Source organism: Phyllopteryx taeniolatus, chromosome 10 (genome assembly GCF_024500385.1).
Source record: "Phyllopteryx taeniolatus isolate TA_2022b chromosome 10, UOR_Ptae_1.2, whole genome shotgun sequence".
Taxonomy (NCBI): domain Eukaryota; kingdom Metazoa; phylum Chordata; class Actinopteri; order Syngnathiformes; family Syngnathidae; genus Phyllopteryx; species Phyllopteryx taeniolatus.
In genome coordinates, this window is record NC_084511.1 from 7706278 (window position 1) to 7994635 (window position 288358).

Below are 288358 nucleotides of genomic sequence, written 5' to 3' on the forward strand. Positions count from 1 at the left end.
GCAGCGTGGGTTCAGTTCCCACTCAGTGACAGTGTGAATGTGAGTGCGAATGGTTGTTCGTGTCTATATGTGCCCTGTGACTGACTGGCGACCAGTTCAGGGTGTAGTCCGCCTTTCGCCCGAAGTCAGCTAGGATAGGCTCCAGCACCCCGCGACACTAACCTGGATAAGCGGTGTTGAAAATGGATGGATGGATGGATTGTAAGTCTTTCAGTGAGTCAGTGCTTACCCTCCGTGACCGATTTATGACAGCGCACTTCGTTATGAATAATTAACCCACAATGCATTGCACACTTAACACGCCAGTACAACTCTATTCTTGTGTAAATAAAAAAGTAACAACAATAAAATACACTTTTTACGAAGGAAAATAACAAAAATAGTGTGGCGATAGTGAAATCGTGCATTTCTTTGCACTTTTATGGTACTGTACAGTCACTGTGCATTGTAGAATCAACAATCACCTCCCAATCGCTTTCTTCTGTTTTTTTTTTTTTTTTTTTTAATTTGTGATCTGCGTAAAGGGTTAAATGCTGATGAATAGCTGGACTGTGTTTTGTTCAAATCACCAACCACAAATTGGTACTTGGTAAGAGACATTGATGACTCAAAAGTAACTATTGCTGGTATGAACCAGTGACTGTAGTCTGATTATTTTGCCAGGAAAGTAACGCGTTACTATGTTCGTTACTCCAAATGGCAGCATTTTGGTTTAACACGTTACTTTGTACTTTGGCATCTCTGACCGTACCTGAAAAATCTACTTCAAGACAGTAACAAAAGTACAGTATGAATACGTTGCTATTCCCCACCACTGGGAAACACTGCAATAGAAAACAGAGATGGCGTCATTTGATGTGCAAGTGTACCTAGCAAAGTGTCGGACAAGAGTAATGAGGTAAAATGATGTGGTCCGCGAGTACGGAAGCCAATAGTATTGCATTCACTTGGATGAAAAAATGACTCAGAAAAACAGGGGGAGAAATTGTCATAAAACGTCGGGTGGGGGGAAAATTAGACAGAAAAATTTAGAAAAATAATTATTCAGAAAAACAGAAAAAAATACTCAGAAAAACAGAAAAAAATATTCAAAAAAACAAAGCCCTCAAAAAAATTACTCAGAAAAACAGGAGTTATTATTATTATTTTTAATCCAAGTGAATGTAATACAATACGGTTCCGTACTTGCGGACCACAAGAACACATGAAATTCACCAATGTGGTTGGTATCTGCCGCTTTATGCGCGTGCGTGTAGATTGATGGACTGGTGGGTGGGAGGAGCTACTCTGCAAACGACTCTCTCTCTGTCTCACTCACTCTCTCTCTCTCTAAAGAAGTTGAGGCGTCGACTTCTCGAGTTGGAATCTTTAGCCACGAGAGCAGTCACGTCAGTGGAGGCTTCGTTGTTCATGTTTGAGCTTCGCACGGCGCTCGTTGAGAGGAAGCCTGTCGAACGGTGTCCGGAGTGGCTTCCTGTCTTCGTATTTTGTTGAAGTCGCGACGTGTTTCTTCTAACTCGGCACCCCCCGCTCCAGCTTCACGATGACAGGCGACCAGCGCGCTCCACATGTTGGGCTGGTAAGTTGTTTCCGCGCAGACCCAGACACTCGTCTTGTGTCACGGATCCCTTGGGCTTCTGGCGAGTGCCTGGGAAAAAGCCGGCGCGTAGCATGCTGTCGTTTTATGTCCACGGGCGATATATTGTGATTTATTTGAATGCACGTGTCAGATGTTCTAATTCAGATTGATCAAACGTGCGAATTAGGTTGCTGATTTGAAAGCTTAAACTTGACCACGTTGGTGCGTTCTGCTTTTGTTTGTGATGGGCAGGATGTTGTGCCACGTATGAGTGGCCCAGGTAGAGATGGTATAAGGCACATGAGAGGATTCTATAGCATTCACCATTATTACAATGTAATTGGAATATTGGGGCCACAGTCTATGATTACCCATGCAGAAAAATGCAGGCTCCTTGAATCAGTATATAAAAAAAACTAGTGTTAATCAATAGTTGCCTGTTGTTGATGTTTTTTCCACCCCCTTCCCTAGTTTTTTCAGGCTTTGTTTGGGAGCTGTGATTATCTTTGCCACAAAACGAAATCTCATTTGCGTTCCACATTTTGATGTCTGTTTCCTTATTTACTTCTTGGAGGGATCATATTGGCGTGGCATATACTGTAGCTGAGTGGATGAGCGCCTGTTTGACACCCAGTTTGCCTTCAAGATGTTTAACTGTCCAGTTGCTCCTCGTGCTGTGATGAGTTTTTAAGACACATCTGACATGCAACTTGAACTAATATTATGTAGTTGAACCTGAACATTGAAAACCTATCACCACCATTTGCTGGTGCAAGAGCATTACTACCTTCCCGTATGGTGATAAAATGTAGAATATCTCGAGGGAGGGTGAAAAATGTGACAATTGTATTTCAGTTCCTGCAGCCCTGAATGTGTGAACATTGATTTCAGTCGTGCTCTATGGTCTTCCTGTGCTCAGCAGACTTTTTGAGGGATTATACACAGTAAGATCATGTTGAATATGTGCTGGGACTCATGGACATTAAGGTTAGCGACATTAGATTTACATGACTGCGTTTTTTTTTAAAGCGGAAACTTGATCCTGTGTGTCTTTCCTGAATCTTAAATCTGTTTAGCATGCCAGCTGTCTTATTCCCTCTCTTTCCATGTGCCATTGGAATAAAATCATGATGAAATGTACTATTCAGTTATAGACACCATGATGATTCTGCATTATGTGGAAATGTACCAGAGCGAGCAGATTTCAATATTAAATTGATATTTAACAATATTGCAGAAAAATGATACAGGGTAGTGAATTGATTCTGAAACTTAAAGCGTGTGTCATAGTCCTTATATTGCTTTTTGTGGAGGACAGTGGTGCCTTGAGATACAAATTAAATTTGCTCCGTGACAAAAAACACATCCTTTCCCCTTGAAATCAATCGAAATACCTTTAATCCATTCCATCCTCCCCCAATAATAAAAAACAGAAAAATAGCATTGTATAATATTGTACTAAACACAATAATGACATAATTACATTTAATGTAAAAAAAAAAAAAAAAATCTACATTTTTGCTTCAATTCAATGGACATTTTGCTGCTCCTTCTGGTGTAGGCACCTTGGCCACTTGGGGGCAGTATAATAGAGACAGAGACACAGATGAAGAGTTTTACAACTGACTCAGTAAGCTACAGTGGTATTAGGCATTTTTAGCAAAGGCTCAAGACAATACTGAATGCCTGTGATTATTGTTTTATTGTCTGTCTTCATCTTTTGTTTGTATTCAAATATCCTTAAAGTTTTATAACACCACAACACGTTGCTGTTTTTATGTTTTGCATTGTTTGTTAGCATTAAGGTAAACAGCGTTTATTAAGGCAAAGCTACAGTATGTTGTTCTTGTTCTTTTACATACACAACATATAATGTTCTTTGTATTGTTTAATTTGACTGTAAACTTCAATTGGTAGTTGCAATAAATGGGTTCAAGGCTCTCTTTTGAAGAAATGTTAAAACTGCTGCTTGTGAAGTTTAGTTGAGTTCACTGGCAGGCACCATGAGTGCTCGTATCTCAAAATTTTGCTTTCAAGACAAATTAAAAAATCAGTTGAACAACAGCTCGTATCTCGAAAAATCTGTAAATCGGGTCACAGGTATCTCAAAGTACCACTGCAGTTCCTTTACAGTGTGTTTCTGTGACTTTGTGTTCCTGTCTGCTCTCTGCCCAGGAGCACATCAGCCCCGAGTTTGTAATTCAAACAGCCTAGTGGGTGTGGCTGCGATATGTGCATTTTTTTTCATTGGCCTATTGGGCATTGACCCTAAGAACTCTGCTTGGAATAAGTGGTCATACAACTAGTGAAGTGACCAGGAATATGAAACCGATAAAAGAATCAGTAATTTACCGGTATGTCGCTGTGTCTGCTTGTTACGATGTGACAGTGAAGTTCGATTATGAATCATGACGAATTTTATTCTTGTTTCTTTCTTTTCTTTTCTTATATAAATACTCCCCTCAAACCTGTCAGCCCCATTCATGTCCCCGTAGTGCACGTTACTACTTAAATGGCCTCCTTGTTTTATTTTTCATTTATTTTTACACAGATTTTATTTCCCATACTGTGACACAGTTAGGCTCATCTGCACACTTACTGTATGGATATGTATTTACATATATACTCCCAACACCAGCCAGTCAGTCTTATATGGCGTGATTTACAGTAAATCTCCAAGCTCCATATGACCTCTTTCCTGCCTGTCTTTTATCTTTAGGCTTGTAACTTTTCCTCTTGCATTTCTTGCTCGCCTTTCTGTCTCCATCTAAGTTTCCCTCCAAAGACTGGCGGATGTTCAGCCCAGTCAGTGCACAGATGAGGTGAACTGCAAAGTGCATGGTTTGACCCTGCTTTGTCTGCTGCTAATGCCTAGATCAGATTACAGGATTTTAACCCCGATATTGGCCCGATTAGCTATCGCAGCCGATTTCCCAGATCTGGTCCGACAAATTTTGTCGGGAACGACAAAACTTAATCCATGACCAACAATTTGGCCCTACGATAGTCCTAGGACGCCAAAAGGAAAAGTCTCCCATCTTTGATTTTTTATTTTTTTATTTTTTATTTTTTATGTTTTATGTTTTATTTATCCATCCATCCAATTTCAACACCGCTTATCCTGGTCAGGGTCGCGGGGCGCTGGAGCCTATCCCAGCTGACTTCGGGCGAAAGGCGGACTACACCCTGAACTGGTCGCCAGTCAGTCGCAGGGCACATATAGACACGGACAACCATTCGCACTCACATTCACACAGTCACTGAGTGGGAACTGAATCCACGCTGCCTGCACCAAAGTCAGGCGAGTGCACCACTACACCATCGGTGACCTTGTTTTATTTATTTATTTATTTTTTCATTTTGGGATATCTTCTGTGTAGTGTGACATATCAACGACATCTCTCTGACAGCGCACCTTGACGTCGACCAATAGGATTGTGTATTGTGACCGGCACATCATCTCCCATGCTTGCCGTTGTCAAGATACTTGCACGACGTTATGAACATTTATTTACGCGTACAAAAAAATGTTTACTGAAGCTTTAGAGAATGATTCCACAGAACGCTGGCATATTTACGTACAACCGTTTGTGCTAGCACTGGCTTGCTAGGCTACATAACGTTTTGTTGCCTGCTTATGTGCCGTATCGTATTTAAAAGTACGTGAACATGCCACAAGGAATCCTTGAATGATCGTCCTCTCCTGAGCACCAGTGACAACCACCACACGTTTTTCCTCATTTTGTCCACACACACACACACACACACACACACACACGCACACACACACAAACAATACATTGCGGCGCATTGTTGTTGTCGTCCGGTGTATCCGCTCGCGTTGACCGGTGACACATTTTCTGGTTCCACGTCTCCGACAGTGTCTGATTTGACAAGATAAAGCCCAGTGATCATAGATGACGGGATGCGGCAAGATTTCATGGCAGTAGTCTGACATAGTGCAATCGTGAAAGACCAAATTTGTCTTGTAGTCTGATCCAGGCATAACATGTCTGCGATTAAGGGGTAATGTGTCACACTACATTTCAAAGTGACAGACTGTTTATTTACTGTTGATGATGCTTCCCATTTGGGCTGCACAATATTGGAAAAAAAACTTTTTTTAAAATCCCGTGATATATATTGTGATGTGAAAAAATAAATATTCAAGATGTCAAAACCAGCACACAATTCTCGTTTTCCCTATCTGTATTGTTTGGGCAGGTTCTAGTAGTTTCAGTAGAAAAGAAACTATGCACATAAGTATAGTGAATCATTTATGTGAAGTCTATCAGTATTTAAATGTACTGTCGTGTTGAGTTGGTAACAGCCAAGACATGGTCAATTTCTTTTCATGCCCAGTTATACTGTAATGTCATTGCCACATTCCTAACACGAGGTTATACATTTGTTTTTATCCATCCATCCCTTTTCCATATTACTTACGTTTTCATCAACCATGCATGTTTTTGGGATGTGCGAAAACTGGAGTACCCGGAGAAAACAAACGCATGCACGGGGAGAACATGCAAACCCCACACAAGGCGAGGCCAGATTTGAACCCGGTCCTCATAACAGTGAGGCAGATGTGCTAACCAGTCATCCACCGGGCTGCCCATTTGTTTTTAATCAATCTGTTCTTTTAAACATCTTTTAACATACCATAATTTCTCGTGTATAATGCACATTCCCCCCACCCTCCTCAGAACTGTGAGGCAGACGCGCTAACCAGTCGTCCGTCGTGCCGCTCCATCCCTCCATCCCTCTCTTTCCCCCCAAATAGAATCTGTTGTGACGCGCATTCATTTAATTTTGAAGAGCGATACTGTAAACGCAGCCGGTGTACATTGTTTCTCATGTCCTCATTCGTAGTTATCATACAAGGAGGTAAATTTATAACACTCTGGGCTACTCTGTGTGTTGTTTGAAGGTTTATAGTCTACCGTAACATCGGTGCTAATCTTATTAGCATGTCCAACCATGTCCCTATGTTGGTCACTTGTTAATATTACAGTTGATGCATATACAGTACCCAACATGGCAGGACTCCGCGATTAGTGCGATATGACTATTGCACACAAGTACATCGCAATGATGATGCTCAAACAATGTATCGTGCAGCCCTACTTCACATGTAAGTGTTTGTGCTGAGAAATATATTGCTGACTATTAACTGCCTGTGCTATTGAGGCAGTGACTTAGAACCCAATGTTTAAAAATATAAAAGCAGTGAGCTGCAGGCAGTGTGCGACCTTCAAACTGAATTTGCCAAACTGAAATGCATGAAATCCAGTGACACTGTGTCAAGAGGGCAGATAGCCGTTCTTTTATCTTTGTATCTTCTGGGCTTCTCTTGCTTTATTTACTTTGCTTCTCTTGTCAGTCTTGTCATACTATCATGGCCATCATCTTTAATCACCTATTCTGCTGTGTAGTTTCGATTGACATTTTCAGAAGTTTTTTACACCTTTGAGTACTGCAAGTACCATAATAAAAACAACATTGTTAAATTATCTGTATCAGTCAAATAACTATCAATGTTTACATCAGTCTTATGTCACAGTAGCTAATGAAGTGGCCAGTAAGAGTTGCTAGTAAAGGCTTTGTGGTTTATGAGATGGTTTTTACTTGACTAATCATTGTTGCGCGGCACGGTGGCCGACTGGTTAGAGCGTCAGCCTCACAGTTCTGAGGACCCGGGTTCAATCCCCGGCCCCGCCTGTGTGGAGTTTGCATGTTCTCCCCGTGCCTGCGTGGGTTTTCTCCGGGTACTCCGGTTTCCTCCCACATCCCAAAAACATGCATGAATTGGAGACTCTAAATTGCCCGTAGCCATGACTGTGAGTGCGAATGGTTGTTTGTTCCTATGTGCCCTGTGATTGGCTGGCAACCAGTTCAGGGTGTACCCTGCCTCCTGCCCGATGATGGCTGGGATAGGCTCCAGCACGCCCGCGACCCTAGTGAGGAGAAGCGGCTCAGAAAATGGATGGATGGATGGATAATCATTGTTGCGTTTTTAGCCTTTGTTTGAAAGTAGAAGCTTACCCATAGGAACTAGGCTTTACACGAACAGGATTTTTGGGGCCGATCAGCAAGTTTAGATAAACGGTAATTCATCACCGATCCCATCACAAGATGGAGCAATGTGTCTATTGACATGACTTGTTCAGTTATTGTATATACTTGTGTACTGTACACTAAGTACCGTATGTTCAAAATTATTCTCTAGCATTTTAGACAAAAGTTAAAACGTCAATGACCTCTAGGGAGCATTCAAGGATTGGCCACTGACATAAGTTTCGGTCAAATCAACCTTACAACATGACAGAAATAATGGGTGCTAACTTACTGTAATTAAATTACTTTATTAGAGTTAAATTACTTTAACAAAAATACTGTTAATGACATACTTACTTTAATTTTCTCACTTTCCCGTATATATGAACGGGTGTTGTTCAGAGTTTGCGTCCGTTTGACTTTTCCTTTATTATTATTATTTTTTTCCACGCTGCGTTGCTTGAACACGGCATGCTCCTCCTTGTGTCCATTCTTCAGGTGCCCGATTAAATTTGTTGTCTTGAAGCATTTAGATGACGTTCCCCACGACGTACTTCAGTTGTGCACAAACTGCAAATAGCTTTCGTGTTGTTTGTCTGAGACACCGCAAAATAGTTCCACACTTTTCCACAACTTTATTAGCCGTCAGACAGTGACAGTACTACGCCACAAGACGTGACAAGGCTAAAGATAAACTAGCTTTTGAATTCATCCGCAACGGCGACGCGGAGTAAATGTCTTTTGCGGAGCATTGATCGGATCGGTAAATTATGACATGAAAGCCGATCGGCCGATACCGATCAAACCGATCAGACCGGTGTGAAGTCTAATAGGAACACTTTGAAGGGGTAGTTTTATTCAAATTCCACAGCATCTAATCATATAATGCAGTAATGAATCAGCAGGTATGGTAATTGAGCTTGCACGTCATTAAAAATGTGTGATGTGTTTGTGTGCTATGTTTATTTCTGAGGTGATGATTTTTGCCAAATAAAACTTGAGGCGATTCAACTTTTTTGTGTCTAATACATGCACAACTCAGTCACCCTCCAAACACTGCGGACTAGGGTTGGTCTTGCACAAGTAAAAATATAGTTTTCATTTTCATCATGTACCGGCTAAATCTTCATTCAAACAGTCCACCAAACCCTGGTGTTGAGTAAAAAAAAACGGCCAAAAGAATATTTTTTTCTGTTTTCAGTGGAAAAGAGCCCAGTGTAAACGCACACTTATTCCTATGAATCCACCCAGACAGGAAAGAGTGAGTGAGAGTGTTTTTTTCTCCACCCTAGTCTAACAGCAGCTGAGGATGAAGAGGCAGCTGACCTCCACCACTCAGCTAGTTAGCTGCCAGCTGCTTTTGTGTGCTCCTGCGGGGCTGCATATGTTTCCCATGATCCAACCTGCTGGCACCAGCAGTGTAGGATCAGGCCCAACTTCTGCTTCATGTCAACAACCCCCATCCAGACACGCACGCACACACACACACCCACACATACACACACACATGAACGCCTATCACCACCATAAAGCTCTGTGAGGATACCAGACCTACCATCTCCTGGACAGACAGATGTTCAGAAGCTTGACTCGGGGAGGACTTTGGTCCAGGGGTGACTATGACACCTCACCTAAAGGAATAAAAAAACACTTATTTTCAGACATGCATCATTTTAAAACACAAAACCAGTTGAGGTTATGTTTCCTAGAAGATTTCATGGAGGTAAATCTTTTGTGGCTCTGCAATTCATTGGTGACAATTGTGAATGCTATTCATCAAAAATATTGCTTAATGTATGAAAGGTTTTTACTTGATTAAATGTAATTTATTAATAACACCTAATTAATTTGATTCATGTTTTAATAGCGTCCCACCGCTATTAAATATATCAGTCGTGTTGAATGCTTGATTATTTTGGCCATGATAACTGTTAAGTGTTGTCACGATACGAAAATTCTGACTGATACTGTACCTGCATAAAGTTCGATACGGATGCTGAAACTGTACCATAGCAAAAACATTAGAAGTGGAATCATAGTTAGGAAAACATGGGACTTGAAATTCTTGGGTAATGGCGAATATAACAATTATTACATTTGATAAAATAAATTACACAGTACTTCAGCTTTAAAACAATAATACAATTATTCTCCCAGCTTCTGAAATTTGTAGCCTTGGCCATCCATCCATTTTCTGTACCGCTTATCCTCTGTAGGGTCGTGGGCGTGCTGGAGCCTCTGCCAGCTATTTTCAGGTGAGAGGCGGGGTACACCATGAACTTGTCGCCAGCCAACCGCAGATTTGTTTAAAACATTTTTTTTTTTGGTAAAAAAACACAGACATGTACAGTAGACAAGAACCCAAACACATTGGACAGTTCATAAGAGCTTCAGTAGAAACGAAACTACGGTATGCTCAGAAGAGCACATAGGTGTATTGAGTGATTTGTGTGAAGTCTACCTGATGTACAGTCGTAGCGAGCAGGTTTATGACTGTAAGATCTATGCTAATTTCCGTAGGCCTTTCTATAGCATTTTGCCCTACTGTATGTTGTCATTAAGGTAACAGGCATTAATTACAAAAATAAAGATATAAGATGTATAAAGATAAACTGACAGGGTGGGTGAAAACAAGAGGAGGCAGTTTCAATGTATACATAAACTACAAGTATTAGGAGTGTTGTATCAGGTACAAAACAAAGCATGTTTGCACTACTAATTATTAGACTTTACGCCGATCTGATCGGTGTGATTGGTATCGCCCGATAATTAGCATTTTATGCTGATCGGCTGAATTTGCCGATCCGATCAATGATGTCATCGATCGGCTCTGCACAAGACATTTAACTCTGCGTCGCCGTTGCGTAGGAATACAAAAGCTAGTTTATTTTTAGCATTGTCACATGTCTTGTGGCGCAGTACTATAACTATCTGACGGCCAATAAAATTTGTTTTAATCATATCTGTTAAAAAATAGATAATCCGTGTGGGACTATTTTGCGGTGTCTCAGACAAACAACACGTAAGTTATTTGCAGTCTGTGCACAACTGAAGTATGTTGTGGAGAATGCTTCAACACAAATTTGATGAGGCACCTGAAGAATGTACACAAGGAGGAGCATGCCAAGTTCAAGCAACGCAGCGTGGGGGGGAGGAAAAGCCAAACGGACACAAACGCTAGACGACACCCGTCCATATAGCTGGGACATTGAGAAAGTTAGAGTAAGCATGTCATTAACAGTATTTATTAAAGTAATTTAATTGCAATAAAGTAATTTCATTACAGTAAGTTAGCACCCATTATTTCTGTCATGTTGTAGTGTTGATCTGACCTAAACTTATGTCAGTGGCCAATCCTTGAATGCCCCCTAGAGGTCATTGATGTTTTAACTTTTGTCTAAAACGCTCGAGAATAATTTTGAGCTGGGATGGGCTCCAGCACGCCCACGACCCTATGAGGATAAGCAGTACAGAAAATGGATGGATAGATTGATACAGTACTCAGTATACAGTACACAAGTATGTACAATAAATGAACCATTCATAAAAGTGCACAAGTATATACAATAAATGAATAAGTCATGTACTTGTAAATGGACACATTGCTCCATCTTGTGATCGGGTCGGTGATCGGTTATCGTTTTTTAAAACTTGGTGATCGGCCCCAAAAATCCTGATCGTGTAAAGCCTACTAATTATAAGGATGCTGCCCTGGCGCTTTGTTTCGCTATGAGAGTGTGACATGTAACAAAACAGTGTGGGTGCAGTATGATGTAGAACATTCACTGTCCCTGTAGCAACACAAAGGTTTGGCGTTATGCCTGACCCTACTACTGGATTAACAGCCAAACAACAGACCTGTCCCCCTTTCTGTCTTTGTGCTGATACAGTTTGGTGAAGTGTGACAATGGTGTAAAACATTTAGCCTGGAATAGACCGTAGAAAAGAGGCTATTGAGAATAGAGGAGGGGGAAACATGATTGTAGTCCTAGCAATGCAATATGTGTGAGGGATTTGGAGACGAGCTGCTGATTCCTCAGAGGTTCTTATCAGCAATATTCCGTTAAATCTTCAACCAACGTTCTTCATGCTTTCAATGAGCACTTCCTGACTTAAAACCCAGAAATGACGTGTTGCGTGAGTGGGTACCAACCACGAAGTGGTCAGGTACTTGAATATTAATTGACAAAACTACGTCACAATGTCAGCGATTTCAAATCCGCTCCATTTGGAAGCCTTATGCCATTTATTCACTTTGCATTAAATTGCCAAACCACGTAGATGTGACAAACTTAAACCATGTCACAGACTGATTCTGACCAATGTTATGCATAAAACCGTAGAAAAAAAAAATATTATGATGGAAAGGGACCTTTAATATACTTCATTCTAGCATTAAAAGTTCTGTTTTCTAACGACCCTTTTCTTATCCTTGATTTATCCATGTTATATCTACAGGGGGTCGAATAGCTCAATAAATGTGGTGCCAGGTGTCGCACATCAATGCTTGTGAAGCATATTTTGAGCGACCAAAGTAAATAAACAAATAAAACTTTAATTTTACAGGAGCACCATAATCTTCAAATTTAGAATTAACTTTGAAAGACAAACAACCTAAAATTAAAACAACTTTAAATGAAATACTCATTCTTTATTTTCCTAAGTCAACAGAGAGCCACAGCAGATGGATGAAAGAGCCACATGCCACAGGTTGTACATCCCTGCTGGAGATCATTGATTGTTTTCAGTGCTCTGCCTCGCACAAGTTACATTGAATATATGTCAGTACCTGCCATTGACTGATGACCAGTCCAGGCTATGAGGGGCCGTTAGGGACATTATTCAGGATTAGCTCTCACACTTACTCTTCAAATACTTTCACACAAACACAAACTACTGAAAGGCTCTCATAAGCTAGCCTTCTGGCTAATTCTGGCTTTTTTAACCATGTGTACTTCATGTGTTTTATGAAATTGCATTGTCCCCTTTCAAAAATAAACTGAAATTAGCACTACTCAAACACTCTTATATACACTACTCAAACCCGTTCATTCACACCAGTCTTGCTCTCAAAAAGACTACTCAAACAGTCTCATAAACACGGCCCCTCATACAAGGCTGTGTCCCGCCTTTCGGCTGAAGTCTGTTGGGTTAGGCCTCTAGTTACCTGTGACACTAATGAGGACAATCAGGACAGAAAAATGAATGGATGGATATACCGTTAGGGTTGGGCATCGTTTGAATTTGAGCAATTCTGATTCCGGTTCCTTATTTCGATTCGGGTTCTAAATGATTCTCAATTCCGATTCTTTTAGGGGGCGGGGTAAAAAAGGTTTGCATGGTTTAAATCAGGGATGTCAAACTCTTTATTGTCTCGGGCCGCATTGTAGTTATGATTTCCTTCAGAGGGCCAGTGAAACAGTGAAACCATATACATGTTTAATCATCACCAAAACATTACCATTACACAACAAATTGAGGGATTACTAGTTTTGAAATCTGCCCTGCGATTGGCTGGCAACCAGTTCACGTCCTACCTCGCCTACTGCCCGATGATAGCTGGGATAGGCTCCAGCACTCCCGCGATCCTTGTGAGCGTAGGTGGCTCAGAAAATGGATGGATGGATAGTTTTGAAATCAAAAGACAAGGATAATAGTTTGTTCAAGTATTGTTTAAGTTACTGTAGAAGAAGGGTTTGGTAACAGAAAAATGCAATATCTCAACATTATTGTTTATTATTATGACAATTTGGAATTTGGGTACAGATATTAGCAAAAATCACAGAAGTTGACGAGCATGATTTGTTTTCGCGGGCCACATAAAATGATGTGGTGGGCCGCATCTGGCCCCCGGGCCTTGAGTTTGATAGCTGTGGTTTAAATAAAGGGTCTCCAAATTATGAACATCACTTTTCTTAGCAGCCCGCAGCATAGACTAAAATGGCCATTTGACGCAGGGATCTTTATAACCAGTATCAATATCCATCCATCCATCCATTGTCAACGCCGCTTATCCTGGTTAGGGTTGTGGGGTGCTGGAACCTATCCCAGCTGACTTCGGGCGAAAGAGGGACTACACCCTGAAGTGGTTGCCAGTCAGTCGCAGAGCACATATAGACAAGGACAACCATTCGCACTCATATTCACACCATCACTGAGTGGGAACTGATCCCACGCTGCCCGCACCAAAGTCAGGCGAGGGTACCACTATACCATGAGTGACTTGTCAATATCAAACCTATGAACTAAAAGGTAATGTGTGTGGAACTAACCCAATTGACTTAACTTTTATCTAAAACATTAATCAGAATCAGAATGATAATCATCTTTATTTGCCAAGTATGTCCAAAACACACAAGGAATTTGTCTCCGGTAGTTGAAGCCGCTCAAGTTCAACAGACAGTCAATTTACAGAACACTTTGGAGACAGAGACATTGACAAAAAACAATTGTGCAAAAAGATGCAGAGTCCTCTAGCACTTAGAGCAGTTCGAATGACTAATATTGCAATAGACCGGTGCAATGACTATTGTGCAAGGGGCGCTGAGACTTCAAGGAGTGTATGCGGTTTAAAGTGACGAGTAGTGCGATAATCTGGGACAATGTTGGTTGTGCAAATGTTACAGATAGTCCTCAAACAGTGTGCAATGGAGCAGATGCTACTCTGGCATGAGTGGCCAGTATATGCAAATACTGCAACATGGCGAGACAACTACAGTGAGTGCACGCGTAATACATAATTGGCCCCACAGAAATGTGACAACGAACTCAAGTCAAAAAAATTGCCAGCTTGTTGTAATGGAATTATTGGTTAGGTGTTTAAGAAGTTGATCGCAAGAGGGAAGAAGCTGTTGGAATGTCTACTAGTTCTAGTTTGCATTGATCGGTAGCGCCTACCTGAGGGAAGGAGCTGGAAGAGCTGGTGACCGGGGTGCGGAGGGTCCGAGAGGATTTTGCACGCCCTTGATGTTGGGTAGGGGGGTACCGACAATCCTTTCAGCAGTTTTAATTGTCCGTTGCAGTCGGACTTTGTCCTTTTTTGTAGCAGCACCAAACCAGACTGTGATGGAAGAACACAGGACTGATTCGACTACCGCTGTGTAGAATTTATCAATATTAACTATCGCATTGTTAAAATCGCTATTTGGTACTGTTTTATCACGTCAAATGGTTTATATGTGCAAGTTTTAACTTCCTACTTTAAGCTTGTAGCCTTTTATTTTGAAGAGTACGTACCGGAACAGAGCTTTTTGGCACGAAAAATAACTTCAGACGGCACAGGTGATGATTTTTTTATTTTTTGTATTTTTTTTAAATGGATGGGACTAAATGCTATAAATCTTTGATGCCTTTCCTTACCCACCAATGAGGCACAAGGTAAGTGTTTGTGATACTGTTTATATATAGACGTTTATGTGAATTTTGTCCCAATTCATTGTGATGTAAAGTTTCTAAGGTGAAATTTTAGCTCAATGTTACGCTTTTTTTTCCTGTCATCGGCTCTTACGTTTGTTTGAAGACCAAAATATAGGCTAAAAACCATTAGCGCAAAAGTGCAACCAACCGTTTGTTAGCTGTCTCAATGTTGGCATAGACCAGTGGTGTCAAACATACGGCCCATGTCCGTCAGGGGGCCCAATCCGGCCCGTGGGGTTGGAGAACACATTCACTGCTCTTTTTAAATAAAAGTAACTTTTGTTGCTAATTTTGTCCACTGGAGGGTCCACTGACTTAAATGACAATAATGCACATGTAAAGGCCAAACAATGCCGAGTTTCAGGAGCACTATAGAATAAAATGGTGTGCCATGTTCACACTCCAATTCTGTGAAAATAAATACCTCCAGTAGAAATGTTTTAAGACATTGACTATTACAAAATTTCAGTCAAAAGCTTCACTTCAAAAGAGGTTGGTTTGTTGGAACCCTTTTGGTTTGGTAAAACAGAAAATATAACAAATAACTTGAATGACAAAGGTGTAATGTGATGAATTGTGTTGTTGACATGCCTCGTGAATCCATTTTTTAAAAAACATTCTTAATTGCTTGATTTTCACACAAGTGGAAAAGGAGTAAAAGGAAGAAAATATTCCCGTGACTTTGATAAGGGACACCACATTTGGGATGCTTAAGTCTAACTTCTGGTGTATATTTATATCCTCCTCCTTTTTTTTCTCCTCCTAGCACCCCCAGTTGAAGCTGCTCCTTTTTGCCACCCAAAAAACACACAACAAGCCAAAGAAAAAGAAAAAACATTTTATCCTTCAATAAAATGTTGAACTACAATGTTGACACAGAGACAGATTTTTCACTAAAGCTTCAGTTGAATTATACATTTTTTGACCCGTAGCACTGTTAGAGTTTAGTGGTTCAGCTCTAACATCATCAAACAAAATCATTGACTTTGTAATAATTTCACCTAATAGTAAAACCCTAACCCAGTTGAAATTTCCCTTCAGTCACCCAAATGAACATTCAGTTGAGATGAAGTTCTTTATGTCCCTATTTATTGCCTACAATGTCAAATTATCCCCCTCGAGTTGGCCCTTGTCTGAAGAGAATGTTAAATGTGGTTACACCAATAGGTTTTGGATGAAGCTTTTGGACTTTTTATTTTTTGTTTTGGTCTTCTAGCCATCATTTGGTTTCAACAAGAACGTAGCAGTGGGCATTGTTACCCTTCATGGTTATTCTCATTGTGTTTGCAAGGCCCTGGGGACTGACTATTTTTAAATGTGTCAGTGTGGGGCATCTGTTGTTTTGTTAACAACCTATTGATTTGTGTTGGCCTTAGAAACATGGCTACTGGGAGGGGATGATAACTGGTTTACTTCTCAAATACACTAATGAAATTGTTTTATAGTCTGTAAAATCACAAAATCCTCATTTATGCTCTTATGTTTTGTATTCTCTTGCTACACCCTTTCACATTTACTCCATAAGTAGTAAAAACTCAATACACCAGACATCAGTTAAGTGCTCGATAGGGGTGAGCGATATATGTATATCGCCTTCGATATATTCGTGAAAGTTGCTTTAACGATGTGCAATTTATCATTATCAAGTATTCATCCTCTCTCTGAAAGAAAACAACCGAAAGGGTGCATGGATGGCATATCAGGAAGAGAAAAAGGAGGAAGTGCATGAAAGTCCTCATTAGCCGAATTAGCGGACATGAGTCAGTCACATGACTGACTCAGTGGCAAGCAAAATAAACTCTCGCTCTCAAAGTAGTGGGCCGAGCAACCTTTTCAGTTGTTTAGCTAAAAGTTTAACAAGTGGGTGAATGGTTGCTATGGACCTCAATGGAACGCATGCATAGTATAGTTTTTTGTTCGCTACCAGGAAAATGACACAGGCCACCGATGTACCTGCTAGCTTCCCAAACACGGCCAGTTTAAAAGTGAAACAAAGAGAATGGACGGCGCTGTTTTGATCGTATAGTCACTGGAGTATTTAGTCATTTTGGATAACATTTACAAAGAAAACTGTGCGCACTCAGTCATCCCGACTACTGGTGAGGCTATTCGAGGTGCTAGCTAGCATAGCCCCTACTCCTGACGCAGCTGTTTGTATGTAAATACTGTATTTCACTATCCAGTCACCGATCACCCACTGCATTACTTATTTCAACCATGTATTACCAATATTAGCTGCTAAACTTGTCAGTGGGAATAAAACAAAGAAAAAAAAACATTCAACATTAAGATAGTATGTCTCATTTCTAATTTTTAATAAAGTATCCACCCAGCCATCCGTCCATGACCTTTGCTAAAGAAAAGATGAGAAAATCTGCACAACACACTCTGAAAACCCTCGCTGAGTCATTTAGCAAACATGTGGCATATGACAAAACAACTAAATGTTGGCAAGACATAAAGAACGGCATCAACTACATTTATTTTTCTGCAGTGTTCTACCCAAATTTGTATACCAGTGTGTGTTATAGTGACAAACTTGTCCAGTTGTTTGAAAATATTTAATTAGGGTTACATTTTGATGTCATTTAAATGTTTTTTATTTTTATTTATTTATTTTTAACAAAAGCTTACCATATTTTCACGACCATGAGGCACGCTTAAAAGTCGTAAATTTCTCCAAAATGGACGGGGGGCGCCTTATAATGCGGCGCGCCTTATGTGTGCACCGAGTTTCAAAATCTAAAAATGTTGTTGTGTGATGAGCGCTCCACTTGCCTGACGGAGCATTTCCTGCCGACACGCTGCTTATACAGAGGAAAAGCGGATGTGGCTGAGGACAGCATGCGGACATAAAGGGGGAAGAGTGCGCCTGAAGGTGAAGTCTAAAGGCACGCCCCCAGTAGGTATATAGCGCCGGTCAAGCCAGCCTCCACTCGTAAAGTAGCAATCAAGCCAGCCGCCCCTAATTTTGTTCATACTTTATACATACATTATACATTACGGTAATCAGTCACCAACTCGCGGCGAAAACCACCTTCAAAATAAAAGCTTCCCAATAATACGGACGTAAATGCTCTTCGGTTAAGGAATGCAACCAGCAAGGTTAATTTAAATCTTGAGATACATTAAAAAATTGTGTTTATTAGTTTTCAGAGACTTTTATTTTGAAATACAATATCAGATCTTCATCAAACCTCTTTTCGTCATCGTTGGTGTTCTGTCACACAGATCTGGACTTGTCTTGCGATGCCAATGGGATTATGTTGGGGTGGCTTTGGCTCAGTAGGTAGAACAGGTTCGAATCCCTCCTACGACTGTCCGCATGTCGAAGTGTCCTTGGGAAATTCATTTTAAACAGGGTGTTCAAAGTAAAGTTGCGAGCGGCGTGGGAGCGATGGATGACAGATGGCGAACACAGCTTTACTAAGACTGGGAGGCAATGCCAGGCGAGTTATGCCACCATATGTGAATGGATTGTGGATGCTTGGGCTAACGTGTCTGCTTTGACTGCTGTCCGAGCTTTCGCGAAAGCCAGCATCATTGCTGAACAGCCCCACGGCAACGATACTAATTCTGACAATGACGAGAGGCACCCTAACCCAGATCATGAGGACTTTGATGGATTTGTGGATGAGGATTGATGAAAAAATAACGTGAGTACGTTGTTAAATACTTCAATAAAATACAACCGAACTCAGTTTTACTCCCGCTGCCTTTTTAAAAACATTGATTTAGCGTGCATGCATGCTACCGTATGTTTTAATATAGCGTATGTTTTAGCATGCCTGCGCCCAATAATACGGTGCGTCTTATGTATGTGTTAAATTCAGAAATAGACCCCGTAACTGAGACTGCGCCTTTTAATACGATGAAAATACGGTAACTAAAATACTAATGTGCAAACCTGATTTATCATATTCTCCTGTATACAGCCTGCACCTAACTTGACATTATTAAATATCAAATATTGCCATGCAATGTTCTTGTGCAATGTTTTGTAGAAGATGTATGACGCACTTTAAAAAATAAACGAGGTGTTGTTCTGAAACACTGCCTGTCAATAAATATCCCGGGAAGAAAGTAGAGATCCGTTTTGTTTTTATAGGATTTCTTCAAATTGTCGTTATCGTAAAATTAAATAAAAATATCTATTTTATTTGCCCATATCACCCACCTCTAGTGCTCGACCAATTTTTGCCAATATGTCATGAGCACCACTGGCTTGGTGCCGCAATCCTTCCCGGCTTCCAACTACACCGAGCAGACTGCGTCATGGAGCTATCAGGGAAAACAAAAGGTGGCGGAATATGCTTGTATATCAATGTAAAATGGTGTACCGACATCACAGAGCTCATCACACACTGCATCCTGGACTTGGAGTCGCTGTTTTTGAAGTGTAGGTAATTCTACTTGCTGCGTGAGTTTGCTTCATTCATCCTCTCTGGTGTTTACATCCCCACCAGGTTAACACGAACGCCGCACTGTTAACGCTCCCTGACCAAGTAAACAAAATTGAAAAAATGCACCAAGATTCACCCCTTATTATTCTTGGGGACTTTAACAAAGGAAAACTCAACCACGAAGTACCTAAATACAAGCAGCACATTGACTGTCCCACCTGGGAAAACAACATTCTAGAGCACTGCCGTGCTATCCCTCGTGCAGCTCTGGGCTCATCTGTGCTCACTGTGTAATTCACTTAATACAAACACATACTGGCACAAACTTATATGTGCGAAGCCTGTGGTAAAAACAGTGAAGAAGTGGACCAATGAATCAAAGATAGAACTTCAAGACTGATTAGACTGCACAAATTGGAGTGTCTTTGGAACTTTAACTGGCAGCCTGGATGAATATACGGACAGTGCTGCATCCTATATCAGTTTCTGTGATATGTGTGTAGCAACAAAGACATTTCGCACGTTCAGTAATAACAAGCCATGGTTTACTGCTAAACTTCAGCAACTTCGCCAGGGTAAAGAGGACGCCTATCCCTAAGTGGGGTCAGAGAACTGTACAATCAGGCTAGAAACCAGGTGATAAAAGATATTAACATCGCAAAGAGAAATTATGCAGAAAAGCTGGGAAAATTGTTTACTGCTAACGACTCTAAGTCAATTGCTAACCAACGACAAGCGACCATCCCCACAAGTGGAGAACAATAAACGACTGGCTGATGACTGGAACACTTACTGCAGAGGACACTTTCACACCCCACACCCATCCAGCCGCACCACCGACCACCATCATCTGACTCCCCCTTCTGCCCCCATCATCTTCAAACAACAAAAGATCAACGAAGCGGCGGGCCCAGACCTTGTGTTCCCATCCTGCCTCAAAATCTGCGTGGACCAGCTCGCTCCAGTCTTCACACAGATCTTCAATAGATCTCTGGAACTGTGTACCATCCTGTTTCAAACGTTCTGCCATCATCCCAGTCCCCAAGAAACCTGCAATCTCAGGTCTGAAAGACTACAGGCCTGTCGCCATGACATCTGTGGTTATGAAGTCCTTTGAACGCCTCGTATGGACCACCTCAAGAGCGTCACATGACATCTGCTGGACCCCCTGCAGTTTGCCTACAGAGCAAACAGGTCTGTGGATGACGCAGTCAACATGGGACTGCACTTCATCCAAGAACACCTCGATGGCACAGGTACCTACGCGAGGCTCCTGTTCGTGGACTTCAGCTCTGCGTTCAACACCATCATCCCTGAACTCCTTTCCTCCAAGCTTCTCCAGCTCAGCGTCTCGCCTGCGGTATACCAGTGGATTTACAGCTTCCTGCCGGGCAGGACACAGCAGGTGAGGCTGGGCGACACCACCTCATCTACACACACCACCAGCTCCGGGGCGCCCCAAGGTTGTGTCCTCTCTTTGCTGCCCTTCTCTTGCTACAGGAACGACTGCACCTCAAAGCACCTGGCTGTCAAACTCCTGAAGTTTGCAGATGACACCACAGTCGTCGGTCTCATCAAAGACAGTGATGAGTCTGCATATAATCAGGAAGTGGAGCGGCTGCAGCTTTGGTGCCGCCAACAAAACCTGGAGCTGTGCACGCTCAAGACTATAAAGATGATCCTGGACTTCAGGAAGCAATTTTCACCACAGCTGCCCCTCACGCTGTCCAACTCCCATGTGTCAACCGTTGAGACCTTTAAGTTCCTGGGAATTACAGTCTCTCAGGACCTGAAGTGGGAGACCGACATCAACTCCATCCTCAAAAAAGCCCAGCAGAGGATGTACTTCCTGCGGCTTCTGATGAAGCATGGCCTGCCACGGGAGCTGTTGAGGCAGTTCTCCACAGCAGTCATCGAATCAGTCCTGTGTTCATCCATCACAGTGTGGTTTGGTGCTGCCACAAAAAAGGACAAACTCTGACTACAGCGGACAATCAGGACTGCCAAAAAACTCGTCGGTACCGCCCAACCCACTCTTGAGGACTTGCACGCTGCCAGAACTAAGACAAGAGCATGCAAAATCCTCTTGGACCTCCACATCCTGGTCCCCACCTCTTCCAGCTCCTTCCGTCATGTCGGCGCTATCATTAAATGCAAACTAAAACCAGCACACTTTCCAACAGCTTCTTCCCTCTTGCCATTAACTTCTTAAACAGTTACTTTACAATTCCTTTGTAACATTCTGCCAATTTTGTCTTGAGATTGTTGTCACATCTCTGTCCGGACACTTCTACATTATTCGTGCACTCCGTGTAGTAGTCTCGTCACTCTGATCTTTTTTTGACCAATACTGGCCACTCGTGCATCAGGAGTATCTGCACCATTTGGACAATTGTCATTGTTCCAGATTATCGCACTACTAGTCACTTTAAACTGCTTACATTTCTTGAAGACTCGGCACCATTTGCACAATTGTCACTGTACCAGATTATTGCTCTATTTGTCATTTCACACTGCTCTAAATTGTTTGAGGACTCTGCATCAGTTGCACAATTGTCATTGTATCAGCATTACCACACTGGTAACCTTTCATTGCTCAGTGACTCTCCATAGTGTGTTTTTGTTTTTTTATATCTTAAATGTATTTTTTGTCAAAATAGCTGTCTGTTGTCGTACTTGAGCGGCTCCAACTACTGGAGACAAATTCCTTGTTTGTTTTTGACATGCTTTGCAAATAAAGATGATTCTGAGTCTGGGTTTGTCGCCAATGTACTGTAACTGGTTCGTGTTGTGTGCCGTGCTTGACGCCTAAACATGCATCCATCCATCCATCCATTTTCTGTACCGCTTCTTCTCACTAGGGTCGCAGGTGTACTATCTCAGTTGATTTAGGGCAAGAGGCCGGGTACACTCTGAACTGGTCGCCAGCCAATCACAGGGCACATATAGGCAAACAACCATTTGCACTCACATTCATACCTACGGACAACTTATCCATCCATCCATCCATTTTCGTGCTTATCCTCACTGGGGTCGCGGGCGTGTTGGAGCCTGTCCCAGCTATCTTCGGCCGAGAGTCGGGGTACACCCTGAACTGATCACCAGCCAATCGCAAGCCACACTCACATTCACACCTACCATGCGTTTTTTTTCTCTTTTTTTTTTTCAGACTGTGAGAGTGTTTTTTGGAACCCACACAGGCACGGGGAGAACATGCAAACTCCATACAGGGGAGGCCAGATTTGTACCCGGGACCTCAGTACTGTGAGGCAGATGTGCTAACCAGTCGGCCATTGTGCTGCGCAATGCTTAAACAATGGGATATATATAAAACATTGTTATGACACTGACAAGTTCTGTCAGTTTTTAACCCATTCTTAGTAGCATCTTAGTCCTTACTAAGGTATCATAAAGAGGGAGAAGATTATTTTTTCTTATTAGAAAAACACTTAACAAATAGATATTGCGACAATTGCCAAAACAAGCAAACTCAGCCAAGAATAGCACTGAACTTCAGCTCATTTTGTTGGGACATATTGAATAGAATCCCTTCATAACGCCACATCTCCCACAAAGTATTGACGTTCCATGTCATCTTAGAAGCAAAGCAAATCTCCAGTGCCACCAATGCCTTCACGTTACACTTCCACAAGGCCCACCGCGTTCAAGTTAGGGCCAGAGTGCAATGTGTCTCTTTGACTGATACAAAAAGCCAACCTGGCTTCCCTAATTAAAAGAAAAAAATTGAGCTTGCACTTAAATAAGTCTACCTTTTTGTATTTGGCCCCTTAAATAAACATAGAGTCAGTGAAAATGGCCCAAAAGAGGTAAAAACATGTAGAAGAAAGGAGGAGGAGAAGACTTGGTCAGACGCATCCTGTTTGTTACAGTCGTACCCAATATACCAGAAGACGATAAGATGAACCTTTGTTAGCTGTAATTATTAAATTGATTGTTGTACATGTCACCCATGTTTATCACAAAATTGATCAATCAAGTTGCCTTTAGACAAGTGATGTCCAAGCGTCATGGCACGCAAGTTGCACACTTGTACAACAAAAATGTACCAGCATTACCAGATAACTAGCAACCCTTTATTGCTCAGTGACTGTTTTTTTTTTTTGTCAATGTCTTTATGTCTCAAAAGGTGTTCTCTGTCAATTGACTGTCTGTTGTCGTACTCGAGCGGTTCTAACTACCGCAGACAAATTCCTTGTGTGTTTTTTGGACATACTTGGCAAATAAAGATGATTCTGATTCTGATTCTGAAGTGTGCCGTCAGAGATCATCTGGGGTGTAGTGGCCTTTTCTCCAATTTAATTTAATTGTGCAGACAATTATAATTTATAAAAAAAACAACATTTTTGTTCATCTATCTGTGCCAAGAAAGTATAGTACCTGGCAAAACAATTAAATGCTTTTCCATTAGATGGCAGAAGATACAATTAACCCGTGTCCACCTGTTGCCAATTATACAACAGAATAAGTCATAGCTTCCTGCAAGTATATCAGCATTGTGTTCAATTAAACAGCCCTAGATTTTACACTCAGTAAATGTGTGAGTAAATTTAGACAAGATCATCAGTATTTCAGGATTCATACATTTTGTGACAATTTTGTCAGGTGGTGTGCTGTGAGATTTTTGTAAAATGATTTCCTTGGCTCAATAAAGTTTGGGAAACACTGCTTTAGACAGTTGTGTTATGACTCGAGTCAGTTGACGCTTCTGGGTCCCACCCAAATTTAGCCAAACTTGTGCCCCACATTTGTCACTCTGAGATTATACATTGTCTCCAAACTCCCATGATTTGTTACCTCTGCTTATTTGAATGGGCGCTAGCATCTGCAGATGAGACAAATGGGTGTTTAATTAGTGACAGATGAATATATAAGACTGTGCAGGCTGAAGTCAATCAAACAGCAGCCAGGGAAAACAATGGCTAATACTCCCCCCAACCCCCAAAAAAGGAAATGCCGAACATTAGTGTGGTATAAATAGCAAAATCTGACTTTGTAGCACCAGACAGAGGACAGGAACCACCCCCACCCCAATACATCCAACCTTTAGGGGTCACTCCGATCACAAGGTCTCAACATTTTCCCGCCACTCCCAACTTTACAACTCAGTTTAGTTTGATCTATTTTTGTGCTTATGTCTCTTGACCTCAATGTTTTTGTGGTCATCTTTCAGTTTACTCTTACATGTATTCTCCATCTGCTCTCTCTCTCTTTCTAGCTGCAATCATGAATAGCTGAAAGACCTAGTTGCGCATCCTGCTTTATTAATGGGTCCGCCCCTAAAGTTGAAGTGGCAACTGGCCCCTGTGGATGTATTACGTTTGGAGGGGAAGAAATGCATGGTTGCACTTTGAGCAAGAAAGCTTTAATAGCCTTTGGTCCAGCAGAACCTTTTATTTGACTCATGTCTCTTTGTATTTTTTTATATTTTTTTTAGTTTTGTTTATTTGGACGGGACAGTGCACCTTATTAATAAAATAAGTTTACCAAAGTGCAGGATTAAACAGTAAAAGTTCCAGTTTTACCACAGGGCTAATTTCCATCCGTAGTCCCCAAAACATAAAAACATGACAAGTTGGCAGTAGCTCATTAAATATAAAAGTAGCTAAAGGAAGTACAATAAACGTAAAGTACAAAAGTAACAAAAAACAAATATACAATTATATAATTAGTATTCATATATTTGATTTGTTAGGAGCCATTCTTGTTTTAGTTTACATTTAAAGGTATTGATAGTGGGGCTTTCCCTTATTGAGACAGGGAGGTTGTTCCATATTGAGCAGCCTTATATACAGTGGGTACGGAAAGTATTCTAAAACCTCTTACATTTTTCACTCTTATATTGCAGCCCTTTGCTAAAATCTTTTTTGCTAAAAAGGTTCATTTCCCCCCCCCCCCCTCATTAATGTACATACAGCACGCCATTTTGACAGAAAAAAACGGAATTTTTGAAATTTTTGCAGATTTATTAAAAAAGGAAAACTGAAATATCACACAGCCATAATTATTCATAATACTGACCCTTTGCTCAGTATTTAGTAGTAGCACCCTTTTGAGCTAAGAAAGCCATGAGTCTTTTTGGGAATGATACAACAAGTTTTTCACACCTTGATTTGGGGATCCTCTGCCATTCCTCCTTGCAGATTCTCTCCAGTTCTGTCAGGTTGGATGGTGAATGTTGTTGGACAGCCATTTTCAGGTCTCTCCAGAGATGCTCAATTGGGTTTAAGTCAGAGCTCTGGTTGGGCCATTCAAGAACAGTCACGGAGTTGTTCTGAAGCCACTCCTTCGTTATTTTAGCTTTGTGCTTCGGGTCATTGTCTTGTTGGAAGGTGAACCTTCGGGCTAGGCTGAGCTCTGGAGAACCAGTCGTCCTGTCCCTGCAGCTGAAAAATCATAATAATCATTTCAATCTGGCCCGCCAAAGATTGGTAGTAGATTAAGTAATATTTGGAGTCGCCCAAATCATATAAAAAATCATGACTACATTCATTTGACCTTGTCCTTTAATGCCGAGTGGTTCCACCAAGTTGTGTTGTAATGCCCAGTGGTTCCACCAGGTAGCGCAGTAGGTACAGTGATACATTGACTTTACTTGACTTTGGCTGTTCTGTTTTTACTCTGCTACTGCTGTGAACCCTTCTTCAACCATGAGTGGGCCAAAGAAAAGAAAGGCGACAGTGAGTGCCGAGTGTTTAATATAGAATGGACTACTAAATACTTTTTTACTCAAGTCCGGGAGAATTGCCACAACAAAACTAACACCAGACTTGGATGTGCTGGCAAAAAAAGGTGATCAACAAAACAACGCTGTTCCCATTAAAAGTAAATCTAATTATTAACACTACAATGTCTTTTTTTCCCTGTTTATTTTTTTATATGTAAGCATCTGGTCCTGGTTTAGCTCACCTGTCAAATTTTAAAAGTCAATGTGTCCCCTGAGACACCCACCCCTGTTCTAGAACTTTCTCCCATCTCCCGACTGCATCTCTGGAGCTCAGCCACAGTGATCTTTGGGTTCTTCTTCACCTCTCTCACCAAGGCTCTTCTCCCCCAGTTGCTCAGTTTGGCCGGACCTCCAGCTCTGAGAAGGGTTCTGTCGTCCCAAATGTCTTCCATTTAAGGATTATGGATTGGCTGGGTTATTCTAGCAGCTTTATTTTTTTTCCTTTGAAACCAATTGGTAGTATGTTTTGGATTATTGTCCTGATGAAATGTTCACCCTCGTTTAATTTTCATCATCCTCGCAAATGGCAGCAGATTTTTGTCAATAATGTCTCGGTAGATTTTCCCATTCATCCGTCCTTCAATAATGTGAAGTTTACCAGTACCATTTGCTGAAAACCAGCTCCACACCATCATCTTCCCACCTCCAAACGTCACTGTTAGCATGGTGTTTTTAGGGTGATGTGCAGTGCCATTTCTCCTCCAAACGTGGTGTGCATTATGGCATCTAAATAGTTAAATTTTGCTCTTATCAGACCAGACTATATTCTCCCAGTATTTAACTGGCTTGTCCAAATGTTATTCAGCAAACTTTAAACGAGCTTTGACATGCTTTCTTTCAGCAATGGGGTCTTGCATGATGAGCGTGCATATAGGCCATGGCGGCAGAGTAAATTAATCACTGTTTTCCTTGTGACAACAGTACCTGCTAATTCCAGGTCTGTTTGAAGCTCTCCACAGGTGGTCCTTGGCTCTTGGACAACTCTGCTGATTATTCTTTACACTCCTCTGTCAGAAGTCTTGCGAGGAGCACCTGATCGCGGCAAATTTATGGTGGTATGATTGGCTTTCCACTTATGTATTATGGCCCAAACCGTGCTTACTGGAACATTCAGAAGCTTAGATATGCGCCTGTAACGAATGCCATTATTAGGTTGTGCAACAATTACTTTGTAATGGACTTTTTTAAATTGATTTATTTATTTTATTTTTTTTTGTTCTGTTCGCCTGTTAGGTCAAGCAGAAAGGAGAATCTGTATCCCTTTTATGCCGGAACAGTTTTACTGTGTCACAGTGCCGTTTTTAAGCTGCCTCTGTGGTTTCTTAGTATTAACATGGATATTTATTTATTTATATTATTTATTTAGTCGATCAGTTGAACAGAACACATTTTCTAGAGGGGAGTGAGAAAAGAAGACAAAAGACAAAGCACAAACTGTAAACAAGATGAGAAAAGTAAATCCTTGTATACCTAGAAGAATGAAACATTTGATATGAGTGTTGTATGGGGCAGTAGTCCTACACCCTGTGAGGGAAGGACAGGACAAGATATGACAGGACAAGGACAGGAGAAGAAGCATGCAGGACAAGGGTCGTGAACCTGGCTGTACAACTGAAGTGTGGTGGGAGTGACTATTTAAATTCTAAGTCTATAGGACAGGAATGTGAGTGAGGGGATACCCAAGCAATTTGCATATTCATGAGTTATTTGTCGCAATAGGTGAGTGGCCCCACACTCAGCAAAAAAGTCCCAGGGGTGTGTGCCTGCGGACAGATGTAAGTGAAGTTACACCGTTTTGCATGCACAACGACTGACAGAAGTGTCCTGTAATTGCTGTGCCTGCCCCGCGGTGGCTGCCCCAGCCAATCAATTGAGAGGCGGGATCGGGCCGAGGAGTCGACCCAAGAGCAGCCCAGCGGACGGGACACGTCCCACACCGAGCGACCCAGGGTGGTCCGCCGGCCCCACCGAGGCGCCACAACCACCGGCCACCCGGAGGAGGCTGCAGGGACATACTCTGTTCATCCTGGCCTCTCCAGCATGTGTGGCCGTAACTAAATATGTAATAAACTGTCATACCATCTTCCAAAGCTGATGTGGACAAAAACAGATTCAAAATGGAATCATCACTAAGCAAAGCAGATGTGTGGTCATGCTATAGTGGTGTTTCCTGTTAAGTCCTTTGCAGCTCAAATTGATGAGATCATTTATGACTGTGTCTATTTATTATGAACAGGCTGGAAAATCTGAAAGGCAGAAGTGGAAAGGCCACTGTCACAACCTTGCTTGATTCTTATTTTTCATGTATAACTGCATTAAACTAATCAGCAGCTGGGCAACGCATTCCTAGCATTTGAAAGCTATAAAGGGTAAGTAAACCCCCAGCTTTTTTGGGGGGCAAGAATACCTTATGTGTTCCACCAAGAACCAGAACACAGTATTCTGGTTAATATTGTGTTTGTGGAACAAGAATTAAACAGAATATTTCATCAATCTCCAAGAAACTCAGGGCGTGGCCATTTTAGGCAATATCACCCTCTGCTGTAGACCAAATTTAACATCACACACGTGAGTGAATATTTGCCAAAAAAAGGAAAGTTTGTCAGAAAATTAAACATTGTCTTTGTAATGTATTCAATTGAATATACGTTGAAAAGTATTTGCAAATCATTGTATTCTGCTTAGCGGCACGGTGGACGACTGGTCAGCACATCTGCCTCACAGCTCTGAGGACTGGGGTTCAAATCCCGGCCTCACCTCTGTGGAGTTTGCATGTTCTCCCCGTGCCTGCGTGGGTTTTCTCCGAGCACTCCGGTTTCCTCCCACATCCCTAAAACATGCGTGCTCAGCTGATTGAAGACTCTAAATTGCCCGTAGGTGCGAATGGTTGTTTGTTTATATGTGCCCTGTGATTGGCTGGCGACCAGTTCAGGGTGTACCCCGCCTCTCGCCCGAAGATGGCTGGGATAGGCTCCAGTACGCACGCGACCCAAGTAAGGATAAGCATTTTACTCACTGTTCCAACTTCATTGGAATTGGTGTTGGTATTTTGTGATGACACATCATGATAGCTTATCCATTAGCATGGCTTCTTCGTCTTTCTCCTCTTAATTACTACTCGTCCTCCCTTCGTGATAATGATACTTGTCAGCAGTGTAGCTTATTCGCTGCTATGGATGCAATAATTAGTGACATGCTGTTTTGACACCGGACACGAAGTGACCGTTTGCCTCCGCGGCTTGGCATCCAATTTAGCCACGTTAGCTGTAGCTCGTAGGTAGCTGGCGTGGCGCAAAATAGCGTGCAACAAGCATTCCCCGATATGAACAGAGGAAAGCAGGAAGGTTGGGCGACTTCACTGTAGATGTGCTGTTTTTTTTTTTAAGTGTATACAACTGTGCACTGGCCACGGTTTTTGCTTGCATCATAACAACATCCTGTTTTGGCTGTCTTATTTTGGTGAAAAAAGTACTCTGGTTTGAAACTGAAAATGCACTATTGGTGCCATTTTCAGCTGACAGTTTTTGGTGGCCGAAAATTTGGTGCATCACTTGCAAGAACCATGGACGCTGCTGTCCTGGCCTGCATTCATGTCTTTAAGTATACCTCTTACATGTCCTTTGGTTTAGCTGAAAGTATGGAACATTTATAAATAGGAGATTTCAAAAGGCAAAAGGTACCATGTTTAACAACTACTAAACAGTAAGTATTTGTATTTACAATACAGAAATCTCCAATTGTTTCATTCATTGCCACTTATCAACCAGTCACAATTATAACCAATTCCCTAGTGAGGATAAGCAGTACGGAAAATGGATGAATGGATGGATAAACTTTGTTATCAGAGCTAGAATGAAGCTAGATTTTGAATAAAATTAAATACAAGATGATTTTTGGGGGTCAAAGTTCTTTCATCAACTCTGGGGACTACAGATTTAGTTTTGCATTTTTGATTGCATTTTCTTACACAAGTACTAGTAATATATGCTATCAAAGCCACTTACAGTAACACAGTGAGTACGACGGTTCGCACCGCTATATTATATTTCAGTTTTTGTTGTTGTTGTTTTTAAACTGTGCATATTGGTAATTGATGTGTCAGAGCTACAGCACAGTCAGTGACGTGTCCCCTAGAGGAGGCCCAGCCAATGTCATTCCATTAAGAGCTACCTATTGGACCACAGAATGGAAACCACATCTCTGCCTGCTGCTGCCTTTTTTAATGTAGGAAAAATTACCTTGTAATGTAAAAAGTTTTGTTTAAAAGGATGTGAACTGTGCCATTGACAAAAGTTCACACTGACCCTTTTTAACTTTTTACGTGACTTGATTGCACTGCCTGGAATACATGGTTACTTTTCAAATGCAGCTGTGTGGGAGCCAATTTTAAACCGTTCTACTCAGCTGCAGTGAATGGGGAATGGAAACACCCGTTTGGCTGTGTGACTGTTTACATTTTCTCAACAGGCATCAAAAGTTAGATGAAACCCACCTTTTTTATGGCTGAGGCAGAGTAAGAACGAAAGCGAGGAAAGTCAAGTGGAGGCTAGGAGAAGAAGGAGACTAAACAGGGAAAATACAGGAAATTATGAAACATTCGGAATGGATTGAGGGGGCAGCTTTTTATTGTGTCAAAGACTGCAAAGGAACACAACATTAGAAACAAAACATAAATGTAATCTTGTGTTTTATGGTCAAAAGATATTTTTGGGCTGTGTTTCATTTCCTCAATAGATTAGAGCAGCGAAGTACAAGTAAAGATGCGCGTCTGCAATGCCTGGGTCTGACACTGAAACTCAATTTCACAGAAGAACTGGAAACACAATGTTTGAAATTCAATCCAATTATATTTCTAAATTTCACTGGATCCACTGAAACAATGCCCTGATTCTTAAAGGTTTAAAAGCTCAGCTGAGCGCATTAGGGGAAACTCCATGTTTCGGGGGTTTAGAGTTATGTTTGCCAACACTGTCAATAATGAAAGTATTCATGCAGCTTGGTCATATAATGTTGACCTGTGTCCTTGGAAGAAATGTGAATGAAATTATGACTGAATTGCACAAACAGGCCAGTTACTCCCTGGAACGTGAAGTACCTACCTCTAGCTTGGTATGTGGTTACCTCATGAACTAATGAATGAAAGCTTCTTGTTTGACTGAGACAGGGCATGATGCAGAAGAAGAAACGTGTGATCTTTTTGTCCCAGACGTACTGCTAATAGAAAAATATGAAACTTTACTTCCTCCCTTTCTTTTTAATTAGCTATATGTAATTATATTTTCTGTTATGTTGGCGTAGAATAGGCCAATAAAATGACTCATTGCATTTCCAACTTTTTATGACCAGTTTTGTAAAATTTTTAATATTCACGGTTTTCAGACAGCCAGTCTTGATTGTCCGAAATACAAGGTGATAATACAAGATAGAGGAAGCATATTATAAAAGAATGAAACCATGTACGACACTTAGATTCAATACATCAGCACAACACTGTCATAGTGATTGCACTGCTAGTAGGTTTAGTGTTTCTTGATTATTCTTATTAAAAAAAAAAAAAAAAAAACACACATCTTGCCCACATATAGTAAACTGTTTGTCCCAATCAACTGTCATAAATCAATATGCAAGAATTTGTAAAATGAGTAACCGCTAAAGGTGTAACTTAACTCTTCAGACTAGATGAGTTTTTCCATGATGGAATTACAAATGTATTCTTCACGCTACTGCAGGGGGAAAACATGGCAGTGCATCAAGAGTTTGTTTTCCAGGGCAACTCCTGCTCCTTTTAACTGTCGTGTCACTCTCGGGGGCTTTAAAACAATGTGATTATCTGCTTCTTTTCCTGTGCCGTTGAAAAGTGGAGATTGACAAGAGGATTAGCCTCAGGATGCTCTTGAGGAAGGGTGGGTACTGCGAATGTGGTTAAAGTCTTTGAGGGGGGATTTGGGACGTCACATAGGATGTAGAAAACTGTGAATATGTCAGACTGAAGTCTATTGATCTCTTTAAATCCTCATTATAGTCACTAACTGATGCTTTGTTACCTCATTGTTTAGTAAAATATCATGGATTACATCTCTCTATTCATCAATCCATCCATTCCTATTCAATGCCGCTTATCCTGGTCAGGGTCACGGGGTGCCCAAGCCTACCCCAGCTAATTTCGGGTGGAAGGAGGACTACACCCTGAAATGGTCGCCGGTCAGTCGCAGGGCACATAGGGAGATGGACAAACATTCGCACTCAGGCTCACATTCTCACTGAGTGGAAACGTAACCCACGCTGGTACATTCTTCGGGAGTACCACTACACCTTGTTGAATGGAATTGGTTATACACAAGAAGATAATATCAACTAACCCAGTGCTGTGGTACAAGTAACATTAGTGGTACAAGGGCTCCCTCTAGTGGTATGCAAAAGACTCACTGAATAAAATGTTCAAACTGGGCATAATGTCCATCCATCCATCCATTTTCTGAGCCGCTTCTCCTCACTAGTGTCGCGGGCGTGCTGGAGCCTATCCCAGCTGTCATCGGGCAGGAGGCGGGGTACACCCTGAACTGGTTGCCAGCCAATCGCAGGGCACATAGGAACAAACAACCATTCGCACTCACAGTCATGCCTACGGGCAATTTAGAGTCTCCAATTCATGCATGTTTTTGGGATGTGGGAGGAAACCGGAGTGCCCGGAGAAAACCCACGCAGGCACGGGGAGAACATGCAAACTCCACACAGGCGGGGCCGGGGATTGAACCCGGGTCCTCAGAACTGTGAGGCTGACGCTCTAACCAGTCGTCCACCGTGCCGCGGGCATAATGTTACAGAGCCAAATATTTTTTGGGTGGTGCTTGGTGTAAAATGTTTGAGAACCATTTAACTAACCAATTTTGGGACTGCTGAGTCACATATCAAGGGGAGTTTTGAAAAAACAATTTTTATTGTATAGGCACAGATGATCATATTTTTTACCATATTCCTGTAGCCTACATTTTAGTGTTCTCCATGGTTATTTCTCATAAATGTCTCGTGAAGTATATTGTTATCTTTTCTCAGAGAGTCCAAAGCCTCACAGTTCTGAGGTCCGGGGTTCAATCCCCGGCCCCGCCTGTGTGGAGTTTGCATGTTCTCCCCGTGCCTGTTTGGGTTTTCTCCGGGCACTCCGGTTTCCTCCCACATCCCCAAAACATGCGTGGTAGGTTAATTGACAACTCTAAATTGCCCGTAGGTGTGAATGTGAGTGCGAATGGTTGTTTGTTTCTATGTGCCCTGTGATTGGCTGGCAACCAGTTCAGGGTGTACCCCTCCTCCTGCCCGATGATAGCAGGGATAGGCTCCAGCATGCCCGCGACCCTAGTGAGGAGAAGCGGCTCAGGAAATGGATGGATGGATGATCACTCATTAATATTTGGAGGTTATTAGTTTTGGATGGGCGGCACGGTGGCTGACTGGTTAGAGCGTCAGCCTCACAGTTCTGAGGTGCGGGGTTCAATCCCTGTCCCCGCCTGTGTGGAGTTTGCATGTTCTCCCCGTGCCTGCGTGGGTTTTCTCCGGGCACTCCGGTTTCCTCCCACATCCCAAAAACATGCATTAATTGGAGACTCTAAATTGCCCCTAGGCATGACTGTGAGTGCGAATGGTTGTTTGTTTCTATGTGCCCTGCGATTGGCTGGCAACCAGTTCAGGGTGTACCCCGCCTCCTGCCCGATGACAGCTGGGATAGGCTCCAGCACGCCCGCGACCCTAGTGAGGAGAAGCGGCTCAGAAAATGGATGGATGGATGGATAGTTTTGGATGATTTATGATCTTTTTCAGCAGCTCAATTTGCGATTACAAACTGCAATATTTTTAATTATTTTTTGGAGGGAGGGTTTGCATTACAAACATTGCATTTTTAGCTGGGAAGCTAAATCATGTTTGCGTTTCCTCCATTTATCATTCTTAAAAGTTTCACAATAATCTGCCCTATAGAGCTTGCCATGCTGGTGCTGTACAGATGTGCATACATGACATGCATGAACAGTAGCTGAGATTGTTCCTTTCCCAGAAGTGACTCTTTAACAAGAATGGCAGATTAGAGGCAACAAGACAACTACTATGCTGATAAATGCCCATGGTTGTGCGTGCGTGTGCACCACTGTGACTGTGCAGCTCTGCCCCTAAGTAGCTCCCATCACTGTCTGCATTGTTTCCCAAGAGTGACATGGCTGAGGCTTAATGGCCCTGCTGATGGTGTGTTAAAGCGGGGTGTTAATTATAACACTATGCTCCGTTAAGCACAGTCACATTAATGTTGCACTGCTGAGCTCGAGCTGGCCAGATTTATTCTCTGGACTAGATGATTAAAAAAAAAAAAACTGCTATCAATTTGATGGTCTTAATCAGTTGATTCTGTCTTGTTTGTGTGTGCTTAATCACCTTTGTTGTCATGGGACATTTTTAATCTGTTCTGCAATTCTGTTATGTTATTTGCTAATCTCTGGTGAAGGAAGCAGTTTACACTATAATAAATATTTGATTTGTTTTCTTTATGATCACATATAATCCTATGTTGTTATTTATGTTTGTGAGTATTTTATTGTTCTACCAGAGTGTATAAAGGTGAGGACACAATCATTCTTGTTGTCATTGGGATTATGATTTTCCCTGCTTTTTTTTCTCTACATCCTGTTTCCCTCGTTTTGTTTTCCATTAATTTTTCCGTAAATATTACTAATCTCTACCCCAGTACTTAAAAGTTACAGCTGTGGTTGCTCCTTACTCGCTCAGTGGCAGCTCGCCACTGAACTCAGTCTGTTTATCCCAACACTGTTGGTTTCTGTGCTAACGACCACATAAAACCTCAGATGCATAACAAGAAAGGAACATAGAGAATGAGGAAAAACAGTGGTAGAAGATGTGCACTTGCCACAGTAGCTGTTTTTCAAAGTACATTTATTTACTTGTTGTCCACCTACGGGCAATAGGATCACTCCCTTTTTTCAGACTAACATCTGCATGAATTTGTATCAAATGTTATTGTTATTCATTTGTCACAGTGCAGAACCATGTTGCTTTTGAATAAGGTCTAATGTTAAATGGGGGGTGTTCATTCAGGTGATGAATTTGCTGGTTTTAAAAATCATGTACCATAATAGATTTCAATGGAGATAGACAGTGCAATCATGGTGCTGGTGACTTCAAATTAGAACTGGAAATGAGAAGGTACTGTGTAGTCCTGATTAAGCCAATGAAGAAAATTTTATTTATTAGATCGTTGCTCGAACATCCTTCAAGTAATCCCTGAAAGTTTGCAAACAATGAAGTGTGGCCAGGAGATAGGTTGAGACATTTGATTTGATTTGTTCTTGCTCTTGCCCCCTGCCAACCTGGCAGTGTTGCAGCGTGGCTGCTCATAGTCAAACTCCATTTGACCACAACAAACAATGTTTACCCAGGTATTATTCAAATATATATATACATATATATATATATATATATATATTTTTTTTTTTTTTTTAACAACTGTATAATGGAAGAAGCTATACTTATAAAGTTATTGTTCTTTTAACCACAGGGTGGCAGGTTTAGGACCTGCTGTGGAGAAGGAAGTACTTTGTTGTTTGATTGTTGAAAATAGCAAACCTGAAGATTCCTGAAAACCTCTCCGGATCAAGTCATATGACACTTTATTGATACTGCAATCAATGAAGTGGAATTTGGACTTCTGTGATCTGAACACATGATTTGAGACTATGGACTATCTATACTTCAACCTGTATTGCATGCTAACGTGTTAAATGCAAACACATTACACACATTTGGCCAGATTGTTGAAAGTTGCTTCTTCATTGTGACTTACGTGTATGTATACAACAATTTCTCCTTGTTAAAAAAGAGGAAAATCACAACTGAGATGTAGAGGGAGTTATGACATCAATTTCCTTATTTAGTTTTTACTGCAACACCTAAAAGTGTCTTTAAAGTTGATCTGTGCTTGGGGTCAGGTGTTTGTCCTTGCTTGAATACATAAAACTGAGTAAATCTGTTGATTTATTTATTTATTTATTTATCTTCCTCCTATGGCAGAAAAAATGGAAACATATATCAAGGAATGTTGGTCTCTAATGCAAGAAAAGAATTGTTTGTTTGAGTGATTCTGCCCCCACTTTTCTCAATGGAATCTATTGTGAATGTTGATAGTTGTGTGCAGCTCATGATTTTGATAAGTAGATGTCAGTTTCTCCAAAATTATTTCATTCAATTTTGCTCCAATATAACTCCCGAGTCCACGTCACCACAAAGGTCAGAATACAGGTTCATCAGTATCTGTTCTAATTTAACATGGAGCAACAATTAAATTTAATCAGAAAAACCACATGGTCAAATGCTTCGGTCACTAAATTTAATCTGACGGAGTTGTAAATTATTGCACTTATGAAGGTTGTTGTATCCAGAACAAATTGTCTTTCCCTCGCAAAATCATGGTTAACATTTTGCGGGTTCAGTGCATCCTGATTTTAAAATGTATTTATATAAATATATATATTTAAATATATATACATATATATATACATATATATATATACAACCCCAATTCCAATAAAGTTGGGCCATTGTGTTAAACATAAATAAAAACAAGAATACAATGATTTGCAAATTATCCATGCATCCATTTTCTGAGCCGCTTATCCTCACAAGGGTCCAAGGGTCGTCGGAGTGGTGGAGCCAATCCCAGCTATCATCGGGCAGGAGGCGGGGTACACCCTGAACTGGTTGGCAGCCAATCGCAGGGCACATAAACAAACAACCATACGCACTCACATTTACACCTACGGGCAGAGTATTCAATTAACCTTCCACGCATGTTTTTGGGATGTGGGAGGAAACCGGAGTGCCCGGAGAAAACCCACGCAGGCACGGGGAGAACATGCAAACTCCACACAGGTGGGGTCGGGGACCGAACCCCGGACCTCAGAACTGTGAGGCAGACGCTCTTACCAGTCGCTCACCGTGTCGCATTTGCAAATCATGTTCCACCTATATTTCATTGAATACAAACAATAAAGTTGCTCAGTTTGAACCTTAAATAACTTGTCTTTGGAGTGTATTCAATTAAATCTAGGTTGAACATGATTTGCAAATCATTGTATTCTGTTTTTATTTATACTTAACACAACATCCCAACTTCATTGGAATTGGGGTTGTGTGAGTGTATATATATATATATATATATATATATATATATATATATATATATAAATATATAAATATATATTGTGTGTGTGTAAAAATATATGTGTGTATATATGTTGGTATTGTATGCATGAAGATTTAAAATATATATAAATAATAAAATAAATATTTGGTTGCTACTTCATAGATTGTGGGTGTGGTCTGGAATGTAACCCCAACATAAATGAAGGATTACTACACAAGGTCCAATTATAGATCCTTGATTTTAATTGGTTCTGCACTGAGTGATGTAGTTTAATCTGGTGTCATAAATGTTTGATCCTATATTTTTCTCTTTTTTAACACAGGTAAAAGACCAGCTTCTGTGGGATTTGATGTGTTCTTTAGATAGGTTCAACTGAAGATGGAAACACTGGAGTCTGAGCTGACCTGCCCAATCTGCCTGGAGTTGTTTGAAGATCCTCTGCTCTTACCGTGCGCCCACAGCTTGTGCTTCAACTGTGCCCACCGCATCCTCGTGTCACACTGCTCATCCAGTAAGCCGCTTGAGTCTGTTTCAGCCTTTCAGTGCCCCACCTGTCGTTACGTCATCACGCTGAATCACCGCGGGCTGGAGAGCCTTAAGCGCAATGTGACGCTGCAGAACATTATAGACCGCTTTCAAAAGGCCTCCCTGAGCGGCCCCAATTCACCTACTGAGAGCCGGCGCCTGCAGCGGCCCTACACCGCCACCATTAGTGGCACAATGGCTGGAACAATTGGCGGCGGTGGTGGTGGTAGCACAAGTGGAAGCAGCGCCCGGAGCAGCCCAGCCACTTCCAGCCACCCACACCCCCACCCGCACGCCAATCACACCAATCACATTAACCACACAAACGCCAACCACAGCCCGGCTTTTGTGGCTAAAATGGATCTGCGCATCTGCTGCCAATTCTGCGAGCAGGATCCGCCTCGCGAGGCCGTCAAGACGTGCATCACATGCGAGGTGTCATACTGTGACCGTTGTCTGCGAGCAACGCACCCTAACAAGAAGCCCTTCACCAGTCACCGCCTGGTGGATCCTGTGCCCGACACGCACCTCCGCGGCCTGACATGCCTTGAGCATGAGAACGAGAAGGTCAACATGTACTGCCTCGTGGATGACCAGCTCATTTGTGCCCTCTGCAAACTGGTAGGGCGGCACCGTGAGCACCAGGTTTCCTCACTCACCGAACGCTTTGACAAGCTCAAAGTAAGTCCTTCATGTTCATTTCAGTTGACATTGTGTGCCATATACTTATTTTAGACATTCATTGTCTTTTCATGATAAGACCTTACTTTGTATAAAATGATTTATCGTTAAAAGCTGCTATTCCCATTCCCATATCGCGCCACTTTGATGTTTAATCTAAAACACATTTGTCACAATATCTTTGGTTGGTATTCCCAACCATTAGGACATTTATGAGAGTTACTACTGCCTCATTCCCATCATGTCCACGCACATAATGAGATTTCATCAGAAAGAAAGACAAATATGTGAAAGAAGCGAGCGGACAGAGTGCCCGTAAGCAGAGAGCAGCAGCGAGCAATAGGGAAGGCCGTCATCATAATAGTCGATGAGCTGGCATTCCATGTGACCGCTGAGCTTTCAGAGTTTCCTTGTAAAGAGTGGGACTGCTGAGTCAGGGTGAATAAACAACAGAGAGGCACGAGCTGTCGCTAATTCTATCACCAAAGTTCTACTGTGTTTCTTCTTCTAACAACTGACGTTGCACAGGTTGGAAAAGGTTGGATAAAAGTGAACATAGAACATCTTAAAATACAGATATGCAATCTTTGCTGTTTCATAAATTCCCATTTTATCAAATAGATATTTTCAAGTTTTGTTTTGAATACAAAAATTATAAAAGTAGAACCCCTATGCCCTTTTTGCACATCATAAATTATAAATAGCAACGACCAAAATGAATAAAGTGTACTTTAAATTACAACTGTGATCACTTTTTGCCCCCCTTGTGGCAATTTTATTGCTGCATTTTCTGCAAACAGGATAGTTACATTTTCCATTGACAGTTTTCCCAAAAATGAAAAACAAAAATATTGTCATTGCATTCCACCATGTTTTGTAGCACTGTAACATGTCTGACATCATCTTCTTTACTGAGTCGCGTCATCATCATCTCCTTCTTCGTCTTCTATTCTGTTGTCTTCATCGTTGTCATTTTCTTCTGTGTTTTGCATGTTGTTATTTCTCAGTTTGTTTGGTATTGCAGCATGCACCAGATGGGTGAAGTCAAAAGCCTACACTACTACTCTGAAGAGAGACTAAACACTGTAGTAACCATCCATCCATTTTCTGTACCGCTTTATCCTCACTAGGGTCGCGGGCGTGCTGTAGCCTATCCCAGCTATCTTCGTGCGAGAGGCGGGGTACATCCTGAACTGGTCGCCAGCCAATCGCACGGCACATATAAACAAAAACCATTCGCACACACATTCACACCTAAGGACAATTTAGAGTCTTCAATCAACCTACCATGCATGTTTTTGGGGATGTGGGAGGAAACCGGAGTGCCCGGAGAAAACTGACGTAGGCACGTGGAGAACATGCAAACTCCACACAGGCGGGGCCAGGATTCGAACCCTGGTCCTCAGAACTGTGAGGCAGATTGCGATTGGCTGGTGACCAGTTCAGGGTGTACCCCACCTACTGGCCGAAGTCAGCTGAGATTGGCGCCAGCACTCCCGTGACCCGAGTGGGTATACCAAAAGCTATGGGTAAAATGTTGGGTTGAGGAAACACAAAGTTAAATATCATTTATTTAATTTACAAAGGATAGTGCAGTACAGATAGGCAATCTCAGTGCTTCCCACAGGACCAGGGGGGATGATGGGGGCTTGCCGTGCCCGGTGCTGCAACAAATAGTCTTTTTGCGGCATAATCCTAAACTCAGAAGATCCTGACGACTGTACGTAGTCTTGGGGTGGTGCCACTTACCAGAAGATTGATTTGCAAAATGAAATGTTGATACTTTTGATACATCAGTCATTTGAGGGGCTGTTTTTTCAGTATTGTATCAGAAAGGAAATCTGTGGTGTCCATCATTAGCAGACATTAGGGCAGCACAATTATGTTATAATATTTACAATTATTTTTATCAATATTGTAATCACTATTAGTCACAATCATTTTTAGTCATGATTATTCTTGATGTTAGGAAAACATTTTTATTGCACTACTTCTCAACAAACAATATGTAAAATTTTCAGTGCAAAATTAATCTTTAAATAATGATAGATAATAAAAAAATAAATGTACCCCAAAAAATTCACTTTACCAAGTGCTAACTGAATAACTATGTTATTACATAGTGCAATCACGAATTGCAACCTAATGGAAGCAAATACAGTTCATGCATAAAAGGCAATAACATTAGGCTGTAAGCACCGACTTTTCATTTGAAAATACCTGTCGTCAATATCGTGAATTGTCAAGAAGGGTACGTTTCCGTTGTTCTGCTTGACCATTGGTCAGTCGTGCACGGGCACAAACTGCAAAGAACTCAACAGTTATGATTTCCCTCTCTATTTATTTTTTTCCTTGTGGTCAGGCCAGCTGAAAAGTTGAAGTTAAGGCAGCCACTATAACAATTGTTAATAATCTTACCGTGACACGCCACCTCTCCCCCTGAGAGGGCCAACTTCAAAATAAAAGCTTGATATCCTATATTACTACATTGGACAACAATGCCATTTTAAGCTTTTATTTTGAAGTTGGCCACCGAGCGCGGTGTCGGCCCTTAACCACAAGTTCTCCCCTTGGTGGCTGGCTGACTAGGTTGCGGGCACTGGTACAAACTAAGGACTTTTTACATGCAGCAGCGGCCGCATTTTAAATGTAAAAAATCGCCGACGATCAGGCATATTTAATCTAGGCTTTGCATGATCAGGATTTTTGGGGCCGATCACCGATCAGCGAGTTTAAAAAAACGGTAACCGATCCGATCACAAGATGGAGCTATGTGTCGATTTAAATGACCTGTTAATTTATTGTATATACTTGTGTACTTAATTGCTCAAAAAATTATATTTTCAATAAATAATGTGTCTTTGTTCATCTATTTATGTCAGTGAGGCATAGTGACAGACAGAACAAATGAATGCTCTTCTATTAGATGGCAGGAAGTACATACAGTAATTAATGTATCCACTTTTTGTGACATTTTAGTTTGTTCGTGTGCCGTGAAATTTTTCAATTGTAAAATATGTGCCTTGGCTCCATAGACGTTGCAAATAACTCCTTGTCAGGTCATGGCTTCTAATTAGTCAGGTCAAACCAACATTACAACATGACAGAAATAATGGGTGCTAACTTACTATAATTAAATTACTTTATTGTATTTAAATTACTTCACCCACGCCGAAACTTTAGAGCATAATTCGACAGAATGCCAGCAAATTAGCAGCACCACGGTAACGAGTGTATCCGGTCACATTTGAGTTGACAAGATAAAACCCAAATGATCGTAAAAAACGAGATGGGGTGGTATCGCAATACAAGATTTTATTGTAGTAGTCTGACATAGAGCAAATTTGTCTTGTAGTCTGATCCGGGCATTACGTGTTGTCCGTCGCAGTTGTCTGTCCCACACCGCTGACATGTTTTTTTATTTATTTATTTTTAAATAACTTTATTGGCCGTCAGATATTTACAGAACTACGTCAAAAGACACGCGACAAGGCTAAAAATAAACTAGCTTTTGGATTCAAATATACTGTGCACGATGGCGATGCGGAGTAAATGTCTTTTGCGGAGCCAATCAATGACGTCTTTGATCAGATCGGCGAATTATGACATTAAAGCCGATCAGCATAAAATGGTAATTATCGGCCAATACCGATCAGGCCGATAAGATTGGTGAAAAGTCTTTAATCGTGGCAGCCAAAATCGCGATCACGATTAAAATTTGATTAATTGTGCAGCCCCAGCAGATGCACAGAAGGAGCACATGGCAGCACAATCTCAGTGCAGCAAAACCCAAAATGTATTTGTAGCAGCCAAAATTTAATTGTGGCGCCCTGCCACACATAAATGTATATGTGGGAAACCCTGTACTGTTTTTGGGGGGTTAAAGTCTTAATTTAAAAGCATAATCACTCACTATTCTATGTATTCTGGTGGACATTGCCATGAGAAATGTGCATTGTGTTGTACACTGACTTGAAGAGAAAACATTGGTTTGTCTAATTTAGTTAAGGGAAAATAGCTATCATACTGTTATAGTTGGCTTGTACAAGAAAAGTTTGGGTATAAGAATCAGTTAGCAGTAGTCATGTGCAAGAGATTTCATCTTTGTGCGACAAACCATCTCAAGGGAAACACCACTGAACGGATGTTCTCAGCTGCAACATAAGTTTGGTTTTAGGGGAAATGAAATCCCCAAATTCTCTATTATTGATGATTTGTAACTGTGTCTGGCTAAGTTTAGCATGAATATGGCTGCAAAATTCAACCTGCTCAGCATTTTTCATCAGTTTAACCTGGAGGAAAACTGTATTTATTTTTGCTAACACTTACTTGCTCCTGCCACCTCATTCTTTTTAACTGGCAGAGTTTATAGTAAAATGTAGCTGGCTCGCCTATTATTTTCTCCTCTACTTCATGGCTCCTTTCTTGTGGTTCTTTGGAAAGCTCCCCGCAGCCAAGGCTTTGAACTGTCTCTACTTAAAAATCCTCCATCGTGTCCACATCTGGGACAGAGGCAGTCCGAGTCCTGGCTCTACTCCAGTTGGCAAGTGGCAGCTAACGTATAATCTGGTTTTCAATCATGGCAAACCGGGGCAGAGGAGGTCTTATTAGGGCATACCTAATCATTGAATATGTAGGTCAAGAGGCGCTTTATATATTTAACTTTATTCTGCTTCATTCTGGGAGGGGATTTTTTTAAATTTGAAGTTAAAGTACTTTTACAGCTACATTGACACTCTCCAAGGAAAACCATGTCCATATTTTTCTTTGATTTCCACCTCAGTGAAAACCTTTTGCATACGAGTGCATATAAACTATTGTGGTTCTTAAAGTTGGGCAATACAACCTTGGGTGAGCAATGACATTTGGCATGACCTTGCTGATGATCAATGAATCACATTTTTGGATTTGCTGGACATTTTTTAGGTTCAATCAAAAATAAGATGTGTTTTATGTAATAAGTATTTTCCACACACTGCTTAGATATTTTGGAATGTATAGATATATAAATAATGTATATGGCTACAAAAACGACTTGATAAAAATCGATACTTAAAAATTTCATTATCGATACATTGTGTCGCACAATTATTACCTCAGTCACACGCTCCTTTGCTGTGTTGCACACAGAGGAGCAGACCCAGATGCTGTTCTCATGGGCATAACATATTTGCATCTCTAAACCAATAAATAGGCTGAGTTTGGATAATGTCAGCACTGCTGGTTAATGATTGCATCCTTTGGAATTTTTTGAGCAATTACGTAAAATTTTATAATTTCCCACAGCACACCCGAAGAGCGCTCAAAGCACACTAATGTGCCCCGGCACACTGGTTGTGAATCACTGCGCTAGAGAATACATCAGTAAATAAAACGGCTGTTCTGTTTGGTCCCAACATTTAATCATGTCTTGTGTAAATGGTGAAACCACAGCTGTGAAATTATAGAAATATTGAATCACCTCCTTATATTATTACATAGACAACAAATTGATAGATGAATAGTTTGGAAATCGAAATTCAAGGGTAATACTTTGTAACTATTGTTTAAGTTACTGTATTGTAAAAATAGGTTTGGTAACAAAAACATGGTTGGAAATATTTACTCCATATGACAATAAAAAATTTTTCTACAGATTTTAGCAAGAATCATGGCAGTTCAAGCACATAATTTCCTTTCGCAGGCCACTTAATATGATGTGGCGGGCCAGATCTGGTCCCGGGCCTTGAGTTTGACACCTGTGGCGTAGAGTAACCTACTTTGAAAAGCAAAATAGCATGCAAGTTAATAAGTGTCTGGAGAGGAAATACTTTAATACACAATAAGGTTACACAGCCACACAAGGACCAGAACCAGAAACCGGAAATTAATTTGTATGTCACCTCGAGTCCGCGACGTCACTTGAAAAAAGGGGCCTATAAATTTTAAAGTACATCAATAGCCATCCATCCATTTTCTACACCGCTTATCCTCACTAGGTTCTCGGGTAAATTGGCGCCTCTCCCAGCTGACTTTGGGCGAGAGGAGGGAGTACACCCTGAACTGGTCGCCAGGCAATCGCAGGGCACGTATAGACAAACAACCATTCACAATCACACCTATGGACAATTTAGAGTCTTCCATTAACCTACCATGCATGTCTTTGGAATGTGGGAGGAAACCAGAGTACTGGGAGAAAACCCACGCAGGCACGGGGAAAACATGCAAACTCCACACAGGAAGGCCAGATTTGAACCCGGGACCTCAGAATTGTGAGGCGGATGTGCTAACCAGTCGTTCAAAAATGCTGATGATATTTATGAAATGTGTGAAGTAGATCACATCAGTTGGAAATATGCCTTTGTTTTCTTTATTTAAACATCACTTCTTTTATTTCCTGGATCTTGGCCACTTGAAGGTTTGAGGGAGAAAGTTTTGCAAGCATAGTTCTTGTGAAAGGTCTTGACAGGTCTCATGTGTTGTACCTGATGATAGCCTGTTATGTACATAAGAGGATTGCAGAAAATACTTCAGACAACATTTCTATTGGATTATTTCCTGTTTTGAAAAAAGATGGTCTTCACACATTGACTCCCTTCTTCACTCTTCATTTGCTTCAGTCCCTCAAGCCCTCCATCTTTCTCTTTATCCCCCTCCACTTGTCAACCCCCATATCCTCTACTTCCACCACCAATCTAACAGTAGGAGTTCTAAGGAGTTCACCGCTCCCACTACAGCTTCACTCCCGCTTTTGCTAAATTGAGCTTGTGCAGCAGTGCACACAGTCACACGAACTGTTTTTGTGTGATCAATGCCTAAACTGAAAATTAACAAAAAATGTTACAATACTGTTAATTACATATAACACGGATTTATAGTAAGTGAATTGAATGAGAATCTTCTGTAATCCCACAATTTCAGAGTGGGTGTTATCTGATGGTTGACTGTTACTGAATAAAAGTGAATCAACATTTGATCATTAATTATTCAAATATATTTTTTAAAGGGCATCCCTTAACTAAAATAAGTTGTTTTTTTCTTCTAATTTGCCACTTCTTACATGTTGGTACATTTCCTTCCCTCACATCAGCTTCCTGTCTTTTCTCTTACTATACTGTATATTCCTTTTTTAGAACTTTGCCAGTGGGTGTTGTTTTCGCATTGCCCACAAACATGCACATACTATGTCTGTTAATATTACAGAATGGGAGCCCTCCAGTGTATGTGTAGGAGGGTAAATAATGGCCTTCCAATAGGTGTATTTATAGGTGTCGGGGGTGTGCATGTATGTGGAAGCAGATGCTCTATAGTCTGATATGTAGGGTGATTGTGGGTGGAGGAGGGGAGGGCGTGCGAGTCTTTTGCCAGGGGGAAGCTACTGTGATCCTTGAGAGCTGCTGGAGAAGGAGATGAAATCAAAACGATGTAAAATCACAAGGATGAATACCGTATTTTCACGAGCATAAGGCGCACCGCATTAAAAGGGGCAGTCTCAGTTACGGGGTCTATTTCTGTATTTAACACATACATAAGGTGCACCCCGTATTATTGGGCGCAGGCATGGTAAAACATACGCTAGCTTAAAACATACGGTAGCATGCAGGCAGGCTAAAACAATGTTTTTAAAAAGGCAGCTGGAGAAAAACTGAGTTCGGTTGAACTTTATTGAAGTATTTAACAATGTACTGACGTTATTTTTTTATCAATCCTCATCCACAAATCCATCAAAGTCCTCATGTTCTGTATCCGTAATGAACAGCTGGGCAAGTTCTCCATCAAACACACCAGGTTCCCTCTCGTCATTGTCAGAGTCAGTCTCGTTGCCGTGCGGCTCGTCAGAAATGATGCCGGCTTTTACGAAAGCTCGAACAACAGTGCAAGCAGACACGTTAGCCCAAGCATCCACAATCCATTCACAAATTGTGGCGTAACTCGCCCGCGCTGCCTCCTAGTCTTAGTAAAGCTGTGTTCGCCATCTGTCATCCATCGCTCTCACGCCGCTCGCAACTTCACTTTGAACACCCTGTTTACACCAATGTCCAGCGGTTGGAGCTGCTTCGTCAAGCCTCCCGGAATGATGGCAAGCTCCAAGTTATTGCAGTCAGTCAAATGGTGACTGTAGAGACGCTTCTCCCGGCTATTCTTTGCTCATTAATCGATTGCTCGAGTTGGTCTTCCAACTCGGGCCACCTCGCCTTGTTTCTGCGGAAACTCAGCTTCGTCTTCTCGTTTTCCTGCTTCCTCCACTTGCGAACCAGAGATTCGTTGATCTTGAATTCTCTTGCGGATGCTCGATTCCCATGTTCCTCCGCGTAACTGATAGCTTGCAATTTAAACTGTGCTTCGTAAGCGTGTCTCTTCGTAGGTGCCGTTTTCGGGGGTCCTTAGCCAAACCGATGTTGTTTTGCACAATGCACACACCGGCGGTATATACCTACTGGGGGCGTGCCTTTAGCGTCCTCTGTCACGCGCACCCTTCCCCCTTTAACGGCCGCATGCTGTCCTCAGCCACGTCCGCTTTTCCTCTATATAAGCAGCGTGTCGGCAGAAAATGCTCCCAGTCAGTCAAGCGGAGCGCTCATCACACATCAACATTTATAGATTCTGGAACTCTGTGCACACATAAGGCGCGTCACTTTATAAGGCGCCCCGTCCATTTTGGACAGAATTTAAGACTTTTAAGTGCGCCTTATGGTCGTGAAAATACGGTACGTAGTAGTACGTTAAAACCTAACGTACCACTTGAAGACGTGCATGAGCAGAATTGTAATTTGTTTCGTCTTTTTGTAAAAGTTTTTCTGTTTTTATTTTGTGTTTTCTGAAATGTTAAAGTGTTTCGTCTTTTGTTTTTGTTTCCTGAAATGTTAGTGTTTCGTGTTTCTTTTTGTGTTTTCTGAAATGTTAGTTTCGTCTTTTGTTTTTGTTTTTTCTGTAATGTTAAAGTGTTTCACAATTTGTTATATTGTTTTACACTTCCAGGCCACCGTACACTATAGAGTGTGGTGGGTCATAGAAGAAACAGATTAACAAATCAATCCTAATCTGTGCATTGTGCACAATTTATGCCGAGCGCACACGGGAAGCTTTTAAGAGTTTTGATGTCAGCAGTGGTATGCAGAAAGAAGAATATGGCTAGAGGCACTCATCGTTATCGCCTGTGTATGTTTCAAACCACTAATCAGATACATCCATTCCAATTCATTCAGTAGCTTCTCATACCCCATTTTTCCAAGTGAGCTACAGAAATAGATCTGCTTAGCTATATTTGCAAAGCAGCAAATGCTATTCCGTTTACATATGCTCCAGAAATCCTCCCGCCCCAACCACAGGCTGCCCTCATTGGTCAGTCTGAACAAGCACAATACCCACACAAACATTTCTCCCTGAAGACTTTCTGTCTGCAGTACTTACTCTGAACATTTCAAATAGAGTCTATGTTTAAACCAGGCTAAATGGCCATCTTGAAAACTTTCTTTAATAAAAAGTGCAAAAAGCCTAAAAAGAGCTGCAAATGCAGACTCATCCAGATCTTATTTTTACTTTGGCTGTATTGCATGTATGTATAAACTGTATTATTATTAATGTATTTCATGGGTGTCTGCAAGATGCAAAATTATAAGAGGATTTATAACTACATCAGAATGATCATTGTGTAGAACTGAAAGAGTTACAGTACTTTCTATTTGGTTCCCATCATTATTACTCCCAACTTTTCATAAGGTTCAGAATTGTTTGTGAAAAATGTGTGAATAAGCACTCATAAGTATTAATCTGTGTTGCAGATCAGATTTATGCAATAGGAAAGGGGGAACTTTTTGAGGAAACCGATGACACACAGAGTCTATCAGCATAGCTTTGAGACTCAATTCAGAATAGCATTTTGTATTTACCGAATTTCATTGAGACTAATTTAAAGCACACAAAAAGCAAGTAGCACAGCAGATTCCTACAATTCCTCCTTGATAGAGTTGATGATTCAGGGCTAATGTAGGGAAATACATAACAGAAACATTTACAGTTAGTATTGAATGTCAGTCAGCATCAACACACACACATAGGGCTACACGATAATGGGCAAAATAATAACCATGATTATTTTGATCAGTATTGTAATCATGATTATTAATAACGATTATTCCTCATGTTAGCGAAAAATCTTTATTTCTATTGCACTAGATTTTAACAAACAATATGTAACAGTTTTATGTTCAAAATTAATCTTTAAATAAGAATAAATGATAGGTAATAATTAAAAAAATTATTCTACTTTTAGCAAGGCCTAGCTGAATAAATTACAAAGTGCGATCACGATTTGCAACTTAATGGAAACAAATACAGTTAATGCGAAGAAGGCCATAACATTAGGCTGCTAGCACCAACTTTTCATTTGAAAATACCCGTCGTCAGTATAATGAATTGTCAAATCTCCGTTGTTCTGCTTGACCATTGTTCAGTCGTGTACAGTCACAAACTGCAAAGAACTCCGGTCAGGTCACCCAAAAACTCAGCCAAATCAAGGCAGCCGCTACAACGATTGTTAATAGTGTCTTACCGTGACACACTGCCTCTCCGCCAACATGCTGAGAGGGCCAACTTCCAAATAAAAGCTTCTGATACTGTATTACTACATTGGACATCAATGCCATTTTAGGTTTTTATTTTGCAGTTGGCCACTGAGCGGTGCAGGCCGTTAACGAAGCCTTAACGATGCCAGAAGGAAGCTGTGGGAACAATGGCGGATGCAGAGGTTTTCTGCAGCTATCCCTTGATTGCAAACAACTGGGTCTTCTAATACAAGGAAACACAAGAAGAGCGACGAGACCAGAAAGGCTCAACAGCGGGAATCTGATAGAGAAAGAAACAAAACTAGGACACACATTGGAATTTCTATTTGAGAGCTAGCTGGCGTCAACTCAGACTCCCTGAGGAACTTGATGGACACAGGAGCAACGTGGCTTCATTTCTGCTCGAAGGATTTCCCTTGCCCGGACGTGGGTCACCGGGCACCTCTGGAGCCACGCCTGGAGGTTGGGCTCGAAGCTGAGCACCTGGTAGCCGGGTCTGCGCCCATGGGGCCTGGCCAGGCACAGCCTAAAGTGGCAATGTGGGTCCCCCTTACCATGGGCTCACCTCCTGTGGGAGGGGCCAGAGGGGTCGGGTGCATCCTGAGCTGGGTGGCGGCCAAAGGCGGGGATCCCTGGCGACAGAAGCTTGCTCAAGGGACGTAGAATGTCACCTCTCAGGTATTAGGGCATCCGTGCCCAATGGTTAAGATCATCGCCTGCCACTGTCGGGGACCTAGGTTCAAGACCCCGACTGGACCATCCGCCAACTTCCCCCGGACTCACGACTGTGGTGTCCTTGAGCAAGACACTGATACCCCGAAATGCTCCCCAGGTGCTTCTGCTGCCCCCTGCTCCAGTGTGTTCCACTAACATGTGTATGTGTTCACTGTGACGGGTTAAATGCAGAGAACAAATTTCGTGTGCATGCATGCATGAAATGTTCATGACAATAGAAGGTGATTCTGATTCTTCTTCTTAACTATACGTTCGCCCCCTGGTGGCTAGTTGACTAGGTTGCGGGCACTGCTGAAAACGAAGCACTTTTCATATGCAGCAGTGCCTGCATTTTAAATGTAAAAAAATAAAAAAATCAGGCTCATTTAATCATGGAAGCCAAAATTGCGATCATGATTAATATTCAATTAATTGTGCTGCCCTAGCACATAGCAGCACAATCGCAGTGCAGCAAAAGCCAAAATGTATTTGTATTTGTGGCGGCCAAAATTTAATTGTGGCAGCCCGCCACACTTTAAGGTACTGTATATGTGGGACACCCTGGACTGTTTTTCGTGGATTGAAATCTTCATTTAAAAACACTATCCTTTGTCGGCATTTTAAATCCACATAATAAGTCATATTGATGTATGCTACCTTAAATGTCAAAAATCGCAGGCGATCAGGCTCATGAAATTGTAACAGCCAAAATTGCAATCACGATTAAAATTCTATGAATTGTGCAGCCCTACACACACACACACACACACACACACACACTCATTCAACCATATTTGAACCTACTGATGGTGCATTAGTTAACTCATTGTTATATATGTTTTGCTTTTCTGTCAGGATTTTATTTTGCTATGTGCACTAACTTTCTAATTATGTGTGCTTTGTACTCCCAAAAATTTCCAAGATACTTAGTTTTGACTAATGACACCAGTGTGCAACGAACAGCATGTCTTCACTTGCCCAAGGACAGCAAGCAGTTCTGATTCATCCCTGCTCCTAAAATAGCCGGTTAGTTGACTTTGGCGCTGCACACAGTGGAAAGTAGTCACTAATGAATAGTTGTTGCCGTGTGATTCACATTTTAAGTTGATATTAAATTTATACCAAAGGTCAACTTCATGAGCTCAAATGCATGAGTTGTAGTGACAGTGTCTGCATCGTATTATTTTAACAATTTGTCAAATCAAAGTATATTTATTTAATATTTGGCTATCTTTGATACATGACTGGGGAACCTATAGAGAAACCTAAACTTGATACAATGGTGCATAGGGAAAAGTACACAGTGCTATATGAAGTTGCAAGGTCAAACAGATAATAAAAATAAAAATAACCGTATGGAGTACAATAACACCATGTAGGCTAAACAATTTACTGAGCGAGTTTCCCTTCGCAATATGAAGCTTTCTTTATGTCAAAGTACTGTGCCTGAGGTGTCACTTGTTAATTTGAGATCATTCTCAAGTCTGTCAGTGAAGAATGATGGTTAAATAGCATGTGAGCAGGGTAATAGAACCAAACAGAAGTGGGAAAGTGGTGGGACAGGGGAGTTGCTTCCAGTTTGAAAAAAAAATAATAATCATTGCTGCCATGAACAGAAATGTCCTTGTTGGCATTGCCATTGGTCTGAAGTGTTTCGACAGCTACACATTCTCTCTCAAAATAGTATTTTTCTCTATGGCAAGAACTCTACAGAGGCTCATTTGTTTAAGGTAAACTATATACTGTAAATTAGTTAGGTTTACATTAAATCGGCAAAAAGAACATTGGTCACTTTGTGCCACAACAAGTTGTGCCATTGGGCCACCCACTCCATATTTTGGCCAAGAAGCAGAGCAAAGCAAATTTATCGATATAGCGCGTTATATACACAAGGTAACTCAATGTGCTTTACATGATTAAAAGCATTTAAAAACGAAGAAAAACAACAGCTTATAAACATTTAAAACAAAGAGAGAAAAAATATATCATTTAAAAGTGTAAATGCTCTCAAAAGCATGAGAAATAATGGCTAAATGCTGCTTCACCATGTTTGCTTTGGACTCTGTGCTCCACTATTTGACCTGAGTCTGTCGATCTCAGAGCCGTACTGGGTTTATATATTCCATTAGCATTTCTTTCATGTATTCAGGACCTGAACCATTTAGTGATTTATAGACCAGTAGCAGAACTTTAAAATCTATTCTAAAGCTGACTGGAAGCCAGTGTAAAACTTTAGAATTGGAGTAATATGCTCTGACCTCTTTGTTCTGGTCAGAACCCGAGCTGCAGCTTTCTGAATGAGCTGGAGCTGTTTAATGCTCTTTTTGGAGAGTCCAGCAGTCAGAAGACCAATACAAGAGTCATGTCTACTTGAGATAAAAGCATGGATGAGCTTCTCCTGGTCTGCTTGTCATATGCAAGCCTTCACTCTGGATATGTTCTTCAGCTGGTTAAAGGCAGTTTTAGTAATTGATTTGATATGACTGTCGGAATCTATCAGAACACCAAGGTTTCGGACTTGGTCTGTGGTTTTTAAAGAGAGTGACTCCAGGTATTTACTAATAGCAGTCCTCTTTTCTTTATTGTCATAAACAATTATCTCAGTTTTGTTGTGGTTTAATTGAAGAAGATTTTGGCTCATCCAATTATTCATCTGTTTTAGACAGTGACACAACACCTCAATTGGACTGTAGTCATCCGGAGACACTGCTAGATATAACTGTGTCATCTGCATAGCTATGGTAGTCAAAATTAAAGTTCTGAAGAATTTATACAGGCTGAACAGGAAGGGTCCAAGAACTGACCCTTGAGGGACCCAATAGATCATTGCCATTCATTGAGATTGAACACTTCCAATGATTACAACAGGCTTAATATATAGCCACTGCCTTCATCATGTGTTACATGACCTCATCTATAAATACATGACAGTAATGTGATTGACTGGCCTGTCCACTAAGTCCAATCAAACAAGGCAAAGTACAGTGAGATACAGTAAATCATGTTGGCCATATTAGAGGGTCCAAAAGCCAGCTGTTTGGGTGAACACACCTGTTTTTATATAACTAAAGAGTCAGATGTACTGCAAGTGCATGGTTGAACAAGACGTTCTTGTCATTCAGTGTGGCATTCATGTTGCAGGCCACTAGTGTACAGTACGTCTCTTAATGGGCTGAAGCACTGAACCCTGGTGGGTAACATGGGTTGCTTCAGGGCTTACATCTCAAATGAAACGTAATGCTACTGAAAGAGTAAAATGTGTGGCCTTTGATCTGAGCTCAGCATAAGGTTTTACAATGTGCCAAGCAAAAAATGTCAATCACACTTGAGTAATGTTCTTGTTAGGAGCTTGAGGGTGTTAAACAAGATGATAGGCTGCTTAGAAATGTGTAAGTCCAAAGGAATTCAATTACTGATGAATACAAAGTATATGCCATAATGTCACTACCATTTTTATTATGCTGTTTTTTGTCAAATACAGTATGTTTGGTCTTATCTGTTTCTTTAAATAGCTGGTTCAACAACTTTTACATTTTAACTGAAAGAAAATGGCATGAAGCCTTTCAAGACAAGTCTCTTGCTGTCAGATTAATTCTGGCATGACCGTAAAAGTATGGACAGAAGAAGAGGAAGACAAGAAGATTCAGGTCAGGGCAATGCAGAAAAAATAGCGAAGGGTGACAGCTGACATTGTGGAAGAGTGATGATGAGGCATCACACGAACAGAGGGTGCGTACAGCTGCCCAGTCATTTGAGGAAGAAAAAAACATTTCCGCAACTTGAAAGCAGACACACGGTGGGCTTCATCGTGGCCTCTAAACCAATCAGAGGTAGTGAAGAGCAGCGACCCTCCGTCTAATTGGCCATGTGGGTGTGCGCGCGTGTGCGTATGAAATGAAGGCATTAGCGTACACAAAGCTAAGTTTTTTGACGGCGAGCCGGTAGCTGCAGTTAATGGAATTAATCAAATTAGTTCCAAAGCCTAATGCCACCGCAACAATATGGGAACATTTTGGATTCAAGCCAGATGAACGTGGCCATCTCGCTAACACCAACGAGCTGGTATGTCAAATTTGTATGAAGTCGCAACAAAGACAACACATCTTAAAACATCAGAGTGGAAAAATACGGTGGGACATCTCCCGTTTCCCGTCCGCTTGCAATTATGGAACCCTTTGCCCAACAATGCAAATACAAACGTGAATATTGCACACGTATGCTCACATTATATACAGTATAGTGTTACTCTTCTAAAGAGATGTAGCTACTGAACATGTTGACAAAGCAACGTTTAAAGAAAGGCTGCAGACTTTTAAAAAGTAGTACAAATCTTGAATAAGAACAGGTTGCTTTGATCTACTTGTGTTGTCATTAATGTTGCTACTTTGCACTTTTTCTCAATCAACTGAAAACTTGATTGGCAGTATATTGTCTGTTAAGGCATTAATGACTGTTCATACTGCTGTGCCAATATTTAATATTTGTAGAAGTGCAATTTTTAGAACAGAGCCGGAGTCTGAGGCTCTGAGCCTGAGAGTTTATTTATATTTTTTATCTAAGATGTTTTATTTTTTGTTCTACATTACAATGTCAATGTTCATTATTCTTAGAATTCGAATTAAAAGTGAATTGTTCTGAAAAAGGATGTACTTGAATTATTATGCTCTAATATTTTTAGATCAGGGGGATAAAAAACATCAACGATACTATGGTTTGTCATGATAGTTTTTGGGAAAATATATTGTCAGATTTGCCATCATGACAGGCCTAAACACACACAATATACTGAGAGAAAACAAGAGCAATGGATAACACAAAAATATTGTACAAAAAATTGAGTAACACCTCTAATAAAAATCTGCAATATAGCGGGACCGCGATGCAAGAACCGTGATATCGCGCAGGATTACTGCATCTGTATTCTGTGATGATAAATTGCAGGGACTCATCTTTCCAGGTTGGGACTTATTGTTTCCATGACATGTACATCCTGGGACTCACATAGTCCATTCTGAGCCGCTGCTCCTCACTAGGGTCGCGGGCGTGCTGGAGCCTATCCCAGCTATCATCGGGCAGGAGGCGGGGTACACCCTGAACTGGTTGCCAGCTAATCGCAGGGCACACATAAACAAACAACCATTCGCACTCACATTCACACCTAGGGGCAATTTAGAGACTTCCATGCTACCTACCATGCATGTTTTTGGGATGTGGGAGGAAACCGGAGTGCCCGGAGAAAACCCACGCAGAACATGCAAACTCCATATAGGCGGAAATGTGAGGCAGACGCTCTAACCAGTCGGTCACGGTGCCGCCGGACTCACAGTCTCAAGTGTAAAATTATCTATGGTCCTTACTCTGTTCCGTTTGTCTTCCTGTGTTCATATATTTAGTTTTAGGTTTTTGAGGTTATTAACTACTCCATGAATTATGCTTGAAAAGCATCAAAATATTGTTATTTATTGTTTAAATTTTTTAAAATTTATTTATTTATTTTTAATCATCAGGTTACATGAAATGTCTGTTCCTGGCTTGCTGGCTCTCCACGGCGCACATGAACTGAGCCAGTCCGTTCATAACTCTCGGCCACTTTTTCCCCCCAGTCCGCCCCTGCCCTGGTCCAAGAATGTAGTTTGGAGAGAGAGTGAGAGTGGCACTGTTTTACTGTGATGCCTGCAGATAAGAAAAGCTATGAGTTGACCGCACAGCTCAACCAGCAAGCTTTGGATTTCTACTATTTGGTGAAGCGAATATGATTTCTCCTCCGACTCCCACACAGAGCGTTATGGTCCATGTGTTGGAGGTATGATTATCTGTAGTGTCACTTTGCCACACATGATATGGTGAAAGAGAGCAAAGGACCGCTGCGGGGGAAGCTGTGTGACTGTGACGAAAACTCTTGTAGTCGGTCATTGCAGCTTGATAGTGACAGCGTGTATGTGGCTCCTAATGTGTCTTCAGGGAACGAGAAGGAAATATAACAATACACGGTGTTCTTAATAATTTGCAAATACGTTTTAAGTGAAATACATAATTACTTTAGTCTTTCTGGGGATGTTTTTGCATTTGTTTTTTTCTGTCTATTTAGATGACTGATATACTGAAAATCTGTAACAGGTTTGATCATTAGATTCCCAATTCAGGCTTATCAAAGGAAAATTACTTTTGTTCCACATTATTTCCTTTCACTTTTACCCTAACATCTTGTCATGGGGGTGTGTTATGGTTGTTGTCTTCCCCCTGTCTCATACACACCTGCTCCTGAGAGCATCTTCCCCACCTGTGCCTCGTTTACCCTAATTACCCCATACATTTAACCTCGTGTCTCCTTTCTGGTCGCCTGTTCGTTATACCTCGTTGTCACGTTCCAGCATTCCTTGTTTCCACGTCACCAACTCATAGTAAGCCTAGACCCTGTTCTGATAATTGACCTTGCCTTTTTGCCTCACGTTTTTTGGGATACTGTTGCCTTTTCGGATTGCCTGCCTGTGTACCGACCTCTGCCAGTTTATTAAACATCTCTTTTTGAAACTCCATCCATCCATCCATTTTCTACCGCTTATCCGAGGTCGGGTCGCAGGGGCAGTAGCTTTAGCAGGGACGCCCAGACTTCTCTCTCCTCAGCCACTTCATCTACCTTTTCCGGGGGGATCCCGAGGCGTTCCCAGGCCAGCCGAAGGACGTAGCCAGCGTGTCCTGGGTTGTCCCCGGGATCTCCTCCCGGTGGGACATGCCTGGAACACCTCACCAGGGAGGCGTCCGGGAGGCATCCGAATCAGATCCCCCAGCCACCTCATCTGGCTCTTTTTGAAACTGTCTATTTGAATTGGAGTCGTGTATTTTGGGTCCTGTCCTTTGTTCCGTTCATGACACATCTCTCCTTGCATGCCTGCTATATGTGTGTTTTGGTTCCATGTGTGTTGTGTGCAACAAAAAATATATACAGCAGAGTATATGTTGAATTTCCCCTTGAAGGTTTATAACTCTTTTACATTTACTCAAGTAACATTTTGGATAAATTGTACCTGTCAGAGTAGTTTTAAGGAAGCATACTTTTTACTTTTACTCATTTATTTTACATCCTGCTCGCTACTTTCATTTGTCAATAATTGCGAGCGCAATCTATTTTTAGACTTAGGTTCTAGTCTTCCGCGTTGGGCACCATTGCTCCAATCCACCGTGATTACCACAGTGATGTTTGACTCAAGTTCACCAATCAAACGACACAAGAAAGTCACATCCACACGCAGTCTTCTATTGGGCTTCGTGGGCCAATCAAAGTGCTGTGTAATGCATTAAAATCCTGGGGGGAAGGCAGGGTGGAGGGGCAGGGCGCCTGGACTGGGAAACAGCACTGACGTACTGAAACCCGGTCCGACACCCGCAACCTTGACCCTACACTAACCACAAAGAAACCCTGAATATATATGTACCCCGGTGTGATTAGTGGGGGGAAAAAAGAAACTGAGCGGTGTAAGAGTGTGCAGAGTGAGTGATTAAGAGGCATAGCTCCTGCAGGTCGGGCCCATCAGGCAGGACAGCCACAGACAGAGAAGGACCCCCAACCCAGCCCCGCAGCACCGACCCCGGCAATCCCCCCATATTCCTGCCAGCACCGATTATCCGCCCCCGAGTGTGGGTTTTTATGCATAGTGTAACGAATAAAGTGGGTTCTATGGAGCACTTTATATTGTATAAGATGTAAATTTGTGTTTTTTGTCATTCTAAACCTATTGTTACTTATCTGTATGCGGTAATTACAGTCAGCGGACATAGAAAGGTCTTCTACCCATTTAGTGATTGTTAAGTGCATTGATTTAGTGCATAATATTAATTTATAAACTTGAGAGATTTTTTTTCCTTTGCGGGAGAAGCTTCACTATTTGCTTAACAAGCTCCGGCCCTTCGAGGATGCTCTGGAGTGTTGGTATTCTTTTTTTTTATTGCTGCTTTTAATTTATTATATTGAAGAAAGTGAAGAGTGGCTAAAGTAATTCTGTTTTTCTTATTTTTTTGATAAACATTTATTACGGCAGAATGTAATGTTTGGAACCATTTAAATGTGGGTTTAAATGGAATCATTAAAAATAAATAGTTTATTTGAGGTAGGGTTTTCATTTTTATTTTTTGCTATTCTTCCCAACAACGATACACAAGTTATTCCAGCGTATTCAGTCAACTGAGATTTTTTCCAGAAGTGGTGAGTAATTAAGGTTGGCTAGTTCTGTGAGTTTTGGCAAAATATTAATACCTAAATACTTAATGTTTCCTATAGGAGTGGGGTAATCTGGGATTTGATCTGCAGGATTCCATGAGTTTGCTGTTATTGGGAGTATTGTTGACTTTATCCAGTTAATAGAGTAATCTGATATTTGTGAAAATGTTTTAATAAGATTGAAGACTTCCTGAAGAGATGATTTGGGCTCCTGTAGATAAGAATATCATCAGCATATAGATTGATTTTGTGTTCCGTCACTGGCGACCAGAAAGTTAATATTAGCATTCTGACGTATAGCGGTAGCAAGAGGTTTGATTTATATTGCAAATAGCATTGGTGTAAGTGGACATCCTTGTCTGGTTTCTCTTTGTAGAGTAAAACTTTGTGATGTCATCCTATTGGTGGTGACTGTCGCTTTCGACAAGTTGTATAAAGTTGCTATCCACTGTATAAATGAGTCTCCAAAAGCAAATTTGAGAAGTACTGCAAACAGGAAAGCCCAAATAACTTTATCGAAAGCTTTCTCTGCGTCTGACATGATGATTGGTTTTAGATTTGTATCCTATGACATGCTTATTAAATTTAATAGACGTCTGACATTATTTGTGTAACTTCTACCTTTAATTAAACCTGTCTGGTCAAAGTGGATTATCGACGGGAGTACCTCGCTGGAAGGGCGTTCGAGATAATCTTGATATCTACATTAATCAGTGATAAGTGCCGATAATTAGCCAGGAGAGTGGGGTATTTGCGTGATTTTAGTAATCATTTACTTGAAGCATTCATATGGCTACTTATTTGACCTTTATTGTTTATCTCCTTGACTGTTCTGAAAAATAGAGGCGCAAATATTGGCTAGAAATTTTTAATGAATTCGACAGAGATTCCGTCCGGGCCAGGCGCTCATCCCGATTGCATGTTTTTTCATGCATTATGTAATTCTGTGATGGTTAAAGGAGCATCAAGACTGTCTTTAATTTCTGTATTTAATTGAGGAATGTTTAGATCTTTAGTAAAATTCAATTTCTTTTTGATCTGGGTTGTTCGAAGATGCGTATAAGCTGGGATAATAATTGTAAAATATTTCATTTATTTCTAGCGGTGACTGTGTACAGCTGCCGTTTGAATCTTGAATGGCTGTAATTTATTATTTTTCTTTATTGCGCTGAAGTTGGTTCGCTACAAATTTGCCCGATTTATTGTTGTTATTACTCAAAGTTAGTTAACTGTTGTAGAAAATCTGTTCTTTTTGATAAGATGATGTCTAATTGATGTTTTGCCTTTTGAAGTTGGTTTCTCTGCGATTGGCTGGCAACCAGTTCAGGGTGTACCCCGCCTCCTGCCCGATGATAGCTGGGATAGGCTCCAGCACGCCTGCGACCCTAGTGAGGAGAAGCGGCTCAGAAGATGGATGGATGGATGGATGGATGGAAGTTGGTTTCTAAGCGTATCTGTCGGATTAGTTGCATATTCTTCTACTCCAGAGCAAGCCGACAGATGCATGTCATTTGCGGATACAGACTTGCGCTGGCCCCTTCAAATGCAGGGGAGCCGTTGTGTGTTTTGCTGTTAATACCATTTGTACATGATCTACAGGTAATTTATTATCCAGTAAGCGAACATTGCAAAGGAAGATGTGTAGGAGCGGTGTTCTGCAGGGGTTAGCGTTTATATTAGCTGTTAGCCCACTGCGACAACCGTGCTTCTGCATGTGGCCAAACCGCCCCGTTCGCTCCTGTGTCGGCTTGAGCTGCTATGCAAGTCTGCTGCTTGGTAGGCTGCTGGGCCTTGCCGAGAGCTGCTCTCAGAAGGACGTGAGTGCGGTAGTTACGAGCTCAAAGTCACTGGATACAATCTAATGCGAATTTTCTGTGGATATTGATTATTTTTGGGGTTGAAGGTGAAGAATTTTGGTGAAAATTTCCATGACTGTCTCAAGCCAATGCAAACAGCAGCCGCCAGCGACCAGAGATAAGTGTGACGTTATTTTTTCCCAATATCAGGCCGATAGTTATCAGACCGATAATTATCGTGCATCCCTACTGTCTACTGTTTATACCGTGCACCGCTACCTCTGGAAAAAATAAATAATGCCATCATACTGTACCTTGGGCTGTTATTGACTTAAATTAGTGTTAGCGTCCTACAGTTGTTCAATTCAAGGATACAACTACAATTTGGCTGTGCTAGCATAACAATGTAACAATGAAAGCAAATAGATCCATGTACGTGCATACTAAATATGCTGTCTCTCATATTTTCATCGTCTTCTTTTTTCCCATTAATCAGTCATGTCATTATCAATGCTTTAGTGTTGCCATGTGAGTGTTATGTACATTACCTGCCTCAGTGTTGTTATTATGCACCTGCACAGCAAATACCCACATTTGATTCAGCACAGCCATTGTTAAAACACTTCTGGTTAGGCAGCAGCAAATGAGACTCTCATTCTGAATCATGCTTGTGTCTGGAGCATATTTACTCTAACCTAAGCTGTGTGCACAAGATGGGAGTCTCAGCTTTATAGAAACATTCTGTATTACAATGAAGCTTATCATACTTTGTTTGGTTGTTGTCATTGTGCCTTTTTAATGATCTGTCATCTGTTTTTGCAGACAAATATGACTTAAGAAGCACAATGAGTCATTATGGAAACATTGATAACAAACCCAATATTTTCGGTAGTTTATGGAAGCAGTGTTGGAATATCTGCAAAAGCCTCCCATCATGATGATAACGCCTTGAGTCAGGAGTCACAGGGGTTTGACTCTTTAAGACAGAAATGTTTCATATCACAGCTCACAGTTAACAGCAGCAACCTGATGATATCATCTGCTGAGGATAAGAATGGACTAAGTCACACAGCACACCACTCAGATGATGAAACTATTTCAAAAATCCACGTGTGCCCTATTCATATATATTCTATTGGCTGTGGGGTGGCGGTAGTTCACAAATCAATGGGCAGATGAAGTTTTCGCACAGATGCGACAAAATATATTGAAACTGATAGCAATGAGTGGTCGTAGGATGAAAAATATGATGAAATCGTGATAGCGTTTCAGTCTCATTTTGTTTTAAACATCTCCCTAAATCCTATTTCAGACTAGGTCGTGTGTGACATACACTCACCAGCCACAACATTAGGTACACCTGCAGAGTCAAATGAAATTCAGTAAGAGAAATGTTTCATGTATCGGTGTGTAATACTTTAACCAAAGTCCACAGTGTACCACTGAAATCTACAACAATGATAATAAACATGACTGACAGGTAACTGACAGTGTCACTGACAGAGATTGGCATTTGTAGCTCTGTTTCTTGAAGTTCTTTGCATTCACTTTCCTTACTTCACAATAACAGTTATACTGTAGTTTCCACATATCACCCAGATTATATTTTCCACCACTGATTTAGTAACAGCATTCTCCTCTGTATTCCAATATTGAACACTGAAGAAGCTAATTTACGCTTTCCACTTCCATCAAGATCTTGTGTGAAATGAAACAAAATGCTCACCATGTTAGAAAATCAAGTCAAATGTATCCACAATAAATAATAATAATCCACAATAAGTAATAATAAAAGCAATAGATTGTTTCTTTTAATTTAAATGTCTCAGAAGGCATATGATGATTATTTTTCAAGATAGGCATCATTATGAATGGGAAAGGTTACCATGTTGGCTTTTCTCATTCCTCCCTCATTCTTGCCTTTATTTATTCGTTTGAGGGGTCATCACTGTATCTTTCTGTATCTCTATCTTTTCAGATAATTCAGTAAACTGGAAAGCACCGACTGCAAGTGTCGGTCATGTTGCTCAACTCGGGATGAGAAAAATTGTTGTTTTGGAACTGATCTGACACAACAATGCTGTTGTGGTGCCTGAAAATGCATACTGTATATTAAAAAAGTAGACATTTTTAAAGATAACCATGTGCTTTTTGAATGCGTAAAACATTTATCTGTGGGTACAAAGGTCATACGTCATAATTAAATTGTCAGATTTTATTACCACAGCAATTATGTTGCTCCATATAATGAATCGTACCCTTCTCCAGCTACTGCTGTGACCAGTGGAGTCACATCACTCGTAACTACAATTTTAAACTCGCATGCAGGATACATCTACAAAGGGGAGTGTGTATATATATAGGGTGCGTCTGATATAGCTGATTGTCCGTTACATTGAAGCACTTTTTTTTAAGCCATATGCACAGATATTACTGGTCTGGTCTGAAGGTATTCAGGTTTGGGTTTGATCAGTGAAAATGGTAGTGGATTTCTTTCCCCAAAGAAATTTGATTAGCCACAGTTAATTCATGATTAAACAAGTGGGGGATTACTTTTTCACAGAGTGCCAGGTAGGGTTTTCCTTAATAAAATCACTAATTAAAGGTTCATTGAATTTTTACTTGAGTGATTTTTGTCTGCTATTTACATTTGTTTGATGATCTGAAACAAAGTGGGGAAACTATTTAAAAAAAAAAAAAAAAAAAAAGCATTTGAGAAGGGGGCAAATAATTTTTCTTGGCACTTTATATATTGCATTTATCTCTGTTACGACTGGCTTTTACCCATCATGAGCCTCTTTGGAAGCCAACTGGTTTTACATTTGTACTTTTCATGTTCCTCTGTGCTTCTTGTTTCTTTCTGAGCAATTCAATTCGAATTTCTCCACTCGGACGTGAACACAAATGTTATTATATTGTAGTTTTTGCTTTCATTAATTGTTTACATAACCACTTCAAGCTAAAAAGTCACAGAAGTTCAACACCAGGTCAAGAAATAAAAATTTACTTTTTTTTTTAAATAGTGATCTGCAGTAGTGTTACATTCCAGCTCTTTCACACATGACAATTAAGGCCCTTGGACTGGGTGCAGAGACAAGCACTACTACTCGCACTGTTGGCCCCCCGTCTATTCTCTTGGTTTCAGGAGTTGTGTCCTACCAAATATTATCCTGAGACAAAAAAAAAAAGTTTCCCAGAAGGCTCATATTCCTGACATGACTTCTAAATCCTCGTTGCCAACAGCTTTCTGTAAAGCCAAGCCCGCTTCTATTCTCCTTCTCTTTTATGAGTTTTCATTTGTGACTTCCCTTTATTTCTGTCTGAATGCCTTGTGCAAAGGGGAGGATCCTGAATTAATTAAAAGGAAAAAAGACTTCGAAGTTCGATACTTCGCCTCAGGGCATTCTCACACATTTTTGTTGTTGTGGTGCCATAATTGTCACGGGTGTGTGTTCCGGTTGTTGTTTTCCCCCTGTCTCGTACACACCTGCTCCTGAGAGCATCTTCACCACCTGTGCCTCGTTCACCCTAATTACCCCTTGCATTTAACCTTCTTGTCGCCTTCCAGCATTACTTGTTTCCACGTCACAGACTCACAGTAAGACTAGACTCTGTTCCGATTATCGACCTCGCCTTTTTGCCTCACGTTTTTGGATACTGTTGCCTTTTTTTGGATTGCCTGCCTGTGTACCGACCTCTGCCCGTATATTAAACCTCTCTTTTTGAAACTGTCCATTTGTTTTGGAGTCGTGCATTTTGGGTCCTATCCTCTGTTCCGTTCATGACAGAACGAACTGGCCATAACATTGACCCAGCAGACTCAGACCCGGTGCGTAAAGCCCTTCAAGCGCAGGGTCAATGCCTCTCGAAGCAGGATGAGCAGCTTGTTGCCCTCCACCTTCATCTAGAGTGACTGTCAGAGCATCAGGACAATATGATGACGCCATGAATCATGACCTTATTTTAGGGAACCCATGGTTGAAATTACATAACCCCCACATTGACTGGTCCTCTGGGCAGGTTATGTCATGGGGCAGCAATTGCGCCCAGAACTGTTTCAAGCCTCCATCTGATGTTCAGGGCTATGTTTCAAATTACAATCCACAGACCCCATCTGGGGATCCTGATTTATCTCAAGTGCCCACCTGTTACCAGGACATTAAAGACGTTTTTTCCAAGTCCAAGGCCAAATCCCTTCCGCCCCACAGACATGACTGTGCAGTTGACTTCCTGCCTGGAACCACACCCCCACGCAGGAAGTTATTCTCTCTTTCAGGGCCGGAACACAAGGCTATGAAGGAGTATGTGGATGAATCACTGGCAGCCGGGATTATTCGCCCATCTTCATTCCCTGCGGGAGCCGGATTTTTCTCTGTGGACAAGAAGGACAAGACTCTGCGACACTGTATCAATTACCGGCGTCTCAACGACATAACTGTGAAAAACAGGTACCCTCTTCCTCTCATCTCCACCGCTGTTGAGTTCCTGGAGGCAGCCAAGGTTTTCACTAAACTAGATTTAAGAAATGCATATCATCTAGTCAGGATAAGAGAAGGGGATGAATGGAAAAACACCATTCAACACACCAACGAGACAATACGAGTATTTGATCCAGGTGAAACCAAATGGACCCTTGCAAAGTTGATGCTGTGACTAATTGGCCCGCTCCCACGTCACGGAAAGACGTACAAAGGTTCTTAGGGTTCGCTAATTTCTACAGAAAGTTCATTAGAAATTTGAGTTCTATAGCCTCGCCTTTGCATGATCTTACCTCGCCACACAGACCTTTCATATGGAACCCGCTTTGTCAGGCAGCTTTTCAGAAACTTAAATTGAGCTTTACCTCCGCTCCCATCCTCACTTTGCCAGATCTCAAACAGCAGTTTGTGGTAGAAGTTGATGCGTCTGATGCCAGTATAGGAGCAGTGCTCTCCCAGAAATGTCTCAAGGATGGTAAATTACATCCTTGTGCTTATCTCTCCAAAAAACTGACCCCAGCCGAGAGAAATTATGACATTGGTGACCGTGAACTGCTGGCAGTCAAGGTGGCTTTGGTGGAGTGTAGGTACTGGCTAGAGGGGGCACATACTCCGTTTTTAGTATGGACAGATCACAAGAACCTGGAATATGTTAAGTCTGCTAAGAGATTAAATGCGAGGAAGGCTAGATGGGCTTTGTTTTTCACTAGATTCAATTTCATGTTATCCTACCGAGCTGGTTCTAAAAATGGTAAGCCAGATGCTTTATCGGGCATTTTCTGCGCAGAGAATTCTTTGTCCGACCCTAAAACCATTTTGCCCAAGTCGTGTTTCGTTTCTGCTTTTATTTGGGACATTGAGACTGCGGTAAAGGAGGCTCTGAAGAACACTCTTAGCCCTGAAAACAGGCTTTATGTGGTTCTGACCTTAAGGGGAAGAGTCATCCACTGGGCTCACACTAACCGGTCTGTATGTCACCCAGGCATTGCCAAGATTCAATCTGTGGTCGAACAGCGCTTTTGGTGGCCCAATGTTAGAAGGGATGTTACCAATTATGTCAATGCTTGCCAGGTATGTGCTGCTAACAAGTCCTCTCGTAAACGTCCTTCTGGGGAGTTGCGACCCCTGCCAATACCACAACGTCCTTGGTCAGACATCTCCGTAGACTTTGTGACGGGATTACCGGCCTCGAAAGGAAATACCACCATTCTCACAGTCGTGGACAGGTTCTCTAAAATGGCACACTTCGTTGCACTCCCAAAACTCCCCTCAGCTAAAGACACTGCCGAGTTAATGATACACCAGGTATTTAAGTTCAATGGTTTCCCCAAGAATGTGGTATCCGTTAGGGGTCCCCAATTCATTTCGCAATTTTGAAAGGAGTTTTGCAATCTCATAGGTGCTACCGTCAGTCTGTCATCTGGGTTTCACCCAGAAACCAACGGACAAACCGAGAGGCTGAACAAGGACCTGGAGACTAGGCTCCAATGTCTCGCTTCACGGGAGCCATGATCCTGGTCTCAGAAACTGGTTTGGGTCGAATTCTCTCTCAATTCCCTCCCCTCTGCATCCACTGGTCGATCGCCTTTTCACGTTGTGGATGGTTACCAACCATCTCTATTTCCTGCCATAGCCCCAGAGTCCACAGTTCCAGCGGCACTGACCTTGGTGAGATGTTGCAGGAGGACCTGGGAGCAAGCCCGCCAGATGCTGCTGCGCCAGCGACGGTCCTACAAAACCACTGCTGACCATCAGAGAACACCAGCCCCGAACTACAAAGTGGGTCAGCGAGTTTGGCTCGCTACCAAACATATTCCACTCCGGGTGGAGTCCAGGAAGCTCGCTCCCAGGTTCGTTGGGCCCTTCCCCATCACAAAGATCATCAACCCTATCACCGTGACGATTAGGCTCCCAAGGTCGATGCGGGTCCACCCTGCTTTTCACGTCACCCTGCTCAAGCCCGCCCGGGAATCCCCTCTGGCCCCGCCTTCCAGGCTCCCTCCTCCCCCCCAGTTCGTGGATGGGGGCCCTGTCTTCACTGTGAGGCGGCTGTTGTCGTCTCGTCGGAGGGGGAGAGGATTTCAATATCTGGTGGACTGGGAGGGCTACGGGCCTGAGGAACGTTCATGGGTTTATCGTGGATGACTCGCTCATTCGGGACTTCCACGTTGCACATCCAGGAGCTCCGGGGCCGTCTGGGGCCGGCCGTTAAGGGGGGGTACTGTCATGAGTGTGTGTTCCGGTTGTTGTTTTCCCCCTGTCTCGTACACACCTGCTCCTTAGAGCATCTTCACCTCCTGTGCCTCGTTCACCCTAATTACCCCTTGCATTTAACCTCGTGTCTCATTGTTTCTAGTTGCCAGTTCATTGTACCTTGTCGTCGCGTTCCAGCATTCCTTGTTTCCACGTCACAGACTCACAGTAAGACTAGACCCTGTTCCGATTATCGACCACGCCTTTTTGCCTCACGTTTTTTGATACTGTTGCCTTTTTTTGGATTGCCTGCCTGTGTACCGACCTCTGCCCGTATATTAAACCTCTAGTTGCTAGTTATCTGGTAATGCCGGAGCAAGTAAATCTTAATTGATTAGAAATACAAATTAAAAGTGGTTCAGCACTAACTTTTATAGCATATAAACATATGACTGGATAGAAAGTCATGTGCATTGTATATGGGAAGAAGACTTTTCTTCATTTTTTGAATTATATCGTCAGCGTATTATACATGAGAAATTACGGTATTCATTCAACAACATGTTTATTATCATGGTTGTAGTTGGTTAACTTCTTAGACTTGTAGACAGTTAAGAATATTCAACTCAAGGTTGCCTGTACAGTTAATAAAGATTTTACAATTGCTAAATGAATTCATTTGGAACAGATTGTTTCTATTTCCATTATTTCTTATTGGAAAAATGGATTCTAAATGTGAACTAATTGGAGGTCAACCACCTTCCTGGAATACATCAATTATTATATTTCATGCTAGGTGGCTGTTGAGTGTTTAAATATATATGACAGGGCTGTATCCTTCTTTATTTCTAAGAGATGTGGGCAGCATGAAACCAAGGAGCCCTTCAAAATCATTATGTCATGTAGGAGGGTTTGGCGAGGTGGTGAGCTAACCTGTGATGATGTGCTGTCAGCTGCTGCAGTTGTAAATGAAGCAAGAGGGACAGAATAAGAACTGAAACACCACAAAACAGAGGGAGTGAGGAAATAGACTATCAGATTAAAACAAGAGGTGGTGTTGCAAAGAAAGATAGACAACAGCAAAGAGGCAGATAACAATGAGGGTGGGGATGAGAGGTGTTGGGGGATGAGGGGTGTTGGGGAGTGAGCCATAGAAACTTTGAATAAAGCTCCAGTCAGTCAATCTATGGCAATTATGCCAAACTGCCTCTCTCGGTACAAGTCTATCTCCATCTTATCAACTGTCTCCATCGTTGTTGCAGTCTCATCAGATGCATCCCAAATGCTGGATGGGGAATGAATGCCACTACATCATTCTAATCTTCCTATACTTGCCCTCTGCAACTCACTATTTTGTGTCTCAAGCAATTGAAATGCAATTCATCACTACTTGGCCACTCTTATTTCCACTCTTCCACTGCTCCTCCATTTTGGTAATTCTTCTGGATTTCTTTAATTTCATAACATACACACCAGCACAATAAACAGTGACACTCTGACTCCAATTAAAAGACATTAAGTGGACACTGAAGTAACATACATAGTTGATGGCCTGCAGGGTCTTGCTTTTTGAAGATTTACTTCAGCATACAAATGATTTACTGCTTTGTATTCTAGATTTTAATAAGATTTTCATTTCAGTTTTTCCTTTTCTAGAAAGTGACCACTTCTCAGCGCTAACAAGGAAAAGTTTTCATCCTATTATCTATATATGTATTTATTTTATGTTGAATTGTGCTACGACTTAACCGTTATCCATGAAACTTTGTGGGGCCAAATAATACAGAAATGGTGGTGCAAATCCCAGTAAAGGGACACTTTGCAAGTTATTATTATTATTCATAATAATATTAAGTAATTAATAATTCATTGTATTTAAAGGTGCCTTTCAAATGCAGCCCTATAGGGGGCACAAGTCAGTGCAAACTGTAGGCCGGTCCCAAGCCCGGATAAATGCAGAGGGTTGCGTCAGGAAGGGCATCCGGCTTAAAACCTTGCCAAACAAATATGAGCGTTCATCCAAAGAATTCCATACCGGATCGGTCGTGGCCCGGGTTAACAACGTCCGCCACCGGCGCCGTCAACCTGCAGGGCGCTGTTGTATATTCAGCTACTGTGGGTCGAAGTCGAAGTCAAAGAAGAAGAAGAAGAAGAGGTGGAAAGCGGGTTCTTCGGCAGAAAGAGAAGAGGAAAACACAAAGCCTAGAACTGAATGTGGGGACTTTGAATGTTGGGACTATGACAGGAAAATCTCGGGAGTTGGTTGACATGATGATTAGGAGAAAGGTTGATATATTGTGTGTCCAGGAGACCAGGTGGAAAGGCAGTAAGGCTAGAAGTTTAGGGGCAGGGTTTAAATTATTTTACCATGGTGTAGATGGGAAGAGAAATGGAGTCGGGGTTATTTTAAAAGAAGAGTTGGCTAAGAATGTCTTGGAGGTGAAAAGAGTATCAGATCGAGTGATGAGGCTGAAATTTGAAATTGAGGGTGTTGTGTAATGTGTAATGTGATTAGTGGCTATGCCCCACAGGTAGGATGTGACCTAGAGGTGAAAGAGAAATTCTGGAAGGAGCTAGATGATGTAGTTCTGAGCATCCCAGACAGAGAGAGAGTCGTAATTGGTGCAGATTTTAATGGACATGTTGGTGAAGGTAATAAGGGTGATGAAGAAGTGATGGGTAAGTACGGTATCCAGGAAAGGAACTTGGAGGGACAGATGGTGGTAGACTTTGCAACAAGGATGCAAATGGCTGTAGTGAACACTTTTTTCCAGAAGAGGCACGAACATAGGGTGACCTACAAGAGCGGAGGTAGAAGCACACAGGTGGATTACATCTTGTGCAGACGATGTAATCTGAAGGAGGTTACCAACTGTAAGGTAGTGGTAGGGGAGAGTGTGGCTAGACAGCATAGGATGGTGGTGTGTAAGATGACTCTGGTGGTGGGGAGGAAAATTAGGAAGACAAAGGCAGAGAAGAGAACCATGTGGTGGAAGCTGAGACAGGACGAGTGTTGTGCAGCTTTTCGGGAAGAGGTGATACAGGCTCTCGGTGGACGGGAAGAGCTTCCAGAAGACTGGACCACTGCAGCCAAGGTGATCAGAGAAGCAGGCAGGAGAGTACTTGGTGTATCTTCTGGCAGGAAAGGAGAGAAGGAGACTTGGTGGTGGAACCTCACAGTACAGGAAATCATACAAGGAAAACGGTTAGCTAAGAAGAAGTGGGACACTGAGAGGACCGAGGAGAGGCGAAAGGAATACATTGAGATGCGACACAGGGCAAAGGTAGAGGTGGCAAAGGCAAAACAAGAGGCATATGATGACATGTATGGCAGGTTGGACACTAAAGAAGGAGAAAAGGATCTATACAGGCTGGCCAGACAGAGGGATAGAGATGGGAAGGATGTGCAGCAGGTTAGGGTGATTAAGCATAGAGATGGAAATATGTTGTCTGGTGCCAGCAGTGTGCTAGGTAGATGGAAAGAATACTTCGAGGAGTTGATGAATGAGGAAAATGATAGAGAAGGGAGAGTAGAAGAGGCAAGTGTGGTGGACCAGGAAGTGGCAATGATTAGTAAGGGGGAAGTTAGAAAGGCATTAAAGAGAATGAAAAATGGAAAGGCAGTTGGTCCTGATGACATTCCTGTGGAGGTATGGAAGCATCTAGGAGAGGTGGCTGTGGAGTTTTTGATCAGCTTGTTCAATAGAATTCTAGTGCGTGAGAAGATGCCTGAGGAATGGAGGAAAAGTGTACTGGTGCCCATTTTTAAGAACAAAGGTGATGTGCAGAGCTGTGGCAACTATAGAGGAATAAAGTTGATGAGCCACACAATGAAGTTACGGGAAAGAGTAGTGGAGGCTAGACTCAGGACAGAAGTGAGTATTTGCGAGCAACAGTATGGTTTCATGCCTAGAAAGAGTACCACAGATGCATTATTTGCCTTGAGGATGTTGATGGAAAAGTACAGAGAAGGTCAGAAGGAGCTACATTGTGTCTTTGTAGATCTAGAGAAAGCCTATGACAGAGTACCCAGAGAGGAACTGTGGTACTGCATGCGGAAGTCTGGAGTGGCAGAGAAGTATGTTAGAATAATACAGGACATGTACGAGGGCAGCAGAACAGCGGTGAGGTGTGCTGTCGGTGTGACAGAAGAATTTAAGGTGGACCTGGGACTGCATCAGGGATCAGCCCTGAGCCCCTTCCTTTTTGCAGTGGTGATGGATAGGCTGACAGATGAGGTTAGACTGGAATCCCCGTGGACCATGATGTTTGCAGATGACATTGTGATCTGCAGTGAAAGCAGGGAGCAGCTGGAGGAACAGTTAGAAAGATGGAGGCATGCACTGGAAAGAAGAGGAATGAAGATTAGCCGAAGTAAAACAGAATATATGTGCATGAATGAGAGGGGTGGTGGGGGAAGAATGAGGCTACAGGGAGAAGAGATGGCAAGGGTAGAGGACTTTAAATACTTGGGGTCAACCGTCCAGAGCAATGGTGAGTGTGGTCAGGAAGTGAAGAAACGGGTCCAAGCAGGTTGGAACGGGTGGAGGAAGGTGTCAGGTGTGTTATGTGACAGTAGAGTCTCTGCTAGGATGAAGGGCAAAGTTTATAAAACAGTGGTGAGGCCAGCCATGATGTATGGATTAGAGACAGTGGCACTGAAGAGAAAACAGGAAGCAGAGCTGGAGGTGGCGGAAATGAAGATGTTGAGGTTCGCTCTCGGAGTGACCAGGTTGGATAAAATTAGAAATGAGCTCATCAGAGGGACAGCCAAGGTTCGATGTTTTGGAGACAAAGTTAGAGAGAGCAGACTTCAATGGTTTGGACACGTCCAGAGGAGAGAGAGTGAGTATATTGGTAGAAGGATGATGACGATGGAGCTGCCAGGCAAGAGAGCTAGAGGAAGACCAAAGAGAAGGTTGATAATAATAATCCAAGCGGGAAGTGACCAGGCTATGAACAAGGACAGCAGCAGAGTGCGGGGTTAAGGGATCTACGGAGGCGATTGATGTTTCGTAAGTGAAAGTATGCAGACTGGGTGATGTTGTTTATATGCACTTGGAAGGAGAGTGTGCTGTCGAGGATGACTCCCAGACTTAACATGAGGGGAGGGGTAAACAAAGAAAATATCAAGTGTAATGAAAAAAACAGTGAAATTTGGCTAGCATAGACTTGGTACCTATCAGTAGAATTTCAGTTTTATCTCTGTTGAGTTGTAGAAAGTTAGATGAGAACCAGTTTTTGTTTCATCTGCGTAACAGTGATAGTTAAATTTACAGAAAAAATTGCCAAGAGGTAGGATGTAAGTGATAAGGTTGAGGGGGCCCTAGACAGAGCCCTGGGGGACACCAGAAGAAACGGAGACGGGTGGGATTTAAATGTTTTAATTTAAACAACCTGGGTGCTGTTGAGTAGGTAAGAACTGAACCACTGAAGGGGTGTGTGTGCGTAATGCCAATGTGATGGAGTTTGCTCAGGAGGATTGTGTGGGAAATGATATCAAAAGCTGAAGTCAGATCAAGGAGGATGAGGATGATGAGTAGGCCAGAGTAAACTGCCAGCAGATGGTCGTTGGTGATCTTAATAACTGCTGTTTCGGTGCTATGGAGTCCGGTGGGTGTGAAATATTGCCCAGTAGGGAGAATAGTACCTTGGAGTTGCCTTCGTTTTTATGGATTAGGGTTGTGTAGTAGGTAGATTTGGCTTGAGTTAAACAGTCTTTGTAGTGTTTAAGATGATGACTTCACATCTCCTTGTGTATAGTGAGTCCGCTTATCATATGGAGGTGTTCGAATTGACGAATTGTCGCAGTGCAGGGTTGATCCATGGTACAGTGGTGAAAGCTACATATCTGTTTTTACTGGAGCAAGTGTGTTCAGGAGATGATCGAGATTATTATTATCAAAGTAAGTAACCAGTTCATCGGGGGTGGAGAGAGAGTCCATGCTGGGGAGGCTGTTGATAAGAGTGGAGTTAGTGCCAGGGCTAATGGTCTTGATTTGGTGAAAAGACATGGCACTGGGGAGGTTGATTTTGGAAAAGGTTAGGTTAGTAGACAAGGTTGTTAGCATGTGGTCTGAAAAGTGGAGTGAGTCAGAATTCAAGTTGCTTGTAATGAGCAGCAACCGGAACAGCATACAAGATCCAGGAAGTGTCCTTTTCAGAGAGTGGGAAAGTTAATTAATTGCTGAAGAAGATGAGAACAAGAACAAGATGAGAACTCACTGGAAATTGTATTATTGAAGATGTCCATGTGAATATTAAAATTGCCAAGCAATATAATGTTAAGACAGATAAGACAGAGAAGCAGCGAGGTCAGTTTAAAAAACCCTTATTATGTCTAGGTAAATAGCAACAGTACTAGTGGGCGTGGGGGCATAGAATTGTAAAGCTGTTAAGTCAAATGTGGAGAAAACACGAGTTGAGAGCAGCGAGAATTTCCACTTCTCACAATAGATCATTGCGAGACCTCCCCCACAACAAGAGATGTGAGGCTTGCAAATGTAAACAAACCCAGGCAGGGTCCCATCAATGAGGGCTGCAATGTCATTTGGCTGTTGCCACGTTTCTGTTATGTAGAAAAAGTGAAGCTTATGGTCAAAGAGGATATCCTGGATGAGATGTCCTTTGGTGAGTGACCAGATGTTGAGAAGTCCAAAGTTTACGATGAAGTTGCCCATTCGGCATGATAACCCGGTGTGGTCAACGCTCTGTTTGGTCCAAGGATCCAATTAACAATGAATCTTAATGAGACAATGAAGGCATTTGCAGGAGATGTATGTTTTTTTTTTGTTTTTTTTTTGATGGTATGGTATGATAGTGTTTGTCAGTCCTCATATATGTGGAACATACAGAAGGGCCACAATTACTTTTCCAAGAGCCCACTGTCACAAAAAACAATACAGAAAAATAAACAAACCATAAAACATAAAAACATAAAACATCCATGCTCTTTGTTGTATGAAGCAGTTTTAGATCAAAGAGGAGGTCTGGAGTCTGCCCTCTCCAGTTGATCATCGATGTTGCCATCACAGCATGCATGACGTCGCTCCTGTTCGCCACAAGCAAAGTTCAAAGCAACCAAGCAATTGTATCGTCCGTTTTTTAGTATGGCCCCGAAGGCAGTCCGCCAGCACTGACATTTCTGGAGCTGTTGCAAAGTGTTGCCTATCAATTGGAGAAGAAGCACCGGCATTCTTCTCCAATGAATGGCTGAGGTCTGCATTTACAGAGTGTTGTTTTAGTTAGCATTCTCTGTTACACAAACAAATACTTATGGTGCTCAAACTTGTCCACAGAGTGATGCAAGTATGCAAAGACATATACTGTATGTAGCTGCTATGAGTTTCTCTTGTGCGTCACGGGTTGCAGCCGTCTTCATCATCACCTCTTAACTTTCTGATTAATCACCCATCTAACCACGTTTATGCAATAGTGAACTTCAACACAGACAAACTGATTTTAAAAAACTCCTTGCAGTGTCAACAGATTCCTAGCTTTGCATGTTTTTCCAAATCTGCACCCAAAAAAAGGTTATTTGGAAAACTGTTATGAAATAAAGTATAGTTCTCTCTGAGAAACAATTAAGATGAAAACATATCCTTCTGAGTGCAGGTTTGGGGTGTTTAGCTTGCTTTTAAAAATTGTTCCATTTTCATGCATTTTGGCCACACTCATCTGTGTGTGTGCGCATTTACGTGGGTGTATGTGTGTGTGTTTGTAGGCTTATCAGGTGAGCCCGGGCAGAGTGTCAGATGCGGTAATGGAGGCTTCAAAGACAAGCGCTGCGGTGAGTTCTCTGGCTGTCTTTCACCAACTAACAACCCTCACCCACTCATCCCTTCTGTTGGAGTGCACACAGGTAGACACCTAAAAAGGATGAGGATGGAGATAAGCAAGCTGAGTAATTATTGAAGCAGCATAAAGTAAGAGATAGATATGAGTCCAGGATGAGGCAGAGGAGAGATGGGACGGTCTGATCAGTGACGAGGTGGCAGTCTGATCGTCTTCCCCTTCACATGCATGACGAGAATGCCGCTTTGTTCTCATCGCAGCTGTTGTTAGTTTGTTTGTCTGTTTGTTTTTTTGTCTCTGCCAGCTGTGTCCATCGTTTACTTGCTCCCTTTGAACCACTCTGTACTTATGATTTCGCTTGTTCACATTTACATCTTTATGTGGCTCTATGCGCATTTCAGTCAAAGTTATTGAGCCTTTGATTGTTAGAATTCATGGAGTCTATGGTTTTATTTAGGCTCATGTCATTGTAAAATTAAATAAAATATTGAAACAAGATATTGTCCTTTAAATTGTATTTTAGGTTAGTTTTCAGTATATATTTTTTCCATATTAAAACATAGTTTCTAAAGTAATCTTATTTTAGAAGCTATGTTATCTTTTTTAATTGGATCTGACTGGAGTTATCTTGAGTTTTTGATGCTGCATATCTAAAAAAACTGATGTGCATTGCTTCCATCAGGAACCTTTTTTCCTGACTTTGTTTTACGTGATATGAATACATTAAACATAAATATATTCATTCATTTTCCGTACCGCTTATCCTCACTAGGGTCGCGGGCGTGCTGAAGCCTATCCCAGCTATCTTCAGGCGAGAGGCGGGGTATACCTTGAACTGGTCGCCAGCCAATCAATCGCAGGGCACATACAGTGGGTACGGAAAGTTTTCAGACCCCCTTAAATTTTCACTCCTTGTTATATTGCAGCCATTTGTTAAAATCATTTAAGTTCCTTTTATTCCCCATTAATGTACACACAGCACCCCATATTGACAGAAAAAAAAACTTAATTGTTGAAATTCTTGCTGATTTATTAAAAAAGAAAAACCGAAATATCACACAGCCATAAGTATTCAGCCCCTTCGCTGTGACACTCATATATTTAACTCGGGTGCTGTCCATTTCTTCTGATCATCCTAAAGATGGTTTTACACCTTCATTGGAGTCCAGCTGTGTTTGATTATACTGATTGGACTTGATTAGGAAAGCCACACCCCTGTCTATATAAGACCTTACAGCTCACAGTGCATGTCAGAGCAAATGAGAATCATGAGGTCAAAGGAACTGCCTGAAGAGCTCAGAGACAAAATTGTGGCAAGGCACAGATCTGGCCAAGGTTACAAAAACATTTCTGCTGCACTTAAGGTTCCTAAGAGCACAGTGGCCTCCATAATCCTGAAATGGGAGACGTCTGTGACGATCAGAACCCTTACGAGAGTTGGCCGTCCGGCCAAACTGAGAAATTGGGGGAGAAGAGCCTTGGTCATAGAGGTAAATAAAAACCCAAAGATCGCTGTGGCTGAGCTCCAGAGATGCAGTCGGGAGATGGGTGAAAGTTCTAGAAAGTCAACCATCACTGCAGCCCTCCACCAGTTGGGGCTTTATGGCAGAGTGGCCCAACGGAAGCCTCTTCTCAGTGCAAGACACATGAAAGCCCGCATGGAGTTTGCTAAAAAAAACACCTGAAGGACTCCAAGATGGTCAGAAATAAGATTCTCTGGTCTGATGAGACCAAGATAGAAATTGTTGGCCTTAAGTCTAAGTGGCATGTGTGGAGAAAGCCAGGCACTGCTCATCACCTGTCTGAATACTTTACGTACCCACTGTATAAACAAACAACCATCCGCACTCACATTCACCCCTACGGGCAATTTAGAGTCTTCAATTAACCTACTATGCATGTTTTTGGGATGTGGGAGAACATGTAAACTCCACACAGGCGGGGCCGGGATTTGAACCAAGGACCTCAGAACTGTGAGGCAGACATGCTAACCAGTTGTCTACCGTGCCGCCAACATAAATACAGTAAACAAAAATTTAAATTGTTATGCTAAACAAATAAAATATCCATCACAAGCTTAATTATTTATCATGTTTTCCTTTTTAAAGTATTTTGAGACACTGTCACCATTTCTCTGCTTGATATTGCTTGATACAGTAGTGTACATGTATGTATTGATATTGAATACTGATACAATATATTTTCTTAACATTTGTAAACCGATATGAGCATCATTTAAAGGATTAGACACAACTGTGTTTTTTTGTTGTTTTGTTTTTTACCTTTTTAGGTGTATTTAGAATCTTGGACACCCTAAGAGCATTACTTTGCATACAATAATGGGATTAAATTAAACTTGTCTGAATAGAATGTTTAGTAATCACTATATGACAATACCAGGCTTAAGTTTAAGAACTCCTACAATAAATCAATTTAAAACAATGTTTTTGTATAATCAAATGCTGTGTATGTGTTGCCATCCCAAGCGTCATCCCCATTATTGCAGTGTCAAATGCTTTTTTGTGTGTTGTCCATTTGCATTGCCATACGTTCTCGTGTATAATGCGCATTTCTTTCCCAAAAAAATATTGGAAAATCAATAGTGTGTATTATAGGTATAGTAAAAGAAAACTATTTCACAGTAAAATGAGGTCTATGAGTAGATGTGTTTTAGAGAAGCCATAAATGAGTTTTCAATCTTGTGATTTACAAGTGTACGTACTGTTTAGATTCACATTAAAATAAAAAAATTCATCCACCCCTATATTATGTGTTTAAGTATCGAGACTTGCATCCGAGTGTTTATTTCTGACACTGCAGCTTTACGGAGGTCTTTTCCACCTGTGGCCATTGGCACATCAGCTGGCTTTCACATCGTACTGTAAACTAGAGAGTTATGCGGATAACAAGTTCACTCCTGGTGCAAGATAATAAAAAAAAATAGTTAAGGCACAACAAAAGCTCCAGAGGAAGGATAAACACAAACTTTGTTAATATCCACATTACAACTATTTATGGGATTAGGGGACTAACTGAAATTTTAAAAAAAGGATTTTAACAACTATACAACAGTTCTAGGCATGCTGGGTTATCCTCTGATAGCAAGCCGCCATGACGACGTCGACGATGACATCATCGTTAAAACATGGCGGCTCGCATGCAGAGGATTTCCCAGCGTGCCTAGCGCCCTGTTGTGTGGTTGTTAAAATGCTGTATTATGTCAGTTAGTCCCCTGATCCAATAAATGTAATAATGTGACTTTTTTTGCGGCACAATTGCCAGTACTTTCTTCCTCAAACCCCATTCATTTATTGTCTCTGTGTGGCTTTCATTGCAGGTCTGTGGTCTTGAGAACATTTAACACTAATTCCCACTCTTTAGAAATGAAATGAGAAGTGATAGTTACTGTACGTACATAGTCAGTCGCCTTGGAAGTCCAAGAGTCCCTCTTTCTCCCCAATTCAACGACTCCAAAACCGCTGTCTTAACTCTGTGTACAGCTTTGGGATGGCAACTTCTGACATGTTTTCATGTTGGAATTGTGCAGTGGTTTGGGTGTCTTTTGTCCATTCCGTGTGTTCTGGATTTACTGAGGAATGTAAAATGTAAAAAGTAGAAGTCGCTCTCTTCTTGGTGACAGATAGTGTGTGGACACTCGCTTGAGTCGCCATTTTGTTGTTTTTTTGATCGATTGCGGCTTCTGTCCATACAATGTAAATCAAACACAAAGCACCCCGCTGTCATGTCTCTGTTCCGTTCATGACACCCGGAATGGCCAAGAGTGGCATCGATTCAAAGGATTTGCTGAATCGATATTGACTTGCGGGGGAAGTACTGCAATGCATTGATGAATCAACATTTTTGGCTTATTTGGCAACCTTATTTTATATAATTGGTGATATTTTTTCTTTTTTTTTTTTCTTTTTTTTTATGATTCAAATTCAGCAAACTTCACTCACAAAACACTATTTGTTGGGTCCTTTTACATAGTCTTTAAAATGTATGACTGCACTTTTTCTCTTTCATTGTATGGCAATTTACCCACGGGGTAGATTGCGTTTGTAAAATTATTGTTTACAATGGCTTGTTTTCATGAATTTTGCCCTTTCTCCCTGCTCCTTTTGTCTGTTCCTCCACTTCCATCTCCACAGCAAACCTTGGAGAACAACTTGACCAACCTAGTGAAGAGAAACAGTGAACTGGAGAACCAAATGGCCAAACTCATCCAGATTTGTCAACAGGTTGAGGTATGCAGCATCTGTCTGTTTCTGTGTAAATGTTTTAGAATGGCCATTAAAGGAAGAGTATGCAGTTTTCAAACTGGTAGCAAGATTTGAATGTAGCAATCCCCGCCCCCTTCTTGCCTCTGCCCAAAGAAACGAGAGATCAACTTGGTGAGAACGGTGACGTCGGTGCCGGACCCTTTCCAAAAAATTAGAATATCATGGAAAAGTTTATTTCCATAATTCCATTCAAAATGTGGCGGCACGGTGGCCGACTGGTTAGAGCGTCAGTCTCACAGTTCTGAGGTGCGGGGTTCAATCCCCGTCCCCGCCTGTGTGGAGTTTGCATGTTCTCCCCGTGCCTGCGTGGGTTTTCTCCGGGCACTCCGGTTTCCTCCCACATCCCAAAAACATGCATTAATTGGAGACTCTAAATTGCCCGTAGGCATGACTGTGAGTGCGAATGGTTGTTAGTTTCTATGTGCCCTGCGATTGGCTGGCAACCAGTTCAGGGTGTACCCCGCCTCCTGCCCGATGACAGCTGGGATAGGCTCCAGCACGCCCGCGACCCTAGTGAGGAGAAGCGGCTCAGAAAATGGATGGATGGCATTCAAAATGTTAAACTTTCATATATTATGGATTCAGTATTTATTCGTTTATTTTTACATAATTTAGGCTTCCAGCTCATAAAGCCCACGAAATCAGGAATTAAAAAAATGTCAATACTGTGAAGAAATCAGCCCAAATTTTTCAGGCCATAAATGTTTTAAACTGAGTGTCACACACTAATCATCTTCTAAACTCAAAGCACCTGCACAGGTTTTCCCAGGTGTCATTAAATTGCTTCAGTTTGGTTCCATTGTTTCATTTGGGTTCAATATGGGGAAGACTGCAGACTTGACAACTGGGCAGAAGACCATCATTGATACCCTCCATAGGATGGGTAAGCCACAAGAATTCATTGGTAAGGAGGCTGCTGTGTCCAAGCATATCAATGGAAAGTCTAGTGGAAGGACAAAATGTGGCTGGAGGAGATGCACCAGAAAAAGAGATGACCGTGGGCTTCCGCGGATTATCAAACTGAGGTCTAGCAGAGACCCAGAAAGAGTGGAATGAGGCGGCAATCACAGCTTCAAAAACCACCACATTCAGACACATCCGGGAGTGGGCTACAACTGTTGGGTTCCTTGGGTCAAGCCACTTCTCAGCCTGAGCCAACCTACTGTAGGAAGCATCTCAACTGGGCCAAAGAAAAGAAGGACTGGAATGACTCTTTTCCGATGAAAGTAAAGTGTGCCTTTCATTCGAGAATCAAGGTCCAAGGGTTTGGAGGAAGAACAGAACCCAAGCTGCTTGAGGTCCAGTGCGAAATATCTAAATATATATAAGGTGTTGGTAAACTCTGCTTCCTTAAATCCAAGGTCACCGCAACAGTCTACCAGAATGTTTTAGAGGACTTCTTGAATCCTTCTGCTGAGGATGGCTGTACGGGGATTCAGATTTCATCTTCCGGCAGGATCTGGCCCCTGTCCATACCACCAGAAGCACCAAAACCTGGTTTAATATCCATGCCATTACAGTGCTTGACTGGCGAGTAAACACGCCGGTTCTAAACCCCATTGGGAATCGATGGGGGGCACCACACCCAAAAACAAAGAAGAACTCAGAGCAAGCATCAAGGAAATCTGGGCCTCCAAACTCCCAGGAAATGCCACAGGCTGATTGCCTCAATGCCACTGCGCATCGAGGCAGTGATTAAAGCAAAGGGATTCCCAACCATGTATTGAAGATTAACATATCTGTCATGGTGCGAAGTTGGATTGGACCCAAGAGCAGACTGAGGTGGAGGGAATAGATTAAGAATGGTTTATTTTAGTTTGGCACGGGGTAAGGATATCCAAAGTGAGGTGCAGGGCCGTCGGGGACAAGGAGCGAGCAGGAAGCGGGAACGCGAGCAGGTGGTGTGGCTTGGCGGCGTAGCTGGAGCATGCAGGGAGGCGGGGAAGGCACGGAAGGTACACTGGAGACGGGAGAGAACAAAATCGGGTGACTACGGATGTGGTTCGTAGGATAATTACTTGCATACCACAGAAACCTGGAAGTACGAGTGTCGGCCAGTGTATGTGAGTTCAATACTCAGGCGAAGGTTTGTTGGACTTGGCAGGCTTAAATGCAGGTAGTAATCAGTGCTGCTTGAAGACAGGTGCGATGCACAGGTGATGCTGATTGCTGGGGAGACAGAGGGGAAGAGGGAGAGACAAGCTGCAAGGCGCCACCCAAGCTCCAAAAGAGGAACTCTCGCATGAATCATGACAATATTGACCTTGATTTTTCTTTTTTTTATATATACAATAACTGACATGTAAGTGGTGCTTTTTCACAGTATTCTAATGGTTTGAATTCCTGATTTCGTTGGTTTTATGAGCTGGAAGCCCAAATTATGTAAAAAGAAAGAAAGAAATACTTGAATCTATAATCTATGGAAGCTTAACTTTTTGAATGGAATTATGGAAATAAATAAACTTTTCCGCGGCACGGTGGACGACTGTTTAGAGCGTCTGCCTCACAGTTCTGAGGAGCGGGGTTCAATCCCGGGTCCCGCCTGTGTGGAGTTTGCATGTTCTCCCCGTGCCTGCGTGGGTTTTCTCCGGGCACTCCGGTTTCCTCCCACATCCCAAAAACATGTATGGTAGGTTAATTGACAACAAAATTTCCCGTTGGTGTGAATGTGAGTGCGAATGGTTGTTTGTTTGTATGTGCCCTGCGATTGGCTGGCAACCAGTTCAGGGTGTACCCCGCCTCCTGCCCAATGATAGCTGGGGATAGGCTCCAGCACGCCCGCGACCCTAGTGAGGAGAAGCGGCTCAGAAAATGGACGGATGGATGGATAAACTTTTCCATGATGTTAAAATTTTTTGGAAAGGGTCTGTATATGCAGCCGTCCACATATAGGACACCACCGTTATGTATCTTTATCCTTGATTTGAAGTAGAGAGCTATCCAATTCCTTGTTTTAAACTTTTATCGCGAATCGGAGTCAATTAATCTTCACCATGGAAACCAGAAACTATAATAGTCTCCTTTGCGAGAGGCTGCTGTGTCTGTCCCCCCACGACGCGCTGTGTGTGCATTTATAGATGATTCGCAGACTAGTCGGTCACGCATCCTGTCGGTCACGCATCCTGTCTCTACATGCTCTGGTAGGCTATTCTTCTCAAGCCGTGTCCAGTTGTAAAATAATTATTCAAAATAAATTAAGGACATAGATGGGGCCAGAGAGGGTAGTTTTTTCATAAGATAATTTTAATAATATTCTACTGTCAGGTCGTACAGATATTAAAAAAAATTTTAACTGCAAACTGTCCCTTCAATTGGAGGTCAGGCAAGGAAACTAGCCTTGATTTGAGTTTCAGTGTACTGATTGATCCAATACTTTGCATTAGTCCCTTTGCATCAAAGGAAATACACAAGGTTGATTAAAATAATAAAACGTAATCTTTCACAGAAAAAATAGAGCAATAAATGTCTGTCTTGCATTTTTCCTATGCTCTAATTTTTCTTCTTGGTTATGATTTTAGAATCATCAGCAGTCTAATCCATTACTTAATTAAACTCCAACTACCGGTCAAAAATTGAGGTCACTTAAATTTAATTACATTTATTTATTAACGATATATTCAAGAACTGCACTGCTATGTTGTTTTAGAATCATCTATAATAGAATCGTCTTCACTTAAAAGCTGAAACTGGCATAGTCCAATTACTGCAATTGGTGATTCGAATACACTAAGAGAATTAAGTTCACTGGCGGGTGCACAACTTTGAAACTTGAATGTTATGGTCTGATTGAGCCCTTTTGTAATTTGTGAGTCACAATTACAATCATCATTGCGTTAATCCATCCATTCTCTGTCCCGCTTACACTCACTTGGGTCACGGGTGTCCTAGAGCCAATTCCAGCTGACTTTGGGTGATAGGTGGTGTACAACCTGAACTCGTTGCAAACAAATCGCTGGGCATATATAGACAAACAGCCATTCACACTCACATCCACACACACCTTAGAGTCTTCAATTAACCTACCATGCATGTTTTTGGAATGTGGGGGCGGGGGGTTGGGGGTGAAACCAAAGTACCCTGTGAAAACCCACACAGATATGGGGAGAACATGCAAACTTCACATAGAAATACCGGATTGGAACCTGGAATATATACTATATTGTTTGAGGTACGATAACATTCACAGCACATTGTAGCGACACGACGTCCTGATGTGAACCCATAACTGTCTGCAGAAAATGAAACACCAGGCAGTGCTGTCACTATTGACCTTTTCTATTTGGAACTGTGTTGTGATTTAAATGGATGTAGCCAGCAGTGTGAAGCTTAAGCGTAGCCATCAAACATTGATTGTACTAAACACACACTATAATGATTTGTATTAAATACGCCCATACGAACAATAAATAAACGCCATTCATCCAGTTCAGATTTGGCTGTCCTCCCTGAGAAATTTTGTTATGATACAGACCAGGCTCCATTTTCTAAAGCGTCACTTTGAGGTCTGTGAATGCATCTGCTCAGCTGGTCAATGCTAAATGACTACTGCGTGATTCATTAAGTACAGGCCAACCCAACGGCATGTGGAGATTGTCCGTTGTCTGCATACAAATGGAGTATGAAGTAGAACATGCCTCACTCTAGACAGATAGAACCTAAAATGCTGTTCTAAAGGTTTAAATAAATAATTTGGAATCTCATTACCTGTTCCAATTGTGAATTGGTTATGTTTTGATCCCCATACATAGATCAATTATTGAGTTTGTTAACAGGACTATGCAAAAAACTACATTATGTATAAGCAGTGAGGTTCAGAGGGCAAACGGGAGGAGGGAGGAGTTTTCAAGTTGTTGGAGTGTGTAAAGAGAGAATTCTGAAGAGCTTTGAGGCCGACCTGGATTCCCATCCTCCTAGTTTGCATCATCCCGTATTGATTCAGGAGATCCAATCAAACACTGCCGATATGTTAACGCACATAACAGCAGCTTCTCTTCCATCATTTCTTCTTTTTTTGTTTTGTTTTTGTGTTTATTTGTTTTTTTTATTCATTTTCTTTTGCTGGGAGTTTCAGAACTTGATGCGTTCTTGTTTCTGGTTCATTAACTGTTGATGAAAAGCAAACAAATACTATGCATGCATTGCCAAGGAGCTAAAAAGCCAAATTGGGATCTTCCTGCTTCCTGTATTTATGGAACGGTCGGGGAAAAAGTGTGTTTTGTGCAAAGACATGATAGGAGATACGCCAGGAGAGACTCATTATGTATTCTATTGTACGTAAAGGATGGGGGAGAAAGCTTTTGTATATAAAATTTCTACAACTCCACAAAATTATGTTGAATTGTTGTCACATGACTACCACTGTGCATGTACTATTCTAAGTGTGTCCCATTTTTAGTTTGTTATAAAAAAAAAACTTTACCTTGTTTTCATATTTACTGTATGACAATGGATTTGTCACTTTGTGCAGTTACATTTAGATAAAACCTCAACCACAAGAAGACTTCCCCATTTTATTAAACAGATAGGGATAGGCTATAACCCTGTTGATTTTGAGGTCATTTGAACCTTGATGTAGTCGATATCTTAATTATACTGTATTTGTTCCATATTTGCAAGTCAGCAAAGTTCATATTAATTACAAACCCCAATTCCTATGAAGTTGGGATGTTGTTTAAAAAGATTTGCAAGTCCTTTTCAATCTACATTCAATTGTATAAGTTACAAAGACAAGACATTTTGTGTCCAAACTAATAAATGTTAGGTTTTCTTTAAAATATTCTAGCATTTTGAATTTGATGCTAGGACAGCGGCAACAAAAGATGGAGAAAAGTTGAGGAATGCTCAAAAAACACCTTTTTGGAACATTCCACAGATGAACAAGTTAATTGGAAACAGGTGAGTGTCATGATTGGGTATAAAATGGGGTGGGGGGGGTGAGGTTCACCACTCTGTAAACAACTGTGTGAGCAAATAGTCCAACAGTTTAAGATGAATGTTTCTCAATGTACAGTTGCAAGGAATTTAGGGATTTCATTATCTACGATCCGTAGTATCATCAAAAGATTCAGAGAATCTCTTTACGAAAGTGGCAAGGCCAAAAACCAACATTGAATGACTGTGAGCTTCCATCCCTCAGACGGCACTGCTTTAAAACCAGGCATCATTGTTCAAAGGGTATTGCCATGTGGGCTCAGGAATACTTCAGAAAACCACTGTAAGTTAACACAGTTCGTCGCTTCATCTACAAATGCAAGTTAAAACTCTACCCTGCAAATCGAAAGCCATATATCAACAACACCCACAAACACCACCATTTTCTCTAGGCCCGAGGTCATCTAGACGCAAAGTGGACGAGTCCACATTTCAAAGTATCTTTGGAAATCATGGGCATTGTATCCTCTGGGCCAAAGACGAAAAGGACCATTCAAATTCTTATCAGTGCAAAGTTCAAAAGCCAGCATCTGTGATGGTATGGGGGTGTGTTACTGCCCATGGCATTGGTAACTTGCACATCTGTGAAGGCACCATTAATGCTGAAAGGTTCTGTACATACAGGTTTTGGAGCAACATACTGTATGCTGCCATCCAACCAACGTCTTTTTAGGGGCGTCCCTGCTTATTTCAGCAAGACAATGCCAAGCCACATTCACACACAAAGCATCAACAATTAGTGTCCTCAGTTCCCAAATGCTTTTTGAGTGTTGTTAAAGGAAAGGTCATGTAACACAGTGGTAAACATGCCCCTGTCCCAGCTTTTTTGGAACGTGTTGCATGCATCAAATTCAAAATGAGTGAATATTTGCCAAAAAAAATCAGTTTGACATTACTTATTGTCTTTGTAGTGTATTAAATTGAATATAGTTTGATAAAGGATTTGAAAATCATTGTATTCTGTTTTTTATTTGTTTTACACAACATCTCAGCTTCATTGGAATTTTTTCCTGTCAGAATGTTGCATAAATTCACTTTACATGGTGTGATGCACTGTTCCTACATTTGAAACGGTTTCTTCACTGACTGTTACTTCATTCCTAATGCAGGACCCAATTAAATATTGGTTAGTTTGTTAAATTTATTATACAGAGTTGATGTGTTTTTATTTTCATACTGAATAATTTAGTTAAAAAATAATTGTCGATTATTATATACCGTAAATATATTACATTAATTTTTTTTTAAATAAAATAAGATAGGATAATTAAAAAAAATCATTATTCGAACTGTTACTAGCGTGTCATGTGACTAGCGATAGCGTGAGAGAGAGAGAGAGAGAGAGAGTGGAATGATGCTACGTTAGTCAGATGAAGCCACCCACCTGTTAAAAAGTGTCATAGTTTATAACCATACGAAATAGGACATTATATAGGATATGTGTCATACAACATTTAAATTTGGGTTTTGTACAATTTGTATTTTTCATTACACCGTGAACTCCAAGTCGTTATCCTGTCATTGGCTTTCAAGAGTGAACGTTACTCTGGCTTCAAAGGTACTTCGTTTCTGCACCAACACTTAAGACGGCACGGGGAGAACATGCAAACTCAGGGGAGTCGTGGGGAGAATTTGCAAACTCAGTGGAGGCTGGGTTTGATCGCGGGTCCTCAGAACTGTGAGGCAGATGTGCTACCCAGTCGTTCACCATGCCGCCACATGAATACTTTATTCGTAATAAGAAATAAGTGGATCATACTTGCAAACTCTACATTCTAATGTGGGTGCAGTATTGATAAATAATCAAATATCCCATAGCTTGAAAGAGTGCCATAATTATGTTGTATTACAATATATGTCCTGTTAAACTATATGAACAGCGTTTTAATTTGCTATATTGCCATTAAGAAAGTCTGGTTTCTTCATTTTAATGGTAATTCAAATTAACTTTACATGTCAGACAAGAGCCCAATCAGTTGTGATTTTTGTTATTATATTAAATAATTGTAGATTTGTTTTTGCTTTACCTTTTGATTAAGTAAACATATCACTTTATCCAAACTAAACTTCTATAAGACGTTTGTCATGGCTTGTGTCTTGTTCTCTCCAGGTGAATACCGCCATGCACGAAGCCAAGCTGGTGGAGGAGTGCGACGAGCTGGTGGAGATTATCCGCCAGAGAAAGCAGGTCATTGCTGTGAAAATCAAGGAGTCCAAGGTGAAGTGCTCCCTTGACACTTTCATATTTTGAAGAAAACGCATCAAATACAGCATTAGGTCGACAAAGATTCAAGCTTATCTTGGGAAAGTCTGGGTCAAGAATTATTCACTTTAACTGCTAAGTAATGTGTTAATTCTTCAGATGAATGAAATGCACATCACACCATTCCTGTAAATCCCATTTCATCACAGCACTTCCTCAATGCAATTTTGATTAGTTTTGATTTAGAGGCCTACGATCAATAAACAGTTAAACAACTCAATAACAGCTACTAGAATATGATTTATGGGAATTTTAAATAAATTCACTGTGAAGTTCCAACCCTCCCATGTGTGACGTTAATGGAAAAGACCTTATTGGGTGGAAATGGAGATTTCGAAATGAAGTTTTAATGAATGACACTTACTGGACACTTCAATAGGTACATTTAATCTGATACAAGAGCTGTAATAAAAATTATTGTTAAAGAGTCTAGTGTAATTCTGACAGTTGTACAGGGACCATGAACAAAACATAGTTGTCAGGCTTCAAAAATAGAGGCTGCTGTCGTTTCTGGTGAGGAGTCCGTCTCCTGAAGAAAGGGTTCATCTGTGCAACTGAATAACAGGATTATTCACGCATTGATCACAGTGTGTACAGCAGAGCAAGGCGCTCTCACTTTCTCTGTAATTTCCTTTTAAGAAGTCTTGTCACTCTCGAAGGAGGTTTAATCCCTAGCCCTATGTCCTGATGTGTGTGCCTTTATGTCATGTTCTTAATGCACCTCCCTGCTCTATATTCTCATTGTAATGTTCAAATCTTTTTCCTGAATTCCGAAACATTAAATCAAACCATTATTTTTATTGGGCAGTATTTGGGGGTGGTAAAGGAAGGACTAAAATTTGTGCTCAAGCTGTGAATTGTTTGAGCTTTGATGCACAGGTGGGAGCAGAGGGAAAACAAGTTAACTTAGGGAACAAAAAAAGTTTGCCGTATATTTGTTAGAAAGTGGGTCAGAGAAGTTTGGAGCTGATGCCTCAGAACTTTTTTATACTTTTGTCCCTAAGAGCCAAACTGTAAAACTTTCCAATCTACGGAAGAGCTTAAATGCATCGTCATGAAATGATGCTTACATAAAAAGGAGTAATTTTTGTATCTTAATGATTGACGCTGAGTAGTACAGCTACCCACAGCTACTTTTTGTGTTGGAGCGTCACATTAAGAACTGTCATAATGAATTAAAACATTCTCTAATTACCTCATCAGGCAGTTCTGTACATCCCAGCCTTCTCTTCTATTTTTTTATGAAACAAAACTGGCTTTTAAGTGTTATTCTTCTAATAAGACTAAGTTGGGCGGCTGGGCCCTATTGTCGTCTCCTTCTATTGCACACATATAGCATCAAAGAGACTGATATTGTTTCCACTACTGTCAGTAAGAGGGAGTAATTATGTATGAGTTGTGTCAGAAATATTCCAGGACTGGTGTCACAAACGCTATTACAAATCCAAATTATACGTTTTCCCCTTCAAAGTAATCTCGTGAGAGTGTAACGCCCTTTCCCAGCATTCTCTGCCATGCCTTCATCATCGGCTTGTCCCGTTAGGGGTCGCCACGGCGTGTCATCCTTTTCCATGTCTCCTGCATCCTCCTCTCTAGCACCAACTGCCCTCATGTCTTCCCTCACTATCAACCTTCTCTTTGGTCTTCCTCTAGCTCTCTTGCCTGGCAGCTCCGTCCTCATCATCCTAACTAACCTTGGCCATCCTTCTGATGAGCTCATTTCTAATCCTATCCAACCTGGTCACTCCAAAAGAGAACCTCAACATCTTCATTTCCACCACTTCCAAGCTCGGCTTCCTGTTGTCTCTTCAGTGCCACTGTCTCTAATCCGTACATCATGGCTGGCCTCACCACTGTTTTATAGTCTTTGCCCTTCATCCTAGCAGAGACTCTTCTGTCACAGAACACACCTGACCAACCTGCTTGGACCCATTTCTTCACTTCCTTACCACACTCACAATTGCTCTGGACTGTTGACCCCAAGTATTTGAAGTGCTCCACCCTCGCTATCTCTTCTCCCTGTAGCCTCACTCTTCCCCCTCCACCCCTCTCATTCATGCACATATATTCTGTCTGACTTCGACTAATCTTCATTCCTCTCCTTTCCAGTGGATGTCTCCACCTTTCTAACTGTTCCTCCACCTGCTTCCTGCTTTCACTGCAGATCACAATGTCATCTGGGAACGTCATGGTCCACGGGGACTTCATTCTAACCTCATCTGTCAGCCTATCCATCACCACTGCAAACAAGAAGGGGCTCAGGTCTGATCCCTGATGCAGTCCCACCTCCACCTTAAATTCCTCTGTGACACCTACAGCACACCTCACCACTGTTCTGCTGCCCTCATACATGTCCTGTATTATTCTAAAATACTTCTCTGCAACTCCAGACTTCCACATGCTGTACCACAGTTCCTCTCTAGGTACTCTATCATAGGCTTTCTCTAGATCTACAAAGACACAATGTAGCTGCTTCTGACCTTCTCTGTACTTTTCCATCAACACCATCAAGGCAAATAATGCATCTGTGGTACTGTTTCTAGGCATGAAACCGTACTGTTGCTTGCAAATACTCACATTTGTACTGAGTCTCGCCTCCACTACTCTTTCCCGTAACGTCATTGTGTGGGTCATCAACTTTATACCTTTCTTCCTCTATAGTTCCCGCAGCTCTGCACATCACCTTTGTTTTTAAAAATGGGCACCAGCACACCTTTCCTCCATTCCTCAGGCATTTTCTCACACGCTAGAATTCTGTTGAAACAGCTGGTCAAAAACACCACAGCCACCTGTCCGAGATGCTTTTATACCTCTACAGGTATGTCATCAGGAACAATTGCCTTTCCATTTTTCATCCTCTTTAGTGCCTTTCTAACTTCCCCTTTACTAATCATTGCTACTTCCTGGTCCCCCAGATTTGCCTCTTGTACTCTTCCTTCTCTCTCATTTTCCTCATTCATCAACTCGTCAAAGTATTCTTTCCATCTATCCAGCACACAACATGCACCAGTCAACACATCTCCATCTCTATTCTTAATCACCCTAAACTGCTGCACATCCTTCCCATCTCTATACCTCTGTCTGGCCAACCTGTATAGATCCTTTTCTCCTTCTTTAGTGTCCAACCTGGCATACATGTCATCATATGCCTCTTGTTTGGCCTAAGCCACCTCTACCTTTGCCCTATGTCGCATCTCAATGTATTCCTTTCTCCTCTCCTCAGTCCTCACAGCGTCCCAATTCGTCTTAGCTAACCTTAGCTTTCCTTGTATATTTCCTGTACTTTGAGGTTCCACCACCAAGTCTCCTTCTCCCCTTTCCTACCAGAAGATACACCAAGTACTCTCCTGTCTGCCTCTCTGATCACCTTGGCTGTAGTGGTCCAGTTTCCTGGAAGCTGCTCCTGTCCACCGAGAGCCTGTCTCACCTCTTCTTAAAAAGCCGCACAACACTCTTCCTTTCTCAGCTTCCACCACATGGTTCTCTGCTCTTTTTTTGTCCTCTTAATCCTCCTCCCCACCCGCAGAGTCATCTTACATACCACCACCCTATGCTGTCTAACCGCACTCTCCCCTACCACTACCAGTCAGTAACCTCCTTCAGATTACATCGTCTGCACTAGATGTAATTCACCTGCGTGCTTCTATCTCCGCTCTTGTTGGTCACCCGATGTTCCTACCTCTTCTGGAAGAAAGTGTTCACTACCGCCATTTCCATCCTTTTTGTAAAGTCTACCACCATCTCTCCCTCCAGCGTCCTTTCCTGGATGCCGTACTTACCCATCACTTCTTCATCACCCCTGTTTCCTTTACCAACATGCCCATTACAATCTGCACCAATCACAACTCTCTCTCTCTGTCTGGGATGATCAGAACTACTTCGTCTACCTCCTTCCAGAATTTCTCTTTCACCGCTAGGTCACATCCTACCTGTGGGTCATAGCCACTAATCACATTGTGTATAATACCCTCAATTTCAAGTTTCAGCCTCATCACTCTATCTGGCGTTCTTTTCCCCTTTAAGACATTCTTAGCAAACTTCCTTTAAAATACCCCTTACTCCATTTCTCTTCCCGTCTACACCATGGTAAAATAATTTGAACCGTGCCCCTAAACTTCAAGCCTTACTGCCTTTCCACCTGTTCTCCTGGACACACAATATATCAACCTTTCCCCTAATCATCATGTCAACCAACGTCTAAGCTTTTCCTGTCATAGTCCCAACATTCAAAGTAGCTCCGTTATCATGGCCACCTTGATGTCATTCACGTCTTCAAAACGGTCCACTTAATGACCTCCTTGAGATTGGGAAAGAGTAAAAAAAACACACACTGCCAAGTCGGGTGGCTCGGGCACAGCAATGTATTTCTCAGCCAGGAGCTGTCGGATAATCAGGGCATTGTGAAGCAGTAATGACTTGTCCTGTCAGAACTCTCGCTTGTTCTAACACACTGAATGAAGCAAACACTGCAGGATCTCTTTGAAGGTCTGTAGATTGATTGTCTGGCCCAAATTAAAGGGGAAATCTTGTATTTTTTTTGTTTGTTTTTGGAAAATATTTTTTGTCAAACCAGTCCTGAAAACCTTCTGACACATCACATAAGACGTTGTCTTATCAAACGATGCTGTTGCGGCGTCTCGTCTTTGTGTGGTCAATAAACTGCTCACATGGTGTTTGTAGTGACAGCAGATCATGATGCTCTAATTGGGGGAGCAGATAATAGCCAGTTGACAACTCCATTAAGTTGCCAGCTAGGAACAGTTTCTCAGACAGAGCAGCCTTTCCAGCAACAGACAGGAAGTGCACATTAGGTAGCGCCTTTGACTCTCCCACACCGTTTGATGACACACTCTTAACCAAACCCCATCTTTTAAGTTTTTATTCCCTAGAGTTACTATTCTCACAAATAAAATTTTGAATGAGTCATTTGTCGAGGTCATACAAATGTTTAGCTCCATCTTTATCCGATGAGAACATATTTGTTCATTGCTGTTTTGAAATTAATCTGATTCCTGTTACCTTCAGTGACACCATTGTGCTTCAAATGTGTTAGTGTTTCACACAAAGATATTAAAATAGCACAAGGAATATACAATTGTAATCTCGATCTTTGAAAAGTAGGTCATTAGTACTGTATTAGTTGGCTGATGACTTTTGCACAACTGGCATATAATCGATTATGATTGACTGACGCTGGTGTCCTGAGTATAATAATTATTTCACCCTACGTCTGCTGGGAGAGGCTCTAGCTTCCCTGTGGCTCTGCCAAGGACAGCAGCTATAGAAATAGATGGATTGAGCTTTGTAATATGAAACTATTGTATACAAGGTAGTTTGGCCACAATAGTAGGGAAAAGAATATTGGGACACCTTGCCAAAATACAGATTGGATTGGATGGCATCATTCTACTATTCTAGATAACAGAAAACTGACTAATGCTGAACTCTACAGCATGATTTTTATGCAACACATTCATGAGGTCAGCAGAAGAATGAGGAGCCAAGCGGTTGATCTCACCTCTCACCCATAAAGTGGACTTCAGTCCGCTAGCTGCATTCTTTCTGCTTTCCTTCTTCCTGTCTGTGTGTCCTCATTTACCTGTAATGTTCATGTCAAAGAGCAGTACAGAAATTCCATCCATCCATTTTCTAAGCCGCTTCTCCTCACTAGGGTCGCGGGGGTGCTGGAGCCTATCCCAGCTGTCATCGGGCAGGAGGCGGGGTACACCCTGAACTGGTTGCCAGCCAATCGCAGGGCACATAGGAACAAACAACCATTCGCACTCACAGTCATGCCTACGGGCAATTTAGAGTCTCCAATTCATGCATGTTTTTGGGATGTGGGAGGAAACCGGAGTGCCCGGAGAAAACCCACGCAGGCACGGGGAGAACATGCAAACTCCACACAGGCAGGGACGGGGATTGAACCCCGCACCTCAGAACTGTGAGGCTGACGCTCTAACCAGTCGGCCACCGTGCCGCCCAGTACAGAAATTATTATTATTTTTTTTTTTAGCAGGCACTTGTCCTCTGATTTTTTTTCATCAAATGTTACCAACGCCCATGCAAATATATGCATGGGCGTTGCATTTTGGTTTCACCCAGTTTTAAAACCATTTTGCAGTCACTGCTGTCCTTTTTTTTCCTGATATTGTGACTGTCACCATGACGAGTTTTGAGGCAAACTCATTGGAACCCATTGGGAAAAAAGGCAAAGAAGATTAGCAAAATCAACTCTCTCCCAGTTGGAAGTGGTGATGGACCAAAGTGGTCTGCTAAATATGAGGCAGAGCAATGTTAGAGGATTATGAACATTAAACCATATAACATTTGTCTTCTAGGTAATGAAGCTGCGTAAATTGGCCCAGCAGATTGCTAACTGTCGTCAGTGTCTGGAGCGCTCCAGTGCCCTCATCACGCAGGCCGAGCAGAGCCTTAAGGAAAATGACCACGCCCGCTTCCTTCAGACTGCCCGAAATGTAGCGGAAAGGTGAGTGATGGACATGTTCACTTATGATTTGCATCATCTTTGGAGATGTCATCTGTTTTTACATTTGATTTAGCTGAACTTTGTTCGATATACAGTGGGTACAGAAAGTTTTCAAACCCCCTTAAACTTTGTAATATTGCAGCCATTTGTTAAAATTATTTTTTCCCTCATTAATGTACACACAGCACCACATATTGACAGAAAAAAAAACGTAATTGTTGAAATTTTTGCTGATTTGTTAAAAAAGAGAAACTGAAATATCACACAGTATTCAGATCCTCTGCAGTGACACTCATATTTCACTCGGGTGCTGTCCATTTCTTCTGATCATCCTTAAAATGGTTCTACACCTTCATTGGAGTCCAGCTGTGTTTGATTATATTGATCGGACTTGATTAGGAAAGCCACACCTGTCTATATAAGACCTTACAGCTCACAGTGCACGTCAGACCAAATGAGAATCATGAGGTCAAAGGAACTGCCTGAAGAGCTCAGAGGCAGAATTGTGTCAAGGCGCAGATCTGGCCAAGGTAACAAAAAGATTTCTGCTGCACTTAAGGTTCCTAAGAGCACAATGGCCTCCATAATCCTTAAATGGAAGACATTTGGGATGATCAGAACCCTTCCTAGAGCTGGCCGTCCGGCCAAACTGAGAAATTGGGGGAGAAGAGCCTTGGTGAGAGAGGTAAAGAAGAACCCAAAGATCACTGTGGCTGAGGTCCAGAGATGCAGTCGTGAGATGGGCGAAAGTTCTAGAAAGTCAACCATCACTGCAGCCCTCCACAAGTCGGGGCTTTATGGCAGAGTAGCTCGACAGAAGCCTCTCCTCAGTGCAAGACGCATGATAGCCTGCATGGAGTTTGCTAAAAAAAACACCTGAAGGACTCCAAGATGGTGAGAAATAATATTCTCTGGTCTGATGAGACCAAGATAGAAATTGTTGGCCTTAATTCTAAGTGGCATGTATGGAGAAAACCAGACACTGCTCATCACTTGTCCAATACAGTCCCAACAGTGAAGCATGGTGGTGGCAGCATCGTGCTCTGGTGTTTTTCAGCTGCAGGGACAGGGAGACTGTTTGCAATCGAAGAAAAGATGAATGCGGCCAAGTACAGGCATATCCTGGACGAAAACCTTCTCCAGAGTGCTCAGAACCTCAGGCTGGGCCAAAGGTTCACCTTCAAAAAAGACAATGAACCTAAGCACACAGCTAAAATACCGTTTTAATAATAATAATAACTGTTTTTGAGTGGCCCAGCCAGAGCTCTGACTTAAACCCAATTCAGCATCTCTGGAAAGATCTGAAAATGGTTGCCCACCAATGTTCCCCATCCAACCTGACAGAACTGGAGAGGATCTGCGAGAAGGAATGGCGATCCTCTGAGGAATGGCAGAGGATCCCCAAATCGAGGTGTGAAGAACTTGTTGCATCATTCCCAAAAAGACTCGTGGCTGTATTACCTCAAAAGGTTGCTTCTACTAAATACTGAGCAAAGCGTCTGAGTACTTATGGCTGTGTGATATTAAAATGTTTCTTCCATCCATCCATTTTCTGAGCCGCTTCTCCTCACTAGGGTCGCGGGCGTGCTGGAGCCTATCCCAGCTGTCATCGGGCAGGAGGCGGGGTACACCCTGAACTGGTTGCCAGCCAATCGCAGGGCACATAGAAACTAACAACCATTCGCACTCACAGTCATGCCTACGGGCAATTTAGAGTCTCCAATTAATGCATGTTTTTGGGATGTGGGTGGAAACCGGAGTGCCCGGAGAAAACCCACGCAGGCACGGGGAGAACATGCAAACTCCACACAGGCGGGGACGAGGATTGAACCCCGCACCTCAGAACTGTGAGGCTGACGCTCTAACCAGTCGGCTACCGTGCCGCCCTAAAATTTTTCTTTTTTAATAAATCTGTAAAAATTTCAACAATTCCGGTTTCTTTTTCCTGTCAATATGGGGTGCTGTGTGTACATTAATCCGGAAAAAAAATGAACTTAAATGATTTTAGCAAATGGCTGCAATATAACAAAGAGTGAAAAATTTAAGGGGTGCTGAATACTTTCCATACCCACTGTACATACTAATGCGGTTCTGTAGTGACAGCATTATAGGGTTCCACAATTTTAAGTCGGTTTTACATAGAGGTGGAGCGATAGGAACTGGTGGTTGATGCCTTCAATAGTTCTACTTTTTCAATCGACCGCTGGCTTTCTTTGTCTCTCCTGAATGTGCCACCAGAGTTGCCATGGCAACAGCCTCCTCCCAAGTACTCATCCCTGATGTCAATCTGAATGAAGCTTTCGACAACTTTGCCCTCGACTTTTCTAGAGAGAAGAAGATTCTGGAAGGCCTTGATTACCTAACAGGTACATGGTATAAAATAAATAAATAATAATAATATGTATATACAGACTGTCCAACACAAAAAAAGTTTACTTTGAATAATGGCTTTTTACAGTCTGTCTTTCAGTAATTTTCCTTACCTGTGGTATTGCAATGGGGTTATTTACCACAATATATAAGTATTAGGGATGTAAAGATATCTACCATAATCTATCATGTATAATGCACATTTATTCACAAAAAAATATCTTCAAAAGTCAATAGTGCGCATTATACATGGGTATAGTAAAAGTTTGAAAATTCCTTCACAGTGAAATGAGGTATATGAGTACATATGTTTGAGAAAAGCCATCTATTAGTTTTAAATCTTTTGATTTATAAGTTTACAACATATTTAGGTTTAAAATGTTATAATTCATTTACTCCTTTATTGTGTCTAAGTATTGAGGCTGTGATGTAGCCAAGTGTATAGTTTTGACACTGCAGTATTATTATTAATACTAAAATTTACCAGTTCTTTAGTAATGTATGTATTAAGGCCTCTTTATACTCCCGCGCCCGCATTGCATCACATGACCGACGAATTGGCCCGCTTTGTTCCTTGTTATGGAAAGGAAAGTAAAACACGGCTACCAGAAAATGCAGAGGAAACTCCACCCTTTGGCGTCCTAGCCAATACCAGCCGTAGCGACACCCCCGACTTGGAGGAGAACTGCAGTACACTTTCAAAACAGCGCGCGTTGGTTGCGCTCGAGTATAAAGGCAAACTGCGTGCGGGATAGCCGCAGTGATGTCAGCGCGGTCGCCGTCCACGCGAGTATAAAGAAGCCTTTACTGTGGTGCACCCTAGTGTTTAGTTTTAACACTGCGGCTTTACGGAGGTATTTTCCATTTCCCAGATAGTTAAGACATAACAAAAGTTGCAGAGGGCAGATAAACACACATAGGCTCTATTAACATTCACATTATTACAACTATTTATTGGATTAGGGGACTAACTGATTTAAAACAGCATTTTAACAACTATACAACAGCGCTAGGCACGCTGGGAAATCCTCTGGCAGCAAGCTGCCACCATAATGTCAACAATGACGTCAACAATGACGTCATCGTAAAAACAATGTATCGATTCACCATAATGTGTATTATTAAGTTTGTAGTTTGCACTGGTTTAGAACTATGCTGCATCATGGATTTTGGTCACCTTACTTAAAATTAGACAAAATATTAGATAAACATTGCAGTTTAATGCTACTGGTATTTTCTGATAATTTATCTCCGCCAAAGAATACTATATGAAGGACCTTGTCATATGCCATATACGAGAAGAAAAGAAATACAATTGTTATCCAAGAATGAAGAAATAATCAAAATGCATTGTCATGTTGTACTTCTGTATTGTCAATTCACTTTGAAACAACTTTCTCATGCAGCACCCAGCCCACCGTCCATCAGAGACGAGCTGTGCACAGCATCACACGACACCATCACTGTTCACTGGACATCGGAGGACGAGTTCAGCGTCACTTCTTATGAGCTGCAATACACTATATACACTGGCCAGACTAATTTCATCAGTAAGTCATGTGACACACACACACACAGACACACACAAAAGAAAATTCAGTGCGATTTCAATCATGCATATGTGGTCCAAATATGAGTTTAGCATGTTACTGTGTGGAGCGCAGATTCATGTATACACAAATGAAAATATAAGAAATGGGCAATCAATGTTTTTGGCATGTGCTGAATATTTTATTATGTTCTATTCTCGTGTAACCTAGATTTTCTCTCCCATCTATTGTCTGTGTTCAATGTTTAAACAGAAAGAGAGCTAATCTATGCATAGTGCAAATTGTAAAAGTGTACCTACGTGAGCAACCACAGTGAGGCTTTGACTGGATACACCAGTTCGAACCAACCAAATAGTGGTGGTCTGCCATTATAACATTTTTGGCCAGCCATTACTAATTACCTAAAGTACTGATATTGGATGAAGCCTTAAAATTCCATAAAATGCCAATGACTATTGTTGAAGTCACGTATCCAATACTCGAAAGATGGGAATTAAAGCGACAGCAGATAACAAGTTTATCCCCAACAGTAACATTAGCAGTTAGAAATTTGACTCATACAAAACATGAAAGGTATCCAGTCTGGTCCACCAATATTATAGACCACTGAAATTCATGATCTTTGGTCAAAATGGCATCAGCTGGGACGCTATCCAGTATACCATTGAAATTACTTAAAAGTTAAAGGTGTAAAAGAAATTGCTGTACATTACATACTGTTACTCAATTTTAGTTTTTTCATAATCGAATGGTTGTTTTTGTATGTGTGCCCTGCGATTGGCTGGCGACCAGTTGAGGGTGTACCCTGCCTCTCGCCCAGAGTTAGCTGGGATAGTCTCCAGTATGGCCGCGGCCCTTGTGAGGATAAGCGGCACGGTAAATGGATGGATGGCTAATGATTGCAACAGATTCTTGCTCCACTAGTAAATGAAATTATATTTAGCACAATGTGGGGGAAGAAACAGAATGAATGTGAAAGTCTGAGTGGATAATAATGTAATGAAGGTAAAATACCTCTTACTGAGGATGACTTGATTATTTTACTTAATTATGCGCACTTATACACATTTATACACACACACACACACATAGACAGCTGCACTTCTCAACTTTAATCTGCTGCTTTTATGCCTTCATCCTCTCCTCGCTTTACTCGTGAGCACCCTGACTTTTCTCCATCTAGCCATGAAAGTGGAGTGCCCTGGCCCGTTTGAAACATCAGGATTCATTTCAAACTCTGATTCAGACATTCAGCCCAATGCTGCCACACAGTCCTGAGAGAGTCACAGTAGACATTGAGAAACACAGAAACCATTAGGCCTTCCACACCACTTAGGTTTTTACCATTGAAAACGTTCAAAGCGGCTAAACGCTTCCATTAGACCACCAACTGATCTCTCTCCTGGCCTCGGTCTCAGCCCTCCTGGGAGGGACAAAGGGTGGAATGAGTGACCTTGTAAGAACTGTCTGTGCAGAGTCATGCGAGCACAGCACAGAAAAAATAATCAGCAAGTGAAAGCAAATACCATGCGAAAATGAACGATAAATCACAAACTAAGCAGATGAAAGAGGTCTTGCACTGTAAATATATAATACTGTATCTACCTTGGCAGCAGGATGACCCACCGGTTAGCACATCTGCCTCACAGTTCTGAGGTTCAAATCCGGCCTCGCCTGTATGCAGTTTGCATGTTCTCCCCGTGCCTGTGTGGCTTTTCTCTGGTTTTCTCCCACATCCTAAAAACATGCATCGTAGGTTAATTGAAAACTCTAAATTGGCCGTAGGTGTGAATGTGAGTGCAAATGGTTGTTTGTTTATATGTGCCCTGCAATTGGCTGGTGAGCAGTTCAGGAACTCACTCACTCAGAGTCAACTGGGATAGGCTTCAGCACACCCGCGACCCTAGTGAGGATAAGCTGTATGGAAAATGGATGGATGGATGTACAGTATCTACTTTTGCAAGTTTCAAGTAAATCGTTGGCAGTGAGTCAACTTTGGTTTTATGATATGTATCAATGCTGGATCAAAGAAACTGCCGCTAATCTTAATAATAATTTGGATCAGTACCAGAAAAAAAATCACATCTTTGAAAGTGTTAAAAATTGAATACAGTTGCTTATTAATTGATCAGGTTCTAAAATTGCACATGACCATCATTTCAACTTTTTTTTTTTTTTTTACACCCTCTTAAGTCTGCCTTTAAGTTTCTGTTATCAGTCTGCATGGTCCTTCCTTGGCCTCCATACAACAACCACTGATTTTGTCTTCCATGAAAAGCCATAAACTACCCAACACTACATTTTAAAGTGAAAGTGTAGCACATCTGAATGTAGTGGAGGTTTATTTAATTGTTACAGGAAAATAATTGCGTTTGTGAAAAAAATTGTCTTTTTTGAGTTTTTTCCCTATTTTCCCAGCATCTTTTTCCGTTGGATATCAGAGTCCCAGCATTTCATGGCTCTTTCTTTATCTTGATGCTCGCATGTGAAAATAAACTTTAATAGGAAGCCCTTTCCATGTTAATTTGGCATATGAGTGGTTTTGTTTTCCCAGTTTAGGATAAAACCTAATACATTATGATAGAAACCTTATGCCTAGATCAGACTACACGATTTTATCCCCGATATTGGCCCGATTAGCTATCACAGCCGATTTCCTAGATCGGGCCCGAAATATTTTGTCGGGAACGACAACATTTCTTGTACTGTGACATAATCCATCATAATCCATTACCAACGATTTGGCCCTACGATGGGCCTATGATATTTATTTAGAATTTTTTTATATCTTCCATGTAGTGGGACATGTCAACGACAACTATCCGAGGGCACACCTCGACTCCGACCAACAGGATTGCGTATTGTGACTAGCGCATTGTCTCCCGTGCTTGCCGTTGTCACCATACTTGCACGCCGTTGTCAACATTTATTCACGCGCACAAACCAATGTTTACCGAAGCTTTAGAGCATGATTCGACAGAACACCGGCTTGTTTATGTACAACTGTTAATGCTAGCACTAGCTTGCTAGGCTACATAATGTTTTGTTGCCTGCTTGCGAGCCATATCGTATTAAAAGTATGTAAACATACCTCAAGCAGTCTTTGAAAGAACGTCCTCTCCCGAGCACCGGTGATGACCGCCACGTTTTTTCCTCATTTTGTTCTTTTTCCACCCGACACAATACATTGGCGCGGCACATTGTTGTTGACGTCGCGATGGTAACGTGTGTATCCAGTCGCATTGCTCGGTCACACGTTTTCTGGTTCCGCCTCTCTGACAGTGTTTCATTTGACAAGATAAAGCCCTGTGATAGTAAAAGATGAGATACGGTGGTATCGGAATACGTCGTGTAGTGTTTCCACTATTTGACCGAGAGACGGCAAGATTTAATGGCATTAGTCTGACATAGTGCAATCGGAAAAGACCAAATTTGTCTTGTAGTCTGATCCGGGCATTATCTGGAAACAAGAGCGCTTCAAAGTGGGCCAACTTGCCAACAAAGAACTCAGAGAGAGCATCTAGAAAAAAATCTTTATATACCGTATTTGCTTTGCAAAGGAGCCAGATGTCCTCTTTCTTATGCAATTTCAACCATACACACATATCAAAATATATATGTGTAAGCTAAATAGACATTGTCGATAGTTCAGTCAACATTTGTTCCCTGTAGTGCTCCTCCCATCAGTTACCATCTTTAATAACTTACGTTCCGTGTCGGTCCCTGTGGTGTTCTTTACATGCTTTCTTTTCTTACTATCGCATGATACCATCACCATCATCTTCAAATTGTATTGCCAATTTAAATTGCCTGCTTTTCATTTTTTTTTTTAAAGGAAGGAATACATCAAGCTGCGTGTTTAATGTGTATTCATAGCCTGTGCTTCAGTGTCCGACTACAGGTGAAAAGCAGGTCATTATTAGTATTACAATAGCTATGGGTTTATTGATCTTTTATGCGTCTACACTTATGAAAACAAAACTGCCCTTTGTTGCAATGTTTGGCAAATTTACAATCAGGATTCTGGTGCTAATTTGTATTGCTTCTGTTTATGTGCACCTGCGTTTTATCTAACACACACACATATACAAACACAAATAATGTGTTGATTTAAACCCTAGATTAAATAACATTCAAAAACCAACAACACTTTCTTGACAAAATACAGAAATCGTTAAGTTATAAGAACTATTGGGTTGTAACTAACATGCAGAACAGGCAAAGTTTCAACCTTGGCTACCAAGGCCCTCTAATGTTCAGTATCCATTTAGTGTGTGTTGTTTTTTCACAGAGCAATAATCCTATTTTGGAGGAGCGACAATCATTGGGACACAAGGCTATGGTTGCCCACACATACACAATATCACCTTGAACTCAGTGTTGCATCATCAAAGACAAACTGTCGTCTTCTCCCAGGGTAGCTAGCATGTGTTCTTCTCACATCATCTGTCGAGGACACAATTATTCACTTTCTTTTTGGTCTTCCAGTTTCCTGTTACTATGCCTTACTTTGAAGCCACAATGTTTTACAAAGCTGTGAAGCTGATGCCAGGAAGCCCTTTTGTTCACACAAGATGTGATAACAAACTGCTGTGTACTGACCTAAATTGATTCAGCAAAAAGGTGCAATTGAGTGCAGAAATCGGCACAAACATATTTTCCACACATTATCTCTTTGAAAGCATCATATTTTATAACCTTTTTATACCACATTAACATAAGAATGTTTGTGAGGTAAATCGTTATCAGTGGCCAACATTAAATTATGAAAGGAAGCCCAAATTCTGCATCTCAGTCACTTCTAAATAACTCTCCATCTAAGAGTTCCCTTACCTCATTCATTCTTTAAAGTGCCTCACATTTAATGGCCTTATTTGCGTCCTGTGAAGTATTTATATTTACAAGAAGACTCTACACTATTACTTATGTATGTATGCTATTGCCACCCCGCTAAATAATTCATTAAGTCCCAGAAGGTTTGAAGTCAGGATTGTGCCCAGAGTTCCGGTTAACCACCGCAGGGAAAGATTTAAGGAACAGAATGATGAAAAGAAGTTGCTATTATAGTTGTAACTGTACGCTACAAAGCTTAATCCCAACTGTAATGGGACTTAACAAAATGCTTTGTTTTATGTGGCATTTGAATGTGTTCCTTAATGGCAATTGATGCAAATCTAAAGATAATCGTAGTGATAAATTCTTGTTGACAAGCTGGCTGACATCGTAGTTCACTGACATTGTCAACTTACGGTAAGACAACAAGGAAATTATAATTAAAAAATGTAAGAATAAGTACTGCATGTACATTTCTACCAATGGAGGCTTTGTTTTTGGTGTTTCCTTAGTGCATAGCTTATCAAGCACTTTATATTCAACCACAGCTGAAAAAAGTGCTGTACACAGATAAGAATCAAACTTTAAGAAATAAAAACAATTTAAAATAAACAATTAAAACAAAAACCAACAGAAAAACACTAAAACAGATGCTGAGTCCTAAGCCGGGTTAAAAGCCAGAGAATAAAAATGGGTTTTAAAAATGGACAGTGATGGGGGTTCGCTGATGTGCAGAGGGAGGTCATTCCATAACATGGGACCAATGACAGAAAAGGCTATATCCCCTCTGAGCTTTAGCCTAGACCTTGGTACCTCAAGAAGCAGCTGATCAACTGACCTGTGGCACCGGGAAGGGACGTAGTGATGGAGTAGGCAGGGCAAGACAATTTAGAGATTTCAAAACAAATAAAACAATCTTAAAATGTATTGTAAAATGCAGAGGCAGCCAGGACCCAAGTTATGTACTCCCTCTTAAGTACTCCAGTTAGGAGGCAAGCAGCAGCATTTTGAGCCAACTGGAGACGTTTAAGGGAGGACTGGCTCACTCCAAAATAAAGTGTATTACAATAAACCAGCCGAGATGTAACAAAGGCATGGATTAGTGTTTCTAAGTGCTCTTGTGGAAGGAACGTTTTTACCTGTGCCAGCTGCCTAACGTAAAAGAAGCTGGATTTGACTACTGTGCCAATTTAAAGTTACTGTCCATTTTAAAACCGTTCAAAACTGTTGCCTTTGCGTATTGTCAACAAGTGAGGATTTACAAGAGCCACTTGGACCAAACACTGTCACTTCGTTTTTTTCCCCCCATTAAAGTTTAAATTTAAAGGTTGAAGGCCATCCCGGTTTTAATTTCTTCGAGACTTAATAGAAATCGTTTTACTGAGAAAGCATATTTCTTTTTTTCAGAGGGACATAAATCTGACTTAGGTCACTGATGGTGTAGTGGTACACTCGCCTGACTTTGGTGGAGGCAGCGTGGGTTCAGTTCCCACTCAGTGACAGTGTGAATGTGAGTGCGAATGGTTGTCCGTCTCTATATGTGCCCTGCGACTGACTGGCGACCAGTTCAGGGTGTAGTCCGCCTTTCGCCCAAACCAGGATAAGCGGTATTGAAAATGGATGGATGGATGGATAAATCTGACGTTCGTCAGCATACAGTGAAACGAAAACCCATGCTTTCTCAGGATAGAACCTAAGACCAACAAATATAAAGAAAAGAGGAGTGGCCCCAAAATTGAACCCCGTGGAACGCAGTGGAGCCGAGAGGGACTCAGAACTACCAAGGCTCACACACAGTTCTGTTTGCCAGATAGGATCTAAACCACTCTACCGTGCTACCGCTAATGCCCACAGAGTACTGTAACTGGGCCATGAGGATACTGTAGTCTACTCTAACAACTGCTCCAGTTTAGTCCAGCAGGACAGGACACACATAATCCCTGTCTGTGAGTCGTTTGTCAATAGAATGTCATTTACATCCATCCATCCATTTTCTGAGCCGCTTCTCCTCACTAGGGTCGCGGGCGTGCTGGAGCCTATCCCAGCTGTCATCGGGCAGGAGGCGGGGTACACCCTGAACTGGTTGCCAGCCAATCGCAGGGCACATCGAAACAAACAACTATTCGCACTCACAGTCATGCCTACGGGCAATTTAGAGTCTCCAATTAATGCATGTTTTTGGGATGTGGGAGGAAACCGGAGTGCCCGGAGAAAACCCACGCAGGCACGGGGAGAACATGCAAACTCCACACAGGCGGGGACGGGGATTGAACCCCGCACCTCAGAACTGTGAGGCTGACGCTCTAACCAGTCGGCCACCGTGCCGCCATGTCATTTACAACTTTACGCAAAATTGACGATGTGCTATACAGTCTTCTAAAACCAGATTGAAAAACCTCTAGGACGTCATGCTCATCCAGAAAATCCTTTAGTTGAATGTGGACAACTTTTTCCAAGATTTTGTAAATAAAAGGACGTTTGGAGATAAAATCTAAAATTGGTTAGCACATTGCAATCAAGGCCAGGTTTCTTAAGCAGTGGCTGTACAACGGCATGTTTAAAACTTTGCAGGACAACTCCAGAGGACAGACTGCCGTTAATAATAGTCAAAACCGACCGTCCTATACTTGATAAGACCTCTTTAAAAAAGTAAGGAGGGACAGAGTCAAAGATGGAACCTGATGGCTTAATCTGACCAACCGCATCTTCTGAAAACAAGAAATACTTTAGGCTCAAATGAGCTAAAAACAGCTGAACACGGTACAGGATCAGAGAGGTCGGAGGCAGTGGTGGAAATGAGGGCCCTAGCAGTAGCAACTTTATCAATAAAAAAAAAATGAAGGAAGCTATTGCACATTTCGGTGGATGGCTCTGTACAAACAGGTTAAAGACAGAGTCAATTGTTTTAAATAGCACACGTTTGTTGTGGCAATTTAACTGGATGGTGTTCGACAAGTGTTCTCTTTTGGCCTCCTTAATGGCCTCCTTTTGATAACATCGCCAACAGTTTTTTTAATTTTTTTGGGAGACCTGAACTTGTCCTTGTCCACCTGCATTTGTCTTTGTGGCACTCCCGCCTAGCTCCGCGAATTGTGTCATTAAACCAGGGCTCAGTTTTTATTTTGGGCTGCGCAGTTTTTAAAGGAGCCACAGAGTCCAGTATGGTTTGGCAGGAGGAGTGGAACCAAGACCTGAGCTCCTGTGTTTACACTACACGGAGTAAATCACACGCAACAGAGAGCTGGTTATAAGCTACAGAGAACCATCCAGCGGTGAGAGGGTTAAAAATTATACGGCTCCGACCAGGCACGGCAAATTCAGTACAAATAGCACAAGAGAAAAACACTTCAAATAATACTGTCTAGACATATGATCAGCAGTCACGTAGTCAGTAATTTTAAGGTTGCAAACAGACACGCTATAAGAAAGGACCAAATCTAATGTGTGCCCATGTTCGTGTGTGGGAGCAGACACACACTGCACCATATTAAAAGAGTCAATCAGGCTGAAAAAGTCCTTCACAATGGTTTATCAGCACAACATTCATGAATATTAAAACCTCCAAAAAAAGAACACAATCGTATTTGAGCATGATTTCGCCCAAAAAGTCGGAGAAGTGATTTAAAAAGTCCATATTGTATGTAGGAGGTCGGTAGATGTTGCCGCACAGAACCGGGTCCGAGCGGCCCACCGCAAATAAAGTAGCTTCGAAGCTCGGGAAAACTGAACCAATCGTGCACTGATTGCATTTCAAACAGTGTTTAAAAACTGTCGCCGTTTCTCCACCACGTCCTGATGTTCACTTCAGTGGTTATCCAGCGCAATTGTGACATGCAGTTAGCTAGGTAGCTATACCTACACCCCCAAAAATACTTCCCTTTGGATAGCCCAATGGCGTGACCGCTTTAGAGCGCATCGTTGTCGCAGCATGGAAAAACCCCACAACGACCTTGAAGATATATTCCAGTCACAGGATGCTTTAAGCATATACTGTATATTTTTGTGGCTCAAACCTGTAGTTACTGTATGTGTAAACAAAACAAATTTGCTAGACAAAGTAGCCTCCATTTTTCCAGGGCTAGTTGTGATATTTGATAGACATTTAATCAGCGCATGGTTTCAGCATGTTCATCGGGAACACCCACAGTGTTCAAGAGCGGAGAGAACGGCTTGTTATTTCACGATTTTGAAGCCTCATTTTACATACTCGTTTTTTATCACTCAAATTTGGCAGGATTGTAAACGACACTCGTCTCTGTGGTTTGTCAAATTTCCAAGACACTTTACAGGGACCTTAAATCAGACATACTTTGGTGGCCCATAACAATAAAGTCAACTGGCAAAGCATTCTTTACTCAAGCATTTTAATTCATTTTATATTCAATATTTGTTATTACAGTATTTGAGAGACAAAACTTAAATGCTTCAAAATGAGAATAACACATTGACATGGCAGGAAAGCCAAGGTTAAAATACAGCATGAGCAACATTGTGGTGAAAAGTGGCATATATATATATATATATAGGCACATTGCATCGATTCAGCCGAGGTATACTAAAAATCCCTCTGCTCTGCCTACGAGAGGCTCTGTTATCATGGCCTGTGTTTCCAGACATTTGAGCATGACAAGCTATCACATTATTTGACCCCCAGGCTTGTAGTGCACCCACCCCATCCCCTCCGTCGTATCGTGATTCACTATAATGAGCGTTACGAAGTTGACCCGGGGCGGGGAGTGTATAGCATATTAAACCTGATGGAAAGGTAATGGGACAGATCAGTATGTGCTCATAAATGTTGCATAACACCTGAGGTTGTGGGCTCGTCAAGCTTTTGCACGGTACGATGACTCGGCGTGCTTTGAGTGGAATAAACGGAGGTCTGGTTAAAGTTGAGGGAGAATGTTGTTGTTTACAGTTGAAAATCAAAGAGAACTACTGTGCCTAACCTTCATTGTTAGCATAACATGGGCGCTCAGTGAGTGTGCTCTTTTCTGCGTGTGCGCCAGGTTTGTACAACTCTGCCGACAGCTGGATGATTGTGCCCAACATCAAGCAAAACCACTACACGGTGCACGGCCTGCAGAGTGGCACACGCTACGTCTTCTTCGTCAAGGCTATCAACCAGGCAGGAAGCCGAAACAGCGAGCCAGCCCGCCTCAAAACCAACAGTAAGTCATGTGGCACTTGTCTGCAGCTTCTCTATGAATATTTACAAGCCTTATTAGTTTGGTTTTTGGTAGCTTTTAGTTTGTATTTTTCTGCACAGGCCACCACTGCATCAAGGTTCTCTTCATACGATTCCATTGTTTCCTCTAGCTCTCTCTCTCTCTCTGTCTCTCTCTCTCTCTGTGTCTCTCACTCTCGCTATTGAAGCAAAAGATGATACAAACACAATTTTGTGTCCATCTGCACACCTGTCATTTTAAGATGCACAGAACTAAAGTTTCATGCATTTTTGACAACAGCATTAATCTTTTGTTGTGTTAAACACAACTCGTACAAACAATAAAACGGTGTTATAGCAAATAGCATGAACATTGAACAGTAACCTTAGCAACAACACTAACAATATTACACCATGTGAGAATGCTCACCTATTTTATAGGCCACAAAAATAGGTAATCCAAGGTCAAATTGGTAATGAACACACTTTTTATTCCATGCCAATGCACTCTGTGGTGTTGAAGGATGCAGAGTTAAAAACTGGAGCCATGTAGCTGATTCGGGATGTTAAATTGCAAAAATAGTTCAGTGGAGCTTAAATGGAGTTGATATGATGACTCCTCTGAGCGCCTGTCAGAGCCGAGCTGCCGCATTGAGGATTAACTGTAATCTGAACACATTGCTGAGTAAAACAACATGAAACGTGCAAAATCGGTGCACTTGAAGCCACTTGAAGGTTTTTCGGACTTTTCTTCAAAATAACTTTTGCAGCAAAACGTCTAACGTCGAATACAATTCATTCCACTGGTTGAACTCTGATGTTTAAAAAATTGTATTCTCACAGAAAATAATGTTATCTATATTATTATTGTTTTAAATATGTTTATATATACTTTATCTACTATATACAGTAGATACACATGCATGTATGTATGTATATATATATATATATATATACACACACACATATATATATATATATATATATATATACACACACACATATATATATATATATATATATATATATATATACACACATATATATATATATATATATATATATATATATATATATACACACACATATATATATATATATATAAAACATGACAAAGTTAATTACAGGCTAAAATAAACTTTATATGCTGTCTTTTCTTTATGACCCTCTGCCGCACCCCTGTGTGAAATGATGCCGCCATCTGTTACATTCATTTTAAGCCATCACTCTTAAAATCTTCCTCCAACACCCACGCCCTCTGGGACGTACTTGTACTTTTTTTTTTATGACATTAAAGTTGATTAGAGCGCCAATGTGATGTGGGGGTGACATGCGACCGGGGAACATTTAAGAGGTGAAATTCAGGCTATCGTCTGCTTTCTCTCAATGATGTTCATCACTGTCTGACCACAATTAGACAATTGAACCAAAAGTGACATACATCAAAGTATTGAGATACACATATCATCTTACCATTACAATTATATGCTTCCAACTTTAAAGGAACAGATAGGGCAATACCCTGTTCTGTTCTAGCATGACAAAGCAAGGTCCTCAAAGGTATGCTTGTATGCGATCAGATATCTTATACTTGAGGTTGGTATGTTTTCAGCCTCAAGTTTCTGTTTATACTGTACCATGATGTAGTTTATAATTCATTTTCCAAATGCTTCCATGCAATAGATGCCGCTTACTGCAGTATAATAAAACACCCTTGTAATATAAAGGCTTTCTTAATGAGCATTATAATGGTTAGTCTTTACGAAAATGGCTACATATACTTGATTTACTTTTCAGCTCACTTAGATATTTTATGATTTCCATCTTCTCAAATGGACTCTCTGAGTGTCGAGTAAAGTTGGCCCCATAAAATCATTCCGTAAGCTCTTTTAAAAATATACTATAAAACTATACATTTTCAATGGTGCAGACCAATGAAACGCACTGCTTAAAGTTTAGCGTGTTTAAGTAGCAAATACAAATACAATACAGTGTCGTGTGAGTTACAGACTGCGTTGTATATCATTTTAATGGGGAAAATCATATTTGTTTTACAGTTTCATTTTAGATGTCCTCCGTGCAAATGAGTCATGGCCATATAACAAAATACAGTAAATAAATTATGCTGTATATATTTTGATTGATTATAATTGTGGTTAATTAAGAGGTAATGCAAGCATGTTTTGAGTAGTTTGACCTTCAGTGACACAATTTGCAATAAAGGTTTTCCAAATATAAAGAGATGGCCAAATCTAATTAGATTTCAATGGTTTGTTTTTGTCAAATTGGATTTGTTCTGTCTCACGCTGGGTGTTAATCTCGTCTACTTTCCTCTTTGGCACGCTGTCCTCTGATCCTCTGGGCTGTGACATACGATCTCGTTGTGCCCTTTTCTTTAGTCCATCTTCCCTCTCTTGCAGCCATCTGTCACTTTAGCCTGAAGGAAGCACTTTTCATGTCAGAACCTTGGGTCTTCTGGCAAAGAGATGGCTCGGAAAGCCTATGAGCTAGCTAGATATTAAACTTCCATTTTACCATGCAGATAAAGACTGACTGGAGAAATTTTCATTTGATGTTATATATTTTCCCCAATGCTTTGATTTGATCCAATGTTGGTATCAATCATTACTCTGCTATTCTCTTTTTAACAATGTTGTGTTTTACTGAGTTAACAACAACGAAGGGAGTTGTTCAATAGAACGATAACCATCCAATCCTTTCATGAAGTAGAGGTAAATATCAGATTTTCACTCTTGGAAAGCAGAAAAGGTCCAATCGTTTTAACATGGGAAAGGCTTTCTAATGTTTCTAGTGTTAGATTTTTTTCCAGGTTTCACACACCGGATGTCGTGAGCAGCATAGTGGACTTGATTGAAACAGCACTTAAAACCATGTTGTTGTTACATTCGAAGGATTTTCACCGGCTTTTAGGTCACTCTGGATTCAAACGGTGAAACCCGACCACAGCCTAATGCAGTGCCCTACTATTGTTGATAAAAGTTTCACTGCGTGTTAAGGTACTCACTGCTAAAAATGTGTCACAGCATCCTGAAGCACGTATGAATAAAGTATGACAAAGGGGAAGGTCGACAATTGTGTGACCTTTTACCGCAGTGACCCATACCGGCCCTGACGATCCATTCTAATCCTAAAGTGGCGTGAGAAACCTCTAAATGGAGGAAAGTAAGAAGGTGGATGACAAAGAGTGAGAAGGTTGAGTGCACTGAAGACACCAAATAGCTCTTTGCAGGGACGAGTGTCTGCAGACATAAGTGCTCTCAATCTTCTGCTCTTCTAGCCATAAATACAGTCAAGTCCTCAGTCACCCGAACAGGTGAACGGAAAATAAGAGGCATGTCAGAAAAGTTCCAGGACTCCGTGTCTTCTTCAAAATGGATCCACTTGATCTTGGGAAGGAGGATTAAAATAAATTATACGGAGCGGTTGGGTGAGTAGGGGGTTGGGCCAGAACAGCGATTTTTCTTCTCGGCCAGGAACTGTCGAATGCTCAGGGCATTGTGAGCAGGCATGTTGTCATGGTGAAGCATGAACGGAACGAAACACATTCCTGTACCTGCAGATATGCTAGTTGATTGTCTGGCCAACATTGAAGGTTAAAAACAAAACTTTGTAGTTTGGGTATGAAATGTTTTTACCTCATTCCTGGGCCTTTCTAATACACCTCGTAAAGCACGTTAATGATATTTATAAAGCCAGCACTTTCTCATTATTGATTTCACTTTGCTCTCAGCCTACCATAAACACTCATAAGGAAACGATAAGAGCGATGTAAGCCTCTCTACTTTATTTCATGCTCCATTTTAACATGAAAAAAGCAAGCTAGGAACAAAATTAGTCGTCATTTTGGGTTGAAATCACAATATTTTGGGCATGAAATTGAATTAAGCTAACATCTGAGCATGGTCATCCAGACACGTTATTGCAGTCTGTCATTTAATGAGCTATCTGTCTGACTCCTTGTTTAATTCACATCAGTAATAAACAAAGTCATGAATTTCGATGTATGCTGTCGCATCCCTGCGACCTAGCTCTGAGTGCTGCAGGGCTAGCCGGCCATGCAAAACGGGAAGCACAAGTTTTCATCACATCTGGCTTGGCTGCTCATCCATCCATTCTCCGTACAGCCTATCCTCACTAGGTGTGCGGGCGTGCTTGAGCCTATCCCTCCTGACTCTGGGCGAGAGACGGGGTACACCCTGAACTGGTCCCCAGCCAATCGCAGGGCACATAGAAACAAATAACCATTCGCACTCACATTCATACCTACGGGCAATTTGGATTCTTCAATTAACCTACCATGCATGTTTTTGGGATGTGGGAAGAAACTGGAGTACCCGGTGAAAACTCCACACAGGCGAGGCCGGATTTGAACCCAGGTCCTCAGAACTGTGAGGCAGATGTGCTAACCAGTCGTCCACTGTGCCGCCCGCTTGGCTGCACATTCAGGTGGAACTACAATAATAATGAATGTATTTTCTTTCTAGCTACAAATCTGATTTGTAATTTAAAAAACTCCATATTTGGCATTTCCATAAGTGCACCTTTTTTAAACGTTAAAACAAAGGTACCAGCAAAACTATCATTCAACCTATTTCTTTCTAAACGTATTGTTTTTCATTATTTACAGTATAATTTGACATGTACTCTTAGTGTAAACCATCAAAACATCCTCTCTTCACTTTCTAGCCCCAATACCTAGCCGTTGTCGCCATCGGGCAAAATGGTCCTATCGCCATCATCACTACTTTCCAGCAAATCAAAAATGCACCATCTTACCAAACACTGCATCGTTTATTGGTATTATACCTTATGTTGCTATCATATGCCGTTGTGCACCCACATCAACACAACACCACCCCAAATCATGTTCAATCTCCATTTAATACACTGTCATTGATTTTAATCAGTGGCATCAAGAACATGGCCCCAGTGTTAAAAACCGCGCCACAATGAAATCTGCGCCTTTTTTTTTCATACTTCATAAAAGCAAACGACAGTGTTTATATCATCTTCCAAAACTTTTTTTCAAAGGGCTTAGCGTCATGAGTGATGCAATAAATAAAACGATAAACTGACTGACCAGTCTAAGAGACAGAAATGAATCTGCACGCAAACGTACCTGTGGCATTACAGCTATCCACTTTTAACAAAACCGGCCTACTCGAATGTATGTAACCTTACTATTTTCAGTCGTTATTGTCTAATTGACATCCAGACTTTCAAATTTAGGGCGACATAATGCCACATAGCTACTGCAAAGTGTGGGTGGAGGCAGTTTTACAACACTTCACAGACATTTGAGTGTTCAATAGCGTGAAAAAGTTTCTTCTCAAGCCATTTCCAACACTTTGTATTGGTTTATAACGCATGTGAATAAGTAGGAAATGGACCATATTTGGACAGACAGCGACGATATAATATATATGTTCATTGCTTATGTGTATGTGTTTATGTCTATCATAATTATATGAAACACAATGTATTTATCCAGACAAAAATTGCTGATACTCAAGCATAAAACTGTTAATGTTAAGAAAGGTGCCTGATCGTGTGTGAATGTGCAAGCGTGTGTGCGTCTGTGTGTGTGTGTCATAGCCCCTCAGATCTGAGCTTCTACCTTAATCCTGAAAACCAGGCTGAAAATATCACACGTCAATGTTCCTGGGGTTGTACACATACTTCTTTATTTCCTCTAAAAGAGACTCCAATAATATTTACCCAGCATGCATCCCTGATGAAAGCCGTCAAACTAGCTCACAGGCCTTAAGGTAAACACTGGGAGGTGGGAAGGAGAGGAAGGAGAGGAAGAAGCGGAGATGATGGCGCCGGTTATGAGGTGCTGAGGGAGACTACAAGAACACAAATATTTCATTTCATCTTTCTGGTACAGGTCCATTCCTCCTCTGAATGTGTTTTAGTCACAATGTCATGGTTAACACAATGTGCTTAGTTGGTTTAGGTGTGTCATAATTTGCTGTAGTTTGGTACATTGTTCATTTAATTTCATAGCTTTTTTGGGGTTGAGCTCATTTTCATTTATTGCGAGATGGTTTGATATACAAAATACATAATAAAAACTATAATCACACTGCAAGTTCTTCAACCAGGACTCCATGTAATGAAGTGGAATTGAAATTACTTTTTGAATCCCCCAATAAAGACCTCTTTTGTCTATGCCCTATTTTCTCCACCACTCCGTTTTTTTATGTGTTTAACAGTAAAGCCCTACAAGTTTGTAACGGTGCACTGCTTCAAGGCAGCCCTACACAGAACAGCTATCACCTTAGCAGACGCTTTGAATCTTCCCTAATTGGTACGGCCTCACAGTAGAATAAAACCAAACTGCAGGCGGCCTCCATTTATTATTAAAAATAAAAAAGTAAAAAGTGTGAGCATTTACTTTGCAGCCGTCCTCTATAAATCAGAAAGGACTAGATTATATGTCACAGCCATTCACTTACTGCATTCACAGGTTTGGTGGAGTCCTGCATAGTGAGTGTTCAGCTGTAACAATTAGCGACTTGTCGGACACCAAACCAGTCCCAGAGCTTGGTTGCTCAAAGTCCTGATTCCAAATTAAGTTTAAACAAAGAGGTGCTGTTGACAAGTAGGTATGGTTTGTTCACACGAAGTACAAAATAAGAAAAAGGCGCTACAAACAAGTAGGAAGAAGTACAAAAATAAAAGACAAAAAAACATACAGCGCCACTGACGAATAGGGGGAAAAAAAAATAGTAATTTACAAAGAAGTATAAAGAAAAGACATACATGAAGTGCTACTTATAAGTAGGGAGAACACGATTCAAAGAATGCTAAAAGAAAAAGAAACCTGTTTGGAACATTCCACAGGTGAGCAGGTTAATTGGAAATAGGTGAGTGTCATAATTGAGTATAAAAGGAGCATCCCCGAAAGGTGGAAATGCAATGCAATAGGCATTTATTTGTATGTCTGCTGCATTGTTGCAAGTTCAAACTTAGTGACCGAAAGAGGAAAGAGTAAAACAAGGAGGATTACCAGGAAAATGCCAAAGCTTCCTGGGAGAAACAAAAAGCACAAAAAAATAGCCAACTAAGAGCAGAATCCCAACAAAGACGAAGAGTGACAGACTGCAGCAAAAAGAAAAAAAACAAAGGAACAATCTGGCGCCTTCCTAATGTGGCCAAAGGCCTGATGACTGGGAGCTGATTACTAACTCCTCGCAGGTGCACACCTCCTTGCTCAAGTCCTCCCTGCGCTGCCGAGAGGAAAAACAGGGAGAGCCAACGGACAAAAAAAAAAACATAACTCAGAGTAAGTGATGGCAACAATTATTCCATATTGGATAAATATTAAGCACTCAATATAACAAACCTGCTTGTAACCTACCTGCATCTCTCACAGACATATCTTCACGAACTTGTGCTGTGTGTTTGATTTGCACTGGTTCAACTCACGAGTGCGTGTTTGTCCTCACGTTTCGCCCCTCCAACCTGAGTCAGCCCAGGCTCTCAGGATTCGTCCCCTGGAAAGCTGTGACTGAGAGCCCCAGTGTTTGCAAGAGGCTGCGCTGGCAGCGATAAGCAGTTCAAAGAAGCGAGTGCATTCATGTAATTGGCTGCCAGCAGCACATTGGCCTCGTCCTTTCACATCCACAAGCAGTTTCACTCAGCGGGCGGATTATTGGAGGGGAGTGTGCGCGAGAGGATGAGATTGAGAGGATGGGGAAAGAGAGATGAAGGGAAGGACACAGAGAGCGGGGGCATCGGGAGGGTGGGGGGCTCATTGTGTCTCATTAAGCCGTGGGAGGCTGAGGGAGCCAACAAGCTCGAGGTGTCAGAGTTAAATGTCAGGTCTAAGAGGGATGCCGCTGACCTCCTACAAGTTTACAGTGACAATCTTCAGCCTGGAATTATCCCCTCAACTTCTCCCCTCCAACTGTTTCTCACCTCATTTGCCCTCTCAGTTTTCGCTCCGTTTTGCCCAAATTGCTGGTGTTACGTGAATGCCTCAAAATCGAGCATTAGCAAAATGGAATGGCACTCAGAAGAGCAAAGACCCTACGCCAAGCTTCAACTGTTAACAAAAGGAAGAAGAAATTTAAGTGCAGTATTTGTCTGTCAAAGGCAAGAGGATTACGAAATTTAAAGCGTTCTTCCTCATCTCCATTCCACAGAAGAAAGTTGGCTGTGCAGTTTTTGCGTAACGCTGCTGACTTAAAATAACAAAACTATACATTACTGTTTATCGGACCGAAGGGCAGCGCCATTGCTCTGCGGATGCAAACTCAACGCAAGGCTTGTTGGAGACTGAACTAGTTTGTCTCATCCCAAATACTAGTTTCACTTTTTTTGAAAGGAAATGAGATGTGAGCTTGTGGACAAAATGATTGTGATGAGGCAATGATGCCATGGCACTGCCAATCCAATCAATTGATGTCATTCTTAAACCACTTACATCCCTTGGGACCACATTTGCAGGGTATCCCTGAATTGTTACGATGATTTGTTGCGTTAGTATTGTTACGATCCTCGATATCTTATTTTATCTTTCATCGCAGCAACACCCTTTCGGCGTTCACCCATTTTCTGTCCGAATTGCCAATCAAGTTTCATAAGGAATTGTTGCGAACCGATGGCAGCATATCCACCGTTCCAACGCTACTAAAAGTTTCCTTCTGCTAATTTTCAAGTCTGTGTGATGGCAGGCACAGAGGAGGATGCTGGCTGCCTTCCTCCACTCCCACGAAATGTTTTCACAAAGGCTGCGAGAAGCTTTGAAGTTTTGACTCGCGCTCCTTCTATTGCAAATACATTTCCCCTTATGTCTCTCCTTGAGTTCTCTGCAAACACTATTCACCCACACTTTTCTGAAACTGCTGCAATCATTCCTTCTCACTCAGCTCCTGGATTGTCCACACCAGCGATAATAACAATAGACAAGATACGAGTGGCTCTGCGCTGTCACTGTCATTTTGAATTAGTGGGGTAAGAGCTCTGATCTTGTTTCGGTTGTTTTTGTGTGGGAGGCCAGCTGCTGAAAATGATGGTTCATAAAACTTACATTGTAATGCGTCTGGACTCATGCAAGTAGGTTACTGTAGATTCAAAAATGTATAGTTGGCACATAAAACCACTGATTGAGCCAAGTTTTTCTTGAACAGACTTTGGAAGCATCACTGATGGTGTAGTGGTACATTCGCCGGGCTTTGGTGCAGGCAGCACGGATTCCATTCCCATTCAGTGATGGTGTGAGAGTGAATAGTTGTCTGTCTCTATAAGTGCGCTGCGACTAACTGGTGACCAGTCCACGTTGTAATCCGCATTCTGCCCAAAGTCAACTGGAATAGCGTCCAGTTCACCCACAGCCCTGAACAGGATAAGTAATATAGAAAATTGATGGATGGTTGGACTTTGGAACCCAAAGTTTCACATTTTCATCATGACAGTCTTTCAAACCAAAACCACTGCATTAATTCATCCATTCATTTAAGCCAAACTTTGACCTTTTCCAAAATCTCTTGCAGCCAAGCTTGTGCATAAACCTAATTTCACACGGTGATTACTTGAACTGTATTTTACAACACAGTGTTCCCCTGCATATTCATGATTCACTTTTCGCAGATTTTTATTTTAACCTAAACGCTGTGATTTTCTGAGAGCCCTGTCTTATACAACAGTGTTGCTTTTGCGCCATTTTGTGGTAGCTTGGTGTCAAGGAACTATGTTGAAGTAGAGCGAGGAACTTTATTTAGTCAGTGCATCTCCATGTCAAATAGGAAAGTAGTGCTTTGCCCCAATCTTGCGGCATTAAAAAGCAACATTAAACCTTTTTCGAGCAGGGCTCAGTCCCTATCCCCCACAAATAAAGGGGGTTCGCTGTATAGCATGCACCAAGCAGCTGTTTAATGCGGACGCGCCGGTAATGTAAGATGCTGTATTTTTGTTTATATATATTTTTTTTTTATTTTATTTTATTTTTTTACACAATATCCGGAACAATCAGTGTTACGGCCTTAACGAGTCAACGTTCAGTGATTTCCGTAACAAAATACGCCAGTTCCATAACATTTGGCAGCTCTGCTTCCATTAATGACCTAATTACTAGCTTATAATGTATGTAATTGTCATTAATACTGTTGCACGGTGTATTGGCAGGTCAGCCATTCAAACTGGATCCCAAAACGGCGCACAAGAAGCTGCGTCTCTCCAACGACTGCCTCACCATGGAGAAGGACGAGAGCTCTCTGAAGAAGAGTCACACACCCGAACGCTTCGGTGGAATGGGCTCATACGGGGCCGCCGGTAACGTGTTCATTGACAGCGGGTGTCACTACTGGGAGGTGCTGCTGGGAGCATCCACATGGTGAGAAACACACACACACTTACACAAACATGATTAGGCGTGCATTTGGTTTGGTGAAGTGAAATATCTTTCTTCTGGGAGTTTTAACCCAGGCTGTTACACAAGCGCACATACACGAAAGCACAACAGCACAGTGTGTACTCTTACCCTAATCATATTCTTTGCACTAATTGGCTCTGAAGTAGACCACTTCCTGCAGGAAAGACCCAAAGGGCCTGTGTCTATCTTGCGTGTCCTCAGCATGAAGTAGCTTGTCTATACGAGCAATTAAGGAGGACACTGGTTTTAGATCGCTCATTTTCCAAAATGTGTTTTTGTCCCTGCAGGTATGCTATTGGCGTGTCTTACAAATCAGCCCCTAAAAACGAATGGAGTGGCAAAAACTCATCGTCGTGGGTGTTCTCCCGCTGCAACAACAACTTTATGGTGCGCCACGATGGCAAGGACATGCTGGTGGAGGCCAGCCTGCAGCTGAGGCGTCTTGGCGTTCTGCTGGACTACGACAACAACTCGCTGTCCTTCTACGATGCCATGAACTCCCATCACATTCATACCTTCGAAATCTCCTTCCTCCTGCCTGTCGTACCCACCTTCATGATCTGGAACAAGTCGGTCATGATCCTGTCAGGACTTCCCGTGCCAGATTTTGTGGAGGGTATTGGCCTGGATCACCAGGAGCAGCAGCAGAAGATGGGCCTGTGCCGGCAAGAGTCACCCTATTTGACCGGAATGAAGAGCTGCCACTGAGGGGACGGTACACCTAGGAGAGTCCTATCCTTCCCAGTGATGGGCTGATCCATGTGGTCATATTGACTCAATGCTTCTGCATCTACTGTGGACGTTATTACTTTCTACTGGATCTAGAAAGTGTAAAAATATGCACACCACTCTGGAAAATCTTCAGTCCTTAGTTTGAGGTCATACAACACTTTAATGGTCCATCAAAGGTTGGAAAGGTAAAAACATTACTAGATCTTACATCCCCAACTCGCTCAATACGTTACCATGGCATTTGAGGTTTTATTCTGTTCACTTTAGAATCGCTGCAGTGATCTGTTGAAAGAGTTCGGAGTAGATTTTCCTTACTCGGAGGCTTTTTCCTTCACTGCACCTGTGCAAAGCTGTCATTATGAGTATTATCAAATTGTAACAAAAACAAAACGACACATACAACATAAAAATATTCTTGATTTCTGATAGTCTGACTGTAAGCTGACCGACATACGCGCAGGCGACACATTGTACACGCGTAGTCGTGACTCGGTCGATCCATACAACGCAAGTACTTGAAGCGGTAGCTTTGTCTTTCCATTGCAGGTGATTTAATGGTACAGTGTGAGTTGCAATTTAAAAACCGCAGATCTAAAAAACTTACCACAGTTTTTGCGACAGCGGTAGCACATGTTAACGTACTGACTAAAGAAGAGTTCGGTCTGTTGGGAAGGGTCATATTTTCTTGACCTTTTATGGTGTTCATACTTGATTACCGTCTTCCAGACTTCAGTCTAGGCAGAAGTCTTAAGAGCGAGAGATCAAGAGTTTCCACATGTAACACTTGACCATTGGGATTAGTAAAATATATTTTGTTTTGTAATCTACCCAAGACAACAAATCTCACCATTATCACTGATCATGTGTTGCTTCCTCACTATCTACTGTAAATGACTTTTCCTTGACTGTCCTCTTGGAACTGACCCAATGGTCTCGCTTGCATCAGTTGGTCTAATTTGCATTATGTGACAATTTAACTTGTATAATAAGAGTTTTATTGAAAAAGACAGAAATGTTATTTATGACAGAAGATGACTTTTATTCGTAACATATCCATGAAATACTATTTAATAACAATTGTGAGTGGTGCATCAATTGATTTGAATAGGAAAAGTGACATGACTGTCCTCCACATTGCTACTTCCCAAAGGCATTGTTGTGATTTTTATCACATAAAATATTGATAAAGAAGTTGGTGTTTTCCAAAAAGAACACTTTATATTGATTATTGGGGAAGGGGGTAGATTTTACGCTTGTACGATCACATCATAGCATGATTGTGTTTTCCTGTCAGGTGTCCACACGCACAAACACACACACATTTTCATTTTGTTAGGCTTGGCCCAGTCGCAATAATGCATGCTAACACTGTCGGACCCATGTTGGTTCAATGAATGATTTCTGTATCTCTGTCAAGTTCTACACATCCGTCAAATGCAGACTCACCTGCACATTTGCTCACAATGCACTAAAAACTCATCTTTGTATTGCCACCCATTCCGATCCACATAGTACATTGCATTGCTGAGAGTGACAACTTCGCTCATGTTTTCATGTAGGTCTGATATAGTACAGGGACACAAAAGTAGTGACGAACGTTCCATAGTGGATTTGACATCAAAGTCGTAACGCAAACACCATTAGCTAGCTGCTATTAATTATTGATGTGTCAAATAAAAATCCAGTATTGCTTTTCTCCTCTTAACAAGGACAAGTTGTCAAAAGCTCTAAGTGCAGCCTCAACCAGCAGTGTTTAATATTTCAATTGAGCAAATTGATTGTTGTCATGAGAGAATTTAGTAGGAAAGAGGTGGTATACTAAAACTACTTTTTCCCAACTGTGCTAGAATAACAACCAACAAAGTGCAGACCTCCACCAAGGCCAAACAACTTTAAACATTTCAGTCTGCCTTTTTTTGTTGCAAAATCCTGATATGCTGGCAACTAACCATTCCAGTCTTGTACTTGTACTAGGTGGGATTATACACATTGCACATTGTTTGTCAGCTATACTGTAGCATTAAAAAAAATGACCATTGAAGAGCTTCTCCAATTTGGGCAACTACCACAGCAGCTGTAAATTTAGTGCAGCTGTGACATAAACCTGACATTTGGTGTTGCTCGAATAAATGTAATAGAAGAATAAAATAAGTGTGCAATGGCCTAGTGTACAGTAGTGGAGAGATGAATATAAAAGAAACAGAAGGTGTATACTGTCCTGGCAATTGTGCACGTTGGATTTACAATACAGTATATAATTGGAATTTGTCATTACTAGATCTTGGGAGCCCTACTTGGCCACAATGCAATATTGTGATTGCAAAGTTAAATGCTACACCAAAATTTTGTTTTGCCTATGAACCACCTATCGAGAGTATTGTGTAGTAGGTAAATACTAGCTAACGGCATTGATCTAACTAGGTAATAGACCATCAAATGGCAATCAAAACTTATTTCCTTGTGCTTGGTGGAGGTAAAAATCGCAGGCTCCCTACAACATACTACAAAAACGTGTTGGATATGCTGGAAAAACAATTGTTCACTTTACAATGTTACTTTTTGCACAAAAGCCTACTAAATTCTCCTGAAGACATGATTGAAAATAAAGCACCTATGGAATATGGCATTGGTCTCACAGGAAAGTTTTCAAATATCAGCTGACTAAAAAGATGCTTCTAACTTTTGCTATTGATTAATGTCAGTTGGAGGCTCCAAGTGGCAATGTTGATTTGTGATCTAGACTGACAATCAAGTCATCTGTGCAAGTCTATGCATGATATTCTGCAGGTTCAAGATTCCTTCCTGTTCCACTGGGGTTGCTTATCATATTGTGAATTTTTGTTTTGGAAGGTGTTGCAAAAAAAAAAAAAAAAAACAACAACAACAACACAGTCTATCGTCATGCATATGAAATAGCTTGCTGTGCTATTTTCTTTCTTCATGTCACAAGTCGATCCAGTGAAATATATACAGTGAATGATTTCAAATAGCTACCACCCCCTAGCAGTGCAGTGTAAAACCCTAGAGAGAATGCAATAGATTCTCCTTCTTTTGCTTTTGTGTAACTTGGGAAGTCATTTTTTACAACTCAGAAGAAGCACATTCCTCTCCTGTTAACATTTTGATAAACAGCACAAAACAAGCAGGGTTCCGTTTGTGAAATTACATCTTAGCCAGAAAGGAACATAATCAATGGAGAGGAATATATATATTATATCCAGTTGTACATCACACACTATATACAAACCAATGTTATTTGTGAATTTAAGTCTAATTAAAAGTATGATCCGTTGATCTGTACGTTGTTTTCTTTAATGACTTCAGCACATTTGTCACTTGCAAACTAAAATCTCAAAGGTCATAGACGAAGGGGTATCAAGGCTGGCATGTTATGCAGCGCTTAGGGATTTGGCTTCTAGGACCCCTGGCAGCAGTGTCCAACCTCTTCAATAAATCTCAGAGCACAGTGCACACACACCAACCCTTAAACCATAACCTACATGCTCTATTTTGTAACTGGTCATAGACCGATATATTTTTATCAGGGCCGATACCAATTATTAGTAGTAAAGGAGGCCGATAACCGGTAATTGCTGCCAATATTCGTTTTGGAGTAAAAAAGGGAAATCTTGGCGCCAAAATTTGAAGTAATAAAAACTCCAATATTTCTTGAAATGCCTTTGGGCAAGTTTATTAAAAGAGCTTTTCCGATTTGCAACATGATATGCAAACGTACGGAAAAATCCTGATGTGTGGAATGGGTTCGCAAGCTTTCACAGTAATATTATTCAGCTGACGAAAGTCACCACAAGTCCACAAGGAACCGTCCGCCTTTGGCAACATGTGTCAGAGTGAGGCTCACATGCTATTAGAACACCTCACAATGCCCAAGTGCTCCATAGTAACGAACTCCTCCTTAGCAATGATTGCTTTGGCCGCATCGAAACGTCGCACATGGGCAGAAACTGGCGAGCCTGGAGTGGGAACCAAATGCTCCACACTGTGTTTGTAACGGCCGTTGAAAAAGCGGGAGTCGTTAGTTTGCCAGTAAACACTGAAAAACATTACCTGATGCTGAATAATTAGCGGGTTAATGGCCCAAGTCTCCTAGCTTCACATGGAAAAGTAGCAAAAGACACAGCATTAATCAAATGGTGGTTAGCAACATCAAGAGCAGTGCATTAGCACACAGAAAATCTACACAATGATGGTAACAGAGAGGGAGGCGACAACAAAGTCCCACTGGAAGTTGCGTCCATGGAAGCACAGTCACCGATCTGGAGCCGAATTCCTTGATGGGTGAACCATCAGCCGCAGTCCGTAGCCACCAGCTGCCAAGAAACATCTCCGCGACGACGAGTCAGAGATGAAGAACAGTACACTTCACCAACGCCCACAGCTGCTACTGTACGCCGGCGCTGAAGTTGGGGAAAATTACCCTGCCTTCACCTGAGGCTAAAAGCAACAACATATTGTCCATGAGGTCTCCCTCCATGCCATCGCCCAGGGCAGATTGGGAAAGGAGCCTATCCGCCCTCACCGAATCAGAGAGACTATACCTCCTGTGCAGAAGTTGCTTGAGTGCGTCATATTTATCACTACTTAGAGGCGCATGCAACTGTTGCTCTTGGTCGAGGGCCGCAATGATCATGTAGTACTTCGGATCATCTGCGGTGATTCCTCTTAGGTGGTCGACATGTTAGAACAATGAAACCGGGTCACTTTGCCAGAATTCCAGTAACCTCGCCACTGCGACGACGACGGCGGGTTGCAAGAGTTGGGGTGACACGGCCGAGGAAGACACCTCTTCATCCTCGGCTAGGAACATGTTCCAAGGGGAAACCAATGTGGCAGGATAAAGGAATGGAGTTCAAACACATCTTTATTCCTTGACTGGCCACAAAAAAACTGGAGTCAACAAACAATATTACGCTAAAACAATGAATGTGAGTCTCCTATGTGCCCCCACTTACCTGCCTGAAGTGGTGACAGGCATGGTCCTAATGTCCAGCACAATATAAACTTAATGGGCTCATAGTAATGTTACAAGTTGTTGTGCGTTGTTGAGGACTCAGATTTATTACAATTTATGTAGTGTATGCTGCCTTAACTTACCTCTGAAACATATTTGCTTCCTGGACTGTCTCTAGTTGGTAAAACGTTCTCTTCTCTGTCCTGTGTGTGTGTGTGACACTGAGAGCATTGTGCATGCATTGCATGCCTTTTACTGTGTGCTGATTGGCTGTTACCCGTGCAATGGCTGTGCATGGGAAACCAATGAGATGGTGCAGTGGACGGGACAATGCTGGAGCGAGAAGTCACAGAGAGACTCGCCACGGCAGCATCAGAGCCAAAATAAACCAGTATTAAATTATCGACCGTCGGATTTTAAAAAAGCCAATGCCGATATGCGCCAAAATGCCAACTATCGGGCCCGATGGTCTATCACTCTTTGTAGCCCATTTCCTCTTAGGCCTGGTTCACCATCGTGCTGTCATATGGCAATAAAAACAGTTATTTAAAATTGAGCAATTATTTAAAGCAGTCTAAAAAGATACAAAAACACAAGTTAGAAAATCTATTTTCTCAAATACCTATGACATTAAAAAATAACCACAATGGTAGTGTTTTAAATCTTGACTTGTGTCCAGTTGTGACTTATTCATAGTTCGGGAATCCAATGACCATATTGCTGCTGCCGCAACATCCCTCTTTGATGGTGTCATTGTCAAATAATATGACAGCCATCCACCTATGTAAAGGAGACTAGTTTGTCTTTGGCGATGACAAAAAAGCTGCTTAGCCTGGCCGGCTAATTGAAACGATGTAAACTTCAGCTGGGGAGCTGAGTCAAGTAAAAGGAGGAGGAGAAAAGTGACAAACATGCAGACAAAGTGCATGTCAGGACAGCATTTAAGCACTCACACCTCCCACTCGGTGGAGAGTGTCAACCGCAGTGGCTCGAGAAGGAGCAAAACATGGCCACCTACCACAGATGTCTGGAGGTAGACTACAGAAAACCTTTGATGGAAAACTGTGAAATGCGCAAACTTATGGAGGCCAACGAAAAGATTTTTTTTTAAACAAAGGCTGAACTGTACAAAACCAATCTGGAGCTTGAGAAGGTAAGACTTTCCAAAGATCATCTAACAGTAGAAATGGCAGAAAAGGAGTCATCCTGGAATCGAAACAAATACAATTTGCTTAAAGAGAGAGAAGCTATGCTGAATGAAATGAGCCAAATGGTGGAGGACATCAAGCACTTGGCCATCAAGTACATGGTAAGATCTCACCAGTTTATATTTAAAAGTAATCTAAAAGCCTGAATGGTGCTATCAGGAGCTTGTGGTCAGAACATTAGAGGATGAGAATACGCTCAAGCAGAAGGAGGGAGGCAAAAGTAAGGAGAAGAAAGACAAGAAGGAATGCTCCTTATTTGGAAGGATGATTAACCGTTTTATCTCTAAAACATCGCTTTAACTACACGAGGACAAAAGTCTGGGTGGTGCTTCTTTCCTCTGTGTTGGAGAGTCAAGGGAGTGACATAATAAAGCACATGGGGTTATACGATTGCATGCAACTGGACCTGTGGTGTGCAAACATACAGCAACTACAAAGAAAAAATATTGGGAGAAATGGAAGTTAAAAATGAGGAAAATATGGAACAGCTATAACAGCTTTCACGCTTCTGCAAATACTTTGGAAGTATTTGGAGGGACATTTGTGAAATCAGAGGTCACTGATGATGGTTCGAGTTCACCCCAAATCAGTACGATGAGTTCAGGTTCATTCAAGGTCCATCTTTACGCACCTTCCTTTATGCATTGGTGCACAGTCATGCTGGATGAGGACAGGCCGTTCTGGAAACTGTTCCCACTAACCTGGGAGCAGGAATGCACCGCTAGCCTGCCGCCTTTCCCACAGACAAAGTACAGACATTCGAGTACTCACCGATACCAAGTATCGATACTTGATAATGCCCTTATGTCTTGCAAATTTGATGTAAATGTTTTATCTTAATCAGATATTGTTCAAAAAAACAAAAGCTAAACTTTTCTTGAACATGGCGAAAGTTTCAATCATATATAAAAGTTTTTAGAGTAACAAATTACCGTTTGAACGTCCAACTGCATGTTTTTTCTAACAGTCTTTCCGCATATTTTACTTAACGTGCCTAGCAGTCCAGGAGAAGCTCATCCATGCTTTTATCTCAAGTAGACTTGACTACTTTAATGGTCTTCTGACTGGACTCCCCCAAAAGAGCATTAAACAGCTGCAGCTCATTCAGACTGCTGCAGCTCGGGTTCTGACCAGAACAATGAGGTCAACATATTACTCCAATTCAAAAGTCTGCACTGGCTCCCAGTCAGCTTTAGAATATATTTTAAAGTTCTGCTTAATGGTCTATAAATGACTAAATGGTTTAGGTCCTGAATACATGAAAGAAATGCTAATGGACATTTGGATCTACAGACATAGGTCAAATGGTGGAGCACAGAGTGCAAAGCAAAGATGGTCAAGCAGCATTTAGCTATTATGCTGCACACAAATGGATTAAGTTGCCAATAGAAGTGACGTCAGCCCGAAGTGTGAATGTTTTTAAGTCCAGGTTATGCATTTGCACTTTTAAATAATCTTTCTTTTACTGTATGCTGTTTTAATTGTATTTTTATTTTTCTCTTTGTTTTAAATGTTTATAAGCTGTTTTTCTTTGCTTTTAAATGCTTTTAATCATTTTAAGCCCATTTAAAGAGTTAGCTTGAGTATGAAATGCACAATATACCATACATACATATAGATAGATAGATCGATAGATCGATAGATCGATAGATCGATAGATAGATAGATAGGTTTGCTTTGCTTAAATGTAGCCTGTAGCATAACGCATTTCACTATAAGACCTTCAGGACAATTGAAGTGATACATTTTTCACTCTTCTTTACTTTACATAGCGCGCCAAAGCGAGTCACGCGCAGGCCTGGTCTCGCACGTGGCTTTGTGACAGTAGCGTAGCTGGCTCTGCCAGAGCCAAGCAGTGCGGAACAGGAGACGGGGCTCGAGAAACTGCTTGCTTGGACGACCCACCGCCGCAACTTGCAGGGCGGCTGCCTCCGTCGCCGCCTCAGCTGAGTCCATCATCTGTTTTGCGGAGCGTAATTCAGCTTCACTTATGTCCTGCATGTAAAGTATCTCCACAGAGCTAACATGGCTCCCACTCCACCCGCCTAGAAGTCACAGGTCAGGCTGGTAAAGTGGTATCAATGCCTTGGTATGGGAGCGCGGAGCATTTTTATGATTATCAATATCGGTATCGGTATTGGTGGATCCCCAGCCAGGAGGAGAGAATTATCTTGGTAAGATGAAGAATCCAGAGTGGAGACTAAGGCCCATATCCACTTTTGGCCATGAAGTCCATTTTACTGGACTTACTGTCAAGAACTAATGATGTCAATGGAGCTATTCAGAGTCAGAATCATTGCCCTGTACAGTAATGTATGCAGTGTTGTAGCACTCGAGACCGGTCTGAAGCCCAGTGAGTAGAATGAGGTACAGTTCAAAAACAAGTCCGGGTTGCAGTGTGTGCTGAGCATCAGTACACCATTTTCATTCATTTAGAAGCATAATCCACCTTTTGTTTTCCCCGATAGCTCAGAGTCGCAGTCCGCTCTGTGAAAGTTGGAAGTTGGTGCAGCAGTACGGCACCATCGGGGATGCGTTCGCAGAGCCAACCGTGTCTCCATGAAGCAGAAGGGCGGCAGAACATTCAAAGTCTTTTCTGGTCTTTTTGAGGAGATGAAGCTCGTCCATTTTGTTGGGTAGCAAGCCTAAATTTGCGAGGTGTAGTGCAAATGTATGTTAGTGAAACCTCACTCCTCAGAATCCTCTGAAGAGGTTACTGGTCACTTGAGTTAGCCCCCCGAGATTTTAGCTCAGCGGTGAGTCCACTTGACTTTCAACCCAGGGTCTGGTTGTGTGAGTTTGATCATTGGGCAAGGACTACATTGGTTGACCTTGGTTACACAGTCAAACACTAGAGATGGACCAAATATATATATTTGTTTATTATGTGTCACATTGATCATACTTGTCAACTTTTAAAATGAAATAAAAACATCAACCGAAAAAGAAAATGCAAATGAAATGTTAAAACTTAAAACGTAAATGTTAAAATTGAATCGGGTGGTTTTCTAGTGTAGTATTTAAAGAGGAGTTGAAAAAAGGTTGCGTTCAGGGAGGGATGAGTGAGGAGTTTGCATGGATGGAGACTTGTACAGGATAGATTTGACCTTTTAAACAGTATAATGACAGAAGGCCTTTTGTAACAGCAGAGGGTTCATTTGCTCCAATTAATAAAGATGTGTATTTGCAACAATATTCTTGTTGATTTAAGACGCAACATAAAGCTAAAACACGATGCAAACCTTCGTAAAATAGATTTCATTATGTTTATTCCACTCCGTCCTGTGTTTTCCCCACCTCCCATCTTTTTCAAGAAGACTTGCTGAGTAGGAGGAGACCATGTTGTTCTCCTCAGGCTGCTTCACATCAATGCACCCCCTCGTCTACCTTTCATGTCCTATAAATAGCTGATGCACCCAATTGGAATCACCCAAAAAAAAAAAAAAAAGCAGCTTGTGATTCTTCCTGCCTGGTTTGCTGCATATCTGGCTGAGCTGACTCTGCACACATTAAGATTTCTAACATCAGTAAACAGTTGTTTATCCTGTTGCAGAAAAATCGAAGATGACTGAGAAATTGACACAAAAGGTGAAAAGGATATGGTTCATTTGGTTCAATGTAGTCATTTTTCATATATATATATTTATATATTTGTTTCTACTGACATTTAATCAAAGCAGTGAATAAAATGTCCCGATATGTGATTCATATAGATATGTCGTGTCTAAATACTCCTGCTCTAATCCCTTCCTTGATCAAGTCTGCACATGCGCAGTAAGAAGAAGGGCGGGGTAAACAGTCAAGACAATTATGATAGTGCGAGCATTTGTATGAGTTTAAAGCATTTTTCTGTACTGTACTGACTGTCAAGAATTAATGATGATGTTCACAATATCAATGGAGGTGATCAGAGTCCGAATCATCGGCAAGTATGTAGTGCCGTAACACTCGAGACCGGTCTTGGTCTCGAGAGTTCTTGTCTTGTCTCGGACTCGACTCCCAAAAGTCTTGGTCTTGCCTGAGTCTCGGACCAGCCAGCACTGATCTGCTATTCTTCAACTTCATTCGTGTGATAAGAAGGAGAAGTGCTTAGTAAGAACTAGTGTTGTGCTCAAGACCCCACTTATCTGAGACCAAGACTTCCCAGAGACCAGAGCCTACTGAGACCAAGACAAGACCAAGACTTGTAGGAGTCGAGACCGAGTCAAGACCAAGACCAAGACAAGACCGAGACCGAGACAAGACCAAAACCATAAAAATACATGGTGATAAAAAAGTATGTATTTTAGTGAGTTTGAAAGACCGAACCAAGCTTGTCACGTTTTTGCAAAGCATTATTGGTCCACAAAGTCAAATTTTAGTCAAAGCACGATAAAGATGTTCCACCTTTGGGGTGGGGTTAATTGACTCTATAAAGAAGGCTCGTTTGAACTTGATTAAGCCTACAACCTTCAAGTGATTTAGATTTACAGTAGGTTGTTGCTGTTAAATTTGTATACAGATAATACTGTATACTGTATTTCTTTATAGATCCATAGCATTTAGTTATTTTGATATTGCTAACTGAATCTGTAACCCTAATTTTGCCACTTAATTTTGTTTAGCTCGCCCTAAGGTTAAATATTCCAGTACAATATTGTCAATTATAATGAGTCCAGTTCAGGTATTAAAGACTGAGACTATTCTGAGCTTGGTGAGTCCCTGAGGGGCAAAAGTCCATAATGCTATGTAACATTATGCTTCAGTCAAAGTCAAGCATCCTCTCATGAAATGTTTTTATATTCATGTTAATTTTAGTTTGGCCTCTTTGGCCTTTACTCAGACGTATGTGTTATGCAGGAACGTTTGCACATAAGGACACCCACTGTATCCTTATTGTTCTTTGATTCCTCTTTCGATGGCAACTAAAGTAAATGATGCACTTGGCTTTGGCCGTCTCTAATTCAAAATACTGTAAATAAGTAATGTGTGACATTGCAGATCAGTCGAGAGAAAGTTCTATTTACAATATCGCATTTATGAAGGCGGTAACTTAAGAGTTGTGCAAAGAATATTTTTGGTGCGGTCAATTTATGCCAGACCCAAATTTATTTCGGCTTAGTCTGGTGTCTGCTCATATTATAACAAATGATGATCAAAGCAGACGTTGGCCTTCGCTCAAGTCAAATTTAGTGGCACTTTAATATCAGCACAGTCAAGAGACTGTTGTGCAGTTAGTACAAACACGAAAGAAAAAAGGGTCCCGCTCCAGTTTCATAAACTACATGTGATAACTGTATAATAATAATAAACATTTTTTTTTTGTATTTGTCCTATCCTCAAATAAGCAGTTATTCTTCCTTCCCTTTACTATGGAACAGACACTAATTGCCAACTGCCAAGCATATGCCAACGCAATCGGTAACACTATAACCCCTGCATTTACTTGTGCGTGGAGTTTAAATCAGAAGGTAGTATACAGCGCATTTCCCATCTATGCACTCTGGTTCTTATAAGCCATCATTGTCCTCTAACTGATCTTAATGAGTCATGTTTGTGCTGTCATGGAGAGAGAATTTTTCTCGGATGATGGATTTAAAGGTCAGCTCATTCGCATCCAACTCGATTAACCTCAGCACTCATCAATTCCATTTCTAAGACACTTGATGACTTCAACCGACAGTATTTGTTTAGTCTTGAGTAAAAAAAGAAAAAGTAAAAGTAAGAAAAATGACACAATTCAACTCTGTTTCCGAATCATGCTAAAATTGCACGCATGGTTGTGGCAAAATGTCTTAGCACAGCGTGTTTGCCATGTTATTTTAAATGTTCCTTTTTGTCATTGCAGTCTGCTTATATCGGGCTGAATCCAGCTAATTGAGCTGTGATGATAATAAGCTTGCTGCGTGGCAAATGGCCTGCCACTGAGAAGCCTCCAGTCCAGCGTGTTCCCCAACTCTCGCCCAAAGTTAGCTGGGATTGGATTCAAAACTTCCCATCTTCCCCTTGAATGCACCGCACACGTCGAACTATTCGTCGAAAGTCTTTATGCCTCGCTTAGGTTAAAACAGAGCAAAGTGTGAAAAATGGTGGAAATGAAAGTCAAACCATTTACGAAATGAAAGAATTATCACAAAAAGTTAGTGTTGTATCGTTCCTGAACGATTCGTTCAAAGGAACTTTTTTTTTTTTTTTTAGGGAACGTACTGAACTGAATCATTTTATGAAGAGATTTGTTTTCTGTGAGTTTCGCTGTGAGCGGAAACGGAACTTCTGTAACGTTCTGTCACTCCTTTGTGAATCTTGGGTGAATGACAAATGAACAGCCAGCATGTGGGCGGGGGAGGAACTTCAGTGTACTGAATAACACAGGTATGAGTGAATTGTTCACGATTCGCCAAGGAACGACATACTACGCAGTGAACGTACTGCCGTGAGTAATTTTTTTCACTGGAAACCGTTTCTTCAAGCCAACGACTAATGTTGAGTCAGTCCAACGCATGAAAACAAGCACACACGTGTGGTGTGTATCGGACAATGTCTCCATTATCTCAACAGACTACACGTAAAGTCCCACGTCCCAAAAACAGGGTAGGTTGATTAAAGACTACATTTCCCGTAGGTGTGTATGTGAGTGCGAATGGTTGTTTGTTTATGTGTGCCCTGCGATTGGCTGGCGAACAGTTCAGAGTTTGTGTGTATATACATATGTATACAGTGGGTACGGAAAGTATTCAGACCCCCTTAAAAATTCTAACGTGCCTTTGTAAGGCTGACGTCGGTGCGAAGTTTCTTTGCTGTCTGGGTAATGACTCGAGTCCAGACAAGAGTGTGATCCGGGCTACCCTCAATTGCTTTGCTAAAATTTCTTTTCCATCCATGTTTAACTGGTTACATCTTCTGCCACTCTCCCATTATCCTTAGTGTTCTCTTTTGCACGCTCGCTGCTTTACATGACCTCTCAGGAACACGGGGGGCCTCTGCTTGGATTACAGGCCTCAAGTGTTCAAGTCGGAAAGCTGTCAGATGTTAACTGTGTTGGCGGTAGATGGACGGTAAGTAAATCAGCTTAGGAGAACTGATCCCTGAGCTGATAGAAAGCCAGAAAAAAAAGGAATTCTGGTTTATGCTGTCAGTCAGACTGAGAGCGCCTTCACTGTTATCTAATCGCTTGCTAGCTTTTACCCTGAATTTAGTCTGGAGGTGTCACCTGAAGTACAAGGCAATGCTTGTTTCCTCCGAGAGTTGAATAGCTTTTAGCATTAGAATGTGTTGTAGGTATGCAACTTTCTTTATTCTTTGTACTGAGAAGACTATTCAAATTCCACTGACTGGTTACAAGAGCATGAAAAAATCGTTACAGGTACTGAAAACAGGCTTCTCGTGTTAATATTAAACAGTTATATTTCCACACCATCAGCAGCAAGTAGACACACTCATACACTGCGCTTGTACATAAAGGGCCTGATTTACTAAGATCCTAAACAGTGAATGTTAGGTTTTTTTTCAATCTTTTTTTTAATATATATAACTCATACTTGCGTGTTCACTTTAACAGGTTGCACTTGCTGATGGTTTACGTGTTACGCATAATATACTAGCGCTGCAATCTTTTATTAAGATGCCAAAATAGGGAGGGGGGCGGGGGGTTAATCAAACTTGTACCCCTTGAAAACCAATCAGAAAAGTTCTCCCCGCCACCTCTTATTTTGCCTGTACGACGCTGGCACTGCTTTGCGTGCTGGTTTGCGCCTACCTTTCAGATGCAGTATTTCAAGATGAAAAATCAGCCATCCCAATTCGTCGCACGTTTGATTAATCACATTATGCATGCTAAATTACATTATTTGCATATACTCCCTCATTGGAAGATGGTTAATAGATAAGCTAAGACAAGTTTGAGCCCGTTTTTGCATATGCAAGCCTTTCATAAATCAGGCCCATGGTACACACATTGAAAGATTAGTAAAAGCAACAATAAAGCTGGATTTAATCGTTACACAAAATTTTTCAAAATGTGTATTTTTATTTCATTGTATGAAAATAATTTGTCATTTGACAAATATCACAAGTATTTGTACTGGGGGACAATTAATGTTTTCGCTCATGGATTCGACGGTAATGTAGAAAAATAAAGCCAATGTAGCCCTATGGGGTGCACAAGCCAGTGCAAACTGTAGGCCGGTCCCAAGCCCGGATAAATGCAGAGGGTTGCGTCAGGAAGGGCATCCGGCTTAAAACTTTGCCAAACAAATATGAGCGTTCATCCAAAGAATTCCATACCGGATTGGTCGTGGCCTGGGTTAACTACGTCCGCCACCGGACATTCAGCTACTGTGGGTCGAAGACGAAGAAGAGGTGGAAAGCGGGTTCTTCGGCAGAAAGAGAAGATGAAAACACAGAGCCTAGAACTGAATGTGGGTACTTTAAATGTTGGGACTATGACAGGAAAATCTCGGGAGTTGGTTTACATGATGATTAGGAAAAAGGTTGATATATTGTGTGTACAGGAGACCAGGTGGAAAGGCAGTAAGGCTAGAAGTTTAGGGGCAGGGTTTACATTATTTTTACCATGGTGTAGATAGGAAGAGAAATCGACTCGGGGTTATTTTAAAAGAAGAGTTGGCTAAAAATGTCTTGGAGGTGAAAAGAGTATCAGATCGAGTGATGAGGCTGAAACTTGAACTTGAGGGTGTTATGTATAATGTGATTAGTGGCTATGGCCCACAGGTAGGATGTGTCCTAGAGGTGAAAAAGAAATTCTGGAAGGAGCGAGACGAAGTAGTTCTGAGCATCACAGACAGAGAGAGAGTCGTGATTGGTGCAGATTGTAATGGTCATGTTGGTTAAGGAAATAGGGGTGATGAAGAAGCGATGGGTAAGTACGGCATCCAGGAAAGGAACTTTGAGGGACAGATGGTGGTGGACTTTGCAAAAAGGATGCAAATAGCTGTAGTGAACACGTTTTTCCAGAAGAGGCAGGAACATAGGGTGACCTACAAGAGCGGAGGTAGAAGCATGCAGATGGATTACATCTTGTGCGGACGATGTAATCTGAAGGAGGTTACCGACTGTAAGGTAGAGGTAGGGGAGAGTGTGACTTGACAGCATAGGATGGTGGTGTGTAAGATGACACTGGTGGTGGGGAGGAAGATTAGGAAGACAAAGGCAGAGCAGAGAACCATGTGGTGGAAGCTGAGACAGGACGAGTGTTGTGCAGCTTTTCGGGAAGAGGTGAGACAGGCTCTCGGTGGACAGGAGGCTCTTCCAGAAGACTGGACCACTGCAGCCAAGGTGATCAGAGTGGCAGGCAGGAGAGTACTTGGTGTATCTTCTGGCAGGAAAGGAGAGAAGGACACTTGGTGGTGGAACCTCACAGTACAGGAAATCATAAAAGGAAAAAGGTTAGCTAAGAAGAAGTGGGACACTGAGAGGACCGAGCAGAGGCGAAAGGAATACATTGAGATGCGACACAGGGCAAAGGTAGAGGTGGCAAAGGCCAAACAAGAGGCATATGATGACATGAATGCCAGGTTGGACACTAAAGAAGGAGAAAATTATCTATACAGGTTGGCCAGACAGACGGATAGAGATGGAAATGATGTGCAGCAGGTTAGGGTGATTAAGGATAGAGATGCAAATATGCTTACTGGTGCCAGTAGTGTGCTAGATAGATGGAAAGAATACGTCAAGGAGTTGATGAATGAGGAAAATGAGAGAAAAGGGAGAGTAGAAGAGGCAAGTGTGGTGGACCAGGAAGTGGCAATGATTAGTAAGGGGGAAGTTAGAAAGGCATTAAAGAGGATGAAAAAAGGAAAGGCAGTTAGTCCTGATGACATTCCTGTGGAGGTATGGAAGCATCGAGGAGAGGTGGCTGAGGAGGTTTTGACCAGCTTGTTGACCAGATTTCTAGTGGGTGAGAAGATGCCTGAGGAATGGAGGAAAAATGTGCGGGTGCCCATTTTTAAGAACAAGGGTGATGTGCAGAGCTGTGGGAACTATAGAGGAATACAGTTGATGAGCCACACAATGAAGTTATGGGAAAGAGTAGTGGAGGCTAGACTCAGGACAGAAGTGAGTATTTGTGAACAACAGTATGGTTTCATGCCAAGAAAGATTCTTTTCCTTGAGGATGTTGATGGAAAGGTACAGGGAAGGTCAGAAGGAGCTACATTGTGACTTTGTAGATCTAGAGAAAGCCTATGACAGAGTACCCAGAGAGGAACTGTGGTACTGCATGCGGAAGTCTGGAGTGGCAGAGAAGAATAATACAGGACATGTACGAGGGCAGCAGAACAGCGGTGAGGTGTGCTGTAGGTGTGACAGACGAATTTAAGGTGGAGGTGGGACTGCATCAGGGATCAACCCTGAGCCCCTTCCTATTTGCAGTGGTGATGGATAGGCTGACTGATGAGGGTCGACTGGAATCCCCGTGGGCCATGATGTTTGCAGATGACGTTGTGATCTGCAGTGAAAGCAGGGAGCAGGTGGAGGTAAGAAAGATGGAGGCATGCGCTGGAAAGCAGAGGAATGAAGATTAGCCGAAGTAAGACAGAACATGTGTGTATGAATGAGAGGGGTGGTGGGGGAAGAGTGAGGCTACAGGGAGAAGAGCTAGCAAGGTTGGAGGACTTTAAATACTTGGGGTCAACCGTCCAGAGCAATGGTGAGTGTGGTCAGGAAGTGAAGAAATGGGTCTAAGCAGGTTGGAACGAGTGGAGGAAGGTGTCAGGTGTGTCATGTGACAGAAGAGTCTCTGCTAGGATGAAGGGCAAAGTTTGTAAAACAATGGTGAGGCCAGCCCTGATGTACGGATTAGAGATAGTGGCATTGAAGAGACAACAGGAAGCAGAACTGGAGTAGCGGAAATGAAGATCTTGAGGTTCGCTCCCGGAGTGACCATGTTGGAAAGGATTAGAGATGCGCTCAACATAGGGACAGCCAAGGTTCAATGTTTTGGAGACAAAGTTAGAGAGAGCGGACTTCGATGGTTTGGACACGTCCAAAGGAGAAATAGTGAGTATATTGGTAGAAGGATGATGAGGATGGAGCTGCCAGGCAAGAGAGCTAGAGGAAGACCAAAGAGAAGGTTGATAGATGTAGTGAGGGAGGACATGAGGGCATTTAGTGTTCGAGAGGAGGATGCAGGAGATAGACTTACATGGAAAAGGATGACGCGCTGTGCCGACCCCTAACGGGACAAGCCGAAAGGAAAAGAAGAAGTAGAAAAATAAAGCCAAATCATAAGATCCCTTTCCACATAAACTGCCATAGTCTGTGAGTGTTATCTGTTAGAGCACCATCTTAGATTGTTTCTCATTGCTCCTGCTCATGAGCTGAATATAATAAAATAACAAATAAATATAGTATTCTTTAATTCTCTAACAATGTGTCATCAACTCCCTGCAGAAAAATAACATCTTAAACATCTTGAGTGCATGTCTGGGTTACTGTGACTCACTGCTCTCAGTGTGCAGCAAATGTCTCCTATATGCTTCTTGTAAGAACACTCTCTGTTGTGGACAGGACATGGATGGAAGGATAGAGTAGAAAGCATGAAAAAAAGATTATTTTTGTCAAAATATATTTTAAGAGCAGTGTTGTGTCTGCAGTCTTCTATAATTCAAAGATGCACCCTCAAAGAGATCAATAAATAAGTGCATTTACTCACTACTAATATTTTATTCCACCTTGCATCTTCCCTCATGGGAGGAAGATATCCTGAAAGCACAAGAAGATGTGGTTTGCTGGGATATCGAAATAATATTTTCTCTTAAGATACACTTTATACAGCTTCAGTTTGGTTCAATTGTCTCAGTTGGGTTCAATATGAGGAAGACTACGGACTTGACAACTGGCCAGAAGAAGATCATTGATACTCACCATAGGATGGGTAAGCCACAAAAGTTCATAGGTAAGGAGGCCGGCTGTTCAGAGAGTGCTGTGTCCAAGCATATCAATAGAAAGTCTTGTGGAAGGACAAAATGTGGCAGGAGAAGATGCACCAGCAAAAGAGATGACCGTGGGCTTCAGCTTATTATCAAATGGAGAAGATTCAAGAATCTAGCAGAGGTCCAGAAAGAGTGGAATGAGGCGGGAGTCACAGCTTCAAAAACCACCACAGTCAGACACATCCGGGAGATGGGAGACAACTGTCGGGTTCCTCAGCTCAAGCCACTTCTGAGCCTGAGCCAACGTAGGAAGCGTCTCAACTAGGCCAAGGAGAAGAAGGACTGGACTGTTGGCCAGTGGTCCAACGTCCTCTTTTCCGATGAAAGTAAAGTATGCCTTTCATTCGGGAATCAAGGTCCAAGGGTTTGGAGGAAGACGGGTGAAGAACAGAACCCAAGCTGCTTGAGGTCCAGCGTGAAATATCCACAGCCAGTCATGATTTGAGGTGCAATGTCCAGTGCAGGTGTTGGTAAACTCTGCTTTCTTTCATCCAAGGTCACCGCAACAGTCTACCAGAATGTTTTAGAGGACTTCATGATTCCTTCTGCTGAGGATCTGTATGGAGATGCAGATTTCATCTTCCAGCATGACCTGGCCCCTGTCCATTCCGTCAGAAGCACCAAAACCTGGTTTAATGTCCATGCCATTACAGTGCTTGACTGGCGAGTATATATATATATATATATATATTTAATATATATACACACACAGAGAGAGAGAGGAGAGAGACAGACAGACAGACAGACAGATACTGTCGATACATATCTTGTATGTTTTGACTCACTATATTGGAGCAGAGTAAAACTTCCTGTATCGTCTTCAGCTTGTGTAAGTAAAGTGGCTAAAGTATCTGTCTCAATAAAATCCATAAGTCAAACTTGTTGATCTGTTAAAGTACGTGAGTGCATAAAAACAGCAGATTTTGTTCATCACAGTATATGTATACCGTATTTTCGTGACCATAAGGCGCACCGTATTAAAAGGCGCAATCTCAGTTACGGGGTCTATTTCTGCATTTAACACATACATAAGGCGCACCATATTATTGGGCGCAGGCATGGTAAAACATATGCACCCTTCCCCCTTTAACGTCCGCATGCTGTCCTAAGCCACGTCCGCTTTTCCTCTATACAAGCAGCGTGTCGGCAGGAAATGCTCCCAGTCAGTCAAGCGGAGCGCTCATCAAAGTCACACACCAACATTTACAGATTTTGGAAGTCGGTGCACACATAAGGTGCGTCGCATTATAAGGCGCCCCGTCCATTTTGGAGAAAATTTAAGACTTTTAAGTGCGCCTTATGGTCGTGAAAATACAGTAGTTTGAATTTATATCCGTTAATATTAACACCAACATGAATAACAAAGGATAGTGCTAGATTGATAGATCATATTTTTGTTAATTTAACAGATGAAAAATTAACTGGACTTTTATTGACTGATATGTGATCATTTGCTTGTCTTTGCTGTATTTGAATTTAATTTAAAGAGGTATACAGTGGATACATTGAAGTTTGAAACGATGAGAACGCCTGAAATACAAAACAAATATTAGATCTACGTGCAATGTGATTAAAGAAGCGACTGATAAGCATACATAAAAAATTCTACCAACGCATATTGTCAAAAATGATAACTTGATAATTGAAATTGGACTTGATATTGCCAATTCAACAACTTTTTTGTGACAGTGGGTCCAAATTTAGCTCAACAAATACCAGATACCACAAGAAGAACGTATAACTTGAATTTAATAATTCTATATCTATGTTCCTTGGAGAGGTGTGTGAAAGTGATTTTACAACTTGTAAAAAAAAAAACAAGAGATCCACAGGTTGCAACAATATTGACTGAATAATTACAGAGGTAATTGATTGTATTGTGAAACTCTTGACATACAGTATATCTGCAACAACTCTTAGCACAGTAATCTTTCCTGGGAAAATGAAACTGCTCGCAATATATAAAGTTGGTGAGAAACAAATGATAAGTAATTATGGATCAGTCTCATTACTTTGTCAATTTTGAAAGATACTGGAGAAATTGTTTGTCAAGCGATTCGATACTTTTCTAGAAAAGCACGGTATATTAAATGCTCAACAGTATGGCTTTCGTACTAACAGACATCTTTAGTAGTGAGGGATTTTGTAGAGAGTGCAGCTACATCAGCAATGGATAAGAAGGAAAATGTATAGACTTACAAAAACATTTGATACCATTAATCACTCGTTACCATTACAGAAATGTGATAAATATGGAAAAAGATGTCTGTCACAATTTTGGTTACACAGCTATTTGACATTAGATTTCAATTTGTTGTAATTAATGCATAGTGTCACTTCAAAAAAACATTATCTTATGGACTTCCCCAAGGCTCAGTTTTGGAGCCCTTGTTATTTATAATTTTTTAAACGATATCTGCAAAGTGTAGCAGATTCTGTATCTATTGATCTTTGCTGAAGATCCAACTTTTTTTTTACACTGGACATGATATTAACAAATTAATTCTAACAGTAGAACATTGATTGATCAAATTAAATAAGTGGTTCGGTTAAAAAAAAAATTGCTCGAAATGAAAAGAAAACGAAATGGATGTGTTTTGGTTTTAGTAAAGCTAAATGGAGTACAAATTGAATGTGTCTATGAAACTAAGTTCTTCGGGATGAACATAGACCATGAGCTTTGGAAACCACATATAGAAAAAGGTATTAAAAACTATGGGTATACTGTACAGAGTATAAATGTTATAAATAGAAATTGTTTGTGTTTAATGTATCCAACTACACTACTTGACCTATTTCTTTGAAATCTGGGGAAACGCATGTCAAACATACAGTATATATATAACAATTAATTACATTACAAGAGGGCAATAATAATAATAATAATTTAAATTTCAGAGGAGTTTTAAATTTTTAGACTGGCAAGTTTAGAACGAATGTTAAGAGGAGATGTGATTATATATTACACTTATGAACTAATTCTCCTTCCTCAGAATCTCAGCAGTTCAACTTTTGTTCACGTGTGAGCTGACTGCCTTAGTGAACCATTACTGCCACCTAGTGGAATTAACGTCCCCATGGACATTGTCACGTTTGCGTCAAGTGGTGAAATCAAATGAAAGGATAAATGAAGGAAAAAGGTTGGTTCTGTTGATAAAATACAAAATTCACAATTTATTTATTTTTTCACCATTAGTAATATCTAAACCAGTACTGCTGCTGTAAGATGAAGTGAATAAAAACAACGCACAGTTTGAGGTCAAGGTGATTTGGAAGGTAAAATATTTAAATATTTATGACATTACACAACAGCAGTGCCAGTGTTATCTCTGAATAATCATTTACAGCCTCTTACAGACTCATACTCTCTTATTGTCAACAAAAGTCCACCAGCAGACACCCATGATTCACTTGGCCATCTTTTTGTCGAGATGCGCCCTGGTATTTTCTGCCAGCCAGTCCAGGATGTACCCCGCCTCGTGCCCAAACTCAGCTGGGATAGCCTCCAGCTCACCCGTGACCCGAATGACGACATCCGCTATGAATCAATGGACATTTCTCATCAACGTACAGGAAGTGTCTCAAAAAATTATTGCGGATGCTTCAGTTCAATGTGGTCAACTTCGGAGAAAATACCCCAAATGACAATAATTTGCAATTATAGTTGAATATAACTGGCAACGTGTACATGTTTCGCTGTAAATGGGTAAAATGAAATTTGTCCTCAAGGGATTTAATGTGACACACTGAAGAAGATAACATATACTGCCGGTCTCTATATTCGTGTGCTATCAACGTGCACATTAACGGAACAATTCAATTCAATACATTGGCTTGATTGTTAACAACCATACATAAGGGCACTGTTTTTTTTTTTGTTTTTTTTTACAACTAACCCTTCTCTTCGCAATCTCATTGCTCTGCTACAGTTCTGTGTGACATGAACTTTGACTGCGCATTGGAACTGTGTAAAAGGTCACAAATACACACACTCATACAGAGACTGTGACACTGTTTAGAATTTATTTTATAGCATGCAAATGTATCAATTACACGTTTAGTTTTTTGGTGTTTTTTTTTTTTTTTGTTTTTTTGCCAAGCATGTACAGTCCATGTCATAAATCCTCAGATGACAGCTTTTGTTGTTGTTGTTGCTGCTGCTGTTGTTTCTATCTTTGCATTAAACCATTTTAACAGACATATCTACTTTGGGTGACCGGCTGGTTAGCACATGTGCCTCACATCTCTGAGGACTGGGTTTTCTCCGGGCACTCCGGTTTCCTCCCACATCCCAAAAACATGCATGCTACATTATGGGGCGACTCTAAATTGCCTGTAGGTGTGAATGTGAGTGCGAATGGTTGTTTGTTTATATGTGCCATGCGATTGGCTGGCGACCAGTTCAGGGTGTACCCCGCCTCTCGCCCGAAGATAGCTGGGATAGGCTCCTGCACGCCCGCGACCCTAGTGAGGAGAAGCGGAACGGAAGATGAAAAATTGAAAATCTACTTTGGCCTTTATGTATATATTTGGATAATGTATTCTTGTGAAGGACATATGCTGTGTGTACTCGATTTACTACTGCCTTTTGTTTGAAAGCACATCATCACCATACACCACCTACAGTATGACAAACATAGGGTGTCCAAACAAGGGCCCAGTGGCCATTTGCGGCACGCCATCCATTCTTTAGCGACATATACTATAATTAACAATTGACAGGGCCTGTGTCGTTTGTCTGCATTGTACTACTTACTTTCTTCTCTGGGTGGCAAGGCAGAAGAAGAGAAGAAGTTCTTTCTAATTCCGCACATTTATATATATATATATATATATATATATATATATACTTGGGTTGTTCCCAACATCTGGTGAAAATTTCATGTCAATAGCACCTTTGGAAATACTGTATATTTAGTTAGAAAAATGGTGACGTGTTAAATACTTATTTCAGGCTATATATATATATATAATTGATTGCTATAACGCATTAGTGTAACAAAAAAAGAACCCTGTGGATATTTGTATATACTAGATTATGCACGAATGTACTTGGATACGATGTGATACAAACATTATTTTAGCAATCATATCTCACAGTTTGTTATTGAAAACAAATTACAAATTACACCATTAATGGATACCCTTTTAAGCAATCTCACACTCTTCTGTCAGTTTACTCCCAACGTGATATAATGCAGGAGTTAATGTGAAGTTGATTTTGTTGCACATGACAAATAACATAGTGTACGTACAATATTCTTTCCCACCTAAACAAAAAAGTTTTTGTTTTTTTAAAGTCTGCACCATGATGTAATGTTGCGCAATGGCCGCGTGCCACTGTGCAGTTCCAACGTGTCAGCACAAAAGAAACAGGCGAGCCTCGCCAGGTCGTGATCCTGGTCCGGGTGACGTGACTGACTGTGTGGGGCAGTGGGACTTTTTCTTCTTCATCATCATCATCCTCATCATCATGTAAGTATTCTTATGCCTTAATTCATTCCTGCCTTGTGCACTCTCCTGCATGATCAAGGAGGTAGTGTTTTTTCTGTTGGTGCCGTGGACCATGATAAGAACCCCCTGGTCCAACCCACCCCCAAGCTCTCCTTCACTCAGATTGGGCACATCTTTGTGGTCAGGTTCTGACACCTCATGGCCTCATCTTATATAATTTACAACATGAGGGGCCAAAGCCTCACACTGTACTTTCCTGGAGGACTGCTAGCACATTCATTTTCACAAGTAATTGATGAAAGAGCACTATGGAGCACGGTAAGTGAGAGGGTTTAAACTTGTTTAATGCTGCCAAGGTTGTTGTCCATGGTGGTACCTGACCTGCTTGGAAAATCATGTCTGATCTTATCTAAGCATAATGGATTTATTATCTGTCTGCTGGAGGGTTTACAGGCTTTGAAACCACTTTTGGGAGGACTTACAAGGTCAATACACCTAGAGGAAACTCTTCCAGAAAGCTATACTTTTACTTTTCATTTTTATTATTTTATCTGGAAGGCAGCGCAGTGTAAAAGTGTATAGCACATCTGTCTCACAGTTCTGAGGTTCGGGGTTTAAATCACATCTTCAGGTCCTTGTCTGTGGAGTTTGCATATTCTCCCTGTGCTTGTGTGTTTTTTCTCCAGGTACCCTTCATCCCATGTTCCAAAAACATGCATGTGAGGTTAAATGAAGACTTTAGCTCACAGGTGTCAAACTCAAGGCCCGAGGGCCAGATCTGGCCCGCCACATCATTATATGTGGCCCACGAAAGCAAATCATGTGCGTCAACTTCTTTGATTATTGCTAAAAATCTATCGCAAAATTTCATCCATCCATCCATCCATTTTCTGAGCCGCTTCTCCTCACTAGGGTCGCGGGCGTGCTGGAGCCTATCCCAGCTATCATCGGGCAGGAGGCGGGGTACACCCTGAACTGGTTGCCAGCCAATCGCAGGGGACATACAAACAAACAACCATTCGCACTCACAGTCACACCTACGGGCAATTTAGAGTATTCAATTAACGTGCATGTTTTTGGGATGTGGGAGGAAACCGGAGTGCCCCGAGAAAACCCACACAGGCACGGTGAGAACATGGAAACTCCACACAGGCAGGGCCGGGGATTGAACCCGGGTCCTCAGAACTGTGAGGCTGACGCTCTAACCAGTCGGCCACTGTGCCGCCCGCAAAATTTCAAATTTTCATATTTAATAAATAATAACATTTCAATATCGCAAGCATTTGTTGTTAGCAAACACCTTTTAGAGTAACTTGAACAAACTATTATCCTTGACCTCTGATTTCAAAACGAGATATCCATTGATTTGTTGTGTGTATGTAATAGTATGATGAGCTGATTAAACATTTTTTCACAGTCATAACGGCCCTCTGATGGAAACCATAACAACAATGTGGCCCTTGACAAAAATGAGTTTGACACCCCTGCTTTAGATTGTCTGTCTGTTTGTCTGTATGTGCTGTGCGATTGGCTGGCAACCAGTACAGTGTGTACATTTTGGTGCATATCAAGATAAAAGTGTGGATCCAGGATTTTACTTAAAGCTGGTATTTTGTTTTCATATTGACATTAAGTTGAATTTGTACATCATCCCTTGATCTGAATACTGTGCACTAGTGCGTAGCACCATGACGGAGTTTTGGAAGGAGCACTCCAAGGAGGCCACAGTGCAGGAGATGATGCTGGACTCATGTGCCATTGAGCTGACTCAGCAGGAACTGCCCGAGATTCTGTCTATGCTGCCCACTCTGGCTGGATGTCAAGTGCTGGAACTAGGGGCCGGCATTGGGTGAGCATGCACTGGTGGTCTGGGGTGCGCACACGTGTTGGTGTGCACTTTCAAGTGGGGAAGCTACACATATTTGCAATAACTTGCCAACTAACTCTTGACATGGAAAAGCTAAAATAGATTCCAATTTAAAGAAACGCCCAATTAATATTATTAAAAATGATAATATCAAATACTCCTTCGTCTGGCTGATTGGTATACTGCTCGCTCTCTGTTGGGGTAGGGGCAAATTTAGTGATTTGACCTCAGAAAATTTTGTAAACATGTCAGAATGATGAAAACAGTCCAGAACACAGTTAAGAAAAAGAGGAGGGAAAATGGGAGCAAGAGAGTTCAAGTTGTTGTGAATTTTAGTTTGTCCCATTAAATGTTACATGATTTTTTTTTTTTAGGCAGGGACGATACACTAATGAAATGAAGAAAATGTTCTCTTTTATATTTTAAAGTGTGGCATGTTATCTTATGAATTAAAGCCAATGTTAAGTGTATGTAAATCGCCGATGGAGGGGTGTGCCGTATAAAATCTCGCCTTGGGCGCCACACTGGCTAGCATATTTTTGGAACGTGGGAGGAAGTTGGAGTACTGGAAGAAAACTTACGAAGCCTGGGGAGAACATGCAAACAGCACACAGGAAGCCTGGAGCCCGGATTCAGACTCCATCCATTTTTTTAATGAGTCATAGTACAGGCAACACAGCTGCTTCAAAGTCAAGAGGTCTTGGGTTCGAATCTCGGCTGGGGCCCTCCTGTGTGAAGTTTGCATTTTGTCTTTGAGCTTGCGTGGGTTTCTTCGGGTACTGAGGCTTTTTCCGAGTTTTCGAAAACATGCATGCTAGGTTCATTGAAGACGAGTCATAGTCATTCAAAGGTCCGCCAAATTTGTTAACAGAACATCAAATTGCACAACAACCTAGCAAAAGAGCTTTACCTTTCAAATTGTATAATCTTCAAAATATAATATTGAGAATCCCCCCCGCCCCCACCACCCCAATTAAACAGTCGATACACCAGCCATCTGCTGAAACAGGCGGACCACGTGACCGCCGTGGATTTCATGGGGAGCTTCGTGGAGAAGAACAGGCAGAGCAACGGGCACCACAAAAACGTTACCTTCATCCAAGCTGATGTCACAAAGCTGGAATTCCCTCCAAACAGGTGTGCAGGGTGAACGTACATTTCAAGTCATCACACTGCTGCAAAGTCCTTAAGTGAAATAGCATTGAATGTGACTCCGCTTGTCCTCCTCAGTGTTGACTTTATCTTCTCTAACTGGCTGCTGATGTACTTCAGTGATGACGAGCTGCAGTTGTTGTTAAAGAAAATGCTGAGGTGGTTGCGGCCCACTGGCTCGCTCTTCTTCAGAGAATCATGTAACCACCGCTCAGGTACCAAACCCAGCCATTTATTTATCCATGTTGCTATTTGTGCTGCCCGATACTGTATTAGTGTAATTGCGCACACTTACAGGTGACTGTAAAAGGGAGTTCAACCCCACATGTTACCGCACTGAGGCCCAGTACAATCACCTGACCGCATCAGTCCAAGTGGAGGATGAACAATCGGGTCAGAGGTTTGGTTTTGACATCGTGCTCAAGAAGAGGGTCAAAACATATATTGAGGTACCCTGGTTTGTGCCTTTCACAAAGTTGAATTAAGCCTGAACAAGTTGACTTGTGAGGCAAAGTCATGTGTGTTCAAAAACAAAAACGTGCTTGTCCATCCACCAACAGTTGAAGAACAACCCAAATCAGATGTGCTGGTTGTTGGAAAAGGTTGCACGTTCATCAGACGCAAAGGAGACGTTCAGCACCTTCCAGATGTTCCTGGACAACAAGCAGTACACCAGGCGTGGCATCCTGCGCTATGAGAAGATGTTCGGGTCGGGTTATGTCAGCACAGGCGGGCCCAGCACCACCAAGGTCAGAACAAACGACTTTCGCAAGAAATATGCAGTATGGTATGGTGGCTGCTAAATGCATAGGCTTTTAACAAGGGATTTAGTGGAAAGCTCAGGTTTACATTTGCAAGTAAATCTAAAATTTCAAAAATGTATTGAATCTCTCTCCACTAATTGAGTTCCGTTATTATTAATTGTGAAAGTCCCTTAGTGCCAGCCGTCTTATACTGACTGACATTGGGCATAGATAGAGTTTCATTTAAAATAGAGCAGTGGAGCATTTGGTTTGCACGTGTGCCTCACAGTCAACAAGTTCTGGTTTGGTATCTCAGCTCAGGCTCTCTTGTGTGGAGTTTGCAGCTTCTGGCACGAGATGTATTCACGATCAATGCCCCAATCACAATGGAGCCTGGAAACCAGTCCAGGTTATAGTCAGACCTATTTTTCCAAGTCATAGGGAATAGGCTCCAGCCCCTGAACAGGATAAGCTGTATATAAAATGAACGGGTGGCGGCCATACCTCGCCACAAAGTTTCATAGAAGTCTGTAATGTAGCTTTTGGTTCATGCTGGTATCGAACAATAAAATGTGTATACAAATGTAGGGGAATACAACATAATGACGGACAACAGCAAATGAACTTTTAACCGTGTTCAAGAATTTCCTATATACTTTATCAGCTTCCCTGTATTACTGCATGTGTTTGGGCAGAGTAGTGATGGTGACTTTGTCACAACAGGAATTTGTTGATCTGCTAAACTTGCAACCTGGCCAGAAGGTTCTGGATGTTGGCTGTGGTATCGGTGGAGGTGACTTCTACATGGCAAAGGTCAGAGCCAAGGAAACTACGAACTGACAAATGCCACATATGAACTATTGAATATAGACGTTAGAGTTGGTTAATACTGTATTTCAGGCATTCGGAGTGGAGGTGCTTGGCTTGGACCTCTCAGAGAACATGGTGGACATTGCTATAGAGAGGGCACTCGCTGAGAGGCTGCCATTGGTGAGTTGAAAGGCTCACACAGCAGATAGACCTAACATTGAATTTCTTGGCTGCAGTAAAGGTTTGATATTAATGGAAATCACGATTCATCCGTGTTCCGGCATAGGTCGAATTTGAAGTTGCCGATGCCACAAAGAGAACGTTTCCAGAGGGTTCGTTTGACGTCATCTATAGCAGAGACACAATCCTCCACATTGCAGACAAGCTCGCTCTCTTCAAACGTTTCCATGTAAGTGCTCATCCCCTTACTTGATCGCATCAGCTTTTTACACTTTACGTATAATCGGCTTTTAGGTGAAGGTGTTTGATCCATGAATGAATCAATACATTTCCTGGTTCAATTAGAATTGAATGATGAATTCTTCATCATACTGTTCACCTTTTGACATCATCATGACAAGACGACACCTAACAATTAATCAACGGTACCTCACCATTGTGAGGCTTCAAATAAGATGTTCTCAGAGGGAAGTGGCAACTGTTGCAACAAAGAGACAGAAAGAGTGGAAGAGTCACAGAAAGGCACTGAAGCAGATGCCATTGGAAATGTATTGATCGATTCGTGGATCAAACACCTGTTGTGAATTTTGTTATTCAGGTACTTGTTAGAGAACAGCGAGTTGTGCAAAAATAAATAAATACTGAAACATTTAACAGTTGCGCAACAGGAGCATTCATAAGAGGAAAGTCAAATGAAGTTCACCTGTAACGGTTATAATGCACCCGAAAGCCAAATATCCCCAACTTTTTGTGAGTAGTGTATGTGTTCCACAAAGTCGTCATGCTTACCACTAAATGAAAGCAACATTTTATCATTCAAGTGAAGTGCATGTGCTTTCTATGTCCAGTCATGGTTAAAGCCTGGGGGCCAGCTACTTATCAGTGACTACTGTTGCGGGGAGAAGCCATGGACCCCCCAATTTGAGGCTTATGTCACGCAGCGGGGCTACATCCTCTATACACCACCACAGTATGGAAAGGTAAGTGCACAGTACAGTCTCATTATGTTGTAGCATATTGTAGTATGAAATTGACCTGATAAAAAAATGGTGGAAAACGTCCCCTTGTAGGACACGAAAAGGATCTTCTTTTTTATAACTAAAATAAAAGTTGCACAAACCTCCACCAAGAATGAAAGTGAAAGAAGATTGTGGAATGCATATTTTTGGTTTTGGATTTGTGCTTATTCTGCAATGAACCTACCAACCAACAAACTGCAATCCAAACAATTGCCTTGACAAAGATGATAATGTTCATTTTGAAATGACACTGTCAGAGACGTATTCATTAAATATACTGCACAATCTATTATGATGGCTGTATTTTCATTTTGCATTTGTGTACTACTACATTGCATCATAGTCGGAGGCTACCACAATTACATTGTTTTTCCACTAGAGTGCGTACATTAAAAATATCTTCAGCGTCAACCCACAGTTGTCATAGGAGTACAGTTGCTTACACAGGATATATATCACATATCCATATCCATATTTAAGAATATACTGTTTTAACAGAGACGGAAAGGCATTATGGTCTATTTGAAATCTTTATAAAAAAAAAATAAAAATAACGATACCAATACCTGCAGATACTTTGTGTGATTTCGTGTTGTTTTGATTTGACCCTCTTGCATGGAGGACAATAAATAACTCACAACTGACCATTGCCTCACCCTTCAATTTGGTAATGTAATGGATTTTTTGTCGAGTCAATAATTTTGCAGTTATGTGACATTGGGAGCTTGTTATTCATAATTAAGAATTGGAAATCAACAGATATTAAAGACCCACAAAACAGAGCAACAAAAAATATATATATATTGTAAATTTGACACATCACATAAAAGACTTAACCAGCGGGACAATGAATGAATGGATAAAAAAATAAAAATAAAAAATAATAATCCCAAAGCATATGTAATCAGGCTTTCAAAATGTTCAAGAATTGAAACATTCTTTCAGCTTCCAGACGCTGTGGGCGTGTCGCTGAGAGCTCTGAAAATCAAATCCACAGAGGCTACTTCCTTCTCTCATGGCTCTTAGCAGAATTTCCAGCGACGGAGATAGCACACGCTTTCACCGGCTGCAGAGAATCAGCCTCTCAGCTGGCATAATGACCATAAACTGCGCCGCCAGGACAATTTTCCATCCATCCATTTTCTACCGCTTATCCCAGGTCGGGTCACGGGGGCAGTAGCTTTAGCAGTGACGCCCAGACTTCCCTCACCCCAGCCACTTCATCCAGCTCTTCCGGGGGTATCCCGAGGCGTCTCCTCCCGCTGGGACGTGCCCGGAACACCTCACCAGGGAGGCCTCCGTGAGGCATCCGAATCAGATGCCCGAGCCACCTCATCTGGCTCCTCTCAATGCGGAGGAGCAGCGGCTCAACTCTGAGCTCCTCCCGGATGACACCCTATCTCTAAGGGAGAGCCTGGACACCCTGTGGATGAAACTAATTTCGGCCGCTTGTATCCGGGATCTCGTTCTTTCGGTCACGACCCACAGCTCGTGACCATAGGTGAGGGTAGGAATGTAGATCAACCGGCAAATCGAGAGCTTCGCCTTTCGGCTTAGCTCCTTCTTTACCATAAGGGACCGATGCAAAATCCGCATCACTGCAGACGATGCACCGATCCGCCTGCAGCGTCTGCAAGACAATTTTCCCTCCATTGAAATTCAACGGGACAACGCGCTCGTGGGGCCGCTTCAGAGTGTGCGGCCACAGCGCGCAACGCGCACCGGTCCCCGCTGATGCATTTTTCTTCCCTCCTCATTCCCGCAACATGCGGTTGAGCAACTGTAAAGCTGACGGCCGTAATGCTGTTTCACTGGACCTCCAGCGGCTTCTCTTACCACATTCGGGCTGGCAAAGGGCCGTGGGGCGGCAGATCTCATCCAGTTCAGATTTCGTCCGGCCGCTACCTCGCAACCCAACTCGTGGTGGCAGTCGGCAAAACACATAGTCCAAATAACACAAAAGACATTACACTTCAGGGAAGATGTATTTTTGCACGCTATACTGGTAGAACTGGGTGAAGTTATTCACAAACAAGGAAATGCATTTCCACCAAGTGGCCGCTGCATGAAATTTGCCGCATTTGGTGTTAATCTCGTGGGGAGTGCATTCTTATGACATCACAAGGATACTTTTTAGCCCCACTCACGAAATCAGGAAACTTTAGAAGGTGAAAAAGAGTTTTAAACCATATCTCAACAATTCAGTACAATATAGTTCTCAGTCTTTACACCTGTTTTTAGCACTTACCTTCAAACAATTATTTATAAACAAAACATGGATTTTCATTTTGGAGGTCTTTAAGTGTACTAGACCACCACCCAATGTAAGGTTTATGTCACAGCTGCCCTAAATTACAGCATTGGTAATTACGAGAATGATTTTTAAAAAAAATTTTTGTTAATCCACCCTTGTGTACAAACTCTGTAATCATAATGATATTTTTAATGGTAAAATATATTTATGATTGTTAGCATGAATTTTCAAATTATGATTGTTTACTTGCAATAAATAAGAAGCAGAATGTAACCTTAATGCACATGGTAATAATCTTTGCATGACAATGACAATATTTCATTTTTCATTTGGCACCGGTTATTCAGCAGTAGAGATAACGCTTAACGACTTTTGAAATGGCACTTCTCATCGTCATCTCTTATCTTGTCTCCTGAAAGTTTAGTTTGGTGTGACCTCACCTCATTGCTTCTGTTGCTCATGTTGTGTCCCCTGTCCGATGTTGTAGTTCATTCAGAATGCTGGCTTCTGTAACGTTCAGGCAAAGGATCGGACAGCCCAGTTCATCCAGGTCATACAGGAAGAGCTGCAGAGAGCAGAAGAAATCAAGAGTGAATTTATCGAGGTTGCTACAGCAAACCAAATCACAAATCCAAACGTAGTACTTTGTTCTTGGGTAGACGGCTCCCTAACTCGCTCGTGTTTCTGCAGGAATTCTCTGAGGAGGACTATAGTGCTATAGTGAACGGCTGGAGGGAAAAATTGGAGCGTTCTAACAGCGGAGACCAGCGATGGGGCCTCTTTTATGCAAGAAGGAACTGAGTTTAATTGAATTGAATAATAACTGAATAAACAAGCAGGTGGAGCAGGTGGAAAAACTTTTTCTGTGTTATTTCCTGGTGACTAATCGGTTGCAAGGGTGTGCTGACTCCCATTGAACATGAATTTGAATGAATGTGATTGGTTATTTTGAACACAGCCACATCTCAGTTACAAGAAGTTGTGCAACAACATTAATTCCATTGATTATTTTTATTCTCCCTCTCAAAAATATTCTTTTAAAAAATCAGTTGAGCTGTACAGGTTACAGGCACATTAATTGTGGGAAATGTTTTAAAATTAATAATTTTGGTCTAATTTTTTTATGTAACAAAAATCTGATTCAAACAGGGGGGTGTGTAGACTTTTTATAGTCACTGTTGATGTATTTGGAACATCTTCACATTGTGTGAGTTTATGCCAATTTTGAAGAAATTATTAAGGTTTATGTTACTGCAATTTATCACATTCCCCACTGGTAGAGCAACAATACATGTGTTTGTATTCTGTTTTACTGTATATTGGAATACCATGTCCAATGAGATACATACAGTAAACATATTGCCAAAAGTATTCACTCACCTGCCTTGACTCAGATATGAATTTAAGTGACATCTCCTTCTTAATCCATAGGGTTTAATATGACATCGGTCCACCCTCTGCAATTAGAACATTTTAACTAGTCTGGGAAGGCTTTCCACAAGGTTTAGGAGTGTATTTATGTGAATTTCTGACCATTTTTCCAGGCGCACATTTATGAGGTGACACGCTGATGTAGGATGAGCAGGCCTGGCTCTCAGTCTCCGCTCTAATTCATCCAAAAGGTGTTCTATAGGGTTGAGGTCAGGATTGTGCAGGCCAGTCGAGTTCATCCACATCAAACTCTCTCATCCGTGTCTTTATGAACCTTGATTTGTGCACTGATGCACAGTCAGGTTTGAACAGGAAGGGGCCATCTCCAAACTGTTCCCACAAAGTTGGAAATTGCCAAAATATAAGCCCCTGAGCTTCACTGCATATCAGCAGAACTCAGCATATCAAGAGATTTTGGACAACCAAACAGTCTGGGGATTACCCCTTCCTGTTCCAACATGTCTGTGCACAGGTGCATAAAGCAAGGTCCATAAAGACATGGATGAGAGAATTTGGTATGGATGAACTTGACTGGCCTGCACAGAGTCCTGCCCTCAACCCAATATAACACCTTTGGGTTCATTTCGAGTGGACAGTGAGCCAGTCCTTCTCGTCCAACAACAGTATGCTCCTGGAAGAATTGGCAAAAATTCCAATAAACTCACTCCTAAACCTTGTTGAAAGCCGTCCCCAAGGGTTGAAGCTGTTACAGCTACAAAGGGTAGACCAACATAATATTAAACAATATGGATTTAGAATGGGGTATCACTTAAAATCATGTGCGAGTCAAGGCGAATACTTTTGGCAATATATTGTATCTAAGCTATTATTATTATTATGATTATTATTATTATTGTTGTGGTTCTAATCCGCCCTCGCCTGTGTGGAGTTTGCATGTTCTTCCTGTGCCTGCGTGGGTTTTCTCCAGGTAGTCCGGTTTCCTCCCACATCCCAAAAACATGCATGGTAGGTGGATTGAAGACTCTAAATTGCCCGTAAGTGTGAAAGTGAGTGCGAATGTGCCCTGCGATTGTCTGGCGACCAGTTCAGGGTGTATATCCCTCGCTCGGTACGTTAAAAAATGAATGGAGCCAGCAGCTTCTTTGCAAATATCCACACTTTCCCTTTAATTCTCGCCAGTATCCTCTCTCTTTAGCAACGTGCTTGTTCCTTAACTCTTAATCTATCTTTTTATGGTTTAAGAAATGTGATCAAGTACAATATATTGTATATACAGCATCAACCGCCTATACAGGCTTGCTGTTCAGGGCGTCCATATGTACAATCGCTATTTGGGATGGACATCATGTTCCATCTGTGTAGCCTACCCTTCCCGCGATGCAGGAGCCAATCATGTTGAAGCGGGGCGGGTCTTGCCGAGAAATGTTTTTCCAAGAATGTTTGTGAAATGGGCCCCTCCTTCCTCCGTCCGGCTTTCCCCAATTGTAATTTGTTTCGTCTTTTTATAAAAGTGTTTCTGCTTTTGTTTTTGTGTTTCTTGAAATGTTAAAGTGTTTCGTGGTTTGGTTTTGTGTTTCCTTAAATGTTAAAGTGTTTCTGCTTTTGTTTTTGTGTTTTCTGAAATGTTCGTGTTTCGTCTTTTGTTCTTGTATTCTGAAATGTTAAAGTGTTTCTGCTTTCGTTTTTTTGTGTTTCCTGAAATGTTAAAGTGTTTAATGTTTTGTTTTTGTGTTTTCTGACATTTAAAAGTGTTTCATAATTTGTTATATTGTTTTGCACTTCCAGGCCACCGTAGCAGAGAAGCCCAGACTTCCCAAGCTATTCTACATAAAAGTCACGGTCATCCGAGACCCATGACTGTAGAAAAAGCCTTTAATGTCCCAAAATCCAATGCCTATCTAAAGTCATCATCCAAAAACCTTTTATCAAGTGTCCAATAATACTAACATGGTTCCGTGTTCACCATGACTTCCAGCAGTGCCCAACAAGGTCAGCTGTGACAGTACGCCACTAATCATACAAAAGCACCTGCGTTGTGTCATCTTCCAAAACTCTTTTTCAAAGTTGAGTGATGGGCTCAACCCAAGAAACACCTCACTAAACTCGTGAGTATACAGGTAGGCGGAAATGAATCACTTATCTGAGATGGCTGCTCTCGACAAGAAGGCATTACAGTGATTGAGTCCAACAAAACAAGCCTACACACATTTATTTAAAACAATTATTTTCACTCGTGGCGACACGGTGGGCGACTGTTTAGAGCGTCAGCCTCACAGTTCTGAGGACCCAGGTTCAATCCCCGGCCCCGCCTGTGTGGAGTTTGCATGTTCTCCCCGTGCCTGCGTGGGTTTTCTCCGGGCACTCCGGTTTCCTCCCACATCCCAAAAACATGCATTAATTGGAGACTCTAAATTGCCCGTAGGCATGACTGTGAGTGCGAATGGTTGTTTGTTTGTATGTGCCCTGCGATTGGCTGGCAACCAGTTCTGGGTGTACCCCGCCTCTTGCCCGATGACAGCTGGGATAGGCTCTAGCACGCCCGCGACCCTAGTGAGAAGCGGCTCAGAAAATGGATGGATTTTCACTCGTTATTGTCTAATAAAAACATCCAGATTTTAGCTGACAATTATGCCACAGGCTTGCTTGTGAGCCAACCAACTACGTTAACTATCAGAATCTGAATCATCTTTATTTGCCAAGTATGTCAAAAACACACAAGGAATTTGTCTCCGGTAGTTGGAGCAGGTCTCGTACGACAACAGACAGACAGAAAACAAAAATACTTTTGAGACATAAAAAAAAACTGAGCAATAAAAGTTTACCAGTAATGCTGTAATGCCAGTACATTTTTTATTTTATTTTTTTGACAATTGTGCAAAAAGATGCAGAGTCCTCTAGCAATTACAGCAGTTTGAAATGACTAACAGAACAATAGTCCGGTGCAATGACCGTTGTGCAAAGGGCGCAGATACTTAAAGAAACGTATGCAGTTTAAAGTGAGTAGTAGTGCAATAATGTGGGACAGTGTCGATTGCGCAAATGTTGCAGATGCTACTCAGGCACATGAGTGGCCAGTATTGGTCAACAACAGTTATGCAAATAGTGCAGCGCGACAAGACTGCTACAGTGAGTGCACGAATAATGTATAATTGGCCCGACAGAAACGTGACAAAAAACTCAAGACAAAAAAAATGGCAGCATGTTGCAATGGAATTGTATGTTAACTGTTTAAGAAGTTAACGGAAAGAGGGAAGAAGCTGTTGGAATGTCTGCTTGTTTAAGTTTGCATTGTTCGGTAGCGCCGACCTGAGGGAAGGAGCTGGAAGAGGTGGTGACCAGGATGTGGAGGGTCCAAGAGGATTTTGCATTCTCTTGTCTTAGTTCTGGCAGCATGCAACTCCTCAAGGATTGGTAGAGGGGTACCGACAATATTTATAAGTGATATTTTCAATATCCTTTTTGAGGATGTAGTTGATGTTGATCTCCCACTTCAGGTCCCGAGAGACTAATTCCCAGGAACTTGAACGTCTCAACATTTGACACAGGGCAGTTGGACAGTGTGAGGGGCAGCTGTGGTGACGGATGCCTCCTGAAGTCCACGATCATCTCTACAGTCTTGAGTGTGTTCAGCTCCAGGTTGTGTCAGCCGCACCACAGCTCCAGCCGCTCCACTTCCTGTCAATATGCAGACTCATCGCCGTCTTTGATGAGGCCGATGACTGGTGTCGTCTGCAAACTTCAGGAGTTTGACATCCAGGTGCGTTGAGGCGCAGTCATTCGTGTAGAGAGAGAAGAGCAGCGGAGAGAGGACGCATCCTTGGGGTGCCCTGGTGCTGGTGGTGCGTGTAGATGAGGTGGTGTCCCCCAGTGTCACCTGCTGTGTCCGGAAGATGTAAATACACTGGTAGATGGCAGCCGAGACGCTGAGCTGGAGAAGCTTCGAGGAGAGGAGTTTGAGGATGATGGTGTTGAATGCAGAGCTGAATTCCTCGCGCCCTCGAGGTGTTCTAGGATGAAGTGCAGTCCCATGTTGACTGCATCCTCTCCAGACCTGTTTGCTCGGTAGGCAAACTGCAGGGGATCCAGTAGGGGACCTGTGACGCTCTTGAGGTGGTCCAGCACGAGGCGTTCAAAGGACTTCATGACCACAGACGTCAAGGCGACAGGCCTGTAGTCATTCAGTCCCGAGATTGCAGGTTTCTTGGGGACTGGGATGATGGTGGAGCGTTTGAAACAGGATGGTACTTAGCACAGTTCCAGTTATTGAAGATCTGTGTGACGACTGGAGCGAGCTGGTCCACGCAGACTTTGAGGCAGGATGGGGACACAAGGTCTGAGCCTGGCGCTTTGTTGATCTTTTGTTGTTTGAAGATGCGTCTCACATCCTGTTCGAGGATGCTCAACGCAGAAGTCAGAGGTGTGGTGGTCGGTGGTGCGCCTGGGTGGGTGTGTCCTTTTCAAATCTGCAGTAGAAGTTGTTCAAGTCGTTGGCTCATCTTTTATTGTTCTCAGCTTGGGGGGGGGATCGTCGCTTGTAATTGGTTAGTGATTGCAATGCATGCCAGACTGATTTAGAGTCGTTAACACTAAACTGTTTTTCTAACTTTACTACTTTCTCTTTGCAATGTTAATTTCTTTAGTCAGCTGGTTTCTTGTGCGATTATACAGGGCCCTATCCAAACATCAATATGTATCCTCTTTAGCCTGGCGAAGTTGCTTAAGTTTGCCACGGTTTGTTATCGAACGTGCGAAATGACTGTTGGTACACAAACCTCTTCACAGAAACTGATATAGCATGTGACAGTGTCCGTATTTTCATCCAGGCTGCCAGCTGAATTTTCAAAGACACTCCAGTCTGTGCAGTCTAGACAGCTTTGAAGTGCTATCTTCGGTTTGTTGGTCCACTTTTTCACTGTTTTCACCGTAGGCTTTACGCATTTAAGTTCTTGTCTGTATGTTGATATTAAGTGAATTAAGCAGTGATCAGACGAGCCCAGAGCTGCACAAGGTATGGCACTGTATGCCTTATTTAGCGTGGTATAGCAGTGGTCTTAAATGTTATTTTCCCTGGTAGGTCAGTCGGTGTGCTGCTTGTATTTAGGGAGTTCGTGGTTGAGTTTCGCTTTGTTAAAGTCCCCAAGAATAATGAGGGGTGAGTCTGGGTGTTTTTTTTCCCGTTTCGTTTACTTTTTCAGCGAGCGTTAGCAGTGCGGCATTCATGTTAGCTTGAGGAGAAATGTAATCACCCGCGAGAATGAAAGATGCAAACTCACTAGGCGAGTAGAATGGCTTACAGTTCAAAAACAGCGAGTCTAAATCCGGGCTGTGGTGTGTGCTGAGCTCCGTAACGTCAGTACCCCATTTTTCGTTGATATAGAAGCATATCCCGCTGCCTTTTGTTTTCCCCCGATAAAGCCCTGTTGCGGTCTGCCAGGTGTAAATGGAAGCCAGGAAGCATTATGGCGCCATCGGGGTTGGGTAGGGTGGGTAGGTTTGTGAGGTGGATCGACGGGAACGCCAATCTGTATCCTTTCTTGCTGAGCTTCACTTGAATGCTGGTGCGCTTCCCCCATCGTCGCCTTCGTCTCCATGCGCCATAGACCGCAGCCTCCCCCCGGTGAGTAACTCGGACGAGGGGGAACTGAGCGGATTAGCGAAAGTTAGTGAAAGAAAGTCTTCCCTTGTGTCAGTGAGTTGCATAATGTCTCCAAAGACGAACGAAAAACACAAAAACATAAACAATACTCGAGAGCATGTAACTGAGGCGACCACACAGGTAGGCATCATCTTGTAATGCGTGTTTCCCCTAGTATGGGGAAATCAGACTTCATTCTGGTGTTTACGTCACAGCCCAAGTAGGGTTTTGGGCAAAATGTGGGCGGGCCAAAATCTGTTAAAAACCATCAGAAAATAAACCTAAAATAAATACGGAGTCTTTTGGGGGGGACGTATTCTTTCTGTAGAGAATGTCTTTTTAAGTCCAGAACTATGGAATAAGTGTCAATGTTCACTGCATTAAAGGGCTCCTTAAATTGTGCATTTGCACTTTCATCTTTGCTGACGTCACAACGACCAACCACCAGAACCCCCCCTTAACAGCTCACACTTTCACTACTTGTTGAAAACAAACAATACAGTTTTTCCTTGTGTTGGAAATTCAGCTTTTGTACAATAATTAAGGAAACAATCTGGTTTTATGGGATTTTTAATACAAAGAGCTATTTACATGATACAAACAAAAGAGAAAGAGGGAGAAAGGAAAGGGAGAAAGAAGAAGCAGAGGAGAGCGAGGGGAATGTCCTGCTGTTTCCCACACTCTCTCTGAAGCCCTCCATCCATCCATTTTCCAAGCCGCTTATCCTCACAAGGGTTGCGGGCGTGCTGGAGGCTATCCCAGCTATCTTCGGGCAGGAGGCGGGGTACACCCTGAACTGGTTGCCAGCCAATCGCAAAGCGCAAGGCGCACATAAACAAACAACCATTCACAATCACACCTAGGGGCAATTTAGAGACTTAAATCAACCTACCTTGCATGTTTTTTGGATGTGGGAGGAAACCGGAGTGCCCGGAGAAAACCCACGCAGGCACGGGGAGAACATGCAAACTCCACACAGGCGGGGCCGGGGATTGAACCCCGCACCTCAGAACTGTGAGGCTGACGCTCTAACCAGTCGTCCACCGTGTTGTAAAATGTTGTAATGAAATGCAGTTTGCATATAACATTCCTTTTAAGGATTAAATATCTTCTTATGTTGAAATTGTTAAAATTGTACTATATTTAACTTTGAATGCACACTGATAATTATTTAAATCTAATAACTTAATTCAATCAATATTATTATTTTACCTGAACGTTGAGTTCAGGTAAAATAAATTCACTCAAAATCTAATCTAAGATTTTGAGTGGCCTCCTATTCTCCCCCCCCCCCCCCCCCCCCCCCCCACCCCCCTCAAATGGATACTCTCTGTTATTAGGAGGCGACCCATTTTGAATTCTCTAGGCCGTATTTTTTCTACTTCATAAAACCAAAACAAAACCTTTGCTCTACAATAGCACAGCATCACACTAGTTATCAACCCTCCAAAAAAACCAAAAGTTTTCTCTTATTTTCTTATCTTTTTCTTATCTTATTTTCCCCTGCAGCAAGAGCTCACAACGCATTACACAATAACCCACACACAGATACATACAGTACCTGTATCCACAGCGAACAACAGATCTTCCATTAATCTTTCTACAGCTGATTATGCCGTTAAATGTGTAGTTGAGAATGACTAACCCACTAACATATAGTAAAGTGGTTGTCATCTTCTGAGGGGGCTGTAATTATAAAGCAGTCTATTTCTACAAGTCTCAAACACTATAACTGTTTCAAGAACCCAATAATTGCATCCAGCTTTATGGCTTTATGGAAGAATTTGGAATTGGCCACCTACAACAACTATTTAACAATAAGATTCTTATGACACGTGATGAATCGTTCCAAGAATTTCAAATAAGAAACTGAAACTTCCTTCAATACAATGTTTTGGCAAATCTTTTTCTGACAGAATAACTAAGGAAGCAATCTTGTCTTTGTGGGGTTTTATTACAAAAAAATAAGAAATCTTTGCAAAGAGAGGAAAATGTACAAGTCGTTACGATTTGTTCCCGCTTACTGAACCCCAGGCAAGGAAACACCTTCGTTATATCGAAGTGAGAGAGACAGAGAAGGAAAGCAAAACAATTATCTTAGTCCAGCTGTACACAACTTATCATTATCGAAAAACAGCTAGTAGTCACAACATGGCTGGAAACAACTAGTAAGCACAGCATGGCCGGAAAAGAGCTAGTAGTCACAATGGAACGATAAAACATGTGAAGGTTGTATAAAACTAATAGCGAGTAAGAGACTGAAGAGTGAAATCGTGAATTGTGAACAAACGCTGTGTCAACCATGCGAGAGACTAAAGATTTCACCAAAGGGACTAAGCAACACGACATGAAAAAGAGAGCAAGCGAGTGATACAAACCATAAGTGCAAAGCGATACAGCCAAGCCTGTCATCCAAGTCCAGTGATCCAGCTCGAATCGAGCACTTCCTCGTGGGCAATGACATCGCGGAGTGTAGTTAGGTTTTTAATGCCACTGGCTATGACATCTGTATGGCCAGCACTCTCAGGAATGTATGTGCAACAGGTTTGGTTCAAGAGAGTACAAACGCCGCCCTGAGAAGCCAATAGTAAAGCAAGTGTCACGCGGTTTTGGAGGGCTACTTCACGAATTGCATTCATTTCCACACGTGAAGCCTCAAGAATGGTCAGGGTAGTGTTAACAAAACTAGAAAAGCGATAACTTATAGTTTCATATCATAACATCAATTTGCCCACTCGAATTTGAGGAAATAGTGAGTATAATACCTTGGTACCTGTTTTCAAAACCTTGTGATTTGCGGGCACATCTGTGCCCCAAACTGGATCGTGCTCTTTAAATTGGGCCTGGCTGCGATGACGGGAACGAGATAATGTATGAGTGGTCTGTCAAAGTAATAGGAGCACACCAACCTGACCAATCGGGAATGAGTCTAGTGTAGACACTGTGTCCACATATCCCAGTACACGCCCTCAAAAAGCAACGTGCCCAACTGGTCAGGTGCTGACATATAGGGACATACAGCAGTGACGTGCAGTGAGGTTCATGATTGGTGAGGCACTGACTACGTCACGTGACTGACAGTCACTGTGCACTTTTAGTGGCTTTTCTGGTCGATAAGAAAGACTAAATGGCACACACTTTCATTAAATGTATTAGACAGTCTGTTAAACGTCAGTAAGTGCAGTACGTGTGATAAAACGTATATTATTGGCGATGTAATGAGGAAACACCAATGTCTCTTGTGTGAAGCCATGGACCAATCACACACTGCCTGAATGGATGTGTGCATGGTCTCTTGAACCATCATGGGAGCGGTGACTCAACGTGACTCGTAGCTGGGCTTCATATGCATTTGAACAGGAAATATGAAAATTCAGCTATTTTAATGATAGAATCATTGAAATTATTGGATTGAAAAAGAAAATCGATGTAAAGCACGGACCATAGAATTAAAATGGAACAATTTAATGTAATTATAAGGTTTTATTTACTATTCACATGCAGTGGAAATGAAAGACCACCAGGGGGCAGTGAGGCTCTGCATCACTTGCCTACCCTGACTGCACATCACTGGAAGACACGTAGTATCAAGAAGAGTTTGGGAATTGTTCAGAGAGGAATTAGAGACAAGGTTTGTGCATGGTACACATATAGATTGGCAATAAGATTTTGGTTTCTTCCCAACATACACACGCTGGCCAAATACGGTCTTGTTCATAGCATAACAGCGGAATTCCACTCCGGGGCGAATGTGAACTGGGCCAAACAAAGGCACCATACCCGAATCATTACTGGGGTTAAAACCATCAAATGTTTGGGTCACATTGACGTAGGGGAGAGGAGAACCTGTTTCAGCAAAGACAGTTTGATTAAGGTATTGTGGAGTGACAAAAGAAACGAAGGTGCGAGGAAAGATTTATGATGCAATAGGATGTGGGGACAACACGTGGGTTTGCAGCAGCATGCGGCATGAAATAACAAACATAGCCATTAGAACGATTTTGAGTGTGTGCCATATGAAGGGCATACAGAAACATTCATGGTGTAGGAGGTGAAGTTAGCTGAAGTAGTGGCAATCGTATGTAACCAAGTTTGTCAAAATTGTGTCAACTGTCAAAGTGGGAGCATCAATGCACAATTTAATCACAATAACCATGGCAATTAATGCCAAAACACCAAGGAAACCTCCGGAAGATGTCATCGTCGTCGTCTTTTCTTCTGCCGAGTTAGGCAATCGCGCACGTGTGTATGTGTGGTGTGCGCTTCAGTTCAGACAGATGATGGGTCGTTGCTCGGCTTTTATGACCTATCAACGTGCAATCAGTTACTAGCACTGATTGTAGCAAGGAGTAGGAGACCATAGGAGGCGCTGGGACCTTCTTGCAGTGTGACGTGTACACCCACGTAGCTATTACAGCGTATATCCCATCGGCAGATCTGGCTTTGGTAGACCCGAATGGATCCTGTCCAACGGAGTGCCTGCAAAAACAATCTCAAAAAGGGATAGGGGGCACACACATCCTCCTAGATACTTTACCTAATTTAATTGACTTCCCAGTATTTATTTGCAGGTGATAGCTATCATGTGTTCTGAGGCCAAATTGAAATCTGTCAGAAAGCTGTTGTCAGAGAAAAGCTTTCAACGAATTGTAATAAAATTATGAGAATAATTTTGGTTAATTGTGCTACTACCACTTCAATTCTTACTTACACGTCTACCATATCTAGACAGTATTTGGTAAGCGCATTGATCGTTATTTCATTATATACATTATCAGGACAGTGTCAATATGGTCAAAACCATTATCCAATGTCAGCATTATACTCATAAATTTGTATATTATCATTATCTTTGACCCTGATAATCAAAACATTACTACATGTAAATACATCAAAACTGCTCTAGACACATTGTGAAAATTTGGGTCGAATAAACACCTCAGGTACTTTTCCTTTCCCCAAAAAACCTGTGTCTGTGTCAACACGAGGTCATGAAAATAACGAGTGAAGGGTTTTGAGTATTCTGGCAATCGAAGCACTTTCTTCCGTTTGATAAAATCTGCCTCAGCATTTTTTGTCCAAGGGATGCCAATGACACAGTCAGTTATGCATAATTACTGATCCAGGACCTCCAATAATTTATATGCCCAAAAATAACATCTGTACCATTATTAGATTGTTCGTCTGAAGGTTGGGGCTTTGAAATGATCAGTTTTTGATTCCGCACCCAAAAGCATAGTTAAAAACAGCTGTCAGACCTAACTCAACAAAAATTGTTTTCCCCAGTGATAATCGACCTCCCACATAAATATTCACAAAAAATACTTGTTGCATTAGCTATGGCTAAGAAAACAATTTTACTAAACTGGAATAACAAACAATCTATCAATATTAATCACTGGTTTAATCTCATTTTAGAATATATTACATGAGAAAAAATATCTGTGGAACAAAAAAATCACTTACGTAATAGCACAGATACACTAGTAGCTGGTCACATTTCGTCAACATACTGAGCCTCGGTCTTTGATTCCTCTGCCTGGGTAGAATGCCATCCATCCATCCATATTCTTTGACTGCTTATCCACACGAGGGTCATGGGCTGCTGGAGCCTATCCCAGCTATCTTCGGGCGGGAGACGAGGTACACCCTGAACCGGTCGCCAGCCAATCACAGGGCACAAAATGTGGGCGGAAACCGGATTGCCTGGAGAAACCCACTCAGCAACGGGGAGAACATGCGAACTCCGCACAGGCGGGGCCGGGATTTGAACTGTGAGGTAGATGTGCTAACCAGTCGGTCACCGTGCCGGTGGGTAGAATGCCATCTGACAAAAACAATATTATATAGTAAATGTAATAGTAGCCGTTATTTAGTAGGGTTTATAGTAATTTGTAATTTCATATTTCAAAGACCTATTGCTAAAGCCCTTCAAATTTGCATGTTGAAGTGGTTGGGTTAGGGTTAGAGTTAACCCTAAGCCGAAGCAAATATTTGTCTCCACAAAATGATGATTGATACCCACCCACTCAACTAACCTTAATGGCAACACGTCATTTCAGGAGTCTCAGCCGCTGCCAAGCCATACAAATACAATATACAACAATACTGTCATTTCTCGTGTGTAATGCACATCAATGTATAGTACGCACCCCCAAAGTTGACCTCAAAATTGGCTCGTCTGGTACAAGATCACACGATGTCAGAATGTTTTAATTAATGGTTTGTAGCTTGAGTTTTCTCTTTAGCTAACTGAGCATTAAAAATAACAAATGTGTTTTGCCTTTTCTAAAACTTTCTTTTTAGACACACAACGTACAAAGAAGAAAAGATGTCTCCATTTTTTTTGGTGTTAAATACTATTACCGTAATTTCTCTTGTATAATGCGTACCGATGTATAATACGCACCCCCAAAGTTGACCTCAAAATTCTGGAAAACCCTACCGATGTATAATGCATGTTTACAATGCATGATTTTGCTTCTACCCATAACCCAAAACATGAAGTATTATCTGTATTTTGTTAGTTTTTTTCAAATAATTATTCTGAAGTTAAGCACTTTATTTGAACACATACTTTAATTTTTATTTACTTGCTCTTATTTTGAAAGTCACAACCCCACTTTTATTTAGTAAATTAGAAAACACACAGTTGTGCTCATATGTTTGATTACCCTGGCAGAATTTGTAAGATAGGTACAATTCTTTAAAGAAAACATGGACCAGGTGAAACATTGAATTTTATTTTGATGGGATTCAAATGAAAGGGTCAAGGATTTCAGAAAAGCATTATCATTAAACAAAACATAACCATAAATAAATTAATGATGGTTGTTGTTCAGTCATCAGTCATATTTTAAAATATTTTTTTGCAAGGGTATGTAAACTTATGAGCACAACTGTACATATATGCAGTCATACGTACCCGTGTCATATTGGAATGAAGGTATAGGCAACACCTTTTTCATAACCACTAGGTGGTGGTGGCATATTAGAATGAAAGTGTACATCTTTCTCATAACCTCTAGGTGGCTGTGGCATATTGGAATGAAAGTGTACAGCTTTTTCATAACCTCGAGATGGCGGCATACATTTATAAAATGTGAAGTTTTTTCCATTTTCCCCTATACCTATGTATAATGCGCACTATTGACTTTTGACATTTTTTGGGGGGCAAAAATGCGCTTTATACATGAGAAATTATGGTAATTCACTACATTCAGCATTTATGATATGACAGTGAATGAAATCGCAAAGCTTGCATTCATTGTCGTTAGCAATGATCATCGCGGCAGGTTCAATTCAAACGAATGGGAGTGGATGACCAGCATAACGTCAAAATATCCCCCTCTTTTAATTTTCACCCATGTCCCCTTTCAGCTCGCATTCCCTATTAGTGGACCAGTAATGGGGGATGGTCGTCACAGCGTACCGTCGCCGGCCATGAGCGCGCAGACAGCCTCCTGAAGAGAACAGAGGTGGGAGGAGCATATTAATGTGGCGCAAATGAAGCAAATGCACGTTCAGTGTGTATAAATAACCTTGCCATCAAACTCTTGCGAGGGACTCCAGTCCGAATGTAGCATCGAAAGACACGACCTCACTATGAATGCTCGGCAGCCCCAAGCTTCTAGATATGCCAAATTCCAAATGCCAGGCAGAAAAGACCGGCTAGAATCGCTAGAAAAAAGACATTTTGGGCATTTGCAACCCAAATTATTTTGCAAACCCGACAAAAGGACGTCAAAGATTATCCATCCATTTTCTGTACCTCACTAGGGTCGCGGGCGTGCTGGAGCCTATCCCAGCTGTCTTCAGGCGAGAGGCAGGGTACTCCCTGAACTTGTCGCCAGCCAATCATCGTCAATTCACTTGCATGTATCCGCAGGCGCACACCCCTTACTGCAACAAATAACTAATGAATATGCAAATCCCTTGTGTATCCCCTTACTTATACTCTCGTCCTGTACACTTTTATAATTTACATAATTAATGCCACCACACTTCAGTTGGACAGCCGGGTTCACAACCCTGGTCCTGCATGCTTCTTCTCCTGTCCTTGTCCTATTCTATCTTGTCCTGTCGTTCCCTCACAGTGTGTAGCACTACAGCCCCATGCAACACTCATATTTAACGTTTCATTGTTGTAGATAATGTAATGATTTACTTCACTCAAGGCGTTAGCAACAAAATTTAAAAGGAAAAAAAACGAATTGGACAGCTTTCAAGACAAATCAAGGGTAAACATAGGCTTGGAAGACACTGGTGCCGACGTCACCACCCTCATCAGGTCCTTAGGTAAGTTGATCGCATTTTTATATTCTTTAATTGATTGTATAATTCCAAAAATCAAACTGGTAAAATTTCATGTTTTCCAATACTCCATCATGAATAAGTCATGCTAGCAATGGAGCACCCTTGGTGTGCCACCGTGCACGCGCGTTATTGATCTGGGGGCATTTCTTTAGGCAGAGACGTGAGGGTGCGGTGGCGGGGAGTTAAGTGAGGCTCCATTCAAATCTTGCCAGCAGTTTGAAAACTGTGTACTCTACCTTTAAGGCAGCAATGTACAATACATTTGTCACTGGCCAATGTTTTTTTTTAAATAAGATAAAAATATCTTCCAACATATGCATGTTTTTCTTTGGAAAGATAAAATGTACAAAGGTAGTGAAACCTCCTAAGTATCCCTCAATCCTAGTTCTTCATCTAACCGAGACATTTTGGGACTCACCTCTGATTCCAACTTTACTGGAGCAGTTTGGGGGACGGCCCTTGTCTGTTCCTGTAAGGTCCAAGAGTTTAGTGTGGAAGAATGTGAGTCAAACCCATTAAACACCTTTGGGACGAACTGGAGCAGAGCTTGTGGGCCAGGTCCTCTCTCAGGGCAAACATCAGTGCCAACGGACCTCACAATTGTTTGTCTATATGAATGGAGTAATGGCCAGGTGCCCTAATACTTTGGTCTATATACAGTAGTGTATCTGCCTCACTGAGCCTATTGACCTTGACTGACCTCTGCCGGAATGAGAGTGAAGGTGACCTTTGGGCTGAACACTAAGAACAAGGACTACTATGGCATCATGACTACAAGAACCGACTCATCAAGGCCTACGAGAAAGTGAACGGAGAGCACGTCTTATGGATACACTGCATTTGTGTATCTTTGTGCGTCACACTGACTCTCTCAATGACCTCAGGGCAGGAGTCTGGATCATCGGTATTATTGAAGGCAAGTTTCTCAAGCCGGCCCAGGACTTTGAATACACAAAAGATTACCAGTAAGAAGTGAAACCCAGACAAAATAAGCACAAGTTATTACACCTCGACGCTCATTCACTCCTTTAGGGTATATTACAGACTCAGTATAATTTGGTAAACTGACCCTTGTGCCAGACTAATGAGTTGTTTCTCTTGTTCAAAGACTGACTCATAGTGCCTTGGGCCTGAAAATCAAATACTACTGGAAAGAGATGACAGAGAGGATGGCCAGGGAGCAGGAGCTTCGTTCTGTTGGCGTAGAAAATGACCAGGATTCAAAACACCTGGAGAGCGAGACACATGATATCATGAACAGGATTTTAGCAGCACATTTTGAGATTTTTTTGTCAACATACTTTCTTGGTTTCCTGACCTGTTTTTGGTGTGTGACTGACTCCACAATGGTCCTACGTGGTTACAGTTTGAAGACTAAAGTGTCTAAAGTGGTGGAGTGTTCCTGAAGGTCATTACAATATTATCCTGAAAGTTGGAAATGCAGCCAGAACCCCAATCCACATTACAGGTGCATTCCCCCAAGTTCCTGCACTCATTTATTTGTTTAAATAGATTTGATAATGTAATCACATAATATCTATTAGATTTAATTCAAAAGACTAATTCACTTGAACTCACCTCATTATTGGAATCTAATTGTTGAACTCTGGTTGTGTATTTATACATACCGTATACAGTATCATTAACAATTGGATGACTTAAGTGTTCGCTAAATACAATAAATATTATTTTTACAAGGCGGCACGGTGAACGACTGGTTAGCACATCTCCCTCACAGTTCTGAAGACCGGGGTTCAAATCCCGGCCCCGCCTGTGTGTAGTTTGCATGTTCTCCTTGTGCTTGAGTGGCTTTTCTCCGGGCACTCCGGTTTCCTCCCACAGCCCAAAAACAACATGCGGGGTAGGTTGACTGAAGGTGTGAATGTGAGTGCGAATGGTTGTTTGTTTATATGTGCCCTGCGATTAGCTACCGACCAGTTCAGGGTGTACCCCGCCTCTCGCCCAAAGATAGTTGGGATAGGCTCCAGCATGCCCGCGACCCTAGTGAGGAAAAGCGGTAAAGAAAATGGATGGATGGATGGATATATAATTTTGATGGGGAACTAATTATTCAACCTTTGTGTCCTGTCGACAACTTGATTAAGCAGTCTCATTATTTTTACATTTTGAACACACTGGCAGTGTGGCTGATGTTTTATGTGATAAGTTTATCAGCAGTCATCACTCTTGACAAGCATTTGGATAGGTTTTCCCAAATGTTTTCATCTGAAGGCCCAAAATTTGGTTCCTTCTCGGGACTTCTTCTTCTTCTCCTTTCGGCTTGTCCCTTTAGGGGTCGCCACAGCGCGTCATCCTTTTCCATGTAAGCCTATCTTCTGCATCCTCCTCTCGAACACCAACTGCCCTCATGTCTTCCCTCACGACATCCATCAACCTTCTCTTTGGTCTTCCTCTAGCTCTCTTGCTTGGCAGCTCCATCCTCATCATCTTACTACCAATATACTCACTATTTCTCCTCTGGATGTGTCCAAACTATCGAAATCTGCTCTCTCTAACTTTGTCTCCAAAACATCGAACCTCGGCTGTCCCTCTGATGAGCTCATTTCTAATTTTATCCAACCTGGTCACTCCGAGAGCGAACCTCAACATCTTCATTTCCGCCACCTCCAGCTCTGCTTCCTGTTGTCTCTTCGGTGCCACTGTCTCTAATCCGTACATCATGGCTGGTCTCACCACTGTGTTATAAACTTTGCCCTTCATCCTAGCAGAGACTATTCTGTCACATGACACACCTGACACCTTCCTCCACCCATTCCAACCTGCTTGGACCCGTTTCTTCACTTCCTGACCACACTCACCATTGCTCTGGACGGTTGACCCCAAGTATTTAAAATCCTTGCTATCTCTTCTCCCTGTAGCCTCACTCTCCCCCCACCACCCCTCTCATTCATGCACATATATTCTGTCTTACTTCGGCTAATCTTCATTCCTCTTCTTTCCAGTGCATGCCTCCATCTTTCTAACCTCCACCTGCTCCCTGCTTTCACTGCAGATCACAATGTCATCTGCAAACATCATGGTCCACGGGGATTCCAGTCTAACCTCATCTGTCAGCCTATCCATCAGCACTGCAAACAGGAAGGGGCTCAGGGCTGATCCCTGATGCAGTCCCACCTCAACCTTAAATTCGTCTGTCACACCTACAGCACACCTCACCGCTGTTCTGCTGCCCTCGTACATGTCCTGTATTATTCTAACATACTTCTCTGCCACTCCAGACTTCCGCATGCAGTACCACAGTTCCTCTCTGGGTTCTCTGTTATAGTCTTTCTCTAGATCTACAAAGACACAATGTAGCTCCTTCTGACCTTCTCTGTACTTCTCCATCAACACCCTTAGGCCAATAAATAATCAGTGGTACTCTTTCTAGGCATGAAACCATATTTTTGCTGACAAATACTCACTTCTGTCCTGAGTCTAGCCTCCACTACTCTTTCCCATAACTTCGTTGTGTGGCTCATCAACTTTATTCCTCTATAGTTCCCACAGCTCTGCACATCACCCTTGTTCTTAAAAATGGGCACCAGCACACTTTTCCTCCATTCCTCAGGCATCTTCTCACGCGCTAGAATTCTATTGAACAAGCTGGTCAAAACCTCCACAGCCACCTCTACTAAATGCTTCCATACCTCCACAGGAATGTCATCAGGACCAACTGCCTTTCCTTTTTTCATCCTTTTTAATGCCTTTCTAACTTCCCCCTTACTAATCATTGCCACTTCCTGGTCCACCACACTTGCCTCTTCTACTCTCCCTTCTCTCTCATTTTCCTCATTCATCAACTCCTCGAAGTATTCTTTCGGTCTATCTAGCACACTACTGGCACCAGTCAACATATTTCCATCTCTATCCTTAATCACCCTAACCTGCTGCACATCCTTCCCATCTCTATCCCTCTGTCTGGCCAACCTGTATAGATTCTTTTCTCCTTCTTTAGTGTCCAACCTGGCATACATGTCATCATATGCCTCTTGATTGGCCTTTGCCACCTCTACCTTTGCCCTATGTTGCATCGCAATGTATTCCTTTCGCCTCACCTCGGTCCTCTCAGTGTCCCACTTCTTCTTAGCGAACCTTTTTCCTTGTATGATTTCCTGTACTGTGAGGTTCCACCACCAAGTCTCCTCTACTTTCCTGCGAACGCTCATATTTGTTTGGCAAAATTTTAAGCCAGATGCCTGACCCAACCCTCTGCATTTATCCGGGCTTGGGACCGGCCTACAGTTTGCACTGGCTTGTGCCCCCCATAGGGCACAAGCCAGTGCAAACCAGCGCTATATTTGTTAAATTATTGGTTATTATTATTATAATATAATTATTACAATAATAATTATAATAATAATAAAAATAATTATTATTATTATTATATTATTATTATTATATTATTATATAATTATTATAATTATATAATTATTATATAATTATTATATAATTATTATATAATTATTATATAATTATTATGTAATTATTATTAAGTTAAATTATTTGTTAAATTATTTGTTAAATATTTGTCTTATTTGCTGTTTAAAGCGCTATTGTTTTAAATAAAAAAATAAAGGTTTAACAAAAGTTTAAAAGTGGCACTTAGGGCCCAAAAAATGTCATGTAAATTTGACACACCCCTCCTTGAGCCGTCACCTTGTCGTGGTGGAGGGGTTTGTGTGTCCCAGTGATCCTAGGAGCTAAGTTGTCTGGGGCTTTATGCCCCTGGCAGGGTCACCCATGACAAACAGGTCCTAGGTGAGGGACCAGACAAAGCACGGCTCAAAGACCCCTAATGATGACGACAAACAATGGACTTCGTTTTCCCTTGCCCGGACGCGGGCCACCGGGGCCCCCCACTGGAGCCAGGCCTGGTGGTGGGGCTCGAAGGCGAGCGCCTGGTGGCCGGGCCTGCACCCATGGGGCCCGGCCGGGCACAGCCCGAAAGGGTAACGTGGGTCCCCCTTCCCATGGGCTCACCACCTGTGGGAGGGGCCATAGGGGTCGGGTGCAGTGTGAGCTGGGCGGTGGCTGAAGGCGGCGACCTTGGCGATCCGATCCCCGGGTACAGAAGCTGGCTCTAGGGACGTGGAATGTCACCTCTCTGGCAGGGAAGGAGCCCGAGCTGGTGTGTGAGGTCGAGAAGTTCCGACTCGATATAGTCGGACTCGCCTCCACACACACCTGGGGCTCTGGTACCAGTCCTCTCGAGAGGGGTTGGACTCTCTTCCACTCTGGAGTTGCCCATGGTGAGAGGCGCCGAGCAGGTGTGGGTATACTTATTGCCCCCCGGCTCGGCGCCTGTACGTTGGGGTTCACCCCGGTGGACGAGAGGGTAGCCTCCCTCCGCCTTCGGGTGGGGGGACGGGTCCTGACTGTTGTTTGTGCCTATGCACCAAACAGCAGTTCAGAGTACCCACCCTTTTTGGAGTCCTTGGAGGGGGTGCTGGAGAGCGCTCCCGCTGGGGACTCCATTGTTCTGTTGGGGGACTTCAATGCTCACGTGGGCAATGACAGTGAGACCTGGAAGGACGCGATTGGGAGGAACGGCCCCCCCGATCAGAACCCAAGCGGTGTTCTGTTATTGAACTTCTGTGCTCGTCACGGATTGTCCATAACGAACACCATGTTCAAGCATAAGGGTGTCCACACGTGCACTTGGCACCAGGACACCCTAAGTCGCAGTTCGATGTTCGACTTTGTGGTCGTGTCATCGGACTTGCGGACGCATGTCTTGGACACTCGGGTGAAGAGAGGGGCGGAGCTGTCAACTGATCACCACCTGGTGGTGAGTTGGCTCCGATGGTGGAGGAAGATGCCGGTCCGACGTGGCAGGCCCAAACGTATTGTGAGGGTCTGCTGGGAACGTCTGGCAGAATCCCCTGTCAGAAGGAGTTTCAACTCCCACCTCCGACAGAACTTTGCTCATGTTCCGGGGGAGGCGGGGGACATCGAGTCCGAGTGGACCATGTTCCGCGCCTCCATTGCTGAGGCGGCCGACCGGAGCTGTGGCCGTAAGGTGGTCGGTGCCTGTCGTGGCGGCAATCCCCGAACCCGTTGGTGGACACCAACGGTGAGGGATGCCGTCAAGCTGAAGAAGGAGTCCTATCGGGCCTTTTTGGCCTGTGGGACTCCTGAGGCAGCTGATGGGTACCGGCTGGCCAAGCGGAATGCAGCTCTGGTGGTCGCTGAAGCAAAAACCCGGGCATGGGAGGAGTTCGGTGAGGCCATGGAGAAAGACTTCCGGACGGCTTCGAGGAAATTCTGGTCCACCATCCGACGTCTCAGGAGAGGAAAGCAGTGCACCACCAACACTGTGTATAGTGGGGATGGGGCGCTGCTGACCTCGACTCGGGACGTTGTGAGTCGGTGGGGAGAATACTTCGAAGACCTCCTCAATTCCACCGACACGCCTTCCCATGGGGAAGCAGAGTGTGGGTTCTCTGAGGCGGGCTCTCCTATCTCTGGGTTTGAGGTCACCGAGGTAGTTAAAAAGCTCCTCGGTGGCAGGGCCCCGGGGGTGGATGAGATTCACCCGGAGTTCCTAAAGGCTCTGGATGTTGTGGGGCTGTCCTGGTTGACACGCCTCTGCAACATCGCGTGGACATCGGGGACAGTGCCTCTGGATTGGCAGACTGGGGTGGTGGTCCCCCTTTTTAAGAAGGGGGACCGGAGGGTGTGTTCCAACTACAGGGGGATCACACTGCTCAGCCTCCCTGGTAAGGTCTATTCAGGGGTGCTGGAGAGGAGGGTCCGTCGGGAAGTCGAATCTCAGATTCAGGAGGAGCAGTGTGGTTTTCGTCCTGGCCGTGGAACAGTGGACCAGCTCTACACCCTCGGCAGGGTCCTCGAGGGTGCATGGGAGTTCGCCCAACCAGTCTACATGTGTTTTGTGGACTTGGAGAAGGCGTTCGACCGTGTCCCTCGGGGAGTCCTGTGGAGAGTGCTTCGGGAGTATGGGGTACCGAACCCCCTGATACGGGCTGTTCGGTCCCTGTACGACCGGAGTCAGAGTTTGGTCCGCATATCCGGCAGTAAGTCGGACTCGTTCCCGGTGAGGGTTGGACTCCGCCAAGGATGCCCTTTGTCACTGATTCTGTTCATAACTTTTATGGACAGAATTTCTAGGTGCAGCCGAGGCGTAGAGGGGGTCCGGTTTGGTGGCCTCAGTATTGCATCTCTGCTTTTTGCAGATGATGTGGTTCTGTTGGCTTCATCAAGCCGTGACCTCCAACTCTCATTGGAGCAGTTCGCAGCCGAGTGTGAAGCGGCTGGGATGAGAATCAGCACCTCCAAATCTGAGACCATGGTCCTCAGTCGGGAAAGGGTGGCATGCCATCTCCAGGTCGGGGATGAGATCCTGCCCCAAGTGGAGGAATTCAAGTATCTTGGGGTCTTGTTCACGAGTGAGGGAAGAATGGAACGGGAGATCGACAGGCGGATCGGTGCAGCGTCTGCAGTGATGCAGACTTTGTATCGGTCCGTTGTGGTAAAGAAAGAGCTAAGCCGAAAGGCGAAGCTCTCAATTTACCGGTCGATCTTCGTTCCTACCCTCACCTATGGTCATGAGCTGTGGGTCGTGACCGAAAGAACAAGATCCCGGATACAAGCGGCCGAAATGAGTTTCCTCCGCAGGGTGTCCGGGCTCTCCCTTAGAGATAGGGTGAGAAGCTCGGTCATCCAGGAGGATCTCAGAGTAGAGCCGCTACTCCTCCGCATTGAGAGGAGCCAGATGAGGTGGCTGGGGCATCTGATTCGGATGCCTCCCGGACGCCTCCCTGGTGAGGTGTTTCGGGCATGTCCCACCGGGAGGAGACCCCGGGGACGACCCAGGACGCGCTGGAGAGACTACATCCTTCGGCTGGCCTGGGAACGCCTCGGGATCCCCCCGGAAGAGCTGGATGAAGTGGCTGGGGAGAGGGTAGTCTGGGCGTCCCTGCTGAAGCTACTGCACCCGCGACCCGACCCGGATAAGCGGTAGAGAATGGATGGATGGATGGAATTTGACACAGAGAGGAGTAATGTGAACAAGCCTCCCAAATTTGAATGAATAAAAAAAAAAAACAATCTAATTGTCGAATGGATGGCGGCACGGTGGACGACTGTTTAGAGCGTCAGCCTCACAGTTCTGGGGACCTGGGTTCAATCCCCGGCCCCGCCTGTGTGGAGTTTGCATGTTCTCCCCATGCCTGCGTGGGTTTTCTCCGGGCACTCCGGTTTCCTCCCACATCCCAAAAACATGCATGAATTGGAGACTCTAAATTGCCCGTAGGCATGACTGTGAGTGCGAATGGTTGTTTGTTCCTATGTGCCCTGCGATTGGCTGGCAACCAGTTCAGGGTGTACCCCGCCTCCTGCCCGATGACAGCTGGGATAGGGTCCAGCAGGCCCGCGACCCTAGTCAGGAGAAGCGGCTCAGAAAATGGATGGATGGATGGATGTCGAATGGATCCGCCAAAGGGAATCAAACATATCGAGGGGGTGATAGCTTATATAATGTAAAATCACGTTAGGAGTCTCAACTTCAAAATGTAATGGTTATTGTGGACTATAATGTATAAAAACAAGCACACAAGTCAACTTACCCTTGGTGTTGGTGACACAATGTCACTGCCGAACACGGCACCTGATAACAGTGGGACGGTAGGTAGATTCTCAATTGGTGAGTCGGGACCCAAAACTGGGTCGTGGTAAAAAAAAAATTACGACGTACTATATTCCTATTCTGATTTTTTCAGTACAGTACAGAGGCTTACCAAGTTCCCACACAGAACATAGTGGGAAAGTGACAAGAAATGTTACTTCCTTGCACTCTAACCACTAGTTTACTCTGTAAAGAAATACAGTGCAGCTCAGCCTTTGATTGCGGACATCATGGCAAGCAATATGCCTTTGACAGGACAGCTAACTCATCAGAAACAGCATTTTCAAATATAAATTACTGTGCATGTGTTTTCAGAGGCTATTTTTATACCAAAAAAATCACGTTTTTTCTTAACTTCTATGAAAGTGGGTCACGACTTTAAAACAAATCAAATCCAACTTTATTTACAGAGCACTTTTCATAAAATGACATGGAACTCAGTGCTTTACATAGTTGAGGGTGTACCCCGCCTCTTGCCCGAAGATAGCTGGGATAGGCTCAAGCACGCCCGCGACCCTAGTGAGGATAAAGCGGTACAGAAAATGGATGAATGGATGAAAACAAAATCATTAGCAAAACCGTATTAGTTAAATTTTAGCTCTCATTGTGCTCTCAAATAATGAATTTGTTTGTTTGTTGCAGCTTTTCCTGCTCAGTTGGACATGCAACTGCTATGCCAATTGTAAAGTAATAGTACAGGTAGATCTTAATAATTAAGAAGAGTGTCAAAAAGCTTAATTTAATTTGGTAGTTCAATACAAAAAGTCAAACTCATAGAGATGCACTATACACACTCAGTGAACTACTGCAATATTTTTAAATATATGTGTATTTTTTATGATTATAGCGATCTATAAAGTAGAATATTATGTAACAAACAATCAATAAAAATATACATGATATTTAATGTAATAATTAGGCAGGAATTTGTACTCAGCATAGTATTTTCCCAATGTTTAATGAATGTATATTATTAATAAGTACTGAAATAAATTTTCTTCCATATTGTAGTTATTATGTGATGTACCTGGATCTTTAATTATTTTAGAAGATACTATTTCACACATTAGTTTACTTGTGCTTTACATGCAAGACTTTTCACGTTTGCCCTGAGAAAATGTTAACTTGTTGCATTCGTTGTCTTATAGCTGCCACAAGGGGACGCTAAAGTCTCATCGTGGAAAAGACCTCGACTATTCTTTTTCATTGTTGAACATTTGAACAGCTTTCTGAATTTATCATATAACACAAGCATAGTATTACCAATTACCTCTTATGTTCTACTAAAAAAAAAAAAAAAAAAAAGCACACTTCAGGAAAAAGCTATGTCTGGTAAGGCAGCCTTTCGAATATGAATGATAATGAATGATGTTTTTGAAACATAGAAAGTATTTTAATTTCCTTTAACGTTACCACACACCAACAAGAAATAGTTCCATCCATCCATTTTCTGAGCCGCTTCTCCTCACTAGGGTCGCGGGCGTGCTGGAGCCTATCCCAGCTGTCATCGGGCAGGAGGCGGGGTACACCCTGAACTGGTTGCCAGCCAATCGCAGGGCACATACAAACAAACAGCACTCACAGTCATGCCTACGGGCAATTTAGAGTCCCCAATTCATGCATGTTTTTGGGATGTGGGAGGAAACCGGAGTACCCGGAGAAAACCCACGCAGGCACGGGGAGAACATGCAAACTCCACACAGGCGGGGACGGGGATTGAACCCCGCACCTCAGAACTGTGAGGCTGACGCTCTAACCAGTCGGCCACCGTGCCGCCCACAAGAAATAGTTATTGAATAAAATTTATGTATAATTCTATGTGGCTTTCTAGATCTATATGTTGCTAAATATCTTACAGGTCATTTGTGCCACTTGCATACGTGTATTGCCTCGTGAGAGCCAACAAAAGCTGTCCCTAAGGTAAAAATGCTCACTTGACAGAGAGGTATTAATATAACAATATACACACTATCTGTAGTATATTATAAATATTATACATTTTGGGAAATTACAAGCTCTTCAACAGTGTAAAAAAAAAAAAAGTCGCCTCATCACTATTAGTAGTTGATAGTACCATTTATTATATTGTTATTATTACACTGGGAACACAATTTTTGTTGAGTTATGTCTGACAGCTGTTTTTAACTAACATTTGGGTGCAGAATGCAAAACTGATCTCAGTTTTTCTCTATCAAGTGTATTTTTTAACTATAGAGCCCCATTTTCTTAAAAAATATGAAAAATACTGTACTTAACAGACATGCTTGATTTATAAAACTTTTCAAATATTGACATACAATGAAATATGAAAGAAACTTGCATGATTGCAATGTTTATTATATGTTTGACAAAGGATATGGCAAAAATCCTCTTAATTCCTACTATGCTAGCTTTCTGTTTGCAGATATTGATAGTACTGACCTATTGGGAGCTGCACACACTTCTCACCGCACTGTCTCAATTGTGACTGCACAAACAAGTTGCCACATAGTTCCAATCGTGAGTCCAATCGTAATCAGGGGACTTTTACTTATCTGGAGGGTAAGCTGTGGAGAAAGTTAACCTGGACTTGAAAACACACTTGGGGCTGACGTCACTTCTGTTGGCAACTTTTTCCATTTGTGTACAGCATGACAGCTAAACGCTGGTTCACCATGTTTGCTTTGGACTCTGTGCTCCACTATTTGACCTGAGTCTGTCGATCTAAGAGCCCTACTGCGTGCCATTAGCATTTCTTTCATGTATTGAGGACCTAAACCATTTAGTGATTTATAGACCAGTAGCAGAAATTTTAAATCTATTGTAAAGCTGACTGGAAGCCAGTGTAAAGAATTTAGAATTGGAGTAATATGCTCTGACCTCTTTGTTCTGGTCAGAACCCGAGCTGCAGCATTCTGAATGAGCTTCAGCTGTTTAATGCTCTTATTGGGGAGTCCAGTCAGAAGATCATTGCAATTGTCAAGTCCACTTGAGATAAAAGCATGGATGAGCTTTTATATCTATATCCATCCATCCATTTTCTGAGCCGCTTCTCCTCACTAGGGTCGCGGGCGTGCTGGAGCCTATCCCAGCTATCATCGGGCAGGAGGCGGGGTACACCCTGAACTGGTTGCCAACCAATCGCAGGGTACATACAAACAAACAACCATTCGCACGCACAGTCACACCTACGGGCAATTTAGAGTCTTCAATTAATGCATGTTTTTGGGAGGAAACCGGAGTGCCCGGAGAAAACCCACGCAGGCACGGGGAGAACATGCAAACTCCACACAGGCGGGGTCGGGGATTGAACCCGGGTCCTCAGCGCTGTGTGGCTGACGCTCTAACCAGTCCCCACCGTGTGTGTGTGTGTGTGTGTGTGTGTGTGTGTGTGTGTGTGTGTGTGTGTGTGTGTGTGTGTGTGTGTGTGTGTGTGTGTGTGTGTGTGTGTGTGTGTGTGTGTGTGTGTGTGTATATATATATATATATATATATAAATCTAACTCAACAGAAAAAGAAATCAAGTTGTTCCCCAGTAATAATAATATTTGTGGTAGTAGTTAACCAAACCTTTTTCGTGTTCAAATATTTTCAAAAAATATTTAAATAATCCTGTACATTTATATCATTTATACATAGAATGATGAGAGAGAAATACCCTGTAAAATAATTTTTAATATGTGTATGCTGGACATTTTCATAAGTGACAAGTCGATAAATAAAATCTATAAAAATAATATGAGCTATGACAATGAAGAACTTGAAAGTTAAACCCACCAGACAATAAATTGTGCCATTTCCCTCTCTCTCTCTCTTCCTCTCGCTCTCTCTCACTCCCCTACAGACACACACAGACACACAGTCCATCTCGCCATTCCTCCCACCCACTGACTTTGATAAATTTGCTTACATTTAACTGAAGCACTCATTCTGTTTGAGCCAGGTCTTTGTGGCGCATACAGGTGCGCACATTGACAATGGGTGTGTCACTTTTGCCTCTGCTGCTGCTGTGCGATATTGGCTGGGCAAAGAACATTACTGTGAGGGAGCATTTCATTGCTGCTGTGGAAATCGGTTGGGACTATGTCAGTGTGGGTGATCGTGACGCAACGTCTGACCAAAGGTGATCCATTTATGTATTTATTTATTTATTTATTTATTGCTGTTTAATTAATGTCTTACTGGTCTGCTTCAAGTTGATTTCTAGCATTTTCATTGTTTACTAAATTTTACTTTGCTTTTAGGTGGGTGTCCAAAGATAACCCTCAGAAATATATTAAGGCAGTTTACAGGGAGTACACAGACGCCACATACACTATCCCCAAGCCGAGACCACCTTGGACAGGTTCGTGGCAACAGACAATCTCAGCAATGTTTGCCTTGGATTTTCACAAACAGATGCCGATATATTGTAATACTAGAAGCTGCACTCATCCACATTAAGGATAATCAATTAATAAATCTGGGGTTGGTCTTTTTTTCCAACTTTTATTGAGCTGAGGTATCCATTTTAAATAAGAAAAATCATACGGCACAACACCATACAAAAATACTGAAATAGTTATGATCTCGTCTCAATTTTCCCACAATTTATGATCTCGTCTCAATTTTCTCACAAATGTACTCAGTGTGAAATCTGGGCCTGTTTAATTTTAAACAAAGATGATCTACTCGCAGGAGGTCATAACTTATTCTATTGTATGAATAACAACAGTTTTATTGTACATTCTGCCATCTAGTGGACGAGCATTTAATTTTTCTACCTGTCAGTATATGTCGCTGGCATAGATAAATGGGGAAAAGCATTTTTGTAAATAATAAATAATAATTTTCAGATAAGTTAAGTGAAATTGGAAAAATTCCCACGACACCTGTGAGAGATTGTCAGTGTACCACAGGAAAGGACCCAATTGCACTTGCATTTGGTCCAAACGTTGTTTTTTTTTAATCAAAGATGTATTTTCTTCGATTCCTGCAAGTAAATTAGCTTTGTGTAAACAGGACCAAATGTTACACTGGGTAAGTCAACTTGTGAGTAAATGAAAACAAGGTCATGATTATTTCAGATCATGTATTTTTTTTAATCACATTTTTCCGGTATAAAATTTGTGCCAATTAGTAAAGGTTGAGAAACACCCAAAGCCCTAAAAGCCCTAAAATCCCCCTGGCTCTTAATTCTTCATCTTACCAAGTCAGTTTCTGACAAATTCATGCTTCCAATGTCATGGGAACAGTTTGGGGGAGGCCACTCAAGTTTCAACAGTGCAAAAAAGCGAGGTCCCATCACGTCATACTTCGATGGGGTTGGTGTTAGAGAATTTGAGCCCATCAGATACCCTTGGGTTGAACTAAACCAGAGATTGTGAGCCGTCAGGCCCTCCCTCATCCCTCTTCAACCACTTCTAGAAACTTCCCCGAAGAGTAGAGGAGCAAATGAAAGTTTCCTCCATTTTTACTTCCTGTCGGGGTCATTGTCGTGTAACACAGTACTTTCACCCATTCAGTACCTTTCATTTTTTTTTATTCTGACTGCATTCACTGGCAGTGTAGCTTCCACACAGTGGAATGTGTGAATGTGAGTACGAATGTCTCTTTGTAAAACCTGTGGTTGACTGACTGACAATCCAGGGTCTAGTCTGCCTTTCACCCAACACCACTTTGGATATCCTCCAGCTGCTTATAACTATGATCAGGATAAGTGATATTGAAAATTATAAGAGGGGAGGAAAAAAAATGTTCACAGCTATAAGGTTGTTCCACAACCAATTTATCTGCACACCCCTTTATCTGCAATATGGCACAGTCATGTTCCTTAACTGTTCCCAAAAAGCTGGAAGCTCAATGTCTTGGTTATATAAATAATAATGTTAACATACTCTTTAATACCCTCCTACTACACTTAATATATATACCGTAGGACTGATAGAATTAATTTCTGCCACATTATTATAAAGGATGAAATACACCGACAATATATAGAAAAATACTTTTTAACCTTTCTGCACTTTATTTCTATGTACACTCTCATCAGACCAGGGTGTATTTTGTTGTGCATATAAAGGATCATATTAAATTAGATCCAGAGAACATTTCTTGGAGCTTTAGGATCTCACCCATGTTTATTCATTAACTCATGCCTCAACGGGGGTCTCTGGGTGTTCTTGTTGTGTTTTGTGCCTTCAGGTATTCAAGGTCCAGTAATTGTGACTCAGCCTCGTGAAAGAGTCGTTGTGCACTTCAAAAACCTGGCGTCTCAGCCTTACAGTATCAGTCCAGTGGGTATAACATACTGGAAGCAGTCTGAAGGTACTCGACTCGACTGGGATTGAAGCAACTGATTGTGTCCTATGAATAAGAACTACATCTTTGTACTGTAGCTCACAACTTGATAGCAACTTGGCATCTTGCATTACATTCTGTCCTTCCTGCACACCACTCATCTTCTCACTACACTCAAACCTGTCATGTTGCAAATGGGAAAATAGTCTCATACGGATGAAGTAAAAAAAATAAGTACGTGAAACCAGAAATGTACATACACTATATAAAAATACGCTCTTTTTTTTCTCACTGTCTTGACATGAAATCAGAATGAACATTTCCCATTTTAGGTCAATTAGGATGAGCAAAATTATTTCTATTTTCTAAATGCCAGAAAACGAGAAGATTTTTTTTTTTTTAGACAAATACATGGTTACCTACCTAAACAAATGTGTTTCTATCTGCTTTTTAAAATATATATATATCTGCAGAAGAGAAGCAAACATGGGTATTATGGGTTAAAATAAAATAGGACGCCACTCAACTTTTGATGACTGTTGGTGGTCTTAACGTGTATGCAGTTGTGGTCAGACTTCTCAGAGGTGTGAACTTTATTCCCTCTCATCTAATATATTATGTGAAGTTAAAGTCTCCACTGACCAGAATGAGGGGCGCCGGGATGCTGAAATTGTCCTCTTGCGGTCACAGCGTCCATGATGTCTCTCATATTGGCTGCAGGGCCCACAACTGAAAGTTACATGTAAACAAACAACTGCATTTATCAAAGAGCCGGTCGCGCGTCCATTGGCAAGTAACCTTATATTCTCAAGAATGATCAATGGAAGGAAGGCTTTAAATCTTTCAAAAATTTGAATTTGAAGGCATGTCAAAAGTTATGCCTCCGAAAGCATTTTATTGGTTTGTTGGCTTAATGAGAGGTGGGGAATTGTTTTTGCAATTTTAAGGATAAACGAGGTCATAGTAACAAAATAATTATAGATCGGGAAGCGCTCAGCACAACCTTTGAAATGACATACACCGAAATGTATGAACTTTGACGTGAGGGGCTGCCCATGAAGGTCAAAGGCAATCGCCACCACTAGACAATCAGCTCTACCCTTATATCACCCAAGTTTAGAGATATTATGTTTTGGTCATTGCATCAGCATGTACAGGAACAAGATTTATGTATGTTATGAGATTATTTGGAGTTTGAACATTTCTTGTGTGTTTGACATGAATCTTAATGCTTTAACCTATTTAAAAAAATTACTTTTCAAAAAAAAGCAATGCATATTAAGGAAGAAAAGCAAGTGAAGTTAGCAGTGCTGCAGACAAGCAAAACGCAGACAAAGAATTTGCGGCGATAATGAGGAATTAGTGGTAGCACAAAAAGTAGAAATCACATAAGTGAACAACAGTCTACGTCATCTCCTGTGTGCAGACTTTCTAGCTGCAAGTACCGGTTTGAGCCAAAAGATCATGTCCTACATCCCCGCGCGAGTTAAAACGTGATTCCCACGTTGCCAGAAGGGTCAGAGCCTCTTCTGAGCGCAGTGGCATGTGTCATTTCCTGAAAGCAGTTCATGTCTTCCTGCCACAGGATGACATCCCACAATGGACTTTATCATTATCTGAAATGTTGTGTAAACCACCTCCAGCAATCTGAACTCTTGAGCAAGATTGTAAGATTGTTTTTATTTCTAATGTTTTGTAATGTTTTTTCCCCCCTCCAGGAGCTGGCTATGATGACTCCACAGCAGGCAAGGAGAAGGAGGACGACGCTGTCTCTCCCGGAAGATACCACAAGTACGTGTGGGACATCAGCGCCGCTGACGGACCCACAATTGATGACCCCGAATGTCTTACCTACTCATATTCGTCCCAAGTGGACCCAGTCCGAGACATCAACTCTGGACTTGTTGGTGCCCTGCTCATCTGCCAGTCAAGTCAGTGTTGTGGGAATGGCTGAATGGAACAAAACACTAGAGTGCATTTTGCCTTGTCAATATGGAATCGTAATATTCCTAAATTACATACATATTCTTCTAGGAGCTAAACGGTTTAGCTGAACATAGAAACAAACAATCATTCGCACTCACATTCACATCTACGGGCAATTTAGAGTCTTCAATTAACCTGCCATGGGCCCTCATGAACTGTGACGCAGATGTGCTACCCAGTCGTCCACCGTGCCACCCTTGTGACAACATTACCTGCTAATTCCAGGTCTTTTGGAAGCTCTCCACAGGTGATCCTTGGCTCTTGGACAACTCTACTGATTATTCTTTGCACTCCTCTGTCATAAATCTTGCAAGGAGCATCTGCTCGAGGCAAATTTATGGTGGAATGATTGGCTTTCCACTTACATATTATGGCCCCAATCGTGCTCACTTGAACGTTCAGAAGCTTAGATATGCGCCTGTAACCAATGCCATCGTTATGCTTTGCAACAGTTAGTTTGCCATGGTCTTGAGACAGCTCTTTGCTCTGACCCGTCATGAGATGTGTCTTGACTCATACCTTGGCCATGAGACCTTTATGTAGGACTTAATCAGCTGATATTCATTTGCACTGACAAGGGGCTGGATTGCTGTCATTGATAGATTTGAGGTGTTTTCTTGGCTTTCCATGCCTTTTTGCATCTTCATGTGTTCAATACTTTTTCCCTGTGTCATTTCACAGTTTTACACATAACTTAATTCCTGAGCTTATTTGTTCTACTTTCTTTGTATGTATGTATTACTTGGTTTGTTCCCAACATCTGGTGAAATTTTCAGGTCAATAGCACCTTTGGAAGTAAATTTAGTGATACAAATGGTGACGTGTTAAACACTTATTTCAGCTGCTGTATATACATAATTCATTTATTCATAGTTCATTAATAATATGAATTAATTAACTTGACATACTGTAATTGCCCTGGGAATCTTGGAAACTTGGAAGTAAACTTGGGTCACAAAACAAATTTTGCTAAACTCTGGACTTTGACTTGTGCTGGTGTACCTAATGTTGTAGTTGCTGCTCAATGCACATTGTAGACTGTATCCCATCTTTACCAGCTAAACTGTTTAACTCCCAAAAGAATATGTATGTAATTTAGGAATATTACGATTCCATATTGACAGAGCAAAATGGTCACAAGACTTTTTTTCCGGACTCAATACATTTTCATTGTTGTGGTAACACCCGGTGCGGCGCTCACAATGCAGCGAGCCGCTGCTGGAACGGCTTTGGCTCCACAGATGCAAACAACTGGGCAATTTTAGAGAAGTTAACTATTTATTAGGTGCCACGGTGGACGACTGGTTAGAGCGTCTGCCTCACAGTTCAATCCCCGGCCCCGCCTGTGTGGAGTTTGCATGTTCTCCCCGTGCCTGCGTGGGTCTTCTCCGGGCACTCCGGTTTCCTACCACATCCCAAAAACATGCATGGTAGATTAATTGAAGACTCTAAATTGCCCTTAGGTGTGAACGTGTGTGGGAATGGTTGTTTGTTTCTATGTGTCCTGCGATTGACTGGCGACCAGTTCAGGGTGTACCCCGCCTCTCGCCCGTAGATAGCTGAGATAGGTTCCAGCACGCCCGCGACCCTTGTGAGGATAAGCGGTACAGAAAATGGATGGATGAATGGATATTTCAGGCTTTATGGTTGTGATGAATTGTACCAGTCAATCACATGCGAGTTTCGCCACCCTTTCAGCCAATCAAATCAGTATCGCAGGCGGTAATTACTGAAATCACTGACTACGTACAGACAAGACAGAGACATGGAGAGAGAGGAAGAGCGGATAAGTTGAGTTGAAGACAGAGAAAGATCAGAAAATGACCGACAAGGGAAGAGAAATTTTGGAACAAATGACGGTTAAAATGGAACAGGCAGTGTCATTTTTGTTGGTACTTCACAGTGGGAAGTTCCCACAGGGAGCTTTTATTAAAAGTGCATACAATATGTGAAATGCCATTATGAACCAAAAAAAGGTTTTAAACAAACATAACCACTAAAACGGTTGTTAAGATTTGTTACATTAAAATATGTAAAACAGTTTGAGACCTCACTGTTGTGTAAAGATGCCAAACAGAAAAGTGGAGTTCAGCACTTTATTTCAACACGTAGAACTTTCTCTTTTTATTTACTTGCTTTTATTGTGGAAGGCAGCCCTACTTTTATTGAGTAAGTGAGAGAATATTACACAGTTGTGCTCTTGTTTGATTACCAAGGTAGAATTTGTAATTTTTGATTATGCTCTAATATCATTATATTAGTGACATTTCAACATATACATAATGTAACTAGCCACTTTTTATTGCATAAACATAATTTTTTTATCTTAATATTTATGAACTTAAATTGTATTTATACTCCTGCAAATGAAGGTGTTTCAAAGTGATCTTTTTGTACCAAGTGAGTTTTCACTTAAACAGAGTGAGACCAGAAAATCCATGTGAATGATTACGTATGCTGCTGTATGCTAAAGTGCGTGCAATACACAATTCTTCACATCAGGCTTGTCTTTTTGTGCACGTTCCTCCAGGTGCATTCAGTAAGGACAACCAGAGGAGAAATACTGCATTCGTGCTGCTCTTTGCAGTGTTTGATGAGAGCAAGAGCTGGTATCGGGAAGTGGGACCGAGGAGCAGAGAGAACATTCAGAGGCACAACAGCAGGACAGAATATCACACCATTAATGGCTACATCAACTCCACTTTGCCGGGTAGGAACTACACCGACAAGATAGTTTTCGTGGTGGTGTGTCGGCAGGGTTGTGATGTTCCTGACATCGCTGTGTGCTCATGCAGGTTTGACGATGTGCAAAAAACGTGTGTTTTGGCATATGATTGGTGTCGGCACTGCCCCAGAAATCCACTCCATCCAGTTCCAGGATCACACTCTGAAGGTGATGCACATTTAAACTTTTCACCAGGTAATCCATGTATCATCTGACCATCTAATAAGATCTAATAAAAAATAAAATGTTCTACGAATTTTGCCTTTCCGAAAGTTAATAAAGCTCAGTGTATATTGACACTGTCAAAATATTAATGTAACCCAAACAAAGAGGTCCCAAAAAGTATAAATAATTAAAAGTAGCCTAATGATGATCTCATCATAATTTACTCACATACTTATGTTAATTATGTAGCTTCGGCCATCTAGTGAAGAGTATTTAATTGTTCTGCCTGTCACTATACCTGTACATCACTGGTAAACTAGATGAACAAAGGCACGTCATTTGTAGTAAATAAATAATTTTCAAGAAGATGAAATTCAATCAAGTGAAACTGGATAATTTTCCACAGTACACCCGCTTCATCTCTCACAGCACACAAAAGTCCCGCAGCACAGTGCTTGGTAATCACAGATCTACGGTCTTATTACATGCTGTGGATGTACCCAGTCCATCCCTTTTCGATAGAACTTGTCCTCATTCAGGCAGGTGGGTGAGCTGTAGCCTATCCCAGATGACTGTAGACAAGAGGAGGGGTACACTCTGGACCGGTCACCAGAGCACATATACCATAGACGAACAACCATTCACACTCATATTCATGCATATGGACAATTTAGAATCTTCATTGACCCTAACACGCGTGTTTTTGGAATGTGGTAGTAAGCAGGTCAGAACCGAATTCGAAGAGAGAACCTCTAAACAATGAGGTAGTGAGATGTGCAAACCACTATTTCACCGTGCTACAATATAATGTGGCATATATTGCATCACGTTATTCCATAATTTTCTTTGACCTACACAGAGGCTTTTTATTTTGTTAGAGGGAAATCTATAAGCTCTCTAAATATATTGATTTAATTTTAATTTAGCGTGAATTTATTATTGTCAATAAATTAGGGGTGGGACTCAGTTGAAAAATGTTCTAATTAGAGACTTTGTAATCTATGAATCTCGATTAATCGTATTTTAATCGTATAACAATATTTGTCTGACAAAGCAACATGGTTTCATTTAATTGGATTTTACTGGATGATAGAATCAAATAATTGACAGAGACACAAATATTGTTAAAGGGAAACCAAACAGACCCATTATTATTATTTTTTTTATAAACTTGTCCTGTTCGGCTTTTAGTTCAAGCAGAATGGAGAATCTGGATCCCTTTTATGTCGGAACACTTTTTCTGTGCCACAGTGGAGGTTTTAATACTCCCACTGAGGTTCTTTGTATTCTGATGGATATTTATTGAAAATTTCAATTTAGGGCCATAGTACCCTCAAAATGCCCATACCAAATAAAATGTCTTGAAGATTTGACACATCAAAGAAAAGAGTCTTGTTAACAAGCCGCACAATGAATTAATGGATTAAAAAAATTGCAAAGTATGTGAAATCAGGCATCAAAATGTCCAGAATTGAAACATTCTTTCAGCATGCAGACATTGTGGGATTGTCGCTAAATGCTCTGAAAATCTCGTCTCCCTGGAACTTTCAGCTGTCAATCAAAGGTGTACCTCCTCTCACTACTCCTGCTAAGTTGGGAGAAAAGAATTTGCAGCGATTGCACACGCTCTCACAGGCCGCAGAGAGACATTCTGGACATTTGTCTCTGTTGAAAATCAGCGGGCTATTAATTGACTGCGTAAAGGTTCGTCAGCCGCGATGCGTCCCGAGGAAGAGGAGGGGGAAAAAGTCATCCAGCCAATGGGGCGGTGGTGCGCGCATTGCTTTAGCCACCGAGGTTCAATCTTCAGCGGAACACAGCCCGTTGATTTTTTCTTCTCCTCTTCCTTCTCACACAGCGACGCGAGTGGGTGACGGCTCTAATGCCCTTGCGCCGGACCTCCAGCTGCTTCTCTAACCACTGTCAAGGGTTAGGGGGATCCCGTCCGGCCATTGCCTCGCAATGCAATGCCTTGTAGCAACACACCAACACAAAACACATTACACTTCAGGGAAGATGTGGGGTTGTTTTCCGAGTTGTGGGCATAGTTTGATGGCCAATTGCACGCTATACTGGTAGGGGTGGGTCCGGTTATCATGAATGAGGAAGTGGCAATTCCGCCAAATGGCGTTTGGTGTTTATATAGTGGTGGAGGGCCTCATGCTAGAAAGTATCCGCCCCAACCCTGTGACGTCACGGAGGCTACCTTTTAGTCCCGACCAAATAATCTGGCCAAAAGAGATGAAGAAAGACTCTATCTCAGCAATTCAGTCTTATATTGTTCTCAGTCTTAACACGTTTTAAGCACTTAAACGTATTTAATGTATGTAGAAGTGCCTCGGTGGTGTGAAATCTCCTTTTTGCACAATATGCACAAAACCACGCTTATCAAGGCTTCCGTCAGGTAGTTTTGTTTAAATGAAATTTGCCTCCCATCAGTCCAAGCAATGCTGTTTCATCCAATTCCTCCATTTTGGTCGTCGAGCTGTGTCGTGTGTGTCAGTGTAATCGGTGTACTAGGAAACGCGGAAAAACAAAGGTTCCGCGTTCCTTGGAACACAAAATATGATTAAAATTTGTACATTTTAAAAAAATAATTAACATGTTTGTAATTTATTAATCACGATTAATGCGTTAAAAGAATAATAAATACATCCATCGATCCCTTTTACATCCATCTATCCATTTTCGATAACGCTTGTCCTAATTAGGGTGGCAGGGGAGCTGGACCATATCCCAGCTGACTTTGAGCAAAAAGGCGGAGTACACCCTGGACTGGTCTCCAAACAATTACAGGCCACCTATTGTAGATACAGAAAATCATTCACAATCGGTAAACTACTACATCATAAGACATAAATAATTCTTAACTGTTTTGTTCAATTTGATTTCAAACAGTCTGGTAATGCAATCTGGTACCACAATATTGACTTGGTTTGTATATCACGCTCTTGCCTAAAGTAAATCAAAGTGTATTTTTCTGCATTTACTTTTCCAGGTGATGAAACATCGCAAAGTGACCATGAAGGTGACCCCCATGACCTTTATCACTGCAGATATGAAGCCTGGCACTGTCGGCCGCTTTCTCATCAGCTGCCAGATACATGCACACCACCTGGGTAAGAGAGGCCCTTTCATATGAATGTCCCATCATCATATGGGCTAGAAGTGATTCCTCTGGTGACAATGCGCAGATGGCATGACGGCCATGTTCAAGGTGGAGAGCTGCCCAGGGCCAGACCTTCGCAATGTCAGACGCGACTACGATGAGTATGACGAGGACGACTTTAACACCATTCATTTACAGCCCATGAGGCCTCGAGCACAAGGGAGAGCCACCAGGGGACAGCGGTCAAAAATCTGGCAACATTACATTGCTGCCGAGGAAGTCGTGTGGGACTACGCTCCTCATCTCACAGCCACAGACAGGTAGCACACAAAGGGAAGGAAAGTTGCAGGGAGTAACACGAAAATGTAACTAAATTCACACATTACTCTTTCAAACATGAGTGAGCTGCAGTCCACAGACCCGCCCGAGGCCCCTCATCACCTCGACTACAAGTATAAAAAGGTGACCTATGTGGAATACACAGACAGATCTTTCACTCGGAGGAAAAACACGGTCAGGACACTGATGGGTCCACTACTGAAAGGAAAAGTCAGTGATCGCTTCCACGTAAGTCAGCCAAGCCTGTATTAAAAAAAGACTTATTGAACTTGTTTTCACCTAATTATTCATTTGTAATGCTCAATTTGAATTCTGCCTCCAGATCATATTCAAAAACCTGGCCAGTCTTCCTTTTAATATCTACCCCAATGACCTCACCAAAATCTATCCACTGCTGAGATCCACCAGTGGTAAGCCGCTTTGATACAGTAGTCAGGAATCCTTGTTTTATCGCATTATTGTCCAGAGAGTGCAGGCCAGGTAAACGACGACTACTGGGGACAGGAGGAGCTGCTGCTTAAACATATATATTTCTCTCAGATACAGTGGGTACGGAAAGTATTCACACCCCCTTAAATATTTCACTCTTTGTTATATTGCAGCCATTTGCTAAAATCATTTAAGTTGATTTTTTTCCTCATTAATGGACACACAGCTCCCCATATTGACAGAAAAAAAAACAGAATCGTTGAAATTTTTGCAGATTTATTAAAAATGAAAAGCTGAAATATCACACAGCCATAAGTATTGAGAACCTTTGCTGTGACACTCATATATTTAACTCGGGTGCTGTCCATTTCTTCTTATCATCCTTGAGAGGGTTCTACACCTTCATTGGAGTCCAGCTGTGTTTGATTATACTGATTGGACTTGATTAGGAAAGCCACACACCTGTCTGTATCAGACCTTACAGCTCACAGTGCATGTCAGAGCAAATGAGAATCATGAGGTCAAAGGAACTGCCTGAAGAGCTCAGAAACAGAATTGTGGCTAAGGACAGCTCTGGCCAAGGTTACAAAAACATTTCTGCTGCACTGAAGGTTCCTAAGAGCACAGTGGCCTCCATAATCCTTAAATGGAAGACGTTTCGGACAACCAGAACCCTTCCTAGAGCTGCCCGTCCGACCAAACTGAGCAATCAGGGAGAAGAGCCTTGGTGAGAGAAGTAAAGAAGAACACAAAGATCACTGTGGCTGAGCTCCAGAGATGCAGTCGGGAGATAGGACAAATTTCTAGAAAGTCAACCATCACTGCAGCCCTCCACCAGTCGGGGCTTTATGGCAGAGTACCTCGACGGAATCCTCTCCTCAGTGCGAGACACATGAAAGCCCGCATAGAGTTTGTGAAAAAACGCCTGAAGGACTCCAAGATGGTGAGAAATAAGATTCTCTGGTCTGATGAGACCAAGATAGATATTTTTTTAACTTAATTCTAAGCTGTATGTGTGGAGAAAACCAGGCACTGCTCATCACCTGTCCAATACAGTCCCAATAGTGAAGCATGGTGGTGGCAGCATCATGCTGTGGGGGTGTTTTTCAGCTGCAGGGACAGGACGACTGGTTGCAATCAAAGGAAAGATGAATGCGGCCAAGTACAGGATATCCTGCACAAAAACCTTCTCCAGAGTGCTCAGGGCCTAAGACTGGGCCGAAGGTTCACCTTCCAACAAGACAATGTGCCAAAGCACACAGCTAAAATAACAAAGGAGTGGCTTCAAAACAACTCTGCCACTGTTCTTGAATGGTCCAGCCAGAGTCTTGACTTAAACCCAATTGAGCATCTCTGGAGAAACCTGAAAATGGCTGTCCACCAACGTTCACCATCCAACCTGACAGAACTGGAGAGGATCTGCAAGGAGGAATGGGAGAGGATCCCCAAATCCAGGTGTGAAAAACTTTGCATCATTCCCAAAAAGACTCATGGCTGTATTAGCTCAAAAGGGTGCTTCGACTAAATACTGAGCAAAGGGTCTGAATACCTATGGCTGTGTGATATTTCAGTTTTTCTTTTTTAATAAAGCTGTAAAAATTTCAACAATTCCATTTTTTTATCTATCAATATGGGGTGCTTTGTGTACATTAATACAAAAAAAATTAACTTAAATGATTTTAGAAAAGGCGGCACGGTGGCCGACTGGTTAGAGCGTCAGCCTCACAGTTCTGAGGTGCGGGGTTCAATCCCCGTCCCCGCCTGTGTGGAGTTTGCATGTTCTCCCCGTGCCTGCGTGGGTTTTCTCCGGGCACTCCGGTTTCCTCCCACATCCCAAAAACATGCATTAATTGGAGACTCTAAATTGCCCGTAGGCATGACTGCGAGTGCGAATGGTTGTTTGTTTCGATGTGCCCTGCGATTGGCTGGCAACCAGTTCAGGGTGTACCCCGCCTCCTGCCCGATGACAGCTGGGATTGGCTCCAGCGCGCCCGCGACCCTAGTGAGGAGAAGCGGCTCAGAAAATGGATGGATGGATGGATTTTAGAAAATGGCTGCATTGTAACAGAGTGAAAATTTTAAGGGGGTCTGAATACTTTCCATACCCATAAAAAGTTGTTAACTAACGATGGTAAAAGCTTGTGCCTTGTGTGAAGCTTGTATGAGTGAGTGAGCACTGAACCTCGCTGCCGTGCTTTTAAAGTAAACTAAAATAAGTCAGCAAGAGCAAACATTTTGGCTAAATCCGGTAATGTTCGTTCCAAAATTCAAACATGGTTTCCATGAAATACAAAAAGATTCAGGTTAAACTTTCGAGATACACTAAAGGAATCATTTTCATTGAGTCAAAGCTAAAATATTAAACGTGACAGATCACTTTTTTTTTTTAAGTTCATTTTATTTTTTCCGTGAGGCAAGGAGGGCATTAATCAGAGACACAGCACACAGATCAAAGTTAGCACCAGAAGGTCATCAGAGTGACACAGCCGAGGCTGTCCATAGGACCACAAAAATTCACTCCATTGAGCTGGACTTTATAGAAGAGTGCCCAGAAGAAAGCCGCTACTTTCAGATAAAAATGAGAAGGCACATTTTGAGTTTGCAAAAAGGCATGTTGTTGAGTCCCAGACTGTATGGAGGAAGGTGCAAAACTTGATCTTCTCAGCCATCAAGGAAAACTCCATGACTCAAGTACATCCAACACATCTCAATACCCCAAGAACACCATCCCCACAGTGAAACATGGGCGTGGCAGCATCATGCTGCTTATAGACACTGACAAATTTCTAAGTCACAGAAAACCTTTACCGGCCGAAAATGACCCAAAACTGTATTTTCAATGTGGGTCTGAAATTATTTTATCACCGAAACATACCGTCCAAGACAGGATGTTGTGATGATGGAAGGAGAAACCGCGACCCGCACCGCCTGACTGGATAAACCGGCACCCATTCGGGTTAGCCTCGAGACAATGGGTGAAGCTTACAAAGCTATAACCGCTAGCCTGATACAGCAGCCCATACTTTGCAGCCTGTAGAATGTTATTCTGCCCTCCCTGAGCGTACCTTAAGCTGTTTATTGACACCCCAGTTGGAGTTTACTGTAAAGCTAAGCATATAACAAACATAATTACACGCATTTTATATTTAAATGCAAGAGACACATCGTTTTCGAAATCGCCAGCTTAATGCTAACAGTCAATGGAAAACCCTATTGAAAACCCTATTAGTATTTGGTCACGAGAGGGATTTACCTTGAAATAATGAATATTCACACATAAACGCCGTCGTAACACATACAGACAGGTAATATAACAATACTCACGGGCATATATTCACCCTAATTTGTGAAAGACAAGTTCATTAACGTTATTTCGTGACATTCTTCGTCTACTCTTTTTCAGTTTATGTAAACGAGTAACTCCATGCATGCATCGCACCACACTGTCCCTAAGAGGCCAAGGCGCACACAGCAAGAACAGAAGATGCAGTCATTGATTCTATAAAAAGACACTTTTTTTCTTGACTAATCAGACTAAACTTTTCCTGTTTTAGGTCAATTAGGATTACCAAAATTATTTCCTAAATGCCACAATAATGAGATGATTTTTTTTAAAGACAACTATAATAGACAATATGGCTAAAAGCATTGGCATGAATTTATTTCCATCCATCCATTTTCCGTACCGCTTATCTTCACTAAGGTCACGGGGGTGCTGGAGCCTATCCCAGTTGACTCTGGGCGAGAGGCGGGCTACACCCTGAACTGGTCGCTAGCTAATTGCAGGGCAAATATAAACAAACAACCCATTCAGAAGCATCTTTATTTGCCAAGTATGTCAAAAACAAGGAATTTGTCTCCGGTAGTTGGAGCCGCTCTAGTACGACAACAAACAGTCAATTGACAGAATACTTTTGAGACACAAAGACATAAAAACACAGTCACTGAGCAATAAAAGTTTACCAGTAATGTGGCAATGCCGGTACTTTTTATCTATTTATTTATTGACAATTGTGCAAAAAGATGCAGAGTTCAAAGGACTTCATGAAAATAGATGTCAGGGCGACAGGCCTGTAATCATTCACACCCGAGATTGCAGGTTCCTTGGGGACTGGGATGATGGTGGAGCGTTTGAAACAGGATGATACTTCGCACAGTTCCAGAGATCTATTGAAGATCTGTGTGAAGACTGGAGCGAGCTGGTCCCCGCAGACCTAGAGGCAGGATGGGGACACAAGGTCTGAGCCTGCCGCTTTGTTAATCTTTTGTTCTTTAAAGATGTGTCTCACATCCTGTTCGTGGATGGTCAACGCAGAAGTCAGGTGTGATGGTGGTCGGTGGTTCAGCTGGGTGGGTGTGGGGTGTGAAAGTGTCCTTTTCAAATCTACAGTAGAAGTTGTTCAAGTGGTCAGCTAGTCTTTTATTGTTCTCAGCTTGGGGGGTCGGTCGCTTGTAATTGGTTTGCGATTGTAATGCATGCCAGACTGATTTAGAGTCCATCCATCCATCCATTTTCAACACCGCTTATCCTGGTTAGGGTCGCGGGACGCTGGAGCCTATCCCAGCTGACTTCGGGCGAAAGGCGGACTACACCCTGAACTGGTCGCCAGTCAGTCGCAGGGCACATATAGACACAGACAACCATTCGCACTCACATTCACAACGTCACTGAGTGGGAACTGAACCCACGCTGCCTGCACCAAAGTCAGGCGAGTGTACCACTACACCATCAGTGACTTGATTTAGAGTCATTACCGGTAAACTTTTTTTCTAACTTTACTGCATAGTTTCTCTTTGAAATGTTAATTTCGTTAATCAGCTGGTTTGTAGCACGATTATACAGGGCCCTATCCCCACTTCGATAGGTTTCCTCTTTAGCCTGGCGAAGTCGCTTAAGTTTGGCAGTAAACCATGGTTTGTTGTTATTGAATGCGGACGACTGGTTAGAGCGTCTGCCTCACAGTTCTGATGACCGGGGTTCAATCCCTGGCCTCGCCTGTGTGGAGTTTGCATGTTCTCCCCGTGCCTGCGTGGGTGTTCTCCGGGCACTCCGGTTTCCTCCCACATCCCAAAGACATGCATGGTAGGTTAATTGAAGACTCTAAATTGCCCGTAGGGGGAAATTCACAGCTACTGTGGGTTGAAGATGAAGGAGAGGTTCTTAGGCAGTAAGAGAAGAGGGAAGCACAGTGCCTAGAATTTAATGTGGGGACTTTGAATGTTGGGACTATGACAGGAAAATCTCGGGAGTTGGTTGACATGATGATTAGGAGAAAGGTTGATTATATTGTGTGTCCAGGAGACCAGGTGAAAAGGCAGTAAGGCGAGAAATTTAGGGCAAGGTTTCAATTATTTTACCATGGTGTAGATGGGAAGAGAAATTGAGTAAGGGTTATTGTAAAAGAAGAGTTAGCTAAGAATGTCTTGGAGGTGAAATGAGTATCAGATCGAGTGATGAGACTGAAACTTGAAATGGAGGATGTTATGTATAATGTGATTAGTGGCTATGCCCCACAGGTAGGAGGTAACCTAGAGGTGAAAGAGAAATTCTGGAAGGAGCTAGACGAAGTAGTTCTCAGCATCCCAGACAGAGAAAGTCGTGATTGGTGCATATTGTAATGGACATGTCGGTGAAGGCAATAGGGGTAATGAAGAAGTGATGGGTAAGTACGGCATCCAGGAAAGGAACTTGGAGGGACAGATGCTGTTGACTTTGCAAAAAGGATGCAAATGGCTGTAGTGAACACTTTTTTTCCAGAAGAGGCAGGAACATAGGGTGACCTACAAGAGCAGAGGTAGAAGCACAAGAAGTGGGTTACATCTTGTGCATACGATGTAATCTGAACAAGGTTACTGACTGTAAGGTAGGGGAGAGTGTTGCTAGACAGCATAGGATGGTGGTGTGTAAGATGACTCTGGTGGTGGGCAGGAAGATTAAGAAGACAAAGGGACAGCAGAGAACCATGTCGTTGAAGTCGAGAAAGGAAGATTGTTGTGTGGCTTTTCGGGAAGAGGTGAGACAGGCTCTCGTTGGACAGGAGGAGCTTCCAGAAGACTGGACCACTAGTGACTACTGGTGATCAGAGAGACAGGCAGGAGAGTACTTGGTGTATCTTCTGGCAGGAAAGGAGAGAAGGTGACTTGGTGGTGGAATCTCAAAGTATGGGAAATCTTACAAGGAAAGAGGTTCGCTAAGAAGAAGTGGGACACTGAGAGGACCGATGAGAGGTGAAAGGAATACATTGAGATGCACTATAGGACAAAGGTAGAGGTGGCAAAGGCCAAACGAGGCATATAAAGACATGTATGCCAGGTTGGACACTAAAGAAGGAGTAAAGGATCTTTACAGGTTGGCCAGACAGAGGGACAGAGATGGGAAGAATGTGCAGCAGGTTAGCGTGATTAAGGATAGAAATGGAAATGTGTTGATGCTGCCAGTAGTGTGCTGGATAGATGGAAAGAATACATTGAGGAGTTGATGAATGAGGAACATGAGAGAGAAGGAAGAGTAGAGGAGCCAAGTGTGGTGGGCCAGGAAGTGGCAATGATTAGTAAGGGGGAAGTTAGAAAGGCATTAAAGAGGCTGAAAAAAGGAAAGGCAGTTGCTCCTGATGACATTCCGGTGGAGGTATGGAAGCATCTAGAAGAGGTGGCTGTGGAGATTTTGACCAGCTTGTTCAACAGAATTCTAAGTGAGAAGATGCCTGAGGAATGGAGGAAAAGTGTGCTCGTTCCCATTTTAAGAACAAGGGTGAAGTGCAGAGCTGTGGGAACTTTTGAGGAATAAAGTAGATGAGCCACACAATGAAGTTATGGGAAAGCGTAGTGGAGGCTAGACTCAGGACAGAAGTGAGTATTTGCGAGCAACAGTATGGTTTCATGCCGAGAAAGAGTACCACAGATGTTGATGGAAAAGTACAGAGAAGGTCAGAAGAAGCTACATTGTGTCTTTGTAGATCTAGAGAAAGCCTATGATAAAGTACCTAGAGAGGAACTGTGGTACAGCATGCGGAAGTCTGGAGTGGCAGAGAAGTATGTTAGAATAGTACATGACATGTATGAGGGCAGCAGAACAGTGATGAGGTGTGTTGTAGGTGTGACAGAGGAGTTTAAGGTGGAGGTGGGACTGCATAAGGGATCAGTCCTGAGCCCTTTCCTGTTTGCAATGGTGATGGATAAGCTGACAGATGAGTTTAGACTAGACCATGATCTCTGTAGATGACATTGTGATGTGCAGTGAAAGCAGGGAGCAGGTGGAGGAACAGCTACAAAGGTGGAGGCATGCACTGCAAAGGAGAGGATTGAAGATTAGTCGAAGTCAGACAGAATATATGTGCATGAATGAGAGGGGTGGAGGTGGAAGAGTGAGGCTACAGGGAGAAGCGATAGCAAGGGCGGAGGACTTTAAATACTTGGGGTCGACAGTCCAGAGCAATGGTGAGTGTGGTAAGGAAGTGAAGAAACGGGTCCAAGCAGGTTGTAACGGGTGGAGGAAGCTGTCAGGTGTGTTATGTGAAAGAAGAGTCTGCTAGGATCAAGGTCAAACTTTATAAAACAGTGGAGAGGCCAGCCATTATGTACGGATTAGAGACAAAGGCACTGAAGAGAAAACAGGAAGCAGAGCTGGAAGTGGCAGAAATGAAGATGTTGAGCTTCTCTCTCGGAGTGACCAGGTTGGATAAAATTAGAAATGAGCTCATCAGAGGGACAGCCAAGGTTAGATGTTTTGGACACAAAGTTAGAGAGAGCCGACTTCGATGGTTTGGAGACGTCCAGAGGAGAGATAGATAGTGAGTATATTGGTGGAACGATGATGAGGATGGAGCTGCCAGGCAAGAGAGCTAGAGGAAGACCAAAGAGAAGGTTGATGGATGTCGTGAGGGAAGACATGAGGGCAGTTGGTGTTAGAGAGGAGGATCCAGGAGACACGGAAAAGGACGCTGTGGTGACTGTAGAAAAGGGTGACACGCTGTAGTGACATATATATATATATATATATATATATATATATATATATATATATATATATATATATATATATACACACACACACACACACACACATCCCATTTCACTTCAGAACCAACTATTATGTGCAGGTCCATCAAATTAAGTTCTGATAAAGAAATGGTTTAAATTAGAAGTTGTCATATAACAAAATGGATAAAAAGCCAAGTGGGCGAATACTTTTGCAAGACACTGTATATCCACTGTATACTAATTCCACATTATAAAGGAAAAGGTTTTAAAGCTGTGATTTTAAGTGAAATTATTACTCTAGATATTTTTACCTGGATGTGTTTGTACATACAATGCCAGTTTGGACACACCTACAATTACATGAGTGAGTGTTTACAAAAATTTTGGCAGATGCTTTATACTGTCTGCAGTCATCAAAAAGTCTTGTCGCTTATTAGCTTAATTGCTCACTGTTCACTGCTTTCTGAATCTAATGTGAACACGTCAATGTTGCAGAAAATGACTTGCGCTCGATGGAGGTGCCCCCAAATGGGACCTTTGTCTATGTCTGGGAGCTAACCGCTGATGACGGGCCTTTGGAGGAGGACCCCCAATGTCTTTCACAGCTGTACCAGAGCACCGTGTCCCCAGAGAGGGACCTGGCCTCAGGGCTAGTGGGCACCTTGCTCATCTGCAAGTTTACTGCCATCGACCGCAGAGGACGTCTGGTGAGATGAGCACTGACTCATATGGCATGACCCACAAGGAGGCAGGAAATCAGTTGTTCTCATATCCAATCTACTATTACAGTTGGCCCCTGATAAAGAGTGGAGTGTAATGTTTGCTGTCTTTGATGAGAACAGAAGTTGGTACGTGGATGAAAACATTGACAAACACCAGAACTCATCAAAAAGCACAAATCCTGAATTCTACGACTCTAATGTCATTTATAGTGAGTTCAATGTGCACTTGATTTCAAATTTGCTGAGGCAGAACAAAAAAATGCATGTTTTTCATCTCTATCTTCCAGGCATAAATGGCATCATTTACAGCGGGCACCAATTTTTTATGTGTCAGACTGATGTCACATTCTGGCATGTGGCCAACGTGGGCACCCAGAGTGACTTCCTATCTGTGTACTTCACTGGAAACCTTTTTCAGTATGATGGCCTTCATCAGTCTGTCCTCACCCTCTTTCCAATGACTAGCATGACCATTAGCATGGAAATGGACCTACCAGGTAATCACATTCAACCACTACACTCAACATTAGATACGACCGCTGCAGTCTAATTGCATCCAGTATGTATCAGGCAGATTATTCTGATTGAATAATGATCAGTATAGCATGAGATTATAAATACCTTTGTAAAGGCAGAGATGTTTTGATATAGCACTTGTATTGGCACCCAGCGATTTGACTGACGAGCAGTCAAGATTATACCCAGCCTCTCACCCATATACATCTGGGATAGGCTCCAGTTTCCCCAAGACCCTAATGAGGACACACGGTAAAGAAAATAAATGGACAGCACTTACTGACTTTTGTCCTGTTGCTAATAATTAAGTTGTCCGGTAGAGTATCTGTGGAGTTCTATAACTGTGTTGTAAGTAAGCAACTACCTACCCATGGGGTTTCTCTTGGTTTTGACTTCCAATTCTATGCTGTCAGGGTCTTGTATGAACTTCATTGTTTGTTAAGGATGTTTATGCAAGACATGACTTCTTAAATCATTCAAAAGGCAAAAGGTTGATACAATCTCAACTGGTGAGGATTTGGTGCATCTCAGGAGTGCTGGAAAGCAATATGGATCTCTCCAAACAACCAGTCGTGCCTTCCATAGTTTGGTTGATATTTCATTCTTTTGATCCTTAGAGGCTCTGGAACCTGCTGCCTTCCAATCCTCAATCTAAATAATTGGAGCCAAGTCATTACAGGCTGAACATCTATCACCTCATGGACTCTTGAAATCTCGGGTCTTGAGGAATTCAATTTAGGCAACAGGTGTAACGTTGTCTTATGTACCAAACCACACAGCTGCTTCGGCTTGAAGAGGATAATAATAAACCATGAACCATTTGTTTGTACTTTTTCTAACTTCCTGCATCTTCTCACAGGTGAGTGGGAGATAAGTGCCTTCGATGGCAGTCTCAAGAGTCGGGGGATGAGCATTCGTTACAGCGTCTGTCCCTGTGACTATGGAGACACGTTTGTCGACCAAGATGAAGACATCGACGATATCTCTGACTGCGTGGCCCTATTGCCAAAGGGAAGGAGACCTCAGAAGACAAAAAATATGGTCTGGGTGTGCAAGAACTATACTGCCAGTCAAAATGATACTGGTGGCAATATTGAGTGGACTGTGAAAGGAGACCAAATGTGTCAAATGAAGAATATGACTGTAGTGTCTTCGGATGAAGGAAATACAACCAGTGTACCAGAGGGAGGTATCCCATTGGATGTCTTGAAAGAATTAGAGAGAAATGGGGAGTGGATAGTGGCTGAAGCTTTGAATGAGACTGAAAATGAAATAAATGAGACTGAAAATGAAAGAAGTGGCAGACAGAGAAGATGGGCAGAAGGAAACTGGACACATGAAGACATTAGCTCTGCAGAAACCGGAGATGATGAAATCAAATGGCAGTTAGGGGGGGAGACCAACGAAAATAAAACAGACACTGGTTTTGAGATAAGCATTGACCAACGGAATGAGATGCCACTTGAAATAAATGTGCTAAGGGAAGAGAGCAACGAAATCATACTGGACAGAAATCCAAACCTCAAGGAGAACCTTTTAACTGAAAGCAATTCATTGGAAAGGGACCAAAACTTCAAAGAAAGCCACATTGAAAGTGATTCTGAGGAGCAAACAGTGGATTCTCTGTGGGTGGTTTACAATTCTACGGCAGCAAAGAACACAACAGGAATCAACTTGTCTTTGGATTATGATGACTACAGCCAAAAGGTAATGTTCCCTTTCAAATAATGTGGAGTGTATTAAATACCCAACCTCTTAATCCCTCATTGTTGCTTTTATTACAGGAGAATAGCACAACTGATATAATTACCTCGGACCAAATTGACATTCGCTCCATGAAAACAACATCCCGCCACTATTACATTGCTGCAGAGGAGATCAGCTGGGACTATGGCATCAGAAAAGCCCCTTATCTTATCAAACCGAGGTAGGAAGTGAGATATTTCCTATGAGCTCAACACATCACTGACCAAACGTTCGGAGCTGAATGATCAACAGACTTTAAACCAGCCATTGTATTTTCCTCCTTCCTATAAGGTTCATCTAGTCTATAGCAACCTTGCTGTGGTTGCAGATGAAACTAAAAAGGGGTTTTTTGTCGAGCCTTACATCTTGAGAATGAGACCAAATTACCAAATGTTTCTTTTCTTGAGATCATTGAACTAATGGGAATGTTTTGAAGGAGATTGTTCCACTTTTAGGCTGTAAAATGTGAAAAATGTAATTGGATGGATGCAAGGCTGTTGTTCCTCATAGCCTGTATGTTATAGAATTATGCATTTGTTCGTATGTTGCCATTTAACTATTGTTTTAGTAAAGATTTGTCCAGGCTTGCTCAGTTTTGCCTTGGACCGTCCCTTAGCTACATGTAATTCTGCTAAACTATTCGGTGATTTCACGATTATTACAACAGAAAAATTCTCTTGAATTATATGATATTGTATTTGATTGGGATAGTAATGTGAGAACTTGGAATGAACTAATATCATTGCTTTCCTTTAGAGAGGCGCGTCGTGGAATGAGAAAGTTCCTGCCAAAATACAAGAAGGTGGTGTTTAAGGCCTACCGTGACAAAGACTTCCTGGACCCTGCCAACAGAGGAGAGCTTCAAGAACACCTGGGAATCATGGGCCCTTTCATCAAAGCAGAAGTTAATGAGCTGCTTACTGTATGTGATGTTTTTCAGTTAAAACTCAATCAACTGAAGTATCGTGTTTGGTGACCTTTGTTCACATTGTCTGCCCTATTCAAGGTCATATTCAAGAACAAGGCCTCCAGGCCGTACTCATTTCACCTTCAGGGAGTTTATGATCGTACCCAGGGGGCTGGCATTTCACAAAGGTATGCCCCATTCCTCCCAGCAGGGGTCCCAGGAGAGCCAGTTCCACCTGGAGAGGCTCGCATGTATAACTGGAGAATCACAAGGAAACAAGGTCCCACCGATGAGGAATTTGGCTGCAAGGCTGGAGCATACTACTCCACTGTGGACAAGGTCTGCGTAGATATGGTCCACTTGATTGTGATGTAAAATATTGTAAGGGAAACAATAAGGCTGGTAAATGACTACACTGCTGTGTTCAGGACTTGAAACTTTCACAGGGAATTCACGTAGTTCCTCATACAGTGGGAGAGGATGTTTATTTACTCTACTCCAGAGAGGGGCGGGCATCTGTTGGGGGTATTTTGGCTTTAATTTGAACATGTTTTTAATTTTAGACAACGACATTGCTACCATTGGACAAAAATATAAATTTAACACTTTTGTTTTTGATCTCATTTTTCATGTGTAAAACTCAAATATCTAAGACTTTTTTGTATGTACACAAAAAGCCTATTTCTCTCAATTAACAAATCTGTCTAAATCTGTGGTAGTGAGTTCTTCTCTCTTGCTCACAGGTGTGACATAACAATATGCTTATGCGACAGTACGATCATTTCACAGGTGTGCTTTAGGTTGCCCACAATAAAAGGGCACTCTAAAATATGCAGTTTTATCAAACAGTACAATGCCGCAGATGTTGCAAGTTTTGAGGGAGCATGCAATTGGCATGCTGACAGCAGAAATGTTTCAGCAAAGGAGAAGTGCTTAGACGGACAGACTTAGATGAATTTGTGAATGTATTCAGATACATTATATGTGATGCATGTATTTGTGTGTTTGTCTGCCAGGAGAGGGATCTTCACTCAGGTCTGATTGGTCCACTAGTCGTGTGTAAGACTGGGACTCTGCCTACCACTGAGAACTTAGGGCCAATCCAGGATTTCAGCCTTCTCTTCCACACATTTGATGAGACCAAAAGTTGGTATCTGGAGGAGAACCTTAAGAATCATTGTGGCCCTCCCTGTGAGGTCAACCCGGATGACCCCTGGTACCACATCAGCAATCAATTTGCAGGTGGCGAGAGGTGTTGGTTTTGTGGTGTGACTAACAATTTAGAATGTTTGTATACATTTATCATTAACAATACCTCACTATTTCATATCCATAGCAATAAATGGCTATGTGGCAGAGACACTTCCTGGTCTGATGGTTGCACAGCGCCAGCGAGTCAGGTGGCACCTGCTGAATGTGGGAAGTGATGGAGAGTACCACGCTGTGCACTTCCATGGTTTACCTTTCACCCTTCACACTGGGCAGGAGCACCGCATGGGCATCTACAACCTCTTCCCTGGTGAATACACACAGACAGACACAACGATCATTTAGGCACCAAAAGAAGGAGGTACACCTGCTGAGTTCAGTAAAATCTAATACAAATGCTGTATGAAAGAAAATGGCTTTTGCGAAGATAATACTTGTAGTATAGTTTGTATCATCAGATTATCATTATACCCTCGATACTTAATGTTATTTATAATTTTGGTTCCTTTCTACTTATGTGTATCTGCTCACTTTAGGTGTGTTCGGCACCATAGAGATGATCCCCTCCACGGTTGGCACATGGCTGGTTGAGTGCACCGTTGGAGACTACCAGCTGGCTGGCATGAGAGCTAAACTGTTAGTCTATGATCCAGGTGAAAACTTTTAAACCAAAGGGGACTGCAGGTGGCAAAGGCACGCCTTGCTTTTCAACTTGAAGAATATAGCATGTTTGCCATGTCTGCCAAAATCATTCACTTTGACTCACTGTGTCTCCGACAATCTTTATTTATTTCAGTTGAAAAATTGGCTGCTTTGAATTGCCTATTACGGTAAATGGGCCAGGCATTCATTTTCTAACAAAATGTACCCCTACCTCTGTTTGCGTTCCTAATATTTGGGTTACATTATCAATCTGAGGGGCACACTCTCAGTAGGATACAGTGACAGTGACACGTAAAACTGCAAACTTATTCATATTGGATTTCATTAGATGTAGTAGAGTATCTAATGCTTTGGGTGGTGAGTGTCTATGATATTTGTGTAATAATACTTATATAATGCCTGATTTTTATTAATGAATGTATGTATTTATTTATCATGCAGAATGTGCTTTACCTCTGGGAATGAAATCCGGAAACATCCATGATTCACAGATCACTGCTTCAGATCACATAGGTTAAGCATTTCTTTATTCATAGATTTTTGTATAATATTTTATCATTCTTTTGATGTCTGTTTATTTTGGGGCACACATTGAGAATAATACATTAGTAAGTGATCAATGATCAATACACTCTACCATATTGTTACATCCATTACAAGCTGACTGTTTGCACGTGTGTGAAGGTACTTGGGAGCCCCAACTGGCGAGGCTGCATCAGTCTGGTTACATCAATGCTTGGATGGGTACAAGCAAGCTCTCTTGGATACAGGTTGAACATGTAGCTTTCACTGAGTGTTAAGTGATTTCAGTGTGTATAATATTCCCTTTGGTTTTGTTTTTTGTGACCGATGTATCATTAGGTGGACCTGCTAAAGCCGACCCTGCTGCATGGCATTGAGACACAGGGAGTGAGGTCAAGCCTGAGACAAAACTACATCTCACTCTTTGTCATTTCCTACAGCATGGACCAAGAGAAATGGATCACCTACCAAGGACACTACACAAGTCAGCCCAATGTGCGGAATCCCCATAATGCCCCTCCATGTCATAATCAGGAGTTTTCTTCCATGTTTTAGTTTTTCAGAAATGTAGCTGATTTGTTAAATGTAAACGTCAACCTCTTGTTTTCATCGGCTCTATCTTTCAAACAATGACCTTGTCAATCCAAAAAATGAGACCTACTTCTTCCTGGAATCTAACCATTTTTGTGACTCTGTTTTAGATGTTTCACGGGAACATGGACAGCTCCAAAGTGAAGCATAACAAGTTCTCGCCTCCGTTTGTGGCCCGTTACATTAGGATTCACCCGGAAAGCTTTGTGCGGAGTCCTGCACTACGACTGGAGCTGCTGGGCTGTGATCTCAACAGTGAGCTTCAACTTTCCAATGTACTGGAGTGGCGGCTAGACTTGCGAGTTTAATTCATTCCATGACCACGCTCGTAACTCGAAACACTCGTATCTCAAATCATCTTTCCCCATTGAAATAAATAGGAATGCCATTATTACGTTACAATCCCACATTGTGCTCTCTGGTGTACGTGGACACCATGGAGTAGTATAATAAATACAGACACGATTTGAAGAAGTAAGAAGTAAGCTGCTGTAATAGTAGTCGTTTTTAACAAAGGATGAATAATGTAACCTATGCCTGTACGTATTATTACACTGTCTGTCCACGTGTTGCCACTGTTTGTGTTCAAATATTGCCACTGCAACGTGGATGTTCATATTTTGCGTTCGAACCAAGCTGGCTGATTTTCCTAAGTCAAAGTTATGTGGTTGTTTAGAATACACAATGCGTAATTCTCTGTTTTATGTTCAGTTTGGCAGTAAAATTCAACTGGGAGTGTCAATAAACGGCTTGAAGTCTCAATTTTAAAGAGTTGTTCACTATCTGCCGAACTGCTCATTGTTGTAAAGTGAGTTGAGTTCCCCGCCACCATCTAGCGCTTGCATCTCAAATCTTTGCTTGCAAATCAAAGCAAAAAATTGGTTGAGCGACGGTTCGTATCTCGGAAAACTCGTATGTTAGCCCACTCATAAGTGAAGGTACCACTGTATAGCATACTGTAGCTCTGCATCACAAAAGGGCTGATATGTGTGTGTGTGTGTCTCTGTGTGTGTGTGCGCGCGCGTGTGTGTGCACGTGTGTGCAGGTTGCTCACATCCACTAGGTCTCAGGAGTGGACTAATTTCTAACATTACCGCTTCCTCGCATCGTTCATCACTGGTGGGTAACTGGAGCCCCACTCTCGCCCGCCTCCATCTGGAAGGCACGATCAATGCTTGGAGGCCCAAGGTGAGGACCTTTGCAACATATCAGTGGTGTGAAAAAGTGTTTGCCCCCTTCCTGATTTCTTCTTTTCTTTTTTTGCATGTTAGTCACATTTAAATGTTTCCCATCATCAAACTAATTTAAATATTAACGACAAAATGCAGTTTTTACAATGAACGTTTTTATTATTAAGGATGGAAAATATCCAAACCTACATGGCCCTGTGTGAAAAAGTGATTGCCTCCTAAATCTAATAACTTGTTGGGTCACCCTTAGCAGCAACAACTGCAATCTAGTGTTTGTGATAACTTGCAATGAGTCGCTTACAGCGCTGTGGAGGAATTCTGGTCCAATCATCTTTGCAGAATTGTTGTAATTCAGGCACATTGGAGGGTTTTCAAGCATGAACTACCTTTTTAAGGTCATGCCACAGCATCTCAATAGGATTCAGGTCAGGACTTTGGCTAGGGCACTCCAAAGTCTGAAATTTCAGCCATTCAAGGGTGGACTTACTGGTGTGGAATGGATCATTGTCCTGCTGCAGAACCCAAGTTCTGATGATGACAAACACGCTGTGTCAGATCTCGCGTACCCCAGGCTCCCCTGCACCTTACTACTAAGGGAGTCCTCCGTTTAAAGGGTTAAAGCGCCCCATTGTCCCTGCATATTACACAATGGACGATTAAACGGCTAAGGGAGCTGCTTAAGCCGGTGTCGAGAAAGATTCGCCTAGGTTCTAACAACCGCCTATGGAGCGTCGGCCACGCTTAAGTTAGGCCACGCCTCGACAGAGTAACCTTGGCAGATCTCGGGCGAAACTCAAACCACGCTTCTTTAAAGCTGCTCCCTCTCTTAATAATCTTTTACACTTGTTACCGAGCTAGGATTATTCGACAGTCTTTATATGACAGTCAGGACCGCTTATTAATTTAAGTTGTAGCCGACATTACCTTTCAAGAATAGGAGTAAAATGTTTATCGGCTACGTTGGTAAACTGGGGAAAATTGTAACACGATGTGTAATTTTCTGGGTTAGCTATTTTTTTTTTTTGCATTGTTTTTTGCCTCAGACTCATATCTTTTAAAATATTGGAGTTTTTACACAAGGATGGATGTGAGGGCAGTTGGTGGTAGAGAGAAAGATGCAGAAGATAGGTTTACATGGAAAAGGATGACACGCTGTGGCGACCCCTAAAGGGGCAAGCCGAAAGGAAAAGAAGAAGACACAAGAAGATAAGCCTCTGAATTTCGAGTGAGATTTCGCTATGCTGTTCATAGCTCCTTAGTGTCATATTTGCATAGTATCGGGGTGGAATGTTTTTCAAACTTTTTTCAGCTCAAAAATCTCTGAATTATCTGACGTCAGTGTCATTTTGAGTTGTGCCACAACGGAGGTCGTTGTAGAAGTAGCTCAACTTATCATAGCTGACATCCATCCATTCATCCATTTTCTGAGCCGCTTCTCCTCACTAGGGTCGCGGGCGTGCTGGAGCCTATCCCAGCTATCATCGGGCAGGAGGCGGGGTACACCCTGAACTGGTTGCCACCCAATCGCAGGGCGCATACAAACAAACAAACATCCGCACTCACATTCACACCTACGGGCAATTTAGAGTTGTCAATTAACCTACCATGCATGTTTTTGGGATGTGGGAGGAAACCGGAGTGCCCGGAGAAAACCATAGCTGACATGTTTTTTTTTATTTGGACTGCAAAGTTAGTTTAGACGACGCTCTGTTAGTTGCAGCCTAATAGTGCACTCCATTTACCCTCAAATGCTTCAGGACACAATTGATCAACAATCAAATGAACACAATTCTCAACGATCAATCATGAAATCCCTTACAAAGAGCAACAATAAATGTGTCACAATAAGTAAAAGACCTTTTTGTACTTAAGCTTGGAAAGGGTGTACATATTTATAGATTGTTGTGTTATGCTTTGACACATTACCTAGAAATACAAAAAAATATATATCTTTTTCTCCCCCATTTACTTTCCAGCATAGTTTGGACAGGTTTGAGGCCAACAGCATTTGACACTTAATGCTTTGCAGTTTTTGTAAGCCTTTCCCTTTCCCTTTCCCTTGCTCATTGCTCGCCAATTGACATTGGAGCATTGCAAAATTGAAGACTGTCACAGACTGCAGTTCAGCGCCGATGTGATAAGCATTATGGTCGTCACACAGGTCCAACACGTGGTACACGTTTCTCAAAACAGGATTCGTTTTTGACAAACCAAGGAAGGTCTGGTACTACTACCACCACTGATGAAAACACTAAACTTCTAGAGCAGGTATTCGTACAAAGACAGGAAGCGTTGCACTGGAACACAGCACATATTTACAAAAACTGCAAAGCCTAAGCTGTCAAATTCTGATGGCTTCAGGTCTGTCTGAATGATAACTGAAACCAAATGTCAAATCAAAGCGTATCGGCACTTTTGAGACACGTGTGTAGTGCTTGGTTCAATTCTTTCATCTCGGTGACCATTTATTCAGCATTGACGAGCAATTTTAAGTTCATATAATTGCTTCCTTTTTTGAGTTGATAAAATTGCATTAGAATCTCTCGCACCCCAAGTTCATCCTGTTTTGCTTGTAGCCAAGCAACCATTCCTTCCATCTTTAAAATGATCTTTCCTCATTTTAATCTTCTCTGGCAAAATTCCCAGGACAACAAGCCTCACGAGTGGCTCCAAGTGGACCTTACCACAGTGAAGCGCATCACAGGTGTCATCACCCAGGGGGCGAAATCTTTCATGACACAGATGATGGTCACCGAGTTTTCAGTGACTGTCAGTCACGATGGACACTCTTGGGCCAGCGTGTTGGAGAAGGACTCGCACAGGGAAATGGTACAACAAAACGACACATATGAACCAGAGATCCATGCCACATTTATAATGTCAGAAGACAGAAAAAACATACCAGCCACAGCATTAGGTATGCAATTGATTGAGCTCATCAAAATCGTATCAATACATACGTTTGGCTAATATAATCCTACATCAATTACAATCTGATCTGAGGTTTTACAGAGATATTAGCAGCGGCAGATTTTACTATCATTCTGAAGCACAAGTCACCAAGTGTTGGATTGTTGGCCCGCTAACAAGGAAGGTGAAAATAAAAGGGAAGGGGGTGGGGGGGGGGGGGATATTTGGATATTCATTGGAATTGAACCTACCGCGATGATCATCGCTGGCAACAATGAATGCAAGCTTCACTATTTCATCCACTGTTACTTTATAAATTATGAATATAGTTAAGGATTGTTGTAAAACAACACGTATACTTTTTCTACTATACTTATATGGTTCAGCAGTGGCACAGGCACGCTCGCTTAAGACCCGGAAATGCCGTGTTGCCGTTCAGCTGAGTTGAGGGTGTGGGTACCAACCACGAAGTGGGCAGCTACTTGAGTGTTAATTTACAAAACTACGTCACACTGTCAGCCATTTCAAATCCACCTCTTTGCAAGTCCTTATGCCCTTTATTGCCTTTTGTATTCAATCGATAAACCGCATTGATGTCAAACTTAAACCATGTTACAGACTCATTTTGTCCCATGTAATGCACAACACAGCTGAAAAAACATTTATTCTGATGAAAGGGGACCGTTAATTCAGTTTATTATGTTTGTAAAGGACAGATCTTTGCTATATTTGGATATATCAGATTTCATCAGACTGTGTCCAGTAAGCAAGACTTCTTCTATTGTGTTCCTCTTTAGATCTTCACAGGTAACAACGACCCAGACGAGGAAGCCCTCACTGTTTTTGAGCCGGCTCTGTTCGGCCGGTTCCTGCGCATCCACCCTCGTGGTTGGACCAACGACATTGCTCTGCGTCTGGAGGTGCTGGGCTGCAACACACAACAGGACTTCTAACAAGCAGTTACGCAAAGCACCTTTAAGTCACACATTAACTGTGCGCTCAGCTATATGGTATTGGATCTTTTTTTGCTGTTAGAAAGTGTAACAGATATGGAGTAATGGAGGGAAAAGTTGGGACTTTGAAAAAGTATTTGCCTTGGATATGCCAACATCTTCCAAATGTAATCTTGTGTAAATATTTCACACAGAGATGGCTGTAGACTGTTTAATGATTGTTATATATTGTTAGCAAAGTATGGACTCATGTATATTTCTGCTGTCATAAATTTCATATAAAAAATTCATCTTGAGTTGCGTTGGCGTTCATTGCATACTTCAGGTGTGACAACAATATACACGATCTAGATACATACAGGCAAAAACAATATAACACCTGCACAATCTAATGCGATTTAATACATTAAACAAAAAATTTCAAATACAGTGCCTTGAATAAATATACCCCTTGACCTATTTCACATTTTTCCAACATACAACGACAGTTTTTTTTTAATTGAGATTTTATGTGATTGACCAACACTAAGTAGCACAAAAGTGTAAAGTGGAAAGGAAATGAATGCTACATCCATCTATTTTCCATTCCGCTTATCCTCACTAGGGTGCTGGCGCCTATACCAGCTGACTCTGGGCGAGAGGCAGGGTACATCCTGAACTGGTCGCCAGCCAATCGCAGGGCACATATAGACAAACAACCATTCACACTCACATTCACACTTATGGGCAATTTAGAGTCTTCAATTAACCTACCGTGCATATTTCTGGGATGTGGGAGGAAACCAGAGTACCAGGAGAAAACCCACACGGGCACAAGGAGAACATGCAAACTCCACACAAGCGAGGCCAGATTTGAACCCGGGTCCTCAGAACTGTGGGGCAGACATGCTAACCAGCCGTCCACTGTGAATGAATGACTGAAACTGAAAGTGGGACTTATGCCTTTCTTTCAACAATAGCTTTCTTCTGCACTCTTCCACAAAGGCCGGATTTGTGGAGTCCATGACTTACTATCGTTGTTCTGTGGACAGATTCTCACACCTGAGCTGTGGATTTCTGCAGCTCCTCCAAAGTGACCACAGGCCTCTTGGTTGCTTCTCTGACCAGTCCTCTCCTCACTTGCTCCCTCAGTTTTCGTGGGTGCCTCACCCATTTCTTGGTAGGTTTTCAGTTGTGCTACTTTTTTTCCTTTTGAGATGATGGATTTAGTAGCACTTGTTGAGATGTTAAATGCTTGGGCTATATTTGTATCACCTAAACCTGCCTTTAACATCTCCAAAACGCTATTGTTGCTGCAGCAAATATCATGCTATGCTCACAATAACAGAACAGGCAGGCAGGACAGCCACAGAAGAGAGGGCCGCCCCACCCATCCCCGTAGCACCGACCCGGGAATCGCCCCACGTTCCAGCCAGCACCCACTACCTGCTCCCAAGAAAATAATTTAATGAGATTGAAATCTGCCTGAAGAGATGACTTGGGTTCCTGTAAATAAAGAAGAACATCATCAGCATACAAATTGATTTTGTGTTCTGTCACTGGCGAGCAGATACCTTTAATATAAAAAATATAAAATGTGTCTTGTTGTAGCTGCTTTTTCCGGGTCTATGCAAGAGGCACCGCCATGTTTTCGTCTTCGAACATCACGCAATCTTTCGCGTTGTCACAGCATGCTCTCTGTCACTCACAGTCCAGCGCGAGATCTTTTGGCCGACTTCATTTTGTCACACAAGCTCTATTTAAGTGATTTCTTGATTGAACAGGTCAGGAGGACATGAGGCTTGCATGTGGTCACTGAAAATGAAGCAAAAGATGTGATTAGCCACAGTAAATTCATGATTTAACAAGGGGGCCCATTGCTATTTCACACAGGGCCAGGTAGCTTTGAAAATTTGTTTCTGTAATAAATAAAATCACTCTTCAAAAACAGCATTTTATGTTTACTTGGGTTATATTTGTCAGATATTTACGATTATTATATCATTATTTGTTTGATGATCTTAAACACTAAAGTGGGGAAACTGTGTAAAAATATAAGTATATTTGAGTAGGGAACCAATACTCCTTCACGACACTGTGTATTCTCTTCAAATTCTTAAAACCGTGTATCATTTTGTTCCACTTCACAATTATGTGCTACTCTGTGTTGGTCTAGCACATAAAATGTCAAGAAAACAAATTCAAGTTTGTGTTTGTCAGGTCAAAAAATGTGAGAAAGTAAAAGGTGAATGAATACTTTTGAATACAAGGCACTATGTTTATTATTGCTGTTGTAGTTTGCAATGGTGTAGAACAGTATGGCATCATATTGAGAACTATTTCTCATATTTTGCTTTTATTTAGCTACAAACGAGTGGCAACAAATTTCCTTTCCCGTGTTGTACTCACAAATTAACAGCGTTGTGTTCCTAAAAAATATGGGAAGGGATTCTTGTACTTTCCATTCACGCTCAATAATTCCATGCCAGGAAATTGAACTTTCTCTCTGCTTCATTCTATCACATTATCATTGCTCTTTCTTCACTCCATGTGCCAGCTGCCCTTTGTGTTCCTTAATTGTTATTATGGCTTATCCTGCTCCAGCAGGCTGTCCTGGGACACACAATGAGCAACTGTGCTCCCATATTGTTCTGTGACAAGAAGCAGTGCGGAGGCTTGTGTCTAAAGAGTGTGTGACAAGGTTGTATGAAAACATAATCAGTATGTTTGTTGCTCCAAATTGTCTTTATCACCTGATTATCAGCTGAGGAAGTGTCCAGGCAGAGGGGACAGGGGAGAGCAACACTGGACAGGACGTGCATTTGCAGAGACATTGGCAACAGCACATAATGCTTAGCTGACAGGGCTCGGAAAACAAGTATGCGTAACGTCAGCAAGAGAGGGAGCACCTGTTTTCAACACCAAGCGAGCGAGCCTTGATGGGAGTGTGCAGAGGTCATTGCCTCATGCTCAGGTCTGACCACTAGGTTGCTCTTTAATCTTTGTTTGAAACAAACAACAAGAACAACTTACTCACGCTTTCATGTTGTCGAAGTTTGAGTTTGAGTTTATGCTGCAGAAAATGGTTGGCAGGCTAGGGAGGGTTATTTATTTTTTTTAAATCCAATACAGTAATTTGTTACCTGTTCAAAAAATGTAGTTATTAATGGAATCCAAGTACCGTAAAATGATTGCAACTTGATTACTTTTAATCACTTTAGGAATACTCCAATAACAAATACTAGTATGCTAAGAAAATAAATAAATAAACAAATTGTAAAAAAAGACTAAATAAATAAAATATTAATACAATATACTGTGCATTCATATACATTTATCTGGTGTCTTCTGTCTTACGAATTTTTAATATAGATGGTTTTGCAATGCAATAGGAAGCCGGAGCACCCTGAATTCAAATCCAAAACCTCTGAACTGTGAGACAGATGTGTTCACACTTGTTCATTGTGTGAAAGTATTCAGACCCCCTTAAATGTTTCACTCTTTGTTATATTGCAGCCATTTGCTAAAATCATTTAAGTTCCTTTTTTTCCTTATTAATGCACACACAGCACCTCATATTGACAGAAAAAAAACTGAATTCTTGAAATTTTTGCAGATTTATTAAAAAAGAAAAACTAAAAGTATTCAGACCCTTTGCTGTGACACTCATATATTTAACTCGGGTGCTGTCCATTTCTTCAGATCATCCTTGAGGTGGTTTTACACCTTCATTGGCGTCCAGCTGTGTTTGTTTATACTGATTGGACTTGATTAGGAAAGCCACACACCTGTCTATATAAGACCTTACAGCTCACGGTGCATGTCAGAGCAAATGAGAATCATGAGGTCAAAGGAACTGCCTGAAGAGCTCAGAGACAGAATTGTGGCAAGGTACAGATCTGGACAAGGTTACAAAAAAATGTCTGCTGCACTTAAGGTTCCTAAGAGCACAGTGGCCTCCATAATCGTTAAATTGTGGGAGAAGAGCCTTGGTGAGAGAGGTAAAGAAGAACCCAAAGATCACTGTGGCTAAACTCCAGAGATGGAGATGGGAGAAGGTTTTTGGCCTTAATTCTAAGCGGGCTGTGTGAAGAAAACCAGGCACTGCTCATCACCTGTCCAATACAGTCCCAACAGTGAAGCATGGTGGTGGCGGCATCATGTTCTGGGGGGGTTCTTCACCTGCAAGGACAGGACGACTGGTTGCAATCGATGAATGCGGCCAAATACAGGGATATCCTGGACGAAAACCTTCTTCAGAGTGCTCAGGACCTCAGACTGGGCCGAAGGTTCACCTTCCAACAAGACAATGTGCCGAAGCACACAGCTAAAATAACGAAGGAGTGGTTTCAAAACAACTCAGTGACTGTTCTTGAATGGCCCAGCCAGAGCCCTGACTCCAACCCAATTGAGCATCTCTGGAGAGACCTGAAAATGGCTGTCCACCAACATTCAACATCCAATATGACAGAATTGGAGAGGATCTGCAAGGAGGAATGGTAGAGGATCCCCAAATCCGGGTGTGAAAAACTTGTTGCATCATTCCCAAAAAGACTCATGGCTGTATTAGCTCAAAAGAGTGCTTCTACTAAATACTGAGCAAATGGTCTGAATACTTGTGGTTGTATGATATTTCAGTTTTTCTTTTTTAATACATCTGCAAAAAGTTCAACAATTCTGTTTTTTCTGTCAATATGGGGTGCTGTGTGTACATTAATGAGGAAAAAATGAATTTAAATGATTTTAGCAAATGGCTGAAATATAACAAAGAGTGAAAAACATTTGTATTACTCATACTGTACATATTTTACAAATTGGACACATTCACATCTCATTCAGGGTCCCCTGGGGGAGTGGCAGGTAGATAGACCCAAAGTGGTGCTTAAGCACTAGCCCTTTTGACCTTGGCGAAAAAAAAGTGCCCTTCTTGATCCAGCACCTGCCCTTTTGGTATTGTAATTATACTCAGTTTTGGCAGATGTTATTTTTAGCTACGGCAAACTACACTCACATGAATAAACGTTTTGTTTTGTTTTGTTTTTTTACCTGTCCTGTTCAGCTGTAAGGTCAAGCAGCAAGGAGAATCTTTATAACTTTTATGCTGGAACAGTTTTACTGTGCAACAGTCAAGTTTTTTCTACTGCCACTGTGGTTCTTGCTATTAAAATGTATATTTATTGAAATTTATTTCAGTCCGACAGAACGAGGTTTTAAAGGAAACTCACAGAAAAGGAAAAAGAGGACAGAAAGAAAAATAATCGAAGACAGGACACTAGCTGTAAGATAAAAAAAATCAACAAAACCAAGCATTATATGTATACTACAAGTTCACATTGGATTGCTGTTTAACTGAAATGTGTTGCGAGTGGCTATGTACGACATTCTGAACATCTGTCGTAACAGAGTGCAAGTGAGGGGACATCCCAAGGTCATAAGAGTTGTTTATAGCAATTAGGGAGTGACCCCACATGAAGCAACTGAGTCCCTGTGTCTGCGGATACATGCAAGTGACTTGACACCGTCTTGCATGCAAAACAAACGCCAGAGGAGAAGAGGAGCCCCCCCCCTCCCGCCCCATTACTATGACTGCCAGGTGGTGGTGTCGTGCATTAAACTCTGCAGTGGCCCGGGGTGATGGGGAAGGCTGTTGGGCACTGCTGCCCTACAGCCAACTCTTGTATTGAGCTGCATTAGATTTTGCTGGTGTACGTAACTATGTATTCAGTGGATTTATGCGAATTAAAAAAAAAAAAAATGGCAATGCACACAATATGTAGACTTTTTTGTTGTTGAAAATAAAATAAAACTTTCATTGCAGCATACTAGAATTTCTTCACCCCATGAGACTATGGGTAAGAATTTCCCAAAATGTACACATTTGTGTGTTCAAATCTCTCACGCAAGTACTGTGACACTGCAGCCAAAAGATGTTCTCACTTTCCGCTCTCACAACCTTGTGGCTTTCTTACAATATTTCCTGTTGTAGGCACCCTAGACGCACAAAAATACCCAAATGGGCCATTCCTTTACCGATTTTACAATCTTGGAGAAAAGTATAGCAGGTATAGGAAACTTTATACATTTTCCTTTAATAATGTATGTTTGAAAACAAAATACTACATATATTTATAACGTTTCAGAAAACTGAAGTCATCTTGCATGTACTTTTTGTGAACTGAATTTACTTTGTGGTTGCTTATCCACTCATAATTAGATGTTTACTTGAATTATATATATATATGTGTGTGTGTGTGTGTGTGTGTGTGTGAGTGGATGATTGGGGGTGTTTTTTAGGATTATAAAGGTATTTGTTTTACAATTTTCAGATATTATATCTTAAATCTTGACTTTGATGGTGGCAGTCCAAGGGAGATTTAAGGGTGAAGGAGGTCATCTAGTGGACAAATATGGTGTTACATGCAGCGTTTGTTACAAGCACGATTGTCCTCTGATAACTACTGTACATACCAGAGGTGGGAACAAATCATTGCGTTGCAAGTCACAAGTCACTCTCAAGTCTTCACCCTTAAGTCCTGAGTCAAGTCCCAAGTCGAGACAGGCAACTTCGATCGCGAAAGTATGCCGAATTAAAATGACATTACACTAATAAACACGCCACCAGGGGGTGCTGCAACCGCGCACACACAGGAACAACATGGCGCTTTGAGCAACGGCCCCCAAACTTGGCCAGTTGAGAATCTCCTCGAGGGACCGCAGGTGCCACGGGTCTGACGTAGGGTTTGTGTAAATATACGTAAGCACAGGTAGAGCATGCAAAGGCCACACAGGCGAGGCCGGATTTGAACCCGGGTCCTCACCAGTGCTTCACGACCGTGCATCTTCAGAAATCAGTGGAAATGTACTTATCTCTTATCTTATAATAGGGTCTTAATTGGAGGTCCAAAGTAATTTAACAAAAAAAACTCATTTTTTTTTCAATTTAGATATTGTAATTTCAAAGTTAAAAAAATAAATAAATAAATAAAAATTGCTGTTTGCACTTCTCAGGTGGTATTTTCTCCCACTCTTCCTTGGCAGTTCAAACTCTTGAACATTTGCTGGGTTCTTCCCCCCAATGGCAAATTTCCACTCCCCCAAAGTTTTTCAATTCATGATACCAGCACGGTGGATGACTGCTTAGCACATCTGCCTCGCAGTTCTGAGGACCCGGGTTCAAATCCGGCCTCCACTGTGTGGAGTTTGCATGTTCTCCCCTTACCTGGGTGGGTTTTCTCCGGGCACTCCGGTTTCATCCCACATCCCAAAAACATGCATGGTAGGTTTGATTGAGGACTCTAAATAGGTGTGAATGTGAGTGCGAATGGTTGTTTGTTTCTATGTGCCCTGCAATTGGCTGGCGACCGGTTCAGGGTGTACCTCGCCTCCCGCCTGGAGGTAGCTGGGATAGGCTCCGGCAGCCCGCGACCATAGGGAGGATAAGCGGTAAAGACAATGGGTGCATTTCATGATACCTATGATACAGTCAAGGCCTCCATTACCATATGTAGAAAAGCAGCCCCACAGCATTATGGATTCTCCACAATGCTTGACTGTTGGCAGGGTGTTCTTTTCCTTAAAGGCTCCATTGAGCCATCTGGAAACATACCGTTTGTGTGCATTGTGCATTGTGTGCAAGCTCTATTTTTGTTTCATCTGACCATATATATAATATTCATTCATTTCCCATACCGCTGATCCTCACGAAGGTTGCGGGCGTGCAGGAGCCTATCCCAGCTAAACCCTGGGCGAGAGGCGGGGTACACCGTGAACAGGTCGCCAGCCAATCGCAGGGCACAGCTGGTCTGAGAACGCCTTGGGATCCCTCTGCAGGAGCTGAACGAAGTGGCTGGGGAGAGGGAAGTCTATACTTCCCTGCTAAAGCAACCCGACTCTGAATTAACAGAAGATGGATGGATGGATAGATACATTATAATTTTTTGAATGTCTGGCTGCTACGGCAAATGCACCACACAAATTTGTAAATCTGACTCACATTAATCCCTCTCCATCCATGAACCTCACCATATGGCACTGGAAAGAGTTCTAACTCGATGAGATGCATTGATGCATATCCAGCATAACAAGGGAGAGTCACTGAGGACTGAGTGCCTCACTGAAGTCAGTCGTGTTGCTGTGGTGATCATAACAAGTAATGTCACATTTAAGGACACATTCAGGGCCCTACACAGCAGAGTATTGTATTAAGCTTTCCAAATGACACAGTATGTCTTTGCCTACTCAAAGGGGGTCTAGGGTTAATCTGCCCAATTTAAATACATGTCTGAAGGACCTCAAAATATGCAGTCTCATGTACTGTATAGCCACAATTCAGGACGAAAAAGACAATGACAGCACATTTTCTTTTCATATTAGTTCTTTAATGATGTTTTAATAGAAAAAAAAAGTATTTTAATACAGATTTTCTAGCAGCTTGATGACTCAGTTTCAGATTTAGTAACATTTAGCCTACTGGCCTTATTATTTTTTTTTAATTACCATATAAAAAGGAGAAGCCTGCAAGCGAGGATAAAGCAAACAGCTCTAAAGAGAGGCAATCGTGGTTTACTACAGCAACCTCTCTGGAGGTTATCACACAGTCACACGTGTCAACAACAAAGCAAAGACAGAGAGCACTGAAAAAAGCTCAGCAATAAAAGGAAAAAGAAATAAGAGTTACAGTCTTTAGAATGACAAATAAGCATCAGTAACACAGGCCACAGAGTTTGTAGAACATGAATAAAACGGCTACACTTTCATTAGGTTAAAAAAAAATTATAATAATTACCAAAAATGATTTAAGTGACTGTGGCTCTGGCAGAGTATTCTTGCATGAAATGCCCCATGGCATTGAATGAGGTTTTATTGTCTAGATTTTTGCTAAGTCATTGCTCAGTTTTATGTATAACATGAAGACTTAAAGCTCCTGCTTGACATATTGTTGGTATTGTTCGCAAACAATAAACAGTAAAAGAGTAGGCAAAAGATTGAGGTCAGCAGAATAGAAAAAAATGGCACATTTTGTGAGAATAACAAATGTTTTGACACTAACAAATTCTCTCTTTTATCATTACTTTCTGCGTTAGTCCCAAAGAGTCTAATGAGGAGAGTGACTGATTTCTTCTATTGGGATAAGTCAATGTCAGCAACTGTTACATGAAATGTAGCTGAAAATATTGACCACACAAGTGATTATATACATAACACCAAAAGCTGTGTTGGGCTTCATTTAGTCATATGCAGGACAAGTTTAACAATTAGTTTAGTCCTTCTAAGTGCAGCCAGCTCGGATGAATGCACGTGACCTGCATAGCATCTCAGGCACCAACAAAAAGACTTTTTTTTAGCGTATGACTATTAGAAATGAACAACGAAAATGTCTAATTTAAATTAATCATTAAAAGTAAAATATTACACACACTCATTGGGTTACGGTTGTAGCTAAATTTCGTTTGACGTGATTTTAGTAATAATGAAAAATTGTCTTTTTAAAAAAAAAATAATAATAATCCTTCCCTTCCCTCATTATTCTGGCATTTTGCAAATAGTTTTGGTAATTTTAACTGACCTAAAATAGGAAAAGGTCTGTCTGATTTAATTTCAGACAGTGAAAAAAAAAAAAACATGTGTGTTTTTTAATATAGTGTATGTCAACATCTAGGTTCAACTGTTTGTACTGTAAACGTTGGCTGATAAAGAGAAAACTTTGCTAAATTTTGAAAAATGAAGTAAGCAGGTGTTGAAGTTGGAATTGGTAGGAAGTGTACCTAAACTGAGAGAATTCTGTAACTGTTCAGACCGGTCTGAAAAGGTAGATTTGTTTTTGAATTGAGGTTACTGCTGTGAGTCAAGTGTCTCACTTGTAGTCCTTGTGCCACTATTTAAAAAATAAAAAATAAAAAATAAAAAATAAAAAATAAAAAATAAAAAATAAAAAATAAAAAATAAAAAATAAAAAATAAAAAATAAAAATAAAAATACAAAAATAAAAAATAAAAAATAAAAAACATTCAGGGAAAAAAAAAAAAAAAGGCTAAACACTGAAACTGAGTAAAAGTAGTAATATTCACAGTAACAATACTAAAAATGTAATGAAAATTGAGATACAACCTGTACATAAACATTTACTTTCCCGCTTATTGTTCTACTCATTGTTAGACATCAGTATACTAATTTACAGTAGTCTAAAAATATTTCATTTATTAATGAGTAAATGATAAAATCACTCAACATTAGTACATGACTGGTTAAGGGGATATGAAACCTGTTTACTCACACACTAGACTCACTAGCTTGTATGAACTAGCTAGAAATAGCTCGTCTAGTGCACAGAAAATTTATGCAAACTGTATTTTTTAATTTACCCGACATGTTTCGTCAAATTGGATGTAAAAATAATGTACCACTACCAAGTCAATCAAGAGGCCTGTGTTTTTATGCTTAAATGCATATTTTTGTTCATCAGATATTTAGACCACATGTCTGTCAATGTCAATCTCACTGTAGCATGCAGCCATTTAAAATATGACATTTGTAAATGTTTGAGTGATAATATTAAGCAGATTATTCAACATGAATTAAAACTGGATTATGGTGAAAAAACATACATTTTGGTTGTTTCATTTAAGGATGTTAGCTTATGTGGCTAGCTAGAACTAGCTTGATTCTGTCACCTTGTGGTGTGTTATTTAGTTGGAAAATAAATGTAACAATATGTCAGTCCATCTATGACCCTATTTAATATCCACACTTATCTTAGGTTCATTATTCATGTTTCTTTTACCCCTTAAATATTGTAAGAAATGAGCTTTGTGATTGAAATAATCTATAGATTTGGAGCAAATATGTAAGAACATGTAATAGAAGCACGAATGAGAGGATTAGTGAATAAAAAAAAAAAAAAGGAAAATTAAATCTCTCCTTTTCATCAGTTGACCTAGTTTGAGTTCACTGTTGAAGAGAATGCATGGTAGAAGTGGATAAAGAAGAAATTCTCCCCGCATGGGAAAGCTCCGAGCGCCTTTTTAAATTCTACTGTCGTTAAGACGACCCTAATTTAAAACAATACACAGTGCAAATGACAGGAAAAAAAACTAGGACTCACCCATGAAAGTCACAAATTAAGTAGCATCATTTAGAACCCTACTCCCAAAAATCTTGACAGAACAATAAAAGATGTGAAGGATTTAAAAACAAAAAGCCAAATTTGATTAAGCATTGCATTGAATTTGATATGAGCACATATCATGAAATGCAATATGAACAACATTTTCCTTGTCTTTGCGTATGCTTCCTCAGTTGCACTTCTTTCTGTCTCCCGTGAAGCCGGTTGGTGAAGTAGTTAATGCTGCAAGTGTATTTTCAGGTGAACTGAGGCTGATCTCGTGATATTAGCAACATATACACTTTGTTTCCCAGGGAGTTGTCTCAGTGGAAAATGGTAAATGGACTGCCTTTATATAGCGCTTTAACTACACCATCACAGTGCCCAAAGCGCTTCACAAAGCCTCAAAGTCACCCCGTTCACACACACATTCATACAACAATGGGCGCTGAGCCACAGCTGCCGCTGTATAGAGAAGATATGAAGATACAGTAAAAGCTGTAATCAACATCAGAGGTGGAGCACCCAGACTACGTTTCCCTGTGAGAATACGAGTTTAACTGCTTGTTACCATTACAGAATTCAAAGACAGGCTTTTCATGTCACGACCAATGTTGATTGAACAGGAGAAGTTGCTTGTCATTCCATCATGCCCACTAAAAAAAAGTCAGTTTCCTTTCTGCCATGTAATTCAACTTAATGCCATCACAAGTTGAAGCAAATATAGCAGAGAAAGTACTCATCCTCCATTTTAAAAGGTAATGGATAAGTCACACTCACTGATAAAGGTACAGTACATCATAAAATAATATTTTGTAAAAGTGACAAAGTATACTGTTGATTGTACATTCGTGACAATACCTCATGTATTTAAAAGATATTCTATTTGGATTTCCAAATCACAACAAAGTATTAAGCTAAGGTTTTGAGCTAAAAATCCCAAGTATAAACTACCATTATTGATAAAAATATGAATAATAATAATAAATTCTTCATTTTATTCCTCCTTGAGGTATTTTATGTGTTAATATTTTGCTGCCTTCCCAGACTGTGTTTCGCGTCACCTCCTTAACTTGTATAGCGGTGAGCCTTCTTATCATCACCAATACAGCTTTAAACCTGATCACACAAGTTTCTCTTAACAACAAACCACCATCAAGGTTAAAGGAGGAGGCGAAATTAAAGGTGGGCAAAGGGCCGCTCCCTCAAGCGCAATCTAGAGGGTAATCTAAGGATGACAAAAGGTGTTTAGAGACAACAAATGGGAAACATTTTCTACCGGTCATGTATAAACATATGTTACCACTATAAGTCAGATATGTGTCACTGTGTCAATGTAGCCGGGCAGCATGTCTCCATTGGAGCAGCTCTTTGGTGTCGGTTGGGCATTGGGCAACATGTGAGCGGACGTTTCTTCTGGTGCTGCCGTCTGCCCACGTTTCAGCCGGCGGTGTATGAGGGGTACAAAGAACAGAACAACCCCTCCAATCATGGGAGGCACACCAGCTGCAGAGAAGGCCACTATGTAGTCCCCAAAGTAGTCGTGAAGAAGACCTGTGACGTGGCGAAAGAAGACTCAATTATGCTTTATGTTAGGTCTTCCATTAACGAATACCTGGTAAATCAAATCCCCAATGTTTGTAAAATACAGTGTGGATGGTAGGGCTCGAAAGGTTAATTGCAGTCTTTACGGATTCTCCAAAATTCATATGAATCTTTAGCCCTGTTGCATATCTGGAAGACACAAATTCTTAATTACTTTCAATGTTAGAGCAGTCAGGGCCTTCTCTGCTCGCCCAAGCACTATCAGAAGCACTGACTTCAATTCTAATGTTCCTTTCATGAAATTCCATTAATCTATTCCCAAACATCTATTCTTTTCATTTCCTAGCATTTCACTTGTTTGCAGTGCTTCAAAGAAGTCTATGTTAGATTCAGTGATGCCGGTAACAAGTTACAAAGTAACTCCATTACTCAAAAAATGTGTCCCAGTGACGTCATAAGTAATCTAACACATTACTCTTTATATTAGAGTAGTAGAACTGAGATTACAGTTACTTTGATTTATCTGCCAATAGTTACTTTTTGGTTCACGACAACCAAATCTTGATCTGCTTTTGAATAAAAGATCATTGTTTACTCTTACAATGATCGACATGCCGCTCGCTACTTTTATTTATCCATTGTTGCGTGCGTGATCTATTTTTAGACTTCATCTTCGACTTCCGCATAGGGCGGCGTAGCGCCAATCCAACGTGATCACTAGTGTCATTTGACTCCAAGTCACCATTTAGCCGGAACAAGGCAGTCACATGACCGCACACAAACTCTTCGTGGGCCAATCAAAGTGAATTTTTGGGGGAAGAACAGCTACGCGAGTGTTTACTTTTCAGACTCCGAAAAAAAACAGCTTCGTCATGTGGCATTGTCTTAAATTATGACTGCCCAAACGTAGATATTTCAGCCCACTTTTAATTTGAGAAAACACCTAGTGGTCAGTTGCAGATGTCTCTGTCTCTCTCTCTCTCTCCCTCTGTCAAACACACACACAGACACACACACACACACTTTGTCAATAAGTCTGGTCAGCAAAAAGCATCTTCATTCAGTCATTTCAGAGAATAAAGCAAATAATGTTTTTCTAGGGCCCAGTGCATGTGTTGTTGGTTTTTGGGCAGTTCAAAACTGAAATGGTGGCAGGTGTGTGTGGACTCCCATATATTATTTTATTTATTTTATTTGACGTTCATACTCTGATTTAAAAAAAATAATAATAAATAAATAATACATTTTAAAAAGTTGCTGACGAGTTACTCCTTACTTGAGTAGTTTTTTCACGGAGTACTTTCTTACTCAAGTAGATATTTGGAGGACAACTTTTTACTTTGACTTGAGTAATATTATTCTAAAGTAACAGTACTCTTACTTGAGTACAATATTTGGCTACTCTACCCACCTCTGCAAGACATGCGACTGTTCTAAAAATAAACTTTTAAAGTCAAACATACACGATGCCAGCGCAGAACGTCCCTGGAGTAAATGAGATTATGTGAGCCATAATGTCTTAATTTATTTTATTTATGTTTTACACATCCTAAAGATTATCCATGCAATATTTCCATTACTTTTCCAAACAGAGCTGCAAAATGCATTTTCAATTTCCATAACTGCCAGGTTTTTCATGACCGTACGAACCTGTAATGTTGACTTTTGACATCTGATTTAACTGATTTAATAGACTTGGTTCTTTTACTACAGTTGAAAACAGACTTGATAAAGGCCTAACTCAGCTGATTTAGAGCAAGAGGCGGAATACACGGGACAAATCCCTCATCAATCATTTTATGCCACAATCATTTACACTCGCATCTATGGCAATAAGCCAACCATAGATTTTAAAAGCCCTCAGGCTGGGTATTGTACTAGTGAGGCAGCAGTGCTCATCACTAAGCACAAAACTCTCGACCACTCCAAGTACTGATTGAATTTCCAGATGTCCTAACGTGCTAGAATGTTTTAAGTCATACACATCTCCTGTTTAAAATCAAATTGAGAGTGAGGGTTAAAAGACGGCGTAAGAAAGAGCATGCCTGAGTCAACAAATAAATGCTTTGCCCTCCATGCTCACATTAGATGGTTATAACTTATGACTTTAAAGACAGGGAAGGTCGGCTTGGAGGAGGTTGGGGAGATGAAAAAAAGAGCTGAGCACAGTGATCCTAATATGCACCCTTCTTTAGCCTGAGGACAAATCCCCAAGACGGCCTACAGTTGGCTCCAGGCCCATACCTTTCCACACATTGTCCTCTTTTCATTATGCAGCTGCACACTCCCAACCCAACAGATACATTTTTCAGTCTTTGTTCAAGTCAAGTGCTGAAGTTTACGTTTACCAATATCGATAAACTAGCAGATTACAACCTTCAGTGATACAGTGCATATAAAATAAGTTAAAACGCTAGTCTCTCACCTGCAATGGGTGGGCCTGCAGTCATTGGAAGAGACATAAGGCCTAACAGGTATCCTATGGCCTGCGAGGCCTGCATGGGCCCAACCAGCTCAAACGCTATGGGAGCCATCATGGTAAGGAAGCATCCATCACACAGTCCCAGGAATACACACACAACCACAAGTTCCTCAAAGAGGGAACATTGAGGGATCATAATGGACATGAGGCCCAGGGCTATGAAGGACACCACCTATAAAAAACAGAAGAGATGCATTACATTGTTCTTAAATGTTCTTAGAATAGATAACCATATTGCGTGCCATTATTTGTGCAAATGAACCATGTGCGGGATTTCCATATACAGTGTATTTGTTTACATTTTAAACAATGTTCTACACTGCAAGACAAATATGGTTAAAATTTGGTGTGGTTATTTACTCTACCTGCTTTCTGTGTTTATTTATTTATTATTCATGGAGGGTGGGATGGCAGAAAATGATGGGCAAAATGCAGTGTCAATTTTTGCAGGTGGTATTTATGAACCTGGATTCCATAGAGTCCAAAAAGGTACTCAAAAAACAAAGAACGTTCACTTTACTATGATGTCTTGACGGGGGATATATCAAATACACTTGATATATTGCGGATTGCTGCGAGTGAGATGTATGACTATCACGACTATTAAGTACAAATCCTCACGTTTTCATCTTTCATTCACTGCTATTGCACCTCTCACAGTAAGCAGCACACTCCTTCGCCCATCCAGAAAACCCCTGTGCGCATGTGTTTGCATCAGCCTAAAACTGAGAATATTTAATTTTCATGTTCAAAATCCAACTGTGGCATCTGCTTGATTCATTATATTGGTGTAATTTTATGAATCAAAGGGTTGATTAACATTTATATAGTGATTTATAGGAGAAATCTGAATATTGAGATATAGAGTATATCGTGTATCGCAATATAGCCTATAAATATCGCGATATTGTTGTCGGGCCATATCCTACAGCCCTACTCAGAGGTTTTTTATTTTAGTTTGATATACAGGAAAAGGAAAAAGTATGTGAACTCTCTGGAAAATAGTCTGATCTTCATCTAAATCATAAGTCTGCTTAAACAAATACCAAAAACTATTTTATGTTTTCATATTTTTATAGAGCATAACATGCAAACATTCACAGGATAGGTAGGATAAAGTGAACCCTTGGATATAATAACTGGTTGACCCTCCTTTGGCTGCAATAACCACAACCAAACGTTCTTTTGTAGTTGCAGAGCAGACATGCGCAATGATCAGGATGAATTTTGGACTTTTCTGGAATTTTTTCTGGAACTTTTTGGGAATTTTCCAAAGCGATTCTGTTGCTGATTTGCTTCTACGTGTGTTTTTGACCATCGTCCTGATGCATCACACATCCTCTTTTGAGCTTCAACTTTTGGACAGATGGCCTCAACTTCCATCCATCCATCCATCCATTTTCAACACCGCTTATCCTGGTTAGGGTCGCGTGGCGCTGGAGCCTATCCCAGCTGACATTGGGCGCTTAATAAATTTAACATTAACATCTGTAAACTAATTAGATAATTGTAGGCGCTTTTCCTAATTAATACAAAATGTACTACCGGATAAACTCTTGTCGGCAATGTTACGTGTGCTCCGCGGTTCCGCTGGGACTACAACCAGGGCCACGACCCGCAGCACCTCAACGCGAAAATACAAAAGACCAGTGCAACAAATACGACACTGGCTGATCTGGTGAGCACATATTTTGCTTAAACGTAAGAGTAGTGAAAGAGGAGTAGCCAAAGATTGTACCTAAGTAAGAGTACTGCCACTTGACAATAATGTGACTCAAGTAAAAGTAAAAAGTAGTCCTCCAAAAAATGACTAAAGAGTAAAACGTACACAGGGAAATAATTACTCAAGCACGGAGTAAATAGTGAGTAACTTCAGATTTTTTTTTAACCACAGCATGAACATCAAAACATTTTTAAAAATTACAAAATAAAATGTGAATGTGCAAATTCTGACGTTGCTCTGTGTGTGTGTGTGTGTGTGTGTGCGTGTTTGTGCGTGTGTGTGCGTGCGTGCGTGCGTGTGTGTGTGTGTGCGTGTGCGTGTGTGTAAACATCTGCAATTTACTGCACGTTGTGAGTGAGCTGAAATATCCATGTTTGGGCAGACAGGGCCAGACAAATACTACAATACATGAAAGTTGTTGTTTTTGTTCGTCTAAATGTAAACAAGAGTAGTGCGCCGTTGCCTTCATGGTAACGACAACCTTCCCAACATGGCGCCACGTAGCGACGACAATCAGCCGGGCTGGCATATCTAGTGTTAATACCTATGCCTCGGAAACCCAATAGATGTGTGATGTCATGTGATTTTCTTGTATCGTTTGATTGGTGAACTAGCCTTAAATGTCACTCGCGCTTAAACTGGATTGGCGCCCGATGCGGAAGTTGAAGTCGTAGTCTCTCGCGCAAAATAGTTGATAAATAAGCAATAATTGATAAATAAAAGTAGCAAGCGAGATTTAGATCATTGTAACGGAGTAAAAGTACCGTTACTTCTTAACAGCAGAAGCGGCGGAAATGTTTTTTCTGGTCACATCAACTCCTGTGACAGGCAGAACCTCAGTCCAACGTACGGCCATATTAGTCCGCCGCCGAGTAATATTCAGAATTACATCTGTGTGTGGGTGGTGGACGTGTGGAATGGATCGAGCTGCCAGTGTTCAAGGAGTACGAAACAGCCTATGACGTCAGCGACGGCGAGCTTTTGGTGTGTTTGGATGTTGTGCCTTGAAAAATGTCTTATTTTAATACGTGTTGAATAAAGTGTGCTGTGTATGTACACAATAGCTATGAAGTCACATATGCTTAGTTACATGTCTTGGCCTCTAATTTAAGGTGAGCACGGAGAAACGACTTCAGCAGAAATTGAAAACAAACCTCTTACTAACATAAAGAAAGGCACATTTTGAGGACAGGGACAATGGATTATAATTTAAAATACAAGTACACAAATAACACATGCCAGTTCATCTCAACCCTACTCTATTCTACTGTGCTCTCTCTTTTCTTGTCTTTTAGGACTGAATCACTCTTAGCAATATCCAGCAGTTTTTCATAATGGAAGTTTTGTGTGGCTGCAAATTAGGATCTGCAGCCAAACTATTGAAACTTACACTGAATGAACTTTGATTCAGTTTACTAACATGTCTGTGCCAAGGGCTCAGTCAAATAAACAACGGTTTCATAAGAAGTTAATAGTTAATTTGAAGTTTTAAAGGTGGAGGTTAGTATTCTGATTTTTCTAGAAATGCAGCAAACTGTGTTCTTTTGCTCTTCACCATGGCAACTGTAATTGCATACCCCAATTCCAATGAAGTTGGGACGTTGTGTGAAATGTAAATAAAAACAGAATATAATGATTTGTAAATTCTTTTCAACCTGTATTCAATTGAATAAACTACAAAGACAAGATATTTAATGTTCAAGCTGATGAACATTGTTTTTTTGCAAATATTCTCTCATTTTGAATTTGATGCCAGCAACACGTTCCAAAAAAAGGAATGCTCAAAAAGACCCTTCTGGAATATTCTACAGGTGAACAGGATCAATTTGAAACAGGGGAGTGTCATGATTTTGGTATAAATGGGGTGAGGTTGATCACTTTGTAAACAACTGTCCATAGCAAATAGCAACATAGCATAGCAAATTAATATTATATATATATATATATATATATATATATATATATAAACAATCAATTCTATTATTATAATATTATATATATATGAGTATTATTATTATATCATATATATTATATAATATATATTATAAATATATATTATATATTATGAATATATTATAAATATATATTATATATATAATATTTATATATATATATTATCATAGTTCGTCTAAATTCAGAGCAAGTAGTCCAATAATAAGAATAATTTAAGAATAATTTTCTCAACGTACAATTGCAAGGAATTTAGGGATTTCATCATCTACAGTAGACTTTACACCGATCTGATTGGCCTGATTGGTATCGGCCAATAATTAGCATTTTATGCTGATCGGCTGATCAGCTTTAATGTCAGAATTCGCCGAGCCAATCAATGACGTCATTGATCGGCTCCGCAAAACACATTTACTCCGTGACGCCATCGTGTGCAGTATATTTGAATCCAAAAGCTGGTTTATTTTTACCCTTGTCGCGTGTCTTTTGACGTAGTATTGTGAATATTTTAGAACCAATAAAGTAATTTAAAAAAAACATTTCGGCGGTGTGGGACAGACAACACGTCTGACACAGACAACATGTAATGAGTGGATCATCAAATTTGGTCTTTCCCGATTGCACTGTTACAGTACTGCAATACAATCCTCGCATCCCGTTTTTTACGATCACTGGGCTTCATCTTGTCAACTCAAACGCGAATGGATACACTCGTTACCATGGCGATGACAACAATAATGGATCGCGCCATGTGTTTATAAGAACAAAATGGGGGAAAACGGTGGTCACCGGTGCTCAGGAGAGGGCGTTCATTTCAGGCTTGTTTGAGGTATGTTCACATACTTTTAATACGATATGGCTCACAAGCAGGCAACAAAACGTTATGTAGCCTAGCAAGCTAGTGCTAGCACTAACGGTTGTAAGCGAACATGCAGGTGTTCTGTCTAATCATGCTCTAATGTTTTAGTGCTTGTGAACTAATTTAATTACAATAAAAGAATTTAATTACAGTAAGTTATCACCCATTATTTCTGTCATGCTAAATTGCCCGTAGGTGTGAATGTGAGTGCAAATGTTTGTTTATATGTGCCCTGCGATTGGCTGGCAACCAGTTCAGGGTGTACCCCGCCTCTTGCCCGACTGATTACAATACATGATCTGACGAGAGCAGTGATTTCCAACCTTTATGGAGCCAAGGCACATATTTTACAATTGAAAAATCTCACGGCACACCAACAAACAAAAATTTCACAAAAAGTGGATATATTAATTACTGTATGTACTTCCTGCCATCTAATAGAAGACCATTCATTTGTCCGTCACTATGCCTCACTGGCATAAATAGATGAACAAAGATACATTATTTATTTGAAATATAATTTTTTTGCAATTAAGTACGCAAGTATATACAGTAAATGAACAATGCATTTAAGTAGACACATTGCGCCATTTTGTGATCGGATCAGTGATCGGTTATCGATTTTTTTAAACTCGCTGATCGGTGATCAGCCCCCAAAATCCTGATTGTGTAAAGCCTAACCTACAGTCCATAATATCATCAGAAGAGTCAGAGAATCTGGAGAAATCTCTCTATGTAAACGGCAAGGTCGAAGACCAACACTGAATGAACATGACCTTCGATTCCTCAGGCATCATTGCATTAAAAACCGGCATCATTATGTAAAGGATATTGCCGTGTGGGCCCAGGAACACTTCAGAAAGCCATTGTCAGTTAACACAGTTTGTCACTACATCTACAAATGGTCAAGTTATAACCTGACCATGCAAAACGAAAGCCAAATATCAACAACACCCAGGAATGCAGCGGGCTTCTCTGGGCCTGAGCTTATCTGAGATGGACTGATTCAAAGTGGAAAAAGTATGCTGTGGTCTTACGAGTCCTTATTTCAAATTGCTTTGGAAAATCATGGATATCGTGTCCCCCAGGCCAAAGAGGAAAAGGATCATCTGGATTGTTATCAGCGCAAAGTTCAAAAGCCAAAATCTGTGATGGTATGGGGGTGTGTTCGTGCCCATCGCTTGGGTAACTGTATAACACCTCTTGCAGCTCCTTCCCACAGGTAGGCGCTACCAAACAATGCAAACTAAAACAAGCAGACATTCCAACAGCTTCTTCCCTCTTGACATTAACTTCTTAAACAGTTAACTTACAATTCCATTGCAACATGCTGCCAATTTTTTGTCTTGGGTTTGTTGTCACATTTCTGTTGGGCCAATTATACATTAGTCGTGCACTCTCTGTAGTAGTCTCGCCACGCTGCACTGTTTGCTTATCTGTTGTTGACCAATACACGCCACTCATGTGCCTGAGTAGCATCTGCAACATTTGCACAATCGACATTGTCCCAGATTATCGCAATACTAGTCACTTTAAACTGCATACATTTCTTGAAGTCTCAGCGCCCTTTGCTCAATGGTCATTTCAAATTGCTCTAATTGCTAGAGGACTCTGCATCTTTTTGCAAAATTGTCAAAAATAAATAAAAAATTGTACCGGCATTACCAGATTGCAACCTTTTATTCCTCAGTGACTGTTTTTTTTTTTTCTCAATGTCTTTGTGCCTCAAAAGTATTCTGTCGATCGACTGTCTGTTGTCGTACTAGAGCGGCTCCAACAAATTCCTTGTGTGTTTTTGACATACTTGGCGAATAAAGATGATTCTGATTCTGGCACCATTGTTACTGAAAGGTACAAAAGTTAGCAACATGTGCTGCCATCCAAGCAACGTCTTTTTTAGGGACGTCCCTGCTTACTTTAGCACGACAATGAACAAGCCACATTCTGTAGGTGAAACAACAACGTGACTTTATAGTAAAAGAGTGCACGTAATCTCTCATTGAAAACGTGGCATATTCTGAAGTGCAAAAGACAATAACGGAGACCCCGTACTGTTGAGCAACTGAAGTTTTAAATCAAGCAAGAATGGGAAAGTATTCCAACTGCAAAGCTTCAACAATTTGTGTCCTCAGTTCCTAAATGCTTATTGATTACCTCATTCACTGCCAGTCCACCATGTTAACATGAATATTTGAATTCAACAGCCGTCAATGGCAGTGAATGAGGTGACATGGCACATTGGTAAACATGCCTCTGTTCCAGCTTTTTTCGTGCGTGTTGCAGGCGTCAAATTCAAAATGAGTGAATATTTGAGAGAAAAAAAAGTATCAGTTTGAACATATATTTTGCTTATGCAGTGTCCCCTTTCTGTACCGCTTATCCTACCGCTTATCCTCACCAGGGTCACGGGAGTGCTGGAGCCTATCCCACCTAACTGTGGGCAGGATACATCCTGAACTGTTTGCCAGCCAACTGCAGGGCACATATAAACAAACAACCATTCACACTCACATTCATGCCTACGGGCAATTTAGAGTCTTCAATTAACCCACCATGCATGTTTTGAGGATGTGGGAGGAAACCAGAGTACCCGGAGAAAACCCACGCAGGCACGGGTAGAACATGCAAACTCCACACAGGCGAGGCCAGGATTTTTCTCTCCTGTATAGTGAGCGACTGGAGAGGAAAAGGCTTAAGGTGGATAGCATCTGTAATACTGGGGTTATTGTTCTGATATTTTCAGAGGTTGAAGTGGACGTGAGTAGAGATGTAGACACATTTTGGTGATGATTATCACAATTTTCGGACATTACGCGACATTAAGCTTTTTCACATTAAGCGTTTTAGACTGTCCCAACTGATCTCCAGTTCTCTCTATGACATCACACCAAGACAATGGCGGCATATCGATTTTGGCGATTTAAAAGGGGCACTCCCAGGTAGGGCTGAAATTTAATTGTTATTTCGATGTTGGCGTCTAACAATCATAAAAATATTATAATCGAAGCAAAACTATTAACGCACAGGGGCGTGGGTTGTGTGTGCAAGTTCCTGCGTTGTAAACGCACCCCAACCGCACCCTATGTTGCTTGTAGCAAGTGTGTGACGCATGTTCTTCTGCCTTCCCTAAGTGTGCTTTAAGCTGTTTATTGACAACCCAATTAGAATTTACTGTAAAACTAAACGCACAACAAAAAGAATTACTAATATTGAAGATTTAAATACGAGATACGGATCATTTTAGAAATCATCAGCTTATGCTACCAGTCAATGGAAACCCCTATTGACGGGCTAGCTAACATTAGCATTAGATCACAGGAGAGATTTACCTTCAAATAACGAATATTTACACAAATGCTGTAGTAACACATACAGACAGACAATATACGGTCACAATACCCATGAGAGAATATTCTTCCTAATCTGTGAAAAACAAGTTTAATAAAGTCTTATTGTGACTTTCTTCTTCAACTCTTTTATTATCTTATTGTAATATGCAGCTCAATGCATACATCGCACCACACTACCCCCAAATCGCACCACACTACCCCCAAGAGGCCAAGGCGCGTACAGCAGGAACAGCAGATTCAGTATGTTTGTATTTTTTCCCCGTCGGACATGAAATCAGACTAATATTTTCCTGTTTTAAGTCAATTAGGATACCAACATTATTTATATTTGCTACATGTCAGAATATTGAGAGGTTGTTTTTTTTAACAAATATATTTAATAGACAATACAGTCAATGTACTTAGCCATGGCTGGATTTATTTGTATTTATTGTTCTTTATTTATTCATATATATATATATATATATATATATACATATATATATTCATATATACATACATATATTCATACATATATTCATATATATATATACATACATATATTCATATATATATATACATACATATATTCATATATATATATATATATATACATACATATATTCATATATATATACATATACATACATATATTCATATACATACATATATATATTCATATATATATATACATACATATATATATATATATATACATATATATACATATATATATATATATATACATATACATATATACACATATATATATATATACATATACACATATATATATATATATATACATATATATACATATATATATATATATATATACATATACATATATACATATATATATATATATACATATACACATATATATATATATATACATATACACATATATATATATATATACATATATACATATATATATATATACATATATACATATATATATATACACATATACATATATATATATACATATACATATATACATATATATATATATACATATACATATATACATATATATATATATATATACATATACATATATACATATATATATATATATATATACATATACATATATACATATATATATATATACATATACATATATACATATATATATATATACATATACATATATACATATATATATTCATATATATATATACATATATACATATATATATATATACATATACATATATACATATATATATTCATATATATATATACACATATATACATATATATATTCATATATATATATACATATATATTCATATATATATATATATATATTCATATATATATACTCAGAATAAACACAATGTATCCCACCTGGTTAGATACGATTACTGATCAAGCTGCGACAGTTTAAATTTAAACTAAAATGTTCAAGGCTCCAGACAGGACATGACAAAAGACATGAAGCAAAGTCACTGGCTTCAAACTCTCCACTGTCATTCATTTCCTCACCTGCATGTAGATCTTCTTCAGAGCAGGAATTAGGTCCCCAACTTTGCCGAAAGTGAGGCGTCCCACTCCTGATGACGCTCCGATACACACAAGGAGTACCCATTCCTTCTTGGCCCCCTTGAACCGCTCCTCGACAAAGTTGATCTGTCATACAGATTGAGCCAGGTCGGTGCTACAGAAAACTAACAAAATGTCACACAACCTTCTGGAAAACATCATGTTTTGTTCTATACTTAAGAAGTAGATTATGCACTCGGTAAAATGTCCTGAAATAACCCAAATGTTAACTTTTGGAACAGCGTAGCAGGAATATACTGTATGTGTATATGTATATATTGGTCAGAAGCCAGCAACTCAGCCACACTCCTAAATCAGATCCAAAACACGAAGCCACCCTCTGATTTCTTTCCTGAACACGCTGAACTATTTGCGTTCGTTTGAACAGTTTGTTATGCATGAATGGCCATAGGATAGGCATGTTTCAGGATACAGAGAGGCCATACAGGATAGGTTTCCTGAAATGGTCAAGCCATTACAAAGACCGGGGATGTGTTTACATCTGGGCCTGGGCCTGAAACAACAGGTCTGGCAGAGGGAGGCCGTTGCTGAAACATCCGAAATCTGGATACAAGGGTATCAACTTCACAGCTCTGTGCTGCAGTTTTACACTGCATCCTCAATAATTAGTTACATTTTCTAGATTAAAGTATGAATTGAAATAAGTGCACTGTAATTGGATGTTACTACGCTTATAAATATAAGAGAAGCCACGGTTTAAGAGCAATTCTTATAAACCTATTACAGTACAATGCTACTGACATAAACATGTCTGATCTTCACTATTTGTGTACCCAGCACACATTCAGGTCCCAAAGCCAACAGAAAATTAATATTTTCCATACAGTAAAACCCTGACATAAATGCTCTCAATCTCCATATTTCCCAAGTGAGGTGAGGGACTAAATATTTAAAATTTATGTGATTACACAAGCCCTGCTTTTATCCACCATACTATGGTTTCTCCAAGTCTATCACATGCATTAATATTGCTAAAATCCCCTCAATAAAACCTATTTGTGTTACAGTGCCACCTCGATATCACTGATATACTATATCACTTAAACTGCAGTTGACAAACTCTGATAGTTCCAGAATTGGCCGCTGTTGTTTACTGGCGCTGTGGGACTGACGTATTTCTGGGTCACAAATAGAGTATACAATACGACTAGATCCAACAATAAGATGTGCCTCCCGTGCGTATGTGCCGGCCATGTTGAATGTGGCACATTCCCAGGGCATGGTGATGATGGCTCTGTCTAATGTCTATTGTGAATAGAGAACTGCACAGAGAGAGAGCGGCATGGCAGCAGTGTTAACTCACAGGAATACGAAACAGTCACAGGAGTCTGGTAAATGCTATTTTTGGTACAGTAATAGTTTTTTATTTTATTTATTTATTTATTTATTTTGTCAAGCCGGTCGTCTATGGAAACAGCTTAGGAAGCACACTAATTCGTCGCGGCTCATGAAAGCGACCGGCCTCAATTTGCCTACCATGACTACGTCAACAATGTCACCATGAACAAGCAAACCAACGTGGTAAGTTGGGAGAAAGTTTACAATTTGTCAAACATTTTCAAGCTTTTTTATATTTATTTAAGTACAGAACAACACATTTGTACTGTACTGGGTGCTTTAGGCCATGAAAAATGTACAAAACAATAATTTTGTATTGTACAGTAATATGAGTGCATATGGCCACAAAAAAAAAAAGTCCTTGAATGTAAAGGGACAATCGGCTAGAGCGGACGACCCCCTGCCCCTATTAGTCCAATTTAGTGAGGTTCCACTGTATTTCATTCCCTCACCTAATGAGACTCGATGAAAGAAGTGAAACGTAATCAGTTCGATAAGTATTATCGAGAATGAAACCAGAATCAGTAAATTCTTATCAATTCCCACCCTTAACTGCTTAGAGGACCATGTTTAAGCACAACATGAAAATATGTTTATTCTACAAGGCACAGAAAATGGCAATCAGGAAGGTACAGACGGAATTATTCTTATGAGTCATATTGAGGCAGGGAAAAATAAAGTATGCAATGGAACAAGAGCGCAATGTTCTTACCAGATGGACATAAGGCACAAAGTAGCCCAGTACAGCCGTAGCAACTCCAAATGCCCACACACGGTAAGTGAGGATGTGAAACACTCGCAGGTTGAAGTACTTTCTGATCCCCGCCAATACCTTATGCCACCAGCTTCCGCTCGGAGGAGTCGCCCCTGCCTGGACATGGGACTTAGCAGGGCCAGTTGGTCCCATGCAGGGTCCAGCAGGTAGCAATGGCTTGAATGTTAGCGCCAGTAAGGCTTGCACAAGCATAAATAAGCTTAGTATCTGGAAGGTTCTGCTGAGTCCCAGCGGCTCCACTACTTTGTTCAGCAAAACCGGAAGACCCATGGAGAAGAGGCTGGCACCTGCCGTCACCACCCCATTTGCAAGGCCCAGGCGCTGGCGAAAGTAGTGGCCAAGGATAACCAAAGAGGGTTGGAAAGCGAAGGAGGATCCACAGCCAAACAGTATTCCATAAGTGAAATAGCGGAGGCTCAAGGAGCTAAAATAGAAAAACAGACAATCACAAATTAATTGGATGGCTTTACAGAGTGATTCAGTCACTAATCCACCAATTCCTTTCATGGAAACATTTACTTTGAAATTATTACTTTACATGACGGTGCAACATAAATAGTAAAATATTTCCTAATTGGCTTGAGCATAACGCTCACGTTGGCACTTTTTAAACTTTTTATGCGCACACATGAAAAAAACTTACCTCCGCTCTTAACATACCAGTTAGTCAGTGTTAAACAGTTTCTAAATTTATGTGCTTGCTTTGCATTGCTAGAGTATAATCTAATCTGCTCATTAGCCGTAGGTGTTTTACATGGGACCTATAAATGCCAGCATGCATCTACCATGCGGTGAAAACTAACAGGTGGTGAAAATTATTTAAAACATTTTAAAACTACAATTTATTACCATGGAATCCATGCCAGAGGCCAATATTTCAATTTCAAGGATTAGAATGGATCCCTCAGGCACCATGCATGTCTCATGTTTTAGAGCAGACCATGTTATAGCGCGCACCCACCCAAATAACATAAAATGGCTGGTTCACAAGAGGTTCACACACTGGCAAAACAGCGAACCATTCAACCTATGATGAACAAATTAGTTATCTGTTCATTACTGTACAACACTAAATAATTCTTATTTGGTTAAGTCTCAGGAGAGGATGCCTTTGAATACATTTTCGGCCAAAAACGTCAAATTCATAATCTGCAATACATTAATGAATAGGGAGCAATTGCATCTTACTTTGCAAAAGATGTACTCAGCAATCCGATGAATGCCAGGATTGCCCCACTGACCGCAGTTTTCCGACAGCCAAAGTGGTCCGTAAACATGCTGACCACCGGTGAACAGAAGAAAATCATCCCCATGGCGAGAGCCCCGACCCAGGCTACAGAGATAATGGAGACATGATGTCAGACTGCATTAGATCAACGAGTGTGTTGTAGAAGTCACCTGAAGAAAATTAATGCAATGAAACAATTGCAATTGCACCACAACGAATCAAACCATGTCACAGGAGATGGGGTGTGTAAACATAAAAACAATGAGGATATATGGATATTTCTTCTTCCATGAAAACTGAGTTGGGAATAAAAAGCTGTACAAAAAGCCACTTGTATAATTTGTACATAACTCGCATGTAGGTGAACCAAACAGTTAAGAACCCGTTATACATGCAAAATTTTCAAAAAAAGTGACATGTTGGTGCTATATCCTCTCATCCTGTGTGATTTACCTTTTATGATAATAGATATGATTTCAATGCAACTTTTATACAGGTATTCACGTCACATTAAAAAAAAAAAATGTTTAATGATGGTTAAGTACATCCAAAAGTTGATAAAAGTCAGTCTGTGGTGCAATGTCCATGCAGTGACAAAAACAGTGATCCAAATGACGCACAGAGACAGTGTTCAAATGCAAACAAACAACTGTTTGGCTGTAGTTACCTGAGGAGCAAACGTAAGTAACTTTGATCAACCTGAACCTAGAGGCCATGCTATTCTAAGTACAACCCACCACCTTTCCCTGAGACTGAGACCATATGGACTAATTAACCTGGTCACATGTCACAGGTCACAGTCTCAAATACTTTTTGCCATTATATACACCCATAGTACCAGTACCCAGAAACAGGTTCATTTTTTTCTAATTCATCAAAACATTACAAGCGTATATTCCCCTTCTCAGTGGTTTTAATGCAACAAACGCAGAGGTGACTAGGTTCAGCAAATAGCACCGTTAGCCTGCAGGCCTCATACGTATGTACAGGTGTGTGTACATATAGCACTTTAAATAAGTCACAGTGTGTACAGTATTTACAAAGCCTTAAAGCTTAACCAAAGAAAAACCATGTGAGCAGCCTGGATGTTCTGACAGAGGCTGCTCATGTTTAGCTTCTTAAATAATCCTAATAAAAAATATTATTAATTATTATTATTATCATTATCATTATCATTATTATATGGCAACAGTGAAGGAGGGAGGTCAGAAAGTTATGGCGGGTTGAGGTTATTGATGGTATTGAAGGTGCAGATCAGTATTTTATATTTGATGCAGTATTGGAGATGGAGCCAATTGTTGCAGGCCAGGAGTGATGGGGTAAGTGGAGGGGTCCATGTGATAATATGGACAGCAGAGTTCTGGAAAAGTTGTAGTTTTTATAGTGACTTGTGCGGGAGACCAAACAGAAGAGTGTTACAATAATCCAAGTGGTATGTGATGAGGCTATGAACAGCAGCAGTGTGGACGGAGACAATGTTTCGTGAGTGAAAGCATGCCAACCGGGTGATGTTTTTGTGTCCTTTGAAGGAGAGACTGCTTTCGAGGATGACACCCAAACTCTTAACCTGAGGGGAGGGGGAAATTTTCAAGTGTAATGGAAAACTGTCAACAATTTTGGCTAGCATTGACTTGGCACCTATGAGCAGGATTTCAGTTTTATAACTATTGAGTTGTAGAAAGTTGGGTGAGAACCAGTATTTGAGTTCACAGAAGCAGTCAGTATGGGGAGAAGGAGGAAGAGTGGCAGTGGGTTCGGTGGAGAGGTAGAGCAGTTTGATTGTCAACCAGATATCCCTGCAAGCGTAAATTGAATTTACAGAAACTATTGGCAAGAGGAAGGAGGTAGGTGAAAAAGATGAGGAGGCCCAAGACAGAGCCCTGGGGGACACCAAATGAAATGTGGGGCCGATCGGATTTGAGTGAGTTAATTTGAACAGACTAGGTATGGACAGGTAAAAACTGAACCACTGGAGGAGGGTATGTGTAATGCCAATGTCTGTTCAGGAGGATGGTGCGGGAAATCGTATCAAAAACTTTAGTTAGATCAAGGAGGACGAGGATGGCGAGTAGGCCAGAGTCAGCGGCCAGGAGGAGGTTGTGATCTTGAGTGCTGTTTCCGTGGTATGGAGGGGGTGGAACCCAGACTGGAATTGTGCATGGAGATTATTGGACGTGAGGTAGGATTGGAACTGGGAAGCAATAGTATTTTCCAAGATTCATGAGAAAAATGTGACGAAGGTTATTGAAATTATTTGGATCTGAACCGAGTTATTTTCTGAGTATTGGGGGACATATGGCTGCAGTTTTGAATGTTGTGTGAATATCACTAGAGAGAGATGAGGGGATAATTTTAGTGATGAGGAAGACAAGGAACAGGAGGCAAGCTTTTACCAAAATAGTAGGGAGGGTGCCAAGTTGGCAAGTGGAGGGAGGGCTTATAGCGATGGATGATTTCTGAAATGTCAATGGCAGGAAAATTTTAAAGTGAGTCCACAGGTAGGACAGGTGAGGCAGTAAGGATGGACTAAGGCAGGAGGAAGTTGCTGATGGAACAGTTTGATTTTTGCATCGAAAAATGAGATAATTACAGAAAATAAGCGAGTACATGTGGGAGGGAATGAGTCCGGTGGTCGTGAAACATTGCTAAGCAGGAAGAACTGTGCCTTGGAGTTGTGTTTCTTTTTATGGATAACGGTTGAGTAGTTGGTAGATTTGGCTTGAGGTAAACAGTCTTTGTAATGGTTACGATGACTGCACGTCCTTGTGTACAGTGAGTCAAATTTTCTTATGGAGGCGTTCGAGTTGACAATCTTTGGATTTTAATTGTCACAGTGCAGGGCTGAACCAGGGTGCAAGGGGGTAAAAGCTACAGATCTGGGGCCTCATTTATCAAGCGTGCATATGCCCATAAGTGTGCATAAAGCATCCGTATGAGCGATAACCATGCAAAATATGGGATTTATCAACTTGGACATATGCCTGGGGACGTGCGTAAATTTACACCCAGGCACATTTCAATTAAAGCACCATCACAAAACAAATTCAGCTACATGACCAGTAAATACACAAATAACACTGGGTAACAAAATAATCTTTTTGTAAGTTGTCTACATTGGGTACGGAAAGTATTTAGACCCCCTTAAATATTTCACTCTTTGTTATATTGCAGCCATTTGCTAAAATCATTTAAGTTCATTTTTTCCCTCATTTATGTACACACAACACCCCATGTTGACAGAAAAAAACGGAATTGTTGAAATTATTGCAGATTTATTAAAAAGGAAAACTACAATGGGCCAAACTGAGCATTCGGGGGAGAAGAGCCTTGGTCAGAGAGGTGAAGAAGAACCCAAAGATCACTGTGGCTGAGCTCCAGAGATGCAGTCGGGAGATGGGAGAAAGTTCTAGAAAGTCAACCATCACTGCAGCCCTCTACCATGGCAGACTTGTGACTTGCAAAGCAATGACTTGCCCCCACCTCTGCTAAAAACATTTACCAGGAAAAATTAGATGTCTACTTAATTTATGAGAGATACTCAAGCAGGATGTTTGGGGCATGAAGAGGAGTTGAAAAGCAGGCGTGTTTGCATGAACGCACATGTGGGAGGGTCATGAGCTCATATCTTTTCAGATTTCAGAATGAAGAAAAATACAGTTTTTTCTTAAACTACAGCCAAACAAACACTTCTGTTTTATTTTTACTCTAACTGTTTTAGTTATTATCCTAACACTTTCATGCTAGGAGAGCTAGGTTTGCATAGGACTGTAAGTAAGGCTATATCAAGTATCAGAATCAGAATCAGAATCATCTTTATTTGCCAAGTATGTCCAAAACACACAAGGAATTTGTCTCCGGTAGTTGGAGCCGCTCTAGTACAACAGACAGTCAATTTACAGAACACTTTGGAGACATAAAGACATTAACAAAAAACAACAACAAACAACAATTGTGCAAAAAGATGCAGAGTCCTCAGTTCGAATGGCTAATATCGCAATAGTCCGGTGCAATGACCATTGTGCAAAGGGCACTGAGACTTCAAGGAGTGTATGCGGTTTAAAGTGACGAGTACTGTGATAATCTGTGACAATGGTTGTGCAAATGTTACAGATACTCCTCAATCAGTGTGCAAATGGAGCAGATACTACTCTGGCATGAGTGGCCACTATATGCAAATAGTGCAGCACGGCGAGACAACTACAGTGAGTGCACGAGTAATACATAATACAGAAATGTGACAACGAACTCAAGTCAAAAAATTGCCAGCTTGTTGTAATGGAATTGTAAGTTAGCTGTTCAAGAAGTTGATTGCAAGAGGGAAGAAGCTGTTGGAATGTCTACTAGTTCTAGTTTGCATTGATCGGTAGCGCCTACCTGAGGGAAGGAGCTGGAAGAGCTGGTGACCAGGGTGGGGAGGGTCCGAGAGGATTTTGCACGCCCTTGTCTTAGTTCTGGCAGCGTGCAAGTCCTCAAGGGTGGGTAGGGGGGTACCGACAATCCTTTCAGCAGTTTTGATTGTCCGTTGCAGTCGGAGTTTGTCCTTTTTTGTAGCAGCACCAAACCAGACTGTGATGGAAGAACACAGGACTGATTCGATGACCGCTGTGTAGAACTGTCTCAGCAGCTCCGGTGGCAGGCCATGCTTTCTCAGAAGCCGCAGGAAGTACATCCTCTGCTGGGCCTTTTTGAGGACGGAGTTGATGTTGGTCGCCCACTTCAGGTCCTGGGAGATTGTAATTCCCAGGAACTTGAAGGTCTCGACGGTTGACACAAGGCAGCTGGACAGCGTGAGGGGCAGCTGTGATGCCTCCTGAAGTCCACGATCATCTCTACAGTCTTGAGCGTGTTCAGCTCCAGGTTGTGTCGGCCGCACCACAGCTCCAGCCGCTCCGCTTCCTGTCGATATGCAGACTCGTCACCGTCCTTGATGAGGCCGATGACAGTGGTGTCATCTGCAAACTTCAGGAGTTTGACAGTCGGGTTCGCTGAGGTGCAGTCGTTCGTGTAGAGAGAGAAGAGCAGCGGAGAGAGGACACAACCTTGGGGCGCCCCAGTGCTGATGCTGCGTGTGGATGAGGTGGCCTCCCCCAGCCTGACCTGCTGTGTCCTGCCCGTCAGAAAGCTGTAAATCCACTGGCAGATGGCAGGTGAGACGCTGAGCTGGAGAAGCTTGGATGAAAGGAGTTCAGGGATGATGGTGTTGAACGCTGAGCTGAAGTCCACGAACAGGATCCTCGCGTAGGTCCCTGCACTGTCGAGGTGTTCTAGGATGAAGTGCAGTCCCATGTTGACTGCATCATCCGCAGATCTGTTCGCTTGGTAGGCAAACTGCAGGGGGTCCAGCAGGGGACCTGTGACACTCTTGAGGTGGTCCAGCACAAGACGTTCAAAGGACTTCATGACCACAGATGTCAAAGCGACAGGCCTGTAGTCATTCAGACCCGAGATTGCAGGTTTCTTGGGGACTGGGATGATGGTGGAGCGTTTGAAGCAGGATGGAACTTTGCACATTTCCAGTGATCTGTTGAAGATCTGAGTGAAGACTGGCGCGAGCTGGTCCGCGCAGACTTTGAGGCAGGATGGAGACACGTGGTCCGGGCCTGCCGCTTTGTTAATCTTTTGTTGTTTGAAGATGCGGCTCACATCCTGTTCATGGATGGTTAACGCAGAGGTCAGAGGTGTGATTCTGGTCGCGGGTGCGGCCGGATTGGTGTGTGGTGTGAAACTGTCCTTTTCAAATCTGCAGTAGAAGGTATTCAAGTCGTTGGCTAGTGTGCTATTGTTCTCAGCTTGGGGGGATCGTCGCTTGTAATTAGTCAGCGACTGGAATGCATGCCAGACTGATTTAGAGTCGTTTGCGCTAAACTGTTTTTCCAACTTTGCTGTAGAGATCCTCTTTGCAATGTTAATTTCTTTCGTCAGGTGGTTTCTAGCTCGATTATACAGGGCCCTGTCCCCGCTCTGATATGCGTCCTCCTTAGCTTGGCGAAGCTGCTTAAGTTTAGCAGTGAACCACGGCTTATTGTTGTTGAATGTGCGAAATGATTTTGTTGGAACACAGACCTCTTCACAGAAACTGATATAGGATGTAACAGTGTCCGTATATTCATCCAGGCTGCCAGCTGAATTTTCAAAGACACTCCAGTCTGTGCAGTCTAAGCAGCTTTGAAGTTCCATCTTGGCTTCATTTGTCCACTTTTTGACTGTTTTCACTGTAGGCTTCGCACATTTAAGTTCTTGCCTGTACGTCGGTATTAAGTGAATTAAGCAGTGATCAGACGAGCCCAAGGCTGCACGAGGTATAGCACGGTATGCGTTTTTTACCGTGGTGTAGCAGTGGTCTAAAGTATTATTTTCCCTGGTAGGACAGTCGATGTGCTGCTTGTATTTAGGGAGTTCGTGGTTGAGTTTAGCTTTGTTAAAGTCCCCGAGAATAATGAGGGGTGAGTCGGGGTGTTTTTTTTTCAATTTCGTTGACTTGATCGGCGAGCGTTAGCAATGCGGCGTTCGTGTTAGCTTGAGGCGGAATATAGACGCCAGCGAGAATGAATGTTGCGAACTCACGTGGCGAGTAGAATGGTTTACAATTTAAGAATAGCGACTCCAAATGCGGGCTGCAGTGTGTGCTGATCACCGTGACGTCCGTACACCATTTTTCGTTGATATAGAGGCATATCCTACCGCCCTTTGTTTTCCCCGATGATTCCATGTCGCGGTCCGCTCGATGAATGTGGAAACCGGGAAGCATAATGCCGGCATCGGGTACAGCGTCGCAAAGCCAGGTCTCCGTGAAGCACATGGCCGCGGAACGTCCGAAGTCTTTACGTGTCTTTAACAGAAGATGAAGCTCGTCCATTTTGTTGGGTAGGGAGCGTACGTTCGCGAGGTGGATCGACGGGAACGCCAATCTGTGTCCTCTCTTGCGGAGTTTCACCTGAATGCCGGCTCGCTTCCCTCTGTGGCGCCGCTTCCGTCTCCATGCGCCGAAAACCGCGGACGCCACTCCGGTGAGTAACTCTGGGAAAAAACTGAGCGGATATTCGAAAGTTGGTGACAGAAAGTCTGGAGTAGACTCCTTGATGGTTAGCAGGTCTCCCCTTGTGTAAGTGAGTCGTGTAAGGTCTCCAAAGACGGACGAAAAACACAAAAACAATACTAGAGAGCGCGTTACCGAGGCGACCACACTGGTAGGCGCCATCTTGCATTTAACATTTAACATCTTAACATTTTGCAACAGCCAGACCAGTATAAAAACTTAAAATGCTAACAAAAGTCAAAGAAAATTACTCACCAGTCAGTGATGTGTGATAAAGGTGTCGAGAACACAGTAAGTAAGGAAGAGGTCTGCCTAAAAGCTTCAATACTTGTTAGTATTTTTAACCGTTGTACAAGTGTATAAAGAAGTTAAACCACTCCGATAAAACAACAACTTTCACAACCGATATTATTCCCCGGCCACAAAAAGTTCAAAAAGTTGCTACTTATGCCGTTAACTAGATTATAAATTTATTATAAGCATCAATATGATGTTTCAAAATGAGGTTAGTACAGTAGTTACAAATAGTCTATTTAGCCAACCTAAGCCAGGAGGGACAAGAGCCACCACTCTCAAAAAGGGGGGTATGGTCTAAAACTCATATTACAGTATGAATTGAATTCTTCCTTATGGTTTCGATTTTTAAAAAATAAAATAAAATAAAAAATAAACAAACCTAGTCAGTATTTAACAGCCTACCTTTAGCTTTCAACTCTGCAGCCCTCCACCAGTCAGGGCTTTATGGCAAAGTGACCCGATGGAAGCCTCTCCTCAGTGCAAGACACATGAAAGCCTGCATGGAGTTTGCTAAAAAAAAAAAAAAAACATCTGAAGGAGTCCAAGATGGTGAGAAATAAGATTCTCCGGTCTGCTGAGACCAAGATAGAACTCTTTGGCCTTAATTCTGAGCAGTAAAACCAGGCAGTGCTCATCACCTGTCCAATACAGTCCCAACAGTGAAGCATGGTGGTGGCAGCATCATGCTGTTGGGGTGTTTTTCAGCTGCAGGGACAGGGAGACTGGTTGCAATTGAAAGAAAGATGAATAAACACACAGCTAAAATAACGAAGGAGTGGCTTCAGAAAAACTCTGTGAATGTTATTGAATGGCCCAGCCAGAACCCTGACTTAAACCCAATTGAGCATCTCTGGAGAGACCTGAAAATGGCTGTCCACAAATGTTCACCATCCAACCTGACAAAACTGGAGAGGATCTGCTCGGAGGAATGAGAGAGGATCCCCAAATCCAGGTGTGAAAAACTTGTTGCATCATTCCCAAAAAGACTCATGGCTCTATTAGCTCAAAAGGGTGCTTCTACTAAATACTGAGCAACAAGTCTGAATACTTATGGCTGTGTGATATTTCAGTTTTTCTTCTTTAATAAATCTGCAAAAATTTCAACAATTCCATTTTTTTTCTCTCAATATGGGGTGCTGTGTGTACATGAATGAGGAAAAAATTAAAAAATGATTTTAGCAAATCGCTGCAATATAACAAATAGTGAAAAATGTAAGGGTCAATTGGGTTTAAGTCAGGGCTCTGGCTGGCCCATTCAAGAACACGCAGTTGTTCTGAAGCCACTCTTTCGTTATTTTAGCTGTGTGTCATTGTCTTGTTGGAATGTGAACCTTCGGCCCAGTCTGAGGTCCTGAACACTCTGGAGAAGGTTTTCGTCCAGGATATCCCTGTACTTGGCCGCATTCATCTTTTCTTCGATTGCAACCAGTCTCCCTGTCCCTGCAGCTGAAAAACACCACCACAGCATGATGCTGCCACCACCATGCTTCACTGTTGGGACTGTATTGGCCAAGTGATGAGCACTGCCTGGTTTTACCGCTTAGAATTAAGGCCAAAAAGTTCTATCTTGGTCTCAGCAGACCAGAGAATCTTATTTCGTACCATCTTTGAGTCCTTCAGATGTTTTTTTAGCAAACTCCATGCGGGCTTTCATGTGTCTTGCACTGAGGAGACGCATCCATCGGGTCACTCTGCCATAAAGCCCCGACTGGTGGAGGGCTGCAGTGATGGTTGACTTTCTAGAACTTTCTCCCATCTCCCGACTGCATCTCTGGAGCTCAGCCACAGTGGTCTTTGGATTCTTCTTCCCCTCTCTCACCAAGGCTTTTCTCCCCCGAATGCTCAGTTTGGCCGGAAGGCCAGCTCTAGGAAGGGTTCTGGTGGTCCCAAACGTCTTCCGTTTAAGGATTATGGAGGCCACTGTGCTCTTAGGAACCTGAAGTGCGGCAGAATTTTTTTTGTAACCTTGGCCAGATCTGCGCCTTGCCACAATTCTGTCTGAGCTCTTCAGGCAGTTCCTTAGACCTCATGATTCTCATTTGCTCTGACATGCACTGTGAGCTGTAAGGTCTTATATAGACAGGTGTGTGGCTTTCCTAATCAAGTCCAGTCAGTACAATCAAACACAGCTGGACTCTAATCAAGGTGTAGAACCATTTTAAGGATGATCAGAAGAAATGGACAGCACTCGAGTTAAATATATGAGTGTCACAGCAAAGGGTCTGAATACTTACAGCTGCGTGATATTTCATTTTTTCTTTTTTAATAAATCTGCAAACATTTCAACAATTCCGTTTTTTTCTGTCGATATGGGGTGCTGTGTGTACATTAATGAGGAAAAAAATGAACTTAAATGATTTTCGCAAATGGCTCCAATAAAACAGAGTGAAATATTTAAGGTGGCCTGAATACGTTCCGTACCCACTGTACATCATGCATGCTCCAGTGTCAATGGAAAAGTTTGTGTAGAGTCCAGTAAGTGTTTGAGTTTACATTTTATATTAATTCCTTTTATTTAATTTTATTTATTTATTTATGAGTGATTGTATTTTTTTTTTATAAAAATATTTAAATTTATGATGTTATTCGGTAAGTGTTCACTTAACTTTAACCCCCGCCCTTCCCTCCAAAAACCCCGCCCAGCCGCCGGATACCCACCACCACAAATGAGATTCTGGTCCTCTGGTAAACATTGTGTGACCTATTATGAAACCAAGACAAACACATGTCACAGTAGTTGTCCTGATACTATATTTCTACACTGACAATGTCATGTCTGTGAGAGTACATAGTTGGAACTGGTTCTACGTGTAAGTAGTCAAAAATAATTTAGGGTTACAGCTGTCCTAATTCAGCCTGGATATCAAGAACAAGGCCGTCCAATCCTTGTAACACAGCAATGAAATAAGGGTATCAAATAGAGATATACAGAAGACAAAACCATCTCCAGGTCAAATTTAGAAAAATGTAATCATGTATTTTAGATGTGACTCAATTAAGTCACACAATTATATAAATGCAAACCTTAAACCCCAAGGTGGTTGTGCATGTAACATTGTGTGTGGCAGGAACGTACTCTCCTGCCACACACAATGTTATGTATGATGCAAGGAATGAAGTCAGGGGCAGAGGTTAGAGACTTAACTGAAACTCCATTCCCAAGCCAAAATCCTGAATAAGCCCTGAAGCAAGCAGAAACACAAAGTGCCTTAAATTAGTTCAAAAATAAGACAGAACCCCTAATGTTTGAAATGTAGGTACAACCCCAATTCCAATGAAGTTGGGACATTGTGTTAAACAAAGAAAAACAAAATACAATGATTTGCAAATCATGTTCAACCTATATTGAATACACTACAAAGACAACATATTTAATGTTCAAAGTGATCAACTTTATTGTTTTTAGCAAATAATCATTAACTTAGAATTTTATGGCTGCAACACGTTCCAAAAAAGCTGGGAAAGGTGGCAAAAAAGACTGAGAAAGTTGAGGAATGCTCATCAAACACCTGTTTGGAACATCCCACAGGTGAACAGGCTAACTGGGAACAGGTGGGTGCCATGATTGGGTATAAAAGGAGCTTCCCTGAATTGTGAAAAGTGGAAGTGTGTTCTGTGGTCCGACGAGTCCACATTTCAAATTGTTTTTGGAAATTGTGGACTTTGTGTCCTCTGGGCCAAAGAGGAAAAGAACCATCCGGACTGTTATGGACGCGAAGTTCAAAAGCCAGCATCTGTGAAGGTATGGGGGTGTGTTAGTGCCAATGGCATGGGTAACTTACACATCTGTGAAGGCACCTTTAATGCTGAAAGGTACATACAGGTTTCGGAGAAACATATGCTGCCATCCAAGCAAAGTCTTTTTCATGGACGTCCCTGCTTATTTCAGCAAGACAATGCCAAACGACATTCTGCACGTGTTACAACAGCGTGGCTTCATAGTAAAAGAGTGCGGGTACTAGACTGGAGCTGCCTGCAGTCCAGACCTGTCTCCCATTGAAAATGTGTGGCGCATTATGAAGCGTAAAATACGACAATGGAGATCTCGGACTGTTGAACAGCTGAAGCTGTACATCAAGCAAGAATGGGGATGAATTCCACCTACAAAGCTTCAACAATTAGTTTATTGAATGTTGTTAAAAGAAAAGGTGATGTAACACACTGGTAAACATGACCCTGTCCCAGCTTTTTTGGAACGTGTTGCAGCTAATGATTATTTGCTAAAAAACAATAAAGTTTATCAGTTTGAACATGAAATATCTTGTCTTTGTAGTGTATTCAATTAAATATAGGTTGAACATGATTTGCAAATCATTGTATTCTGTTTTTATTTGTTTAACACAACGTCCCAACTTCATTGGAATTGGGGTTGTATAATATGTATATAATGATGCATGTGCTAGAAGTAAAACAGTACTACTTTATTTTTTTAAGTACTGTATATGCACAAATTTAGTTGTGGTCAAATATTTTGACATCTTGAGTTGCAACTCACTACGAATAAGAATTCAAATGACAAACGAAGATGTTACACTCTTTGAAGAGACAAGAATAATGGTCGGAACATGACATGATAGGCTAATCCTTGGCAATGATCTTGATCCTGAACTTCGAACCACAGAAAACATTCACAAAGATTAACTAATCACTGACTTTGTTCGTATATTTTAGTAGTTGAATGCAAACAAAACCCAAAATGCTTTCCAACCTGAGTGCATTATTCTTCCATTCACACAACAACCTGTATACAGACATTGTCATAACAACAGTCTTGCATTTATTGCTACAGTAATAGCCTGAGGTACAAGACAAAAGATTTGGTACATAAGCACATTCCAGAGAGACCACATGAACTGGCTTTAGCAGGTCTTGGGCAGGGCGGCTGACATTTCTCAGCTAAAGAGCAGCACCTTATAAACAGGGAAATAATAGTGTCGTTTTTTAACTTTACCAATGCTGACGGAATTTAAAGATTGCCAATCTTTTACACCATTTTTGTTTTTCGACTCCCCTAGCTAGCCTACTCCCCTGCTTGACAGGGAATGTTTGAAATCAGATTCATCTAATCGCTTCGTTCCCACATTAACATCCATCCATTTCCTATAGCGCTTGTCATCATTAGGGTCACGGGTGAGCTGGAGCTTATCCAGGCTGGCTTTGGGTGAGAGGCAGGGTACACCTTGGACTTGTCGCCGGTCAATCACATGGCACATACGGTACAGACAAACAACCATTCACACTCTCATTTATACCTATGGGAAATTTAGAGTGTTTAAATTAACCTAAAATGCATGTGGTTTGGATTGTAGGAGAAAGCCAGTGTGGCTTCCATCAGTGTTGCGTTTGACAGAGCAAAGTAAAACTGAGTTCACACCTTGACATTGCTGGGCTTTTGTTTTAGTTAGGACATTAGGAATTAAACCTCCATTCCACTTTCCATTGTGTAATTATTGAGAAACCACCTGCAAGTAATAAAAAGCCCACCCACTCATTGTTCAAAATATAACAGCTGCAGCAGCCCCAAAAAGCCAAAAATGTAACACAGTGGAAGCTCTGAAGTCGAATACACTGAAGTTGTACAATTTGGATTTCAACCAAAGTTGTCAGAAAGATTAGCCTCGAAAAACACAAAACATATTGAGTTATCAGCAAATATTCAGATCATCAAAGGATCTGTGCGCGTGCCACCATGGCAAGGCTTTAATAAGTGTGTGTGTGTGTGTGTGCATTTTTGGAGCGTTAAAATGTGCTCCCCCACGCGCCAACCAATGCCCGCCCATTGGACTCGCTCTGATGCAGACACTGCAGTGGCCGATTAGCTTTCGATCAGGAACGTCAGTCAGCACCCTTTCATCCAGCATTACTTTCTGGATTTGGTCACGTGACAGTTGCAATGCAACTGCGAGGGCATTTGTGATGTTAATTTCAGTCAACAGCGAGGGCAATATTGCCCAACATGGCTGCCCCCTAGGAATGGTGAAAATTGATGAATTTGTCTGTTTAATTATTATTCCAAGAATCTAGTCTTAATCAGAATCCCGTGCTTAGACTAGTGGGGGCACATAAAATATATTCTTGCCCAAAAAAGGTTTGTGTTTCCCTCCCCTTTAATCCCTTCCCACATCTTGACCTGAACCTTTACTTGTGACTATGGATCCTGTCCAGAACAAATTCAAAGAGCAGATCCTAGGAGTCTTATGTTGTGAACTTAATTTACAAATTCATAAATTCCTTGAAAGGATAATGGGATTCCTTGATTCTGTGTGAGAAACGTATCAACATTAGCAATAGCCTGTTATATAACCCAGAAAAATAAAGGGAAACAGAGGGGCAAACAATGGTGTGATTCCGGTGGAGGCAGGTTTCAGCCTCTGAAGAACTCAACTCAACTAAAGTCAATTCCTGGAAATCTAATTATCACAAACTTTTAGAGGATTTATTTCCTGCATAAAGCAGTCACATCCTGCCAAGCCTTTTCCCGCCTAATTCTTACAGGGAGCAATGTGAGGAAAAACTATGAGAAATATTAAGTAATTATGAATGCATTTGGGCAATAATTATTATACTCCAACATTCTTCCCACTTTGGACAATGTGCAAGGTCTGTCAGAAATGTTCCAGGACTGGTGGCACAAAAGGATTTATTTGGATATATTTCAAAATACAAATTTACCCCTTCGGTGTAATCGCCCCGGAGTATACAGTTCCGTGAAAAAGTAATGGACCCTTCTCAAATTCTTATATTTTTGCATAGTTTCTGGAGGATGGCTCTCGACATGGTTCACGGGAGTTCTAAAGAATTAGAAATGGCTTTATAACCCTTTCCAGACTGTGAGTTGTCAGTTACAGTGGAGGAAAAAAATTATTCAGTCAGCCACCAATTGTGCAAGTTCTCCCACTTAAAAGATGAGAGAGGCCTGTAATTTTCATCATAGGTAAACCCCACCTATGAGAGACAAAATGAGAAAAAAAATAATCCAGAAAATCACAGTCTGATTTTTAAATTATTTATTCCACCCCCATGCTTCACAGTAGGTATGGTGTTCTGTGGATGCAACTCAGCATTCTTTCTCCTCCAAACACGACAAGTTGAGTTGTTTTTACTCGGCTTTACAAGATCAGGATTTATGGGGCCGTTCACAAATCAGCGAGTTTAAAAAAACGATAACCGATCACTGGTCCGATCAAGATGGAGGAATGTGTCTATTTAAATGACCTGTTCATTTACTGTATATACTTGTGTACATAATTGCTCAAAACATTATATTTACAATAAATAATCTATCTTTGTTCCTCTATTTATGCCAGTGCTGCATAGTGACAGATAGAAAAAATGAATGGTCTTCTATTAGATGGAAGTAAATACAGTAATTAATGTACCCACTTTTTGTGACATTTTGTGACATTTTAGTTTGTTGGTGTGCCGTGAGATTTTACAATTGTAAAGTATGTTCCTTGGCTCCATAAAGGTTGGAAATGACTGCTCTAGTCAGATCATGTATTCTAATCAGTCAGGTCAAATAAACATTATATGACAGAAATAATGGGTGCTAACTTACTGCAATTAAATTACTTTATTTTTAATTAAATTACTTCACCCACACCGAAACTTTAGAGCATGATTCGACAGAACGGCGGGATGTTTACATACAACCGTAGCTTGCTAGGCTACATAACATTTTATTGCTTGCTTGTGAGTCATATTGTATTTAAAGTATGTGAACATACCTCAAGTAAGCCTTAAACGAACGTCCTCTGCTGTCCTGAGCACCGGTGACCAACACACTTTTTTCACCATTTTGTCTTTATAATACAGTCGAGCCGGCTCGCTCCACTCTTGTTGTCGTCGCCACGGTAACGAGTGTATCCGGTCGCATTTGAGTTGACAAGATAAAGCCCAATGATTGTAAACAAAGGGATGCGGTGGTATCGGAATAGAAGATTTTATTGCAGTAGTCTGACAGTGCAATCGTGAAAGAGCAAATTTGTCGTGTAGTTTGATCCGGCCAGGCATTACGTGTTGCCTGTCTCCGACGTGTTGTCTGTCCCACACCGTAGACGTTTTTTTTTTTAAATAACTTCATTGGCCGTCAGATATTTACAGTACTACGTCAAAAGACATGCAACAATGCTAAAAATAAACTAGCTATTGGATTCAAATATACTGTGCACGCGGCGACGTGGACTTAATGTCTTTTGCGGGGCCGATCAATGACGTTATTGATCCGATATGCGAATTATGACATTAAAGCCGATCAGCGTAAAATGCTAAATATCAGACCGATCAATTCAGTGTAAAGTCTAGTTTTTACCAAAATGTTCCATTTTGGTTTCATCTGACCATATGGAATTCTCCCAATCCTTTTCTGGATCATCCAAATGCTCTGTAGCAAACTTCAGACGGGCCTGGACATGTACTGGCTTAAGCAGGGCAACACGTCTGGCACTACAGAATTTGAGACTCTGGCGTCGTAATGTATTACTGATGGTAGCCTTTGTTACTTTGGTCGCAGTTCTCTGCAGCTCATTCACTAGGTCCCCCCGTGTGGTTCTGGGATTTTTGCTCACCGTTCTTGTGATCATTTTGACCCCACGGGGTGAGTTCTTGCGTGGAACCCCAGATCGAGGGAGATTATCAGTTGTCTTTTATGTCTTCCATTTTCTAATAATTGGTCACAGTTGATTTCTTCACACCAAGCTCCTTACCTATTGCAAATTAAGTCTTTCCAGTCTGGTGCAGGTCGACAATTTTGTTTCTGGTGTCCTTTGACAGTTCTTTGGTCTTGGGCATGGTAGAGTTTGGAGTGTGACTGGGGTTGTGGACAGGTGTCTTTTATCCTGATAAATTCAAACAGGTGCCATTAATACAGGTAACGAGTGGAGGACAGAGGAGCCTCTTAAAGAAGAAGTTACAGGTCTGTGAGAGCCAGAAATCTTGCTTGTTTGTAGGTGACCAAATACTCACTTTCTACCATAAGTTGCTTTTTAAATCAGACAATGTGATTTTCTGTTTTCTTTATCTCATTGTTTCTCTCATAGGTGAGGTACACCTATGATGAAAATTACCGGCCTCTCTTGTCTTTTTAAGTGTGAGAACTTGCACAATTGGTGGATGACTAAATACTTTTTTGTCCATTGTACTGTTCTTGAATTGATTTGAATTGTGGAATTTCATTTCAGCTTTTTTTTTTTTTTTTTTAGATACTATTTAAGTGATTTCTTGATTGAACAGGGTTGGAGGTAATCAGGCTAAGGTGTGCTCGGTGAAAATTAACTCAGCTTTCAAAAAAAAATTGTTAGCCACAGTTAATTGATGATGTAACTAGGGGGGTAGTTATTATGAGTTATTATTATGGGCTACTGGGATTTGTTGCTCCAGGGCCAGACGATCAAATAGCACGTGTACAAAGAGATCCTGCACCATTTGCTTCGTTCAGTGCACGAGAATAGGCCAGAGTTGTAGCAGGACTACTCGTGGCAGCTTAATCACACGCGGATGCTCACAATGCCCTAAGCATCTTACAGTTCCTGGCCGAAAAGAATATCACTGTTCTGACGACCCGGGTTCAAATCCGACCTCGCCTGTGTGGAGTTTGTATGTTCTCCCCGTGCCTGTGTGGGTTTTGTCCGGATACTCCAGTTTCCTCCCACATCCCAAAAACATGCAGGGTAGGTTAATTGAAAACTCTAAATTGCCCGCAGGTGTGAATCTGAGTGAGAGTGGTTGTTTGTTTGTATGTGCCCTGCAATTGGCTGGCGACCAGTTCAGGGTGTACCCCGCCTCTCGCCCGGAGTTAGCTGGGATAAGCTCTAGCACGTCCACGACCCTTGTGAGGATAAGCACTATGGCAAATGAAGGAATGAATAATATTATTATTATTATTATTATTATTATCATCATCATCATCATCAATACATCCATTTTCTTTTTATCGCTTCTCCTCACTTGGGTCGCGGGCGTGTTGGAGCCTATCCCAGCTATCTTCGGGCGGGAGGCGGGTTACACCCTGAACCGATGGCCAGCCAATCTCAGGACACATAGAAACACAACCATTCACACTCACATTCACACCTACGGGCAATTTAGAGTCTTCGATCAGCCTACCAGGCATGTTTTTGGCATGTGGGAGGAAACCGGATTGCCCGGAGAAAACCCCACGCGGGCACGGGGAGAACATGCAAACTCCACACAGGTGGGGCTGGGATTTGAACCTCGGTCCTCGGAACTTTGAGGCAGATGTGCTAACCAGTCAGCCACCGTGCCTGAATGAATATTATTATTATTATTGTTATTATATCTTTTGTCACATTCATCTTGGATGTTTTCTGACAAACCTCGTATTTGGTCCCTACTTAGGAAACAGAACACAGTCCATTCAATGCTGCCTTTCAATGGAAAACACAAACTCAATTAAAGTTTACTCGATTTGCAGAACCTGGATGATGAGGTTAAGTTGATATAGCAAGTGTTCTGATTAGTCATATAGATCACTTTACAACTACAATAATAATACAGTAATTGTTAAATATCAACCTTCTCCAAGACCAAAACAAGAGGCAAGTGGTTGGTTTGCCGTGATGAAATGATCCAGAAAAATGCCAAGCTGTTTTCACTAGCAGGTGACATGCGTCAGTTACCACTGTTGTATGATTATCGTGGCAGACGCACATAAACTGCAGGGCGACCTCCATCTCTCGTCAGACAGGTGATATAGTGTACACTTTGCATAAATGCATGCATCTTACTTACCCACTTTGAACTGAGACGTCTTGTCCTCGGGGTCTGCATGCTCCCTCACCAACATCATGTGCAGGATGCCAAAAGAGTTCTGAATACCGAAAATGGACCCATTGCACCAGGTGGCTGCCAAAACCACCAGCCAGCCAAAACCTCCTTCGGGCGGCACGAATCCTCCGCCGCGGCTCTCTGCCGCGTCAGTTTCGAGAGCCGGGAACGAGATTGGCTTGCACCCAGTCTCGATCACTTGCACGGTGCTGTCTTCCTGGGGGAGTGGACGCTCGCTCTCCGCTGAATGTTCATCCTTCTTCCACCCCGACTCTTGGGCACCATCGCCCTGCTCGTCCGGGAGACCCGCGGCCGACTGCTCCTTCGCGGACACCCCGCGAGACGGCTGCGCCTGATCGTCTAGCCCGTTCGTCCCCATGCTGCCTGGCCTAGCGTTGAGGTGACTGCGGGCTCTTGGCGCACGTACATGAGATATAGGTCAGTGACATAAGCGTGGATTTGAATAGCAGATGTGATTGGCTCGCTTTCAAAACATAGTGGCCGACAAGCTCTCTACGCGCTGCTCACGGGCTGGCCGTCAATCAATAAAACCGCCGGCGAACATGCGTCATTCTGACAGATTTCACGTGTGTGTCCAGAAATGAAGTCGCCGCTGTGGTGTTCATTGCTTTTAAACGTCTTAACAGAATGAGAGACGGCGTTTACTTTCGCTGGCTTCCTCGCTCACCAAAGAACCCACCGGACCGCCAACCTGCGACCGCATGCGAGCACCTCGTCCCGGCCTCGGCACCACTTTGTCCCCCCCACAACAACGCAAGGACAAACTGTTCCGATGAAATTTGACTAATTCTTGTGAGTATTCCACAGGCTGCCTCGTCCCGTGCACACACCGCCGCGGGTAGAACTCAAGCCCTCCTTTCCTTTCCTGGCAGCAGACGCGGTGGGCGGGTCGAGACAAACGTCGACAATATCGATACCGACTTCAGCGCGGACGCTGCTAGACATCGACGTCATCAGATCAATACTTCACTTCCTGTTTCCCGCTGTATGCGCTTACTGCGATTTTGGCAAAGAAGTAACTTAGCTGACGGCGTTTGTGTGTTGCTACTGACTCTTCACTCTTAGCAGGGGCCTGTATCGGATTCTGATGAGATGTTTAGCAAAAATGCTGCGAGTTCGCGGTAACACGGAAATTGCAATTACATCGCTGACGTGTATTATTTTGAAATGTTTGGGTAAATTAAAAAAAATAAAAAAATCATTAAAAAAAACATTTTTACAACATAAAATCAAAATGTAGTAACAACAGTAAAAGTAGGCTACTTATTTCTCAGCTCTTCTCCCTCTTGTGAGTAAACACTTTAGACAGCATTATAGTTATATAATAAGGTTATCTTGAATTTGTCAAAGAGGTGGCACTGTCGTAAATGTGATATCCTTAAATCGACCAAGGCGTAGTAGGCTACCCTTACTGACTGCTCATACCAACAATGGGAGGGGAAGGGGTCGTGTCACTTTGCATGCATGCACTGATGACTGAAAAAAAAAGAAAAACAGCTCATACCGCAAATGGAAAGTTTTAGCAGTTTGGAAACGGTGACTTTTTAAAACCGCGGTATACCTCAAAACCAGTAACCGGCCCAAGCCTACGAGTCACCGCTACCTACAACTTAAATGCCACACGGAGTGATCGCAGTGCAGAGCAGACACACTTTGCTCCCCCTCTTTTGTTTTGATGTTGTACCACCTGTTAGTGACTCAGGAGTGTCTGGTTAGGAGGTAATTTTTGATTAAATACCGGCGTCTGGGCGACATATGGCCAATGAGGAAACATTCTCCATGCAACATCAGGGCGATGGAAATTTTGATGACGGGCCAACGTCGGTGCAACGTAAATTTGCTGATTGGGGTGCATGTTTATGGAATGTGGGAGGAAGCTGAAGTTTCCAGAAAAAACTAACACACAGTCACAGGGAGAACATGCAAACTCCACACAGGAAGGCTGGAGCCTGGATTCAAACCTTGAACCCCCAGAACTGTGAGGCAGATGTTCTAACCAGTCCGTAACTGTGCCAGATAATAGTTGTGAAAGTAATATTTTATTCATCCTCCACATTAGTTTATATGCCAAACTTTAAAGTGCCGCTGGCTATTTTTAGAGCATTTAATCGATCGCAACTGGACTCTTGTGGTTGTCTTTGTCATTTCGCCTCTCACCAAATAGAATAAACGGACCTGGATGAATGTACAGATTAAATGGCACATAAACATTAATTTAATGCATTTACCTCACATAACATGTTATTAAATTGAATACCATCCATCCATCCATTTTCAGAATCAGAATCATCTTTATTTGCCAAGTATGTAAAAAACACCCAAGGAATTTGTCTGCAGGAGTTGCAGCCACGCCAGAGAATACGTTTGAGACATAAAGACATAAAAAACACAGTCATTGAGCAATAAAGGTAATGTAGTAATGCCGGTATAATTATTATGATTTTTTTTTTTTTTTACATATGTTTTTCCCATACCGCTTATCCGGGCATGCTGGAGCCTGTCCCAGCTGACTCTGAGCGAGAGGCGGGGTATACCCTGAACTGGTCACTAGCCAATCGCAGGGCACATAGAAACAAACAACCATTCACACTCACATTCACACCTACGGGCAATTTAAAGTTTCCAATGAACCTACCATGCGTGTTTTTGGGAGGAAACTGGAGTACCTGGAGAAAACCCACACAGGCATGGGGAGAACATGCAAACTCCACACAGGCGAGGCCGGATTTCAACCCGGATCCTCAGAACTGTGAGGCAGATGTGCTAACCAGTCGTCCACCATGCCGCCTACATTGAATACTATATATAATATACTTGTGCATTAACTGTGAAAGGAATACTGTATATTTGCTACATTTACAATATAGGAAGTGAAGTAAAACTTTTATTATGATAATACCATATTTTCTATTTACTAAATAAACTGTGCTCAAATGACTTCCTGGTTTTTATCTCATTTACAATGCACAGGGAAACAGGGAGAAGACCACTTCAAGGTTTTGTTAGCATTCATTCGGTTGAGCAAATTCATTTCGGTATTTAAAACCAAAAAAAATGGTATCGGTGTCTACATCACCACTACCACCCGTTATGACGTGGTATCGGATCGATAGCTGGCAGACAGACTGACGGTTGGGACCAATGGCTGGGCTGAGTGCGAGCGTGCTCAGCAATGCCACTTCGGCTCCTTTCGGATTTACGATCAAGCACGAACGTGTCTCGACGGATTCCAAGCTAGCTAGCTTGCGTGGCTTCTCCACACACGTGAGCTTCTTAGCTAGTAACTAAAATATTGTACTAGTTGGAGCAAGCATTTGTAAACATACATTTCATGTTGCTGTCATCCCAGTTGTTTACTAGTTATGTTAAAACACCCACGACTGAATTCTTCTTATTTACTCCCATTTGCCTGTGATAGCAGTCATGTAAAAACGCGAAAAACAAAGGTTTAAAAATGGCTTGATCGTGTCGCTGCTCTTGAAAAAAAAAAAAAGTAGGTCAACCGACCAATTTTGAAACAAAAGACCCCCGCCCTCTCTCCCCATCTTTATGAACAGTTGGGAAGTGGAATAGATTATCTGTGGGCAGGAACAATGACCAATGTGTTTTCAACCATGTGAACATTAACAAAAAAATCCTGCAAAAGTTGTATCGGAACAGTCACATTTGCTTAATGTCGTTAGTTCCCAGTAAAGGCATTTAGTAATGAATTTAGGTCACTATTTTGTAATCTGAAGTTTTCTGTGTACTGTTTCATTCTGTCGTTAATTCACGAGAATGCACTGTGCTGTTTGAATCGATTATTGCATTAAACAGTAACAGGCATTTACCACTAAGAGGTGCTGCAACTCTGTATAAGGTTTTGCTCAAGCTCAAGAGTCCAAGAAACTAGCTCCTGGTTCATTAAAAATATATATATATATGTCAATGTATATAATGTTAACGTCCATAAACACAGATAGATTTTATTCATGCTTTTTGTACTTTAAGGGTAAAAAAAAATGCTGGATATTTTAATACGTTTCTTTTTTCCCCCACACAAAACATCCGCAAAGGAAAATATTAACAACATTAAAATACAGAATTTATTATATTTTGTTATATACACCATAAATATTGTCCAATAGAGTACATGAATCATAGCTGCATTCCATTAAATGTGGTTTAACTGGCGCTATTTATCAGCTTTATTGGCTTTGTTCCTGTGAGACAATACTGTAACAGAAAATGTCAGATTGAGTTGTTGGGCTTTTGGGAGCTACCTAAACAGCTTCAATGCACAGTCACATAAAATTCATTGTCATCTTATTGCACCTTTTTACGTTGCTTCTCCAAACAGATTTGTTTCCTCAGTTGTACAGATTAGGTGGAATCGTTTTTTGTTGTTGTTTAGTTTAAATAATTTGTTCTTGGTCACATTTTTTTGCATTAGGGTGTGTTCACTTTCTATATCAGCTGTAGATTCTATACCACTGGAGGCATGACTATACCGTAACGCTCCCAATGTTGTGAAGACATGTTGACATTTGGTAACTGCAAAGCTACAGCGTGTGATTCACATCATGTTCGTACACCTCAGACCATTTCGTATATTCATATATATTTCTGCTTTCTACTGACGTTTCTTTAAGGTCTGATTAGTTCACTGATGTTTGTAACTAAGCCTTAACTTTTCCCATTAGAGGCAGAAGATGTTGTTAAGCGATATAAACAATAAAATTTTCATTATTTGTTATACTTTGGCAAGAAGTTACACATCCAAATGATTCATGCTCTTTCCCAAAATAGGCATATCCACTGCTCTCAATTTACAGTTGATTAGCATGTTCTAGCTTCTGCCTTTGTGCAAAAGGTTGTGTTTCCTTAAAATGGGCAGGAATATGAATCTTTTTCCAAATGAAATTTTTAAAAAAGGTCGACGACTGGTTAGCACATCTGCCTCACAGTTCTGAGGACCGGGGTTCAAATCTGGCCTCGCCTGTATGGAGTTTGCATGTTCTCCGGGTACTCCGGTTTCCTCCCACATCCCAAAAACATGCGTGGTAGGTTAATTGAGGACTCTAAATTGTCCTTAGGTGTGAATGGTTGTTTGTTTATACTGTATGTGCCCTGCGATTGGCTGGCGACCAGTTCAGGGCGTACCCCGCCTCTCGCTCGAAGATAGCTGGGATAGGCTCCAGCACTCCCATGACCATAGTGAGGATAAGCAGTACGGAAAATGAATGAATTAATTATTCCCATTCAACAAATTAAAAAAATATATATAATTCCAAAATTCAGGGGCTTTTGAGCTTAACTACACTCCATTAAAACACTTTACATGAGACAATGCCTTAAAGAGGTTCAAAGCAGATATCGGTGTTTTGTGTCTAAATACATTAAATACGATTGAAGATAAGTGCTGAAAACATGAAAAGACATAACAATATAGTGCTGAATTGTTGAGATATAGCTTAAGCATCTTTTTCACCGTTTTAATTTTCCTTATTTTGTGGGAAGGCTAAAACACAGCCCCGTGACATCATGGGCTGGAGCGTATACTTCCTAGCGCGAGTTACCTCCCCCACTATATAATTAAAAAGTGACGTTGTTTTTCGTTTGGGTGCTCAGTTGTGAGTTAGCTGTGCTTAGCTTCCATAACAAGGCCCATTTACCACTCCAGCATGCAGTTAGCAAGCTAATGACGGATATTAAACTGTGAGGAAGATTAATAACCTGAGACTCAGATGTTTTTATTTATAATTTATTCTTCAACTGTGGCATTTGGTTTGTTTGCCCATTCATAATGACTTGTGTTGTGTGTTCACAACTTTGGTGTGCTGTATAAGTACACTAATTATCACTGACAGAGTATATATGTTTGTGGTTGTTGAAAACCGAATTTCCCTCTGGGGATAAATAAGGTTGTTTGAATTTTGAATCTTATTTCCGTGATGAAACATCACCGAAACATGCGCTGGATGAATGAGTCATTAAATGGGAATACAACATAACTTTGTCACATGTTACCAATCAGCCCTTTCAGAAAAGCAAAGCAACATTGTCCACTGGGCCCCAAAGTAAAAACGTGCTTAAAATAGCAATTCACGTAACTTCACAGACGCTGGTCACATACAGTTAAGTACCCTGGGATTTTGTTTTCAATGTCATGTGGTGTCAAAGGTGATCGGGCCAATAGCAGAGTTTCCTCTTAAAATGGGAAAAGAGAAATCCTCAGAGGTGTGGGTAGGAGGAGAATGAGCATGTCTAGCAGAAGGAGGATGTCATGAGGCCCACACATTTCTCAGACACTATGAAAGTCCTGAGATGAACACAGTCAGTCGAGATGTATTGCTTTGGACTTGCTCATTGGGTGTAGCAAGCTTCCTGCATGATTGCAATATTGATTTAACTGATTGCAATATTGTTCCCAACAAAACATTTAGACTTAAATGTCGACATTCACTGCACTGAGAAATATAATCATTTTCCAGGAGTACGTGGTGAAGTTGTGACACCACCTACAATCGCACAATGGTTAGGCTGGCACAGTTTGTGCAGCATGCTTAAACATGTTGCACTGGAGGGAGTGGAATTTTGCACGAGCAAGCTGTTTTTTAGTTGCAGTGGCATGACTCACTCCGGGTTCATTTATTCCTCAAGGGCCTTATAACGCCACAGTTTGTACAAAACATCAACATGCTGGGTTGTCCACTGGCAGCATACTCAAATGATAGATAATAAATGCTCTCTCTTTTAACTTTGAGAATTTCTCTGAAGAGTAGTGACATTTTTACTTGAACAGGGGATATAACGTCACCAAATCACTGAAGACTAAACAACCACATTGGCGATGGAATCTAGATTATCTATCTGTATTGCGCAATTTGAGAGGTGAGTCGGTTTTCATCCTGGAATGACCAACCATCCAATAACCCTGATTATTCCAGAACAAAGTGTGGTACTGTGAAAATGTGTAAAATCACATTATGGGAAACATATCAAAGGTTCCATTAAGGGACAAAAAAAAAAAAAATATATATATATATATATATATATATATATATATATATATATATATATATATATATAATTAATTCCCTCCTTTAATCCATGTTGTAAATGATTAAAATATTGTTACACACTTTTTTTGCAAGAGATAAGATCCTTATCCGTAGATTACAGACCTTTATAAAAGTCTTAGATTACCATTACATGGATTGTTTTAGCAATGGCCACGTACTATACGTCACTCAGCAGAGTTGTACCAACGAGCATCGTATTTGTAGGTGTCTGTTAGCTCAATGAACAGGTGAGACATTTTCCGATGGTGTGTCAATTTAGTACCAACAGACACTGCAGTCAGAAAACTACATACGAAAAAAAACACAATAATTTTTAACAGTTCAAAGATCAAAACAAAATACAGTGAAAGACATCTTTTTCTTCTCATCAGCAAAAAGAATAATTACCTTGTCTGCTTGTCAAAGAAGCTAATCTAAGATTGAAGACTTCACCTCTGGTTTCTTGTTTCTGTAGCTTGCATTCAAAGATCAGAACATGAGCAACAGAAAGCTGTATATCAGGGGTGTCAAACTCAAATTCACAGTAAGCTAAAATAAAAAACTGGGACAAAGTCGCAAATTGTAACATTATAAACACATGAGAAATCAAATTTGCAATAAAAGACATCAGTTATTGGTTTTTTTAAATAGATACAATAAATTATTTTGTCTTTATCTTTCTAGCCTTTCAAGTTTCTTTTTTATGGAAATTGTTTTTCAAAGGCCAATAACAAAACAACCCAAAAAATAAGAATTTCCTTCAATAAAAATCCAACCTTTAAACTATTAATAGTTTCCGCCTAGGAGTTGAAAAAGTGCATAAAGAAAACATTCAAGCTACGTTATATACTTTTGGCACAGCCACAATTCCGCACACAAGACAAACAGGTCAAACATAATCTCCCTCCCACCTGTCTTAAACGCTCCTGTTTTCCAGCTTTTGTTTGGCCATTTTTGGGAAGGGGAGGTGTAAATTTGCCCAAGGAGACTGTTAGCAAGGTTGCTAATGACCTCAACAGAAAAGGAGTGGGCTCTTGCCAGTCTCGACTGACCTGCCAACACACTAGCAACGTATTCTAGGATTTGTAGCAATGGTGTTGCATGCGCTATATGGGGGGCCAGCTTTAATACACATTTGATATGATCTCGCGGGCCAAATATAACCACATCGCGGGCCAGATTTGGCCCCCATGCCTGAGTTTGACGTTTATAGTGTACATGAACAACATTAGATGGATGTAAGAGAAAAACATAAACTTTCTATATTTTGTCAAGCGCAATCATTTGAGACTCAGGACTGAGAACCAGCCTTTTTGGTTTGCGTTCCTTGTCTTTGTGTCCTGGTTAGAACTTCATGACACTTTGGAAAGAAAGGGTCTTATACTGTAAATGTGTGTGTGTGTGTGTGTGTGTGTGTGTGTGTATATATATATGAACCACTGTAAATGCAGCGCTCTTTATGTGTAATGTATTTTTTTTTATCAGTTTGAATTAAGTAATGATTATCAGTACCTCACTAGGCATGAACCTCACCATGTGTCACTGTGCAAGTATTTAAGCTCACTCATTCAAGTGTCATGAGTCTGTCATCGTGTTTGACGTGTCTTTATCACATCTAGCGCTTCCTCAAAGTATAGTCATAGCATTATTGACAACAGACACATTTATCAACAGCAACAGTACATTCAAACATCCCTAAATGTACATACAGTATATCCTCTTAATAGGAAACATGGAGAGATGTACAGAGTAAAAGAAACCAAAAATGATTTAGCTGAATGTTTATGGTAAGAACATTTAAAAACATTCTTAAGAATAAAGACTTACAAATTGCTGGTGATAGAGTGTTCAGAAAAGAAGACTGAAATGAGTCAAAGTCTGATAAGCCACAGCAACGTGTACCATCCAGTTACAGGTTTGTCAAACTTATCAGGTGCCGCATCTGTGGACAGAATGGCCCATGGGGTCTGGAGGAGATGGATGTTATCATCGAGTCAAAATACCTGAAGACATACAGAATTATGAAAGAGACTCTTCTATGTTTTCACAAAAAAGGTTTGGCTCTAATTGTAAAACTGTGACCTTTTGTCCTTTCCAATAACTAATAAAGAATATGTGACTGTTTCTCTCCCTGCACTACCAGACCTTCAGTGAATCATAAGCAACATGCAACAATCATAAGCAACACTGAATGTCATGTCAATTATTAATTGCAAAACACAACTTCAGACTCACTATAAAGATTGTATGTTTCTAAAACCATTTTGTGTGGTTTGTTTCACCGAAAAATGTTTTCCATCTGTTCATGCTCAGTCGTTGTGGGTATAGCTGACATTTTACACACTCGCACAAATTATCTCTGATCTGATACATCTGCCCAATATAGCCATGCATGCACATGTGTGGATTTCTAAACAGCCCATTTTTTGGTGTCCTGTGTAATGTGCAAACAGTAAAACTGTTCAAGTCAATTCAATTCGCAGTAGTTTTATTTGGCTGCAGTTCTTTTCATCTTTTCAATAATCTATCAATACTTTATTTGCTGTTTTCAAATAGGCTTCCCTTCATTTGAACATGATTAGATTAAGGCAGAAAAATTCACATTCACACGATCTCACTTTGTTGATTTAGTTTACATGACTGTTAAGCATTATTCCAAAATAAAATAATGTATTTCAAGAAAAACAATGTAAATCAAGGAATTTGTTATAGAAGAAGACAAACTCAGGATGAAGGACTTGCCAGTTTTACCCCAAAACTGTTCCACTTCAGTCACAATAGGGGCCTCAAGAGCTGGATGGAGACTATTAGAAAACAAACATGCATGCATTCCTCACCCCCTACTCTCAAAAGCACACAGTGATGCTGACCTGGAACACCTGCATAGCATTCCGGGTGTTTTTAACACAGATTTTAGCTTAAATAATGAAAAACAGCTGCAAAAATACAACACACACAAGTAACAGCCTCCTTCATGCAGCAAAACAATTAGTATGCTGAAGGGTGCACAAGCTGATGGTAACAATACACACCCCATTCCGGAAAAACACATGCTCATATAAATTCCACTCAAGACATATAAAAGTGTTGTTGTAGCTTGAAGCACTGTGTGAGAAAGTCAGATTGCTGAAAAAAAAATAGCAGAGGCAGCATGTGAAATAGAGAAGGGGGAGGGAGAGGCACCAAAGGGAGAAAAAGAGGGGATCTTGAGGAGGAGGAGGAGGTGGTGGTGGAAGAGGAGAAGGAAAGTTTTTTAGAAACTCACATTGAGAACACAAAACGGCAGGCTCACTCACGAGGAACAACTGAGAAAGGCACTTGAAATATTCATCAACATCAAACAGGTACAGTAAACCAATTTCCTTTTCTGTGTCCTAAATACAAAACAATTTATTCTTGGCGATTGCGTATTCCGTGTTGGCATTCAAACAAACCAATCAACTGAAACAGTATTTTACACTTGGATTCAAGTTCCCACGGAAACCATTGAGCTAGTCAGTGCACTCATTTGGTAGGATTCCAGTAGTACATTGTCTTTTGTAAAGCTTGGGACTTTTTGTCCTAGTGCAAATGTTCTAGTAAAATCAAAACACATTTTCCATATTTCCAGTTTTTGGTAAACACAAACATACATACTAAGGGAACGTGGTATTACCAACAAGCTTTTAAAAGGGAAAACATGATGATTTTCATTGTTTATATTGTGTTTAACGCATTATTCTTAATGATGTTTATTTTCTTTCTCTTTGCATCGCTTTCAAAATGAACACACTTTACATTTGGTACACCTGCAATGTTATATGTGACTAAAATACAAAAAATATATAGTTAGTTTGGTGAATAGAAACCGCTTTTACTTTTGTTAAGAATTTCCTTTATTTGTCGTGGGTAAAAATTGCATGTTGATCTCTATCAAGTTTTTTTTTACACTGATTATAACAACGTTCATACTGAGTTTGAGGCATTATTCGCAATGTTTCTTTTTTTTCTCTTCGCATCATTTTTAAAGGAGACACACTTTAAATTAGATACATCTGTACTGTCTAATGTGACTACAATAAAAGAAATTCGACAAACAAGAGTCCGATTGCCTCGATATAACCTTTGCGGATTACCATGACCTGGTTGACAGCGAATCTACACGTAGACATAAAGAAGACACAGCAGTTTTAGTAAGCATATTGGTATTCATCTATTTATAATTATTATGATTGTAACCACACGTTAAAAAATGACATAGGCAGTTATATTATTGGTCTAACGATATGACAGATGCCTGTGATTATGACGTTCGTATTGGTCACTGTAGGTTACGGTTATTATATTGTTCTGGTCATCACCCTTGTGATGTCTGTCCACAGACATGACATTACTGCGTAGGAACCCAACTGTGCTTCTCCTTTTTCTGAGTGCCTGGCCTCTCTTTCACTCCCACCTCGTCACCGACGCAGCTTCTACTTCACCTCCCATCACTCGTCCGAGGTTCACATTTATTACTGGTTTAGGTGCAGATTATGATGAGGAATATGACGAGGATGATGACCACGCCAGCAAACGTCCTCCAGAAGTACTCGCCACCACAAGGACGCAGTTCCTTCAACGGGAACTGTGCAAGTTTAACCCTTGTTTGGAGAATCAGGTGCCCTGTGCGAAGCTGTTGGCAGAGACTGGATGCCTCTGCCCTGGCATCAGTGGGGCTGACCAGCCTCCTCATGCACCACGCTTACATGCACTGATACCAATCCATAATGGAGATAACAGGGGGAAAGTTGAAGTCAAGTGGTGTGCTCCAACCTCTGTGGTGACTCAGTACAGAGTGGTGGTGGAAGGACAAGACGGAAAAGCTATAGAGTTTGAAGAAGCTTTCCGACAAGGCTTGGTGGGGTTTCTGGAAGTTGGAACCAAGGTGTGTGTGGAGGCAGTTAACAAAGCAGGACACAGCATGCCCACAGAGTTTTCCTGCACACGATATGACCCTCCCTCATCATCAGACTATGACGTGTTGGCAGGTATTATTGGAGGAGGGATTATCCTCTTGCTCCTCATCTCAGCTGTGATCTTTTGGAGATGTCATAAGAACAGAAATGCAAAGAGAGACTCATCTGATGGACTTGGGAACCCGTCATACAGCACAGAAGGGACATTATAATCGAGAGAGGATACTTTAGGGCAGGCACTTATTAGGAATTGGTCCAAGAGAGGATTATATACCATATCAGGAAATGTGTCAATATAGAAGTTAAATGTTGTTGTTTTTTTAATACCATACAATGTTACATTTCAGGGCTAGAACTACCTGTTTTTGCTGGCAATTTACTCAAGTGGATTTCTAGTGCATTTTTTTGTTAATATTATTTTGGGGTAATGACAAAAACGTTTGGCAATAAAATAATTGTGTGTGTGGAAAAAAATAAGTAACTTAAGTTTTGTTTTAATGGGATAATAAAGTTTTCTTTTCTTGGCTTTGGTATTACTGGGTGTGACATCCATCCAGATAGATAATAGAATGAGACAGATAAGCATTATTGATATAGAACATAATACTGTACCTTTATGTGGTTGTTGTTTTTTAAGACTGTATTAAGCATCTGAAGTTGTGAAGGTTTCCTATGACCAATCTGCTAAACTACCGAGTAAAAACATGCTCTTTATAAAGCTGAATCGTATTTTAATATTACTATTACATTTTAAAACTGCGGTATTTATTTTTATTCACGGAATAAGGTACAATAAAACGTTGATATTATTGGTTGAGAGGAATATAAGTCCCGCCTTCTCTCGGAATTTATATCAATGGTTTGTCACTAAACAACATCAGAAAGAAGGTAGTTTATGGTCCATTCATTGAGAAGTTTACGAGACATTTTGGAAACGAGAAGGGCAGATTGAGGTGAGTGAATAGTCCGACTACTTTCTTTATCTACCGTGATTTTAGTCATTAGTAGTTTTTATTTTTGCATTTGAGTTTTAATAATTTAGTGAAACGTCCTTTTCAGTTTCATTTCAGTTTAGACACAACCGTGTAGACTTCGCATTAAAAATAAATAAATAAATAAACATTACACCAGCCGCCTAAAATGCGTGTTAAAAGGTGTGGGATATGACGCTATCCTTATACAGACGTGACATTTATTCATCTATCACTTGAAAGGACAAGCAGTGACTCAGCAAAGTAGCAAAACTTGCTAACTTGCGTCTTGTACTCTAGTTAGCAAATTAGACCAAACCCGGAAGCTAGAAATCTCCAAGCACCAACCAAAACAAACACAGTACACACACAACTTTATCAAACGTTAACATTGCCATGCCTACGGGAGCGTTCGTGAAATGTCATCGTGATGTAATTATGGGGCATGAGCATTAACATTGGTTGGTAGAAGTCCCATTCACCTCCATATAATTTTAGCTAAGGAACCCTGTTTTCCTGGCTTTTTATCGCAGCATGCAAGTTTGGGCCAGCTGGTGCCAAGCAAAGCTATGTAGCAAAGCTTCTGTACAACAGTGGCAGCCAGGATTTGCCTTCAATGCCTGCTTGTGAGCCGTATCGTATTAAAAGTACGTGGACATACCTCAAGCAAGCCTTAAACAAACGTCCTCGAAGTTAGGCACAAAAGTGTCCCAAATCTGTCCACCTCGGCTGACTGAGGGGATAGATTTGTTCGACAAGTTTGAATGAAGGTCTACACAAAAGATTTCATGAAAGTCTACAAGTCTCTTGACGCATCAAAGTAAGTTTCAATCATTCAGTTGTTGATTGGAAAATGTAAAGATGGCAAGACATCTCCATACGTGACGTGTATTTGCATATTATAAGACTCGCTTCCATTTGTAATTTGTAGCCTTTCCACGATCAGGATTTTTGGGACCGATCAGCGAGTTTAAAAAAACGATAACCGATCCGATCACAAGATGGAGGAATGTGTCTATTTAAATGACCTGTTCATTTACTGTATATACTTGTGTACTCAATTGCTCAAAAATATATATTTACAATAAATAATGTATCTTTGTTCCTCTATTTATGCCAGTGAGGTATAGTGACAGACAGAACAAATGAATGGTCTCCTATTAGATGGCAGGAAGTAAATACAGTAATTAATGTATCCACTTTTTGTGACATTTTTGTTTGTTGGTGTGCCGTGAGATTTTTCAATTGTAAAATATGTTTCTTGGCTCCATAAAGGTTGGAAATCACTGCTGTAGTCAGATCGGGATTCTAATCTGTCAGGTCAAACCAATGTTACATGACAGAAATAATGGGTGCTAACTTACTGTAATTAAATTACTTCACCCACACCGAAACTTTAGAGCATGATTCGACAGAACGGCGGTATGTTTACGTCGAACCGTTTGTGCTAACAGTAGTTTGCTAGGCTACATAACATTTTATTGCCTGCTTGTGAGCCGTATCGTATTAAAAGTACGTGGACATACCTCAAGCAAGCCTTAAACAAACGTCCTCGCCTGTCCTGAGCACTGGTGAGCACCAACACACGTTTCTCCCCATTTTGTCCTTATAATACCGTCGGCGTGCTCCACGCTTGTTGTCGTCGCCACGGTAGCGAGTGTATCCGGTCGCATTTGAGTTGACAAGAAAGCCCAATGATCGTAAAAAACTGGATGCGGTTGTATCGGAATACAAGATTTTATTGCAGTAGTCTGTCGTGAAAGAGCAAATTTGTCTTGTAGTCTGATCCGGGCATTACGTGTTGCCTGTCTCAGACGTGTTGTCTGTCCCACACGCCGAAAAGTTTTTTTTTTTGTTTTTTTTCAAATAACTTCATTGGCCGTCTGATATTTACAGTACTACGTCAAAAGATGCGCGACAAGGCTATAAATAAACTAGCTTTTGGATTAAAATATACTGTGCACGGGACGGCGATCTTTTGCGGATTGGCGAATTATGACATTAAAGCCGATTAGCATAAAATGCTAAATATCGGCCGATACCGATCAGCCGCATAAAATCGGTGTAGTCTAGTGATTTGTATACGATGGTAGGCCTACTTAAAAGGTAAAATATCATCAAAAGTCTTCAAGTATATGTGTGAGATGCAAGGTATTACCTAATGTGAGATTTATATTTTGTTTGTTTGTGCCAAATCTAATTTAAAATGAACAATATATCTAATATAATTATATTATATTGCAAAAACGTTTTTACAAAATGAAGTGTCTTACCATTACTATATAAAGGGCCGAAAGCAAACATGGTCGGACAGTATAGTTCCACTTGTGTCACGTACTGTGGCTGCACGCAAGCTTTGAATGAGCTTCATGTGTGTTTGGGATGCCGTAAAAGCTCTAAGAATCCTTCGTTGACAATCTGTATGTACAGCTCATAATGCAACACGACACTACCATTTATTAATTAACGTAAATAAGCGTCAATAACCCGGTAACTTGTGGTCGGCTATTGACTTCCATAGGCTTTCTGCCAACCAAGACACCACGTGACCATTTGGTGACGACACGGCGAATGCTCCCATATCACGAAAAACACCAGTGTGGAAGTCAATTCAATTACATACCGGTGTTGTGACAAAAAGTGAGACCCGAAAAATCTCAGACCAGGACGTACCCAGCAGGCTATCCAGGGGTCGATATTGGTCATGGCATGCGTTTAGGAGTTCTACAGTCAAAGAGAAGAATGCTTAACGTCAGCACTCACTTTAAAAGTGTAAAATTTGAGCTGTTATAAATCAGTGTGTCTACATGAATACATTACTAAATGTGAGAATCGAAGTCTCTTATCTCTACCAGTCACTTAATCTTCAAATATCTCCATATATTAATGCAAACACACACACACGCACGTATACTCTTTTAATATATACACAACTGTTGAAACACAAAGTAATTCTCCATGTTTGTGATTAGGTTTTGAATCCAGTTACTCAAGTTATGCAACAATTGCTTGTCACTCAGTGATTGTGTCCTATCATCTGGGGTCTGGCCTAAAAGAAAATGCAGACATTTGTTGAGTGTTCAACATGAATTGTATTATATTTCTTTGTGCTTTATAGCCACTATGGATATATCGTATGAGGATCTGAAAACACTTTTGGAAAAAGACAAAAAGCTACTTCTTGTCGATGTCCGTACTCAGGAGGAAGTGGATGAGGGACGTATACCCGGATCTCTTCATATCCCAGGTTACCTCCTTTTGAATCTTTTACTTGTAATCACGGTAGTCCAAATACGTGTGCTCCTCAGCCTGGAATGCTGTTTTGCAAGTCCACTTGTTTTTCTTACGTGACGATTTCACATTGAATTATTTCCATTTAATTTCACTTCAATAACTCAGTTGATGCTGTAGAAGATGCCTTTGGATTGGAACCAGAAGGGTTCAAGGCAAAATACGGGGTCACCAAGCCATCGTTGGATTGCTCAGCGCTTGTCTTTCACTGCCACCTGGGCAAGCGAGGGGCAACGGCTACAACCAAAGCAAAGCAGCTTGGCTATGCAAAGTAAGTTAATTATTTTGCCTCAAAGTACTTGATGAAGTACAGTGATATGGGCGTTGGCTGTTGACATATTCAATTTACTCTTGTTCCTTGGCATGTACTGATACATTTATTACTCATAGAATTATCACTGCTTGTGTTCTTGTTTCAGTGCGCGTAATTACACCGGCGGATACAAGGAGTGGTCTGAGAAAACTGGACAATGACTTGTATTGTACGAGAACATGGTGTAAAATACCAAGGGGGGCCATATAGTTTTGTTTCTTTTGTATCCTGGTATGTTTTCATTAAAGCAATTAAAAGTGATACTTTCTGTGTTGCATTTGGTCATCATTGTCGAGTCATTCATGTAAACATTCTACAATTAAGAATAACAAGGACCGGAAAAAGGCAGAGAGAGCATCCAATCATTGTTTGTAGTTTTTCCCGTGTTAGTCCTCTATTATAAACAATAAATATTTAGAATTGTTTTAAATCTCTGGTTAACGAGCAAAAACCTTTTTTCCCCCAAAACACAGTTTCTAATTGTATTATGTTGGTAAATTCCATGACAATTTTATACTTAAATACAATTTTACAGTAATGCAGCTTTAAAAAAACATACGAATGTAGAAATTTGATCTACTTTTTCTTTTAAGTAATAATCATTATTGAAGTGTTATCTTGTGCACAATGACATAACATTGAGCTCCACTGATGACGAAAATGTATATTTGTTGAAAATGTACTCACTAAAAGCGTTTTTAATGTTTGAAAGCAATTGTCAGAAAGATATACTCTGATGTTATTTCAAAATTATCTGAAAGATTATGACATTATCAAATGATGGTTAATATCACCTGTGGCAGTCTGACACAGATATACTCAAGATGCTGGAACAAATAAAACAGGTAACTTTTGTGATAAAACAAGTAACTGTTTTTTTTTCCCCATACCAGAAACAATTTAAAATGTGAGTTATCATTTACAGTGGTATTGTGAAGCGCTGTCCTTAATGATTAAAAAAAATATGCATGTTCTCCAATGATTAGCATAGCAACATATAGCATGCTATGCTAGTAGTAATCTAGTAGTTTTCATTGACCCTTAGGCGCTGCAGCTATTTATACTTTTGGGAAAGAAAGGTCACTGTCAAGGAGGACTTTTGGTTCTACTCTGGGCTGAACCAGGAGCCGCAAACTGCTCTGGTAAGTTATATTAAACTATTTAGCCATTTTAGATATTTTCAGCTAAAGCTAACAGTGACTAGAGTTAATGCTTCGTGCTCCCAATGAGAGAGAGCCTTGGCACAAATATCTAAAGCTATATCTACAATTCAAAGGTTAGTATTCTGTTACATTAATGAATAAATAACATCAGCAGTTTTATGTACTTGTTACTTATTTGATATGCAATACATCATCAAATTATTCTCTATTACATTCATGATTCCTTTTCATTGATAATTTAGTAAGGTAAATGAAATGGTCCAGTGGTTCTCAACTGGTGTCACCTTGGAACCTGCATTTTCCTATTGTTGCAAAGTTGTTACACCTTTGTTAAGAGCAACAAAGCTTTTTTTGTTGTGTGTTTAAAATACAGTAGGTACGGAAAGTATTCAGATCATTGCAGCCATTTGCTAAAATCATTTAAGTTCATATTTCCCCCCTCATTAATGTACACACAGCACCCCATATTGACAGAAAAAAAAACAAATTGTTGAAATGTTTGCAGATTTATTAAAAAAGAAAAACTGAAATATCACACAGCCCTAAGTATTTAGACCCTTTGCTGTGACACTCATATATTTAACTTGGGTGCTGTCCATTTCTTCTGATCATCCTTAAGATGGTTCTACACCTTCATTGGAGTCTAGCTGTGTTTGATTATACTGATTGGCCTTAATTAGTAAAGCCACACACCTGTCTATATAAGACCTTACAGCTCACAGTGCATGTCAGAGCAAATGAGAGTCATGAGGTCAAAGGAACTGCTTGAAGAGCTCAGAGACAGAATTGTGGCAAGGCACAGATTTGGTCAAGGTTACAAAAAACATTATTCTGCACTAAAGTTTCCTAAGAGCACAGTGGCCTCCATAATCCTTAAATTGACGTTTGGGACAACCAGAACCCTTCCTAGAGCTGGCCGTCCGGCCAAACTGAGCAATCGGGGGAGAAGCGCCTTATTGAGAGAGGTAAAGAAGAACCGAAAGATCACTGTGGCTGAGCTCCAGAGATGCAGTCGGGAGATAGGAGAAAGTTCTAGAAAGTCAACCATCACTGCAGCCCTCCACCAGTCGGGGCAGAGTGAACCGGCGGCAGCCTCTCCTCAGTGCAAGACACATGAAAGCCCACATGGAGTTTGCTAAAAAAACACCTGAAGGACTCCAAGATGGTGAGAAATGGGTTTCTTTGGTCTGATGAGACCAAGATAAAACTTTTTAGCCTTAATTCTAAGCGGTATGTGTGGAGATACAATACAGTCCCAACGGTGAAGCATGGTGGTGGCACCATCATGCTGTGGGGGTCTTCTTCAGTTGCAGGGACAGGACGACTGGTTGCAATCGAAGGAAAGATGAATGCGGCAAAGTACAGTGATATCTCGGATGAAAAATTCTCCAGAGTGCTCAGGACCTAAGACTGGGCTGAAGGTTCACCTTCCAACAAGACAATGACACTAAGCACATAGCTAAAATAACGAAGGAGTGGCTTCAGAAAAACTCTGTGACTGTTCTTGAATGGCCCAGTCAGAGCCCTGACTGAAACCCAATTGAGCATCTCTGGAGAGACCTGAAAATGGCTGTCCACCAATGTTCACCATCCAACCTGACAGGACTGGAAAGGTTCTGCAAGGAGGAATGACAGAGGATCCCCCAAATCCAGGTGTGAAAAACTTGTTGCATCATTCCCCGAAAGACTCAAGGCTGTATTAGCTCAAATGGGTGCTTCTACTAAATACTGAGCAAAAGGTCTGAATACTTATGGCTGTGTGATATTTCAGTTTTTCTTTTTCTTTTTTAAATCCGCAAAAAATTCAACAATTCAATTTTTTTTCCTGTCAATCTGGGGTGCTGTGTGTACATTGAGGGTAAAAAATGATTTTAGCAAACGGCTGCAATATAACAGAGTGAAAAATGTAAGGGGGTCTGAATACATTCCGGACCCACTGTAACCTCTAAAAACATGTACAATACGGTATATTTTTAAATGCAGTTTCAAATACGTTTGACGTACCGCCAAAAGCATATTGTATTTTACAGATGGGTAGAGGAACATGGCTAGCAATATAGAATGCTTTTGTCTTTATTGTAAATGCAGTTGTCGCACTGGGTTCAGCATTTCCTAATGTTGTAAAGTTGCAACCCACTTTTATAGAATTTTAGAATAAAAAATAAATTGTTTCATTTAGAAATAGCCTCTGAAAACACATGTACAGTATATTGTATTTTTTAACACCATTTCAAATGAGTTTGTCATACCACCAATAGCATATTGTCAGCCATGACGACCGCTAGCCTTAGCCTGAGCTGTACTGTATTTGTTTATGGAGTAAACTAGTGACTAGAGCACAACTGAGTAACAGTTACTGTCATTTACCTAGTATGTTCCATGTGGGAACTTGGTATGCCTCTGTACTGTACTGAGTGAATCAGAATACAACTCTAATTTAATTTACTAGCTGTCCGCGACCCACTCAAAATGAGTCTGTGACTCACTTTTATGTCCCGGCCCACCAGTTGAGAATCACTGAAATAGACTGTCTTTCTTCCCCCACGGAGTATGTTTTTTTTATTTTATTATTATTATTATTACAAATATGAATACTGACACGGCAGCACGGTGGACGACTGGTTAGAGCGTCAGCCACACAGTTCTGAGGACCCGGGTTCAATCCCCGGCCCCGCCTGTGTGGAGTTTGCATGTTCTCCCCGTGCCTGCGTGGGTTTTCTCCGGGCACTCCGGTTTCCTCCCACATCCCAAAAAACATGCATTAATTGGAGACTCTAAATTGCCCGTAGGTGTGAATGTGAGTGCGAACGGTTGTTTGTTTCTATGTGCCCTGCGATTGGCTGGCAACCAGTTCAGGGTGTACCCCGCCTCCTGCCCGATGATAGCTGGGTAGGCTCCAGCACGCCCGCGACCCTAGTGAGGAGAAGCAGCTCAGAAAATGGATGGATGGATGGATGGATGAATACTGACACAATATTGCATATTTGTATGGTTGTTTCGGCCACTTAAAGTCTGTCCAGTGAGTAGAGAAGATTTTCGAGACTAATTAACTTTTGATTTCCTCACTTAAAAAACAGCAACATAGCCTGTAGCCTGGAGTTGTTTGGAATTCTGTTCTTGATAGAGGAAACCTAAACAAAGGCTGAAAAGTATGTCCTTATATGTTGGGCAGTTGCAGCTGCGGGTTCCAAGTGGAGAAGAATCCAACCGGAAACACTCCAAAATGGTATGTCCACTCATGCATATAGCTCACCAAACACTGACATCATGTCACCTTTGGTACAGAATTTTTTTTCTTTTGCTTTAGTGCTCACAGATGTGAAGTTTTCCTGCACTGGAACAATTCCTGAGCCTGACCCAGAGGAGCTGCATGCTTTTACCGACGTGCACGGCTCCCTGAAACTACTGCTATCCTTTCAGGTCTAAAAAAAAACAACACTTTGTTCGTATCTCGTACAAATTAATAGCTTTTGTCTGTTTGTCTCATTATGGTGCACAGGTAAAGGATTTAAGATGCCTCAGTCCAGAGTGGCCTGCCCGTATCAAAGCTTTCCTGAGCATATTTAGTCTGGCCAATGCAGCGGTAGGCATGGTTCTGCACAGACTTATTTCCACAACTGAAGTGGAAAGAGAAAATGTTTACTTTTTTTTCATAGACTAGCGTGCACCTGCGTTGCAAATTCCCCCAGCAGACCATCCTGGAAGAATTTAGGTTTGTATTATTTATGTATAAGTACACTGCAAGTAGAATTTTGTATGTACAATATTTGTCACTGTGAAATTTAGCAAAACTATGCTGCCTTTGATTATTTACGTGTGCAATATTTTACCGGACCAACTCTTTCTTGTATTTGGGATGTAATATTGGCACTATGGAGCTTCAGTAAACGTGAGAGATGAATTAAAATCGTCCATGAATTCCTGAATCCCAGACGTTTTTCTGTCAAGAGGCCTGAAATCAGGTCATATGAATTTCTCAAGCTTATCTACGTCACTAGTGAAGGTCTCTGCCTACCCCTCCGCTACGAGCCAACGCTGTCAACATTACAAATGTGTGCTCTCACAAGTGGGTCTTCTACACGGAGGCAACCAATCAGAGGAAAGGTGGCGGTCTTAGCCAAATATGGACAAAGCGGATACAAAACTGGGTCAAACAGAAGTAGCTGTCACAGGGGCCTTTTCAGGACACTGGTATGACAAAACCAAGCTGTTTTTTTAAATGTAATTGACACTTTTATACTAAGTCTATGTTAGAGAGTCACTCTATGGAGGTATAAATAGCCAAAATATGGAACTTTTAAAAAAAGACAATCCTAGATATGCTTGCAGTGCTATCCATGGACACCAAAATATTAAGGCCACATCCCACCGTGCCACCATTGCGGAAATTGTTTAAAATGAGCACATCTGCCTCACAGTTCTGAGGACCCTGGTTCAAATCCAGCCTCGCCTGTGTGGAGTTTGCATGCTCTCCCCATGCCTCCGTGGGTTTTCTTCGCGTACTTCGGTTTCATCCCACATCCTAAACACATGCATGGTAGGTTAATCGAAAACTCTAAATTGCCTGTGGCTGCGAATGGTTGTTTGTCTATATGTGCCCTGCGATTGGCTGGCGACCAGTTCAGGGTGTACCCTATCTCTTGTCCAGAGTCAGCTGCGATTAGCTCCAGCACTCCTGCGACCCTATTGAGGAAAAGCGGTACCGAAAAGGGATGGATAGTTTTTGGGGTATCCTAACTTACTATCCCTAAATAAATAAAATGTTATATTTACTGTATAATCAGGTAAGTACAACAAAACTTAAACATTCATTAAATTCAACTTATTTTATGATCAACATTTTATGTAGTTGTCTTCATTGGAGTGGTACAATTTCCATTGTTTTCAGCACATTTTGATGTTGACCATAACTTCAATCCAAAAGGTCAATGCTCATCAAATACCAGAGACCAACTATGTGTATTTTGCATTTAAATAACCATGTTTAAAAAACATTCGTCACTGTGATAATAAAATAATGTTGTATTCTTGCAGAGCGAACTTCACAAAGAGACTTACACTGGCAATGGAACCGTCACTGATGTTGGATGTCACTTGCAGTTCCCTGTCAGTAGTGGACAATCCAGTCCATGTCAACTTGTATCAGAACAAATACTGCCTTTACAAATATAAGAATCCTCTGTTTTGATTGACACTCCCAGAGAGATATTTATTTAACCACATATTTATTATTGTGATTGTAGTTTTCAGCGGTGTAGAACTGCACTGGATCATACTTTGTTGCACCAGAGCTTTGTTGCACCTCTTGTGTACTGCAACTAAATAAGATGTGTCAATCAAAACTGAGAATCATTATAAGTATGCCAGAGTTTTTGATGCAGCTTTCTTATAGTCTTTAACTAACAAAACAATGTAAGAGTCTGAAAATATTATGCTTTCATGAACTAAAGCCATTCAATAATTATTAAACCTCTCTTTCCATCCCTTTGGGTTTGAAGCGGCAACGAGTTGGTGAAAAAAGGAAGCTGGTGTCCCGGAGGCCACCCTGTCCTGGGCAGCGTATTGCCTCTTAGCATCCCACCTGCGACCATGGACAACGGCCTGTACGGCGAACTCAACATGCAGCTTGTGGCTCTCCTGTCACCTTGTGTGCTGCAATACCCTAATCTGGAAACACTTCTTACGCATGTAGAAGTATCCTTTAATTTGTAAATGTTTATATTGTGTACTTATCGTACTGATTACAATACCTGAAGGCGAAATTCAACTCACACTTTGCCATATATTTTTTTGTTGTCCACCACACAGAGGACCAGATCACACGCATGCACCTCTTGAGATAGGGGTCCACTGCCTTGCTCATGGGCACCTTGACTGTTGTCAGGAAGCAGACTAGCATCTCTCCAGCAACTTTTTAAAGTATTTACAGATGCGCTACTGCTGAGCCAACTCACTGGTCACATCATCTCACACAAATCCTACACATGGCACACATTGAGTTCCTTAACTTGTGGCTAGGTGTTGTCTTACCCCCCATCTCATGTTCCAATGACATTCCCCTTCGCCTTCTTCCAAAGCCTTGTCACTCATCTGGACTTCCAGGAATTTGGGCAGCGAATCCTCCACTGCCCCTCCTACATTGGTTTGTGGCAAATTTCACATGGAACAACACACACAGACAGTCAAGATACATTGTGCATGAGTTCCAGAACACACCTAAATCTTAAAGAAATGTTCTGAAACAGTTACTTTTTAAAACATGACGTCTAAGATAAACAGTTATAGAGCTTGTGTGTGAGCACAAGAGTGAGTGTGAGCACAAAGCTAGCGTGACTGGGCTTGTTAAAGCCTTAATAAAATACATGCCTGGTATTTTAATGCAACTAAATAAAACTTAACAGAGCGAGTTGCAAGCACATGGGAAGAAGATGTTATATACTTGCTCTGTCCTTCTCTGTGACAACAGTGAGAAGAGCTTATTTAGTCTCTCATGTCATTCAGTAATCTGTGCAAAAAGAGACAAAATGGCTGATATTCATTCACTCTGCTTAGGTTTTAGCATGAACAATGTGGCAAAAAACACAGTCAACTCTTCTTTGGAATGTTCTCTTTTTTTTAGCTGAACAAAAGATCTGTTCCCTATCATCCCTGTTCCTCCTGTTTCCTATTTTAACAAGCTCAGTCTTCCTGTTGTACTGCATAAAATTACTTCCAGGTTTGAGAAAGACTGCAGTTTGTGTTGTAATTTGTCACTGACTCATATAGGAAATAGAATGGAAATAATTCCTAGGTCTTCATAGGTTTTTTTTATTATAAAGTGCAATACTGTTTTTCAGTTCAAAATACCTGTGACTTAAAATTTGTGCCTTAAAATACAATCACTGTGACCAGTTATTTCGCACACGTAAATGAGAAACTGAAGCAAAATGTTCCCAAGAAATCTGAAGTTGTTTTGTGATATGATTAAGAAAAAAAATCAAATCTTAAGATTGTCCTAACGTTTTGTTCTTCATTAAAACAAAGGGAAAAACTTCTTATTTATTATTATATTAAGTATAGTACTGCGTTTGGGTGACGACCAGTTCAGGGTGGACCCCGCCTCTCGCCCAAAGATAGCTGGGATAGGCTCCAGCACGCCCGTGACCCAAGTGATGATAAGCGGCACAGAAAATGGATGGATGGATGATTTTAGTGGTCCGGCCCCTTTGACATCAAATTAGGCTGTACGTGGCCCGTTTGACACCCCTCCTATGTATGATGATGAGATGATATGCAAGGCTCGATTGCGTGCTGTTTTACAGTATAGTATAGTGTTTTTGTATAGTAGTGATGGTTTCTATAATGGTGAAGTGATAGTTGTGGTATTAAGAGGTGCAATTAAGTCAGGCATGTCCCAACTGAAGGCCCTGGTACCAAATGCACGGCCCGCCACTGTGAAAAATAATTCATTAATATGTCTTTATATTTTGCACTCTTTGCTCATTAATTTATTTCAGACGGGTAATCTGAGTAGCATTGGTTTCAACTTAAAACTATCTTTTACTGCAGTCTTCATCAGTTGTTAAAAATATTGTTTCCATTTTTGTATGTATGTTGGAGGTTACGTCGATTGAATGTTGGGTCCAGACAACATGCACCACTCAGTTTAATTAGGCCTCCTTCTATGATAAAACTCAGCTGTAAACAGTATTGACAAAATGACATTTACAGTAAAGTGTCACTTACATTTGGAGCTCTTAACATAAACTAATCATAAATTATAGTGACCCTGATGTAAACATACTGTATCTTGGCCTGATTCAAGAGAAACTGTTGAACTCGTGTTTCATCTTTTTGTAATTGACACTTCAGCACGGATGCTAGCCACTGATTTAAATCATTTTAAAGTACTGTAATACATTCCACAAAATAAACTTAAATATTAAATAGTGCTCTTGGCAGCGCTCCTTCAGCAAATGTGCTGTGGACTCACAGTGTATTCAATGTTATTCAATGGTATTTTTATGGGTTTTGTCTTTTGGTTTGATCTTCCTCTGCAGATCCTTCACATGAAGGCAGCATTGTATATGCTGTGGAGCACAAAACCTGTCAGGAACCTGAGAAAAGGTTACAGTTGCACCCTGTAAAGCAGAAACTCTTGATCTTCCTCTTTTTGCAGCACACTGACCCATTTGTCTCACAGCTTTCTGACTTTATGGGTAAGAGACTGATGGAGCAAATACTAACTAGATTTTTAGTCATCCTTCTTGATTTGGAGAGCCGAAATTGAGTCTCAGGATTCACTGTCATGGAATGATAGGTGCTGATACCCTGATTGGGCGCCACCTCGAGGACATTCTGAACAACAACAGGCGGGCAGTCACAGGAGCGCTGCACACTGAGTTAAGTAATACATTGAAGGCTCAAGATCGCAGAAAGAAGGCGAGTCCGATACACACACACACACACAAAACTGTCAGAGTGTGAATACTAAAGGTGTGTGTATGTATGTGTGGAAAGGACCAAGAGAAGCTGCTTTCGGCTGCTGAGGTCATTCTTAGCACATCCATCAGTATTGTGAGCTGCAGCACCAACTTGAACTTCAGACTAGCCTGCCTGAGTCGCATGCAGGTGACATTTGAATGCCTTGCAGCTGTTTTACTTTTCTAGATGACTGCAGTCCATTCATGTGTATGCAGGTGAGCAATACTCATGAACTGGCAGCCTCTCTCCGTGAAGCCTTGCTGAGGGTGATATCATGGAGATGTGTCCCCAGGAAAGGGTGCTACTCTGCTCAGGTACCCAGGAGGCTTGTTCAGTTTGTGTCAATATGAATGTGATGTGGTATATACTATGTGTTGTTGGTTTACTTTGGTTTATAGGTAGAAGAACGTCTGGAAAGTGCTGAGGACACCAGAGCAGAAATCTGATCCTGAAAAAATTTTTGCTCATGGTTGAATTCTGCAAAAGTAATGTTAAAAAGAATAGTTTATATTATGTGCTTCTTGAAAATGTACTTGAACCAAAATATGTTGAACCATTTGTTTATAGCTTGTTTCAATGTTGGAAGCTTCGAATCGAAATTGAGCAAAAAAGCCCTTTAACTTAAACATTGTACAACATGTAAATGTGGACAATAAAATGACAATTATGTCAAAAATGTTATGTTTTTCCACTAGATGTCAGAAGGTACAATATACCTGTGTATTCACCTGTTGCAATTCATACAACAGAATAAGTCATGGCCTGCTATGAGTATATAAGCTTGTGTTCAATTAAACAGGCCCACATTTAACACAGAGCAAGTCAATTTTGAAGTAAATTGAGAAAAGATTATTAATAAAGTAGTCATACTTTTTGTGACATTTTTGTTTGGTGGTGTGCTGTGAGATTTCTCGAATGTAAAATGGATGCCTAGGCTCAGTAAATATTAATCAAACACTGATCTAGATCATTGCCCCCTTTTTATTATCACCAACAGTTAAACCACGGGAATTGAAGAAAAACCTGTTGTTTTTCCCTTTGTTTTTGTCATGTTTTCCACTCACACATAACCCCAACGTAATAATAGTAATAATTAATAATAATATTCGGATACATTTGTTGCGGCTGACTGGCGACCAGTTCAGGGTGTAGTCCGCCTTTCAACCCGGAGTCAACTGAGATAAGCTCCAGCGACCCTGAACAGGATAAGCGGTGCTGAAAATGGATGGAGGGACGTGTGCTGTACACTCCGGAACAGCAGAGGCCAACAATGCGCCCAATACTGCGGCGTTCACGACCCAGAAGAAAAACAAATACCGGAAAAGGCGGAAGACCAACGGCAGATTTTCGCGGCAAAATGAAGCTTGCTATCGCGGCTCGAATGTTGATCAAATATCCTAATGGCGGCTGCCCTTGGAGCTAATAAATATAACTATTTATTTAGAAGGGTCTATTTCCAAAACTTGAACCAGTGCTAGCAGCACCTCGAATTGTACTTTGCGTTCGGTGTCCGCCCCCCCCGACCTCGCAGATAAGTAACTTAAGAACGTAGAACAATGTCATCGGTAACAACAGAAGGCTTGAAATCAGAACTCGAAATGTTCTGCATTGCTTGCGAAGATGACTCCGCCTTGGACAAAAGTAAGTAGCGTACTTCTGCTTCTCCGCTGCTTACGTTGCGTCCCAAGACCTTTTGTTGTGCCGTATTATTGTTTGGCATTTCCCATTGACTATACCTTTCAGTGTGTTGCTGTGTGTACCATCATGTCTCTTGTATCCCTCAGTGGTGGAGCAATGTATTTGCAACAGGATGCAAGCAGACGAGTGGGTTTTGGAGTGGGTTGCATACAGCACCACAAAAAATGGACTGGTGCTCTCTGTGGACAGCCTGGAACAATTTGAACACGAGGTAATTGCGACACTGAACTAATTTTATTATATATATAGTCTGTAAATAATGCTTGTCTTTTGTCTAATAATTCTTGCCTGAAAGTGCAACTTTATTAGGTTGATGTTGCAAAGTTCGTTCTCTTGGCAGGTGTTAAGCAAGAGGAATCGATCCAAACAAAGCTTCAAAAGAGAAGAGCGAAATAGACCGAGAGACATTCAGACGATACAGGACATGTATCCTTCTTGAAAGAAACGCATCCCATCAAACGCTAATGTTTGGATGGACTGACTTGTCAAACGTAAAGGCCATTGCATCACATCACAGACCTTGATTTATTGTACCCGCAGAATAAAGAGTGAAGAAGACGACGAGGATAATCTACTGGACTGCTACTCTACTCCTGCAAAGGTTAGTTGTCACTTTAGTTTGCAAGTAAACTGGATCTAGTCCCTACATCAGTGGTTCTCAATAGGGGAGTCCCCATCCGTTCTTTGTGATCGGAAATCGTTCTGATGTCAGCAAAAAAAAATAAAAATAAAATTGGACTGTATCCAAAATGTCAGATTTTATCACTCTGATACAAGCAGTCCAATCCATGCTCTGCTCCAGCACTTCTATCCAGCAGAGCCCACATGATCATAATAACAGGATGTTAAGGTGCTAAGGAGTAAGAGTGAATGTTGCTTACTTAAAGTAATTTATTGACGCTCCAGTTGACGTTCACTGTAAAACTAAACAGACATAGCAAAAGAATTACTTGAATGGCAGACTATGTCACAGACTTAATGTCTTCGTGTTTGTTCACAAAAATCGCTGGCTCAAAGCGAACACACAGTGAATGAGAAAACATAATTGACGAGCTAACGAAAATTGGCACTGTACTCTCAGCACTTATGTTGCTTATTGGTACACAAATGCTCTATAAACAGATACAAACAGGCAATATAACTATGGAAGTAAATCCATGTCATCAGATTTAAATCTGAATTACTAAATTTTTTTTACAATCAAAATAGTCAATGTACTTTTCAGCTTCACAAATTCTACTTTCAATTCAACATTCCAGTGCAAATCCAACTCTGTGTCAAATCTTCAATGTATTCAGTTGCAAATTCAACATTTAGTGTATATTTCAACATTCAGTTGCAAATTCAACTTTCAGTGTATTTCAAAAGACTAAGGCTAAAAATAAACTAGCTTTTGAATTGAAATATACGGTACGCTATGGTGACGCGGAGTAAATGTCTTTTGCGGAGCATTGATCGGCTCGGCAAATTGTGACATTAAAGCCGATCAGCATAAAATGCTAATTATTGGGCGATACCGATCAAGCCGAGCAGATCGGTGTAAAGTCTGGTAAATACCATGAAATAAAAGCTGGAATTCTGAACTCTTGTCTTGTATTCATCTATGGTCTGAAACCCAAATGTCTTCAGTATACAACAAAAACAAAAAAATTGACCTTGCTGTTCCAGTCCTTTTGGAAGGGAATGTAGATGTGTCTAGTTTGTACCGTTTGTATTCTTGTGCATTTGTTCAGGGCTCCCAGAAACGAGTGCTAACCACTCCGGAAAACCCTCACTCAAAGAGGACCTTATTAGCCAGTCCCGGATTCCTGCTGTCTCCTGCCAGCTTTTCTCCCAGGTATTCTGCCATAAACCTTCATCCAGATTCGAAAGGTTTTGAACAACTAAGTGATAGGGCGCTTGAAATGAGCGATAATGTTTACATTATTAGTTATGTACTACTAACCCCACCCCAACATACCTGACTGAAGAGTTCACTTGTTAGATGGGGATAAACCGCAACATATGTGTCTGGAAAGTTTTGTTGTTTTCCTTTTGTTTCTTCTCCCTCTGCTAATAGTAAAAATAATAATAATAATAATTCATTTTATGTAAAAGGTGCCTTTCAATCCACTCAAAGTCGCTGTACAAACATAGTTAAAAGAAATCAAGCAATACAAAAAAAATAACAGACCATAAAGTGTCAATTAAAATTTGGAATGATATGGAAAATGTTAGTGAGTAGGCAGTCCGGAGTAGGTGTGTCTTGATTATGGATTTAAAGAGGGTTAATGAGCCTATGTTTCGGAGGTCAGGTGGTAGTGAGTTCCAAAGACGGGGGCCAGAGCGGCTGAAGGCTGTGTCCCCCATAGTGAACAGAAGGGTCTCAGAGAGCAGGAGGGTATGGCAATGTGTAGGAGGTCAGCAAGATAGGGCAGGGCCAGGTTACTGATGGTCTTGAAGGGTGCAGGGTCCCGCTTTCCACCTCTTCGACTTCGACCCACAGTAACTTTGGAGGAGCGCTGATATTTGTTTGGCAAAGTTTTAAGTCGGATGCCCTTACTGACGCAACCCTCTGCATTTATCCGGGCTTGGGACCGGCCTACAGCTTGCACTGGCTTGTGCCCCCCATAGGGCTGCATTAACAAGTAAAATAATAATTTGTCAAAATAATAGAAATTGAAAAAAAACCAAAGAAAAATAAATGCAGTCATGGCTAAAAACGTGGCAATGCTTTTAGCCATGTCTGAGGTCTCTGGTTCAAATCTGGCCTCCCCTGTGTGGAGTTTGCATGTTCTTGCCGTGCCTGCATGGGTTTTCCCCGGGTACTTGGTTTCCTCCCACATCCCAAAAACATGCATAGTAGGTTAATTGAAAACTCCTAATTGCCTGTCGGTGTGAATGGTTCTTTCTCAATATGTGCCCTGCAATTGGCTGAAAACCAGTTCAGGCTGTACACCGCCTCTCTCCCAGAGTCATCTGAGCACCAAGCACGCCCTTGACCCAAGTGAGGATAAGCGGAAAATTGATGGATGGATATTGTTTATTATACTTGTCTAAAAAATTCCTCTCATTATTCTGGCATTTAGCAAATAGAAATAATTATGGTAATCCTAATTTACCTAAAACAGAAAAAGTTTAGTCTGATTTCATGTCACAGTCAGGAAAAAGCAAGTCTTTTTATGCAGTCAATAACTGTATCTGCTATTCCTGCTGTGTGCACCTTGGCCTCTTAGGGGCAGCGCGGTGTGATGCGTGCATTGAGCTACTCATTTACTATAAGATTAAAAAAAAAAAAAAAGTAGAAGAAGAAAGTCACGCCATAACGTTAATAAACTTGTTCTTCACAGATTAGGAAGATTATATGCCTGTTTTTATTGTTATACAGTGTTATTGAAAAGTAACTCCCTATTTTAAAATACTTATTTATTCAAATGTAATATTTTTCTTAATTTTTTTGTGTATGTTCCACGATTAAAGGAGCAAGTCTATTCTACCAAACCAATGACTTTGGAAGAACTTGAAGGGCAAATACGAGAAGTTATGTCTTCCACCCCACAAGAGTTCTTTGTGAAATCAGGTAATGCGGTTCCCAGGCGGCTTGAGAAACTGGTGGCTAATGCTGGCGCCCATATCAAATTTTAAATAAAACTCCATGCAATACACTTTCTTCTCATGTTCATTTCTTGTAAGAATTATAGTTCAGAAATACAAGTACTTAAAAATAGGGAGTTACTTTTCAATCACCGTGTATTACCAGTCTATATGTGTTACTATGGCGTTTGTGTGTATATTTGTTATTTGAAGGTAAATCCCTCCTGTGACCAAATGCTAATATTAGCTAGCCTGTCAATAGGGTTTTCTGTTGACTGTTAGCATTAATCTGCCGATTCCTATAATGATGTTTTGTATTTAAATATAAAATAAGGGTAGTTAATTTACACTAAACGCCAACTGAGGTGTCAATAAACAGTTTAAAGCACGCTCAGGGAGGACAGATTAACATTCTACAGACTGCAAAGTACGAGCTGCTGTATGAGGCTAGCAGCTTAGCTTTGGTTATCGTTTTGAGGCTAACTGGAATTTATGCGCGTTTTTGGAGTCAGGTGGTGCTGGTCGGGGTTTCTCCTTGCATCTTAACAACATAGTGTCTCGGATGGGATGTTTCGGTGATAAACGAATTTCAGACCGACACAGAAAATGCAGTTGTGGGCCATTTTTTTGCAGGCGAACTCTTCGGTGACTTAGAAATTTGTGGGCCAGTGTCTGTACTTAGGTGGTGGCCTGACATATTGGCGTAGTGGCCCTCGACCACCGTTTGTGTCGAACTCTAATATTTCACTGAGTTTGTAGTATGAAATGTTAGAAAAGGCTTGATCAAGTGATGCTACTCAAACACAGAACAATAATCAATAACAGTAGTTATGAGGAAAATCTAATCCATTTATTATGAACGAATTGGTGAAAGCAACTTTAACAATATGAATGTACTACAATTGAATAAAATACATTATTGCCAAGGCACATTATTGTCAAGTAACAGTATTCTTACTTGATTACAGGAAGTCCTCGATTTACGAACGAGTTCCGTTCCTACGCTGGCGATGTAACATGATTTTCCGCGTAAGTCTGATTTAACCGTTAAAGTCGAAATTTAAGGCGAAATACTTCTGTTACGGGTATTGTCCCACGTGATTGTGACAGCAAGCTCAGTGTGTGTGGACGTGTGCGTCGATGTGCGAGTGAGACGGGACTGCGCAGGCGTCGTCCGGCGGGACTGTGAAGGAGGAAGGATTCTCACGCAAGTGCGAGTGTGTAAAGTGGCAAGTGTAGTGACGGCGACCGGGTAAGAGTAGCGATTAGCGGAGGACCCGTTGACGTTGACTGTGCAGAGGAGCTAATAACGCCATTAAAGCAGCAAATCAGTGCTTCGTGCCTTTATTGTTGCCGCCACCCAGCTCAGCTGTCCAACGAGAGAAGGGAGTTATCCCCGTCTCCCGACCACGGTCAGGTGAATGTAGCAGGAAAGGTTAACACTTCGTATATCCATCCATCCATTTTTCTACCGCTTATCCAAGGTCGGGTCGCGGGGGCAGTACCTTTAGCAGGGACGCCCAGACTTCCCTCTCCCCAGCCACTTCATCCAGCTCTTCCGGGGGGATCCCGAGGCGTTCCCAGGCCAGCCGAAGGACGTAGCGTGTCTTGGATCGTCCTCTGGGTCTCCTCCCGGTGGGAAATGCCCGGAACACCTCACCAGGGAGGCGTCCGGGAGTCATCCGAATCAGATGCCCCAGCCACCTCACCTGGCTCCTCTCGATGTGGAGGAGCAGTGACTCTACTCTGAGATCCTCCCGGATGACAGAGATCCACCCTATCTCTAAGAGAAAGCCCGGACACCGTGCGGAGGAAACTCATTTTGGCTGCTTGTATCCGGGATCTTGTTCTTTTGGTCACGACCCACAGCTCGTGACCATCAGTGAGGGTAGGAACGTAGATAACCGGTAAATTGAGAGCTTCGCCTTTCGGCATAGCTCCTTCTTTACCACAATGGACCGATACAAAGTCTGCATCACTGCAGACGCGGCACCGATCCGCCTGTCGATTTCCCGTTCCATTCTTC

The 288358-nt window shown here is 41.5% G+C and overlaps 8 protein-coding genes and 1 long non-coding RNA gene across 22 annotated transcripts in view; 8 read left to right on the forward strand and 1 right to left on the reverse strand.

The window, feature by feature from the left end:
* The first annotated feature begins 1337 nt into the window (after positions 1 to 1337).
* On the forward strand, positions 1338 to 121658 carry LOC133484629 (probable E3 ubiquitin-protein ligase MID2). 2 transcript variants are annotated; one of them, XM_061787507.1, is made up of 11 exons: positions 1338 to 1579; positions 37720 to 38603; positions 74267 to 74332; positions 78489 to 78584; positions 86662 to 86769; positions 93156 to 93304; positions 95543 to 95670; positions 97081 to 97224; positions 107067 to 107228; positions 117380 to 117587; positions 117914 to 121658. In XM_061787507.1, exons 2-11 carry the CDS (start codon positions 37776 to 37778, stop codon positions 118332 to 118334), a joined length of 2310 nt encoding a protein of 769 aa, XP_061643491.1. In that variant the 5' UTR covers positions 1338 to 1579; positions 37720 to 37775; the 3' UTR covers positions 118335 to 121658. The 2 variants fall into 2 exon arrangements, with proteins under 2 accessions (XP_061643491.1, XP_061643492.1); XM_061787508.1 differs by lacking the exon at positions 74267 to 74332.
* Positions 16731 to 22146, forward strand: LOC133484744 (uncharacterized). The gene is made up of 2 exons (XM_061787768.1): positions 16731 to 18708; positions 19236 to 22146. Exon 2 carries the CDS (start codon positions 20672 to 20674, stop codon positions 21434 to 21436), a length of 765 nt encoding a protein of 254 aa, XP_061643752.1. The 5' UTR covers positions 16731 to 18708; positions 19236 to 20671; the 3' UTR covers positions 21437 to 22146.
* A 20126-nt stretch (positions 121659 to 141784) lies between the features above and the next one.
* Positions 141785 to 150807, forward strand: pmt (phosphoethanolamine methyltransferase). 6 transcript variants are annotated; one of them, XM_061788466.1, is made up of 13 exons: positions 141999 to 142240; positions 142609 to 142744; positions 143600 to 143771; positions 144771 to 144926; positions 145020 to 145156; positions 145239 to 145390; positions 145502 to 145690; positions 146408 to 146497; positions 146585 to 146674; positions 146781 to 146903; positions 147523 to 147654; positions 150435 to 150551; positions 150638 to 150807. In XM_061788466.1, exons 1-13 carry the CDS (start codon positions 142121 to 142123, stop codon positions 150746 to 150748), a joined length of 1725 nt encoding a protein of 574 aa, XP_061644450.1. In that variant the 5' UTR covers positions 141999 to 142120; the 3' UTR covers positions 150749 to 150807. The 6 variants fall into 6 exon arrangements, with proteins under 6 accessions (XP_061644454.1, XP_061644451.1, XP_061644452.1 ...); XM_061788470.1 differs by lacking the exons at positions 141999 to 142240; positions 142609 to 142744 and adding an exon at positions 141785 to 141943; XM_061788467.1 differs by lacking the exons at positions 150435 to 150551; positions 150638 to 150807 and adding an exon at positions 147745 to 148580 and having other exon boundaries at positions 141991 to 142240.
* A 26969-nt stretch (positions 150808 to 177776) lies between these two features.
* On the forward strand, positions 177777 to 209153 carry f8 (coagulation factor VIII, procoagulant component). 3 transcript variants are annotated; one of them, XM_061786925.1, is made up of 27 exons: positions 177791 to 178039; positions 178161 to 178261; positions 180100 to 180222; positions 181914 to 182126; positions 184712 to 184891; positions 184977 to 185074; positions 188070 to 188190; positions 188266 to 188500; positions 188582 to 188747; positions 188842 to 188929; positions 197424 to 197635; positions 197718 to 197859; positions 197938 to 198147; positions 199026 to 199873; positions 199951 to 200093; positions 200669 to 200834; positions 200919 to 201158; positions 201836 to 202061; positions 202156 to 202338; positions 202565 to 202681; positions 203133 to 203204; positions 203376 to 203461; positions 203553 to 203708; positions 203915 to 204059; positions 204850 to 204992; positions 207641 to 207823; positions 208702 to 209153. In XM_061786925.1, exons 1-27 carry the CDS (start codon positions 177894 to 177896, stop codon positions 208855 to 208857), a joined length of 4899 nt encoding a protein of 1632 aa, XP_061642909.1. In that variant the 5' UTR covers positions 177791 to 177893; the 3' UTR covers positions 208858 to 209153. The 3 variants fall into 3 exon arrangements, 2 of the variants coding, with proteins under 2 accessions (XP_061642909.1, XP_061642910.1); XM_061786926.1 differs by lacking the exon at positions 178161 to 178261 and having other exon boundaries at positions 177860 to 178039; XR_009790393.1 differs by lacking the exons at positions 207641 to 207823; positions 208702 to 209153 and having other exon boundaries at positions 177777 to 178039; positions 203553 to 203697; positions 204850 to 204990.
* A 116-nt stretch (positions 209154 to 209269) lies between these two features.
* Positions 209270 to 265045, reverse strand: slc16a2 (solute carrier family 16 member 2). Of its 4 annotated transcripts, none has more exons than XM_061786938.1 (8): positions 264956 to 265045; positions 263751 to 263926; positions 254824 to 255272; positions 236702 to 236846; positions 235451 to 235937; positions 233323 to 233466; positions 223908 to 224136; positions 219941 to 221491 (listed from the first exon to the last, which is right to left on the reverse strand). In XM_061786938.1, exons 3-8 carry the CDS (start codon positions 255236 to 255238, stop codon positions 221250 to 221252), a joined length of 1662 nt encoding a protein of 553 aa, XP_061642922.1. In that variant the 5' UTR covers positions 255239 to 255272; positions 263751 to 263926; positions 264956 to 265045; the 3' UTR covers positions 219941 to 221249. The 4 variants fall into 4 exon arrangements, with proteins under 4 accessions (XP_061642923.1, XP_061642922.1, XP_061642921.1 ...); XM_061786937.1 differs by having other exon boundaries at positions 264794 to 264972; XM_061786936.1 differs by having other exon boundaries at positions 264675 to 264972.
* LOC133484432 (uncharacterized) lies at positions 255158 to 256098 on the forward strand. The gene is made up of 3 exons (XR_009790394.1): positions 255158 to 255297; positions 255507 to 255672; positions 255753 to 256098. It is a non-coding gene; the product is annotated as an uncharacterized LOC133484432 (long non-coding RNA).
* A 68-nt stretch (positions 265046 to 265113) lies between the features above and the next one.
* si:ch1073-303k11.2 (thiosulfate:glutathione sulfurtransferase) lies at positions 265114 to 271698 on the forward strand. Of its 3 annotated transcripts, none has more exons than XM_061786963.1 (4): positions 265127 to 265267; positions 270950 to 271078; positions 271231 to 271393; positions 271542 to 271698. In XM_061786963.1, exons 2-4 carry the CDS (start codon positions 270955 to 270957, stop codon positions 271594 to 271596), a joined length of 342 nt encoding a protein of 113 aa, XP_061642947.1. In that variant the 5' UTR covers positions 265127 to 265267; positions 270950 to 270954; the 3' UTR covers positions 271597 to 271698. The 3 variants fall into 3 exon arrangements, with proteins under 3 accessions (XP_061642945.1, XP_061642947.1, XP_061642946.1); XM_061786962.1 differs by lacking the exon at positions 265127 to 265267 and adding an exon at positions 267076 to 267813; XM_061786961.1 differs by lacking the exons at positions 270950 to 271078; positions 271231 to 271393; positions 271542 to 271698 and adding an exon at positions 266285 to 267584 and having other exon boundaries at positions 265114 to 265267.
* A 151-nt stretch (positions 271699 to 271849) lies between these two features.
* Positions 271850 to 281940, forward strand: zgc:195212 (DUF4554 domain-containing protein). Its single transcript, XM_061786941.1, has 14 exons — positions 271850 to 272280; positions 272481 to 272577; positions 275771 to 275824; positions 275906 to 276018; positions 276098 to 276181; positions 276255 to 276310; positions 277633 to 277704; positions 278097 to 278292; positions 278617 to 278740; positions 280638 to 280796; positions 280898 to 281019; positions 281098 to 281208; positions 281277 to 281375; positions 281460 to 281940. Exons 1-14 carry the CDS (start codon positions 272260 to 272262, stop codon positions 281505 to 281507), a joined length of 1356 nt encoding a protein of 451 aa, XP_061642925.1. The 5' UTR covers positions 271850 to 272259; the 3' UTR covers positions 281508 to 281940.
* A 409-nt stretch (positions 281941 to 282349) lies between these two features.
* The window catches only part of pola2 (polymerase (DNA directed), alpha 2), a 24406-nt gene continuing 18397 nt past the window's right edge, over positions 282350 to 288358 (forward strand). The window contains exons 1-5 of the mRNA XM_061786935.1: positions 282350 to 282702; positions 282846 to 282970; positions 283100 to 283185; positions 283300 to 283360; positions 284493 to 284596. Coding sequence (XP_061642919.1) covers positions 282618 to 282702; positions 282846 to 282970; positions 283100 to 283185; positions 283300 to 283360; positions 284493 to 284596 — 461 coding nt within the window. The 5' untranslated portion in view covers positions 282350 to 282617. The remainder of the gene's footprint in view (positions 282703 to 282845; positions 282971 to 283099; positions 283186 to 283299; positions 283361 to 284492; positions 284597 to 288358) is intronic.

Coding starts and splice junctions, on each gene's coding strand:
- LOC133484744 (XM_061787768.1), top strand. CDS start 20,672: ATGGGACTGCACTTCATCCAAGAACACCTCGATGGCACAGGTACCTAC.
- LOC133484629 (XM_061787507.1), top strand. CDS start 37,776: ATGGAAACACTGGAGTCTGAGCTGACCTGCCCAATCTGCCTGGAGTTG. Junction 95,671..97,080: donor AGGCCTTGATTACCTAACAG/GTACATGGTATA, acceptor TTTCTCATGCAG/CACCCAGCCCACCGTCCATC. Junction 117,588..117,913: donor CTGCTGGGAGCATCCACATG/GTGAGAAACACA, acceptor TTGTCCCTGCAG/GTATGCTATTGGCGTGTCTT.
- pmt (XM_061788466.1), top strand. CDS start 142,121: ATGGCCTCATCTTATATAATTTACAACATGAGGGGCCAAAGCCTCACA. Junction 143,772..144,770: donor GAACTAGGGGCCGGCATTGG/GTGAGCATGCAC, acceptor CCAATTAAACAG/TCGATACACCAGCCATCTGC. Junction 145,157..145,238: donor ATCATGTAACCACCGCTCAG/GTACCAAACCCA, acceptor GCACACTTACAG/GTGACTGTAAAAGGGAGTTC.
- f8 (XM_061786925.1), top strand. CDS start 177,894: ATGGGTGTGTCACTTTTGCCTCTGCTGCTGCTGTGCGATATTGGCTGG. Junction 178,040..178,160: donor GACGCAACGTCTGACCAAAG/GTGATCCATTTA, acceptor CTTTGCTTTTAG/GTGGGTGTCCAAAGATAACC. Junction 202,062..202,155: donor CATCAGCAATCAATTTGCAG/GTGGCGAGAGGT, acceptor TCATATCCATAG/CAATAAATGGCTATGTGGCA.
- slc16a2 (XM_061786938.1), bottom strand. CDS start 255,238: ATGGGGACGAACGGGCTAGACGATCAGGCGCAGCCGTCTCGCGGGGTG. Junction 224,137..233,322: donor TGAAGAAGATCTACATGCAG/GTGAGGAAATGA, acceptor TGTTTTTTATAG/GTGGTGTCCTTCATAGCCCT. Junction 221,492..223,907: donor TGCAGGCCCACCCATTGCAG/GTGAGAGACTAG, acceptor GCCACGTCACAG/GTCTTCTTCACGACTACTTT.
- si:ch1073-303k11.2 (XM_061786961.1), top strand. CDS start 266,287: ATGACATTACTGCGTAGGAACCCAACTGTGCTTCTCCTTTTTCTGAGT.
- zgc:195212 (XM_061786941.1), top strand. CDS start 272,260: ATGCTGGAACAAATAAAACAG. Junction 276,311..277,632: donor ACCATCCTGGAAGAATTTAG/GTTTGTATTATT, acceptor GTATTCTTGCAG/AGCGAACTTCACAAAGAGAC. Junction 281,376..281,459: donor AAGGGTGCTACTCTGCTCAG/GTACCCAGGAGG, acceptor TTTGGTTTATAG/GTAGAAGAACGTCTGGAAAG.